Source organism: Haematobia irritans, chromosome 1 (genome assembly GCF_050003625.1).
Source record: "Haematobia irritans isolate KBUSLIRL chromosome 1, ASM5000362v1, whole genome shotgun sequence".
NCBI classification, from domain to species: Eukaryota; Metazoa; Arthropoda; class Insecta; order Diptera; family Muscidae; genus Haematobia; species Haematobia irritans.
Window position 1 is genome coordinate 131,518,555 of NC_134397.1, and position 276,262 is coordinate 131,794,816.

Genomic DNA, 276,262 nt, shown 5'->3' on the forward strand with positions numbered 1-276,262 from the left:
AATATAATAGTTTACTTTGAAAACTCTTCGTCGTAGCGGGTTACTTGATAATATAAATAATTTGATGACAAACCTTCTCCCAAGCAAATCAGTTCAACCAGTACGCTTCCCGAAGAAAAAATTTAAACATTCTACCTATGACGACCAGATTCGATTCTGGATTTATGAGAACCAATTTTTTTTAAGTTTTTGAGAAATCATAAACATATCGGATATATAATGAAATAACACCTTGATTTGAAATCTTAAATATGTAGATTTTTCCCGCAATTATTTAAGTGAATACGGTGAGTAAAATCTGGAAATTTTACTTTCAGTTTCAAGCAATTTTCATAATCAGTGCGCCTGCTATACCCTGAAAGATGTGTTTTCTTTTCTGAGGAACGAAATTTTAGACAAGCAAAGTTTTCTTTTGACACAAATCGTTGAATCGCCTATCAAAAATTCAGATTAGTTTGCTCTAAACGAAAATACTTTATACGAAAGGGGAATTTCTTTTGTCTAAAATTTCATTCCGGAGGAAAATATTATTTCTTTGGGTGTACCCTTAAGAAGTTAAATCGGTCTATATTGATGCCTTGCTAACTGGACCGGTAAAAATAAATGCGATACATATTTTTGAGGGTCTAAAATTGCAGTATATTTAAATTTTTGTGCAAATCGAATAAAAACTACAGTTTCTAGAAGCCCAAGGAGTTAAATCTGGAGATCGGTCTATGTGGGCGCTATACATAAGTCGACACACACCATATTCGGCTGACCTGTTTGTGGTCAGCCGGATTCCAGAAGTCCTAGAAATAAATTCGGCAGTTATGTCTATATGGGGGCTATACCAAAACATGGACCAATACTCACCACCTCTTAATGTTCCTCAAATACCTCTAGAATTCCACTTACAGACGAATTGGGCGAAAACTACTAATTCTAGAAGCCGAAGGAGTAAAATCGGGGGATCAGTCTATATAGGGGCTGTACCGATACGGACCATTTTCGACACACCTCTTTATGGTCCTAAGATACGTCTATATTTCTAATTTCAGGCAAATTGGATAAAAACTACGGATTCTAGAAGCCCAAGAAATAAAAACGGGAGAACGGTCTATATGGGGACTACACCAAAATATGGACCAATAGGCACCATTTGCGACACACCTATTTGTGATCTTAAAATATCTCTAGATTTTCAATATCAAGCAAATCGGCTATAAAATATAGTCTCTGGACGCCAAAGAAGTAAAATCGAGAAGTCGGTCTATATGGGGATTATACCACAAAATGGACCGATACATCTCAATTTCGGCACACATATTTGGGTCCCAAAATACCTCTAGATTTCCAATTTCAAGCAAATCGGGTAATAAATACAGTTTATAGAATCCCAAGAATAAATATCGGGAGATCTGTCTATATGGCGACTATACCAAAGCATGGACAGATACGGACCATTTTCGACACACCTCTTTATGGTCCTAAAATACCTCTAGATTTTCAATTTCAGGCAAATCGGATAGAAAATACAGTTTCTAGACGCCCAAGAAAAAAAGGGGGAGATTGGTCTATATGGCGACTATACCAAAACATGGATCGATACGGACCATTTTCGACACACATTTTTATGGTCCTAAAATACCTCTAGATTTTCAATTTCAGGCAAATCGGATGGAAAATACAGTTTCCAGACGTCCCAGAAGCAACATCGGGATATCGTTCTATATGGGGGCTATATCAAAACATGGGCACCATTTTTGGCACACCTTTTTATGGTCGTCAAGTACCTCTAGATTTTCAATTTCAGGCAAATTGGATAAAAACTACGGTTTTTATAAGCCCAAGACCCCAAATCGGAAAATCAGTTTATATAGGAACTATATCAAAACTTGGACCGATCTTGGACCCATCTTCGAACTTGACCTGCCTACAAACAAAAAACGAATCTGTGCCAAATTTCAGAACGATAGCGCCATTATTGAAGGCTGTAGCGTGATTACAACAGACAGACGGACATGCTTATATCGTCTTAGAATTTCTCACTGATCAAGAATATATACTTTATATAGTCGGAAATCGAAATTTCGATGTGTTACCCACAGAATGACAAACTTATTATACCCCCATCACCATTCTATGGTGGTATGTATAATTAAAAAAACCAATTTTTTTCCAATTTCACTTTTCATTTTAATCAGTATTTTTGTTACACTTCTATGCTCCTGTTATTTAATTTTGGCGTTTGGGGCTAGCTCTCCCAGCCATTGCATACAATGCATCAAATCGTCTATTCAAATGTTTGTGATATGAACCTAATACGACACCACGGCATGACATTCTAACTACATCTCTAAACAAGTATAAACGGCCGTAAGTTCGGCCAGGCCGAAGCTTATGTACCCTCCATCATGGATTGCGTAGAAACTTCTTCTAAACACTGCCATCCACAATCGAATTACTTAAGTTGCGGTAACGCTTGCCGATGGCAAGGTATCTTAAAACCTCCTAACACCATCTTCTAAATTGTATGTAAGTCCATACGTGGTATATATTAAATCAAAAAGATCGATCCAATACGTATATAATTCAGTTTGACAAAGTAAAGAGATAAAATTTTAACAAAATTTTCTATAGAAATAAAATTGTCTATAGAAATAAACTTTTGACAAAATTTTCTATAGAAATAAAATCTTGGTAGATTATTTTTGGCTCGAGTGGCAACCATGATTATGAACCGAATAAAATTTGAACAAAATTTTCTATAGAAATACAATTTTGACAATGATGAAAATTTTATTATGAACCGAATAAAATTTTAACAAAATTTTCTCTAGAAATAAAATTTTGACAAAATTTTCTATAGAAATAAAATTTTGACAAAATTTTCTATAGAAATAAAATTTTGATAGACTATTTTTGGCTCTAGTGGCAACCATGATTATGAACCGATATGGACCAATTTTTGTGTGATTGGACCAATTTTGGTATGGTCGTTAGCGACCATATACTAACACCACGTTCCCAATTTGAACCGGATCGGATGAATTTTGCTCCTCCAAGAGGCTCCAGAGGTCAAATCTGGAGAACGTTTTATATGGGGGCTATATATAATTATGGACCGATATGGACCAATTTTTGCATGGTTGTTAGAGACCATATACCAACATCATGTACCGAATTTCAGCCGGATCGGATGAAATTTGCTTCTCTTTGAGGCTCCGCAAGCCAAATCTGGGGATCGGTTTATATGGGGGCTACATATAATTATGGACCGATGTGGACCAATTTTTGCATGATTGTTAGAGACCATATACCAACACCATGTACCAAATTTCAGCCGGATCAGATGAACTATGCTTCTCTTAGAGGCTCCACAAGCCAAATCTGGGGATCGGTTTATATGGGGGCTATATATAATTAAGGACCGATATGGACCAATTTTTGCATGGTTGTTAGAGACCATATACCAACATCTTGTACCAAATTTCAGCCGGATCGGATGAAATTTTCTTCTCTTTGAGGCTCCGCAAGCCAAATCTGGGGATCGGTTTATATGGGGGCTATATATAATTATGGACCGATGTGGACCAATTTTTGCATGGTTGTTAGAGACCATATACTAACACCATGTACCAAATTTCAGCCGGATCGGATGAAATTTGCTTCTCTTTTAGGCTCCGCAAGCCAAATCTGGGGATCGGTTTATATGGGGGCTATATATAATTATGGACCGGTGTGGACCAATTTTAGCATGGTTGTAGAGACCATATACCAACACCATGTACCAAATTTCAGCCGGATCGGATGAAATATGCTTCTGTTAGAGGCTCCACAAGCCAAATCTGAGGGTCCCTTTATATGGGGGCTATACGTAAAAGAGGACCGATATGGCCCATTTTCAATACCATCTGACCTACATCGATAACAACTACTTGTGCCAAGTTTCAAGTCGATAGCTTGTTTCGTTCGGAAGTTAGCGTGATTTCAACAGACGGACGGACGGACATGCTTAGATCGACTCAGAATTTCACCACGACCCAGAATATATATACTTTATGGGGTCTTAGAGCAATATTTCGATGCGTTACAAACGGAATGACAAAGTTAATATATCCCCATCCTATGATGGAGGGTATAACAATTATTTTTTATAATATACTTCGTTTTTATTATGTTTTTATACCCATCGCCATAGGATGGGGGGTATATTAACTTTGTCATTCCGTTTGTAACACATCGAAATATTGCTCTTAGACCCCATAAAGTATATATATTCCGGGTCGTGGTGAAATTCTGGGTCGATCTGAGCATGTCCGTCCGTCCGTCCGTCTGTTGAAATCACGCTTACTTTCGAACGAAACAAGCTATCGACATGAAACTTGGCACAAGTAGTTGTTATTGATGTAGGTCGGATGGTATTGCAAATGGGCCATATCGATTCACTTTTAAGTATAGCCCCCATATAAACGGACCCCAAGAGAAGCCTCTAAGAGATGCATATTTCATCCGATCTGGCCGAAACTTGGTACATGGTGTTGGTATATGTTCTCTAACAACCATGCAAAAATGGGTTTACATCGGTCCATAATTATATATAGCCCCCATATAAACCGATCCACACATTTGGCTTGCGGAGCCTCAAAGAGAAGCAAATTTCATCCGATCCGGTACATGGTGTTAGTATATGGTCTCTAAGAACCATGCTAAAATTTGTCCATATCGATCCATAATTATATATGGCACCCATATAAACCGATTCCCAGATTTGGCTTACGGAGCCTCTAAAAGAAGCAAGTTTCATTCGATCCGGCTGAAATTTGGTACATGGTCTCTAACAACCATGCAAAAATTGGTCCATTTCGGTCCATGATCATATATAGCCCCCATTATGTTAAACCCATCCCCATATTTGGTTTTGGAGCCTCTTGAGGAGCAAATTTCATCCGATTAAGTTGAATTTTGGTACATTGTGCTAGTATATGGCCGTTAACAACTATGCCTAATTGGGTCCATATCGGTCTATAGTTATATATAGCACTCAGATAAACCGAAGACGATGTTAAGAAGTTTTATGATATCTTGCCATCGGAAAGTATTACCACAACCCAAGTAATTCGATTGTGGATGACCGTCTTTCGTAGTTTCTACGCAATCAATGGTGGAGGGTACATAAGATTCGGTCTGGCCGAACTTTCGGCCGTATATACGTGTTTTTTCGTTTTTGTGTAAACAAAAGAACTTCCATGGAAGTCAAACGATACAGGTTCAAATCTCAGCGGGAATGAAGTTTTTTCTTTTTATTATTTTTATAATTTTTTTTTATTGATTTTCTGTTCTTTTTTTTTGTGAAATTTAATTGTCAAAAACTTAAATTTTCACTTAAAATAGCTTAATTTTGTTTTTTTCTAAGATTTGTCCAAAATGCGCTTTTAGAAGTGGAAAAAATTGATAAGGGATTCCGGGATGAGCCTTAAAACAAATCTTTGTGGACTTGTCGAAAAGGACTGCATCGGAAGTGGAAACAAATTGATGGGGGATTCCGAGATGCGTTTTACAAGAAATGTTTGTGGAACAATATCCATTTTTCTTTGCTTGGGTACAAATATCCTTTGAATTGTAAATGTGTCGAATTTTAAATGATTTTACAATTTCAGCATGGAAAATTTGCTACTTCTACAAAAAGGGACAATGGACTTTGATAGTATAAAATAACACGAAAATTATTTTTTTTACATTTTTAATTAAAAATTTTAATTTGTGAATTAATAGTTTTTTTTATTTCTATAGAAAATTTGGTCGAAATGTTATTTCTAAAGAAAATTGGGTTAAGGTTTTATTTCTATAGAAAATTTAGTTTAAAATTTCATTTCGATAGAAAATTTTCTCATTTTTTTTTCAAAATCTTATTTCTATAAAAACTTGGCCCAAATTTTATTTCTAAAGACAATTTGGCCCAAATTTTATTTCTATAGAAAATATGGTCAAGATTTTATTTCTATAGAAAAATGTGGTTATTTCTACCGAAAATTTTCTCAAAATTTTATTTTGATAGAAAATTTTCTCAAAATTTTATTTCTAAAGAAAACTTTGACAACATTTTATTTCTACAGACAATTCTGGTAAAAATTTTATTTCTAAAGAAAATTTTGTAAAAATTTCATTTCTAAAGAAAATTTAGTAAAGATTCTATTTTTATAGAAAATTTAGTCAAGATTTTATTTCTATAGAATATTTTGGCTAACATTTTATTTCGATAGAAAATTTTCTCAAAATGTTATTTCTAAACAATTTTTTTTTTAGAATTTTATTTCTATAGAACAGTTTTTATTTCTAAAGAAAATTTGGTCAAGATTTTATTTTTATAGAAAATTTTGGTTAAAATTTTATGTCGATGGAAAATTTTGTCAAAATTTTATTTCAATAGAAAATTTTGTCAAAATTTTATTTTTTTAAAAAAGTTTTCTCAAAACTTTATTTCTATAAAAACTTGGCCCAAATTTTATTTCTATAGAAAATGTGGTCAAGATTTTATTTCTATAGAAAATTTTGGTTATTTCTACCGAAAATTTTCTCAAAATTTTATTTCGATAAAAAATTTTGTCAAAATTTTATTTCTACAGAAAACTTTGCCAACATTTTTTTCTACAGACAATTCTGGTAATAATTTTATTTCGATAGAAATTTTTCTCACCATTTTATTTCTATAGAACAGTTTCTCGGAATTTTATTTCTAAAGAAAATTTGGCCAAAACTTTATTTTTATAGAAAATTTAGTCAAGATTTTATTTCTATAGAATATTTTGGCTAACATTTTATTTCGATAAAAAATTTTCTCAAAATGTTATTTCTAAAGAATTTTTTTTTTAATTTTATTTCTATAGAACAGTTTCTCAGAATTTTATTTCTAAAGAAAATTTGGTGAAGGTTTTAGTTTTATAGAAAGTTTGGTTAAAATTTTATTTCAATAGAAAATTTTGTCAAAATTTTATTTTTTAGAAAATTTAATAAGAATATTTTGGCTTACATTTTATTTCTATTTTCTCAAAATTTTATTTCTACAGAAAATTTGCAAAAATTTTATTTCTTTAGAAAATTTTGATCAAAATTTTATTTTGATAGAATTTTTTTTTTCAAAATTTTATTTCTAAGCAATACTTATCATAGTTTCGGCTATAGGTCCATTAAAAAAAACATAGGATTGATGTTTTTATTTAAGTTTTATTTCCAATATTTCGGTTGACTTCGCCAAAACCGTTTTCAAGGCTGAAGTGAAACAAAAACGGTTTTGAAGAAGTCAACCGAAATATAGGAAATAATACTTAAATAAAAACATCAATCCTATTTTTTTTAATAGCCGAAACTACGATAAGTATTGCTTAAAAATAAAAAGGTCAACGATAATCAATCAGAAATTAAAATTTTATTTCTATAGAAACTTTGACCAACATTTTATTTTAAAAGAAAATTTGGCCGAATTTTTATTTCTATAGAAAATTTGGTCAGGACTTTATTTGTAAATATAAAATAAAATATTATTTCGATAAAAAACTTTCTCAGAATTTTATTTCCATAGAAAAATTTCTCGTAAAATTATTTCTATATAAATTGTTTTCAAGGTTTTTTTTTTTCCTATAGGAAGGGTGGGTCATCTCCACTACTACAAACTACCAATTCAGTCCGTAAAATAAACTCTATGAGTGACTCTCCTCTTGTACTACTTCCCATATATTATGATGTGCATTGACATCAGATCCCATAATGAATTTTGTCTTTGTTTTCAATAAATCCCCAACCAAGGAAGCATTTCCCTTTTATGTCCCTTGTAGGCCGAAGATATCCAATATTTGTATTTAGCTATTTCTCAACTAGCCCTTGATATATGTCCATCCGTCTCTCCATGAATCTTAAGTAAGTTTTTATAGTAACCCACAAGTATGCAAAATATCATGGAAATCGTTTCAGGGCTAGATGTAGCTCACATACAGTTGATTCAGATATACCCATGAGTTAATAAAACCTTTTAAAAAATCAATAAATTGTTTTCAATATACAAGCGTTAATTCAATCTTTATTCCATTATTCTAAGGCTTTATATTATTCAAAATCCAATCAGCATAAGCCCCCACTCGAGTATAAACTCCTGGCCAACCAGCTAAAGCACATGGTTTGGGACCGAAGGACACAATTCCAGCCAATACGTATACATCACGTTTATCTACTCTCTGCTGAATTACCAAAGGGCCACCGGAGTCACCACCGCATGAATCGACACCAGCTTGACCACTAGCACACATCTGACTAGTCTGAAGATAAACCTTCTTGGGCGCATATTTCTGGCGACATGCCTCGAAATCCCAAGCATCAACAGCAGCTTTTAACTTAAGGGCACTACTACTACCGGTTTCCGTAGCTCCAAATCCTGATACATCCAACTTGTCACCCTCAAATGTTCTCGAACGTAACTCGGTTTGAATGGGCAAACACACAGGGCTTACGAAATCCGTGTAGGGTACCTCTCGGCTGAGGCGTATCAAAGCAATGTCATACAAATGATTGGTGTCTCGCGAATTATAACTGGGGTGAGAGACAATTTCTTGGATGGCTACATCGATATGAGGATCAGCACACTCAAGACGATTATTCACAGATCTTTCACAATCACGATCGGTAGAGCGATCCCATTCACCCAGACGGATACCAGTTGGTTTCCAATCTGCAGGAATACCACTACCCGTCACACAATGGGCAGCTGTAATCACATAGCGTTTATTAATGAGTGCAGCTCCACAATGGAAACCTTTAGCGTTGGCGGCTGTAAGCAATAACATTAGACACAAAAATATTTATTATTTGAGTATTCCAAACAATATACTCACGTTTTGTATATTCAATGAGGGCCAACCAAGGATATTCATCGATTTTCGTTACATTACCACCATAGATGCGATTATCAAAGGATTTGCCGCATTCACGTGTAGAGGGAAGCAAATTTTCTCCGGGAACATAAAAACGATTTTCACTCTCAAGGACACAGCAGACCTATTTTTGGAAATACGAAAATTGTTTATTTATTACTTAATTTATTAAAATTACAAATTATAACAAGTATATACGGCCGTAAGTTCGGCCAGGCCGAATCTTATGTACCCTCCACCATGGATTGCGTAGGAACTTCTACTAAAGGCTGTCATCCACAATCGAATTACTTGGGTTGCGATAACACTTGCCGATGGCAAGGTATCGTAAAACTTTTTAACACTGTCTTCTAAATTGTAAGTTAGTCCATAAGGGGTATATATTAAACAAAAAAAGGCCGATTAAATACGTATATAATTCAGTTTGACAAAATTTTCTATAGAAATAAAATTTTGACAAAATTTTCTATAGAAATAAAAACTTGACAAAATTTTCTATAGAAATAAAATGTTGACAAAATTTTCTATGGAAGTAAAATGTTGACAAAATTTTCTATAGCAATAAAATTTTGACAAAATTTTCTATAGAAATAAAATGTTGACAAAATTTTCTATAGAAATAAAATGTTGACAAAATGTTCTATAGAAATAAAATGTTGACAAAATTGTCTATAGAAATAAAATGTTGACAAAATTTTCTACAGAAATAAATTTTTTACAAAATTTTCTATAGAAATAAAATTTTGACAAAATTTTCTATGGAAATAAAATGTTGACAAACATTGCTATAGAAATAAACTTTTTACAAAACTTTCTATAGAAATGAAATTTTGACAAAACTTTCTATAGTAATAAAATTTGAAAATTTTTACATGGCTGTTAGAGGCCATATACTAACGAAATGTACCAAATTTCAACCGCATCGGATGACTTTTGCTCCTCCAAGAGGCTCCGGAGGTCAAATCTGGGGATCGGTTTATATGGGAGCTATATATAATTATGGACCGATATGGACCAATTTTTGCATGGTTGTTAGAGACCGTATACTTAGACCACGTACCAAATTTCAACCGGATCGGATGAGTTTTGCTGCTCCGGAAGGTTCCGCAATTTTGACAAAATTTTCTATGGAAATAAAATGTTGACAAACATTGCTATAGAAATAAACTTTTTACAAAACTTTCTATAGAAATGAAATTTTGCAAAACTTTCTATAGTAATAAAATTTGACAATTTTTACATGGCTGTTAGAGGCCATATACTAACGAAATGTACCAAATTTCAACCGCATCGGATGACTTTTGCTCCTCCAAGAGGCTCCGGAGGTCAAATCTGGGGATCGGTTTATATGGGAGCTATATATAATTATGGACCGATATGGACCAATTTTTGCATGGTTGTTAGAGACCATATACTAACACCACGCACTAAATTTCAATTGGATCGGATGAATTTTGCTCATCCAAGAGGCTCCAGAGTTCAAATCTGGGGATCGGTTTATATGGGAGCTATATATAATTATGGACCGATATGGACCAATTTTTGCATGCTTGTTAGAGACCATATATTAACATCAGGTACCCAATTTCAAACGGATCGGATGAAATTTGCCCCTCCAAGAGGCTCCGGAGGTCAAATCTGGGGATCGGTTTATATGGGAGCTATATATAATTATGGACCGATATGGACCAGTTTTTGCATGGTTGTTAGAGACCATATACTAACACCACGTACCAAATTTCAATCGGGTAGGATGAAGTTTGCTCCTCCAAGAGGCTCCGGAGGTCAAATCTGGGGATCGGTTTATATGGGAGCTATATATATTTATGGACCGATATGGACCAATTTTTGCATGGTTGTTAGAGACCGTATACTTAGACCACGTACCAAATTTCAACCGGATCGGATGAATTTTGCTGCTCCGGAAGGCTCCGCAAGCCAAATTTGGGGATCGGTTTATATGGGGGCTATACGTAAACGTGGGCCGATATGGCCCATTTTCAATACCATCCGACCTACATCAATAACAACTACTTGTGCCAAGTTTCAAGTCGATAGCTAGTTTCGTTCGGAAGTTAGCGTGATTTCCACAGACGGACGGACAGCCGGACAGACGGACGGACATGCTTAGATCGACTCAGAATTTCACCACGACCCAGAATATATATACTTTATGGGGGCTTAGAGCAATATTTCGATGTGTTACAAACGGAATGACAAAGTTAATATACCCCCATCCTATGGTGGAGGGTATAAAAAAAACTTATTTATACGGGCTATCGGCCTAAAATACGAAAAGGGATTTTTTTTCTCTAAAGAATATTGAAATTCGTTAAAAAAAATAAAAAAACATTTTTAGCAATAGGGTAGATCGAAAACTATTACAATGAGATTTTTTGGCCATATTTCTTTTTTTTTAATTGCCAAAATATAAAACACTTGCAAATTAATTTTATTAATTTTTTTTAATTTTATTTTTGATGTTTTTAATGGGCTATCAAGGTCATTTTGAAATGCGAATAAAATAAGTATTGAATTATTCCATTATTATTATTATAGATTGAAATTACATTGAACTTACAAAAACTGTAGAACCTTCACGATGACATAGACTCTGCTGAAGAAATTCTGTCTCCTGTGGTGTTCTCTGCACATTCGTTAGAATTGACAACAACGGAGGACATTGAAGGATATTTACACAAGTTCCCATTGATCTTTGAGGATTTATGCATCTTTGATCTATTTAAAAATATATATTTAATAATTTAAAGAATATTTAATAATTTTTTGATATTTTGCTTAATCCTGAATATGTTAAAAAATACATAAACTAAGCTTTAATGTTTATTATAGTTTTTTTATTGTAATTAATAAATAATAATATGCTAATCATCAAATAGAACTTACTTTTTTGTTGGGAAGGTTTAAAAATAATTTTTGCCTTATTGACCTAATATACATATATTTCCCGAAATCCAATATCATCTATATAACGGAGATATATCTGCAATCTTACTTGATATATGTTAGAGATACCCTAAGACCAGTTTCGGACGACCAAGACAATACGAGTAATCGGCTGGATAATGTCTGTTGTAGGTTAGGTAAGTTCAGGTATAGAGACAGCCCGTTGTTTTAGGCTCACTTGGAATATTTGATTGGGTTTATTTGCCAAAAAGGTCAGCTGAAAATGTACACCTACGATTGGCCACCAAGCGCCGCCAATGAGAATGGTGTGGGGCGCCGTAACGGCCAGTAGTTGCTGCCCGCTCGTAATTATCGAAACATCTCATAACCCCTATTGAAGGCAGACAAATACTTCGGCCGCAGACCATGGATTCAGCACGCGTCAAGCAAGAATGGCTTAAAAGGGATATTCCTCGCTTCAATTATATCAATTACTTGAACCAATTTACTTGAAATTTCCGGGAAAATATTTAGACGGGGAGGGTACCATCACCCCTAGGGAGTAGGTGATATCTGGTCGGGCAAGGGGATTGGTGAAAAATTTAAATTTTGTCGATTTACTTGAAATTTATACACAGAAAAAATATCAAAATATATTTAAAATTAAAGAAGTATATACGGCCGTAAGTTCGGCCAGGCCGAATCTTATGTATTCTCCACCATGGATTGCATAGAAACTTGTACTAAAGTCTGTCATCCACAATCGAATTACTTGTGTTGCGGTAACAAATGCCGATGGCAAGGTGTCTTAAAACTTCTTAACACCGCCTTCTCAATAGTCCATACGGAGTATATATTAAACAAAAAAGGCCGATTAAATACGTATATAAATCAGTTTGACAAAATTTTATATAGAAATAAAACTTTGACAAAATTTTCTATAGCAATCAAATTTTGACAAAACTTTCTATAGAAATAAAATTTTGACAAAATTTTCTATAGAAATAAAATCTTGACAAAATTTTGTATAATAATAAAATTTTGACAAAATTTTCTATAGAAATAAAATCTTGAAAAAATTTTGTATAGCACTAAAATTTTGACAAAAATTTTTAAAGTAATAAAATTTTGACAAAATTTTCTCTAGTAATAAAATTTTGACAAACTCTTCTATAGAAATAAAATTTTGGTAGATTATTTTTAATTTTGGCATGGTTGCTAGTGGCCATATACTATATACTAGTGCAATGTACCAAATTTCACCACGTACCAAATTTCAACCGGATCGGATGAGTTTTGCTCCTCCAGGAGCTCCGGAGGTCAAATTTGGGAATCAGTTTAAATGTGGGCTACATAGAATTATGGACCGATATGGACCAATTTTTGCATGGTTGTTAGAGACCATATACAAGACCACGTACCAAATTTCGGCCGGAGCGGGTGAATTTTGCACTTCCAAGGGGCTCCGGAGGTCAAATCTGGGGATCGGTTTATATGGGGGCTACATAAAATTACTGGCCGATATGGACCAATTCCTGTATGGTTGTTAGAGACCATATACTAACACCATGTACCAAATTTCAGCCGGATCGGATGAAATTTGATTTTGAATTTCAGGTAAATCGGATAAAAAATTGCGGTGTCTGGAAGCCCAAGAAGTCAAATCGAGAGATCGAGGTATATGGGGGCTATGCTAAACCGTTGACCGATACACACCATATTCGGCACACCTTTTTATGGATCGAAAATACCCAGATTTGTAATTTCAGGTAAATCGGATAAAAATTGCGGTGTTTAGAAGACCAAGAAGTAAAATCAGGAGATCGGGCTATACGGAAGCTACACCAAAATGCCTCTAGATTTCCAATTTCAGGCAAATCGAATAGTAAAAATGGTTTCTAGAAGCCCAAGGCTTATAATCGGGAGATCGGTCTATAAGGGTCTATATCAAAACATGGACCGATATAGCCCATCTTCGAACTTGGCCTGCGTTAAGACAAAAAACGAATCTGTGTCAAAATTTAGGACGATAGCGCCATTAGGTTAGGTTTGGTGGCAGCCCGATGTATCAGGCTCACTTAGACTATTCAGCCCATTGTGATACCACATTGGTGAACTTCTCTCTTATCACTGAGTGCTGTCCGAGTCCATGTTAAGCTCAATGACAAGGGACCTCCTTTTTATAGCCGAGTCCGAACGGCGTTCCACATTGCAGTGAAACCACTTAGAGAAGCTTGGAAAACCCTCAGAAATGTCACCAGCATTACTGAGGTGGGATAATCCACCGCTGAAAAACTTTTTTGGTGTTCGGTCGAAGCAGGAATCGAACCCAAGACCTTGTGTATGCAAGGCGGGCATGCTAACCATTGCACCACGGTGGCTCCCACGATAGCGCCATTATTGAAGACTGTAGTGTATAACAGACCCTGATCAAGAATAGTCTGAAATCGATATTTCGATGTGTTACAAACGGAATTACAAACCACCATTCTATGGTGGTGGGTATAAAAATGGAATTTTAATTAAGAGAACGTTTATAATCATCAATTTTGTTTTTTATTAAATTGAGGACGTAACTCGTATGTCTTTAAACTAAGATCAATTTTCCTTAAAGTAAAGATATACGGTTTTGATTTAAAGAAATCGTCCTTAACTTAACTGAAACATTGAGTCTTTAGATTTAAGACAAAAGCGCTTCAAATATAGGCAAAGACCTATTTTGAGGATTTTGCATCTTTGCTTTAAAGTTTTTTTTTGTTTTGCTTCAATTAAGAAAACCTTTTTTACTTTGAGGTATCAGTTATAATTTGGATTCTTAAACTGAATTTAGTGTGTACGTGAACAGCTTTTTTAATTTACCGCGAAAAGAAAATGAAAATTTGACAAATGAGATCTGTATCCTAATTTTAATTTGATTGATCCTAGATTTAAAACCAGATGGGTAGCTAAAAAAGGTCCTTATTTGAAAGAAACTGCATCTTTGTCTCGGAATCAATACCAAAACCTTAAAGGAAGGCAAACATCTTTAAACTTTTTTGAGTGTAGAATTATTACAAAACTACAAAAAAATTCAACATTTTTGAATTCAAGTCAACTGTTATTTAGTATTGAGGCAATTATTTACTTAAAAACAAATACATATTAAAATAATATATAAAAAATCTAAATAATTCTTTGGCCAAATTAAATCCGTATATTTCGATTTATTCATTGGTATTACAAATATTAAAAAATCATTCAGTTTCAAGCTCTAATGCTATACAAAATCCAATCAGCATGAGCTCCAACACGTGTATAAACACCAGGCCATTCCGAAGTGGCACATTGTGTTGGTCCAAAGGACACTATACCGGCCAAAACATAAACATCACGGTTATCTAAAGTCTGTTTTACCACCAATGGACCACCGGAATCTCCTCTGCACGAGTCAACACCTTTCTCACCACCCGCACACATTTGACTATTTTGGAGATTTATCCTTCTGGTGGCATATTTTTGACGACAAGTCTCAAAATTCCAACCGTCTAAGGCGGCTTTCAGTTTTCGCGCACTACTGCTACTAGTTTCAGTCGCCCCAAAACCAATGACATCTAATTTTATTGAATCGAAAGTTTTTCTACGCATTTCGTTTTGTATGGGAAGACAGATGGGACTGATGAAATCCGTGTAACTAATATCTCGGCTGAGGCGTATCACAGCAATGTCATTCATGCGATTTGTATCACTTGACACAAAACCAGGATGGAATATAATTTCCTCTATTGGCACATCTATATGAGGATCAGCACAATCCATGCGATTATTAACGGACATCTCACAATCACGATCGGTTGAACGATCCCATTCACCCAGACGTATTCCTGTCGGCGACCAATCAACTGGAATTCCACTGCCAGTTACACAATGTGCTGCAGTGATTACATATCGTTTGTTTATGAGGGCAGCTCCGCAATGGAAACCTTTAGCATTGCCAGCTGAAAATTGAATGGAATTAGGGGTAGAGATGAAATTTGACGGATCCCTTATGGAAGAGGGGCAATTGACTTTATCCTGAGCTTCGAATAGAAAATGTGGGAAATTATGTTAAGAAAAATAAAACTATTTCCATTTAAAAATGTAAAATTATTCTAATTTATTCTTATTAGTATGACTGCTTTACACATGGTTTAATATCAGTCTCAACCGAACATCAAAATAGAGAATGCAGTGCGATTTGAAATGTTGACTTTCCCAATTTTTCAACAATTTGGAGAGTCCTATTTTCGCAAATGTCGTTTTTCCGCTTTATTCGAAAATTTTGATTTTCAACTTTTTGAAAATCTCAAAAAATGTAGTATCGACAATTATTGAAAAGTCGATTTCTTATGTCCAGACATTAAAATCAAGTTTTTCGTTAAAATTGATTTAGTCATTTTTGGTCACTATAAAAATTGGATTGATTAGTAGATTTTGACCGACGTCAAAAAATCGATATTCCACTTTGGTATCTCTACACAAAGTTTAATAGACATTTTGGTGATATTAGGTTAGGTTAGGTGGCAGCCAGATGTGTCAGGCTCACTTAGACTATTCAGTCCATTGTGATACCACATTGGTGAACTTCTCTCTTATCACTGAGTGCTGCCCGAACCGTCACCAGTATTACTGAGGTGGGGTAATCAACCGCTGAAAAATATCTTGGTATTCGGTCGAAGAAGGAATCGAACCCACGACCTTGTGTATACAAGGGGGGCATGCCAACCATTGCACCACGGTTGCTCCCAAATATATTGGTGATCTTGTTTTCACACAAAGTGGGACATGGTATTCGGGCCACGTTTGCCACTCGAGCTAAAAATAATCTATAACAAGTATATGTGGCCGTAAGTTCGGCCAGGCCGAAGCTTATGTACCCTCTACCATGGATTGCGTAGAAACTTTTGCTGAAGACTGTCATCCACAATCGAATTACTTGGGTTGCGGTAACACTTGCCGATGGCAAGGTATCTTAAAACTTCTTAACACCGTCTTCTAAATTGTAAGTAAGTCCATACGTTGTATATATTAAATCAAAAAAGACCGATTAAATAAGTATATAATTCAGTTTGACAAAATTTTCTATAGAAAAAAAATTTGACAAAATTTTCTATAGAAATAAAATTTTTACAAAATTTTCTATAGAAACAAAATTTTCTATAGAAATAAAGTTTTGACAAAATTTTCTATAGAAATGAAATTTTAACAAAATTTTCTATAGAAATAACATTTTAACAAAATTTTCTATAAAAATAAAATTTTGACAAAATTTTCTATAGAAATAAAATTTTGGTAGATTATTTTTGGCTCGAGTGGCAACCATGATTATGAACCGATATGGACCAATTTTTTTGTGTGATTGGAGATCGGCTATATATAACTATAGACAGATATGGACCAATTTTGGTATGGTTGTTAGCGGCCATATACTAACACCACGTTCCAAATTTGAACCGGACCGGATGAAATTTGTTCCTACAAGAGGCTCCGGAGGTCAAATCTGGAGAACGGTTTATACGGGGGCTATATATAATTGTGAACCGATGTGGACCAATTTTTGCATGGTTGTTAGAGACCACATTAGATTAATTTTGCTCCTCCAAGAGGCTCCGGAGATCAAATCTGGAGAACGAAGAACGGGGGCTATATATAGCTATGGACCGATATGGACCAATTCTGGCACGGTTGTTAGAGGCCGGATCGGATGAAATTTGCTTCTCTTTGAGGCTCCGCACGCCAAATCTGGGGATCGGTTTATATGGGGGCTATATATAATTATAGACCGATGTGGACCAATTTTTGCTTGGTTGTTAGAGACCATATACCAACACCATGTACCAAATTTCAGCAACATCGGATGAAATTTGCTTCTCTTTGAGGCTACGCAAGCCAAATCTGGGGATCGGTTTATATGGGGGCTATATATAATTATAGACCGATGTGGACCAATTTTTGCATGGTTGTTAGAGGCCATATACCAACTCCATTTACCAAATTTCAGCCGGATCGGATGAAATATGCTTCTCTTAGAGGCTTCGCAAGCCAAATCTGAGGGTCCGTTTATATGGGGGCTATACGTAAAAGTGGACCGATGTGGACCAATTTTTACATGGTTATTAGAGACCATATACCAACCCCATGTCCGAAATTTCAACTGGATCGGATGAAATATGATTCTCTTAGAGGCTCAGCAAGCCTAAATTTAGGGGTCCGTTTATATGGGGGCTAGACGTAAAAGTGGACCGATATGGCCCATTTTCATTTTCATCCGACCTACATCAATAACAACTACTTGTGCCAAGTTTCAATTCGATAGCTTGTTTCGTTCGGAAGTTAGCGTGATTTCAACAGACGGACGAACGGACGGACGGGCATGCTTAGATCGACTCAGAATTTCACCACGACCCAGAATATATATACTTTATGGGGTCTTAGAGCATTATTTGGACAAAGTTAATATATATTTCTACAGAAACGACAAAGTTAATATATTATTTCTACAGAAAATATTGTCTAAATTTTCATATCTATAGAAAATTTTGTAAAACTTTTATTTCTATAGACAATTTTGTAAAACATTTATTTCTATAGAAAATTTTGTAAAAAATTTATTTTTATAAACACTTTGGTGTTAATTTTATTTTTATAGCAAATTTTGTCAAAATTTTATTTCAATAGAAAATTTTGTCAAAATTTCATTTCTTTAGTCAATTTTGTCAACATTTTATTTCTGTAAAAAATTTTGTCTAAATTGATATTTTGAAAAGAAATTTTGTCTAAATTTTTTTTTCTAAAGAAAATTTTGTAAAAAAATGTTTTTCTATAGGAAATTTTGTCTACATTTATTTTTTCTAGAATATTTTTCTAAATTTTAATTCTATAAAAATTTTGTTTAAATATTATTTTTATATAATATTTTGTCTTAATATTATTTCTATAGAATATGTTGTCTAAATTTTATTTCTATATCAAGTTTGTCTTAATTTTATTTCTATAGAAAATTTTGTCTGCATTTTATTTCTATAGATAATTTTGTCTTAATTTTATTTCTAAAGGTAATTTTGGTTAATTTTTTTCCTATAGAAAAATTGGTCAAAATTCATTTCTATAGAAAATTTTATTAGCATTTTATTTCTATAGAAAATTTTATCAAAATTAAATTTCTATAGAAAATTTTATCAAAATTTTTTTTCTATAGAAAATTTTATCAAAATTTTATTTTTATAGAAAATGTTGTGCTAATTTTATTTTTGTAAACATTTTAGTAGAGGAATCTGATGAGGAATGTGGTAATTCCGAAACGTGCGTCCATCCAACCATCTTGCAGTATATAGGGCTTTGCCCAAATAAATTTGACAAACATTCTTTTCCTCTGTTGGTTGAGCTACTCTTGTAGTTTTGTCAACACAATGATTTTAAAGCTGAGATCAAAACATCAAATATGATTACAGTACAAACCAACAATAACAAACAAAACATAATTTTTTTTCTATAGAAAATTTTGTCAAAATTTCATTTCTATAGAAAATGTTGACAAATTTTATTTTTATAAATGTCATCGATCTATGTGGAGGCTAAGCATTAACAGAGATATCCCATATTGGCTACACCTATTTACAGACCTACCCAGCAAAAACTAGGTAACCACATCTCATTACAATTGGCATTACCAGGAGTACGGCTGTCATTACACGTTGCATTTCATTGCGTTGAGTTATAATGACTAACTTGTATTGACAAAAATAAATACTTCTCGGTAATTTTCGAATTCTTATTCTCAATTTTTTTTATGCAGTTGGCTGTTAATGACTTAATAAAATAGAATAAATGTTGGTACCATTACACTTCCAATATGCACTTAAACTAGATTTCAAATGCCATTTGCCTTATAAAAAGGGGCTTAAAATCCACTTTTAGATTTCGAACCTAATGTGAATTGACTATTGGATATATTATAACGAAATTCACGAATCCAACTCCCTTAAACAACCTACATTTATTTCTATTTTAAGTGTGAAATTAATTTGCGTGTAATCTTATTTCGATGATTTATTAGATTTTTTGTTTATTTATACAATACTCGTTTCTATTAAAGTAGTGCTCCTATTACAGCATTACTCACCATATTTTGATCCATTGTAATCGGCGATATATATTTTCGAGATTTGGTTGTCTGAGACAATAAGTGGCTATTTTGCAAACTTTGGTGTATCTACGAATAAGTGATTACATATTAGGTGATTATATGCTCTAAAAGCACTACTTATTTCATGGCCGAAAGTATGCCTGGGGAGAAGTACTTTCCTCCTAGGACATGCGTATGTAAATGTAATCCGGAGCGATGCCAATTAATAAGTGGTTATTAATTTTTAAATAGGCTTACATACAAGATTACCGGGTAATGAGAGTTTTTGCTGGGTGAATACCTCTATATTCCCAATTTCAGAAAATCGGATAAAAATTGTGATGTCTGGATGCTCAAAACCCCAAATCAAAGGTCAATTTATATGGAGGCTATATCAAAATGCCATCTTCGAACTTGACCTTCTTGCAGACAAAACACGATTAGGTTCATTATTGAATGCTGTAGCTTGATTACAAGATACAGACAGACGGGCATCGTTAGATCGCCATAGAATGTCTCTCTTTATTTTATGGAATGACAAATTTTTTTACACAAGAGAAGGAATATGATCACCTCAAACAAATGTTAAGAGCAAAATGTTATATTTGGGTGGTGACCATGTAACATGGTTTTCGCAACCATATTATTTTCTCGGAAATCATGTATCTGATTTCGGCAAGCAGGTTATATTTGACGAGAAAATAACATTTTAGTGACAAACATGTTACATGGTCACCATACAAAAATAACATTTTGCTCTTGAAACATGTTTGAGATGATCATATTCCTTTTCTGCGTGCACCCATCACTACCCTATGGTGGTAGATATAAAGTGTCACCATAATACAAAGAAAAAAGTGAACAGTTTTATGAGAAAACAAACTTCCTCGTGCGAAAAGTGAATTTTTGGAAATTTCTTTAACCCTTTCGACCCCGAATTTTTATAGGTATCGCTAAATTTTTTTTTACTTTTAATCATGTTGAAGTCATTTAAGAAGCGTCTAGCCAAAATCTCGGGTCGCCACGCCCATTCGTTTAGGCGGTAGAGAATGTTGCCTGTGGGCAACTTTGGGCAATTGTGACTACAAACTATTTTGTTTTGTAATGATAGACGTATTACGTTTTATTGGATTTTTGTTAAGTTTTTTGTTATTTTACAGTAAATATATACTTAGATGCGCGCGTGAGTTGAATTTCAATCACGCTCAAACACATTCAAGAAGAAATATTTGTACTCACGCATGCCATGTGGATAGGAATTCACGGTCACGAAATGAAAAGTCATACTCGTACACGCTCACACATGAACAATGTTTATGTCTCACGCTTTCGCACGATTCACGACAATTTTCGTAATTTACGACAAATCTCGTAAGTCACGAATATTTTCGGAACACGACAATTTTCGTGGCTCAATAAAATTCTGGTAATTAACGAAATTTCTCGTGACTCACGCTATTGACATCTTAAGCGTGATTAAATATGTAAAGGTGATTAAAATCGATGATCTGGAATTTAATCTTGAATGTGAAGTTGTTCGTGATTGTGACTATTTGTGTCTGTTTTACCGTGAGTGCGAATTTTATCGTGAATATGAATTTTATTGTTAACGTGAAATTTATCTTGAGCGTGAGTTGGATCGTGAGCGTGGGTTGGATCGTGAAAGTAAATTTTTATCTGGAGCGTGATTTCGGAGAAAGTTTACTCACTCACAATCACGAACACAATTTGATTTTTACTCACGCTCACGCGCCACACATTTTTCTTTAATCCCGTTCACGCACATTCACGAGGTTTCGTTTAAATTTCATTCACGAGATTTCGTTTAAATTTCATTCACGGCTTCGCGTGAATCACGCGTGACTCACGAAAATGTTTTGTTTTGTTTTTTTTTTTTTGTTTTTAACCCACGTCAATTTAACAGGCGGTGTAAAAAACCAAAGTATTATAAAGCGTCAATATTCGTGCTAATCCACTAGTATGTTGCCAAGAAGTGGCTTCCTCGCTTTTTACGATTCCTTCCAAATTACCCACTGCACTGCAGATATGTTTTCCACATCATCGCAGAAAAAAGTCACATGTATAAAAACCTCTTTTTAAATTCGCAAATATTTTTTTCTTGAGGTACGTTCGTATTAATGAAAATTTTTTTGCAATTGACAACCAAATTAGCTGATTTTTCATTCAACTTGAAGAAAACACTTGTAGCTTTCGATACCGTTACTGTTTTATGAACAAAAACAAAAACAACGCTGACAGTGAGTCTCAAAACACAAAAAGTTGCCCGCAGGCAACTTTAGGGTCGAAAGGGTTAATGTATTCTCAAAACAAAAATGAAAATTTACAGACATTTTAGAATTTTGTAGATGAGAAATAAAATCAAAGAGGAACTAAACGTAAAGAATTTATATTTCTAAAAATTGAAATTATCAATTTTCATTACCCCATTTTTGACGATTTTCCAACAAAAGTATCTGGTAACACTGGTTATAGACAAACTTTTGGGACATATGCTTTAAAAAATCTGATGGAAAGTGTTAACTTGGTGTTGATACAATACCGACCGCATTTCCAATTGTATTTTTCAACATTTGTAGATGTTTGGAATTCTATCATTATTCACTTGTTGCATAATGTATTTAATGTTGTAATGTTTACGTTATTAAATTTGGAAGTATAGCAAAAACAAAAAAGAAGAAAGTTTTACGAAACAATTGTTTGAAGGATGAATTTTTTATCAACTGCCCGGTATTATCTATCGATTTCGAAGCTCAGGTTATCCCTGTCATTTTTTAATATCGACATACGTTTTGTATATTCAATTAAAGCCAACCATGGATGCTCATAAATTCGGGTCGAATTGCCACCATAAATGCGATCATCAAAGGAATTTCCACATTCACGAGTAGTGGGAAGGAGTCTTACTTGATTGGCACTATTTTGAAATTTGCAACAAACCTATCGATAGATGAGATCAGAAAGGAAAAGTCTACAAAATAAAATTCAGGGTCAAAACCGATACACTTACATAAACATTTGAGCCAATTTGAGCACATAAGCTTTGCTGCAAATATAGGGTCTCTTGAGGGGTCCTTTGGATATTTCTTAAAACTTCCACTGAAGAGGGGCAATCTATGATATTGACACATTGGCCTAATGCACGGTCCGGGGTATAACATTGTTGATCTGGAAAACATATATGATTTTCGATAGGAATCGAAGAAATTTTTATAACGTATAGGACAGACAATGTATCACATGTGCATGCATTTTGAAATATTCCGGATAGAAGTAAATAATAGCAAAAGCAATAGCAGTAAATAATATTGAAGCATGCAGCATGCAATAAGGCAAATTAATCTTTAAGTTTTCCATATATCTCACTTATTAAGCATTCGAAGAGCGCCGTTTAACATTTTCGAATCATCGGGCAAGAGATATGTATGTTGAAGTCGGGGCTTTATAGTAGCCTTTTGAGCATTTGAGAACTGTGCTCCGACAACCATTTCCTTACTATTTTGTAAGTATGTTATGCTTGAAAAACAACTTGATCGTTAAGGGGCGCAAACCTCCACAAACTCAGGCAAATTTGATTGCACAATATCAAGGTAGTCTCTTTTTTCATGACTCCATATCACTAACCAACGGCCAAGTGTGTCACCGTCCCCATACCGTGATTCTTCTCCCTCTATGTTTTTCGGTTTGTGAGATGTGGTGTTTTTGGAGACTTTGTCATTACCAATAGTGTTCGGGGGTCGTTATCAGTAATGTTCTATTGCATCAGATTAAAGAAGGTTTATTTTTGTTTCATCTGGCCCTTTAACATATTTCCAGTCATCAACGATCCAAGCTCTGTGGGCCGTAGTAGACATTTTCTATTTAATAAAGATTGCAAAAAGTAAAAACATGCACTCGGTTTTGCTCCCTACTGTATATGCGTTGAAAGTTGGTCACCTCGGGTGTATGACTTTTTGTGCGAGATTTCGACAGACGGACATTGCACAGTGATTCCAAACCTTTGGAAATAATTCTGCAACTTTTGAATGGATAAATAAATATCATAAAAATATCGATATTAGTATATGGCCTTCAACAACCATGAAAAAATTGGTTCATATCGGTCCATAATTATATATAGCCCCCATATAAACCAATACCCCGATTAGCTTTACGGAGCCTCCTGGAAGAGCAAATCTAATCCGATCCAGTTGAAATTTGGAAGGTGATGTTAGCATATTGCCTTTAACAATTATTCAAAAATTGGTCCATATCATGCGAAAAATCACATTTCATGCGATACGGTTGAAATTTGTTAAGTGATGTTTATATATTTCCTTTAATAATTGTGCAAAAATTGGTCCAAATCGGTCCATAATTATATATAGCCGCAATATAAACCGATCCCCATATTTGACGAGAGGAGCCTCTTGAAGGAGCAAATTTTCATACGATCAGTTTGAAATTTCATACATGATGATAGTACCACTAACATTACTAACTAACGCAAAATTTTGCATATAAAATATAATTGATATTATATATAAACCGATCTCAGATTGTATTTAAGGAACCTTAGATAATTTAAGGATCTTTAAATCAAAAATGTGTTTCTTTACCTTAAAGAAAATGTTCCTTAGTTCAAAAACATGCGACTTTAACGGAGGGACACAAATTTACAAAATTTGTGTCCTAAATTTAATAAATTTTTTTTTTTTTGAAGCAAAGATTATAAACTTTATTTTAATTAAAATTCCATTATTTTAAAGAAATTTGTCCTTAATATTTTGTAAATTGCGAATCCTCAAATTTAGGTTGCGTAATCTTTAATATCAGGTAAATATATATTTTTTTAGTGTACAATGCGATAATTGGCTCATATCGGTTCATAGCTATTTACAGACTACTCTATATAAAGAACATGCATAATGTGCAGCATAGATTCCAATTGGAGTAACATACACTCCAATTGGAATCTATGCGACCAAAGATGTCATGTCCTTAAAATACGAATCGCACAAAATCGTTCGTTCGTAAGAAGTCCTGATAAAAAAAAAACACAAAAAGCTCTTACTTACAGAAGTGCAACTTGGTAAGCGAAGGAGGAAGCACCCGCTTACTCTAGTGCAACGAAATTGCACTAATTTCAGCACGTACATATTTTAACAATTTTTTTTCGGGCGTTCAATAAAAAAAATTATTAAGTGCGTCGGCCGCTGTAAACGAAGAACTTCCTACACCTTTAGAAGCGCTGAATAATGCACTTACAATTTTGCGCAGAATAGTAGTGTCTATAGTATAAACACTGATATTTAAGTGCTTCCAATTTTATAATTATTTTTTGCTGGGTAGTAAAAATAAATCAGTTGATGTATTGTGTTTGAAGGATATAGAGGTGTTCTGTGGACGATTCAATGCATTTTGTGTTCTCTTGTTTTTTGTATTGTTGAATTTAATTCTAGGTAAGAATAACTCTTGCGGTCAGCAACGCGGACCGGGTCCAGCTTGTATAATTATAAATAGGGAGAACGGTAATAATAATAATTTTTAATTTTAATCTGGTGGTACTTTAGCGCTGTAATGGTTCCAATATTCGAAATTATTATGTGCTTTCTTAAGTGTACTAAAGTGGTAATGATTTCCTCATGTAAATGTACTGCTTCTGAAAGCGATGAATTTCATACAAAGAAGAAGCGCATTTAAGTGCTACATTTCCTTATAAATTCATCAGTGAATTCCTCACAGAGGTAAGCGCTGATTGACTTTGACTTTCCTTATAAAGCTGCTGAAAATTCAGCAGGTTTTTTGCTGGGATAATTTGAAATTTGTTTCCTAGAATCAAGTACGCAAAATTCAAATTTAAAAGAAAATGATGTCTTACATGTATCCTTACTTCAATTCTTTGGCTCGGAATCAATACTAAAATTTTTAGTGTAAAGATAATCATTGGAACCGGGCATACTTTTTCCAGTGTGCAATTTAGAAGACAATGGTAAGAAGGTATAAGATACCTCGCCATCGGTGACTGTTATCACAATACAAGTAATTCAGTTATGAATGGCTATCTTTAGTAGAACTTTGTATACAATCCTTGGTGGAGGGTACATTAGATTAGGTGTGTTCGAATATACTTGTTTTTCCCTGATATAGTGTAATTTGCGTGCTTTAATATTAAGGTTAAGTAAAATCTTGCATATTTATACCCACCACCATAGAATGGTGACGGGGGTATAATAAGTTTGTCATTCCGTTTGTAACACATCGAAATATCGATTTCCGACTATATAAAGTATATATATTCTTGATCAGGGAGAAATTCTAAGACGATATAACCATGTCCGTCTGTCTGTCTGTCTGTCTTTGCTGTCTGTTGTAATCACGCTACAGTCTTCGTGCTGAAATTTTGCACAAACTCGTCTTTTGTCTGCAGGCTGGTCAAGTTCGAAGATGGGCTATATCGGTCCAGGTTTTGATATAGTCCCCATATAAACGGACCTCCCGATTTGGTGCCTTGGTCTTATAGAAATCGTAGTTTTTATCCAATTTGCCTGAAATTTGAAATCTAGAAGTATTGTATGACCATAAAGAGGTGTGCAAAAATTGTGAGTATCGGTCAATGTTTTGGTATAGCCCCCATTTAGACCGATCTCCCGATTTTACTTCTTGGGCTTCTAGAATCCGAAGTTTTTATCCTAAATATTTGCCTGAAATTGGAAATTTTCGGGTCATAAAGAGGTGTGCCGAAAACGGTGAGCATCGGTCCATATTTTAGTATAGCCCCCATAAGAACGATCTCCCGATTTAACTCCTTGGGTTTCTAGAAACCGTAGTTTTTATCCGATTTTCCGGAAATTGTAAATATTCTGGTATTTTAGGCTCACAAAGACGTGTATCGGATTAGTCTTTTATCGGTTTGGTAATGCCTCCATATAGACCGATTTTACTTCTTGAGGGTATAGAAGGCGCACTGATCATAAAAATTGCTTGAAACTCAATGTAAAATTTCTAGATTTTACTTCTCGGGTGAAAATCTACAGATTTAAGATTTCAAATCAAGACGTTATTTTATAATTTTCTTGCGCACTTACAAGAGATGTTAATGATTCCTCTAAAACTCAAACAAAAATGGTCCTTATAAATCCAGAATCTGATATAGTCTTCATAGGTAAAATCTTGAAATTTATCTTGGGAAAGTGTACTTGTTGATCTGCTCTGCTTGGCAGAATATCTGTCATCAAACCCCTCTGAAATTTCAAAGGAAACCCTAATATTTGATTCATGGTGGTGGGTATTTAAGATTCGGCCCGGCCGAACTTACTGCTGTATATACTTGTTTTAAATTAATTGTATTAATTAATGTATTTTTTATTTAAGGGAATATTTCCCGGTATAATTGCGAAAAACTCTCTTATCAATATTGTGATTAATAAATAGATTAGATTCAGCTTCGAATTCATTATTCAAAATATTTATTTTATTTTGAGGATTGTATTTTTAAAATATTTGCCACGTTATTCAAAACGGTTAGTTATAAACTTGGCTCTAAATTTTTTGTGCGTTGGGACTAAACCTTTACCTTCTCATGTATTAAATAAGTAACAAAATGTCGGTTTGTATATTGCGTATATATCTCCGGTAGTAGAAAGAGAAACCTGTTTTGATCATCCCAGAAAGGAGAGCCATAAAGAAAGCCTCCCACAACAACACTTCAATGGGCCACATGACAATTGCAGATCACTATCAAAATATTTTTTTAGCAAGGTCAACATTAATTAATAAGAAATATCGTCATACTTAATATTCATTATATTTGCCACCATAATTATTATTTTTTTATTTTTCATTAATTGCTTAGCATACACAAAAAACATATGCACAGGAGTTTCTTTGTTTTTTTTTCACTACAAAAAAATGCATTCATTATTAAACAACACTGAGAGAAACATGCATGATATTTTCACCCCAAAACACGCTTATCGTAATGATTTTTTTTAATATAACAACTTATTGTTGTTGCTGATTTTTTTATTAGCTCTTTTAATCACAAAATTTTCGGCTGGGTTAGGGGGTTAACCCAGATAGGTCAATGTGATCCATATAAAAAGAAGATAAGACTTGGTCAGAACACTCACTCGCTTGAGACAATGAGCCATTTACACAAAAAGCTGCTAGAATACAAGCGACAAAAATCTGTCTCACTGAATATTTCATTTTGAAATATTGAAAATATTTTGCCGTTTAAAATTGCCCACCGAACCGTTCAGACGTTGTTGACGAGATGAGATTCAAAAGTCTACTAATCAGAGGCTAATCGAAAAATTGATATTTTTTGTTAAATAAAAACCACATAAATGATGCTGTCCATCAATACAATCAGAGAAGAAGAGATTTAAAGAAGAGAGAAGAAGAGATTTAAGATCTAACACTAGGCAACAGAAAAACAAATAGTAATTTATTTTCTTGGAAACGAAATTTAGTTACAAATATTTTTAACTACAGCAAAGTTCGTTGTGGCAACGGATGTTATAAAAAAATCATTTGTGGGGACAACTGTAAAAAGAAACGAAAAATTCGTTAAACTAAATGTTCGTTTCTTATGAAAGAAATATTTCTTTTTGTGTGATGCTATACTTTGTTGTGTCTAGAAGCTCAAAAAGTCAAATCAGGGGATTGTTCTGTATGCACTGAAAGGAGAGTTTTCTTTTCTGACGAACGAATTGTTAGATAAACGAAGTTTTGTTTTTGACACTAAAAAATCCCACCAAAAAAATTTGGAAGTTCTTCTTAATGCACAACTTTAAAAGAACTTCCATAAATGTCCTCCCAAAGATGTTCCTTATTTTAACTGCACAGGAAGATCGTTTAATTCACTTTTGTTATAATTGTAATGGGTAATTTTAACTTTTATTTTTGTCCCAAAGTAATAATAAAACTTTTATTTATAAAAAACTTTTTGTCGAAAAAATGCTGAAATGGCGAATCATCTAAAAATCATAAAATATATAAAAGTTATTCATTTGGCAAAATATCACAAATGTTTTTGTTTCGGCAGTTAACAAGCCAATGAAAAGTTTATAATTTATTTATTCATTATTTGAAATAACTATTTTTTCTATCATTTGAATTTCATTTGAATTCTTTTTGTATTTTAGTTAAGCCATTTAACTATTACGTTAATGTTACGTTAAGTACTATTTCTTTGATTATTGCAAAATCATATGTTATGTAGAAAGTGTAGAGTTATCTGAAGTATCTTCCTACTCTTTTCTACTATGGTTCTACCAATTAATGTCAGTGCTACAAAGTCTTTAGTACAGAAAAGATCACATAGATCTCAACGTAAAGAATTGTTTGTTTTTTGTAAGTGCGAAAGGCACCAACGAAATAAATAAAGAGAGTGTGGATTTAAAAAGAACCGCTATATTGGTGTTCTTATTACGGCCATTAAATTTGGAAGTCAACCAAAACTAGAATCATATTATCGTGATATAGTAGGAAAAAATAAAGCGAAAACCCTCGCTTTTTACATGGCGACCGTGACAGGACGTATGCTGTGAAGTTTGGATTGTTTGAGTTTTGGCGTTTTAGAGTAATTGCTGGTGACCAAAGTGGTGTTTTGGATTGCTTTCGCTGTTGGTGCATGGAAATTGGTTTGTGGAAGAAGACTGCTATCGTTCTTGATATATTGGTAAAAGTATAGTGTATTTTAGAATCGTGAGTTTCTAAATATTTTGATTATAGTGTCACCAAATTGGTTTGTTAAAATTAACATAGTTGCATAATCAGGTTCGCGTGTACTTTGTCACAGATTGGAAAACATATATACATATACTTGATACAGTTATATATCTAAATTGAATTCCAAGCTCGACATATTTACATCGAACCTCTAACATACAAATGTACACTTGTTGTCAATCCACATCAAACATAACCAACTAACCCCCCCACACACATCATTTGAAGCGGTGACTTAAACCACCAGTATTTTTGCACACCCCTCAACCAATCATTTAAAGCTGTAGCTTAAACCACCAGTATTTTTGCACATGATAAACCACACAACATTGTTGATTCATTTTAATCGAACATCATACTCACAATAGTCATCTTACATTTAGTTGCAACGTAGCTACGCACACACGTTCATACATATCATACATTATCTGTTTTTCAATTGAGATAGAATAACTATATTAATTTTTAGAGTGACGAACTTTCCCTCCAGTCGTTGGTTTATGTGGAGTTGAAGTTGACCACCCAAATATCCAGTTGGGATCTCTTTATTCTCCAGTGCCAAATTCTTAAGCTGAAATCTCTTGCTCTTGCATTCTATTTACTCTCTTAAATAAAATAATCACAAAGAGAATTTATTTATTATTTTGTTTTGATATTGGGAGAAGGTATAATTATGACTGAGGAATTATTGTCAACGTTGCACAAGCAGAGAGCTTCTGCGAAAGGAAATATTACACGAATTAAGAAATTTTTAGAAGATCGTAGGGAAACATTAAACACTATAGATCTGGAATGTAGGCTTGAAATTCTTAATTCATACATTAAACAACTAATGGCATATCAAACTGAAATCGAGAAAATTAGCCCCGATGACAGACGGGCAGAACTTGAGGAGATTTGCATTACCACTAAGACATTGTTGTTGACTCAGATGGGTAGTTGTCGTCCAAGTATGAGTCATGACACAACTTTTAGCGCTCCTCTGCCACCTGCTAACCGACTACCTCATTTGAAAATTCCAAAGTTTACCGGTAAATATTCCGAATACAGAAACTTTATAGCTTGTTTTAATAATTTAGTTCACGACGATCCGACACTAACGAAAATAGAGAAGTTCAATCACCTGATTGCTAGTTTGCAAGACGATGCTTTGCGCACAGTAAAAGCATTCCAAGTGAACGAAAATAATTATGAGAGTGCGTTAGCCAGGTTGGCAGAGCGCTATGACAACAAATGTTTGATATTCCAGGACCACATTGCATCGCTATTTAATCTGAAAAAGATAGTAAGGCCTAACGCCCCGGAATTGAGGCAGATTATAGACACTGTATCAGCTGTTTTGGATTCATTGTCTCATTTGGGCTCCGAGAAAGATATCATGAATGCTATTGTTATTCATCTAGTATTGTCAAAGGTCGATGCTGACACGAAGGCAAAATGGGATGAGAATCTAGACTACAGGAAATTACCACAGTGGAAAGACTGTGCGTCCATTCTAATTAGGCGATGCCAGTTTTTGGAAGTGAATGAAGAGAAGGCATTTAAAGGTGAAAATGGACAAAACCGGTTCGGTAGAGAAAAGTTAAATGGAAAAGGAAAGAAGCCTCAGTTTGCACTCGCGTGTACACAAGTACACACAAATGAATGTTATTTTTGTTCAGGCATGGATCATTTAATTGGATCTTGCCCAATGTTTCTAGCTTTCAAAGTTTCGCAAAGGTTTGATTACATTAAACGCAAGGGTTTATGTATTAATTGTTTAAAATATGGTCATTCTGTTAGGAAGTGTCGGGCAACGCGCTGCGCCATTTGTCGAAGACCACACAATGCTATATTGCACAATGAGGAGCTAATTCCTGAAATGTCATCGGCACATATTGGCTATGGCTCTGAAGCGCAAACTTCTGGCGCGGCTACCAATAATGGTACGGCAAAACGGTCACATGAACAAGTGCCATCGAATCGCACTGCTGTTCAAAGCCACGACCCACAGCAGAGGTTGCCGTACGGAAACAGTGCTACGACTATGTTAGCTTATGAGTCTAAGGGGGAGGTGATATTGGCTACTGCATTAGTTCAGATGAAGGGTAAATGTGGTCAATACCATGTCGCACGATGCCTTCTCGATTCAGGTTCTCAGATAAATATAGTCACCGAGGATTTAGTTCACCGTTTGAAATTGGAAAGACATAGCAGTACCTTAAGTGTGCAGGGTGTAGGGGATGGTAACAAACGTGTTCGTCATAGTGTATCGACCTATATGAAGTCATGTGTTAATGAGTTCGAGATAGAAACAGACTTTTATGTAATGAAGACGATCACATGCCCTCAGCCTCGGAATCATATTAGTGTGGATAATTTAGGTATTCCATCGAACATAGAACTGGCAGATCCACAGTTCAATAAGCCTCAGAGGATAGATATTTTGGTGGGTGCTCAGATTTTCTTTGATCTTTTATGCATAGGGCAAATCAAATTAGGAACTGAGTTACCTATTCTACAGAAAACACTTCTTGGGTGGATAGTTTCTGGTCGGTATGGAATCGAACGCAAAGTGATGGCGTTGTCTTTTTGCGTATCTACGACAAATGAGGAGAATCTATTGCAAGAATTGAGTGAGAGGGTTCAAAGATTTTGGGAATTAGAGTGGGTTCCCAATTGTTCGACTATGACAAGTGAGCATTTAATGTGTGAGAAGCATTTTTTAAACACTGCAACCCGAAGTGATGATGGACGGTTTGAGGTACGCTTACCATTCAAAACCGATCCGAAAGTACTTGGTCATTCGTATGAGACGGCTAAACGCCGATTTTTAGCTTTAGAGCGAAGACTCTCCAAAAATGTTGAGATGAAACGAATGTATACCGATTTTATGAAAGAATACTTGTTGCTCGGTCATATGTCACAAACTAACATTGAGAATATTTCTCTACCCCACTATTTTATACCCCATCAATGCGTTATCAGAGCTCAAAGTACATCGACAAAATTACGTGTAGTGTTCGACGCATCATGTAAGACGTCATCCCAGAAATCACTGAATGACATTCTGATGGTTGGGCCAACTATTCAGAATGATTTATTTACAACCCTGTCAAAATTTCGTGTTAATAAGTATGCTTTAACGGCAGACATTACTAAGATGTATAGACAGGTGAACGTACATAAGGACGATCGCAAGTTTCAGTTAATATTATGGCGTGAAAACTGTGATATGCCAATTCAGACCTATGAATTAAACACAGTTACGTACGGTACTGGGCCAGCTCCGTTCCTTGCGATCAGATGTCTTAAGGAAATAAGCCACCTTTTCAATGAAGTATATCCCCTTGGTTCTAAGATAATTGCTACTGACTTCTATGTAGATGATTTGCTCTCAGGAGCTAATGATATTGATACATTGATGCAAATACGTAGTGAAGTCATTCAAATACTTAACGCTTGTGGGTTCTCTTTAGCAAAATGGCATTCAAATGTCAAGGGGTTTGGAAGTGATGAATCAGTAATGCAATTGGATGTACACGATGCAACCTTTACAAGAGCTCTTGGGGTAAATTGGAAGCCGCAGGATGACGTTATTTTTTTCCATTTGGACAATGATTTTTCCAATCTTCCTGCTACGAAAAGAAATATATTATCTGTGTCTTCTCGCCTTTTCGATCCTTTGGGATTACTTTCGCCCATAATAATTAAGGCGAAAATATTATTACAACAGCTTTGGACCAATAATCTTGATTGGGATGAATCTATACCCCAACATTTGGACACAGAATGGAGCTATTTCAAAACCGTACTAACCCAAATTAATCAAATTTGTATACCCAGATTCATAGGTACAACGCTTAACGCGTCTGTCCAAATACATGGTTTCGCTGATGCTTCAATGAAGGCATACGGTTGTTGTATTTATGTAGTGTCCAGGCAAGGTAATGACGTTACTACAAGATTATTTCTCGCAAAATCTAGAGTGGCACCATCAAAGAAAATTAAAACACTTCCCAGATTGGAGTTGTGTGCGGCTCATTTGCTAGCCAAATTATGGTCAGTCGCAAACGTGAACCTCTCACCTTTCAAAATAGATGACATTTTTTTCTGGAGCGACTCGGAGATAGTTTTACATTGGGTGAAGACCCACCCGTCAATGTTAAGCACTTTTGTTGGTAATAGAGTGGCTCAGATATCAGAATACTGCGAGGAGGCAAAGTGGAGGTATGTCCCATCTGCCCAAAACCCCGCGGATATAGTGTCTAGGGGTTGTGACGTAACCGAACTTCAAAATTCAGACTGGCTTTCTGGGCCAGATTTTTTAAGGCATAGTGTTGATAAGTGGCCAGTTAATCGGTTTGAGCTAAGTTCCAGTGACTTAAAATTGGAAATGAAAAAGTCTACGACTACTTTGGTAAGCTCTGGATTGAAATTTGAGAATTCGATTTTAAGAATAGTTGAAAGTACATCTTCACATAGAAAATTGTTGCGGATTATTGGGTATATTTTGAGATTTATTAGGTGCTGTCGATCGAAATGCAAAGTTGACAATATACATTTAAGCGTGGGTGAATTAAATACCGCATTTCTAAAAATTGTCCAGGTATTACAGTCTTTGGAGTTTAAAGATGAGATTAACAAATTGGATAAGTCTGGATTGAACAACCGCAGTAGTATTCAGAAGTTGAATCCATTCATACAGCGGTACAGTACAAATGGTTTATGTTTGTCACTATTAAGGGTAGGCGGTCGATTGAAAAATGCATTGCTGCCATATGAAGAGAAGTTTCCATTATTCCTTACAAGGGAATCGCATTTTGTTAAAGAGTTTTTCAGACATTTGCATATTTCAAATTGTCACGCGGGACCGAAGGTTTTGATTGGTCTCTCAAGGGAGAAAATTTGGGTAATAAATGCTCGTCACCTAGCCAGAAAGACTGTGCGTAATTGTGTCACTTGCTTTAGGTTCAAACCTATCCTTAACACTCAGATTATGGGGGATTTGCCAAATGACAGGCTTACGTCTTGTCGTCCATTCTGGGTGTGTGGTGTCGACTTGTGTGGTCCCATATTGACAACTTTAAGATTAAGAGGAAGGCCACCAGTTAAAACATACGTGGCAGTGTTCGTGTGTTTTGCGTCTAAAGCAGTGCATTTAGAAGCATTATCCGATTTGCAAACTGATACTTTCTTATGTACTCTAAACAGGTTTATTGGCAGGAGAGGAATTCCGAAGACGATATGGTGCGACAACGCGACAAATTTCGTCGGGACCGCGAGGTTGTGGAGCCACAAGGGTCAATTGGAAGTTCAGCAGAAAACAGCCGAGAAGGGGATAGAGTTCCGTTTCATTCCTCCACGCGCACCCCACTTCGGGGGGCTGTGGGAGGCGGCGGTGAAGTCCGCCAAATATTTGCTGTTGCGAACTATGGGCAACGCCGGAGTAACATACGAAGAACTAACTACTCTACTCGTCGACGTGGAAGCCGTTCTCAATTCGAGGCCAATAGTAGCAATTACCGAAGACCCAAACGACGAAGTGGCACTCACTCCAGGCCATTTGTTAATAGGCTGCGCACTGAAATCACTACCAATAACAGAAGAATACAACAACAAAACGAGTTCATTGAAGCGCTTTCGAATACTTTCCTCGCTCAAGGAGCACTTTTGGGATGCGTGGCGACGGGATTATATTCGAGAGCTCCAGACTCGAGTCAAGTGGACGAGCCCAACCGACAACGTCAAGATAGGAGACGTGGTCCTAATCCACGAGGACAATCTTCCACCACAGAAATGGCTAACTGGCAAAGTCGTAGACGTCGAACTCAGTTCAGACAACAAAGTGCGAGTCGCCGAAGTCAAAACAAAAGACGGCACATATAAACGAGCGATACATAAACTGGCTAAACTGCCTTTTGAGTGCTCCAAAGTTGAATTGCAGTCCTGCAAAGGGGCCGGTGTTTCGGCAGTTAACAAGCCAATGAAAAGTTTATAATTTATTTATTCATTATTTGAAATAACTATTTTTTCTATCATTTGAATTTCATTTGAATTCTTTTTGTATTTTAGTTAAGCCATTTAACTATTACGTTAATGTTACGTTAAGTACTATTTCTTTGATTATTGCAAAATCATATGTTATGTAGAAAGTGTAGAGTTATCTGAAGTATCTTCCTACTCTTTTCTACTATGGTTCTACCAATTAATGTCAGTGCTACAAAGTCTTTAGTACAGAAAAGATCACATAGATCTCAACGTAAAGAATTGTTTGTTTTTTGTAAGTGCGAAAGGCACCAACGAAATAAATAAAGAGAGTGTGGATTTAAAAAGAACCGCTATATTGGTGTTCTTATTACGGCCATTAAATTTGGAAGTCAACCAAAACTAGAATCATATTATCGTGATATAGTAGGAAAAAATAAAGCGAAAACCCTCGCTTTTTACAGTTTTTAACTCACATCCAAAGCACTGAATTCGTATTACACCTTAAGAAGATATGCTTTTGCAACGGTGGACATCCGCCCTATGACAAGCCTATGTTAAATTCATTGCTTCTGCGCCAATTTTGCACCATTTCTGGTATATGGTTTCTAACAACCTCAAAGAGAAGCAAATTTCATCTGATGTTGCTGAAATTTGGTACATGGTGTTGGTATATGGTCTCTAACAACCATGCAAAAATTGGTCCAGATCGGTCTCTAATTATATATAACCCCTATATAAACCGATCCCCAGATTTGGCTTGCGGAGACTCTAAGAGAAGCAAATTTCATCCGATCCGGTTGAAATGTGGAACATGGTGTTAGTATATGGTATCTAACAACCGTGCCAGATTTGGTCCATATCGGTCCATAACTATATATAGCCCCTATATAAACCGTTCTCCAGATTTGACCTCCTGAGCCTCTTGGAGGAGCAAAATTCATCCGATCCGGTTCAAATGTGCAACGTGGTGTTAGTATATGGTCTCTAATATCCATGCAAAAATTGGTCCACATCGGTTCTCAATTATATATAGCCCCCATATAAACCGATCCCCAGATTTGGCTTGCGGAGCCTCTAAGAGAAGCAAATTTCATCCGATCCGGTTGAAATTTGGAACATGGTGTTAGTAAACGCAAAAAAAATAATTCATTCCTCCCAAACGAAATTTTAGACAAACAAAGTTCGTTTCTCATTTGCTTTTCGCTGTAAGGAAGTGTATTTAGAAGAAAAGTATATACTTTTTGTGATAAACGTTTATTCTTTTCCAGGATGTAAAAACAATTTCATAAAGACTAACTCAAAAAAAATTTTTTTCTGGCTAATTGCATTTTCCCTCACATCTTTATCATCATCATCATCATCACTTCCACGAAGATTTTTAGTTCTTAGCACCTTTTTCTGTAATACAAACAATGTAGAAGAAATTATACGATTTTATAAATTTTTATACCCACCACCATAAAATGGTGATGGGGGTATAATAAGTTTGTCATTCCGTTTGTAACGCAACGAAATATCGATTTCCGACTATATAAAGTATATATATTCTTGATCAGGGAGAAATTCTAAGACGATATAACGATGTCCGTCTGTCCGTCTGTCTGTCTGTCTGTCTGTCTGTCTGTTGTAATCACGCTACAGACTTCAATAATGAAGCAATCGTGCTGAAATTTTGCACAAGCTCGTCTTTTGTCTGCAGGCAGGTCAAGTTCGAAGATGGGCTATATCGGTCCAGGTTTTAATATAGTCCCCATATAAACCGACCTCCCGATTTGGGGTCTTGGGCTTATAGAAATCGTAGTTTTTATCCAATTTGCCTGAAATTTGAAATCTAGAGGTATTTTATGACCATAAAGAGGTGTGCCAAAAATGGTGAGTATCGGTCCATGTTTTGGTGTAGCCCCCATATAGACCGATCTCCCGATTTTACTTCTTGGGCTTATAGAAACCGCAGTTTTTATTCAATTTACCTGAAATTGGAAATCTAGAGGTATTATAGGACCACAAATACGTGCGCCAAAAATTTTGAGTATCGGTCCATGTTTTGGTATAGCCCCCATATAGACCGATCTCCCGATTTTACTTCTTGGGCTTATAGAAAACGCAGTTTTTATTCAATTTACCTGAAATTGGAAATCTAGAGGTATTGTAGGACCACAAATACGTGTGCCAAAAATTGTGAGTATCGGTCTATATTATGGTATAGCCCCCATATAGACCGATCTCCCGATTTGGGGTCTTGGGCTTATAGAAACCGTAGTTTTTATCCAATTTGTCTGAAATTGGAAATCTAGAGGTATTTTAGGACTATAAAGAGGTGTGCCGAAAATGGTGAGTATCGATCCATATTTTGGTATAGCCCCCATATAGACCGATTCCCCAATTTTACTTCTTGGGCTTCTAGAATCCGAAGTTTTTATCCTATTTGCCTGAAATTGGAAATCTAGAGGTATTTTCGGGTCACAAAGAGGTGTGCCGAAAATGGTGAGTATCGGTCCATATTTTAGTATAGCCCCCATAAGAACGATCTCCCGATTTAACTCCTTGGGTTTCTAGAAACCGTAGTTTTTATCTGATATGCCTGAAATTGTAAATATTCTGGTATTTTAGGCTCAAAAAACGTGTATCGGATTAAGTTTTTATCGGTCCACTTGGTAATGCCTCCATATAGACCGACTTCACTTCTTGAGGGTGTAGAAGGCGCACTGATCATGAAAATTGCTTGAAACTCAATGTAAAATTTCCAGATTTTACTTCTACAGATTTAAGATTTCAAATCAAGACGTTATTTTATAATTTTCTTGCACACTTACAAGAGATGTTAATGATTCCTCTAAACCTCAAACAAAAATGGTTCTTATAAATCCAGAATCTGATATAGTCCTCATAGGTGAAATCTTTAAATTTATCTTCGGGTTGTGTCCTCAAGTCCTCAAGCCCTCCTGAAATTTCAAAGGAAACCCTAATATTTGGTTCATGGTGGTGGGTATTTAAGATTCGGCCCGGCCGAACTTACTGCTGTATATACTTGTTAAAATTTTTTTACCATTCGCCTGGACGGAGAATCGAACCGCGGACCATGCACTTTGTAAGCCAACACACTATCCACTGAGCTATGTAGCCGTTATAGTCATCAATAGACAATTACCCATATAAGTTATATTTATATAGCATAGCTTGCGGCGCCCACGAGCCGATTAAACAAAGTTTATTTAACTTTGTTTAACCGTGGAGCAGTGGTTGCTATGTCCGACTTGCATGCCAAGGGTCGTGGGTTCGATCCCTGCTGCGACCAAAGTTTTTTTTTTGTACATATATTCCAGATATGGTCGGAAGATTCCGAAAAAATGTTCAACATTACATTCTACTATATTAAATTTTTACTATGAACTGTAAAATGTGTCTTATTAAAGACCTAAAGTCAGAAAAGAACAGTTTTTGATATAAACGAAATGGACTGTGTTGTTGGTTCAATAATAACTTTTTTATTGAAAAAATAAAAATTTTGTAACAAACGAATTTTTTTGGTGATAAAAGTGTATACTTTTCGAAGCAATTCAAAAAACTCTAACAAAAGAAAAACGTTTTCGGTACACGTTTTCCAAACGTTTTTTTTCTTTGCGTGTATATGGTATCTAACAACCGTGCCAGATTTGGTCCATATCGGTCCATAACTATATATAGCCCCTATATAAACCGTTCTCCAGATTTGACCTCCTGAGCCTTTTGGAGGAGCAAAATTCATCCGATCCGGTTCAAATGTGCAACGTGGTGTTAGTATATGGTCTCTAATATCCATGCAAAAATTGGTCCACATCGGTTCTCAATTATATATAGCCCCCATATAAACCGATCCCCAGATTTGGCTTGCGGAGCCTCTAAGAGAAGCAAATTTCATCCGATCCGGTTGAAATTTGGAACATGGTGTTAGTATATGGTCTCTAACAACCGTGCCAGAATTGGTCCATATCGGTCCATAATTATATATTGGGCCCATATAAACCGTTCTCCAGATTTGACCTTCGGAGCCTCTTGGAGAAGCAAATTTCATCCGGCCCGGTTCAAATTTGGAACGTGGTGTTAGTATATGGCCGTTAATAACCATACCAAAGTTGGTCCATATCGGTCTATAGTTATATATAGCCGATCTCCAATCACACAAAAATTGGTCCATATCGGTTCATAATCATGGTTGCCACTCGAGCCAAAAATAATCTACCAAAATTTTATTTCTAAAGAAAATTTTGTCAAAATTTTATTTCTATAGAAAATTTTGTCAAAATTTTTTTTCTATAGAAAATTTTGTTAAAATTTCATTTCTATAGAAAATTCTGTCAAAACTTTATTTCTATAGAAAATTTTGTCAAAATTTTATTTCTATAGAAAATTTTGTAAAAATTTTGTTTCTATAGAAAATTTTTTTAAAATTTTATTTCTATAGAAAATTTTGTCAAATTTTTTTTTCTATAGAAAATTTTGTCAAACTGAATTAAATACGTATTTAATCGGTCTTTTTTGATTTAATATATACCACGTATGAACTTACTTACAATTTAGAAGACGGTGTTAGGAGGTTTTAAGATATGTTACCGTGCCATCGGCAAGTGTTACCGCAACTCAAGTAATTCGATTGCGGATGGCAGTGTTTTGAAGAAGTTTCTACGCAATCCATGGTGGAGGGTACATAAGCTTCGGCCTGGCCGAACTTACAGCCATATATATTTGTTTTAAACTCGTTAATAATTTTATGAACATTCCTGAAAGTTGAAACTTCTTCGCACATATCATCATCTTGGATATCATTCGCTGCCTAGCTGGAGGAATTGAAGTATTTTGAGTTTGCAACGTTTGCTACTTTTTCTACATTTACGCCGTGAATGTGACGTTTACAACTTTGGGACAGTCGCAAACCGTAAAAAGTTTGATACAGACCATCTCTGGTTGGGCGTTTGGTAAAATTTTAAAAATTTATAAAATCGAATAATTTCTTCTACATTGTTTGAATGACAGAAAAATGTGTTAAGAACTAAATAAACCGCGTGGAAATGAGAAAGATGTGCAGGAAGATGCAATTAGCCTGAAATCAAAAACATCTTTTTGAGTTAGTCTTTATGAAATTGTTTTCACATCCTGTAAAAGAATCAATGTTTTTTACAAAAAGTATATATTTTTTTCAAACGAACTTTCTTGCAGCTAAAATCAAATGGTAAACGATGGTTGTTTGCCTAAATTTTCATTCGGGGAGTCTCTTTATATTGAATCTTTATCAAAACATGGACCACTAAAGTCCATTTATGAACTTGACCTATTTGCGGTTAAAAGTCGAATCTGTGTTAAATTTCAGAACGATAACTTCATCATTGAACGCTATAACGTGATTACAGCAGACAGACGGATGAACATCGTCTTAGAATGTCTATTCATACACACAAAAAAAGAGAAACCACATTTAGATCAATAATTTTGTTGCATGGTGTTACAAATATTAAATATACAATTCTCTAAGAAAAACAATTAAAATTGCTTTAGGAAAATACAAAAAATATAAATCTTCAATATTTCAACATTAGATTAAGGGAAAATCCAACAAACAATAAATGAAGCAAGAAATGGCATAAACCCTACATTAAAAAAATTAACACAAAATTCAAGGTTACCCAATTAGCAGACAACTGACTAAGAATACTTTCGATACACTCTTTAAATTTTGAAATATGTCAATTGTATTTACTGAGAACTTCCAAGATTGAAATGTATTGTTGTATTAAAAAAAAAAAAAAACAAACAAACAAACCGAAAACAAAACTTGATTGTTAGCCATTATCATTTGCTACATTAATAATTGAATTCGTACATCTACAAATATAAAGATGTATATGGTTGGTTTTTATTAATGTACATATTTTTTTTTAATTATAAATAAGTGTAAATATTCAATATAGACGAAATAATACCGGCAAATATCATCATCTGCCTGGTGATTTGAAACGAACATTTTGAATGACGTAAAATTCGTATTAACTAACTCCCTTCCAATATTTAACCCTCTAATGTCCAGTGTGTTTAGTTAAACTGATCAAATCATGCTGTTTTTACCATACAACCGGGATAATAAAACGATAAAAATCTAGTACATTCTATTATTTAATAATCATTTACAATTTAATCATTTGTTTTAATATAAAATAAAAAAATAAAAATAGAAAAAAATTAATATAAAATAAAAGCTTCCCATTTCAATAAAGACGAGCTAGGGCATTAGAGGGGTTTATATAGCCAATTTAAAGAATTTCTTCTTTCACAAACCTAAATTTTCTTTTTTAATTTTTTGTCATCATTATACCCAGATCAACTCTATGGAACAAAGTAAGTTAGTGTCTGCAGTCTGCCAGTAATCAAATTTGTATCGACTTTTTAAGTTTGATCCAAATCGGCTCAGATTTAGATTAAGTCCCACCACATATGTTCTTTCTATTTGGACAAATATGAACCAAATACCCATACAGCGCAATTACATACACACACAAAAAAATTCTGATTCCATCACGAAATTAATTGATCCAATTAATTTTTGAATTGAAATGTCTTCAATCACGAAAATGATAGTATCAATTACAGTTTTAATTGGACATCAAAGAAATACTTGATTAATAAATTAATTGATTTCATTAGCAAATTTCAATTAATTTTTTGCAAAACTCAATCAATTTCATTAAAAAGGTAACTATTTTCAATTATTTTCTTAATTGACTTAGTGTTTTTAGTTTTATTAAAAAATTGATTTTTTGAAATAGATTTTTAGCTAAAAACAAGTATATACGCCGTAAGTTCGGCCAGGCAGAAGCTTATGTACCCTCCACCATGGATTGCGTAGAAACTTTTGCTGAAGACTGTCATACATAATCGAATTACTTGGGTTGCGGTAACACTTGCCGATGGCAAGGTATCTTAAAACTTCCTAACACCGTCTTCTAAATTACAAGGTAGTCCATACATAGTATATATTAAACTAAAAAAGGCCGATTAAATACGTATGTAATTAAATTTAAAGTTTCTAGAGAAATAAAATTTTGACAACATTTTCTATAGAAGTAAAATTTGGAAAAAATTCTCTATAGAACTAAAATTTGGAAAAAAAATTCTATAGAAATAAAATTTTGACAACATTTTCTATAGAAATAAAATTTGGAAAACATTTTCTATAGAAATAAAATTTTGACAAAATTTTCTATAGAAATAAAAGTTTTACAAAATTTTCTATAGAAATAAAATTATTACAAAATTTTCTATAAAAATAAAATTTTGACACAATTTTCTATAGAAATAACATTTTGACAATGTTTTCCATAAAAATAAAATTTTGGTAGATTATTTTTGGCTCGAGTGGCAACCATGAATATGAACTGATATGGACCAATTTTTGTGTGATTGGGGATCGGCTATATATAACTATAGACCGATATGGACCAATTTTGGCATGGATATTAGCGGTCTTATACTAACACCACGTTGCAAATTTCAACCGGATCGGATGAATTTTGCTCCTCCAAGAGGCTCCGGAGGTCAAATCTGGGGAACGGTTTATATGGGGGCTATATATAATTATGGACCGATATGAACAAATTTTTGCATGGTCATTAGAGAACATATACCAACACCATGTACCAAATTTCATATATATACTAACACCATGTACCAAATTTCAGCCAAATTTGGGGTTCCGTTTATATGGGGGCTATACACTGTTAGAAAAATATGTTTTTCATATGTTCCGATATAAACAAAATGTGTTTCGGACACAATATTTAAACACAATATATTTAAGTGCAAACATGTAATGTTCCTACACTAACACTAAATGTTTGGGACATCTATATTAATATGTTGGAATATATTATGTTTGGGGCATGAATGTTTCATAAAAATCATATGTGTGAATGCAAACATATATAAATTTACAAATTTCAACTAAACATACATATGTTGTTATATTTTATTCAAAGCGACAGAGAGAGAGAGAGTATAGAGAAAGAAATAGAGATGGAAACCGGAAGAGTTGACGAAAGATATCAACATAACACAGCGAAAGAATCAAAAGAGAACAATTTCTGTGAAACCGCTTGTATGTTGTTTCGGAAAACTGTTTTATGATAAGGCCAAAAATTTGATATGCTTAAGTCTAAATATTATTTAATTTGAATAAAGAGAATAGACATTCGGAACCAAGAGAATATACATTTGAAAAACAAACAGCATATGTTTTCGCCTTGAGAGCAGCATTTTATGTATGTGTGGACATGTGTTTTGTTTATCATTTTGGCATTATGGGCACAATTTTTTTCTTGGTTCGTTAAAAGAAATCAGGGGTCTTCATAAAAATAACGAAAGGGCACTATACTCTTTTTAGAGTTGGGGCAGTAAAATGAAATAAGGAGGAAATAGTGAAAAATTACACAGTAAAATTTATAAAAGTAAAGTTTAGTTCCTCTTTATTAATAAGTAGTCCACGAGGAGTTGACGGACACCTTCAAATATAAAAAAATGGTCCTCGGTTCGATTCTCCGTGCAGGCGAAAGGTAAAATTTAAAAAAATTATAAAAGTGAATAATTTCTTCAACATTATTTGTATTACAGAAAATTACGAGTATGTTAGGCAATGAGCACAATCGTCTTTGGGAAAAATTCTTCCAAGCATATGACATTTTTGGGCTCAAAATGATTCCAAACATATAATATGTTCACATAAAACAAACATATTAATGTTTCGGTAGTATCCAATAATATATGTGCTTCCTGCAAAATATGTTTGGAACATATGTTAAAGAAGCGATTTTTTTTGAGGGTGTACGTAAAAGTGGACCGATATGGACAAATTTTTGCATGGTTGTTAGAGACCATATACTAACACCATGTACCAAATTTCAGCCGGATCGGATGAAATTTGCTTCTCTTAGAGCAATCGCAAGCCAAATTTGGGGGTCCGTTTATATGGGGGCTATACGTAAAAGTGGACCGATATGGCCCATTTGCAATACCATCCGACCTACATCAATAACAACTACTTGTGCCAAGTTTCAAGTCGATAGCTTGTTTCGTTCGGAAGTTAGCGTGATTTCAACAGACGGGCGGATGGACGGACGGACATGCTCAGATCGACTCAGAATTTCACCACGACCCAGAATATATATAGTTTATGAGGTCTTAGAGCAATATTTCGATGTGTTACAAACGGAATGACAAAGTTAATATACCCCCATCCTATGGTGGAGGGTATAATTAAACAAGTATATACGGTCGTAAGTTCGGCCAGGCCGAATCTTATGTACCCTCCACCATGGATTGCGTAGAAACTTCTACGAAACACTGTCATGCACAATCGAATTAATTGGGTTGTGGTATCTTAAAACTTCTTAACATCGTTTTCTAAATTGTTAGTTAGTCCATACGTGGTATATGTTAGACAAAAAAGGTATGTATAGGTAAGTCTACAAATAATTACGAATCGATATGGACTTTTTGCACGGTACGTAGGGAGCCAGAATTGAAATAAGGGGGTCGCTTATATGGGGGCTATATACAATTATGATCTTGATATGGACCAATTTTTGTGTGATTGGAAATCGATTTATCTGAGGGATATATATATATATATATATATATATATATATATATATATATATATATATATATATATATATATATATATATATATATATATATATATATATATATATATATATATATATATATATATATATATATATATATATATATATATATATATATATATATATATATATATATATATATATATATATATATATATATATATATATATATATATATATATATATACCGATATGGACCTAGTTAGGCATGGTTGTTAACGACCATATACTAGCACAATGTACCAAATTTCAACTCACTCGGATGAAATTTGCTCCTCCAAGAGGCTCCAAAACCAAATCTCGGGATCGGGTTATATGGGGCTATATATGATTATGGACTGATATGGACCACTTTTGGCATGGTTGTTAAATATCATAAATACCAAATTTCAAGCAGATCGGATGAATTTTGCTTCTCCAAAAGGCACCGGAGGTCAAATCTGGGGATCGGTTTATATGAGAGCTATATATAATTATGGGCTGATAGGAACTAATTCCTGCATGGTTGTTGGATACCATATACTAACATCACGTACCAAATTTCAACCGAATGGGAAGAATTTTGCTTTGAATTATGGACCGATTTCGACCAATTTTTTCATGGGAGTTTGAGGTCATATATTAACACCACGTACCAAATTTCAACTGAATCAGATGAATTTTGGTCTTCCAAGAGGCTTCGGAGGTCAAATGTGGTGATCGGTTTATATGGGGGCTATATATAATTATGGACCGATGTGGACCAATTTTTGCATGGTTGTTAAAGACAATATACTAACACCATGTACCAAATTTCAGCCGGATCGGATGAAATTTGCTTCTCTTAGAGGCCTCGCAAGCCAAATCGGGGGATCGGTTTATATGGGGGCTATATATAATTGTGGACCGATGTTGACCAATTCTTGCATGGTTGTTGGAGACCATATACTAACACCATGTACCAAATTTCAGCCGGATCGGATGAAATTTGCTTCTCTTAGAGGCCTCGCAAGCCAAATCGGGAGATCGGTTTATATGGGGCTATATATAATTATGGACCGATGTGGACCAATTTTGGCATGGTTGTTAGAGACCATATACTAACACAATGTACCAAATTTCAGCCTGATCGTATGAAATTTGCTTCTCTTAGAGGCCTCGCAAGTAAAATTTGGGGGTCCGTTTATATGGGGGCTATACGTAAAAGTGGACCGATATGGCCCATTTGCAATAGCATCCGACCTACATCAATAACAACTACTTGTGCCAAGTTTCAAGTCGATAGCTTGTTTCGTTCGGAAGTTAGCGTGATTTCAACAGACGGACGGACGGACATGCTCAGATCGACTCAGAATTTTACCACGACCCAGAATATATATACACTGTTAGAAAAATATGTTTTTCATATATGCCGATATAAACAAAATGTGTTTTGGCACTTAAATATATTGTGTTTATATATTTAAGTGCCAACATGTAATGTTCCTAAACTAACACTAAATGTTTGGGACACATATGTTAATATGTTAAAATATATTATGTTTGGGGTATGAATGTTTCATAAAAATAATATGTGTGAATGTAAACATATATAAATTTACAAATTTCGAGCAAACATATATATGTTTACAATTTCTGTGAAACGGTTGTATGTTGTTTCGGCAACTGCTTTATGATAAGGCCAAAAATTGTATATGCTTAAGTCTAAATATTATTTAATTTGAATATTAGAATGAGTATTCGGAGTAAAGAGAATAGACATTCGGAACCAAGAGCATAGAGATTTGAAAAAAAACAGCATGTGTTTTCGCCTTGAGAGGAGAATTTTATGTATGTGGGGACTGTAAATTTTTAATAACCCACATTTCGAAGTTTCATTATAAAAATTTAATATAGTATAAATGTCTAAATTGCAAAAAAAAATTGGTTCGGTCGGAGCAGGAATTGAACCCACGACCCTTTGCATGCAAGGCAGACATGCTAACCACTGCTCCACGTGGCCAACAAATGTATGTTTCTTTTAAATAATATTATGTTTGCATGGGCTCGTGGGCGCTGCAAAGTATGCTATATAAATGTAACTTGTAACGATAATTGTCTACTGGTGACTATAACTACTACGTAGCCCAGTGGATAGTGTGTTGGCTTACAAACTGTATGGGCCTCGGTTCGATTCTCCGCCCAGGCGAAAGGTAAAATTAAAAATAAAAAATTAAAAAAATTGAATAATTTCTTCAACATTATTTGTATTACAGAAAAAGGTGCCAAGAACTAAAAATTTCCTAGAAGTGAAAATTATGTGAGGGAATGATCACAATCTTCTTTGGGGAAAGTTCTTCCAAGCATATAATATTTTTGGGCTCAAAATGCTACCAAACATATAATATGTTCATATAAAACAAACATATTAATATTTCGGCAGTATCCAATAGTATATGTGCTTCCTGCAAAATATGTTTGGAACATATGTTAAAGAAGCGATTTTTTTTTGAGGGTGTATACTTTATGGGGTCTTAGATGTGTTACAAACGGAATGACAAAGTTAATATACCCCCTATCCTATGGTGGAGGGTATAAAAACAAATCCATCACATTTTTAATTGACTTTGTCTTCCGAGTTTAACTGAAAAGTTAATGGTATCAATTCATTTTTTAATTAAAAATTTTTAAATTTTCAATATTTGACTTAAGTTGTATCAATTCAATTGTACCAATGTTCAACTTCAAACAAGGGAGCAACCGTGGTGCAATGGTTAGCATGCCCGCCTTGCATACATAAGGTCGTGGGTTCGATTCCTGTTTCGACCGAACACCAAAAAGTTTTTCAGCGGTGGATTATCCCACCTCAGTAATGCTGGTGACATTTCTGAGGGTTTCAAAGCTTCTCTAAGTGGTTTCACTGTAATGTGGAACTCCATTCGGACTCGGCTATAAAAAGGAGGTCTCTTGTCATTGAGCTTAACATGGAATCGGGCAGCACTCAGTGATAAGAGAGAAGTTCACCAATGTGGTATCACAATGTACTGAATAGTCTAAGTGAGCCTGATACATCGGGCTGCCACCTAACCTAACCTAACCTAACTTCAAACAACTTCGAAATATTTTTGTGATGTTTTTTTTCTGTGTACTCTCCACAGAATCGGTTGAGATTGAGTAACGCCTCCGAATTCTATAAATATCGCCCGATTTGGACAAATACTTTGACGAGATCTAGCCAATTTCATGGTAAAATCACCACTTCTAAGAAAAAAGAATTGTAAAAATGGCTAAAATTTATGTAGAAATCTTATTTATATGTATCTTCCGATAAATCATAAATGCGGATTTTTAATATTGCATAAAAATAGCTTTAGATTTTAGCATTCCCAATATTTTTATACCCTCCACCATACATATATTAACTTTATCATTATGTTTGTAACACATCGAAATATTGCTCTCAGACTGCGTAAAAATTTATATATTCTGGGTCATGGTGAAATTCTGAGACGATCTAGAGATGTCCGTCCGCTGAAATCACGCTAACTTTGGACCGAAACAAGCTATCGACTTGAAACGTGACACAAGTAGTTGTTATTTATATAGGTCAGATGTTATTGGAAATGACCCACATCGGACCACTTTTAGGTATAGCCCCATATAAACCGATCCCTAAATTTGGCTTGCGGATTCTCTTGGAAGAGCAAAATTCATCCCATCTGGTTTAAATTTGACCAAAAATTGGTCCATATTGGTCCATAATTATACGTAGTCCCCACATAAGCCGATCCCTGGATCTGGGAGGCCTCTCGGAAGAGCAAATTTCATCCGATCCGCTTTAAATTTGGTACGTGATGTTTGTATATGCCCTTTAAAATTATGCACATATTCGACCATATCGGTTCGTATTTATATATAGCTCCCATGTAAACCAAGCCCCCACGATTTAACTTCTGAAGCAAATTTCATCTTTAATCGGTTGAGTTTTGGCCCACTAATTGACATGCGAAAATTGGTTCATATCGTTTCATAATTATTTATAGACTCCTCTATATAATTGATTCGATTCTGGATGACAGTTAGTTATAGGACTTTGTACACAATCCATGGTTAATGGTACATAAGGTTTGGTCTGACGGAGCTTATGTGGAACAGGGTATTATAAGTTGGTGCATATGTTTGCAACACCCAGAAGGAGACGAGATAGACACATGGTGTCTTTGGCAAAATGCTCAGGATGGGCTCCTAAGTCGATATAGCCATGTCCGTCTGTCCGTGAACACGTTTTTGTAATCAACGTCTAAATCGCAGTTTTTGTCCAATTGACTTAAAATTTGGCACAAGTATGTGTTTTGGCTCAGAATAGAACCCTATTGATTTTGGAAGAAATCGGTTCAGATTTAGATATAGCTCCCATATATATATTTCGCCCGATGTGGACTTTTATGGCCCCAGAAACCAGAGTTTTACCCTAATTTGCTTAAAATTTTGCACAAGAAGAACAATTAATACTATAGTCACGTGTGCCAAATTTTATTGAAATCGGTGCAGATTTAGATATAGCTCCCATATAAATCTTTCGCCCGATATGGACTAATACGGTACCAAAAGCCAGAGATGTACCCCAATTTGGTTGAAATTTTGCATTAGGAGTACAATTAGTAGTGTAGTCAAGTGTGCCAAATTTTATTGAAATCGGTTCAGATTTAGATATAGCTCCCATACATAGCTTTCGCCCGATTTACACTCATATGACCACAGAGGCAAATTTTTTGCTCCGACTTAGTTGAAATTTTGTAAAGGGAGCAGAATTATCATTTTAGCCATGCGTTTCAGATTAATATATAGCTCCCATATATATGTATTTCTGATTTCGACAAAAATGGTCAAAATACCAACATTTTCCTTGTAAAAGTTCTAATACATACATATCGAGCGATAAATCATAAATAAACTTTTGCGAAGTTTCCTTAAAATTGCTTCAGATTTAAATGTTTCCCATACTTTTTTACTAAAATTGTGTTCCACCCTAGTACATTAGCCAACTTAAATTTTGAGTCTATAGATTTTGTAAAAGTCTATCAAATTCTGTCCAAATCGAGTGATATTTAAATGTATGTATTTGGGACAAACCTTTATATATAGCACCCAACACATTTGACGGATGTAATATGGTAACGAAAATTTAGATCTACAAAGTGGATCTACATTGTGTTCCACCCTAGTGCATTAGCCGACTTAAATTTTGAGTCTATAGATTTTGTAGAAGTCTGTCAAATTCTGTCCAGATCGAGTGATATTTAAATGTATGTATTTGGGACAAATCTGTATATATAGCCCCCAACACATTTAACAGATGTGATATGGTATCGAAAATTTAGATCCACAAAGTGGTGCAGGGTATAATATAGTCGGCCCCACCCGACTTTAGACTTTCCTTACTTGTTTCTTTTTGAACTTAATCACGTAAGTGATAGTATCAATCACAAAATGAATTGTATTTTAAAAATATTCTTGATTTAAAAATGTATTTGATTTTTTCTCCACTCCCAATTAATATTATATTTTGTTCAATTAAAAATTTTATTTTTGATTTTTTGTGTACAAAATTCAATTGGTTTCTTAACTGATTAATTTGATTAAAAATTAATTGCATCAGTTAACTCGTTTGATTTTATTATGTTTTCAACTACAATTAACTTTTTCATTTTATTTGATAATTTATTTTCTGTGTACGATTCGGCCTGGCGGAACTTTTGGCCGTATATGTTTGTTTTTCCATACAACTTACTGTGTTTTTTCTTGCTTCTAATCTATCAATGTAAATTGGTAGATTCATATAAACTTTGCAATATGGAACAAATTTATCATGCTTCATGGCTTTAGTGGCACAAATATGAATGAAAATCAAAACACCGGAGACAGTGATCTAAAAATTATGCAGCCGTAACCGAAGACAATTTTGTTTTTCTCAATGACTACTCGAAGTGTCATTCAGTAAATGCAATCAGAACTCATACACCACAGTACAGATTCATAGTTTAACGGAAATGCATTTCACACTAACGTTGCTGCTAATATTTGGAAGTTTTCCATTGCTTTTAATGAAAAAGACCTATGAAAATCATCAAGAAGACTATGATACACCCAGTCCGGAATGGATAAAATATCAACAGGAACGACATGATCCCAAATATAATCAAAGGTCTGCGATAACAAGAAGTGATCCGAAACTCAAGAATAATATCAATAAACAAAGTGCTCGTGAAAGTTCTAACGAGAGGATTAATTCAAATTTTTCAACGAAGAAGAAAACAACTTCCAGGAAAAATGATGACAAACACGACAGTGATCGATTACATGAGAAAGGTGAAAATAGACAACACCAATATGAGGATGATAACAACGATGACAATGAGAATGGTGGTCTGAAATATCCTTCCATTCAGGGCTTTTTAGCCTTCATAAAATCTCTCCAACATACCTGGATTAAGAAATCTTTATTTCGCATAGAAGATAAAATAAAATTTTTATATAATCTTAAGGATAAGCTTATGAGAACAATAGGTGAGTTTTTCACTTTTCAGTAATTCGGATTTCCTTTAAAAGAAAATGTATCCAAGAAATATTTATACCCTTCACCACTACTGTGGTACAGGGTACAATAAGTTTGTGCATTTGTATCTAACGCCAAGAAGAAAAAGTCTGAGACCGTTTAATATACCGATCGTCTTAGAATTAGATTCTGAGTCGATTTAGCGATGTCCGGCTGTCTGTCTGTCTGTCTGTCCGTCTGTCTGTTCATGTATTTTTGTGTGCAAAGTACAGCTCGCAGTTTAAGTCTGATCGTCCTCAAATTTGGCTTAGGGTCGTTTCTTGGGACAAGGTTAGGTTAGGTTAAAGTGGCAGCCCGATTACGATTCAGGCTGACTTAGACTATTCAGTCTATTGTGATACCACATTAACTAAAAGTACCTATTACATATGGGCACTTCTAGTTTTAACCGCTGAACCTTCTCGATTATTTTCTTCTGTTGAACCAACCAGATTGTTCCAAAAACATTAGCAGACTGCTTAAGTTAACGTTTTCCAAGTCCGCCAGTAATCTGAAGCTATATGACCCTAAAATTTGCTTACGCCTTACACAAAATGCAGGACACTCACACAGAGGTGTTTTATTGATTCCTTTTCCTCCGCATCATGACAGCTTATACAATAGTCATTATACTTCGCGCTAATAGTTTTTGCAAAATCGTCTATCAGGCAGCGACCCGTTATAGCAGATATCAGGAGTGATATCTGGCGTCCCGAGAACACTAGCATATCTAGTATGCGGTTTAAGTTTAAATGGGGCCATATTTGCTTGGTGTCGTTACAACACTTGCAATTCTCCCATCGAACATTTGCCATCATGACAGCCTTCTCACGCAGTAAGAGCTTGCAGGTAGCCAGAGGCATACCAACAGATTCTAGTTCCCCTGGATATGTAAGGTAGTTCCTAGACTTGCTAGCTCATCTGCTTCGCAGTTCCCCGGTATGTTCCTATGGTCAGGCACCCATATTAGGTGAATATTGTGCCGCTCAACCATCTCATTGAGATCTTTAGAATATACTCCGAAACCCACTTGTCCATCCAATTGGGAGCCATCAGTGTATAAATCTATATATCTTTTATTCCCCGGGGTCCTTGGGACAAAGACAATCGCTATTGATTTTGGAAAAAATCGGTTCAGCTTTAGATATAGCTGCTATATTATATTTCATGTTAGCCCGATACCGAAACAGGCAATTGACGTCCAAATGCATTATATCTAATTATACAAATATTTTTCGAGCTTTATGGACAGATATAGATTAAGGAACATGGTTAATAGAGCCATTGAAAAGAAAACGCCAGATACAAATCTATACACGCCTGGACTGTACATGTTTCGGTTCGGGCGAATGAACCTTTCCACAGCCTTTAGTATAGATCTGGCTGGAAGAGACAACTCAATTGTGGGCCCTTTATGCTAACTCCTTATGGAGAAAACATTTGGGAAATTTCCTCTTACAAATTGAATCATCTTTTCTCCCACTGTACATCATCTTTTCATATAACTTACAAGTCCCTTAATCTTATTTTTTTTTCGTTTTGTTACATAGTAATGCAACAACACGAAATTTATTTTTAGAAAGTTAATTTGTTAGAATTCACCTAAGTGGTGAACAGTCGAACAATGCTTATTGTTCTACAGTCAACTACAACAACATGTGACAACTTACAGAAACTGGTTTTCAGGATACAACAACAATTCTAACGCGTACATTAGTCGTGTTTTTCCTAGTTTTACGACGGGCTCATCGTTGCTTATTATATTTCATGTTTGCCTGATACCGAAACAGACAATTGACGTCCAAATGAATTATATCTAACCGTGGTGAAATGGTTAGCATGCCCGCCTTGCATACGCAAGGTCGTGGGTTCGATTCCTGCTTCGACCGGAAATGCAAAACTTTTTAACATAGCTCCCAGCAAATTTGAAGTAGTTGAGATGGTAACACAAATGTTGGTCTACATATTGGTGAAGGGTATAATATAGTCGGCCCCGCCCGACTTTAGCCTTTACTTGTGAAATGGGCGAAAGATAATGGTCTTGTGGTAAATCCTGCAAAGACAGAACTAGTCATGTACTGCAAGGATCGCAAAACTCCCACGGTTAGGCCCATTTTCTTAGGGGGTATTGAAATTCCCTTTGGCGAGTGTGCAAAATACCTTGGCGTTATTTTGGACAGGAAGCTGAACTTTAAGCTTAATATTGAAGAAAGGGCGAGGAAATCAACGCACGCAAAAAATAATTCTTTCCTCCCAAACGAAATTTTAGACAAACAAAGTTCGTTTCTCATTTGCTTTTCGCTGTAAGGAAGTGTATTTGGAAGAAAAGTATATACTTTTTGTGATAAACGTTTATTCTTTTCCAGGATGTAAAAACAATTTAATAAGGACAAACTCAAAAAAAAACATTGTTTCCTTGCTAATTGCATTTTTCCTCACATCTTTCTCACATCCACAATGTTGTTTAGTTCTTAACACCTTTTCCAGTAATACCAACAATGTAGAAGAAATTATACGATTTTATAAAATTTTGAAATTTTTTACCTTTCGCCTGAACGGAGAATCGAACCGGGGACCATGCACTTTGTAAGCCAACACACTAACCACTTAGCTATGTACCTGTTATGGTCATCAATAGATAAATATCCATATAAGTTATATTAATATAGCATAGCTTGCGGCGCCCACGAACCGAATAAACAAAGTTTATTTAACAGAAACAAACATTTAGTTTGGCACCGTGGAGCAGTGGTTGCTACGTCCGACTTGCATGCCAAGGGTCGTGGGTTCGATCCCTGCTTCGACCAAAGTTTTTTTTTTTTTAGTCTTTCCACGCTTCGGAGACGGTTCACCGGTCGCTGTCCACTCAGCCGACTGTCGATTGGACTCAGGAGTGTAGTGATGGAGCCTTGTTTCATCCATTGTCACATATCGACGGAAAAACTTGGGTGTATTACGAGTTAACAGCTGCAAACACCGCTCAGAATCATCAACACGTTGTTGTTTTTGGTCAAATGTGAGCTCGCGCGGTACCCATTTCCGCATATCCAAATATTGATGAATAATATAACCAAAACGTTCCTTTGATATCTTTAAGGCATCTGCTATCTCTATCAACTTCATTTTACGGTTATTCAAAATTTTTGTGGATTTATTTGATGTTTTCGTCGGTAACCACCTCTTTCGGGCGTCCACTGCGTTCACGGTCCTCCGTGCTCATTTCCATGCTTGAATTTTGCATACCAATCAATTATTGTTGATTTCCCTGGGTCAGAGTCCGGAAACTCATTATAAAGTCAAGTTTTTGCTTCCACCGTATTTTTTCCTTCAGAAAACAGTATTTTATCAAAACACTAAATTCCTTTTTTCCATTTTTTTCACAATAACAAAAGTTGCTTCACAAAAGACGCTCTATCTCACAAACCAATTGACTTACAAACGTCAAATTTTGACACGAATCATTTGAAGGTTGGTACTATATAAAAATAATATGCATTTAATACTAGCGACGTCATCTATGTGTCAGACCGGGGATTTATCAGCCAACCTTTTAATCGGGCTTCCACTTTAACCTAACCTAGTATGTGGTCAGTTACATTCTGCAAATATTGCTCCATATCGGTACATAATTATATATAGCCCCCACATAAACCGGTCACCAGATGTTTCTTCTTGACCCTTCTTGACTGATCAGGTTGAAATTTGATACATTGTGATAGTATATAACTTCACCAAAATTGATTGATATGGGCCCATAAGTATTTTAGCCCCCATATAAACCCCATTTGACCTCCGAAGCGTCTTGGAGGATCAAATTTCATTCAATTTAGCAGAAAATGTGTACGTTGTGTATGTATACAATCTCTAACAAACATGCGATAATTGGTCCATATTAGTCCATAATTATATAACGCCGAGATAAACCGATTCCCAGAATTTACTTCTTGAGCGTCCTGGATAAGCAAATTTTATCTAATGCTGCTAAAATTTAATACCCCTCATGCAAAAATTGGTTCATATGGGTTCAACATTATTTATAGACTCCTCTATGTAAACCGATTAACATATACCCCATATGGATTAATTTACAATTTAAAAGACGAGATATTTTTATACCCTCCACCATAGGATGGGGAGTATATTAACTTTGTCATTCCGTTTGTAACACATCGAAATATTGCTCTAAGACCCCATAAAGTATATATATATTCTGGGTCGTGGTGAAATTCTGAGTCCATCTGAGCATGTCCGTCCGTCCGTCTGTTGAAATCACGCTACTTCCGAACGAAACAAGCTATCGACTTGAAACTTGGCACAAGTAGTTGTTATTGATGTAGGTCGGATGGTATTGCAAATGGGCCATATCGGTGCACTTTTACGTATAGCCCCCATATAAACGGACCCCCAAATTTGGCTTGCGAGGCCTCTAAGAGAAGCAAATTTCATCCGATCCGGCTGAAATTTGGTACATGGTGTTAGTATATGGTCTCTAACAACCATGCAAAAATTGGTCATCATCGGTCCATAATTATATATAGCCCCCATATAAACCGATCCCCCGATTTGGCTTGCGAGGCCTCTAAGAGAAGCAAATTTCATCCGATCCGGCTGAAATTTGGTACATGGTGTTAGTATATGGTCTCTAACAACCATGCAAAAATTGGTCCACATCGGTTCATAATTATATATAGCCCCCATATAAACCGATCACCAGATTTGACCTCCGGAGCCTCTTGGAAGACCAAAATTCATCTGATTCAGATGAAATTTTGGTACGTGGTGTTAATATATGGCCTCAAACTCCCATGCAAAAAGTGGTCGAAATCGGTCCATAATTATATATAGCCCCCATATAAACCGATCCCCAGATTTGACCTCCGGAGCCCCTTGGAAAAGCAAAATTCATCCGATTCGGTTGAAATTTGGTACGTGATGTTAGTATATGGTATCCAACAACCATGCAGGAATTGGTTCATATCAGTCCATAATTATATATAGCACCCATATAAACCGATCCCCAGATTTGACCTCCGGTGCCTTTTGGAGAAGCAGAATTGATCCGATCTGGTTGAAATGTGGTGGTTACGTGGTGGTAGTATATGATATTTAACAACCAGTCAGTTGAAATTTGGTACATTGTGCTAGTATATGCCTGGCTCCCTACGTACCGTGCAAAAGTCCATATCGATTCGATGACTTACCTAAACATACTTTTTTTTGTATAATGTATACCACGTATGGACTAACTCACAATTTAGAAAACGATTTAAGATACCACAACCCAAGTAATTCGATTGTGGATGACAGATTTTCGTAGAAGTTTCTACGCAATCCATGGTGGAGGGTACATAAGATTCGGCCTGGCCGAACTTACGGCCGTTTATACTTGTTTTTGTATTGGTTCATTCCCCATTAAGTTATAATAAAATTTGCAATAAGAAAATATGATTTGTGCAGATTTACTTTTGATACTTATACATAAATGCTTCATCCTGGAAGAATTCATACAGTTTTAACCTTTAATTTATGTTGTTTTGTTTTGTTTTCAGAACAAAAATTCTCGATGCTATGGTTAGATAATAACCGTGATGATTATTCTATCCACGACGAAGATGTTGAGCACCGTTCTATAAAACGCCGTAAACGTGGTATTTTAGATGAATCAGGCATAGATTTTCCACCGGAAACTGCTTTAATGAGCATTAACTTTTTAACATTTGCTGTATTTCTTATAAAATTGGTCTTGGTATTTTTGTTTGGAATTTCATTTTTTCTGATTGAGGTTTTATTAAATATTTTCTGTTTGTTTGTAATTTCAGCAAGTGGTAAATATTATCAGAAGCAAACACGTTACCTTTACATCAATGGGAGTAAATACGGAGGCCATTGCAAATGGTTAATGTTGGATACATTCTAATGTTTATGAAATAAACTACTCGTATTGGCTTACAATGGGAGAAAAAAATTTAAAATAATTTACGAAATTTGTCATTAAAATTGAAACAACAGAACACTTTCGTGAATACAATGCAATTGTAATTATTTCTCTTCTAAATAACGAAACATTTAATTCATATTAATGAACATTTTTATTGTCCTAATGCAACATTTTAGTTACACTAATGAATAAATTTCGTTGGCTTAATTTTAATAAAATATTATTTGTGTACAACATGAAATATTACGCAACCTAAATTTTTGGACGCAAAATTTATTTCTTGTTTAAGAAATATTAATTCCAATATAAGTACATAATTAAATTAGTACATTAATTAAAATAAAGTTTATAATCTTCGCTTCAAAAAATTTTTTTCATTAAATTTGGGAGACAAATTTTGTAAATTTACGTCCCTCCGTTAAAGTCGCATGTCTTTGAACTAAGGCTAAGTTTCCTTAAAGTAAAGAAACACATTTTTGATTTAAAGAAATTGTCCTTAGATTAAGTGAAATATTGTAACTTTAGATTTAAGATAAAAGCGCTTCAAATATAGGCTAAGGCTTATTTTGGGGATTTAGCGTCTTTGGTTTAAAGTTTTTTTTTTAGAATTAAGAAAACATTGTTTATTTTGAAGTATCCGTTATAATTTGGATTTTTAAACTGGCATTTGTTTGTACGTGATTACCTTTATTAAGGAGTTGGCTGATAAGTCCCCGGTCTGACACATAGATGGCGTCGCTGTATTATTTTTATATAGTACCAACCTTCAAATGATTCGTGTCAAAATTTGACGTCTGTAAGTCAATTAGTTTGTGAGATAGAGCGTTTTTTGTGAAACAACTTTTGTTATTGTGAAAAAACATTTTAACAAAAAGTAATTTAGTGCTTAGATAAAATACTGTTTTCTACAGGGGAAAAATACGGTGGAAGCAAAAACTTGAAATCTTGAAAATCAGTTTCCGGACTCTGCCCCAGGGAAATCAACAATAATTGATTGGTATGCAAAATTCAAGCGTGGTGAAATGAGCATTGAGGACGGTGAACGCAGTGGACGCCCGAAAGAGGTGGTTACCGACGAAAACATCAAAAAAAATCCACAAAATGATTTTGAATGACCGTAAAATGAAGTTGATCGAGATAGCAGAGGCCTTAAAGATATCAAAGGAACGTGTTGGTCATATCATTCATCAATATTTGGATATGAGGAAGCTCTGTGCAAAATGGGTGCCGCGCGAGCTCACATTTGACCAAAAACAACAACGTGTTGATGATTCTGAGCGGTGTTTGCAGCTGTTAACACGTAATACACCCGAGTTTTTCCGTCGATATGTGACAATGGATGAAACATGGCTCCATCACTACACTCCTGAGTCCAATCGACAGTCGGCTGAATGGACAGCGAACGGTGAACCGTCTCCGAAGCGTGGAAAGACCCAAAAGTCCGCTGGCAAAGTAGTGGCCTCTGTTTTTTGGGATGCGCATGGAATAATTTTTATCGATTATCTTGAGAAGGGAAAAACCATCAACAGTGACTATTATATGGCGTTATTAGAGCGTTTGAAGGTCGAAATCGCGGCAAAACGGCCCCATATGAAGAAGAAAAAAGTTTTGTTCCATCAAGACAACGCACCGTGCCACAAGTCATTGGGAACGATGGCAAAAATTCAAGAATTGGGCTTCGAATTGCCTCCCCACCCACCGTATTCTCCAGATCTGGCCCCCAGCGACTTTTTCTTGTTCTCAGACCTCAAAAGGATGCTCGCAAGGGAAAAATTTGGCTGCAATGAAGAGGTGATCGCCGAAACTGAGGCCTATTTTGAGGCAAAACCGAAGGAGTACTACCAAAATGGTATCAAAAAATTGGAAGGTCGTTATAATCGTTGTATCGCTCTTGAAGGGAACTATTTTGAATAATAAAAACGAATTTTGACAAAAAAAATGTGTTTTTCTTCGTTAGACCGGGGACTTATCAGCCAACCTGTTAATAAACCGTGAAAACCGCGATTTTAACTATATTAACTCCGTTCTTTAGACACATAGTTTAGGGAGTTAAAGTTTTTACATTTTGAAGAAATTTTTGAAAATATTAAAATAAATTTGAAAAATTTTGGGGAAAAAAAAATTCGGAAACAAAACGTGGAGTACTTTGACTTTTTGAGTTTTGTCAAAATTCGTACAAATAATCATGATTCATCCAACCTCCACAGCAAACGTAGAAATTTTTAAGCAAAAAACTAAAATTAGATGATAGCTGGAGAATAATTCATTGGATGGAATATTCTGTTCAAAAAATATCCTAAAATGAAATAACTCTAGTTGTTTTAATACCAAAATTGATAATGATTTACTCAGAATATGCAATAGAAACTTTTACTAATTGTGATAAAATTCTAGTCCAGTATAAAAAATAACCACATCTAGATATATCTTTCGGAAACACCATAAAAATTTGGAAAACACGGGACTTTTTCTTTAGTTTCAAAATATTTAATTTTTAAATAAAAATGTAACTCAATTAATAACAATATTTTAGAAAAATAGATTTTTTATACAAAAATTACGGAATATTTTTGTTTAACCAGAAAATGATTTCTATGGTAATGTTATTTGTATACAAAACTGATTTCTTTATATGTATATTTTTTTATTGAAATGCATAGTTAATTAATTTTCTGTTTTGTATATGAAATAAATACTTTTGTTTTGTGTTTAACCACAATAATACGTTTAATTTTAATATTATTTATATTGCCGATTTTTAAAATGCAAGTGCCGATTATGACGATTTTTATCGAAAAAGTGACAATTTTTCTTTAAATTTTATTGGCAGCCCTGCTTGTAATAGTGTTTCTGTTGTTCCCAGTATTATGTGGTTTGTGTAGGCAATAAGAAATTATTTATGTGTATATTACTATTCATCGATAGATGGCGCTCGAGGCAGATTAATTAACAAAATTCTCTCACTACCCATTTTTAAAGTTTTTTTTTTTTTCAAAAAATCTACCAAATTAAAAAAGTACCTTATCTTGACGTTTTTTTATTTTTTTTATTATGAAAAAAAAAATGTTTTCCTCTTATTTTACTTTAGAAGTTTATTTCAATATTTTAAATATTATATGCAGTGCACTCGCCGTAACGTGAACTAATTAAAACCAAGAGAGTTATCGTTAATGAAAATGTTCACCTTAGCGAACTTCAGCGAATTTCAGAACAAAACATAGCCACATTCGGGAGTTTTTCACGTTCTAGCGTGATAGTCTTTTATATTTGTTATTAGTAATATTAAAAAATTAATTTTATGAAAAAATTAAAAAAAATATCAGTGGGTATGGAATTATGAAGCAATTTAAATTAATAATTAAAATTCACGAAAAAAGCCAAACGAGATCACGAAAAAATTCCGTAAGTGTATTTGAAATTGTATTTGGCATTGTGAATCTGCCTTTAACGTCAAATTTCATGTTTTTCGGCGTTAAGGTGAGTATTAAGTTCGAGTTTAGCCGCTAAAGTGAAAACTAAATCAGTAAAAACAAGTATATATGGCCGTAAGTTCGGCCAGGCCGAATCGTATGTACCCTCCACCATGGATTGCGTAGAAACTTCTACGAAAGACTGTCATCCACAATCGAATTACTTGAGATGTGGTATCTTAAATCGTTTTCTAAATTGTGAATTAGTCCATACGTGGTATATATTAGACAAAAAAGTTATGTATAGGTAAGTCTACAAATAATTACGAATCGATATGGACTTTTGCACGGTACGTAGGGAGCCAGAATTGAAATATGGGGGTCGCTTATATGGGAACTATATAAAATTATGAACTTGATATGCACCAATTTTTGTGTGAATGGGGATTGATTTATCTGAGGGCTATATATTACTATATACCGATATGGACCTACACGCAAAGAAAAAAAACGTTTGGAAAACGTGTACCGAAAACGTTTTTCTTTTGTTAGAGTTTTTTGAATTGCTTCGAAAATTTTAAACTTTTATCACCAAAAATATTCGTTTGTTACAAAGTATTTATTTTTTCAATAAAAAGTTATTTTTGAAACAACAACAGAGTCCATTTCGTTTATATCAAACACTGTTCTTTTCTGACTTTTGGTCTTTAATAAAACACATTTTACAGTTCAAAATTTAATATAGTACAATGTAATGTTGAACAGTTTTTTCGGAATCTTCCGAACATATGTAGAATGTATGCAAAAAAAAAAACAACTTTGGTCGAAGGAGGGATCGAACCCACGACCCTTGGCATGAGAGTCAGACGTAGCAACCACTGCTCCACGGTGCCAAACTAAATGTTTGTTTCTGTTAAATAAACTTTGTTTATTCGGTTCGTGGGCGCCGCAAGCTATGCTATATAAATATAACTTATATGGATAATTATCTATTGATGACCATAACAGGTACATAGCTCAGTGGTTAGTGCGTTGGCTTACAAAGTGCATGGTCCACGGTTCGATTCTCCGTCCAGGCGAAAGGTAAAAAAAATTTTAAAATTTATAAATTCGTATAATTTCTTCTACATTGTTGGTATTACAGGAAAAGGTGTTAAGAACTAAAAAAACTCGTGGATGTGAGAAAGATGTGAAGGAAAATGCAATTAGCAAGAAAAAAAATTTTTTTTAGTTAGTCTATATGAAATTGTTGTTACATCCTGGAAAAGAATAAATGTTTATCACAAAAAGTATATACTTTTCTTCCAAATACACTTCCTTACAGCGAAAAGCAAATAAGAAACGAACTTTGTTTGTCTAAAATTTCGTTTGGGAGGAAAGAATTATTTTTTTGCGTGTATTTAGGCATGGTTGTTAACGGCCGTATACTAGCACAATGTACCAAATTTCAACTGACTCGGATGAAATTTGCTCCTCCAAGAGGCTCCAAAACCAAATCTCGGGATCGGTTTATGTGGGAGCTATATATGATTATGGACTGATATGGACCACTTTTGGCATGGTTATTAAATATCACATACTACCTCCACGTACCAAATTTCAACCAGATCGGATGAATTTTGCTTCTCCAAAAGGCATCGGTGGGAGCCACCGTGGTGCAATGGTTAGCATGCCCGCCTTACATACACAAGGTCGTGGGTTCGATTCCTGCTACGACCGAACACCAAAAAGTTTTTTCAGCGGTGGATTATCCCACCTCAGTAATGCTGGTGACATTTCTGAGGGTTTCAAAGCTTCTCTAAGTGGTTTCACTGGAATGTGGAACGCCGTTCGGACCCGGCTATAAAAAGGAGGTCCCTTGTCATTGAGCTTAACATGGAATCGGGCAGCACTCAGTGATAAGAGAGAAGTTCACCACTGTGGTATCACAATGGACTGAATAGTCTAAGTGAGCCTGATACATCGGGCTGCCACATAACCTACCTAATATCAACCAATTCCTGCATGGTTGTTGGATACCATATACTAACATCACGTACCAAATTTCAACCGAATCGGATGAATTTTGCTCTTCCAAGGGGCTCCGGAGGTCAAATCTGGAGATCGGTTTATATGGGGGCTATATATAATTATGCACCGATGTGGACCAATTTTTGCATAGTTGTTAGAGACCATATACTAACACCATGTACCAAGTTTCAGCCGGATCGGACTAAATTTTCTTCTCTTAGAGGCTTCGCAAGCCAAATCTGGGGATCGGTTTATATGGGGGCTATATATAATTATGCACCGATGTGCACCAATTTTTGCATAGTTATTAGAGACCATTTTGCATAGTTATTAGAGCCGGATCGGATGAAATTTTCTTCTCTTAGAGGCTTCGCAAGCAAAATCTGGGGATCGATTTATATGGGGGCTATATATAATTATGAACCGATGGGGACCAATTATTGCATAGTTATTAGAGACCATATACTAACATCATGTACCAAATTTCAGCCGGATCGGATGAAATTTTCTTCTCTTAGAGGCTTCGCAAGCCAAATCTGGGGATCGATTTGTATGGGGGCTATATATAATTATGAACCGATGTGGACCAATTATTGCATGGTTGTTAAGGACCATATATTAACATCATGTACCAAATTTTAGCCGGATCGGATGAAATTTGCTTCTCTTAGAGGGTCTGCAGCCAAATTTGTGGGTCCGTTTATATGGGGGCTATGGGTAAATGTGGACCGATATGGCCCATTTGCAATACCATCCGACATACATCAATAACACCTAGTTGTGCCAAGTTTCAAGTCGATAGCTTGTTTCGTTCGGAAGTTACCGTGATTTCAACAGACGGACGGACGGAAATGCTCAGATCGACTCAGAATTTCACCACGACCCAGAATATATATACTTTATGGGGTCTTAGAGCAATATTTCGAATGACAAAGTTAATATACCCCCATCCTATGGTGGAGGGTATAAAAACGCATAAAATTATACATATTTGTTGCAGATTTTGTTATAACTTGAATAGCCCAAAGCAAATTTTTATAAAGTTTGTATTCCTTAAAATGGATTATTAAAGAAAGGTAATAGTGAAAAAATGACTTTAGCGGCTAAACTCGAACTTAATACCCACCTTTACGGAGTAGTTGGTATAAGAAACAGCGTGTTCACGTTATGCGGTGTTCACGTTACCGCGAGTGCACTGTATTACGATCTCCTATTTACGACAATGTTTTTGGTGTACAAATATCCCTTGAATTGTAAAGTTGTCGAATTTTAAAAGTTTGAACGATTTACCTTGCACGAGCAAGGGAAAGATACTAACTCGTTAAAAAGGGAGAAGTTACTCATAATGCGAGTTTGAGGGTATGACTTAACACGAAAATTAAAATTTTTAATGCTATTGAATTTATAGAAAATATTGTCAAAATTTTATTTCTATAGAAAATTTTGTAAAAATTGTTGTTTCCATAGAAATTTTTGTCAAAATTTTATTTCTGCAGAAAATGTTCTCTAAATTTTATTTCTCTATCTATATCACGAATTCTACCAATCTACTAAACGGTAAAAAATCTACCATTATTGGTAGAATTCTACAAACCGTGGCAACCGTAATCAGTAAATTTCTAAATCCTTTACTCATGCTTACATATAGGGGTTACATTTTATATTTCAGAATTTGAGAACAAAAAACGAATGTTTTTGAGCAATTAAACATTGTGTGGGATCGATCCAATAAGTACAATTTTTTTGACGGTCAAATGCTCATATAATATTGAATATATGCTGGTCCCACTAATGCCTAAGGTTGTATCAATCTGACGATAGCACATCACGATCTTCCAATATCAGCATCAATGGTTTCCGGAACAATAACTGCATTTCGACTACCTTCACGAAATTCCTCTTGGAAACACTGGTCCTAAGATTGAATTAGGTCCATCGATACGTTGTTCTTGAGTTAGTCCACGTTGAAAATTGTAAAAAAATATTCGCTCGAATCTTTTAAGTTGCTGCAAACAACGCCCATATAGCAAAAATGTGAATTTTAACCCTTTCACTACCGAAATAAATCTAATGTTAAAAACTTTTATTTTTCATCTGTTTTAGTTGTACTAACAGCATGTAGAACAAAAATTGTCATTTTAAAAATCTACCTCAATTACTTTAAGAGCAATATGAGCTTGTTCTGAAAACTTGATTCATGAATTGTGACCAAATTGCCTTACGAAAATAAGCGCTATTTGGCATATAATATCTTTCAAAGTGTGAGAAAAAATACAAATACAAAGAACTCGTAAAAGTATCAGCTATAGTTTTTGTATAAATGTCCATTTATTAGAAACATACAGTAGAAAAATTGTCTTAAATTTTCGTTTATTGTTAAAGAAGTTTATACAAATTTATTTTAGACCTCACCAATATGGACAATATTTATAGCTTATTTAGATTAAAGCCTCTACTTTAAAATAACATCGAGAAATAAATCGAAACTAAGTGGGAAAATAGAATTTGGTGTCTTTTTCGAATGTCCTTCTTAGTGGTCATCGGTAGTGAAAGGGTTAAGGTGAGGAATTAAGAACGTGTAAGAGCACCAAAATACCACCGAGTTGGATGGAGATGGCACTTTGAGACAAAAGCAAATGGCAGCAATGTTAAATGTTGCACAACAAACAATTCCTGACCGTTTAACATCTATGGGAAATATCCAAAAGTGTGCAAAATGAATGCCACAGCTCATTTCATACCTGTATACCTGATATTTAAAATATCACAGAAAACGAAAATTTTATAAATGAGATCTCTACCCTAATTTTAATTTAATTGATCCTAAATTTGAAGATAGATAGGTGTCGTTATTTTAAAGAAGCCATATCTTTGGCTCGGAATCAATACCAAAATCTTTAAGGGAAGGCCAAAATCCTTGGCTTTAAATCTATGACCAATAAAATTAAAATTGGGATACAGATCTCATTTATCAATTTTTCATTCTCTTTTCGCGGTTTATTAATAAAGGTAATCACGTACAAACAAATGCCAGTTTAAAAATCCAAATTATAACGGATACTTCAAAATAAAAAATGTTTTCTTAATTCTAAAAAAAACTTTAAACCAAAGGTGCTAAATCCTCAAAATAAGTCTTAGCCTATATTTGTAGCGCTTTTATCTCAAATCTAATGTTTCAATATTTTAGTTAATTTAAGGACAATTTCTTTAAATTAAAAATGTGTTTCTTTAATTTAAGGAAAATTAGCCTTAGCTCAAAGACATGCGATGTTAACGAAGGGACGCAAATTTGCAAAATTTGTGTCCTAAATTTAATGAAAAAATTTTTAAGCAAAGATTATAAACTTTATTTTAATTAAAATTTCATTATTTTAAAGAAATTTGTCCTTAATATTTTGTAAATTTTGCATCCTAAAATTTAGGTTGCGTAATCTTTAATATCACGTAAATATTTTTTTCAGTGTATTTTCAACTTAAAGATGATGATTTACTCTGAGCTTAGTTCATTTTGCTATATAAAAATACCATAATCAATAAAATAGTTTTGTTTTAAAATCAATTTTTCTTTATTTACGAATCATTTTTAGTATACTAACCTATCGAAAAATAATTCAAGATATTATTGCCCAAAACAAAAAAAAACAAGAACGGCATACTATCATATTTTATACTACATAAAAGAATACTGTTAAAATCATGAAAATTGAATTTTGTGAATGTATTAAGCATAGCAAACTTGGTATCGCTAATATCTATAGTAGTTTGGCTTAAAAGGTCCAGATCTATTAAGACCTAAATATTTGGCCTGTTCATCGGTTAGCTCAGTTAAATGGGCATCAAATGTGGGTAAATGTAAACTGGCCACATATTCATCTAAATTGAAAGAAACAAAAACAAATAGATTTTAATTGAGACACTGACAACTCTCTTCGTAATTATATCAGCCAAACTTACCCATTTTCTTTGGTAACAAATAAACATCGGATTTATAACGTCCCTGTTGGGCATTGTATAGTTCAATTAAAGCCAGAGCTTGTGTAGAGGCAGCTACCGAGACAACAAATGATGGTACTGTGGAGCAAGACATATTCACCAATCTTCCTTCGGCCAATAGAATAATCATACGACCATCAGGCCATATAATATGATCAACTTGTGAACGGACACTTTCCCATCTCAATTCGGGTGTTTGAATACTATTCTGAAATTTAAAAATAATACAATATGTATTGAAATATAATGTAAATTCATAAGCTTTAAATCCAAAATGCATTCAGGCTAGTCAAGCTTTTACTCGTGAAAAACATAGATTACCGCAATCTCTCAATGAAATGGCTAAGCAGTATAACTGCTAGCTGACTTTTTCTTTTCGAGAATGAGGGGAACAGGAAAATGTTAACTATATGGGGCTCCTTTAAGAAAATCGGATGGAAATTGCGGCTTCCATGCCCTCAAGAAATCAAATCGGTAGATCGGTGTATATGGAGGCTATAACATGGCTCTTTAGTGACTAAAACTACATCGATGTGTTACAAACGAAATGGCGAACTTATTATACCCCCTTAATCATCCTATGGTGGTGGTATACCCACCATGTATGTAGGACGTATGCCTTAACTAAGTTGGTTTGAAATACAAAGGTTCCACTGCAATCTTTCCTAACCTAAAATTCAACTCACCACATCAATTTCCGAATTAGAATGTCCCATATTACAGACAATGCATCCATTTTTCATGCGATCCATATGCTCGCGAGTGACTACGTTCTTATTTCCTGTTGCAGTTACCACAACATCCACATTACGGATGACTTCGTTTAATGTCACTACACGATGACCATCCATGCTGTAAAGAAAAATATTTTTAATCATATATTCTTAATTCACACACACACGCATATACAAATAATACTTTGCTCCTAGTAAAAATCTTAGATGAATAAAATTCCGGACTAAGCCTTAACAATGAGGTTATTTCTCATTGAGCTAAATTTAGAAAAGTTCACCTCTTGTGATATCACTGTGACATGTATTGTCCAAGTGAACCTGCAATGCCGGGCTGTCCCTTTAACTTACCATAATCCACGCTAATGGATCAATTATAGGAAATCCAAGCTATGTTAGAATGTGTCGAATAGATCGAATAGACTGGGACGCTTGCAAAATGAATCTGAGGGTTTATAAGCGAGAACTGAGAAAGGCTCAGCACAACTCTTGGACTGATTATTGTAGTAATATTGAAAACACATCCGAGGCTTCCATACTACGGAAAGTATTAGCTCCGGGTTTCATTAAAACATTGGAGACCCAATGGACATCATCCAGTGAGAAGACGCTGGACCTATGCACATCGCTATACTCAGACAGTCAACCTACACGCCAGATATCTGTAATAACGGGTCGCTGCCTGATATGCAAGTTTGCAAAACCAATTGGCGTGAAGTATAATGACAATTACATAAGCTGTCATGATCAGGGTTGGCCTGTCACAAACTGTGACTTTTGCGACATACGTTTGCGACGGTATAATACGTATGTCGCAAAAGTCGTAAACCTACTGTAGAAAACCAAATTTTGAATAGAAGAAATCCTGAACATTTTTTAATTTAGTTTGACAGCATTTGCTGTGAGTTTCTGCAGAAATTTGTGAAAGTTTTCCCATGGTCAAGCCTATTTTCTTAGGTGGTATCGAAATTCCCGTTAGTGAGTGTGTAAAATACCTTGGAGTTATATTGGACAGGAGACTGAACTTAAAGCTAAGAAAGGACGAGGAAATCCACGGTTACCCTGTATTCGTGCAAAAAGCAATAGGGAAAATGTGGGGACTAAAACCGAAAATTGTGAACATTCCTAAGAATTGAAACTTCTTCGCACCTACCATCGTCTTGGATATCATCGAATTCGCTGCTTAGCCGACGCGACTAAAGTATTTTCAGTTTGCGACTTTTGTTACTTTTTTTACATTTACGACGCGTATGTGACGTTTACGACGTTTACAACTTTGCGACAGTCGCAAACCTAAAAAAGTTTGATACAGACCATCTCTGGTCATGATGCAGAGGAAAAGGAGGAAACACCTACAATGCGAATATCCTGCATTTTGTGTTGTGGTTGGTTCAACAGAAGTAAATGATCGGGTGGGTTCAACTGTAGAAATTAGGAGCGCCTATATGTAATAAGTACATTTAGTTAATATGGTATCGCAGTGGACTGAATAGTCTAATAAAGCGGGTTGCCACTTACACCTAACCTAATCCATCGGCTCGAAAACGAAGCCGACGGTTGCCAGAATTCTACCAAAAATGGTAGATTTAGTACTGTTTGATAGATTTGTAGAATTCTTTATGTTTTGGTAGATTTCGCAAAAAAAATCCTCACCAACTAAGGGGTACTTAACAACGAAATAAAGTTTTAACAAAATTTTCTATAGAAATAAAATTTTGACAAAATCTTCTATGGAAATAAAATTTTAGACAAAATCTTCTATTGAAATAAAATATTTGACAAAATTTTATATAAAAATAAAATTTTGACAAAATTTTCAATAGAAATAAAATTTTGACAAAATATTCAATAGAAATAATATATTGACAAATTTTCCATATAAATAAACTTTTGAGAAAATTTTTTATAGAAATAAAATTCTGACAAAATTTTCTATAGAAATAAAATTTTGAAACAATTTTCTATAGAAATAAGATTTTTGACAAAATTTTCTATAGCACTACAATGTTGTCAACATTTTCTATACAAAAAAATTTTTGACAAAATTTTCTATAGAAATAAAATTTCTGACAACATTTTCTATAGAAACAAAATTTCTGACAAAATTTTCTAGAGAAATGTAATTATTGACAATATTTTCTACAGAAATAAATATTTTATAAATTTTTGATAGAAATAAAATGTTGACAAAAATTTCCATAGAAATAAAAATTTGACAAAATTTTCTATAGCAATGCAATGTTGACAAAATTTTCTATAGAAATAAAATTTCGGACAAAATTTTCTAAAGAAATAAAATTTCTGACAAAATTTTGAAAAAATTTTCCATAGAAATAAAATTTTGAAAAATTTTTTGACAAAATTTTCAATAGAAATAACATTTTTGACAAGATTTTCTATAGCAATACAATGATGACAAAATTTTCTATAGAAATAAAATTTTGACAAAATTTTCCATAGAAATAAAATGTTGACAAAATTTTCTATAGAAATAAAGTTTATGGCAAAATTTTTTATAGAAATAAAGTGTTGATAAAATTTTCTATAGTAATAAAATTTTGATAAAAAAGTTTTCTATAGAAATAAAATTTTATATAAAACTAAAATTATTGTTGTTTTTGATTTCAGCTTAAAACCATGCATTGACTAAACTACAAGTATAGCTTAACCAACAGAAGAAATGTATGCTTGTCAAATTTATTTGGGCAAATCCCTATAGACTGCAAGATGGTTGGATGTACAGCTGTTTCGGAATTACCACATTCCTCATCAGCATCCTCTACTTGCAGCAAAACTATCAACCAATTATCAGAGTAAATTAGGGTAATTCACTCAACCCAAAGTGAACTACACTTGAACCTTCCGAAAAAAGGTTTGATAGTCGGCTACTGCCTAAACAAGTTTGCAAACATATCTCTTTTCCTTTGCCAAACTCAAATCATCGATTTGAATGTAGTTGGCTGGGTTTGTAGCTGGGCAGTAGCCGACTATCAAACCTTTTTTTCGGAAGGTTCAAGAGTAGGATGCTGATGAGGAATGTGGTAATTCCGAAACAGCTGTACATCCAACCATCTTGCAGTCTATAGGGCTTTGCCCAAATAAATTTGACAAGCATACTTTTCCTCTGTTGGTTAAGCTACACTTGTATTTAGTTAAGTCAATGCATGGTTTTAAGCTGAAATCAAAAACAACAATAATGATTGAAGAGAATCCAACAATAACAAACAAAACGAATAAAACTAAAATTTTGACAAAAAATTTTATAGAAATAATATGTTGACAAAATTTTCTATAGAAATAAAATTTTGACAAAATTTTCAATAGAAATAATATATTGACAAAATTTTCCATGGAAATAACATTTTGTCAAAATTTTCCAATTTTATTATAAAAATAAAATTTTTGGCAAAATATTTTATAGAAGTAAAGTGCTGACAAAATTTTCCATAGAAATAAAAAAATATTTATATAGAAAACTTCTAAAAAATAAAACTTTGGCAAAATTTTCTATAGAAATAAAATTTTGACAAAATTTTCAATAGAAATAATATATTGACAAAATTTTCCATAGAAATAAAATTTTGACAAATTTTTTTATAGAAATAAAATTTTGACAAAATTTTCTATAGAAATCAAATTTTGACACAATTAGAAAATAAGATTTTTCTGTTTGGTAGTTTTTTTGGTAAAATTTTCTAAAAATTTTTGTAGATTATTTTTGGCTCGAGTGGCAACCGTGCTCGGGACACGATAAGATGATCTGAGTACCAGGACATACTGAATACATAAAAGGAAAGAAATATATGATTTTCACTTTTGACATTGCAAATCTCTGACCTACTATTTCACGCTTTTTCTGGCCTTGCCCTAATACACTCCAAAGTCAGAAGAAGACTGTTACTACTGATTACCAAAAAAACTATTGCTGTTGGAGGACTAAAGAATAATGAAGATTTTTAAAGAAATTTTGCTGTAGAATAAAAATTAATTTCATTTGTCTAAAATATGAAAGCAAAATAATTTTTCTTTGTGTATATAATTTAAGTAAATTGCCTTCCCAAATACAAGGTTGAAGTTCAACTAGATATGCACTCACCTGGCTTGTAATGCACAAATCGGATCAATCTCTGTGACATAAACAATGCAACCTTGGGCTTTAAGACTTTTTGCGCAACCTTTACCCACTTCTCCATAACCACAAACAACAATTTGTTTGCCTCCAAACATTATATCGGTAGTACGTTTAAGACTGCAAATGATATTCAAAAACCAAATAAATAATCCATATAACACTTTCCCAAGATATCCTACCTATCCAATATAGCATCTTGCATGCTATAGAAATTGTCAAATTTCATTTTGGTCACAGAATCATTTACATTTATGGCAGGTACAGTTAATTTACCATTCTTGGACATATGGTATAAACGATGAACACCGGTAAGACTTTCCTCAACAATGCCCTTAATATCCTTGAATAGATTTGGATATTTTTTAAACATTAAATGTGTGGCATCACCACCATCATCAAGGATCAAATTAGGTTCCCATCCATTGGCACTGATACATTTGTCCAAGCACCACCAGAAATCTTCTTCGGTTTCACCACGCCAAGCGAATATGGGAACACCGGCTTCAGCCAAAGCGGCAGCTACAGCATTCTGAAAATAGAAACAATCGATATGAATTTTGTGTAAGGCAGCCTTTTTTGGACCTGTTTTCTATTCCGCTATACCTGTGTTGAATAAATATTACAAGCAGCCCAACGTACAGATGCCCCCAATTCGATAAGGGTCTCAATAAGGACAGCCGTCTGGGCATTGATATGAGTACAGCAAACAATTTTGGCATTCTTCAAAGGTTTATCATCGCAAGCTCGCCTCCTGAGGGTCATAATACCAGGCATTTCCTGTTCGGCAATTTCGATTTCCCTACGACCAAAAGCATGCTGACCGGTGACATTTTTAACACAGAAATCGGTGAAACCTTTAGTGTTACGTTGGGTTTTTTCACGTGGCGAAATTTCATCCTCATCTGAGCTACCCGTAAAACAGGCTGCAATAAAAAATCACCATAAATTTTATTAGAATGCCCTTCTGTAGAGAAATATTATCTTTGATTTTTATTACCAGAGCTGAAGGAGCATGTTGATGCTGCTGAAGAACGTCTTCTGGTACTAATGGCTTTTTTCAGTGCTGCCGGTTGAGCCGATTCTTGCTAAAATTATAGAAAAAAAATATTTAAAGTTGTAAGTACACAAAAAAATTCTGATTCAATCACGAAATTAATTGATCCAATTAATTTTTTAATTGAAATGTCTTCAATCACAGAAATGATAGTATCAATTAAAAAATTAATTGAAGGTCAATTAAAAAATTAATTGATCCAATTAAAAAATTATTTGATACTATTAATTTTTATAATTGATTTTTGTTTCAATTAAAAAATTTGTTGAATCAATTAAATTTTTAATTGAATATTTTTTAAAACTCAATTAAAATTTTAATTGGAAAACTTTTCGTGAAATTTTTTTCTGTGTAATGTACAACATTTTCTAGTCATATTCCCAGCTTATTTACTCCTACACTTGGGAGCCACAGCGGTGCAAGGGTTAGCACACCCCTCTTGCATACACAGTGTCATGGGTTCAAACCCAGTTTCGACCAAGCATCAGAAAGTTTTTCACCGGTGGATTGTCCCACCTCAGCAATGCTGGTGACATTTCTGAGTGTTTCAAAGCTTCTCTAAGTGGTTTCACTGCAATGTGGAACGCCATTCCGACTCTGCTATAAAATGGAGGTTCCTTGTCATTGAACTTAACATAGAATCGGGCAGCACTCATTGATAAGAGAGATGTTCACCACTGTGGTATCAAAATGGACTGAATAGTCTAAGTGAGCCTGAAATATCGGGCTGCCACTATACCTAACCTACCCCTACACTTAAATATTAAAACCAAAAAGAAAAGTCCCTAGATTTTCCTTTGTGTAGGTGGTGAAAACATCGATTAACCGGATACGATTACTAAAACAGCAAAGGGACAATTGACATTTTCGGTTATTTCGAAAACCGGTTTTGAACATTGCTTAACTGGTTTCCTGTATTTCAATGTAATTTCTATCTACTTTGACCTATTTTGCCCCGGAAAGTCGAACATTGCTACAAGTTGTACTTTTCACCAATCAGCGCAAATAAATATTATTCTTCCAGTGGGGTGTTTTCCCCAAATTGGGGATATTTTTCGTGGATGGCTTGGTGGTTTTTACCAGTTTGATGACTGTTGTGGGTATTTTTTTTTTTTTTGTCGAACTCGGTTCAATAGGTTTTTATGAAATTCTTTATATTTCATCATTATTAAAAAGAAGTAGAGGAATGAAAACATTGTTCCTCGTTATTACACGGCATACAATAGGATGCAAATGGAGACTGTAAACTAAAAATGGGCATATGGTTTTATTTTGGGAAGCCCAAGGGCTAATTTTGCTCAGAAATTATTACTGTGAAATTATTTCGTGAATACTCGGCCGTAAGTGTTGCCCACTCATCAGTATTCATCACTGACTTGAACAATAACAGGTTGGCTGATAAATCCCCGGTCTGACACATAGACGGCGTCGCTACTATTAAATGCATTTTATTTTTATATAGCACCAATCTTAAAATGATTCATGTCAAAATTTGACGTCTGTAAGTCAATTAGTTTGTGAGATAGAGCGTCTTTTGTGAAGAAACTTTCGTTATTGTGAAAAAAAATCGAAAAAGGAATTTCGTGTTTTGATAAAATACTATTTTCTGAAGGGAAAAAATACGGTGGAAGCAAAAACTTGGATTGATAATGAGTTTCCGGACTCTGCCCCAGGGAAATCAACAAAAATTGATTGGTATGCAAAATTCAAGCGTGGTGAAATGAGAACGGAGGACGGTGAACTCAGTGGACGCCCGAAAGAGGTGGTTACCGACGAAAACATAAAAAAAATCCACAAAATGATTTTGAATGACCGTAAAATGAAGTTGATCGAGATAGCAGAGACCTTAAAGATATCAAAGGAACGTGTTGGTCATCTCATTCATCAATATTTGGATATGCGGAAGCTCTGTGCAAAATGCGTGCCTCGGAGTTCACATTTGACCAAAAACAACAACGTGTTGATGATTCTGAGCGGTGTTTGCCGCTGTTAACTCGTAATACACCCGAGTTTTTCCGTCGATATGTGACAATGGATGAAACATGGCTCCATCACTACACTCCTGAGTCCAATCGACAGTCGGCTGAGTGGACAGCGACCGGTGAACCGTCAAAGTAATGGCCTCTGTTTTTTGGGATGCGCATGGAATAATTTTTATCGATTATCTTGAGAAGGGAAAACCCATCAACAGTGACTATTATATGGCGTTATTGGAGCGTTTTAAGGTCGAAATCGCGGCAAAACAGCCCCATATGAAGAAGAAACAAGTATATACGGCCGTAAGTTCGGCCAGGCCGAATCTTATGTACCCTCCACCATGGATTGCGTAGAAACTTCTACGAAAGACTCTCATCCACAATCGAATTACTTGGGTTGTGGTATCTTAAAACTTCTTATCATCATTTTCTAAATTGTGAGTTATTCCATACGTAGTATATATTCGACAAAAAAGTTATGTATAGGTAAGTCTACAAATAATTACAAATCGACATGGACTTTGGACGGTACGTAGAGAGCCAGAATTATATCGGGGCTATATAGAATTATGAACTTGACATGGACCCATTTTTGTGTGATTGGGAATCGATTTATCTGAGGGCTATATAAACTATAGACCGATATGGACCTAGTTAGGCATGGTTGCTAACGGCCATATACCAGCACAATGTACCAAATTTCAACTGACTCGGATCTCGGGATCGGTTTAAATGGGGGCTATATATGATTATGGACTGATATGAACCAATTCCTGCATGGTTGTTGGATACCATATACTAACATCACGTACCAAATTTCAACCGAATCGGATGAATTTGGCTCTTCCAAGGGACTCCGGAGGTCAAAGCTGGGGATCGGTTTATATGGGGCCTATAAATAATTATTGACCGATTTCGATCAATTTTTGCATGGGTATTTGAGGCCATATATTAACACCACGTACCAAATTTCAACTGAATCAGATTAATTTTGGTCTTCCAAGAGGCTCCGGAGTTCAAATCTTGTGATCGGTTTATATGGGGGCTATATATAATAATGGACCGATGTGGAACGATGTTGCGTGGTCATTAGGGACCATATACTAACACCATGTACCAAATTTCAGCCGGATCGGATGAAATTTGCTTCTCTTAGAGGCTCCGCAAGCCAAATCGGGGGATTGGTTTATATGAGGGCTATATTTAATTGTGGACCGATGTGGACTAATTTTTCCGTGGTTGTTAGAGACCATATACTAATGCAATTTCATCCGGATCGGATGAAATTGCAAGCCAAATTTGGGGGTCCGTGTATATGGGGGCTATACGTAAAAGTGGACCGATATGGCCCATTTGCAATATCATCCGACCTACATCAATAAAAACTACTTGTGCCAAGTTTCAAGTCGATAGCTTGTTTCGTTCGGATATTACCGTGATTTCAACAGACGGACGGACGAACGGACGGACATGCTCAGATCGACTCAGAATTTCACCACGACCCAGAATACATATACTTTATGGGATCTTAAAGCAATATTTCGATGTGTTACAAACGGAATGACAAAGTTAATATACCCCGATCCTATGGTGGAGGGTATAAAAAGTGTTCTTCCACCAAGACAACGCATCGTGCCACAAGTCATTGAGAACGATGGCGAAAATTCATGAATTGGGCTTCGAATTGCTTCCCCACCCATCGTATTCTCTAGATCTGGCCCCAGCGACTTTTTCTTGTTCTCAGACCTTAAAAGGATGCTCGCAGGGAAAAATTTGGCTGCAATGAAGAGGTGATCGCCGAAACTGAGGCCTATTTTGAGGAAAACCCGAAGGAGTATGTACTACCAAAATGGTATCAAAAAATTGGAAGGTCGTTATAATCGTTGTATCGCTCTTGAAGGGAACTATGTCGAATAATAAAAACGAATTTTGACAAAAAAATGTGTTTTTCTTTGTTAGACCGGGGACTTATCAGCCAACCTGTTATTGTTAGTTTACTGCAAATTATTAGGTAGATTATTCCAGAGACGTATGGTGTAAACAACGAAATGCCACTCAGAGACTAGGCTTCGATACCGCATTGGAACAATTTTTTTACCCCTGGTACGCGTGGCAACCAGCAAACAATTCGCATCCGTATAACAATGAGGGCATAACATATGTCTTAGGAAGCAGAATCCTAGTCTTCAATGGAGTCAACCTCTGTGCAAACCATAATGACCTCAACTTAACATACAATACCCAATTTTAATTCTAATCACTTAGCAATAAGAATAAAACGACTTCATTGAAAAGTATATCGACCTTTGGAATAGGAAAAAACTTAAAATGTTTTGTTAAGGACTTGAAATCGTTGGCTTCATGACAATATTTTTTTTTTCAGTATAATACGCATCTTTAGTTAATGGATCAAAATGGACAACTTGTAAACAAGATACCAAGGCGAAACTTTTCTGTTCCATAATGTAGAAAATTCCGTCTGCAATACTAATAAAGTGAGAAAATATTCTTTATGGATTTATCACCAAATAAAAAAGAGTATTTACAAAACTCATAACAAAACCAAAACAATCTCGTTTAAATCTAGTTTTCACAGATTGAATAAAACTGTATCTCACATATAGCAATTAGCCGATATGCTATAAATTAATTAACATTTCCATACTAATGGCTGTGTTTGATGACAAACAAAAATAGCTGATCTGAATGACCAGAATATGCCAGCTGACAATTGGATTCAATTCAAACAACAAAATTTCCCATATCTACAAATATTCCTTCCACTTGGCTTGATAAACATTTCAATATTGATTCTTAGTACCAGATTTCCGTTTTATGCATTTGGGTACGAGTATTATTAATCACGTGCCTTTGCCTTGGTCGTTGGGTACTTGCAGAGACATTGTCATACTTACTTAATTTATTATTATCTTTGGGTGTTATTTTGAAAGATATTTTTTGAAATGTTTTCAAATTTATTGTCGTCATTGAGTCTTCTCTGATATTACATACGTTTCTATTTTTTTTTTTCAATTTTGATTTTATTTAAAATATTATTTTGGTGTCAAGATTTGAAATGGTGATTAAATTGTATTTTATTTATTACTTGGAAATAGGTAGTCTACCTACCCATTAGCGTTGGCTCTATCAATTTATTGGGAATAATAAAAGTAGTAATTAAAATATATAAAATTCGCTTTAATTATAAATATTATTTGAAAATTCATAAATCTTTAAAATAAATACAGTAAAACTTATCAGCAGAGAACACCCCCCGGCAGCCTATATTTTGCTCATATTTGAAAAAAAAAAAACAACTTGTAACAATTAACAGAAAATTAACTGGAATAGCAACACTTTCTTAATCAAAACATCGAAAGTCAATTCGACATTAAGTTAGTTCATGGAAATAATTGTAATTTAGATTAAATGTTCTTAAGCCAAAGATTTCATGCCCTTAAACTCAAAAATGTCATTTTTGTCAATGGTTAGCATGCCCGCCTTGCATACACAAGGTCGTGGATTCGATTGCTTCTACGACCGAACACCAAAAAGTTTTTCAGCGGTGGATTATCCCACCTCAGTAATGCTGGTGACATTTCTGAGGGTTTCAAAGCTTCTCTAAGTGGTTTCACTGGAATGTGGAACGTCGTTCGGACTCGACTATAAAAAGGAGGTCCCTTGTCATTGAGCTTAATATGGAATCGGGCAGCACTCAGTGATAAGAGAGAAGTTCACCACTGTGGTATCACAATGGACTGAATAGTCTAAGTGAGTCTGGTACATCTGACTGCCACATAACCTAACCTAACACCAAATCCCAAATCAAAAATGGGTGTTTACGAATTTTTAAGCATTTTTCCCGTCCACTATTTCAAATCTGTGGTCATATTACATACGTTTCTAGTTTTCAATTTTGATTTTACTTAAAATATTATTTTGGTGTCAGGATTTGAAATGGTGATTAAAGTGTATTATATTTATTACTTGGAAATAGGTAGTCTACCTACCCATTAGCGTTGGCTCTATGAATTTATTGGGAATAATAAAAGTAGTAATTAATATATAAAAAAAATCCTCTTTAATTATAAATATTATTAGAAAATCCATAAATCTTTAAAATAACTACAGTAAACCTTATCAGCAGAGAACACCCGCCGGCAGCCTATATTTTGCTCATATCTGAGAAATGTCAACTTGTAAAAATTAACAGAAAACAAGTATATATGGCCAGGCTGAATCTTATGTACCCTCCACCATGGATTGCGTAGAAACTTCTACTAAAGACGGTCATCCACAATTAAATTACTTGGGTTGCGGCCGATGGCAAGGCATCTTCAAACTTCTTAACATCATCTTCTAAATTGTAAGTTAGCCCATGCGGGATATATAGTAGACAAAAGAAAGATCGATTAAATACGTATATATTCAGTTCTTGACCGGTATTTATAGGAAAGAAATAATAACGAACCGATATGAACTTTTGTGAGGTACTCGTAATTATGGAGCCAGAAATGAAATATGGGGGTAGCTTTATATGGGGGCTATATACAATTATGAACACGATTCTACCAAAAATTGCAGATTTTTTTACTGTTTGGTAGATTGGTAGAATTCTTGATGTTTTGGAAGATTTTGCAAAATATTCCTCTCCAACTCATCACAATGCTACATAAATTTTCTATAGAAATAACATTTTGACAAAAGTTTCTACAGAAATAAATTTCTGACAAAATTTTCTATAGAAATAAAATTCTGACAAAATTTTCTATAGAAATAAATTTTTCACAACATTTTCTATAGAAATATAAAATTTTTGCGGACTATCTATAATATAGATCGATACGGACCAATTTTGGCATGGTTGTTATCGACCATACACTAGCGAATAGTACCAAATTTTTCTCCTCCAAGAGGCTCCGGAGGTTAAATCTGGGGATCGGTTTATATAAGGGCTATATATAATTATGGACCAATATGGAGCTATTCTGCCATGGTTGTTAGAGGCCATATACTAACACCACGTACCAAATTTCAACCGAATCAGATGAAATTTGTTTCTCTTAGAGGCTCCGCAAGCCAACTCTGGGGATCGGTTTATATGGGGGCTATATATAATTATGGACCGATGTAGACAAATTTTTGAATAGTTGTTAGAGACCATATACTTACACCATGTACCATATTTCAGCCGGATCGAATGAAATTTGCTTCTCTTAGAGGCTCCGCAAGCCAAATCTGGGGATCGGTTTATATGGGGGCTATATATAATTATGGACCGATGTGGACCAGTTTTTGCATGGTTGTTAGTGTCTATATCGTAACACCATGTACCAAATTTCAGCTGGATCGGATGAAATTTGCTTCTTTTAGAGGAACCACAAGCCAAATTTGGGGGTCCGTTTATATGGGGGCTATACGTAAAAGTGGACCGATATGGTCCATTTGCAATACCATCCGACCTACATCAATAACAACTACTTGTGCCAAGTTTCAAGTCGATAGCTTGTTTCGTTCGGAAGTTAGCGTGATTTTAACAGACGGACGGACATGCTTAGATCGACTCAGAATTTCACCACGACCCAGAATATATATACTTTATGGGGTATTAGAGCAATGTTTCGATGTGTTACAAACGGAATGACAAAGTTAATATACCCTCTATCCTATGGTGGAGGGTATAATTAACTGGAATATCAAACAATTCGCCATTAAGTTTGTTCATGGAAATAATTTTAATTTAGATTAAATTTTCTTAAGCCAATGATTTCAGGTCCTTAAACTCAAAAATGTCATTTTTGCATGTCTAAACCGATCGCCTATGAAAATTTAAATGTATATATAGAAATATGAATAATATTTACCTTAACGCCAAATCCCAAATCACAAATGGGAGTTTCGGAATTTTTAAGCATTTTTCCCTTCCACTATTTCAAATCTGTAATGAAGAAATAATAGAAATGATACAATAAATACAAACAATTAATGGGAAATAAATTCTGTAGAAAGCCTCGAGAGATCATCTCTTGGTATTTTGATCATTTGTACGTAAGGCTGTGTTCAGTTTTCAAGCTGAAAACCAGCTTGTTTTCACGGTTACTCATTTAAATTAATTATTTTAGATATATAAAATGATTTGCAATCAAATCCTTGGATCTTTTCCATCCTTTATTTGACGAGACTTGATAAAAATATAATCGTCTTCATATATATTTTTGTATTTTTAATTTGCCATTTTGGTGAAAAAACCGAACATATACTCACCCTAAACTGGAAAAACATGTAAATGGAGCTTTATCTAAAGCTCTTAACCAACTTTATGTGACCAACATTAATAAAATATTAATTCTACTCTCAGTGCAAAATTTCAAGTAAAACTGATTGAAAATTTAACATCCGGCGTTCATATGAATCTAAACCTGGCGAAAGATATACACCTACAGCGGCGTGAAGAAATGAGTACATAATTAATTTTTTTAAATTCTAAACGAATAAAAAAAGCAGCAATAAAGGTTAGGTTAAGGTTAGGTTAGGTTAAAGTGGCAGCCCGATTAAGATTCAGGCTCACTTAGACTATTCAGTCCATTGTGATACCACATTAACTAAAAGTACCTATTACATATGGGCACTTCTAGTTTTAACCGTTGAACCTTCTCGATTATTTTCTTCTGTTGAACCAACCAGATTGTTCCAAAAACATTAGCAGACTGCTTAAGTTAACGTTTTCCTGGTCCGCTAGTAATCTGAAGCTACATGCTCCTAAAATTTGCTTACGCCTTACACAAAATGCAGGACACTCACACAAGAGGTGTTTTATTGATTCCTTTTCCTCCGCATCATGACAGCTCATACAATAGTCATAATACTTCGCACCAATAGTTTTTGCAAAATCGCCTATCAGGCAGCGACCCCTTATAGCAGATATCAGGAGTGATATCTGGCGTCTCGAGAACACTAGCATATCTAGTGTGCCGTTTAAGTTTAAATGGGGCTATATTTGCTTGGTGTCGTTACAACCCTTACAATTCTCCCATCGAACATTTGCCATCATGACAGCCTTCTCACGCAGTAAGAGCTTGCAGGTAGCCAGAGGCACACCAACAGATTCTAGTTCCCCTGGAATATGTAAGGTAGTTCCTAGCCTTGCTAGCTCATCTGCTTCGCAGTTCCCCGGTATGTTCCTGTGGCCAGGCACCCATATTAGGTGAATATTGTGCTGCTCAGCCATCTAATTGAGAGATTTGCGGCAGTCGAAACTCAAATAATTTTATTTTTCCTTTATTCCTTCTTCAATTCTAAATAAAACAAGTATATACGGCCGTAAGTTTCTATAGAAATAAAAATTTTGACAAAATTTTCTATAGAAAGAAAATGTTGACAAACATTTCTACAGAAATAAAATTTTAACAAAATTTTCTATAGAAATAAACTTTTGACAAAATATTCTATAGAAATAAAATCTTGGTAGATTATTTTTGGCTCGAGTGGCAACCATGATTATGAACCGAATAAAATTTGAACAACATTTTCTATAGAAATAAAATTTTGACAATGATGAACCGAATAAAATTTTAACAAAATTTTCTCTAGAAGTAAAATTTTTGCAAAATTTTCTATAGAAATAAAATTTTTGACAAAATTTTCTATACAAATAAAATTTTGGTAGATTATTTTTGGCTCTAGTGGCAACCATGATTATGAACCGATATGGACCAATTTTTGTGTGATTGGACCAATTTTGGTATAGTTGTTAGCGACCATATACTAACACCACGTTCCTAATTTGAACCGGATCGGATGAATTTTGCTCCTCCAAGAGGCTCCGGAGGTCAAATCTGGAGGACGTTTTATATGGGGGCTATATATAATTATGGACCGATATGGACCAATTCTGGCACGGTTGTTAAAGATCATATACTAACACCATGTTCCAAATTACAACCGGATTCGATGAAATTTGCTTCTCTTGGAGACTTCGCAAGCCAAATCTGGGGATCGGTTTATATGGGGGCTATATATATTTATGAACCGATGTGGACCAATTTTGGCATGGTTGTTAGAGACCATATACCAATATCATGTACCAAATTTCAGGCGGATCGGATGAAATTTGCTTCTCTTTGAGGCTCCGCAACCCAAATCTGAGGACCGGTTTATATGGGCGCTATATATAATTATGGACCGATGTGGACCAATTTTTGCACGGTTGTTAGAGACCATATACCAATACCATGTACCAAATTTCAGCCGGATCGGATGAAATTTACTTCCCTTTTAGGCTCCGCAAGCCAAATCTGGGGGCTATATATAATTATGGATCGATGTGGACCAATTTTTGCATGATTGTTAGAGACCATATACCAACACCATATACCAAATTTCAGCCGGATCGGATGAAATATGCTTCTGTATAAAAAAGTAAAGAGGGTATAAAAAAGTAAAGAATTCAGAGAGATAACGAAACATAACAAGATAAAGAAACATAAAACTCGCATTAACTCAATTTTGCACTTTTTGATGTACTCAGCATAAAACCAAAATGTACCGTTAGTTTTGTATTATTTGTCTTTCTTTATGATCAGTAATACAACTTTGTGTTTAGAAACGTGTTTGCTTGTAAGAGTAAAAGCTTTATTCGAAGTGTATTCCAATAATATCAAGTAAAAATTAAAATGAAAAAGTTAACGCGCGATGTGGAGGACAATACAGTTTCCTTAACTAATAATGGGTCTTCATCGCGAAAAAAAAGCCAAGGAACTAAGTATAAGTCAGTCTGTGGCTATTCGCGTCCAAAAAAGATGGAATACTACCAAACCAGAGGCCGCCGAAAACTGTTCACCGAAGCGGACGCTCGCCTTATGATGGCAAAAATGAGGCAGAACAAGTCCGTAACGCCGAAAAATACTACTGTTGCCAAAACTAAGCAAGTTAGTGTATGGACCGTAAGACGAGCGCTCCACAACATTGGTTATGTTTCAGCTGTAAAAAAATAGTAAACCTGCATTATCCGAAAAGAATCAAAAGGCGGGAATGAAGTTTGCAAAAGAACATAAATATTGGACGACAGATGACTGGAAACGTGTTATCTGGTCAGATGAATCAAAATTGAACCGTTTCCAATAGCATGATAAACAATATTGCTGGTGTCATTCTGGTGATACCATTCAACGCCACCATATTATGCAAGCTGTGAAGCATGGTGGTGGAAGCATCATGGGTTGGGGCTGCTTCACTTGGTGGCACATTGCAGAAAATTGATGGTATAATGAAGAAGGAAGACTACCTCGCCATTTTGCAGACTCATCTTCCCGAGTTTGTTGACAAGGGTGCCTATCCTGAAGATGAATTTGTATTTCAACAGTTGATCCGAATCATAGTGAAAAAATGGCTTAGTGAGCAAAAATTTCAAGTGATGAAATGGCCAGCGCAAAGCCCTGACCTCAACCCGATTGAGAATTTATAGTCAAACGTGGGAGGACGGCTGGGAATCTACAAATCAGGACCATCAAAATTAGAAGATCTGTGGGAACGAGTACAGCTTGAGTGGCAGAATAACCAGATGAAGTTATAAAGCAATTGGTTGAAAGTATGCCAAAACGTATAGATATGGTATTAAAAAATAAAAGGGTTATGGACCAAGTACTAGAAAATGTACCAACTGAAACTGGTATAGAAAAGTGCAAAATTGAGTACATGCGAGTTTTTTTGTCATGTTTATTTATCTCTCTGAATTCCTTTTGTTTTGAGATTTTTGTTGTTTTATTTAGTGTTGAAGAAGCAATAAAGGAAAAATAAAATTATTTTGAGTTTCTTTCTTACTGCTTATTTTATTCGTTTAGAAATGAAAAAAATTAAATATGTACTCATTTCTGCACGCCACTGTATATCTAAATCTGAACCAGATCTAATCATATCAAATTAGAACTGTCGGGTAGGTATAAAATACAATGATCAATGTTATTAAAAGCAAAAAAATATTTTAATATTGAATAATAAGCCCATCTCCGAAAAAGCATTCTTTGAAGTAAAATAAAAGTGGTGACTTGTGATGAAAGCTATGTAGCCTTAAATCTACATCCTCAAAAAATCTCGCTTCTGTAACATATACTCCTAAACACATTCTGATTCAAGCATATGTATTTACACGATTGGTCCAAACAAAATATTGTTTGTACTGTTCAAACATATTATGTTTCACATTAGACATATACTGGTAGAAAAAACTATTAATGAAATTTTCTTTGTTGTGTATATATTTTTAAGGCGCCAACAGGTTACTTCCAATTTGAAACTTGCAGCATACTCGTACTCTCTCGGTCTCTCTTTCTAAACACATATATGTTTATAGGCTATTTCTAAATTAATATATGTTTGCATGCAAGAATATTATATTTCAAAAAATGTTATGTCCCAAACATAATATGTTCTAACATATATGTCTCAAATATGTTATGATAGTTTATGAACATTATATGCTTGCACTTAAAAATAATGTGATAAAAATTTGAGTTTCAAATATATAACTTTTACATGCAAACCTGTGAAAAACAGTATTTTTCTTACGTGTAGTTCAAAGTAAAAACTATTTTCTTAATTCATTTACAAAAATTAAACCAAAGATTCAAAATCTTCAAACTACGTCTTAGTCTATAACTTTTGTTGTTGTTAATGTAAAGATTCATTATCTCAATTAATTTTCTTTTATTTTACCTTACTTCAAAGACATACGACTTTAACGAAGAGACGCCATTTTCGAAGATTTATGTTCTAAATTTACACACGGTCGAAAAAGACTGCTTTTCTTATGTTTGGATATAAAAATTATATGTTGGGACTAAAATTTGTTAACACAATATTTTTAAGTGCAAGCATATAATGTTCATATTCTAGCATAACATGTTTGGGACGTATATGTTAATATGTTAGAACATAATATGTTTGGGACATAAAATGTTTGTAAATATAATATGCTTAAATGCAAACATATATGTGTTTAGAAACAGAGACCTAAAGAGTATGCTGCAAGTAAAATAATGGAAGTAACCAATTGACGCCTTAAAAATATATCCACACAAAGAAAATTTCATTAAAATTTTTTCTACCACATAATATGTTTGAACAATACAAACAATATTTTGTTTGGACCAATCCTGAAAATATATATGCTTGAAACAAAATGTGTTTGGGGTATATGTTACAGAAGCGATTTTTTTTTTTGTGAGGGTGCACATGTAAATTTTTTGTAATTTACACTTGTTGTAATATTTAGGTTGCATATTCTTTCCAAAACAATAATCACATGGTCACACTCATTATTCATTACATGACAAAGGTTTGTCAATGGTAGGACAGGTCTTTGAACTTCATTATTTGATTACGCAAATCCTGATGTAGAATGTTTTATTGTTCGATTATTTTGATTTATATATTCTTATTGTTTATAAATAACTGACTCTGACGTGGCTGCAGCACAAAAACTGGTTATCATGCAATATGCGTACTTTTATCCAACAATACTGACAGGCATACTTCCGTAAAGATCTGGAATAATATGAATCAAACTGGGACAAAATTGCATTTAATAAGAATGAATAAAAGATGTAATAGGCCGATGCGCCCAAAAAAATGCATGAACCCATCATGAAGGAAAATGTAGGTTTGTGGTAGACAATTTTAACTAAAATATTTTACTAAACTATTTATTTATATCCCCTTCCAAAGGCATAACTTTAGAAGCACTTTTACAAATGTCCTTCCAAAAATGTTCTTTATTTTAACTACACAGGAAGTTCTTTTAAATCAATTTTTATTAACTCCTTTTTTTTTTCATAGTTTTAATGGGTAATGTTAACTATTGAGTAAGAATTAATAAAATGGTACAAATTATTTAAATATTATCGAAAAATGCTAAATCCATTCTAGAAAAATGTTGTTTTAAATTTTTAGAATGAATCAAAAATCATAAAAAATTGTAAAAATTAGTTATTTGGCGTAATATCACAAAATTTTTTTTATTCACATCTGAAACACTGAATTCGGAGCACACCATAAGAAGTTATGCAAATTCAGTGCAACGGCTGTTGAAATGGTGGACTTCCGTCCTATGACAAGCCCATGTTAAATTCATCGCTTCTGCGCCAATTTTGCATCACTTCTGGTTCCAAAAAGAAAATGTTCACTTTTTTTTTGCGACGCTATGTTTGCTGGGATGTATATTTACACCGAGATGAAATCTTATAATTATTAGCTCAACAATTATATTTTTTGTTCATGGAATTATTACGTTTTTGAGAAAGGTTTCTTGGCATTAACAATTTTTGTTGCACGTTAAATAAATTATTTGTTCCTTAAGTTCGAACGGGCCAAATCTTACACAGAAAAAAAGTTAACCATTTTATAGCAAGAATGAACTACTTCGTACGAGAATTGAACTAAATTATACTCCATAAAGCACTGTTAAACCCAGGAAAATTTAATGCCATGATGTACTTTTTAACTACAACTCACGAAATTAAACCCTATCATTGAAATGATCTAAAAGTAAGAAAAAAATTATTGGCGCGAAATCATGACCATTTTAACCATACTATAGTTCATTTCTACTATTTTTGGGAGTTCATATTGAACTTATGTGTACTGTCATTGAACTTTATACGCACGTTTAGTTCATAAAATGTTTGAGACATACTTAAAACAAGTAAGGAAAGTCTAAAGTCGGGCGGGGCCAACTATATTATACCCTGCACCACTTTGTAGATCTAAATTTTCGATACCATATCACATCCGTCAAATGTGTTGGGGGCTATATATAAAGGTTTGTCCCAAATACATACATTTAAATATCACTCGATCTGGACAGAATTTGATAGACTTCTACAAAATCTATAAATTCAAAATTTAAGTCGGCTAATGCACTAGGGTGGAACACAATGTTAGTAAAAAACAAGTATATACAGCAGTAAGTTCGGCCGGGCCGAATCTTAAACACCCACCACCATGAACCAAATATTAGGATTTCCTTTGAAATTTCAGGAGGGCTTGAGGACTTGAGGACACTTCCCGAAGATACATTTAAAGATTTCACCTATGAGGACTATATCAGATTCTGGATTTATAAGAACCATTTTTGTTTGAGTTTTAGAGGAATCATTAACATCTCCTGTAAGTGTGCAAGAAAATTATAAAATAAAGTCTTGATTTGAAATTTTAAATCTGTAGATTTTCACCCGAAAAATAAAATCTGGAAATTTTACATTGAGTTTCAAGCAATTTTCATGATCAGTGGCTATACTAAAATACCGACCGATACTAACCGTTTTCGGCACACCTCTTTATGGCCCAAAAATACCTCTAGATTTCCAATTTCAGGCAAATTGGATAAAAACTACGGTTTCTATAAGCCCAAGAAGTAAAATCGGGAGGTCGGTTTATACACGGATGAAAAAGACTGTTTTTCATATGTTTGGCTATAAACATTATATGTTTGGAACACAAATTTTTAAACACAATATTTTTGAGTGCAAGCATATAATGTTCATAAACTAGCATAACATGTTTGGGACATATATGTTAATATGTTAGAACATATTATGTTTGGGACATAAAATGTTTGTAAATATAATATGCTTGGATGCAAACATATATTAATTTAGAAATAGCCTATAAACATATATGTGTTTAGTAGCTTGGAGCGCTATTTAACAGGGAGCGATATTGAATTAAGTTGGTGGTGGTTGCTTGTTATTACAAAATTAACATTTTATTTTCCCTTGGGCATTTGATCAGCTACTTCTTTGATCCTTACAAACTGTGTGGTCCGCTGTTCGAATCCCCGTCCGGCAAAAGGTAAAATTAAAATAAAAAAAATCATAAAATTGAATAATTTCTTCTACAATGTTTGTATTACAGAAAAATGTGCTAAGAACTAAAAAATCTCGTGGAAGTGAGAAAGATGTGAGGGAATATACAATTAGGCAGAAGCAAAATTTTGAGCATTCAGGTCGAAAACCTATGTTGTTAGCACCTATATTACCTGTTTATTTTCATAATTCATTATGATTGTAAATATATAAATAAATAAATAAAATTTTGAGCACAATATTGTTTGGGAGAATTTTTTTAAGCATATAATACTTTTGGGTGCAAAATGCTTCCAAACATATTATATGTTCACATAATAACATATTGTTTTTTGGAAGACAACATTTTTGAATTTGGATACAAAAATACAAAATGTTTGGAACTTAGACTACCCAAACATATATTGTTTAGACCAATATGCTTTCAAACATATTATATATTGGAAGAGATCAAACATATAAATGTTTGGACAATACCCAAAAATGTATATGCTTGAAGCAAAATATGTTTGGGAGTATATGTTACAGAAGCGATTTTTTGTGAGCGTGTATGGGGGCTATACCAAAACATGGACCGACACTCACCATTTTTGGCACACCTCTTCAAGGTCCCAAAATATCTCTAGATTTTCAATTTCGCGCAAATTGGATGAAAACTACGGTTTCTATAAGCGAAAGACCCCAAATCGGGAGGTCGGTTTATATGGGGGCTATACCAAACCATGGACCGACACTCACCATTTTTGGCACACCTCTTCAAGGTCCCAAAATACCTCTAGATTTTCAATTTCGCGCAAATTGGATGAAAACTACGGTTTCTATAAGCGAAAGACCCCATATTGGGAGGTCGGTTTATATGGGGGCTATACCAAAACATGGACCGACACTCACCATTTTTGGCACACCTCTTCAAGGTCCCAAAATATCTCTAGATTTTCAATTTCGCGCAAATTGGATGAAAACTACGGTTTCTATAAGCGAAAGACCCCAAATAGGGAGGTCGGTTTTCCATCTTCGAACTTGACCTGCGCGCAGACAAAAGACGATTCTGTGCCAAATTTCAGGACGATAGCTCCATTATTGAATGCTGTAGCGTGATTACAACAGACAGCCAGACAGACAGACAGACAGACAGACGGACAGACGGACATGCTTATATCGTCTTAGAATTTCTCCCTGATCAAGAATATATATACTTTATATAGTCGGAAATCGATATTTCGATGCGTTACAAACGGAATGACAAACTAATTATACCCCGTCACCATTTTATGGTGGTGGGTATAAAAATATGGGAAACATTTAAATCTTAAGCAATTTTAAGGAAACTTCGCAAAAGTTTATTTATGATTTATCGCTCGATATATATGTATTAGAAGTTTAGGAAAATGAGAGTCATTTTTATAACTTTTCGACTAGGCAGTGACGATTTTACAAGGAAAATGTTGGTATTTTGACCATTTTTGTCGAAATCAGAAAAACATATATATGGGAACTATATCTAAATCTGAACCCATTTCAACCAAATTTGGCACTCATAGCTACAATGCTAATTCTACTCCCTGTGCAAAATTTCAACTAAATCGGAGTTAAAAATTGGCCTCTGAGGTCATATGAGTGTAAATCGGGCGAAAGCTATATATGGGAGATATATCCAAATCTAAACCGATTTCAACCAAATTTGGCACGCATAGTTACAATGCTAATTCTACTCCCTATGCAAAATTTCAACTAAATCGGAGCAAAAAATTGGCCTCTGTGGGCAAATTAGTGTAAATCGGGCGAAAGCTATATATGGGAGCTATATCTAAATCTGAACCGATTTGGCTGATACTTTGCAAGTTTTTCGAGGCTCATAAAATATTCGGATGTACGGAATTTGAGGAAGATCGGTTGATATACACGCCAATTATGACCAGATCGGTGAAAAATACATATGGCAGCTATATCTAAATCTGAACCGTTTTTGAGCCGATACAGGATCCTATACCAAATTTTAGGACAATCGGACTAAAACTGCGAGCTGTACTTTGCACACAAAAATACACTAACAGACAGACAGACGGACATCGCTAAATCGACTCAGAATTGAATTCTAAGCCGATCCGTATACTAAAAGGTTGGTCTATGATTACTCCTTCTTGGCGTTACATACAAATTCACAAACTTATTATACCCTGTACCACAGTAGTGGTGAAGGGTATAAAAAGGAAAATTTCATTGGGCTTTGGAAAATGTAGAAAAAAAAAGATCTCGGCCTGACACATATATAGCGCAACTAAAATAAAATACACGCAAAAAAATAATTCTTTCCTCCCAAACGAAATTTTAGACAAACAAAGTTCGTTTCTCATTTACTTTTCGTTGAAAGGAAGTGTATTTGGAAGAAAAGTATATACTTTTTGTGACAGTGTTTGATATAAACGAAATGGACTGTGTTGTTGGTTCAAAAATAACTTTTTTTATTGAAAAAATAAAAATTTTGTAACAAACGAATTTTTTTGGTGAAGCAATTCAAAAAACTCTAACAAAAGAAAAATGTTTTCGGTACACGTTTTCCTATCGTTTTTTTCTTTGCGTGTACATATAAAACTGGATATTATTTTAATTCTAATCTCAAAACATTATCTAGACGCAGAGAAGGAATATGATCACCCTAACCATGTTCCAAAATGTTAATTTTTCACGGAAAAAATGTAACATATTCTTTTCTCGGAAATTATGTTTCTGATTTCGAAAATAATGTTATGTTTGACGAGAAAAGAATATTTTTGCAACAGAAATGCTACATGGTCGCTGTGAAAAAGTAACATGGTGCTCTTGAAACATGTTTGAGGTGATCGTATTCCTTCTCTGGGTGTATAGAAGTCGTAGTGGTGTATGAAATATTTTCGCAACCACTGTCAATATACATGCATACATACATAACATATATGTATATCTACATCGTTATTCAAGTTCAAGAATTCCCGGTGGTAACAAAACATGGAATTTCAGGTCAGACGGAGAAAGTATATTCAGTTTGTTATTTGTGTGTGTGGCAGTCTCTCACAATTTGTCAACGCATGCAATAGGGTTGCCAACTCTCGAGTGGTTTCTTGCAAAATGACATAAAAATGCTTTACTTTACCTGTTTTCTTTTAGTACTGGAAGGAACATTTGTTTGCACGTTTTTATACCCTTCACCACTACTGTGGTACAGGGTATAATAGGTTTGTGCATTTGTATGTAACGCCAAGAAATAGTGGTCATAGACCCATCTTTTAGTATACCGATCGGCTTAGAATTAAATTCTGAGTCGATTTAGCGATGTCTGTCTGTCTGTCCGTCTGTCTGTATATGTAATTTTGTGCACAAAGTACAGCTCGCAATTTAAGTCCGATCGTCCTCAAATTTGGCATAGGGCCGTTTCTTGGGACAGAGACAATCGCTATTGGTTTTGGAAAAAATCGGTTCAGATTTAGATATAGCTGCCATATATATTTATCCCCGATTTGGTCATAGTTAGCGTGTTTATCAACCGATTTTCTTGAAATACCGTACATCCAAATATTTTATGAATCTCGAAATCTTGCAAAATATCAGCCAAATAGGTTCAGATTTAGATATAGCTCCCATATATATCTTTCGTCCAATTTAGACTCATATGACCACAGAGGCCAAAGTTTACTACCGATCTTCGTGAAATTTTGCACAGAGGGTAGAATAGAATTCCAAATAGATCGTAATGAAACTTTGGCCTCCGGTGGACATATGAATCTAAATCTGGCATAAGATATATATGGGAGCTATATCTAAAACTGAATCGATTTCATTCACACTTAACAGACTTGACGATGACATCAGTTATACTATTTGTAAAAAAGTTAAAGCAACTGTAGGTGAAACTGTGGTCTCTGGGGCCATAAAAGTGCATAACGGACGAAAGATATATATGGGACCTTTGGCATGCATAATTAGTATATTAAATCGACTACACCCTCAAACATATACACCAAACACATTTTGCTTCAAACATATATATATTTTCAGGATTGGTCCAAACAAAATATTGTTTGTATTATTCAAACATATTATGTTTCACCTTAGGGTATACACTGGTAGAAAATAATTTTAATGAAATCCTCTTTGTGTGGATATATTTTTAAGGCGCCAATTGGTTACTTCCACAATTTTACTTGCAGCATACTCTTCAGCTCTCTCTTTTTAAACACATATATGTTTATAGGCTATTTCCAATATTATATATTATATTTTTTGAGTTCCAAACATGTAATTTTTACACCAAAACATATGAAAAACAGTCTTTTTCGTCCGTTTATCAGAATTGCAAGTAAATCATAGCAAATTTTGGCCTCTGTGGTCATAAGAGTGTAAATCGGGCGAAAGATATATAGGTTAAGTTGGTTAAAATCGGTTCAGATTTAAATATAGTACGAATGTATATATGTTTTATTAATGGGGGCAAATATGGCTAGAATACCCACATTTTATCCCCGAGATCTAAAAAGATTTTAGTCCAATTGATTTGATATTTGACATAGAGACTAGATTTATCACCCTTATTAAATGAGCCGAAGTTGATCCAAATCGACTCAAGAGGCTCCGAAGGTAGGTTTATATGGGGGCTATACCTTGTTTCATTTGAACCGATTTCTCCAACATCAATAGAGTTGTATTGTGACCAAAAATGCATTTTTTTTATTTTAAGTCGATATCACTAAACTTTGATTACAAAAAGGTGTCCACAGAGAGACGGGCATAGCTAGATCGACTCATTGGCCGGCGCTGAGCATTATTGCCGAAGACAGCATGTGTCTATGACGTCTCCTCTTGGATGTTGCAAACATATGCACTAACTTATCATACCCTGTTCTACAGTGTGGCGTAGGGTATAATGATAAAACCTTACTGTAGGTCCGATTTATACATGATGGAATGTTATAATGATTATTACGTCAACATAAATTTATATTTAAATAATACTTTCAAATGTCTTCAAACGAGTCAGTTGGAAATATATTTACTTAACTCGTGATGATCATGTGATAGAATGACACAAACTGCTTGAGACACTCACATAAGTGGACGACTATACAATCAAATTATGTTCGAGAATAATGAATAATTGTTCATTTGTTTCATTTCATTAGAATTTCACAGCGTACAAAAAATTATAAGAACTTTGCTTATTATTAGTTTTTTTTTTTACTTTAATGTAATCCACTTAAGGAACAACGAACATTTTCTAAAGTGGTAAAGATATTTGAATTCAAACTTTAAAGCAATGAAAAATATGACACATCTTCGAACTTGAGTTTTGTTTGAAAAAATAGGGATTTCCATCAAGAGGTGTTAAATCACTGGTATTTCTAGTAACCCATTTTGAAGGTTTGACATTTTTGATTCCATACGCCATTTTCGTCGATTTTGAGTTACGAATGCAACTGGGTCAGGCCAATCTTTTGTCGATTTATCGCATGTTTATGGGTATATATGTATATACAATTGTGACAAAAAATGAATGTAAAATTTCCTCGCTGGTTGTTGTAGCACACAGGAACAAATTTAACGAAAATCTTTCCAATTAATATCTTAATTGAGTTTTAAAAAATATTCAATTAAAAATTTAATTGATTTAACAAAATTTTGAATTGAAACAAAAATCAATCACACAAATTAATAGTATCAATTAATTATACCCTAAACCACATAGTGGTCAAGGTATAATAAGTTTGATCTGCCGAAAATTGTGCCTACCAGAGTCGATCTTGCGCTTGGTGTCCGTCTGTCCAAGAATTTGTTGTTCACAGGATTTTAACCGATTTTGATGAAATTTGATATAGAGTGTTTTTTGGTACAAGGACGAACGCTAATTTGGAAGAAATCGGATCAAATTTAGATATAGCTCCCATATATATGTATCGCCCAATTTTGCCAAATTAGGTCATAAAACCCTTATTTATCAACCGAACTTACTCAAACTTGGCTTAGTCTAATATTTCATAGTGCTAACAATATGTGCACAAAATCATCAATTATGACCAGATCGGTGATGAATATATATAGCGGATATATCCAAATATGAACTATTTTTTTTTCCAAAATCATTAAGGATTGTCTTTAAGTCTTAGCCTATACCACGTTTGAAGGCGATTGGACATAAACTGCGAGCTGCACTTGCATCCAAAAATACATGACCAGTCTCAAAATTTAATTCCAAAACGATTGGAACTAAATTATGATGAGTGACAGACTGGTCTTTCCAGGCGTTACATACAAATGTACAAACTTATATAATATATAGTGAAACCTCTCAGAAATGGACACCCACGGATACTCAAATTTTTTCCACATTTGGGAGGTGCCCACTTATGAGAGGTTAATTTTAATGTGATAATATAGCAAACGTCTCACGAAAATTGTCCACTTTTGGGCACATTTCAGGTAGAGGTGTGCACGTGACACGAAATTGTCGTGACTCACGAACATTTTCATGAGTCACGCTCATGGCAACGGCGTGAGTGTGCGTGAGCGTGATTAACGAACCAAAATGTCGTGCGTGAGTCACGAGAATATTATGTTCGTGAGTGTGCGTGAGTAAAGAGTTACGCTCACGAAAATAATCCCGACCACCAACATAAAACGCTTAAGAGTTAAATTCATTTACAATTTTAGTGACAACGGGGATGTTAAGAGTGTAATAACGCTCTTGATTTTAATAATGCTCATGTTTTCAGACACGTCGCTAAGGTAAATTACTCAAAAAATTGTTCGTGAGTCACAACATTTTTCGTGAGCCACGATATTTTTCGTGAGTCACGGTATTTTTCGTGAATCACGGTATTTTCGTGCGTGAGTGTGCGTGAGTACAAATTTTCTTTTCGTGAGTGTGCGTGAGCGTGAGTCCTACCAAACAATATCGTGCGTTAGTAAGATTTTTTCGTCGTGAGTGTGCGTGAGCGTGAGTAAAATATTACTCATGTGCACACCTCTAATTTTAGGACAGCATTTCAGACTGTACAAATTTGAGAGTTTTCACTGTAAACACATTCAAAATGTATTTATTCACAAAACATCATATGTTATTTCCTCTTATTTAATATGCCTTTATACCGCAGTTACCGCAATTGATCGAATTCTACCAAAATGTTTTGGTAGATTCCTCTCCAACTAAAAGGTATTTCAATTGTCCACTAAAATAAAATATCGACCAAATTTTCTATAGAAATAAAATTTCTTCCAAATTTTCTATAGTAATAAAATTTTGAAATTTTTTTTCTATAGAAATAAAATTTTGACAAAATTTTCTATAGAAATAAAATTTTGACAAAATTTTCTATAGAAATACAATTTTGACCAAATTTTCTACAGAAATAACATTTTGACAAAATTTTCTATCGAAATAAAATTTTGACAAAATTTTCTATAAATATACAATCTTGACCAAATTTTCTATTAATATAAAATGTTGACCAAATTTTCTATAGAAATAAAATTTTGAGAAAACATTAATATATAATATTGCACACGGTTGAAAAAGACTGTTTTTCATGTGTTTGGCTATAAACATTATATGTTTGGAACACAAATTTTTAAACACAATATTTTTGAGTGCAAGCATATAATGTTCATAAACTAGCATAACATGTTTGGGACATATATGTTAATATGTTAGAACATATTATGTTTGGGACATAAAATGTTTGTAAACATAATGTGCTTGGATGCAAACATATATTAATTTAGAAATAGCCTATAAACATATATGTGTTTAGTAGCTTGGAGCGCTATTTAACAGGGAGCGATATTGAATTAAGTTGGTGGTTGTTGCTTGTTATTAAAAAATTAACATTTTATTTTTCCTTGGGCAATTGATCAGCTACTTCTTTGATCCTTACAAACTGTGTGGTCCGCTGTTCGAATCCCCGTCCGACAAAAGGTAAAATTAAAATAAAAAAATCATACAATTGAATAATTTCTTTTACAATGTTTGTATTACAGAAAAAGGTGCTAAGAACTAAAAAATCTCGTGGATGTGAGAAAGATGTGGGGGAATATACAATTGGGCAGAAACAAAATTTTGAGCATTCAGGTCGAAAACCTATGTTGTTAGCACCTATATCACCTGTTTATTTTCATAATTCATTATGATTGTAAATATATAAATAAATAAATAAAATTTTGAGCACAATATTGTTTGGGAGATTTTTTTTAAGCATATAATATTTTTGGGTGCAAAATGCTCCAAACATATTATATGTTCACATAATAACATATTGTTTTTTGGAAGACAACATTATTGAATTTGGATGCAAAAATACAAAATGTTTGGAACTTAGACTACCCAAACATATATTGTTTAGACCAATATGCTTTAAAAAAAAAAAAAAAAAAAAAAAAAAAAAAAAAAACATATTATATATTGGAAGAGATCAAACATATAAATGTTTGGGCAATAGCCAAAAATGTATATGCTTGAAGCAAAATATGTTTGGGAGTATATGTTACAGAAGCGATTTTTTGTGAGCGTGCAAATACTAAAAACGTTCCAAAATTAAAAATAAAACATATCTTTCGAAAAAAAACAGTTTTTTTCATACTAACCATAAAAATTAGATAAAAACGAAACTTTAAAATAAGAATTTTTTATTGAAATTTGGTAGATTTTTGATAAAATTTTCTTCAAATTTTGGTAGATAATTTTTGGGGCGAGTGGCAACTGTGTTTTATACACATGACATGGTAGCGCATTGGATAAATCAAAGGAGTGTTATCAGGTCATAATTTTCATGGCATTTGTTGTTGTCACTCGACAACAACGTCATCGATATTTACCATCCTATATATAATATATATATACATATATATACATATATAGTTTATTGTCCATCTTGAACAATATTTTTTTTAAATACCTGATATGGACTGTCAAATATGTTTTTTTTTTATTTCTATATTTTGTTATTGACCACAAATGGTATTCTACTTTAAATTATGATCAATGTTTTCCCCAGATAATGGTCTATTTGCTGTTCAAGCAATAACCTGTTTGAGAAAAAATTTCGATTTGTCTGCCCCAAATTGTTTAATTGAAAATTGTGAGTGGATCATACGTACACGTATCAAAGTACCTTAATATGGGCCGAACTACTCTTTATTTTAAATTTCGCGCGGAAATTCATTAAGATGGAATTACATACCAGGCGGGCATGCGTGCATACGTTATATGCAATTGTCGGAAGCAGTTAAAACGTGGGAAATATTATTGCTTGAGTTACACAAGAACGTAACGGACGCATACGATCGCATGAAGTTGACGAACTTTTCAATGCGTCAGGTGCGTTAACAACATGTAAACAAATCAACATACGAAAAACAATCTAAAATATGTAGACCGGATCTTCCGATTAGACATCTTGACATCTACACATCCTAATTTCTATCAGATTTGTCTGAAATTCAAAATCTAGAGATATTTTGAGTCCACACATAAGTACGCCGAATATGGAGCGTATCGACTCATATTTTCATATTCCCCCCATATAGACCGATCACCTGATTTGACTTTTTGGGCTTCTAAACACCATAATATTTATCCGATTTACCTAAAATTCAAAATTTAGGGATATTTTAGATCCGTTTCCTATCCTATTGTTTAATGATGAATGGTGTGATCCATGTTTTGGTATAGCCCCTGGTATATATGTTTTCTTGGTAGAATATCAGTCATCAAATCCACTTTCTATATATTTTATAGTAACCTGACGAAGAGTTTTCAAAGGAAACAATTATATTATTTGATTTTTAATGGTGGGGTTTTAAGATTCAAACCCTTGGCCCAACCTTTTAAAAAATAACCTAAAGTTCTTTGATGTGTTGGATATTTTTAAGGAAGGTTGGGGTGCCTTCTATAGCAAGATTTGTTTTTTTTTTTTTTTGATATTTTGATGAAGAGAAGACCTACCCTTGTCCGAAGAACAGTTTCTAAGGTTTTTTTCTTTTAATTTTTAGGGAACGTTAGGGGTGGGTGGTCTTCCGTACTTTATTTATCAATATTTGATCATGAAGGTCACGTTCTTGTTTTAAAAACGAACACACAAATTTCTCTTTTTTTTTTTGTCTTCAATCTCGAAATTAATGGATCCAATTAATTATTAATTGAAATGTCTTCAATCACGAAAATGATAGTATCAATAACAGTTTTAATTGGGCATAAAAAAATCTTTTTTGATCAAAAAATTAATGATTTGATTTGAAAATTTCAATTAATTTTTTAATTGATTCTATTAAAATTTAATTAATGTTGATTGCAATACTCAATGAATTTTTTGAATTAAAAACGTAACTATTTTCAATTATTCTATTATCTGACTTAGTGTTTTTAGTTAGATTAAAAGATTGATTGTTTGAAATAAATTTTTATTTAAAACTTAAAAAAACAAAATCGATCACTTTTTTAACTGATTTGGACTTTCGAGTTTGATTAAAAAGATAATTGTAGCAATTAATTTTTTAATTAAAAAATTAAAAGTTTTCAATCAGTGACTTAATTAACTTAATGCTTCTCCCTTTATTAAAAAGTTAATTGTATAAATTAATTTATTAATTGCAAATTTGTATACCCTCCACCATAGGATGGGGGGTATATTATCTTTGTCATTCCGTTTGTAACACATCGCAATATTGCTCTAAGACCCCATAAAGTATATATATTCTGGGTCGGGGTGAAATTTTGAGTCGATCTAAGCATGTCCGTCCGTCCGTCTGTTGAAATCACGCTAACTTCGGAACGAAACAAGCCATCGAATTGAAACTTAGCACAAGTAGTTGTTATTGATGTAGGTCGGATGGTATTGCAAATGGGCCATATCGGTCCACTTTTACGTATATCCCCAATATAAACGGACCCTCAGATTTGGCTTGCGGAGCCTCTACGAGAAGCATATTTCATCCAATCCGGCTGAAATTTAGTACATGGTATTGGTATATGGTCTCTACCAACCATGCAAAAATTGGTCCACATCGGTCCACAATTATATATAGCCCCCATATAAACCGATCCCCAGATTTGACTTGCGGAGCCTCAAAGAGAAGCAAATTTCATCCGATCCGTCTGAAATTTGGAGCATGGTGTAGGTATATGGTCTCTAACAACCATGCAAAAATTGGTCCACATCGGTCCATAATTATATATAGCCGCCATATAAACCGATCCCCAGATTGCGACAAACATGTTCCATGTTCTCCGTCCAAAAATAACATGTTGATCATGAAACATTTTTGAGGTGATCATATTGCTTATATGGAATTGGGGTGACGGGATCGGACCGGTTTCGGCTAGTTCTACGATACATATCTACCAGCCACTGCTGTAGACTATGCCAACAATATTGTCTACATTGACCCACCCTAATATACAGCCTTCTATATTTATAGATAATTAATTGCCAAGTGATAATCTACAATCATATCACCGCGTGTGTACTATTATACACTGCTGCCACTTTCAATATCTATAAAGTGATAAAACATTTTTCAATTTCAAAAACAATTTTCATGCTATGGAAATTGTCGACAAATCTGGATGGATGTGCTTGTCTGCCTGGTGAATTACACGACCATAACTAACAATTTAATAGCAACGAATTGGTAGGTATTTAAATTTATTAGCCTGGCATTCGTTCCTTGTTAGCTGAATGGATCTGTGTATGAGATTAAGGTGACTATAGTGAATTCGTTCGTTTCGAGCTGGGCTGTTGTTTTTTTTTCTTCTAACGCTTACTAGGTTATATATAGTCGGGAAATTTTATTGCAATCGATTGCAACAAATTATAATGTGTAAATATTTGTAGCGTTTCCAATGCCAGCGATCGTTTAACAAACAGGGCACTCAGCATCTAATCAAATGGGCTTGAAAATATGCAAATGTTAATATTTATTCAAATGTTATTATTTTCTTTTAGTTTTGTCTAATTAAAATATAGTATAGTCGTGATGTGATAAGTAAGGTGAGCCATAGCGAAAGCGTCTGGCACACGCCATATCCAGAGAGGAACCATTTAATGAATATTCTTTATAAAAATTATCTGTACTATACTATACCCTCTACTACATAATGTACTTTTCCGACTTTCGTTATTTAGAAAAATTCATTAAATCGAAAGGAAATTTTTAGTGAAAATCGTACTTTTCGCCATATGAGAGAATGAGAAATTCATGAGAATTTGGTAAAATTAAAGAATGTTCTTCAAAATAACATTACATACAATACAACTACAATAATATTGAGGATCCCCCATTTCGACGTTAGTACTTGTCTGCTGTCATTGAGCTAAACATCCCAGCAAAAAAAGCCTCGCCAAAAAAGTAATGAAAATGTTCTTTTTGGATTCGGAAGTGGTGCAAAATTAACGCAGAAGCGATGAATTTAACATGGGCTTGTCATAGGACGGAAATCCTCCATATCAACAGCCTTTGCACTGAATTTACATCACTTCTTTAGGTGTGATCCGAATTCAATGTTTTGGATGTAAATTAAAATATTCTCTGATATTTTGTCAAATAAATAATTTTTTTAATTATTTATAATTTTTAATGGATTCTAACGCTTGTCGAAAACGTTTGACCTCAAATATTTTCAAACATTCTCTATTTTTTCAGATTCGATTTAGCTTTTTTTTCGACAAAGTTTAAATGATTTGTACCATTTTATGAATTCATACTCTGTTTTTAACCTATTTGAAACAAAAAAGTTAAAATTACCCATTAAAAATATGAAAAAACCAAGTTATAAACAAGTATATATGGCCGTAAGTTCGACCAGGCCGAAGCTTATGTACCCTCCACCATGGATTGCGTAGAAACTTCTAGTGAAGACTGTCATCCATAATCGAATTACTTGGGTTGCGGTAAAACTTGGCGATGGCAAGGTATCTTAAAACTTCCTAACATCGTCTTCTAAATTACAAGGTAGTCCATACGTAGTACATAATAAACTAAAAAAGGCCGATTAAATACGTATATAATTAAGTTTAAAGTTTCTATAGAAATAAAATTTTGACAAAATTTTCTATAGAAATAAAATTTTGACAAAATTTTCTATAGAAATAACATTTTGACAATGTTTTCCATAAAAGTAGAATTTTGGTAGATTATTTTTGGCTCGAGTGGCAACCATGAATATGAACCAATATGGACCAATTTTTGTGTGATTCTGGATCGGCTATATATAACTATAGACCGATATGGACCAATTTTGGCATGGATATTAGCGGCCTTATACTAACACCACGTTGCAAATTTCAACCGGATCGGATTAATTTTGCTCCTCCAAGAGGCTCCGGAGATCAAATCTGGGGAACGGTTTATATGGGAGCTATATATAATTATGGACCGATGTGGACCAATTTTTGCATGGTTATTAGAGAATATATACCAATACCATGTACCAAATTTCAGCCGGATCGGATGAAATTTGGTTCTCTTAGAGGCTCCGCAAGCCAAATCGGGGGATCGGTTTATATGGGGGCTATATATAATTATGGACCGATGTGGACCAATTTTTGCATGGTTATTAGAGAACATATACCAATACCATGTACCAAATTTCAGCCGGATCGGATGAAATTTGGTTCTCTTAGAGGCTCCGCAAGCCAAATCGGGGGATCGGTTTATATGGGGGCAGTATGTAATTATGGACCAATTTTTGCATGGTTATTAGAGACCATATACTAACACCATGTACCAAATTTCAGCCGGATCGGATGAAATTTGCTTCTCTTAGAGCGATCGCAAGCCAAATTTGGGGGTCCGTTTATATGGGGGCTATACGTAAAAGTGGACCGATATGGACCAATTTTTGCATAGTTGTTAGACACCATATACTAACACCATGTACCAAATTTCAGCCGAATCGGATGAAATTTGGTTCTCTTAGAGGCTCCGCAAGCCAAATCGGGGGATCGGTTTATATGGGGGCTATATATAATTATGGACCGATGTGGACCAATTTTTGCATGGTTATTAGAGAACATATACCAATACCATGTTCCAAATTTCAGCCGGATCGGATGAAATTTGGTTCTCTTAGAGGCTCCGCAAGCCAAATCGGGGGATCGGTTTATATGGGGGCAATATGTAATTATGGACCAATATGGACCAATTTTTGTTAGAGACCATATACTAACACCATGTACCAAATTTCAGCCGGATCGGATGAAACACAATGTACCAAATTTCAGCCGGATCGGAGCGATCGCAAGCCAAATCGGGGGATCGGTTTATATGGGGGCTATACGTAAAAGTGGACCGATATGGACCAATTTTTGCATAGTTGTTAGAAACCATATACTAACACCATGTACCAAATTTCATCCGGATCGGATGAAATTTGCTTCTCTTAGAGCGATCGCTAGCCAAATTTGGGGGCCCGTTTATATGGGGGCTATACGCAAAAGTGGACCGATATGACCCATTTGCAATACCATCCGACCTACATCAATAACAACTACTTGTGCCAAGTTTCAAGTCGATAGCTTGTTTCGTTCGGAAGTTAGCGTGATTTCAACAGACGGACGGACGGACGAACATGCTCAGATCGACTCAGAATTTCACCACGACCCAGAATATATATACTTTATGGGGTCTTAGAGCAATATTTCGATGTGTTACAAACGGAATGACAAAGTTAATATACCCCCATCCTATGGTGGAGGGTATAAAAATTGAATTAAAAGAACTTCCTGGGTAGTTAAAATAAAGAACATGTTTCAAGAGCAAAATGTTATTTTTGTATGGTGACCATGTAACATGTTTGTCACTAAAATGTTATTTTCTCGTCAAACATAACCTGCATGCCGAAATCAGATACATGATTTCCGAGAAAATAACATGGCTGCGAAAACCATATTACATGGTCACCACCCAAAAATAACATTTTGCTCTTAAAACAAACATGTTTGAGGTGATCATATTCTTTCTCTGGGTGTTGGGAGTGCATTTCCGGGAAGTGCTTTTAAAGTTGTGCCTTTGGAAGAACTTCCAAATTTTTTTGCTGGGATAGAGTACGGCAACAGTCATTGATAATAGAAAATTACAGCACCTGAGGTATCACAAGGCACTGTGTCGCTCATTTAGACTATTCAGTCCAAAATATCGGGCAGGTTCAGTATAAGAACCTAATATGGGTGCGCGGCCATTGTATACGTTTTCCATGTCTTGGTGTGTGTCCTATTATCACTTTGTTTTCCTTGTTGTGTTTGAAAGGTGCATATGGTAATATTGGGAATACCGTATTTCATAGAAATTTCCGAATTGCTTAAATTATTCTTACAATCGTCAAACATTAATTTTTGTCTACAGAAAGTTTATTTCTACGCATTGTTTTTAATGTACAGATCACCGATTAATTACAATTACACGATGTCTTTCCATCGATCTGGCTGTTTGTCTTCCTGTTATAATCAGGCCACAACCTTCACTGAAAAAACAGTGAACCCACCAGGAAGAAAACTTTCGTTTAATTTTAGAAAATTTTGAATATTTGTAGAAAATTTTAACTAAACAGTATTACAAATGTTGGCATCACGCTGATGTCATAAAAATAAGTAAATATTTTTCGACAAATTCAAGAAAATTTATTAGACATAAGTAACTTTTTTTCACTTGTTAAAGAAAATTTTGTACTTGGTAAGAAACACTTGGAGTTCAAAATTGCAAGAATATCTTTATTGATATACGAAGTTCATGATGAACGCATTTTTGGTAAAATTTACAAATTCAAAGAAATTCTGAACTATTTTGTGGAAGACAAGAATTTAGTTAATCTTTATGCTTCATTTGAGTATATTTTTTTCCTCGGTTTTAGTTAATTTAACTAACGTACACATACAATTTTTAGAGCAAAGGAAACTTTCTCCAAACATATTAATTCCATGAACTAAAATAAAGTTAAATTGGCTTTAGTGAAATAGAGAGTTCACTTTTTTTGAGTGTTCAATAATGAAGCTATCGTTTTGAATTTTTCCACAAGCTCGCCTTTTGTCCTCAGGAAGGTTCAGTTTCATGATGGACTATATCAGGCCACCAACGGTTAATATATTAACCGATCCACTGATTTGATTTCTTGAACATACAGACGCCGCTACGTTTTCCCGATTTTCATGACATTAGAAATCTTGAGGTATACATTGGTCCATGTCTTGATATCGGACCCATATAGACGGATCGCCCAACGTAATTGCTTGCGGGAATGGAAGCTGCCATTTTTGATTATTTGCCATATTTGATTGTAAATTTGGAAGCCGCAATTTTTATTTGCTTGAAATTTAGGTTCAAAAGAGCTGTGTCAAATTTGGTACATATCGTTCCATTATTTTATATAGCTCCGATATTGAACGATCTCTCGACTCGACTTATTGAGCTCCTTGACAATGTTATTTTTATCCACTTATCCTAGAATTGGAAATCCTAACACAGAAAAAAACAAAAATACTGTAATTTAACTATCGCTAAATTTTACCTATTTTTTACCTAAATTATTTGTTTGTAGTTAATTTTTTAAAATTTCAAAAAGTGGAGTACAATTTAGTTCAATTTTCGCACGAGTTAGTTCATTCTTCCTATAACAGTTTAGTTTTTTTCTGTGTAAGTAAGATTTATAACGAGATATGTCAAAATTGGCTTATATCGGTAATATAATCCCCATATGGACCGATCTATTTTTTTCGTAGCAGACTTAATTTTTTATCCTACACTGAAAAAACCCACCAGGAAGAAAACATTTAGTTAATTTTAGAAAATGTTTAATATTTTTAGAAAATTTTAACTAAATAGTATTACAGACGCTGACATCACGCCGATATCACAAAAATAAATAAATACTTGTCGACAAATTCAAGAAAACTTATTAGACATAATTAATTTTTTTCACTTGTTAAAGAAAATTTTGTAGTTTGAAAGTAAAAATTTGAGTTCAAAATTACAATAACGTCTTTAGTGACATACGAAGTTCATGATGGACGCATTTGTAGTAATATTTAAAAATTTAAAGAAATAATGAACTATTTTGTGAGAAGTACGAATTTAGTTAAACTTTTAACTTCATTTGTGTATAATTTTTTTCTCGTTTTTTTAATTCATTTAACTAACGTTGGCAAAAAATTATTAAAGTAAAGGAAAGTTTCTTCCAATATAATAATTCCATGAACTAAAATAAAGTTAAATTGGCTTTAGTGAAATAGAGAGTTCACTTTTTTTGAGTGTACTTGCCCGAAAATGAAAAATGAAAAAGGTAGTGGGTATTTACGATTCGATCGGGCCGAATTTACGGCCGTTTATACTTTTTCATTTTACTGTCTCCACTTGTTTGAGTTCTTCGTACTTGATTCTAGGAAATAAATATCTATTTGTTCTCTTTAAAGTCGTTTAGAAATGTGTTCACGACAACTTATATTTCAAAAATTTGACTCGAGATCAAGTAGAAGTTATGCTATGTTTGAAGTAAAAACGTCTTTAAAACAAGGATTGAAAAACATCTCTTATTTTTGAATACCTTTTTTACCCTAAACCACATAGCCTATATCTAAAATTGGGGGTTGTATCTAAAATTGGGGGCTGTATCTAAAATTGGAGGCTATATATATTTTAGATGTAGCCCCCCAATATATATATACATCGCTCGATTTCAACAAATGGTGACATATTACGCTTACTTATTGACCGACCATCTTCGAATTTACCACAAAATAATTTTTATAGTACCCTTCAGGTGTGCAAAATTTCTTCGAAATCGGTTCTTTCCCAATGTTAACAGAATGAAATCTTCTGTGATACTAACTATACCTGCAAAAGATCATCCAAATCGGTTCAGATTTAGATATACAGCATCGGACAAAGCATTTGCAACTACCATAAAAACTTCAATATTTTGCCATAAAAAAAGGACGGTTACAATATTCCGATTTTTTAATTTATTTGTATTTTGTATAATCTGCCTAATAAAAAATAGAAAAAATTAATAAAAAAAATAATTAATTTTATTAATGCTTAACATTTTATGAAGCTAAATAGATAGATACATAGTACCAACTTGCAGAAGACAAAACAATTGCAACTCATAAGATCTTCTATTCTAAGGCTTAATATTTATACCCTGCGCCACACTGTGGAACTGGGTATTATAAGTTAGTGCATATGTTTGCTACACCCAGAAAGAGACGAGATAGACACATGGTGTCTTTGGCAAAAATGCTCAGGATGGGCTCCTGAGTCGATATAGCCATGTCCGTCTGTCCGTGAACACATTTTTGTAATCAAAGTCTAGGTCGCAGTTTTAGTCCAATCAACTGCAAATTTGGCACAAGTATGTGTTTTGGCTCAGAATAGAACCCTATTGATTTTGGAAGAAATCGATTCAGATTTAGATATAGCTCCCATATATATCTTTCGCCCAATATGGACTACTACGGTCCCAGAAGGCTGAGTTTTACCCAGTGAAGTGTGTCAAATTTTATTGAAATCGGTTCAGATTTAGATATAGCTCCCAAATATATAGTTTGGCCGATTTACACTCATATAACCAATCGTTTACTCCGGTTTAATTGAAATTTTGCACAGGGAGTAGAATTAGCATTGTAGATACACACAAAAAATTTTGTTTTCTGGTTCAATCGCAAAATTAATTGATCCAATTAATTTTTTAATTGAAATGTCTTCAATCACAGAAATGATAGTATCAATTAAAAAATTAATTGAAGGCCAATTAAAAGATTAATTGATCCAATTAAAAATTAATTGATACTATTAATTTTTGTGATTGATTTTTGTTTCAATTAAAAAATTTGTTGCATCAATTAAAATTTTAATTGCATATTTTTTAAAACTCAATTAAAATTTTAATTGGAAAATTTTTCGTGAAATTTTTTTCTGTGTATGCGTGCCAAATTTGGTTGAAATCGGTTCAGATTTAGATATACCTCCCATATATAGCTTTCGCCCGATTTACACTCATATGACCACAGAGGCCAATTTTATGCTCCGATTTAGTTGAAATTTTGCACAGGGAGTAGAATTAGCATTGTAGCTATGCGTGCCAAATTTGGTTGAAATCAGTTGAGATTTAGATATAGCTCCCATATATATGTTTTTCTGATTTCGACAAAAATTGTCAAAATACCAACATTTTCCTAAGCCACTGCTTAGTCGAAAAGTTGTAAAAATTACTCTAAGTTTCCTAAACTTCTAATACATATATATCGAGCGATAAATCATAAATAAACTTTAGCGAAGTTTCCTTAAAATTGCTTCAGATTTAAATGTTTCCCATATTTTTTTAGTAACATTGTGTTCCACCCTAGTGCATTAGCCGACTTAAATTTTGAGTCTATAGATTTTGTAGAAGTCTATCAAATTCTGTCCAGATGGAGTGATATGTAAATGTATGTATTTGGGACAAACCCTTATATATAGCCCCCAACACATTTGACGGATGTGATATGGTATCGAAAATTTAGATCTACAAAGTGGTGCAGGGTATAATATAGTCGGCCCCGCCCGTCTTTAGACTATCCTTACTTGTTAATAATGTCCTCTAAAAGGCATAGATTGATTATTTACTAGGTGTGCTATAGGGTATGGTATAGTCGGCTTTCTAATTTTCCTTTGTAGTCATGATACAAAAAGTCAACTTAAAGATTTAGACTTAAAGATGATTTCATTAATTTTAAAGAATTTTTCAAAATTATTAAAGTCAAGTTGATTTTAGTCCAACCAAATTTTCTTTCATATAAAGATGCCCGTTTGTAAGTCGAATCACTTAATTATAAGGACAAATCGACTTCATTAAAAAGTTTATCGTCTATTTGACAAGGAAAGAACTTTATATCAGAGAAATTCGTCTTCGCATTCGTATTTCAGCCCACCAAAAAAATTTGGAAGTTTTTCTAACGGCACAACTTTAAAAGCACTCCCATAAATGTCCTCCCAAAGATGTTCTTTATTTTAACTACATAGGAAATTCTTTTAAATCAATTTTTTATCACTCGCTTTTTTCATATTTTTAATGGGTAATTTTAAATTTTGTTATTTCAAAAAAATCCTAAAACCATTCTAGGTTAGGTTAGTTTATGTGACAGCCCGATGTATCAGGCTCACTTAGACTATTCAGTCCATTGTGATACCACAGTGGTGAACTTCTCTCAGTGATGCCAATTTGGTGCTTTTAGCACCAAATTTAGTGCTTTTTGATTTCTAAAAAGCACCAAATTGCCTTTTTGGTGCCTTTTCAAAACAACACCAACTTGGTGCTTTCTGGCATTTTCATTCAGTGTTTTGGGTGTTTTTTTTTATTTTGAACAGTATTAAATTTAATTGATACAAAAATTTGGATTAGTCTTTCAAGAGCTTAAGAAACTCAACCTTATTGTCAAATATAGAATTTGATTGTTATGAAGGTGGTATTGATTATATTTTAATTAATATTATTATTTGGTATTCTGTAGAAAATCTAGTGACGTGTACCGAATTTTTGAACTTGATAAAGATGTCATTAAAAACGTTTGTATTAAATCCACAAAGCACGCATAACTGAAATACTCGTAAGCAATAGACGCCTTCCATATATTAATATTTTGAAAGTTGAAAGACATTACTGATCAAAATGAATTGGATGAAAGCATTAAACCTGATCAAGGTGTATACTTGCATAGCGTTTCATAACTTCATAGAATTACAAATTAAATACACAAAAGTTCTATAAAACATCTTGGGAAGGTTTTCTTCGGAAGTTTTTTTTTTTAGTAGATCATTTAATTTTCGATTTTGTAGTGGGAAGTGGTATGTTAGAATTTATAATATATTTTTGGTGCATTTTGGCTTTGGGGAGTTGGCAACACTGACTTCTCTCTTATCACTGAGTGCTGCCCGATTCCATGTTAAGCTCAATGACAAGGGACCTCCTTTTTATAGCCGAGTCAGAACGGCGTTCCACATTCCAGTGAAACCACTTAGAGAAGCTTTGAAACCCTCAGAAATGTAACCAGCATAACTGAGGTGGGATAAAACCATTCTAGAAAAATTGGGATTTTTTGAAAATATTTGAGATCAAACATTTTAGTCAAGCGTTAGAATGCATTAAACATCATAAAAAATTATTGAAATTATTTATTTGGCAAAATATCTCAAAATGTTGTAATTCATATCCAAAACACTCAATTCTGATCACAGCTTACACTGAAAAAACAGTGAGCCCACCAGGAAGAAAACTTTTTGTTAATTTGAGAAAATTTTGAATATTTGTAGAAAGTTTTAACTAAACAGTATTACAAACGTTGGCATCACGCCGATGTCATAAAAATGAGTAAATATTTTTCGACAAATTCAAGAAAATTTATTAGACATAATTGACTTTTTTCACTTGTTAAAGAAAAATTTGTAGTTTGAAGGAAAAAATTGGAGTTCAAAATTGCAAGAATGTCTTTAGTGACATACGAAGTTCATGATTAACGCATTTGTAGTAAAATTAACAAATTTAAAGAAATACTTAACTATTTTGTGGTAGACACGAGTTTAGTAAATCTTTATGCTTCATTTATGTATATTTTTTCCTCGGTTTTAGTTATCTTAACTAACGTACGCAACAAAATAATAGAGTAAAGGAAACCTTCTCCAAACATAATAATTCCATGAACTCAAATAAAGTTAAATTGGATTTATTGAAATAGAGAGTTCACTTTTTTTTGAATGTAAGAAGTGATGCAAATTCATTGCAGCGGCTGTTGAAATGGTGGTCATCCGCATTATGGCAAGCCCATTTTAAATTCATCGCTTCTGCGCCAATTTTGCACCACTTCTCGATCCAAAAAGAACATTTTCACCACTTTTTTTTGGCGACACATATTTTTCTAGGAGAGACAAGAAATCTTTGGTATCACAACGATATTTTTTTAGTGCACAGAGGTCAACTAAAAATGCACACCTTCGATTGGCCACCAGAACTCAAGCGTTGATCGACCGTGGAGCAACATAAATGCCGAACATTATTTCCTAAATACAGAATTGAAGCCCTGGGCATATAAAAATTTCCGCCACAGACCATAGATATTCCGACAGGACTAAGCTTCTCGTACTAAGCAAAGTGTCAACAAATAATGATTTAACAGGGAGGTTCATTGCATAATAGCCACCAAAATCTCCAGATATCAATACGCTGCATTCTTTGTGCTTGGAATATTTTGGAGAGTACTGTTGGCACAAAAAAAATACCAAATTGTCGTAGCAAATTCGAACAAATCTAAACTGATTCTAAAATTTGATTTTATTTCCGATATTTTTTGCTTCTTAACAATAAAATTTAGCGCTTTGCTTTGTTCCATTACATATCAGCCATCCTGTATTATGATTAATAATTTTTACGAATTGCTCTTTTTACAAAACACTTTTGACCACAAATTTTGGCTTTTGAGCATTTGTCATAACCAGCTATTGACAAAATTGCCATTTTTGGGAGAAGCAGGCATATAGAAAAATTACAGACCGAATGCAAGCGAATTATCGTGGTCATTATTTTTTGTTATTCTTTATTTTAAAATTTTTGTAAAACTATTAAATATACATTTATCTTTTTTCGCCAAACAATAATGAATGTGAGTAAACTCATAACGCACACTTTACAATAATGAATTGTGGGCAATGTGGCCCACCTTTTCAGGATTGATGGGGTAGCCACTTGCATCTACTTTGTTTACAAAATTATTTATTTTTTATTTTGTTGCCGATAAAAATTCGGCTTTCAACTCACTTCTTGGGTTCAAAAACAAAAAACACAGAAAAGACACACACGAAAAAAATCGCTAATAACGCAAACGCGAAACGCTTTTTCAACACTCACGTCTACACTCGTCTGGAGTGAGTACTCAACTGATTCAATGGGTCATGGGAGAGTGATCATATGTAGGTAGAGGTAGTAGAGCTGATAGATGCAGGCAGATACAACGAAATTCATTGGCTGTTCGCTTGGGGTGTTGGGTGCCTTTGTTGGAGATATGGGGGAGATAGATGAGTGGAATGGACGGCCTGCATGGATGCGACGTGTTCGTACATACGACATTTAAACGATGTCTCGACAACAATAACAACAACGACGAACATCGAAAACAATTTTACATTTCATCGTTATTGTGATCGTTATCTCGTTGTTATCGCGCTTCTTTCTTGCCAATTTGTTTGGACTGCTTTTTGGAATTATTTGCTGATAGCATGTGTATAGGTTTTGGATGACTGCTGGATGGATGGATGTCCTCTGATAGGAGACTTACAAACATTTTGTTGCCTTAATTCCATAGTGAACTAATTCGCAAATTTTAAAAATGTTTGATATTTTTCGTATTTTCCATAACATGTTTGGATCCCTTCCAATTGGCTACTATAGCACGAGTTAGGGTCGACCGATAGCCGACAAATATATTTTTTTGTAAATATATGTTTTCCATTAAAAATTACAAATTCTCGTAATTTGCAAAACCTTCTCAAAAGAACTTCGGCGCAGGTTCAAATCCCAGAGGATATGGAAGTTGTTCGACAAACATTTCTTTTAAAGCCCATCCCAAAATACCCCATCGAGTTTTTTCAACTTCCGATGCAGTCCTTTTGGACAAGTCCACAAACATTTCTTCTAAAGCGCATCGTGGGATCCCCCAATGATTTTTTCCACTTTCGATGCAGTCCTTTTGGACAAGTGCACAAACATTTCTTCTAAAGCGCATCTTGGGATCCCCCAATGATTTTTTTCTACTTCCGATGCAGTTCTTGTGGACAAGTATTAGAAAGAACGCAATCACGCTATTTTAAGTGCAAATTTTGGACAATTAAATTTCACAAAAAAATAGAAAACTAATAAAAAACAAGTATATACAGCAGTAAGTTCGGTAGGGCCGAATCTTAAATAACCACCACCATGATACAAATTTTATAGTTTACTTTGGAAAATATTCGTCGTAGCGGGTTACTTGATAATATATAGAATTTTAGGGGGGTTTGATGACAAATCTTCTCCCAAGCAAATCAGTTCAAAATTTAAAGATTTTACCTATGAAGACTAGATCAGATTCTGGATTTATGAGAACCAATTTTGCTTGAGTTTTAGAGAAATCATAAACATATCGTGTATATGAAGAAATAACGTCTGGCTTTGAAATCTGAAATCTGTAGATTTTTTCCGCCATTATTTAAATGAATACGATGAGTAAAATCTGGACTTTCAGTTTCAATTTTCAAAAAACATGGTTCGACATACACCATATTCGGCTGACCTATTTGTGGTCAGCCGGATTCCAAAAGTCCTAGAAATAAATTCGGGAGTTAGGCCTATACCAAAACATGGACCAATACTCACCACCTCTTAATGTTCCTCAAATACCTCTAGAATTCCACTTTCTGACAAATTGGGTGAAAACTACGAATTCTAGAAGCCCAAGAGGTAACATCGGGAGATCAGTCTATATAGGGGCTATAGAAAAACATGTACCGATAGGCACTATTTGCGACACACCTATTTGTGATCTTAAAATACCTCCAGATTTTCAATTTCAAACAAATCGGCTAGAAAATATAGTTTCTAGACGCCCAAGAAGTAAAATCGGGAGGTCGGTCTATATGGTGGAATACCAAAAAATGGACCGATACACCTCTATTTCGGCACACCTATTTGTGGTCCCAAAATACCTCTAGATTTCCAATTTCAGGAAAATCGGGTAATAAAGGGTGATTCTTTTGAGGTTAGGATTTTCATGCATTAGTATTTGACAGATCACGTGGGATTTCAGACATGGTGTCAAAGAGAAAGATGCTCAGTATGCTTTGACATTTCATCATGAATAGACTTACTAACGAGCAACGCTTGCAAATCATTGAATTTTATTACCTAGAAAAGTTGGCAGAAAATCCGCTTTTTTATCGACAAATTTTGTTCAGCGATGAGGCTCATTTCTGGTTGAATGGCTACGTAAATAAGCAAAATTGCCGCATTTGGAGTGAAGAGCAACCAGAAGCCGTTCAAGAACTGCTCATGCATCCCGAAAAATGCACTGTTTGGTGTGGTTTGTACGCTGGTGGAATCATTGGACCGTATTTTTTCAAAGATGCTGTTGGACGCAACGTTACGGTGAATGGCGATCGCTATCGTTCGATGCTAACAAACTTTTTGTTGCCAAAAATGGAAGAACTGAACTTGGTTGACATGTGGTTTCAACAAGATGGCGCTACATGCCACACAGCTCGCGATTCTATGGCCATTTTGAGGGAAAACTTCGGAGAACAATTCATCTCAAGAAATGGACCGGTAAGTTGGCCACCAAGATCATGCGATTTGACGCCTTTAGACTATTTTTTGTGGGGCTACGTCAAGTCTAAAGTCTACAGAAATAAGCCAGCAACTATTCCAGCTTCGGAAGACAACATTTCCGAAGAAATTCGGGCTATTCCGGCCGAAATGCTCGAAAAAGTTGCCCAAAATTGGACTTTCCGAATGGACCACCTAAGACGCAGCCGCGGTCAACATTTAAATGAAATTATCTTCAAAAAGTAAATGTCATGGACCAATCTAACGTTTCAAATAAAGAACCGATGAGATTTTGCAAATTTTATGCGTTTTTTTAAAAAAAAAAGTTATCAAGCTCTTAACAAATCACCCTTTAAATACAGTTTGTAGAAGCCCAAGAATAAAAATCAGGAGATCGGTCTATCTGGCGGCTATACCAAAACATGAACCGATACACCCCATTTTCAATATACCTATTTATGGTCCTAAAAAACTCTAGATTTTCAATTTCAAGCGCATTGGATAGAAAATACAGTTTCAAGACGCCCAAGAAGCAAAATCGGGAGATCGGTCTATAAGGGGCCTAACCCAAAATATGAACCGATAAATACCATTTTCGACACACCTCTTTATGGCCCCAAAATACCTCCAGATTTCCAATTTCACGCAAATCGGATATTAGATACAGTTTTTAGAAGCCCAAGAAGCAAAATCGGGAGATCGGTCTATATGGAGGCTATACCAAAACATGGCCCGATACACCCCATTTTCGACACACCTCATTAATGTCCAAAAATACTTCAAGATTTTCAATTTCAGGCAAATCGGATAAAAAATACAGTTTCTAGACGCCCAAAAAGCAAAATCGGGAAATCTGTGTATATAGGGGCTATACCAAAACATGGACCGACTAAAAGAGAACATCTTGAAAAGCAATTAGAATGTTATTCCTTGGTGTCGTATTACGATCATATCACAAACATTTGAATTGACCTTTCGACGCTTTATGTTCAATGGTATTTGTGGCTGAGTATTCTGTTATGGTGCCAACAAACCCAGGTTCAACCCCTGGTCGGAGCGAAAAAGTTTTTCAAATTGTAAAAATTCGATAATAGGAAAATATTAGTGTAATTAAAACATATGGATAAAAAAAAGTGAAATTGCTTGAATTTTTTTTTTTTTGCTTTTTAAATTCCTTCATTCAAATTAAGTTCCAGAGCACAACTTCTAAAGCATTGCAAAAAATCCAAAAGGGGAGTACTTCCGTCCTATGACAAGCCCATGTAAAATTCATTGGAGACGATCCAAGTTTGCACTACTTCCGGATCACAGATTGGTGATCCAAACTAGTTTTTTGGAAGTTTTTTTTTGCCGGGATTGTATTTATTGGAAAAGTTTGCTTGTTTTACATACCTCATTTGCAATTTCAAACTATTCTGGGTTTTCTTGGACGAAAATGTCCCTCCAAGTGATTCGCACCCAAAACTAATGCTTTGACATGAATAATGCGACATGAATGTTTAATACGCAAACGAATTTAGCATTAGAATAACAAAAGAAATATTTCGAGTTTGTGACGTTTGTTATTTTTTCTATATTTACGATGAGTATGCTGCGTTTCGACGTTTACACGTTTGCGACATTCGCAAGCCTATAAAAGTTTTATACAGACCATCCCTGAGTTTGACCCATTGCCGGCGAAGCGTCGTCTTGAGGGAATCGACACTTTGGTATGAAACCGATTGAGAAAGGAGATTTAAGTGGAAACAAAGCGAGGAACCTTGTAAGTCATTCTTGGTTGACCCGTGTTTAGTTTGATGCTGCCGAGTCCCGTTGGAACGTCGATGTTCTGCGGGCAAAATGTTTGTCTGATCAGCCCTTCAATACTGGCATTTTCTCGATAATATTTGTCATCTGTTTTGACCCCACGGTGAGCGATAATTGGCCATTACGGCGGCCCAACGCTTGAGTTCTGGTGACCAATCGTAGCTGTACATTTTCAACTGACCTCTTTGGCAAGTAAACCCAATAAATTTGTTTATACACAAGCTGTTCAATTTGGAATGTGATCTCATAGAAGAAAACGAATTTCGGTAACAGTCCATGATTATGCAAAAAAAGCAACACATTGGCTTATTCCAGTTTAACAATATACTATATCGTACTTCATATTTTATTGTTCCCGTCTGTTCCTGCAATAACTCCCTAATGTGCTCCTGTCCATTACCGTCATTTCCTGTGTTCGTTCCTGCTGTCCTTATTCCTGCTATCACCATGTTCCTGATTATGGTGATAGCACCATAATCAATAACTCCCGTTCAAACGATTTTATTCTCTCCGATTTTATTTTCCATTTCCTGTACTGCTGTGTTCCTGATTCGTCCTGGTTCCTGACTTGTAATGGCCTAAATTTCTTCCTTTCAACATACCTATTATACTCCTGTCTTTTACCGTCATTTCCTGTATCCGTTCCTGCTGTCCTTATTCCTGCTATCACCATGTTCCTGATTCATCCTAGTTCCTGACCCATAATTCGTCTAATACAACACCCATTCTATTCCTGGTATCCTAGCTTTTCCGCAATAAATTTACTCCAGTATTACCCTATTATCCCAATTCTTATTATAAAATTGTTCCTTACCTTACTCTTGCTTGTTTTTGTATTCAATTCTTAGTTACAATCCTGCCTATAAATCTTCTATTGTCCCTACAATTTCTAAAATAGGTTATATAGATATAGTTTATTTGGTTTAATTTTTAATATATTATAAACGTGCATCATACTCTTTATTTTACTGTAACCAGCTGCTAATTTTGCTGTGTAAATAAATAAATAAAACAATTTTTTGCTTTTGCACTTGCTCCCGAAGTTTTCTACCACTGCGGCGTCGATTTCTATCAAATCTGGTTGAACCCCCATATTGTATACCACACATTGTATCTAGTTTGTTTGTCCAAGTCGAATTGACATATTATTAGATTAACGCATCTATTTATATTTCTGTATATATTCGGTTAAGATTTTATCTTGGTTGTTATTTTTTTAAGTAGGCTTTATCGAATATTTTGGAGTTTATTGTATAGGAATGCTCATTTGTGTTATAAACAGGTGAAGAGATAAGCCGGTCATCGATATAAATCAAATCATTCGACTAAGTATGACAAGCAGCGATGATAAATAGCATTCTTGCAATTGTACTGAATCAGTTTCGAAAGAGTACTTTTTTAAGCCAAAGGGTACTTTTTCATTGTGGTAAAGGTCATTTCCTTGTACCTTATGAAAGAAAACCGACAGGATAAAATGGTTAGCATGCCCACTTGTCATGATTGTGGTACTTCCTCAAATAATGCTCAAATCAGCGAATGTGCTCTCGAGTATAACATATGAAAAAGCCAAAAAAAAATGGAATGAATTACTGTTTGCGTGACACGAAATTTTCGTGAATCAACTGAGCCGTGAACAAAATTTGAAAGATCTCTCGTGAATGTGCGTGGATGGGACTAAAATGAATATGTCGTGCGTGAGCGTGCGTGAGAAATAAAATCGGTTCTTGAGTATGTGTGAATAAAATTTCTGCAAAATCAAGCTCACGAAAAAAATCAATATTTTATTCATACTCGTATGTAAAGTGAAATTAATTTAGCTCTCGAACTATATTCTACTTTTAATTTTATTACCTTTGCTGATTTCCGTTTGGAAAATGTCGTGAGTCTCGTGAATTTGTCGTGAATTGTCGTGAATCATGCGTGAGTGTGAATTTTTAAAAGTAGTTCGTTCCTGAGCGAGCGTGAGTACTGGTTTTCATTTCGTGAATGTGCGTGAGTGGTATTGGCTACCACACGTATCGTGCGTGAGCGTGCGTGAATAAACATTTTGCTTCGTGAATGTGAGTGAAATTTCAGTCTAATTTAATGATCGTTTATTCAACAATGGACATTGAATATAGTACCGATTATGCTGGTGATACTCTTGCCCTAGCAATACGTGACATAGGATCTGTCTCATTCGTATTCAGACCTCTTTATCGCCGTTATCTGCATCGTTCACAAGCTTTGGGCGTTCAAAAATAAAATTTTCTATTTGATTTGAGAGAAATGTTCCAATAGTGTATAAGGACAAACGGATTTGGACTAGCGTTTACATTTTAATTTATGTATAAGTTCATAAATAAATAAAGCCTGAAAAGTACCAAATGTATTACGATAATTTCTATACTCAAATATACACTCAAAGTGTCAAAAAATGTACACAAGTATCAACTTTAACAACCCCGGTGATAAAGCGACGATGGAGTGGGATTGCCAGATAATTGTGAAATGCAAGATTATGTAACCTAATATTTTTTCACAATATTAAGGAAAAATTTCCTTAAAATTAAAAATGTTAATGAAAAGAAAGTTTATAGTCTTTGCTTTAAAATGTTTATACCCAAACCCACATAGGGGTTAGGGTATAATAATTTTGATCTGCAAAAAATTTACCTACACTGAAAAAAATATTGTCGTGAGGTCAAAGATTTCATGTCTTTAAAATACGAATGCAAATTTTGCTTAGCATAGAAGACGCATTTCTCTACTATAAAGTTTTTTTCCTTGACCAAAGGTCGATAAACTTTTCAATGAAGTCGTATTGTCCTTATAATTAAGTGATTTGATTTAAAAATGGATATCATAACATGAACGAAAAAATGTTTAGGCTAAGGTCAACTTGACTTTAATAATTTAGAAAAAATCTTTAAATTTAATGAAATTGTCTTTAAATTTGTTGTCTTTTTGCATCTTAACTACAAAGCAAAAAATCGTTCAAATATAGGACATGTTTTTCAACACTTTATTTTAAAGACGTTTTTTACTTGAAACACAGCATAATTTCTACTAGAAGTCGAGTCTTAATTTGGAAAATAAAGTCGTCGTTAACTTGTTTTTAAAGGACTTTGATAGCATATGAAGAAAAAAAGCTGAAAAAGCGAAAAACTAAAATTTGCTTCCTAGAAGCAAGTACACAAAACCCGATTTTAAAAGAGAATTGTGTCGTAAAAGTATCCTTACTTGTATTCTCCGCTTCTTTGGCTCGGAATCAATACCAAATTGTTTAAAGTAAAGACAAAATCTTTGGAACCGGGTATGCTTTTTTTTCAGTGTACCAGAAATATTGGTTTTAGGCCCCTTAAAATATATACCGATCGGCTGGGATTCACCTCCTGAGTCGTTCTAGCCCTTGAAGTTCGTCCATCCGTTTATCCATGTATTTGTTGTTCGCAAGATTCCGGTCGCAATTAATTAATACAGGGAATTGGAATAATCGGATCAATTTTAGTTAACATATAGCTTCATACATATGTGTCAACTGATTTCAACAATTCGGGGTCATATTCCGCTTTTTACTAACCGATCGTTTTCAAATTTAAAACAAAATTACCTTAAGGTTGCATTACACACCATGCGTCAATCCGTGCGTTAATGGAAGAGTTGATTTTTTTCTGTTTGCGGCAGAATATTCGAGCTTTTGATTTCAAAGAGAAATTTCAACTCTTCAATCATCGGACGCATTGTACGCATTGAACGCATGGTATGTAATTCTACCTTTAATCCTTTCACTACTGTGTCCACTTAGGAGGACATTCGAAAACGACACCAAACTCTATTTTCCTACTTAGGTTAGGTAAGGGGGCAGCCCGATGTATCAGGCTCACTTAGACTATTCAGTCCATTGTGATACCACAGGGGTGAACTTCTCTCTTACCACTGAGTGCTGCCCGATTCCATGTTTAGCTTAATGGCAAGGGACTTCCTTTTTTATAGCCGAGTCCGAACGGCGTTCCACGTTGTTGTGAAACCGCTTAGAGAAGCTTTGAAACACTCATAAATGTCATCAGCATTACTGAGGCGGGATAATCCACCGCTGAAAAACTTTTTGGCACAATAGAATCTTACGCAAATCGGATAAGATTTAGATATAGCTCCCATATATATGTATCGCCAGATTTTCCCAAATTTGCCCATAATAACATCAAAATGATAATTTACATTTCCAAATTCAGACTCGACTTTAAGTACAAAGGTAGGTTTCAGGTAAAAAAGTATTTAAAATAAAGTGATGAAAAAAAATGTTAACGCTTTTTTTCTTTGTAGTCATAAAAAAAAAGTCAACAAATTAAAAGACAATTTCATTAATTCTAAATAATTTTTCAGAATTATCAAGTTAAACATAGTCAAACAAATTTATCTTTTATGTTAAGTAAATATGCCCAGTTTTAAGTCTAGTCACTTAATTATGAAGACTTCACTGGTAAGTTTATCGTCTTTTAGACAAGGACGTAATATCAGAAAAATGCGATTTCTATGCTAAACAAAATTCGTATTCGAATTTTAAGTTCTCATACCTTTGGTCTCACCACAATATTTTTTTCAGTGCAGTCAATCTACAAAAAACTTACTCTGAAAAAAAGCATGCGCGGTTCCAAAGATTTCGTCTTTACTTTAACAATTTTGGTATTGATTCCGAGCCAAAGAAGCGGAGAATACAAGTAAGGATACTTTTAAGACACAATTCTCTTTTAAATTTTGGTTTTGTGTACTTGCTTCTAGGAAGCAAATTTTAATTTTTCGATTTTTCAGCTTTTTTCTTCATATACTAACAAAGTCCTTTAAAAACGAGTTAACGACAACTTTATTTTCCAAATTCAGACTCGACTTTCAGTATAAATTAGACTAGGTTTCAAGTAAAAAACGTATTTAAAATAAAGTTTTGATACACATGTCCTATTTTTGAACGATTTTTTGCTTTGTAGTCAAACTGCAAAAAGACAAAAAATTTAAAGACAATTTCATTAATTTTAAACAATTTTTCTGAATTATTAAAGTCAAGTTGACCTTACCCCAACAAGTTTTTCTTCCATGTTATGATACCCATTTTTAAGTAAAATCACTTAATTATAAGGACAATACGACTTCATTGAAAAGTTTATCGACTTTTGGAGAAAGAAAACAACGTTGTATTAAAGAAATGCGTCTACTATGCTAAGCATTCGTAATTTAAGGACATGAAATCTTTGGCCCCACGACAATATTTTTTTCAGTGTACATATTCCAGGGGAACTAGAATCTATAACTATGCCTTGGGAGCCACCGTGGTGCAATGGTTAGCATGCCCGCCTTGCATACACAAGGTCGTGGGTTCGATTCCTGCTACGACCGAACACCAAAAAGTTTTTCAGCGGTGGATTATCCCACCTCAGTAATGCTGGTGACATTTCTGAGGGTTTCAAAGCTTCTCTAAGTGGTTTCACTAGAATGTGGAACGCCGTTCGGACTCGGCTATAAAAAGGAGGTCCCTTGTCATTGAGTTCAACATGGAATCGGGCAGCACTCAGTGATAAGAGAGAAGTTCACCACTGTGGTATCACAATGGACTGAATAGTCTAAGTGAGCCTGATACATCGGGCTGCCACATAACCTAACCTAACCTAACTATGCCAATGGCTACCTGCAAACTCAAGACTGTTATGATGGCAAATGTCCGATGGAAGAATTTGCAAGGGTTGAAATGACACCAAACAAATATGGCCCCAAGCCGTATCTTAGGGCGTTTTCGTTTCGCAAAAAATATGTTGCCTTGGTGTTACACCACTTTTTTCGTCATTATATTTTCACTCAAATGATAGTGCCATTCCAAAATTGTTGTTAATTCATAACATTGTGAGGGATACAGGACCCAAAAGCTATAACTGTGCCCTTCATATTTTGCAAACAATTTCGAGAATGTTGCACCTTTTTTACCAATCGAAATCGCCATTAGAAACCCTTCACCATGGATTGCGTACACAGTTGCCGATGTCAGGGTATCGTTTTATTTGTTAACATTTATATTCGGTATTTGCTGAAGGTATCCCCCAATACCGAGCATAAGTAACTTTTAAGTTTCCCAAATATAACTAAAGTGCTTTTATGCTCCATACCGGGGTTAAAAGGATTTTAACCACAATCTACATACGCATGAGCATAGGTTGTACTCATATGACGTTAGTTTAAAATTTGATTTTTGAAAGAAGAAATTTTTGTTTGCTTTTAGTTATCTCACTCTTGTAACAAATGCATATAATGCACTTATTAAGACCAGGTGAACTTGACAACTTCTAGTTTTATTTATTTTTCCCCCTCTAAAAACGTCAGGTTAAAATATACAACCAGCTTTATCAAGTGACGATAACTGAGGGTATCCAAAACTTAGAAGACCATAAAACAATCGCATTGAAAGTCTCGTCAGCATTCACTATGTAATCTTATCTTAACCAACTCATGGAAAAAACTGATTTTCTGACAAAAAAAAAACACTAACAATGTGAGACAAAAATTGGACCTTATAGATTATATAACTATATATTAATTAGTATTTTGTAGATATATACAAATACATATATGTTTGGAAAGATTTTTATCTGATTTTTTTTTCAATCTTTGAAAGTACAATAGATTTTTCAATATAGCTCTTTCATTCAACAAAAAAAGTACACACAACAAAATAATTCAAAAAAATTTTCAACAATGGATTTCATAAATTATATGAATGAATTTCATAAATTAAAAAAAAAATAGTTTTAAATAGATACGAACGTGTATATTTTTCGACATTGAAAAATATTCAATTTTACATAATATTTACGAAATGTGTCATATATTAATCGAAGTTTTTTTCGACCTACATAATTTTCCGATATGCATTCTAAACAACAAATTTAATGAAACTGTTTAGTTTTCTTCGTTTGGGATTTGGAGGATTTGGATGATAAATGCAAAATGCTGTTGTAATTGTTTTTCATTGTTTTATTATTGAAATATTGTTATTTCGGATATTTCGATACACCTTCGGTGCTCATCTTCAGCGAGATATTATGTATAAAATATCATAATTTAAACATTTAACGATATTTACTTTCACAATGGTTATTAACAAATATATAACAATGATTCTATATTTACATTTTACAAAGTAATAGACTTTCTCCTTGCAAAGCTCATATCTATCTAAAGCTATCTTACTTATGTTTGTGTCTTTGTATAAGATTTCTATAAATCTGTGCACAGTGGTCTGTGTCGTGAAACTGGTTATTAAAACAAACGGATCACGCAAAGCCTAGACCTTTATTACATCTCTGCAAAAAGAGCAATGAAGATGATCTTTATAGATCCTAAACTGATGCAAAATCGTATCAAAGGCAATGAATTTTACATGGGGTTGTCATAGGGAGAAAGTCGTCTTTTTAACCGTTCTATATGTGATAACACCGGAAGCGGTACCAGCGTGATGAGGTCCCGTGGGACCCACAATAAAAAAGGATTGTAGAGAGGTTGTCCCTATGATATTTTTCGATTATTTACTGCAGATAGACTCTTGTACGATGCACATTGGGGTTTTTGATACCAAAAATGGGAATTAATTGAAAAATGAAATTTAGGAGAATCGAAAAAATTTTTATAGGCGGTAAAAGTACACAAAATTCCACATCAGTAGCGCAAAAATTGTGTCTTTGACAAGTACCGTTGTGTCACTATATATGTTTGAAGTTGAAGTTATTTTACGTTTTCCTTGCGTGCGATATAAATGAAAATTATTGGTTTTTTAAAAATTAGTTTTGAGTGTTTTCTAAAGCGATAATTAAAAAAAATAATAATGGAACCTTCATCCTCAGGATAATAAGATTATTTTTGTGTTTTTTGTTTTTATGTGTGACTTGTGTTATTATTTGCAATTTAGTTTCGCTCGTCTATAAGTTAGAGGTTTTCGAGAATTATGTCGACAAATAATTGTGAATAAAGCCAAATTAAGTAAAAAAGTTTTTTTTTTCTAAAACAATAAACTCTTTTGAAAGCATAGATGAAAAATTTGTCTACACTTTTTTGCACATTTTGAAATTAAATTGAAATACATTTTTCAATCCCTGGTACTATATGTCCCCAACTGTGCACAAATACTTATTACATGGAGCAGAAAAAATTAACCACGCTTTACTTACAATTGGACAGTTGTCGGAAGAAGCGCAAGAAGCTCGAAACAAAGATTTTAAAAATTTTAGAGAGCATTTTTCGCGAAAATGTTCAAGGGAAAAGTCAAGTGAAGACATATTTAAAAGACTGTTAATTACTTCAGATCCAGTTATATCAGAAATGAGAACATTAAAAGAGAAGAACCCCCACAATTTGCCTATGGAAGCAATTCAAATGTTGATATTTGAGTCAAATCTTGATGGTGATCAAAATGCCAGTGTTGATGATAATGATACATATAGTAATTTTACTGATGATGATGATAATAATTGTTCAGAATCAGATCAAAAAGCAGATATTCATTCTCTTTTTTTTTTGTTGCAAATTAACTAATGGAAAACAAATAAAATGTGGACTAAAAAATATTTAAAATTTGATTGGTTTTATGTCTTTTAGTGAATTTGACCGAAAAAAGTTAAAACTATAAACAAGGAAAGCTACCTCGAATTAATTCCCACTTTTGACATCAAAAACCCCACTGTGCGACGCACAAATTGCATATATTCATATTTGTTTGTAAATATAGAGTTTTATTTAATTTTTAATTGGATACAAATAATGTTTAAATTTTTTCTAAGTATTCTAGTGGCCTTGTTGGTTGTCGCAGGCGTGGTACCCATTAGTATACTTTTAGGTACCATGCAACAATATCTTGCATGCCGTGTAGAAAATACCGGCGAAAAAAACTGTTTATCATATGTTTCGATGTAAAAATTATATGTTTGGAATTCAAATTTTTAGCACATTATTTTTAAGTGCAAGCATATAATGTTCATAAACTAGCATAATATATATGTTAATATGTTAGAACATATTATGTTTGGTACATAATTTTTTTTTTTAAATATAATATTTGTGATGCAAACATATACTAATTTAGAAATCGCCTATAAATTTATATGTGTCTAGAAAGATAGACCGAGAGATTATGGAAGTAAACAAGAACTTCATCACGCACAGAAGGGTTAAAAATCCAGTTTGTTCAGAACATTCAACTACACCCTCAAAAAAATCGCTTCTGTAACATATACCCCAAACACATTTTGCTTCAAGCGTACATATTTTCAGGATTGGTCCAAACAAAATATTGTTTGTATTGTTCAAACATATTATGTTTCACCTTTGGCATACAGTGGTAAATATAAAAAAAATGTAATGAAATTTTCTTTGTGTGGAAGTAACCAATTTGTTACTTCCATTCTTTTACTTGCAGCTTACCCTCTAGGTCTCTCTTTCTAAATTCATATATAGGCTATTTCTAAATTAATATATGTTTGCATCCTAACATATTATATTTCCAAAATGTTATGTCCCAAACATAATATGTTCTAACATATTAACATATATGTCGCAAACATGTTATGCTAGCCCAGCAAACAAAGAGCTTCCAAAAAAGTAGTTTGGATCCCCAATTTATGATCCAAAAGTAGTGCAAACTTGGATCATCTTCAATGAATTTTACATAGGCTTGTCATAGGACGGAAGTACTCTATTCTATGCATTGCTTTAGAAGTTGTGCCTTGAAAGTTCATTTGGATAAAGAAATTTAGAAAACTAAAAAAAACAAAATTTTTTTTCCATAGAATGGTGACGGGGGTATAATAAGTTTGTCATTCCGTTTGTAACACATCGAAATATCGATTTCCGACTATATAAAGTATATATATTCTTGATCAGGGAGAAATTCTAAGACGATTTAACCATTTCCGTCTGCCTGTTGTAATCACGCTACAGTCTTCAATAATGAAGCAATCGTGCTGAAATGTTGCACAAACTCGTCTTTTGTCTACAGGTAAGTCAAGTCGAAGATGGGTTATATCGGTCCAGGTTTTGATATAGCCACCATATAAACCGACCTCCCGATTTGGGGTCTTGGACTTATAGTATAGCCCGAAATCTAGAGGTATTATAGGCGCGCCGAAAATGGTTTAGTTTTAGTATAGCCCGATCTCCCGATTTTACTTTTTGGGCTTATAGAAACCGTAGTTTTTATCTGATTTGCCTGAAATTATATATATACTGGAATTTTAGAATTAAAAAAAACGTGTATCGGATTTAGTTTTTATCGGTACATTTGGTAAGGCCTCCATATAGGCAGATTTCAATTCTTGAGGGTATAGAAGGCGCACTGATCATGAAAATTGCTTGAAACTGAGTGTAAAATTTCCAGATTTTACTTCTCTTAATCATTTAAATAATGGGGATGAAAATCTACACTGATAGAAAAAGTTTCGTTATATTAACGAAATGTTTCATTAAAAGTGAGCCAATGAAACAAATTCGTTAATACAATGAAAATTTTCGTTATTATAACGAATTTTCTGTTAATCAACGTAACGTTTCGTACTATTAACGAATTATTTCATTGTATTAATGAAAATTTTTCGTTATATCAATGAAATTTTTCGTTGGCCCAATTTTAATGAAATTTTCTTTGTGTGTACAGATTTTAGATTTCAAATCAAAACGTAATCATTATCTTGCACACTTAGGTTAAGTTAGGTGGCAGCCCGAGTCCGAACGGCGTTCCACATTGCAGTGAAACCACTTAGAGAAGCTTTGAAACACTCAGAAATGTCACCAGCATTACTGAGGTGGGATAATCCACCGCTGAATGACTTTTTGGTGTTCGGTCGAAGCAGGAATCGAACCCACGAACTTGTGTATACAAGGCGGGCATGCTAACCATTGTACCACGGTGGCTCCCAAGATATGTTAATGATTTTTCTACAACTCAAAGAATAATGGTTAAATTTATCTTCGGGAAGTGTTCTGGTTGAACTGCTCAGCTTGGGAGAATATCTCTCATCAAACCCCCCTGAAATTTCAATGGAAACTATAATATTTGATTCATGGTGGTGGGTATTTAAGATTCGGCCCGGCCGAACTTACTGCTTTATATACTTGTTATCAGTAGTTTTTGTTACACTTTTATTTTCTTATTATCTAATTTTTACAAATTGAAAAACTTCTTCGCTTCCACCGGGGGTTGAACCATGGTCTGTTGGCACCATAATAGAACGCCTTTCAGCGACAAACGCCATTGAACGATGCATCAAAACGTTTATTCAAATGTTTGTGATATGAAACCACGGATGACATTCTAACTACTTCCTGAGGAGTTCTTAATGATAAGAATGAAAAAAAAAGAACACTGGTTCAAATCTCACCAGCGGCAATTTTTTATTTTTATTATTTTTTATTAAATATTTTTCTACAAATATTACACATTGTTTTTAGTTAGTTTTTTTTTTGCAAAAATATGTATAAATATATTGTTTCCATTAAAAATCAACAAAAAATTAAAATAAAATAAAAAGTAATTTGCAAAACCTTCTCGAAAGAATTTTCATGGAAATGAAAAAAGTCAAACGGCACAGGTTCAAATCCCAGCGGGATGAATTTTTATTATTTTTTACTTTTTTATTGATTTTCTTTTTTGCGAAATTTAATTGTCCAAAACTTAAATTTTTACTTAAAACGGCCTAATTCCGTACTTTCTAAGACTTGTCCAAAAAGACTGCATCGGAAGTGAAAAAAAAACGATAGGAGATCCCGGAATGCGCTTTAAAACAAATGTTTGTGGACTTGTCCAAAAGGACTGCATCGGAAGTGAAAAAAACTTGATAGGGGACTCCAGGATACGCTGTGAAAAAATTGGATGTTGAACAACATCCAATTTTTTTTTGCTGGGAATTTATGAACATTATATGCTTGCATTTAAATATGATGTGTTACAAAATGTGAGTTCCAACCATATAATTTTTACACCCAAACATTTGAAATACAGTCTGTTTCGTCCGTATATACATGTTCCAGACCCATCGCTTCCTGTAATTTGGCAAGATGTGCCTCAATTTAGACAAGTTTGAAGCAACCACTATGCCCATAATACTGCGAACAAAACGAACGTCAATAAAAAAATTGTATAGTTTTTTTTTTCTTTAAACATCCTCTGCATCGTTTTCGCATTAGTTCGTTAGATATGGTGATTTTCTAGTATTTGGAGTATTTTGGATGACAGTCTTTAGTCAAGCTTTGTACGCAATCCATGGTGGATGGTATATAAGATTCGGCCTGGGCGTATTGACTTCTTAATTATTTGATTATACCCTGCGCCACACTGTGGAACAGGGTACTATAAGTTAGTGCATATGTTTGCAACACCCAGAAGGAGACGAGATAGACACATGGTGTCTTTGGATGCTCAGTGTGGGCTCCTGAGTCGATATAGCCATGTCCGTCTGTCCGTGAACACACTTTTGTAATCAAAGTCTAGGTCGCAGTTTTAGTCCGATCGACTTCAAATTTGGCACAAGTATGTATTTTGGCTCAGAATAGAAATAGAAAAAAAGAACCTTATTGATTTTGGAAGAAATCGGTTCAGATTTAAATATAGCTCCCATATATATTTCGCCCGATATGGACTAATACGGTTCCAGAAGCCAGAGTTTTACCCCAATTTGGTTGAAATTTTGCACTAGGAGTACAATTAGTAATGTCAAGTGTGCCAAATTTTATTGAAATCGGTTCAGATTTAGATATAGCTCCCATATATATCATTCTCCCGATATGGACTAATACGGTCCCAGATGCCAGAGTTTTACCCCAATTTGGTTGAAATTTTGGACAGGGAGTAGAATAAGCATTGTACCTATGCGTGCCAAATTTGGTTGAAATCGGTTCAGATTTAGATATAGCTCCCATATATATCTTTCGCCCAATTTACACTCATATGACCACAGAAGCCAGAGTTTTTCCCCACTTTGGTTGAAATTTCGCACAGGGAGTAGAATTAGCATTGTAGCTATGCGTGCCAAATTTGGTTGAAATCGGTGCAGATTTAGATATATCTCCCATATATAGCTTTCGCCCGATTCACACTTATATGACCACAGAGGCCAATTTTTTGCTCCGATTTAGTTGAAATTTTGCACAGGGAGTAGAATTAGCATTGTAGCTATGCGTGCCAAATTTGGTTGAAATCGGTGCAGATTTAGATATAGCTCCCATATATATCTTTCGCCCGATGTACACTCATATGACCACAGAGGCCAATTTTTTGCTCCGATTTAGTTGAAATTTTGCACAGCTAGTAGAATTAGCATTGGAGCTATGCGTGCCAAATTTAGTTGAAATCGGTTCAGATTTAGATATATCTCCCATATATAGCTTTCGCCCGATGTACACTCATATGACCACAGAGGCCAATTTTTAACTCCGATTTAGTTGAAATTTTGCACAGGGAGTAGAATTAGCATTGTAGCTATGCGTGCCAAATTTGGTTGGAATCAGTTCAGATTTAGATATAACTGCCATATATACGTTTTTCTGATTTCGAAAAATCGCACAGGGAGTAGAATTAGCATTGTAGCTATGCGTGCCAAATTTGGTTGAAATCGGTTCAGATTTAGATATAGCTCCCATATATAGCTTTCGCCCGATTCACACTTATATGACCACAGAGGCCAATTTTTTGCTCCGATTTAGTTGAAATTTTGCACAGGGAGTAGAATTAGCATTGTAGCTATGCGTGCCAAATTTGGTTGAAATCGGTGCAGATTTAGATATAGCTCCCATATATATCTTTCGCCCGATGTACACTCATATGACCACAGAGGCCAATTTTTTGCTCCGATTTAGTTGAAATTTTGCACAGCTAGTAGAATTAGCATTGGAGCTATGCGTGCCAAATTTAGTTGAAATCGGTTCAGATTTAGATATATCTCCCATATATAGCTTTCGCCCGATGTACACTCATATGACCACAGAGGCCAATTTTTAACTCCGATTTAGTTGAAATTTTGCACAGGGAGTAGAATTAGCATTGTAGCTATGCGTGCCAAATTTGGTTGGAATCAGTTCAGATTTAGATATAACTGCCATATATACGTTTTTCTGATTTCGACAAAAATGGTCAAAATGCCAACATTTTCCTTGTAAAATCGCCACTGCTTAGTCGAAAAGTTGTAAAAATTACTCTAAGTTTCCTAAACTTCTAATACATATATATCGAGCGATAAATCATAAATAAACTTAAGCGAAGTTTTCTTAAAATTGCTTTAGATTTAAATGTTTCCCATATTTTTTACTAACATTGTGTTCCACCCTAGTGCATTAGACGACTTAAATTTTGAGTCTATAGATTTTGTAGAAATCTATCTAATTCTGTCCAGATTGAGTGATATTTAAATGTATATATTTGGGACAAACCTTTATATATAGCCCCCAACACATTGACTGATGTGACATGGTATCGAAAAAATAGATCTACAAAGTGGTGCAGGGTATAATATAGTCGGCCCACCCGACTTTAGACTTTCCTTACTTGTTTTAAAGCAATTTGTGCTTAATATTGTGTACATTACCTATCCTAAAATTTTGTTTACGTAATCATTCATATTAGGCCAATATTGTTTAACGTATTTTGCACTTGTTTTTAAATTCATCCCACTGTGCTTAGGGAGGCTAGTAACTTGATAAAAATGTATTATATTATTTTAGAGCCTAACAGTATGCAATGGATTTTTTATACCAGAAATTTTCGAAATCATTTCGATCGATTTATATACAAATATGGGAATCTTGGTGTTTAAGGCTGGTACTAAGTTCGAGTTTAGCCGCTAAAATCAAAATTAAATATGCAAAAAAAAACACAGAATAAAATGATATCTGTTTGTTGCAAATTTTAATATAACTTGATGGGGAATGATCCAATGCATCAATTTAAAATGTTTATTTTCTGTGAAATGAATTATTAAAGAAAAGTAGTCGTGAAAAAATTGCAAATTTAGCACGATAATGCCAACTTAATACTGGCCTTTAGAGGGTATTTTTACATAATTGCACAGTGGATCCAACTCGCTTTTTTTCTACAAATAATTCTGCAACTTTTTCTTTGTGTTAAAGCTGAGATGTTTTTCACTCAGTTTGCAAATTTGTGTGTCCACGGGCTGACCTGTAGGCGTTCATAGTTGGTCACCTCAGGGGTATGAAGTTTTGTTTAAGCTTTCAAATCCGCCATTATAAAATGATTTCGATGATTTCTTTGCTGGAAATAACTTGTAAAACCCACCAAAAAACTTCGCGTGCGTGTGTGAATATATTTAATAGTTTGCGAGATATGGGCGTCGCAATCTATCTTTGTTAAATTTTAAAAAAGTGGGGTCTGTATTTTGAACCTAGAAGTTCCGTTTTTGGGCGGATCCTAGTTTTATTTTCTTAAATTCCCTTATAAAAACGTTATTTTTTCCAAAATATTGATCAAAATTTGCTATTATTTTTTTACTTTTAATCAGCACATATGTTAGCTACACAATTTTTTTCTTTAACAATCCGTAGACTTTTGTAGGACATTTAGTTAAGAAACGAAAACTTTGTTAAAATATAGCAAACACAAGTATATACGGCCATAAGTTCGGCCAGGCCGAAGCTTATGTACCCTCCACCATGGATTGCGTAGAAAATTCTACTGAAGACTGTCATCCACAATCGAATTACTTGTGTTGCGGTTACACTTGCCGATGGCAAGGTATCTTAAAACTTCCTAATACCGTAATATATACCACGTAGTTCATACGTGGTATATATTAAACTAAAAAAGGCCGATTAAATACGTATATAATTAAGTTTGACAAAATTTTCTATACCCGAGAAAAAATTGAGAGATCTAATTTGATACAATTAGATATGAGTAGATCCGAAAAATGGTAAGATCTAATCATATCTAATTACTATGGAATTAGATCTGATCAGATCTCAAAATTGGCCTAGATCTAATGTCTTAGATGTAATTATATCTGTCCCTATATATTATTGGATCTGATGTTAGATCTGGTCATATATGGAATGATATACATTTATATCTAATTCTATCTCATCATATGTTGGTATATCTGCTTATATCTAAAGGGGCCAATTTTGAGATCTAATCATATCTGATTAGATCCCTCAATTTTTACACGGGTAGAAATAAAATTTTGACAAAATAAAATTTTGACAACATTTTCTATAGAAGTAAAATTTGGACAAAATTTTCTATAGAACTAAGATTTTAACAAAATTTTCTATAGAAATAACATTTTGACGAAATTTTCTATCAAAATAAAATTTTGACAAAATTTTCAAAAGATTTCAAATTTTGACAACATTCCCTATAGAATTAAAATTTTGACAACATTTTCCATAGAAATAAAATGTTGCCAAAATTTTCTATAGAAATAAAATTTGACAAAATTTTCTATAGGAATAAAATTTTGAAAAAATTTTCTATAGAAATAAAATTTTGACAAAATTTTTTGGCTCGAGTGGCAACCATGATTATGAACCGATATGGACCAATTTTTGTGTAATTGGGGATCGGCTATATATAACTATAGACCGATATGGACCAATTTTGGCATGGTTATTAGCGGCCATATACTAACACCACGTTGCCAATTTCAACCGGATCGGTTGAATTTTGTTCGTCCAAGAGGCTCCGAAGTTCACATCTGGGAATCGGTTTATATGGGGGCTATATATAATTATGAACCGATATGGACCAATTTTTGCATGATTGTTAGAGACCATATCCTAACACAACGTACCAAATTTCAACCGGATCGGATGTAGTTTGCTCCTCTAAGAGGCTCCGGAGGTCAAATCTGGGGATCGGTTTATATGGGGCTATATATAACCATGGACCGATATGGACCAATTATGGGGGCTATACGTAAAAGTGGACCGATATAGCCCATTTGCAATACCATCTGACCTACATCAATAACAACTACTTGTGCCAAGTTTCAAGTCGATAGCTTGTTTCGTTCGGAAGTTAGCGTGATTTCAACAGACGGACGGACGGACATGCTCAGATCGACTCAGAATTTCACCACGACCCAGAATATATATACTTTATGGGGTCTTAGAGCAATATTTCGATGTATTACAAACGGAATGACAAAGTTAATATACCCCCCATGCTATGGTGGAGGGTATAAAAAGTATAAAATTATACCTCTTTGAGGCAAATTTTATTATAACTTGAAGGGGAGTAGCCTAAAACAACTTTTCATAAAGTTTATATTCTTTAAAATGGATTGTTACAGAAAAGTAATGGTGAAACAAATGACGATTCTAGCGACTAAACTCGAACTTAGTACCCACCTTTAGAGAAAATACTTTACATTAAATGGAAATTTCGTTTGTCTACAAATTAGTTCGGGAGAAAAGTGTTTTTCCTTTGGTTGCAACATTAATGTTGGAGTTTATTTTGATATAACCCCAATATTTAGTGATTATAGAATTATAGAATAGAATAATAACCTCGAATAATTATACACCATAGTAACCTAACAATAATTTCTCCATATAATTATAACATCTTACGCAAATAGTTATTATCCCAAAACCGGAAATTTCGTTTGCATTCAAGAATAATTAAAACTCAATTATTTAATTCTTATTTTTTTTTTCTTCTTTTATTTATCGACTTAAAAAGTGTTTGTGAACTTCATCATATTTTACATTTCTAGGCAGTTCAAGTTAAAAACTATTTTATTCTAAATATATAATTTCTATATACAAACAATATTATTTAGTTAAAGAACATATTAAAATTATACCCTGGTCACTTGTGGTTTAGAGTATAACAAGGAGGATTTTATGAAAAAACAAAAACACTAAAATGTTAGTTTCTTAGCTCTTAGTTTACAATAGTATAAGATCAAAAGTTGGAAATGTAAAAGATTGGAAAATTTTCAAATACATATAATTATATTATATATACTCATACGATAAGGCTCCAGGCACCTTCCGGTGGGCCTTGCACAATTACAGTGAGCATAAAATTCATGGCTTTTAGTGCTTGTTATTATTTTACTTATTCACTTACATTTCTTTATTTTATTTGTTCACTTTTACTCCTCACTGTATTGTATACTTCACATATCCTTAAAACAAAGTAACAATACTATTTAATTATGGATAAAAATGTTCCATTGTTTCGAAATCAAAGTTTTGGACTTTCATATACCGAATTAATATTATGAATATTAAAAAAAATTTCTATTTTCAATTAAAATATATGTAATAAAATTGTTTGCAATTTCTTTCAAATAACACCAGGGAAATAAAACATTCTATTTGGACGATTTTTTTTCAATCTAAATTTTATCGACAAAAATGAGTATAAATTTTCTGTATGATTCTCATTTTTAATATTTATCTCTAAGAATAAAGTTTCATCGAAATCCGTAATAAAAAACATTTCTTGACATGGCATTAAGTACTAAATTAAAATTACTTTAATAAAATTCAATTTAATTTATTATTTGAACATGCAATATTAATTTTGATAGTCTCGACTTCACTCGACTTCGATTCCAATCACGGTTGCCGCTCGAGCCAAAAATAATCTACCGACTCAGAAATTTTACCAAAAAACTACTAAACAAACAAATATTAAAAATATTAATTTTCTATAGAAAATTTTGTCAAAATTTTATTTCTAAGAAAATTTTGTCAAAGTTGTATTTCTATTGAAAATTGTGTCAAAATTTTATCTCTATAGAAAATTTTGTCAAAATTTTATTTATATAGGAAATTTTGTCAAAATTGTATTTCATAGAAAATTTTGTCAAAATTTTATTTCTATAGAACATTTTGTAAAAATTTTATTTTTATAGAAAATTGTATTTCTATAGAAAATTTTGTAAAAATTTTATTGCTATAGAAAATTTTGTCAAAATTTTATTTCTATAGAAAATGGTGTCAAAATTGTATTTCTATCAAGAATTTTGTCAATTTTTTTTTCTATACAAAATGTTGTCAAAATTTTATTTCTATAGAAAATTTTGTCAAAATTTTATTTCAATCAAGAATTTTGTCAAAATTTTATTTCTATCAAGAATTTTGTCAACATTTTATCTCTATAGAAAATTTTGTCAAAGTTGTATTTTTATAGAAAATTTTGTCAAAATTTTATCTCTATAGAAATTTTTGTCAAAATTTTATTTGTATAGGAAATTTTGTCAAAATTGTATTTCTATAGAAAATTTTGTCAAAAGTTTATTTCCATCAAAATTTTGTATTTTTTTTTTTCTATAGAAAATTTTGTCAAAATTTTATTTCTATAGAAAATTTTGTCAAAATTTTATTTCTATAGAAAATTTTGTCAAAATTTTATTTCTATAGAAAATTTTCTCAAAATTTAATTTCTATAGAAAATTTTGTCAAAATTTTATCTCTATAGAAATTTTTGTCAAAATTTTATCTCTATAGAAATTTTTGTCAAAATTTTATTTGTATAGGAAATTTTGTCAAAATTGTATTTCTATAGAAAATTTTGTCAAAAGTTTATTTCCATCAAAATTTTGTAATTTTTTTTCTATAGAAAATTTTGTCAAAATTTAATTTCTATAGAAAATTTTGTCAAAATTTTATTTCTATAGAAAATTTTGTCAAAATTTTATTTCTATAGAAAATTTTGTCAAAAGTTTATTTCTATAGAAAATTTTGTCAAAAGTTTATTTCTATAGAAAATTTTGTCAAAAGTTTATTTCTATCAAGAATTTTGTCAATTTAAAAAAAAAAAAAAATGTTATCAAAACTTTATTTCTATAAAAATTTTGTCAAAATTTTATTTCTATAGAAAATTTTGTCAAAATTTTATTTCTATAGAAAATTTTGTCAAAATTTAATTTCTATAGAAAATTTTGTCAAAATTTTATCTCTATAGAAATTTTTGTCAAAATTTTATTTGTATAGGAAATTTTGTCAAAATTGTATTTCTATAGAAAATTTTGTCAAAAGTTTATTTCCATCAAAATTTTGTATTTTTTTTCTATAGAAAATTTTGTCAAAATTTTATTTCTATAGAAAATTTTGTCAAAATTTTATTTCTATAGAAAATTTTGTCAAAATTTTATTTCTATAGAAAATTTTCTCAAAATTTAATTTCTATAGAAAATTTTGTCAAAATTTTATCTCTATAGAAATTTTTGTCAAAATTTTATCTCTATAGAAATTTTTGTCAAAATTTTATTTGTATAGGAAATTTTGTCAAAATTGTATTTCTATAGAAAATTTTGTCAAAAGTTTATTTCCATCAAAATTTTGTAATTTTTTTTCTATAGAAAATTTTGTCAAAATTTTATTTCTATAGAAAATTTTGTCAAAATTTAATTTCTATAGAAAATTTTGTCAAAATTTTATTTCTATAGAAAATTTTGTCAAAATTTTATTTCTATAGAAAATTTTGTCAAAAGTTTATTTCTATAGAAAATTTTGTCAAAAGTTTATTTCTATAGAAAATTTTGTCAAAAGTTTATTTCTATCAAGAATTTTGTCAATTAAAAAAAAAAAAAAAATGTTATCAAAACTTTATTTCTATAAAAATTTTGTCAAAATTTTATTTCTATAGAAAATTTTGTCAAAATTTTATTTCTATAGAAAATTTTGTCAAAATTTAATTTCTATAGAAAATTTTGTCAAAATTTTATCTCTATAGAAATTTTTGTCAAAATTTTATTTGTATAGGAAATTTTGTCAAAATTGTATTTCTATAGAAAATTTTGTCAAAAGTTTATTTCCATCAAAATTTTGTAATTTTTTTTTTTCTATAGAAAATCTTGTCAAAATTTTATTTCTATAGAAAATTTTGTCAAAATTTAATTTCTATAGAAAATTTTGTCAAAATTTTATTTCTATAGAAAATCTTGTCAAAATTTTATTTCTATAGAAAATTTTGTCAAAAGTTTATTTCTATAGAAAATTTTGTCAAAAGTTTATTTCTATCAAGAATTTTGTCAATTTTTTAAATAAAAAAATGTTATCAAAACTTTATTTCTATAAAAATTTTGTCAAAATTTTATTTCTATAGAAAATTTTGTCATAATTTTATTGCTATAGAAAATTTTATCAAAAATGTTTTCCACAGAAAATTTTGTTAAAATTTTATTTCAATAGAAAATTTTGTCAACATTTTATTTCTATAGAAATTGTTGTCGAAATTTTATTTCTATAGAATATTTTGTCAAAATTTTTAAGTAAAGTAATGGGAAGGAATATTTTGCAAAATCTATTAAAACATCCCAGCAAAAAAATTTGGAAGTTCTTCTAAAGGCAAAACTTTAGAAGCACTTCCAAAAATGTTCTCCCAAATATGTTCTATATTTAAACTGCACAGGAAGTTCCATTGAGTCAATTTTTTTATACTCGCTTTTTTCATATTTTTAATGGGAAATTATTTTTTTTTTTTTTGTTTCAAATAGGATAAAAACAGATTAAGAATTAATAAAATGGTACAAATTATTTAAATTTTGCCGAAAAAAAATCCGTTCTAGAAAACGTGCTTGGTTTTGAAAATATTTGATGTCAAACGTTCGAGAGAAGCGTTAGAATGCATTCAAAATCATAAAAAATTTTCAAAATTATGTATTTGTCAAAATATCACAAAAATTCTTAATTCACATCCAAAACACTGAATTCGAATCACACCTTAAGAAGTGATGCAAATTCAGTGCAACGACTTTTGAAATGGTGGACATCCGTCCTATGACAAGCCCATGTTAAATTCATCGCTTCTGCGCCAATTTTGCACCACTTCCGGATCCAAAAAGAACATTTTCCCTACTTTTTAGGCGACACTTTTTTTTGCTGGGATCAAGAATTCTACCATTCTACCAAACAGTAAAAAATCTACTATTTTTGGTAGACTACTATTTCTACCAACCGTGGCAACCGTGATTCCAATCGGAGAGACAGGTTTAATTTAATATAATTTGTTTTAATTTTAATTACTATTTTTTATTTATTTTTACGACATTATTTGGATATAATTTAATTAAAAAAATAATTGCAAAATCGAACTTAGTACGATATTTACAATATTTTGGAGGCATGTTGTTTTGTCGTGAGTTTATGCAATTTATTGAATAGAAATTTTAATTAAATTAAAAAAAAAAAATAAACTTTGTAAAGCTTGATCTAAAAAAATTGTTCTAGCTATTGATATTATCGAACTTAGTACGAAAATTATTTTGGAGACTTTTTTTATTTTATTTCATAATAGTTGTAGTTGAATAAAAAAATGTTTGTAATGATTGATTTGAACTTCGTACGACAATACCAATACTTCGGAATCATTTTTCGACAATTCCTATATTTAGGAGTGTGTTTTTTTGACAATTCGAATATTTCTGAGTAATTTTCTGGAATAATTATTGCATAGGAAATTTAATTGAATTAAACAAAGTTGGAATGGTTGATGTACACAATTATTTTTCTAGACATTGATGTTAACGAACTTAGTACAAAAATTATTTTGGATTATTTGCCTTTTTTAAATTTTAATGCATATATTCACTTTTTTTTACGCATTGATGTTATGAGGGAATAGAACTTCGTACGGCATTAAAAACGAAAAACAACACAAAACTTTGTAAAAGTGGATCTACAATGTTATCAAAGCAACGAACTTAATGTGAGAATAATTTTGAAGCTTTTTTTTATTTGTATTGCATAGCAAATTTAGTTGAATTAAAAACAAAAATTTTAAGTTTGATCTACTAAAAATTGTTTAAGACATCAATGGAATATGTATCGAACTTCGTACGGCAGTTACAATATTTAGGAGTGTATTTTTTGGTTTACAATACCAATATTTTGGAGTCAAATTTTTTTTTTGTTTTTTATTTGGACAATACTAATATTTTAGAGTCATTTCACACAAAAAAAAAATCTGACTCAATCACGAAATTAATTGATCCAATTATTTTTTTAATTGAATGTAATTCAATCACGAAAATGATAGTACCAATCACAGTTTTAATTGGACATAACAAAGATACTTGATTAAACATTTAATTGATTTTATTAGCAAATTTCAATAAATTAAAAATTTAATTGATGTCAACATTGCAAAACTTAATTAATTTTTTAAATAAAATTACTTCAATTACTTTCTTAATTGACATAGTGTTTCTAGTTTTTTTTTTACTTCAATTAAAAAATGTATTGTTTGCAACAAATGTTTAATTAAAAACATTTCCATCACTTTTGTTTTAGTCTCCGAGTTTGATTAATTATTATTTATTTTATTATTAATTTTTTAATTAAAACTTTAAAAATTTTCAATCTTAATTAACTTAATGTTTCTTTCTTAATTAATCCCCCAAATGCCCCAATTTTTTTTGCCAGCTGATTAAATATTCAATGTTAACGACACAAAAGCAAGAAAACGATACAAGAAAAATTTATACGGTAAAATCAGAATATGCTGCCAAGCCTCTTGAACAGTTTTAACTAAGTTTTCTTTTCATTTTACCCAATTTTGTTGTCTTAATGTATATTTTACTAAAAGCTTCATGATTAATCGAAGCCCGCGGGATTGGGCATTAGAGGGTTAAAAATTAATTTATTAATTGAAAAGAAAAATGTCAACTGTAATCAACTTTTTAATTGGAAATATTTTGGTGATATTTTTTTCTGTGCTCATGGATTTTATTGCATAGAAAATTTAATTGAATTAAAAAAAAAAGTTTTGTAAATGTCAAAAAGGCAAAATTTTGTTCTAGCCACTCATGTTATCAGGACGTCGTTTGGAAAGGTTGATCTATCAAAAAATTGTTTTAGCCATTGATGTTACACAGAAAAAAATTTCACGAAAATTTTTCCAATTAAAATCTTAATTGAGTTTTAAAAAATATCCAATTAAAAATTTAATTGAACAAATTTTTTAATTGAAATAAAAATCAATCACACAAATTAATAGTATCAATTAATTTTTTAATTGGATCAATTAATTTTTTAATTGACACTATAATTTCTGTGATTGAAGACATTTCAATTAAAAAATTAATTGGATTAATTAATTTCGTGATTGATTCAAAAAAAAATTTTGTGTGTATGGAACTTAGTATGAAACTTATTTCGGAGACATTTTGTAAATTCTATAGCATAGTAAATTTAGTTGAAAAAAAAAATACTTCGTTGATGTTATGAGGAAATCGAACTTCGTTTGACATGAAACTAATTTGGAGTCATTTTTTTATTGCACACTTCCAATATTTTGGAGTCTATTATTATTATTTTTATATATATATTTTTTTGTTCAATTCCAATATTTTGGGTCTATTATCTTTTTTTTTTTGTGCAATTCCAATATTTTGGGGTCTATTTTGCTTGTTTTTTTTTGACAGTTCCTATATTTTGGAGCCATTTTTTGTTTTTTTGCATAGGAATTTAAGTGAATTAAAAAAAAATAATGGTTGATGTACAAATAAGTTTCCTACCGTTGATGTTATCAGGAAATCGAACTAAGCACGACAATCATTTTGGAGACTTTTTTAATTTTATTGCATAGCAAATTTAATAGAAAAAATACTTCTTTGATGTTATGAGGAAATCTAACTTCGTTTGACATGAAACTATTTCGGGCCCATTTTTTGGCAATTCCATTATGTTGGATTCTATTTTTCTTTTTTTTTTTTTGAGAGCCCCAATATTTTGAAACCATTTTTTGGAATCTATTGCATAATTAAATTAAAAAAATTTAACGATTGATCTACAAAAAAATTTTCTACAATTGATATTATCAATAAATCACTCCTAGTACGAAATTATTTTGGAGCCATTTTTTGGATTTTTTTGCATACATGCAGAAAAAAGGGGCTCTAATGCCAACTGAACTTTATTTTAGTTCATGAAGATTACTTGATTTTAGTTAAATTTTCCACAATATGAGTAAATGTTCCTTATTTGAATAATTGTTTGCTAACTTTAATGACGTGAACTAAAAATAAGAAAAAAGTTGTATACAAATATAGTGCACAATAGTTCATATTTTCCCAAAATGGCAGAAGTTTGCTTAAACTGGGTTCATAAGTCTCTCAAATGAGTAAGTTTTACTAAATTTGTACCTGTCTCGAACTTCGTACAGCGCTAAAGACATTTTAACAATTTTTAAATCCAATTTTTTCTTCCAACATATGAAATTTTCTTAAACAACAGAAAAAAATTAATTATTTTTAAAAAATTTTCTTCAATTTGACGAAAAGTATTAACTTATTTGTAACATGTTGCAATTAGAAAACTATTTTAGTTAAAATTTTCTTTAAAAAAACCTACATTTTCTTCCACGGTGGGGTCACTTTTTTTTGGGTGTAGAACTTTAACTGAATTAAAAAAATGTAATGATTTATGAACAAAAAAATATTTCTACCATTGGTGTTACCAGAGAATCGAACTTAACACGATAATTATTTTGGGACATTTTGTTTTTAATTGTATAGCAAATTTAGTTGAACTGAAGAAAGTTTAAAAAAGTCATTAATGTTATCAGTAAACAAAAATAATTCTTTATATATATTTTTTTAATTTAATTCATTGTAAATTTACCACTTTCACCGAATATTAATTTTGTTGTTTTTGTTTTATTAAAAATATACACTATCATTAATAAAAAAAAAACATTATAAGAAAAAATTATTCTCATTAATTTTCAAAATTTACATACTTACATTGTTTTTACAAAATAAACATATTTACATAACTATGTTAGTTCCATCACAGATATATCTCAACAGTTGTATTAAAGCTAAAAAAAAGAAGATTTACAAAAACCTCAACTCTTTTGATATATTCATGGTCATGGTCAAAAATGTCACCTTTTATGCAAATACATAGAAATTTCTTAACTACTAAATATCTTTAGAAGATATAGCACTTAGTCCAAGATCAATTAAATTAAAAAAAAACATTATCAACATCTAGCTCTAGATAGTTTTTCTTTTGTATCTCCCTCTCTCTCTATCTCTAATATCATATTACCGGTTTTGGTATTTCCTTTTTTTTCGTAACTTAATTCTAATATGAGCAGGCACTTTGTATTTAGATTTTGTGAAATATTTCTTTAAAAACTTCCAGCCTTCTCCATTAAATACCAGGGCAGGAATACACTTACAGCCACTGCAGCTACACAAGTGGCACACATGACCACAGTGGATGATATACTGCCCAATGAGATACCACTGTCATGATATTCAAAATCCTCATGGGGATGTTTTTCAAATTCCAAAACTTCAACATCAAAACGAAATCTTATGCGGGATTTTGGTGACTCTTTACGCCAAACTAAATGACCCGAGGATTCACGACGTTCCAAACTCCATTTGGGATCATGTATAGCACCAGCCATTTCCATTTTTTTGTTTGTTACTTGGGGTAAGGGGACTTGTATGATTATATCTGAAATAAGATAAAATGTGCAAATTGGTAAGATTGAAATAAGCATAGGCAAAACTTAATTTAAAGCTTAAAATAAATGCTAAAGCTGCATTGCTGTGCTATAAAGTATAATTTAGAATAATTTTGTGGACTAAAGGGAATTACAAATTTAATAGTTGGAGTTTTTGGATTAAATGCACGCAGAGAAGCAATATGATCACCTCAAACATGTTTCAAGAGCAAAAAGTTATTTTTGGACGAGGAACATGGAACATTTTTGTGGAAAAAAATGTTGTTTTCTTGTTAAACATATACATGGTTGCCGAAATCAGATCCATAATTTCCGTGAAAATAACATGGTTTCGACAAACATGTTACATGTTTCCCGTCCAAAAATAACATTTTGCTCTTGAAACTTGTTTGAGGTGATCATATTCCTTCACTGGGTGTAAGTTTCGACACAAATGTATATACAGAGTTGCTGATATGTATTGCAACCAACTTCAAATTGGGAAACCTCTCGCCTGAGAGTTAACATATTTATTCCAGTGACAGTTCACATTATTGTTTACTAGTTTACAAAAGCTTTTGATCTATTGCATTCAGAAATAAAGTTATTCGCGATAGAATACCGTTTTGAGAACCATCAAAACCTTGTCATCCATAGCCGCCTGGCATTTAGGTTTTGGGCTCATTTTCATGTAAAAAAATAAATAAAAACTCAATAATCGATTATGTGGTTTAATGTGGTGATTATGGTATAGGGTCATTTGTGAATTGTAACCACAAATGTAATCTGAGAGAAATCGAATATTAGATATTCCTTATTAGGATATCATATCCCCCTCTTCTCAGCGCAACGGGGTTTAATTACTTAAAAGCAATTTCCAAGGCCACTACACCCTCAAAAAAATCGCTTCTGTAACATATACCCCAAACACATTTTTGCTTCAAGCATGTATATTTTCAGGATTGGTCAAAACAAAATATTGTTTGTATTGTTCAAACATATTATGTTTCACCTTAGGGCATACACTGGTAGTAAAAAATTTTAATGAAATTTAGTTTGTGTGGATATATTTTTAAGGCGCCAATTGGTTACTTCCATTATTTTACTTGCAGCATACTCTCTAGGTTTCTCTTTCTAAACACATATATGTTTATAGGCTATTTCCAAATTAATATATGTTTTCATCTAAGCGTATTATATTTACAAACATTTTATGTCCCAAACTTAATATGTTCTGTATGATGGCCAATATTCGATGGGAAAATTGTAAGGGTTGTAACGACACCAAGCAAATATGGCCCCATTTAAACTTAAACCGCACACTAGATATGCTAGTGTTCTCAAGGCGTCAGATAGCACTCCTAATATCTGCTATAACGGGTCGCTGCCTGATAGGCGAATTTGCAAAAACTATAGGTGCGAATTATAATGACTATTGTATAAGCTGTCATGACGTGGAGGAAAAGGAATCAATTAAACACCTCTTGTGTGAGTGTCCTGCTTTTTGTGTAAGGCGTAAGCGAATTTTAGGAGCATATAGCTTTAGATTACTGGCTGACATGGAAAACGTAAACTTAAGCAGTTTGTTAATGTTTTTGGAGCAATCTGGTTAGTTCCACAAAAGTAAATAATAGAGAAGGTTCAGTGGTTAAGACTAGAAGTGCCCATATGTAATAGGTACTTTTAGTTAAATGTGGTATCACAATGGACTGAATAGTCTAAGTGAGCCTGAAATTTAATCGGGCTGCCACTTTAACCTAACCTAACCTAACCTAATATGTTCTAACATATTAACATATATGTCCCAAACATGTTATGAACATTATACGAGTATGCTTGCCCTTAAAAATATTGTGTTAAAGAATTTGATTTCCAAACATATAATTTTTACACCCAAACATATGAAAAACAGTCTTTTTCATTCGTGTATCTTCAATAGAACTGTGCAAGTTGAGCACATCGTTGTTCGAGAATTTTTATTTAAGCTGCTTGTCAATAGTTTCTCTTTTCCTTTTTCTAGTCTACGATTATATCTACATGAAATATTACACTGATGATGTAGTTTCCCACCCTATGTCATTTAGCCATAATATGATTATAGTTATTGTAATATTATCTCAACATATGGCATAAAAGTCGAGGTAAATCAATAAACATAAAATTACCATTATTGAATAATACTCTATACTATGAAAGAACTACAAGTGGTACTGTCAATATTACAAAAACAACGTCCAAATATATCGAACTGTCAGACACATTTCGACTCGAGTTTCCCCATAAAGAAAAAAAGGATTTTAATTTTTTGTCTTAGTAGAAAATTTTAATATTAGCAAAACACTTTGTTTTTTATTTGACATCTGGATGGACATCAGCTGCGCGCACCCTTATGTGAAGAATCGCCAGTGATAATTCCATCATGGTCAATACCTTATTATTCAATTGTTGTTCAATTGAAAAATCATATTATGCCACAAATATTTATTGATTTTGTTTTCGTTGCTTGTGAATAATTTCAGAATCTAAATATGACGCAAATTTAGCATTTCCCTTTGCTGTTTGTAAAATGAAATAGAAATTTAGTTAGAACAAGTAAGGAAAGTCTGAAGTCGGACAGGGCCGACTATATTATTCCATTCGGCAATTTCCCCAAAATCTCAAATTATTCAAATTTTTTGGGAGTTCTTCTATAAAATCTCAAGACTTTAAATTTAAATCGACTAACCTATACCCAATACAAAATGCAATGTAAGTAAATTCATAGGGAAATTTTTGAAGCTAAGCACATTGCAACGCAGTTACGTTTACGATTTATCCGGCGATACACACGTATTAGAGGTATATGTACATTTGGGACATTCTTACAATTGTTGCTAGCATATGGGTAAGATGTCGACAGGATAGGAGCCACCGTGGTGCAATGGTTAGCATGCCAGCCTTGCATACACAAGGTCGTGGGTTCGATTCCTACTTCTACTGAACACCAAAAGGTTTTTCAGCAGTGGATTATCCCTAGTTGCATTTCTGAGGGTTTCAAAGCTTCTCTAAGTGGTTTCACTGCAATGTGGAACGCCGTTCGGACTCGGCTATAAAAAGGAGGTCCCTTATCATTGAGCTTAACATGGAATCGGGCAGCACTCAGTGATAAGAGAGAAGTTCACCAATGTGGTATCACAATGGACTGAATAGTCTAAGTGAGCCTGATACATAGGGTTGCCACCTAACCTATTTAAAACACCCTAGCTAGGATGGGGAAGTGGTGCAAAATTGGCGCAGGAGCGATGAATTCAACATGGACTTGTCATAGGACGGATGTCCACCATTTCAACATCCATTGCACTGAATTTGCATCACTTCTTATGCTGTGATCCAAATTCAGTGATTTGGGTGTGAAATAAAAACTTTTGTCATATTTTGCCAAATAAATAATTTTTATAATTTTTAATGCATTCTAACGCTTGTCTGTGGCGTTAGTATAGAATTTTTTCGACAAAATGTAAATAATATATACCATTTTATTAATTTTTAATCTGTTTTTAAACTAATTGAAAGAACAAAAATTAAAATTACCCATGAAAAAAACGTGAATTAAAAAAACTTTCTGTGTAGTTAAAATAAAGAACATCTTTGGGATACCATTTTTCGAAGTGCTTTTAAAGTTGTGCCTTTAGAAAAACTTCCATTTTTTTTTGCTGGGACAATTCTCTTTTAAATTTGAGTGACAACTTTATTCTAGCCAACAAATCTAATTTGTTGGTCTGTTTTCTTCATGTGCTATGAGTCCATTAAAAACGTGTTAACGACAACTTATGCTAAGTATCATGTCCTCAAAATAAAGTATTGGGAACACCTTCTATTTTTATACCCACCACCATAGAATGGTGATGGGGGTACAATAAGTTTGTCATTCCGTGTGTAACACATCGAAATATCGACTTCCGACTATATAAATAATATATATTCTTGATCAGGGAGAAATTCTGAGACGATATAAGCATGTCCGTCTGTCTGTTGTAATCACGCTACAGCCTTAAATAATTGTGCTATCGTCCTGAAATTTGGCACAGATTCGTTTTTTGGTTGCAGGCAGGTCAAGTTCGTAGATGGGCTATATCGGTCCAAGTTTTGATATAGTCCCCATATACACGCACAGAAAAACCATGTTTGGACATGGTTGACGCATCCATTTAATGCTTATCTAGAGCATGTAATTGCCGCGAAACCCATGTATTTTGTCTTTGTAAAAATAGTTTTCGAGCGGAGAATAATGTATGGTGGCAATAAGCATTTTAATGGTTCTCAAATACCACAAACATGTTCTATCATTTAAAAGATAGAATTTGAGACCATTACATGGTCGGCAAAATCATGTACCTGACCATTCATTTTTTTTTACTTTTTTACAGGGAAAAAAGTATTTTTATAGGTTAAGTATAGACATGTCTAGAACCATTACATGGCCATAAAGACCATTTACATTTTTTTCGTGACCATTTAATTTTTTAACTTTTTTACAGCGAAAAGAATTTTATAAAAACATTGAGCAGGTACACACAATTTTCATTTTACGCGTTAGTCGTGTGTTGATTGTTTCTTGGAATGGACGGAGAATACGGATTTACTGTGTTTTGTGTTAATTTCTTTATTCAGAAGTGACACGTGGTTTTATGTGAACACAAAGAAGGAAAGTGTAATTGAAATGTAAATGTACCTGTTTTTTGTTCTGCATTTTGCTATATGGATCATTTATTTTTATTTGAAGTTACATGATGTCTGCGTTTGTACATTTGATGGGCACGATGTAAATATGAAATAATTACTTATTGTTGAAATTGAAATAAAATAGAGTGTGTAAAAATATATGATGTTTGCTTGAACGGCATTATAAATACAAATAAACAATGAATTAGTTTATAAATAAATAAAAACAAACAAATTAAGTTAATTTTGTGTTTTCTTTTCTCAAGTGGCGTCCTTTTTTCGACGATGAAAAAAGTTTTTTCATAAAGATCAAAACATTTTAGGTTGTGACCATGTTCTTTTAACTAGGAGAAAAACATTTTTAATGAATACCATAACATTTTAAATCGTGACCATTGTCTTTTCATTCAAACAAAATTCTTTTTATCAATTTAATAACATTTTAGATGAGGACAATTATATTTTTCTTAGAACCATGTTCACTGAGCCAACATGGTTGCAGTTTAAAATGTTACATGGTCGCCGCAAAAATAGCTCCTATCATATTATTTTGCTCTTCGAATATGATTGTGACAATCATGTTTCTTCTCTGCGTGAATTCGTTTTATCTTAAAATCGTGGTGTACCACATTTCGAGACAAACAATATATACTATATTTCTTTAATACAAATATATTTTTATTCGAATAAATTAGCTTTGAAGGTTTTTTATTATTTTAAGTGTATGGAAAATCAACCTGGTAATAATTCGATTTTTATTATTATGCGCCATTTCCCCAAGTCAATATCCATATGATAAATCATATTCCCCTTCTACAAAGAATATTTTATCATTAATTTTGTTTTTTCTTCCTCAGAGTGTAAGGCTCTTTAATTTCATGGTTTGGGCTTTTCTAGGACGAGTTCAAAGTTTTATTGATTGTCCTATTTATCCAAGGTTACTCATTGTCTACTCACGAAATGCGGTTGACAATTCTATCTAATGTTCATAGACGACAATTGTTGCGTTGATAATTATTTAAAATGAAATATTTGTCTACAAATGATCGAAGATGGAGGTATGTAGAAGGAAAACTTCAGCAAAGCTAGGATAAAAGTACAAGCAAAAAAAAATAATTCTTGCTTTTCGCCTTGTTTGAATGGAAAGTGTTGAATTTTTGTGAGAAAAACATTAACCCTTTCACTACCGAAATAAACCTAATGATAAAAACTTTTATGTTTCTTCTTTTTTTACTTGTACTAACAGCATGTAGAACAAAAATTGTCATTTTGAAAACCTACCTCAATTACTTCAAGAGCTATATGAGCTTGTTCTGAAAACTTGATTCTTGAATTGTGACCAAATGGCCTTACGAAAATAAGCGCTATTTGGCCTATAATATCTTTCAAAGTGCGAGAAGAAATACAAAAAAGAACCCGTAAAAATATCAGCTATAGTTTTTGTGTAAATGTCCATTTACTAGAAACATTCAGTACAAAAATTGTCTCAAATTTTCGTATTTTTCGTTTCTTGTTAAAGAAGTTTATAAAAAGGTATTTTAGACCTCACCAATATGGACAATATTTATAGCTTATTTAGATGAAAGCCTCTACTTTAAAATAACATCGAGAAATAAATCGAAACTAAGTGGGAAAATAGAATTTTGTGTCTTTTTCGAATGTCCTTCTAAGTGGACATCAGTAGTGAAAGGGTTAACATATTTTATATGATGTGAAAAAAAAATTATAAAGACAAACGGCCATTTTTATGTAGCTCCTTTAGGCTTTAACTGCCAGTTAACAGAAAGTAAATTGCAAATATCTTCTCTCCGGATAAATTTAACATAAAATTTCCGCAGTTAAGTTAAGGAAAATTTCCGCAGTTAAGTTAAGGAATATATAGGCAAGGTGACAGAAATTAAAAGTTCGTTAGCTAACGTAACACTAACGGAGCTTCATCAAAATGTGGGTAAATCAAAAAAATTATTAAAATTCTGGTTAAATGCTTATTTCTCCATATCATTCTCACATTCACACGATTTTATTATTCACCACTTTGTAATCTCTATACAAGTCGATTCGAAGAAATTTTACGTATACCCTACAGCAATTCTATTTATAGAATTCTATTATATACACACAAGCAGATTCAAAGAAACTTAATTTCAAGAAAACAAACCACTTTAGTTACAATATGACGTAAATATATTTTTCAGTGTATGTATTTTATTTGAACCTGTCTCACATCCAGGGTTGCCATTTTGGTTTTACAAAATTTTCTATAGAAATAAAATTTTGACATAATTTTCTATAGAAATAAATTTTTGACAAAATTTTGTATAGACATTATATATTGACAAAATTTTCTAAAGACATTAAATGTTTACAAATTTTTTTATAGAAATAACACTTTGACAAAATTTTCTATAGAAATATAAAATTTTGACAAAATTTTCTATGGCAATAAAATTGAGTATCGGTTTATTCGGGGCTATATAATATAGATATAGGAAGCCACCGTGGTGCAATGGTTAGCATGCGCGCCTTGCATACACAAGGTCGTGGGTTCGATTCCTGCTACGACCGAACACCAAAAAGTTTTTCAGCGGTGGATTATCCCACCTCAGTAATGCTGGTGACATTTCTGAGGGTTTCAAAGCGTTCCACTGCAATGTGGAACGCCGTTCGAACTCGGCTATAAAAGGGAAGTCCCTTGTCATTGAGCTTAACATGGAATCGGGCAGCACTCAGTGATAAGAGAGAAGTTCTCCACTGTGGTATCACAATGGACTGAATAATCTAAGTGAGCCTGATACATCGGGCTGCCATATAACCTATCCTAACCTAATGTAGATCAATACGGACCAATTTTGGCATGGTTGTTATCGGCCATACACTAGGGAAATCTGCCAAATTTCAACCGGATGGGATGAATTTTGCTTCTTCAAGAGGCTCCGGAGGTCTAATCTAGGGATCTGTTAATATGGAGGCTATATATAATTATGAACCGATATGGACCATTTTTTGGAAGATTTTTAGAGACCATATATTAACACCACGTACTAAGTTTCAACCGGATCGGATGAATTTTGCTCCTCCAAGAGCCTCTTGGAGGGCTATATATAATTATGGACCGATGTGGACCAATTTTTGCATGGTTGTTAGAGACCATATACCAACACCATGTACCTAATTTCAGGCGGATCGGATGAAATTTGCTTTCACCACGACCCAGAATATATATACATTATGGGGTCTTAGAGCAATATTTTGATGTGTTATAAACGGAATGACAAAGTTAGTATACCCCCATCCTATGGTGAAGGGTATAAAAATGGTCCGCTAGTACGAATTTTGGTCCAATTTTGGAAAAATCGTGGTCCGAAATAAATATTCATTGTGGCAACGCTGCTCACATCAGCAGTCACCGTAGTGCAATAGTTAGCATGCCCGTCTTACATCCAAAAGGTCGTGGGTTCAATCCCAGTTTCGAATGGGCACCTAAGAGTTTTTCAGCTGGTGAAATCTAAGTGTTTCATAAAGGCGCTACACTGAAAAAAGTGGTTTCGTTTCTGACGAACGAAATTTTGAACAAACTAAGTTTTCTTTGAAGCAAAAGAAATTCCTCTTAAAGCAATTAAAAAAGATTAGAGCCAATCCTTCCATATATTATCATAAAATCAGGTTTAGTTACAAAGAAAATACTTTACACAGAAGGGGATTTTCGTTTGTCTAAAATTTCATTCCAGAGGAATGAATTTTTCCTTTATGTGTATAAACCATGTCAAAAATATTCAACACCAAATTACATGCATTCCGGTTTCTATGTCAGAATTCAAAATATTTCTCGTATACAGCCTCGGTCGATTTAATGCCAATATCTATAGTATAAATTTTTTTGGCCACAAACTTAACCTACAACCAACTTTACATTTATATTCGAAATAAACCCAGACTTTTGACGGTTCACCATGTCACCTTGCCCTTTTGGTTGTTTACACGTAATGACCCAAGGTTTTGGCATGTTTACAAATTTCTACTCGAAAAACACAGAATATATATTAAACTTTCCGTTGAATCCATAGCGTGTAATTTAGCTGGGGCTGTATTCATACATGTTTGTGTGTCAATAAAAAATAGCCACCATACCGGCTAAATGTTCTGCTTTTGTACACAATTGATTGAAAATTTGAAGTTGAAGAAACGTGCTTGAAAATCACGAAAAGGGAAGAAAATAGGGATGTCTATGAGAGAAAATTTACGAGAATTCTATATTCAATATTGGATGGAGAATGCGTGAATCATAAACATTCATAATTAAGTATGCATTTATTAATCTTTTGCAATCTCTTTGTCAAAAGATTTGCATCTAACCATTTCATCTGTCTGTGATGAAAAAGTGTAATTGTTGAAAACAGAATTAAAATGGAAATTATAAAAATATTTGACATGAAACACAAAACGTTTTACTGTTGGTGGACAACATTTTTGATATTCCAAAGGTGTCATTTCTCTTAGCCAGACTTATTCCATTCCGGGGAAAGTGGGTTTTTTTCGAAAACTAAAAAAAAAAACAAGTAAGGAAAGTCTAAAGTCGGGCTGGGCCGACTATATTATGCCCTGCTCCAGTTACTAGATTTTGACACCATCTCCAATTATTAAAAATTTTTGGCTGCTGCAGACGTGTATAAAGGTTTATGTTCCCGATTTGGACAAACATTTTAAGACTTCTAGACTTAAAATTTAAGTCAGCTAATGCCCTGGATAGGAACACAATGTTATTAAAAAATAAACATGGGAAATATTTAAATCTAAAGCAATTTTTAGGAAACTTCACACAAGAGTATTTATTACTTATTGAACAGATTTCCATCAAAATTGGCATGTATTAATTGTACTCCCTTCAACTAAATTGGAGTAATACTTTGGCCTCTGTGATTATATGAATGTAAATCGGGCCAAAGACATATATATATATATATATATATATATATATATATATATATATATATATATATATATATATATATATATATATATATATATATATATATATATATATATATATATATATATATATATATATATATATATATATATATATATATATATATATATATATATATATATATATATATATATATATATATATATATATATATATATATATATATATATATATATATATATATCTAAATCTGAACCGATTGCAACCATTTTTAGCACACCTTACGACACTATTTATCAGTTGTGCTCTATTTTCAAAATAGATACTTGTGCCAAATTTGAGCTTGATTGGATTAAAACTGCGACCTAGACTTTGATTACAAACATGTGTTCACAGACAAACGGACATAGATAGATCGACTCAGGGGCACGGTTGCCACAGTGTGGTAGTGGTAGAATTCTTGATTTTTTGGTAGATTTTGCCAAATATTCCTCTCCAACTAAGAGGTACTTCACAAATTTTCCATGGAAATAAAATTTTGAGAAATATTTGTCAAAATTTTCTCTGGAAATAAAATTTTGACAAAATTTTGTATAGAAATAAAATTTCGACAAAATTTTCTATAGAAATAAAATTTTGAAAAAATTTTCTCTGGAAGTAAAATTTTGACAAAATGTTTCCTGGAAATAAAATTTTGACAAAATTTTCTATAGAAATAAAATTTTGACAAAATTCTCTATAGAAATAAAATTTTGACAAAATTTTCTATAGAAATAAAATTTTGACAAAATTTTCTACAGAAATAAAATTTTGACAAAATTTTCTCTGGAAATAAAATTTTGACAAAATTTTCTATAGAAATAAAATTTTGACAAAATTTTCTATAGAAATAAAATTTTGACAAAATCTTCTATAGAAATAAAATTTTGACAAAAATTTGACAAAATTTTCTCTGGAAATAAAATTTTGACAATATTTTCTCTGGAAATAAAATTTTGACAAAATTTTCTCTGGAAATACAATTTCGACAATATTTTCTCTGGAAATAAAATTTTGACAAAATTTTCTATAGAAATAAAATTTTGACAAAATTTTCTATAGAAATAAAATTTTGAAAAAATTTTCTATAGAAATATCATTTTGACAAAATTTTCTATAGAAATAAAATTTTGACAAAATTTCCAATAGAAATAAAATTTTGACAGAATTTTCTTTAGAAATAAAATTGTGACAAAATTTTCTATAGAAATAAAATATTGACAAAATTTCCAATAGAAATAAATTTTTGACAGAATTTTCTTTAGAAATAAAATTGTGACAAAATTTTCTATAGAAATAAAATTTGGACAAAATTTTCTATAGAAATAAAATTTTGACAAAATTTTCTATAGAAATAAAATTTTGACAAAATTTTCTATGGAAATGAAATTTTGATAAAAAAGATTTTTTTGTTTAGCAAATTTATCTCTAATTTTTTGTAGATTATTTAAGGCTCGAGTGGCAACCGTGCTCAGGCGCCCAGCCTGACCAACCGATTTGGACCAAGTATTGCATGGTCGGTAGAAGTCGTAGACTAACATCACTTACCAAATTTCAACTAGATCGGAATAGATTTGTTCTTCCATGAGGTTCCAGGAGGCTTCATAAGACAAATCTGGGGATTGGTTTATATGGGGCCTATATATAATTATATATAGGCCCCATATATATGGTCGGTAGAAACCGTAGACTAACATCACGTACCAAATTTCAACCAGATCGGATTAGATTGTTCTTCCATGAGGTTCCAGGAGGCTTCATAAGACAAATCTGGGGATTGGTTTATATGGGGCCTATATATAATTATGAACCTATGTGGAACAAGTTTCCCTATACTAACAACACGTACCAAGTTTCAACCGACTCGGATGTGATTTGCTCTTCCAGCAGGCTCCATAAGGCAAATTTAGGGATCGGTTTATGTGGGGACTATATACACAGAAAAAAAAAGTAAACTGTTTTATAGGAAGAATGAACCTTTATGTCCTGGTGTACTTTTCAACTGCAATTCACGAAATTACACCCTCTAATAGAAGAAAAAATTAACAAAAATTTAAGAAAAAATCATTGGCGCCAAATCGTGACCATTTTAACCATACAGTATTTAATTCTTACTATTTTTGGTAATCATGTGTGTGCACAGAAAAAAGTATCAGGAAAATTTTTCCAATTTAATTTTAAAAATTTTTCAACCGTATGCCCGTATACGATCATTGAAATGTGTACCCATGTTTGGTTCATAAAACATTTGAGACATACTTATAAAAGGAGCATTTCATAGGGCTGTGGAAATTTTCAATAAAATTTAACTACAAACAAATAATATTTTTGCAATAAAAATAATTAATTCATTATTAATATATAATTGTGGACCGATATGGACCAATTTATACATATATTTTTCATGGGGCCTGAGACCCATATTTTAATGTGGTACAAACAAAATGACAAAGTTACTATACCCCCATCCTATGGTGGAGGGTATAAAAAAGGCAACATCTAAAATGTTATAGCATTTCTTAAAAGAATATGGTCATCATTTAAAATGTTATGATCGACAGGAAAATAGTTTTGTCCCAATTAAGAGAACATAGTCACAATCTTTGATGGTATGATCTTTATGAAAAACAAACTTTTTTGTTATGTTTTCATAAATGTATACTATGAAATATTAAAAATATACTGAACTTCCTCTCTTGACAAATACAACTTCAAAAAAAAAACTAAATATTTTATTTTTTTATTTTGCAAGTCTTATCAGCAGTGTCGACTATTTGTTGTTTTCATTAATTATATTAATTATTTAATGTGACGTCAGTTCAATGACACAATTTATGTTTCATATGGCCTGATTAAAATCCCCTTTTAATCAGTGCAGAGATTTTAGAAACACTCTTAAGGAAATTTAGAATTTAATGCTAATCACATTATGTTAGTGATGAATTCTACAACTTTCGATTTATTTCCACAAAACGTAATTTATGATTAAGAGATAAATGAAATGAAATGAAATGAAATGAAATGAAACTGAAAACAAAGTATGCCCGGTTCCAAAGATTTTGTCTTTACACTAATGATTTTGGTATTGATTTCGAGCCAAAGAAGCCAAAGTAAGAAAACATTTAAGATCCAATTCCTTTATAAATGTGTGTTTTGCGTACTTGATTCTGGGAAACAAATTTTAATATATTCGTTTTTTCAGCATCTTTCTTCATGTCCTATCAAAAAGCATATTAAGCGCAACTTAAGTTTTCACATTTAGACTCGACTTTAAGTAGAAATTATGATATGTTTCAAGTAAAAATGTCTTTAAAATAAAGTGTTGAAAAGCATCACCTATTTTTGAACGATTTTTTTCTTTGTATTGAAGATACAAACAGTCAACAAATTTAAAGACGATTTCATCAATTTTAAATATTTTTTTGGAATTATTATCCCTTTCACTACCGAAATAAACCTAATGATAAAAACTTTTATTTTTCTTCTGTTTTTACTTGTACTAACAGCATGCAGAACAAAAATTGTCATTTTGAAAACCTACCTCAATTACTTCAAGAGCTATATGAGCTTGTTCTGAAAATTAGATTCTTGAATTGTGACCAAATGGCCTTACGAAAATAAGCGCTATTTGGCCTATAATATCTTTCAAAGTGTGAGAAAAAAATAAAAAACGAACACGTAAAATTATCAGCTATAGTTTTTGTATGAATGTCCATTTACTAGAAACATACAGTACAAAAATTGTCTCAAATTTTCGTATTTTTCGTTTATTGTTAAAGAAGTTTATAAAAATGTATTTTAGACCTCACCAATATGGACAATATTTGTAGCTTATTTAGATTAAAGCATCTACTTTAAAATAACATCGAGAAATAAATTGAAACTAAGTAGGAAAATAGTATTTGGTGTCTTTTTCGAATGTCCTTCTGAGTGGACATCGGTAGTGAAAGGGTTAAAGCCAAGTTGACCTTAGTGAAACGAAATTTTCTTTCATGTTAAAATAACCATTTTTAAGTCGAATCACTTAATTATAATGAGAAAACGACTTTACTGAAAAGTTTATCGACTTTTGGACAATGAAAAAAAAATTATATAAAAAAATCAGTCTTCAATGCTAACCAAAATTCGCATTCGTATTTTAAGGGCATGAAATCTGGGCTCACGACAATATTTTGTTCGATGTATACATTGTAGCCTAACCATTGCCATCGTGGTGCAATGGTTAGCATGCCCGCCTTGCATACACAAGGTCGTGTGTTCGATTCCTGCTTCGACCGAACACCAAAAAGTTTTCCAGCGGTGGATTATCCCACCTCAGTGCCACCGTGGTGCAATGGTTAGCATGCCCGCCTTGCATACACAAGGTCGTGGGTTCGATTCCTGCTTCGACCGAACACCAAAAAGTTTTTCAGCGGTGGATTATCCCACCTCAGTAATGCTGGTGACATATCTGAGGGTTTCAAAGCTTCTCTAAGTGGTTTCACTGCAATGTGGAACGCCGTTCGGACTCGGCTATAAAAAGGAGGTCCCTTGTCATTGAGCTTAACATGGAATCGGGCAGCACTCAGTGATAAGAGAGAAGTTCACCAATGTGGTATCACAATGGACTGAATAGTCTAAGTGAGCCTGATACATCGGGCTGCCACCTAACCTAACCTAATCCCACCTCAGTAATGCTGGTGACATTTCTGAGGGTTTCAAAGCTTCTCTAAGTGGTTTCACGGCAATGTGGAACGCCATTCGGACTCGGCTATAAAAAGGAGGTCCCTTGTCATTGTCATTGAACTCAACATGAAATCGGGCAGCACTCAGTGATAAGAGAGAAGTTCACCAATGTGGTATCACAATAGACTGGATAGTCTAAGTGAGCCTGATACATCGGGCTGCCACCTACACTGAAAAAAAAGCATACCCGGTTCCAAAGATTTTGTCTTTACTTTAAAAAATTTGGTATTGATTCCGAGCCAAAGAAGCGGAGAATACAAGTAAGGATACCTTTAAGACACAATTATCTTTTAAATTCGGGTTTTGTGTACTTGCTTCTAGGAAGCAAATTTAAATTTTTCGCTTTTTCAGCTTTTTTTCTTCATATGCTATCAAAGTCCTTTAAAAACGAAATAACGACAACTTTATTTTCCAAATTAAGACTCGACTTCTAGTAGAAATTATGGTGTGTTTCAAGTAAAAAACGTCTTTAAAATAAAGTGTTGAAAAACATGTCCTATATTTGAACGATTTTTTCTTTGTAGTCAAGATGCAAAAAGACAACAAATTTAAGGACAATTTCATTAAATTTAAAGATTTTTTCTAAATTATTAAAGTCAAGTTGACCTTAGCCCAAACATTTTTTCTTTCATGTTATGATATCCATTTTTAAATCAAATCACTTAATTATAAGGACAATACGACTTCATAGAAAAGTTTATCGACCTTTGGTCAAGGAAATAAACTTTATACTAGAGAAATGCGTCTTCGATGCTAAGCAAAATTTGCATTCGTAATTTAAAGACATGAAATCTTTGACTTCACGACAATATTTTTTTCAGTGTAACTTAACCTAACCTAGCCTCTCAAACTTGGATACTCTGAAAAGCGGACACCTCTCAAAAGTGGACAACTTTGGTGATACTTTTGCCTGCGGACAAAATTTGGGCGACCGAGGCACAGTGCTTCGAGAGCGGCAAAAAAATATGTGCTCCGATTTTTATTGTAATTTCACGTCGGTTTAATATTCTATGATATCAAGCTTCGATTACAAAAATAAAAATTTGCTATAATTGACTAGAACGATTTGTAAAAAAATATTTGAAATTTAAGCATTTTTTGGTCGAAATGGTGGGGAAAATAATACATAAATATATACCGATCTCAAGCTCGAAAAAACAGAAGACTTTTATTTGAAAATAAAGATCGAAAAACAACAAAAACATAAAAAAGTAAACATATATATGTTGTGATATTTTATTCAGAGAGCGACAAAAAGAGAGTATAGAGAAAGAAATAGAGATGGAAACCGGGAGGGTTGACGAAAGATATCAACAGAACAAAGCGAGAGAATGAAAAAAGAACAATTTCTGTGAAACCGCTTGTATGTTGTTTCGGAAAACTGTTTTATGATAAGGCTAAATATTTGATATGCTTAAGTCTAAATATTATTTAATTTGAATAAAGAGAATAGACATTCGGAACCAAGAGAATAGACATTTGAAAAACAAACTGCATATGTTTTCGCCTTGAGAGCAGCATTTTATGCATGTGTGAACATGTGTTTTGTTTATCATTTTGGCATTATGGGCACAATTTTTCGTTAAAATAAATCAGGGGTCTTCATAAAAATAACGAAAGGGCACTATACTCTTTTTAGAGTTGGGACAGTAAAATGAAATAAGGAGGAAATAGTGAAAAATTACACTGTAAAATGTAAAAAAAACAAACTTTAGTTCCTCTTTATTAAAAAGTAGTCCACGAGGAGTTGACGGACACCATCAAATATAAAAGCGGGCATTAAGTTCGAGTTTTACAGCTAAAACAATTTAAAAAGTTTATTTTCTTTAAAATGAATTATTAAAGAAAAATAAAAGGAATTTTAGAGCGATGGTGTTAAATGCTAGTAAAAAACTGTTCACTCCTAAATAAATTTATGTTTATATTATAAAATTATGTATAAATGTTTATACTCGACTCCACATTCTTCTTTTGTTAGTTTTTGAATTCCTTCCAAATTTTAAAGTTTTGTACAAAAACAGGTTTTTATTAAAAAATTTTTATTTTTGCAATAAAAAATAATATTTTATCCAAAAATCAAGCAATTTCGTTTATATCAAGCACTGTTACTGACTATAAATCTTTAATAACACACATTTCGAAGTTTCATTTAAAAAAATTTAATATAGTATAAATATAAATGTGTAAATTACAAAAAAAAAAAAAATGTTCTGTCGGAGCAGGGATTGAACCCACGACCCTTTGTATGCAAGACAGACATGCTAACCACTGCTCCACGTGCCAAACAAATGTATGTTTCTGTTAAATAATGTTATGTTTGCATGGGCTCGTGGGCGCTGCAAACTATGCTATATAAATGTAACTTAAAACGATAATTATCTACTGGTGACTATAACAGCTACGTAGCCCAGTGGATAGTGTGTTGGCTTACAAACTGTATGGTACTCGGTTCGATTCTCCGTGCAGGCGAAAGGTAAAATTTAAAAAATTTATAAAAGTGAATAATTTCTTCAACATTATTTGTATTACAGAAAAAGGTGCCAATAACTAAAAAATTTCGTGGAAGTGAAAATTACGAGTATGTTAGGGAATGAGCACAATCGTGTTTGGGAAAAATTCTTCCAAGCATATAATATTTTTGGCTCAAAATGCTTCCAAACATATAATATGTTTACATAAAACAAACATATTAATGTTTCGGCAGTATGCAATAATATATGTGTTTCCAGCAAAATATGTTTGGAACATATGTTAAAGAAGCGATTTTTTTTGAGGGTGTATGGATGGACGAGTTTTTGTCATGTATTGCGTTTTATGTTAATTTTATGAGGTTTGAGTTTCCGATTTTAGTTTATGTTTGTTGCTCATCCACAAAAATAAAATTCTGTAAACTTTGGAAATTAACGTTATTTGTTGACATTTCCTTAAAATGTTAACACATTTGCCTTTTTGGTCATCTTAGTGGCATTTTTTAATTTGTTTTGTTTTTGTTGTTAGATTTTCATTTAAAACATACAATTTTACTAACTTTTAAAAAGTATTTTTTTCTTTTTTCCTATCTTGAGGACTTGTAACAAAACAATTATATCTTTAAATTTCATTTCTTGTTTTCAATTTGTTTTGTTGCTAGTTTTCCATTTGAAAAATAAAATTTTGCTAATTTTTAAAAAGTAACTTTATTCTAAAAAAAAAAATTAAAGTTGATAAACTTTTACCATAGCCGAGGTAAAAGTAGAGTTCCTGTTCACCTAGGGTCAATATCTCGGCTCTAACCTGTAACCGTTCCACAAATGGCAAACATTTTGCTACTTGTGTTATGTCACCCTTTTATAGAATCAGATAGTTTTGATCTCTTTGTATGGGAGGTACGTGAAGGAATGGTCCGATCGGAACTAAACTTCGCATTTATCTTAGTTTTGACCATCAACAAGACCCTTCAGAGTTTCGCTTTCCTATAATGCCTCCATCGATTTTTATCCATTCGTTATATGGAATCGAAGCACTGTGCGCGGGTGTCGACTTCTGAGAAGTTTCACTATAAATGTAAAAATCATAATCTTGTCCTTGTTTTCGATGTTGATTGCGATTAATGAGTTCCATTCATTCATAATTCAAATCAGCTGATTTCCAATAGCCAATACACATTAAGTTTCATGTTCCTCATGCATCCAGTACGACGTACTGAAGGTTGTCACCTCGTACTATATTTTTCAGCACACTCAATAATGGGAAAATTGTTTTGATTTCGTTCGTTCGTTATTTTTTTTTTTTAACTATCAGGCATGAGTCTTATCAATAATAGAAGTGCGGAACCCCCGGGTTTGTATTATCTAAACAATCACTTCTATGTTATTTCATTAACGAAGTACATTTGTGAAGCTATAGTTGGCGGCAAGCTTTCAAATACATAGGACTATTTCCCACGACTATACCTCCAAGGGACCAAGGGGGCCAATAGTTCTGAAAAAACAGTACAACGCTCACAGAGAAATCATATTTGTGAAAGAAAAAACAAAACACACAACCATGGGGGTAACCTATACATACATATAAGTATGTACTATGTGGTTGAAATCTAATCATAATTTATGAAAATATTCGCAAATATGAAATGAAAACAAGTTTCAATATAAAAATTTTGCTTATTATTATCGCTTTTATTGAAGTTCTTATTTCCTGATAATTTACATTTTTTTCATTGTTTTTTTTTTTTTGCGTTAACCTTAAATAAAGATCACAATCATTTATGATTTTTATATATCGTGCATTTTAGCAATTAATCCAATTTCATATCAAATATAAAACGATTAATTTTGTATAAACTCATTGGCAAGAGAACAGAACATTAAAGACCTCAAGGAAATTTTAGTAAAAAAAAGTTTGTTTGGAAAAGTATATCCTTTTTCAATAAAATTTGACTCTTTTGACAGGACTCCGAGAAATAAGGCCCCAAAACGAAAATGAAATAAAACCCCAAACCTTTATATTGAAAACAAAAACAATTATATTTGGAGTATTCTTCCTTTTTGGGGTGTTGTATCATAATTTTTAGGGCGTAATTTTATTATGAAAGAATATCCTATTTCATTAATGAAATCAAACTCCAACGAATTATTTTTGGAGAACAATTTTTATAGAAGTAAATAAAATTTTGACAAAATTTTCTATACAAATAAAATTTTGACAAAAATTTCTATATATAAAACTTTGACAAAGTTTTCCTTAGAAATAAAATTTAACAAAATTATCTATTATTCAACATCTTTAAAAAATTTACTTTTCGTGTTGGCTCATAAAACGAAATTTTGACAAAGTTTTATATAGAAATACAATTTTGACAAAATTTTCTATAGAAATAAAATTTTGACAAAATTTTCTATAAAAATAAAATTTTGACAAAATTTTCTATAAAAATAAAATTTTGACAAAATTTTCTATAGAAATAAAATTTGACAAAATTATCTATAAAAATAAAATTTTGACAAAGTTTTATATAGAATACAATTTTGACAAAATTATCTATAAAAATAAAATTTTGACAAAGTTTTTCTTAGAAATAAATTTTGAAAAATTTTTCTATAGAAATAAAATTTTGACAAAAATTTCTATAGAAATAAAATTTTTAAACAATTTTTTATAGAAGTAAAATTTTGACAAAATTTTCTATACAAATAAAATTTTGACAAAAATTTCTATATATAAAACTTTGACAAAGTTTTCCTTTAAAATAAAATTAAACAAAATTTTCTATATATTCAACATCTTTAAAAAATTTAATTTTCGTGTTGGCTCATACACTCGAAGTCCACTTTATTTATATACGTTTTTTCACAAAATTCTCTATTGAAATAAAATTTTGACAAAATTTTGTATAGCAATAAAATATTGACCAAATTTTTATGGAAATAAAATTTTGGAAATTTTTCTATAGAAATAAAATTTCGAAAAAAAATTCTATAGAAATAAACTTTTGACAAAATTTTCTATACAAATAAAATTTTGACAAAATTTTCTATATACAAAACTTTGATAAGATTTTCTGTACAAATTAAAACTTTGACAAAGTTTTCCTTTGAAATAAAATTTAACAAAATTTTCTATATATTCAACATCTTTAAAAAATTTAATTTTCGTGTTGGCTCATACACTCGAAGTCCACTTTATTTATATACGTTTTTTCACAAAATTCTCTATTGAAATAAAATTTTGACAAAATTCTCTATTGAAATAAAATTTTGACAAAATTTTCTATAGAAATAAAATTTTGACAAAATTTTCTATGAAATAAAATTTTGAAATTTTTTTCTATAGAAATAAAATTTCGAAAAAAAAAAATTCTATAGAAATAAACTTTTGACAAAATTTTCTATACAAATAAAATATTGACAACATTTTCTATATATACAACTTTGACAAGATTTTCTGTAAGAATTAAGACTTTGACAGAGTTTTCCTTAGAAATAAAAATTAACAAAATTGACTTTAGATCTTAAAAAATTTAATTTTCGTGTTGGCTCATAGCCTCGAACTCCATGGTTAGTAAGTTCTATTTACAGATGTAATAACTTTCCCTTGTTGATGTTTTAATTATGTAAGTTATTTAAAATTGGACACAAGGGATATTATTACTCCACAAAAATAGGAGAGATCATAATATTGCAAATACTGAAATAAACTTCTAAATAAATAATTAAATAATAAAACAATTCTTTCGAAGAAAAATATTTTTTTCATACTAACCCCAAAATATTTAATAAAAAACTTCAAAAGAAGATTTTTAAATTTGGTGGATTTTTGGTAAAATTTTCTTAACATTTTGGTAGATAATTTTTGACACGTGTAGCACAATGGACTGAACAGTTTAAGTGAGTCTGAAATATCGGGCAGCCACTAACCTAACCTAATCTAAGGAAATCATGAGATGAATTTGGACCATAAATTCTTGAAGATTCCTTTGTTTTTAATATTATAACAATTTATTTTCGGTAAGGTTATAATAGTTTAAAGGGATTTCAAAAAGTAGTCAATAATTTAAGTCTTTCTAAAAAGATACTGAAAAAGCTACCCCCCATTACGAATTGGAACAATAATCAATAAAATTGAATACGTACATTTGTATTGATATACACGAACGATTTCATGAATAAAGTTGAGTGTACTATATGTCCCAGCCACTTTATCAATTATTTATTCGATTCCATTCAATCAATTCAAAAGTAAAAGAACATGAACAAAAAACTACAAAGTTCATATGTAAAATCAATTTCATTAAACTTAATCGAATGAAACAAAAGAAAAAAAATGAGTGCAACATAACAAAGGAATAATATAAGCATGAATTGTGTTCTTTACTACGCATTTATATACATAAATATAGTATATTTATTTTTTTTTTTATAAAAATAGTACATTTTAAAAAGTATACTTTGTTCGCTGACAAATGATTACATTGGGCTAGCATATGCGAAGTTCTATAGCAATGACATCAATATTTCAATTAAATATGCAATACCCGAGATTTACAAAGAAAGTTGATTAAAACCAAATATATAGGCCTTTAGTTCGGCCGGGCCGAATCATAAATACCCACCACCATGAATCAAAAATCATTAAAGGAGACCCACGGCGCTCTATAAGTGGTTGGGAAACGTTCACTGGATGTTTATAGCAGTCGTACGACCAGTAGATACCTATGGATGCCATCGGAATCATATACAGAAACTCAATATGTACAAAACTACACGCAAAGAAAAAAAACGTTTGGAAAACGTGTACCGAAAACGTTTTTCTTTTGTTAGAGTTTTTTGAATTGCTTCGAAAATTTTAAACTTTTATCAACAAAAAAATTCGTTTGTTACAAAATTTTTATTTTTTTCAATAAAAAAAAGTTATTTTTGAAACATCAACACAGTCCATTTCGTTTATATCAAACACTGTTCTTTTCTGACTTTAGGTCTTTAATAAGACACATTTTACAGTTCACAATTTAATATAGTACAATGTAATGTTGACATTTTTTCAGAATCTTCCGAACATATCTGGAATATATGTAAAAAAAAAAAACTTTGGTCGAAGCAGGGATCGAACCCACGACCCTTGGCATGCAAGTCGGACGTAGCTACCACTGCTCCACGGTGCCAAACTAAATGTTTGTTTCTGTTAAATAAACTTTGTTTATTCGGTTCGTGGGCGCCGCAAGCTATGCTATATAAATATAACTTATATGGATATTTATCTATTGATGACCATAACAGGTACATAGCTCAGTGGATAGTGTGTTGGCTTACAAAGTGCATGGTCCGCGGTTCGATTCTCCGTCCAGGCGAAAGGTAAAAAAAATTTTAAAAATTTATAAAATCGTATAATTTCTCCTACATTGTTGGTATTACAGGAAAAGGTGTTAAGAACTAAAAAACCTCGTGGATGTGAGAAAGATGTGAGGGAAAATTCAATTACACGGATGAAAAAGACTGTGTTTCATATGTTTGGCTATAAACATTATATGTTTGGAACACATATTTTTAAACACAATATTTTTGAGTGCAAGCATATAATGTTCATAAACTAGCATAACATGTTTGGGACATATATGTTAATATGTTAGAACATATTATGTTTGGGACATAAAATGTTTGTAAATATAATATGCTTGGATGCAAACATATATTAATTTAGAAATAGCCTATAAACATATATGTGTTTAGTAGCTTGGAGCGCTATTTAACAGGGAGCGATATTGAATTAAGTTGGTGGTTGTTGCTTGTTATTACAAAATTAACATTTTATTTTTCCTTTGCCAATTGATCAGCTACTTCTTTAATCCTTACAAACTGTGTGGTCCGCTGTTCGAATCCCCGTCCGGCAAAAGGTAAAATTAAAATAAAAAAAATCATACAATTTAATAATTTCTTCTACAATGTTTGTATTACAGAAAAAGGTGCTAAGAACTAAAAAATCTCGTGGAAGTGAGAAAGATGTGGGGGAATATACAAATTTTGAGCATTCTGGTCGAAAACCTATGTTGTTATCACCTATATTACCTGTTTATTTTCATAATTCATTATGATTGTAAATATATAAATAAATAAATAAAATTTTAAGCACAATATTGTTTGGGAGAATTTTTTAAGCATATAATATTTTTGGGTGCAAAATGCTTCCAAACATATTATATGTTCACATAATAACATATTGTTTTTTGGAAGACAACATTATTGAATTTGGATGCAAAAATACAAAATGTTTGGAACTTAGACTACCCAAACATATATTGTTTAGACCAATGTGCTTTCAAACATATTATATATTGGAAGAGATCAAACATATAAATGTTTGGGCAATACCCAAAAATATATATGCTTGAAGCAAAATATGTTTGGGAGTATATGTTACAGAAGCGATTTTTTGTGAGCGTGTAGCAAGAAAACAATGTTTTTTTTTTGAGTTTGTCTTTGTGAAATTGTTTTTACATCCTGGAAAAGAATAAACGTTTATCACAAAAAGTATATACTTTTCTTCCAAATACACTTCATTACAGCGAAAAGCAAATGAGAAACGAACTTTGTTTGTCTAAAATTTCGTTTGGGAGGAAAGAATTATTTTTTTGCGTGTATATATGATCCCATTAGCGACAATTTTTTGGATGTATAAATATTCCTTGAATCGTAAGTGTGTTTTAAATGTTTTAACGATTTTAGCTTGTGCCAACAAGGGAAAGTTACTACTTCTACAAAAAGGGAGAACTTTCAAAGGGCTTTGATAGTATGTTTGAAATTTAAAAAAATTAAAATTTTTAAAGATATTAAATTTATCGAATATTTTGTCACAATTTTATTTCTATAGAAAATTTTATCAAAATTTAATTTCGTTACAAACTTGTTTTTATTGTATTCGACCTGTATTTAATTTTTCCAATTAGTGAATTATTGATAGAAATGAGCTCGAGGTCGATTCTATCAATAATTTATTAATTGGAAAAATTTAATTTCTATAGGAAATTTTGTCAAAATATTATTTTATAGAAAGTTTTGTCAAAATTTTTGTCCTAAAAAAATTTTTGTTAAAATTTTATTCTATAAAAAAATTTGTCAAAATTTTATTTCTATAGAAAATTTTGCCAAAATTTTATTTCTATACAACATTTTGTCAAAATTTTATTTTTATAGAATATTTTGTCAAAATTTTATATCTATAGAAAATTTTGTCAAAATTTTATATCTATAGAAAATTTTGTCAAAATTTTATGTCTATAGAAAATTTTGTCAAAATTTTATATCTATAGAAAATTTTGTCAACATTTTATTTCTACAGAAGATTTTGTCAAAAATTGTTCAAGATTTTATTTCTATAGAAAATTTTGTAAAGATTTTATTTCTATAGAAAATTTTGTCAACACTTTATTTCTGTAGAAAATTTTGTCAAAATTTTATTTCTATAGAATATTTTATCAAAATTTAATTTCTACAGAAAATTTTGTCAAAATTTTATTTCTATAGAAAATTGTGTCACAAATTTTAATTCTATAGAAAATTTTGTCAAGATATAATTACTATAGAAAATTGTGTCAAGATTTTATTTCTGTTGTTGTTTTTTTTTTTTTTGATTTCAGCTTAAAACCATGCATTGACTAAACTACAATTGTGGCTTTGTAGTTTAGTCAATGCATGGATTTAAGCTGAATTCAAAAAACAACAACAATGACAACAGAAAAAACCAACAATAACAAAAAAAACGTATGAAAAAAAGAGGAAGCACGCTCAAAATAAACCCAGCCAACTGCACTCAAATCGATGATTTGATGGTGGCAAAGGAAAAGAGATATGTTTGTACGAATTTATTTCGGCATAAGCCGGCTATCATGTAAAACCTTTTTTTGGAAGGTTCAAGTGTGGTTTACTTTTGGGTTTAGTAAACTGCCTGAATTTATTCTGATAATTGGTTTATAGTTTTGCTGCAAGTAGAGGATGCTGATGAGTAATGTGGTAATTCCGAAACGTGCGTCCATCCAGCCATATTGCAGTCTATAGATTTGACAAACATTCTTTTTATACCCTCCATCATAGGATGGGGGTATATTAACTTTGTCATTCTGTTTGTAACACATCGAAATATTGCTCTAAGACCCCATAAAGTATATATATTCTGGGTCGTGGTGAAATTCTGAGTCGATCTAAGCATGTCCGTCCGTCTGTTGAAATCACGCTAACTTCCGAACGAAACAAGCTATCGACTTGAAACTTGGCACAAGTAGTTGTTATCGATGTAGGTCGGATGGTATTGAAAATGGGCCATATCGGTCCACTTTTACGTATAGCCCCCATATAAAGGGACCCTCAGATTTGGCTTGTGGAGCCTCTAACAGAAGCATATTTCATCCGATCCGGCTGAAATTTGGTATATGGTGCTGGTATATGGTCTCTAACAACCATGCAAAAATTGGTCCACATCGGTCCATAATTATATATAGCCCCCATATAAACCGATCCCCAGATTTGGCTTGCGGAGCCTCTAAGAGAAGCAAATTTCATCCGATCCGGCTGAAATTTGGTACATGGTGTTGGTAGATGGTCTCTAACAACCATGCAAAAATTGGTCCACATCGGTCCATAATTATATATAGCCCCCATATAAACCGATCCCCAGATTTGTCTTGCGGAGCCTCAAAGAGAAGAAAATTTCATCCGATCCGGCTGAAATTTGGTACATGATGTTGGTATATGGTCTCTAACAACCATGCAACAATTGGTCCATATCGGTTCTTAATTATATATAGCCCCCATATAAACCGATCCCCAGATTTGGTTTGTGGAGCCTCTAAGAGAAGCATATTTCATCCGATCCGGCTGAAATTTGGTACATGGTGTTGGTATATGGTATCTAACAATCATGCAAACATTGATCCACATCGGTCCATAATTATATATAGCCCCCATATAAACCGATCCCCAGATTTGGCTTGCGGAGCCTCAAAGAGAAGCAAATTTCATCCGATGCGGCTGAAATTTGGTACATAATGTTGGTATATGGTCTCTAACAACCTTGGAAAAATTGGTCCACATCGGTCCATAATTATATATAGACCCCATATAAACAGATCTTCAGATTTGGCTTGCGAAGCCTCAAAGAGAAGCAAATTGCATCCGATCCGGCTGAAATTTGGTACATGGTATTGGTATATGGTCTCTAACAACCGTGCAAAAATTGGTCGACATCGGTCCATAATTATATATAGCGCCCATATAAACCGATCCTCAGATTTGGGTTGCGGAGCCTCAAAGAGAAGCAAATTTCATCCGATCCGCCTGAAATTTGGTACATGATATTGGTATATGGTCTCTAACAACCATGCAAAAATTGGTCCACATCGGTTCATAATTATATATAGCCCCCACATAAACCGATCCCCAGATGTGGCTTGCGAAGTCTCCAAGAGAAGCAAATTTCATCCAATCCGGTTGTAATTTGGAACATGGTGTTAGTATATGATCTTTAACAACCGTGCCAGAATTGGTTCATATCGGTCCATAATTATATATAGCCCCCATATAAAACTTTCTCCAGATATTGTTAAAATTTTATTTCTGTAGAAATGTTTGTCAACATTTTCTTTCTATAGAAAATTTTGTCAACATTTTTATTTCAATAGAAAATTTTGTGAACATTTTATTTCTATAGAAAATTTTGTTAAAATGTTATTTCTGTAGAAAATTTTGTCAAAATTTTATGTCTATTTTGTCAAATTGAATTATATACGTATTGGATCGATCTTTTTTGATTTAATATATACCACGTATGGACTTACATACAATTTAGATAATGGTGTTAGGAGGTTTTAAGCGTTCGGCAAGCGTTACCGCAAGTTAAGTAATTCGATAGTGGATGGCAGTGTTTAGAAGAAGTTTCTACGCAACCCATGATGGAGGGTACATAAGCTTCGGCCTGGCCGAACTTACGGCCGTATATACTTGTTTATAAAAAATTTTGTCAAAACTTCTATAGAAAATTTAGAAAATTTTAGAAATTTAATTTCTATAGAAAATTTTGTCAAAATTTTATTTCTTTAAAAAATTGTGTCAAAATTTTATTTCTTTAAAAAGTATTGTCAAAATTTTATTTCTATAAAAAGTGTTGTGAAAATTTTATTTCTATAGAAAATTTTGTCAACATAATATTTTGTTAAAATTTTATTTCTATAAAAAAAAAATATTTATATAGAAACTTTTGTCAAAATTGTATTTCTACTTGTCAAAATGTTATTTTTTATAAAAAATTTTGTCAAAATTTCTATAGAAAATTAAGAAAATTTTAGAAATTTAATTTCTATAGAAAATTTTGTCAAGATATAATTTCTATAGAAAATTTTGTCACAATTTTATTTCTATAAAAAATTTTGTCAAAGTTTTATTTCTATAAAATATTTTGTCAAAATTTTATTTCTATAAAAAATTTTGTCAAAATTTTATTTCTAAAGACAATTTTGTCAAAAGTTTATTTTTACAGAAAATTTTGTCAATTATTTTTTCTACAGAAAATTTTTTCAAAATTTTATTTCTATGGAATATTTTGTCAAAATTTTATTTCTATAGAAAATTTAGTCAAAATTTTATTTCCTAAAAAATCCTTATTTTACAGAAGCAGCATCTTGGGCTCGGACTCAATATCAAAATCCTTAAGGGAAGGTAAAAATCTTTGAACCCAAGTTTAGGGTGTAATATAGTCGTCATCACCCATATTAAACGATATAATTAAACCAGAACCCATGGATATTTAATTAATGGAAAAAACAAAACAATAGACAATCAGGGCCAAAACACCATGCAATGTGTTTTTGGCAATAACAACGTAAACACGGCATTTTCTACGCTATCACTTGTATCCAAGTGTTCAAACATATGCCAATGGCCATAATCAATGACTCTGTGTGTGATTGTGTGAGGGGGAGGAGAGTGCGATTTTTCAACAACATCATCATCTTGTATGGAGAACACCCACATCATTCAGTATCTCTAAATGGGATGCATTCAAGCAAAAAAACATATTTGACCAGAATACGTAAGAAATTTTCAAAGCTCTTTAAATAGCAATGCATATAAATTGGATCTGCGCCTCATTCATTAATTCAGAGTATTCTAGTCATGATCATTGTCTTGCTTGCCAATCAATTAACACAGTTCAATAGACTTTCAAGAGACAACCGTTACAGCGGATTTCCGCCTTGAGTATAGAGAACATGGACAACATGGGATAATTAACGGTATTCACATTTGAAATGTGATTTTGTGAAAAACAAAATAAAACAAAAGCCACAATGTTCTCAGTATGATTCAATGGCACAGCCTCACTGTTTGGTTTTTGTTATTTTCCTAATGGAGATTAACACCTTCGTCATAGATATAGAATTTAACTTTTCTAGATCGTAATTTTTCGATCGAAACACACACACAATTGAGAATGCTAGTACGCTATAGGGAAAAGATTATTCATGATATTTGCAAAATTGCAAATCTAAGCAGTTTTTCCACAATTTCTATGATTTGAAAAAGTTTTTATAAAATCTTGTCTAGACAGATTATACCCATATGCTTGTATAAGGATTTTTATTTTTTTTTTAAATTGCCTAGATTACCAACGTTAAAGAGCAGCTATTATCAATCATTAGTTAATAGAAAATGCAAGAAATTTGCTGACATACCGTCTTTTCATTAGCAATGCGGTAATGAAGAGGGTTATTGAATCATAGCTCTAAGTGTCTAGAATTTGAAATATGAGGAAGTAGGCATTTAATTACATTACATTATTTTATTAAAAAGTTTTACATGGCAATAACACAGAATTGCTACTAATATTTTTTTATTTATTGTCCGCACACGTTTTGGTGGGAAGAATCCTACTGAACCCTCAGAAAAAAGAGAACGAATTTTTTTATTGCCGATTTAACATTATTTTAGTTCATGAAAATTAGTTAATTTTAGTTCAATTTTGACAAATGTGAGACATTTTTTCTTATTTTAATTATTTTTTTGGTTACTTTAATGACATGAACTAAAAATGAGAAAAAAGGTTTTATACAAATGAAATACAAAATTTTACTAAAAAATAAAATAATTCATATTTTCCTAAAATTGGTAAAGTTTGCTGAGTTCATAATTTTCGTAAATGAGTAAATTTTACTTAAATTTTATCTGTGTCTTCCAAACATATCTGATCAATGCATTTAGTTTCTTCCAAACTATAAAATGTTCTTAAACAACTGAAAAAAATATTTTATTTTTAATAAATTTTCTTCAATTTGACAAAAAGCATTAAGTTATTTGTATGATGTTGCAGTAACTAAAACATTTTAGTTAACATTTTCTAATACAAACCAACATTATCTTTCACGATATGTTCACATTTTTCTGGATTTTGCTGTTTTGTAGATTAATAAAATTCCTGGCGTTTTGGTAAATTTTTCAAAAATTCTTCCCACTAACGACAATTTAACGATTCCGTTTCATAATTTTCATTATGGGGAAATCAAAAAGATATAGTTCCATTCCATTTGTATTTATGCAGTAATTCCCACAATATGCATATCGGTTCATAATTACCCAGCAAAAAATGTTGGAAGTTCTTCCAAAGGCACAACTTTAAAAGCAATTCCAGAAGATGCACTCCCAATGATGTTCTTTATTTTAACTACCCAGGAAGTTCTTTTAATTCAATTTTTTATAACTTGGCTTTTTCATACTTTAAACGGGTAATTTTAACTTTTTTTTGTTTCAGATAGGTTAAAAACAGAGTAAGAATTCATAAAATGGTACAAATTTGAATTTTGTCGAAAAAAATACTAAATCCAATTTGAAAAAATGTGAATTTTTGAAAATATTTGAGCTCAAACGTTTCCGACAAGCGTTAGAATCCATTAAAAATTATAAAACATTATAAAAATTATGTATTTGACAAAATATCACATAATTTTTTAATTTACATCCAAAACATTGAATTCGGATCACACCTAAAGAAGTGATGCAAATTCTGTGCAACGGCTGTTGAAATGGTGGACTCCCGTCCTATGACAAGCCCATGTTAAATTCATCACTTCCGGATCCGAAAAGAACATTTTCATTACTTTTTTTGGCGACGCTTTTTTGCTGGGTATATAGGCCTCATATAAATCAATCTCCAGAACTGATTTTTGGAGCTTCTTGGAGATGCAAATTTCATCTGACCTGGTGGAAATTTGGTGTGATTACATAGCCATAATTATATATAGGAAAATAGATTTAGTGTTTTTCACAGATATAATGACCCAGAAATTCAAGGGACAAAATTGACATTCTCAAAATCCGCAGGATACTTTGGAGTTGTCTTAGACTCCAGACTAAATTGGCTCGAGAGCAAAGCGGATCGTCTGAAGAAGACCTATGCGGCATTATACGCATGTCAGAAGGTGGTTGGAGAACGTTGGGCAATGAAACCGCTCATTTTTAGCTGGCTTTATACAACGGTAACAAGACAAGTAGCTACATGCGGATATGACGTCTGATAGTTTATTACGAATCACCAAAATAATATGCTGAAATTCAGCAGAATAAATAGAACGGCTCTTATTTATATGATCAGTGCGATGAGGACAACAGCTACTGCCTTGCCTTGGAGGTATTACTAGGGGTATGTCCACTATCAGGATGACTGCGGAGGTCATACTAATTCGACTGAAGGTTTGAACTCATTAAAGAACACGGATTGCTGACATACTGAACCGATAGCTTCAGCCGGTCAACATATGATAACTGACTATATGGCGACACAGCAGATTTATGAGGGTAATCTAAACCCAATTATCCTAAACATAGAAGTCCGGCACGAGAACAGAATAGATCTCAACATCTATGCGGATGCTTCTAAAATGGCCGAGAGCATATATAGTGGTATTTACTGCAACGAGTTGGAAATTGAGGAATCCTTTAAGTTGAACAACGAATGCAGCATATTTCAGGCGGAGATATTCGCTATTGCAAACGCTGCAGAACTTCTTTCGATGAGACCGTTATTTAGATCCGATATCAACACTTTCATCGATAGTCAGACAGGTATAAATGTCCTGATCAATACAAACATAAAGTCAAAGGTAATCAGCCGCTGTCGCAGAGAGTTTATGGTTCTCACTGACCTGGACATTATGACATAATAGACTGGACAATAATGTATTGGCGGATGTTTGGCAAAAGAAGGCGCAATGGCAAATATGACAACTTATAGTAGGGAAGTTGAGTTTCTTCTGCGGGCTGCGAGCAAAAAAAAATGATATGAGACGAGAATAATAGTAGAAGCTCTGGAATACTAATGACGATGCGAAAAGTGGAGGTCATAGAAATCATAACAGGAGATAATGCTCTGGGAAGACTCATGGTAAGGATCGGTCTAACGAATTACAATATTTGTATATGATGTCTGGACTTTGGGACTAAAGAAGATTCATACGATTTTCTGTGCCAGCGTTATCTTTTAGAAGAAACAAGAAACTGAGCACTTATTTCTTTAAGACTCTTACCGATCATCAAGGCCTGTGTGGAGGATCCGGGCAGATGTGAAGGACATTATGCCACATGATAGGATTATCCCGGCCGGAACGGAATAGTCATGAAGGGCTAGAGAAAATGAAATAGAGGAACCGCAATGAACCAACTATGGTCTAAGTGGACACAAATTCGCCTTGCGCGGGCTCCTGTCATCCTCCATAACCTAACCATATAGCCCCAATACAAAGCGATCCACAGATTTGATTTCCTGGAGGTGCAAATTGCATCAGATGCGGATAAAAATTTAGTACGTGGTGTTAGTATATGGCATCTATCAACTATTACATATTTAATTATAAACCTCATATAAGAGGATCCCCAGATTTGGCATCCGGAGCCCTTTAAATGAGCATTTGGTTCATAATTATTTATAGACTCCTCAAAATTACATTTCGCATTTTCCACAACACTACTTCTTTCTGATATAGCAAAAATAAGGCAACATTAATTGACAGGATGATTAGTGGCTTCATCGAAGTCCATAATTTATTATTCTTCCATGCCGCAAGAAGTGCATGTATGACTTTGTGCCAATATGGCAAACTATAGCCACCTCCTCCTAATTTATTTATAAACCAGCACACGTAATTGATGTGTGTCGTTTGAAAGGTTTCCCAAAATATCCATAATAATCTAACGAAAATTCACACCAGATAAGATTGTTGTACAAATTTAGTATTTTTGCAATTTCCTATCACCGTGGGTTTTTATTCAAATCACCAAATTTAATTTAAATCCCATGCAAAATTCGAAAGAATTTTCCCTGTCATTAATTTCTATGTGTCATTCTATGTGTGATTTTCCAGTGTCAATTAATCATATGATATGCTTAAATTGAATATTTTTAATCATTGTTGTTGTTTTTGAATATTTTTCGATAAAAAAAACTCTTACATAAATGGAAAGATTGATTTTAATAAACACGAAATACACCGATAAAATAAACAACGTAAAATATCAATACCAGTTGGCTAGGCTATATTCACAAATTAATTATTAAAGTGAAATTTAACAACAACTAAGAAAAAACCTACCACAAGTGGGTTAATTGAAAATTACAAGGAAATGTCACGCTGTTACATATACGGTTACACTATAAAATTATAATGAAAACAAGTAAGGAAAGTCTAAAGTCGGGCGGGGCCGACTATATTATACCCTGCACCACTTTGTAGATCTAAATTTTCAATACCATATCACATCCGTCAAATGTGTTGGGTGCTATATATAAAGGTTTGTCCCAAATACAAACATTTAAATATCTCTTGATTTGGACAGAATTTGATAGACTTTTACAAAATCTATAGACTCAAAATTTAAGTTGGCTAATGTACTAGGGCGGAACACAATTTTAGTAAAAAAATATGGGAAACATTTAAATCTGAAGCAATTTTAAGGAAACTTCGCAAAAGTTTATTTATGATTTATCGCTCGGTATATATGTAAAGGGTGATTTGTTAAGAGCTTGATAACTTTTTTTTAAAAAAAACGCATAAAATTTGCAAAATCTCATCGGTTCTTTATTTGAAACGTTAGATTGGTCCATGACATTTACTTTTTGAAGATAATTTCATTTAAATGTTGACCGCGGCTGCGTCTTAGGTGGTCCATTCGGAAAGTCCAATTTTGGGCAACTTTTTCGAGCATTTCGGCCGGAATAGCCCGAATTTCTTCGGAAATGTTGTCTTCCAAAGCTGGAATAGTTGCTGGCTTATTTCTGTAGACTTTAGACTTGACGTAGCCCCACAAAAATTAGTCTAAAGGCGTCAAATCGCATGATCTTGGTGGCCAACTTACCGGTCCATTTCTTGAGATGAATTGTTCTCCGAAGTTTTCCCTCAAAATGGCCATAGAATCGCGAGCTGTGTGGCATGTAGCGCCATCTTGTTGAAACCACATGTCAACCAAGTTCAGTTCTTCCATTTTTGGCAACAAAAAGTTTGTTAGCATCGAACGATAGCGATCGCCATTCACCGTAACGTTGCGTCCAACAGCATCTTTGAAAAAATACGGTCCAATGATTCCACCAGCGTACAAACCACACCAAACAGTGCATTTTTCGGGATGCATGGGCAGTTCTTGAACGGCTTCTGGTTGCTCTTCACTCCAAATGCGGCAATTTTGCTTATTTACGTAGCCATTCAACCAGAAATGAGCCTCATCGCTGAACAAAATTTGTCGATAAAAAAGCGGATTTTCTGCCACTGATTTTGGTAATAAAATTCAATGATTTGCAAGCGTTGCTCGTTAGTAAGTCTATTCATGATGAAATGTCAAAGCATACTGAGCATCTTTCTCTTTGACACCATGTCTGAAATCCCACGTGATCTGTCAAATACTAATGCATGAAAATCCTAACCTCAAAAGAATCACCCTTTATTAGAAGTTTATGAAAATTAGAGTCATTTTTACAACTTTTCGACTAAGCAGTGGCGATTTAACAAGGAAAATGTTGGTATTTCGACCATTTTTGTCGAAATCAGAAAAACATATATATGGGAGTTATATCTAAATCTGAACCGATGTCAACCAAATTCGGCACGCATAGCTACAAAGCTAATTATACTCCCTGTGCAAAATTTCAACTAAATCGGAGTTAAAAATTGGCCTCTGTGGTCATATGAGTGTAAATCGGGTGAAAGCTATATATGGGAGATATATCTAAATCTGAACCGATTTCAAATTTGGCACACATGACTATACTACCAATTGTACTCCTTGTGCAAAATTTCAAGCTAATCGGGATAAAACTCTGGCTTCTGGGTCCATATAAGTGCATATTGGGCGAAAGATATATACGGGAGCTATATCTAAATCTGAATCGATTTCAAACAAATTTGGCACGCATAGCTACAATGCTAAATCTACTCCCTGTGCAAAATTTCAACCAAATTGGGCCAAAACTCTGGCTTTTAGGACCATATTAGTCCATATCGGGCGAAAGATATATATGGGAGCTATATCTAAATCTGAACCGATTTCAATCAAATTTTGCACACTTGACTATACTACTAATTGTACTCCTAGTGCAAAATTTCAACCAAAGTCGGCCAAAAATCTGGCTTCCGGGGCCATATAAGTCCATATCGGGCGAAAGATATATATGGGAGCTATATCTAAATCTGAACCGATTTCTTCCAAAATCAATAGGGTTCTATTCTGACCCAAATTAGGAACATGTGCCAAATTTGAAGGCGATTGGACTTAAATTGCAACCTAGACTTTGATCACAAAAATGTATTCACAGACAGACGGACGGATGGACGGACGGACGGACAGACGGACATGGTTATATCGACTCAGGGACCCACCCTGAGCATTATTGCCAAAGACACCATGTGTCTATCTCGTCTCCTTCTGGGTGTTACAAACATATGCACTAACTTATAATACCCTGTTGCACAGTGTGGCGCAGGGTATAATTATGACAAAAATTTCTATAGAAATAAAATTTTGACAAAATTTTCTAAAGAAATAAAAGCTGACAAAATTTTCTATAGGAATAAAATTTTGAAAAAAAATTTATAGAAATAAAATTTTGAAAAGATTTTATATAGAAATAAAATGTTGACAGAATTTTCTATAGAAATAAAATTTTGGCAAAATTTTCTATAGAAATAAAGTTTTCGATTTGTTTTGTCATTGTTGGTTTTGTTCTTTAATCATTGTTCTTGTTTTTTTGATTTCAGCTTAAAACCATGCATTGACTAAACTACAAGTGTAGCTTAACCAACAGAGGAAAAGAATGTTTTAAAAAAATTTCTATAGAAATAAAATTTTGACAAATTTTCTATAGAAATAAAATTTTGACAAAATTTTTTAAAGAAATAAAATTTGACAAAATTTTCTATAGAAATATAATTTTAACAAACTTTTCTATAGAAATAAAATGTTGACAAAATTTTCTATAGAAATAAAATTTTATCAAAATTTTCTATTGAAATAAAATGTTGCCAAAATTTTCTATAGAAAAAAATGTTTGACAAAATTTTCTATAGAAATAACATTTTGAAAAAATTTTCTATAGAAATAAAATTATGACAACATTTTCTATAGAAATAAAATTTTGACAAAATTTTTTTATAGAAATAAAATTTTATATAGAAATAAAATGTTGACAAAATTTTCTATAGAAATAAAAAAATATTCTATTGAAATAAAATTTTGACACAATTTTCTATAGAAAAAAATGTTTGACAAAATTTTCTATAGAAATAAAATTTTAACAAACTTTTCTATAGAAATAAAATTATGTATTGAAATAAAATTTTGACATACTTTTCTATAGAAATAAGTTTTTGAACTGGTCATGGAATAAGTCTTAAGTTGGTTGCAATACATATCAGCCACAATGTAGTTACATACATAAATCACTCAATTGATATTAAGCTTTTAAATTTAAAATTAAACCTCATCTTATTGGAGCTTGATTAAAAATGCCACATTTTTCACGGTACATATTTTGAAGGCCTTTCAAGTTGTTGCTATTCTTCGAATGTTCTTACGCATCGCTTATTTTAATTCGATAGTATGTCTACGTAATATATTTATAATAATAATTATATACTTCCAGAAATACGTATAAATAATGAATGTAGCAAGTAAATTAGTATTCTTATGCTTAAACAGCAAGTGAAAAATAGCAAATGAATAGCAATCAATATTTAAATAGCAACGCGAACGTATCCACGTATGGAGGTATTCTATAATGTTAATTCGGATGATAAATCCAATGATACACTGGGAAAAATATGAATGATAATGTAACCTAAGCTTTAGGACACGTTTTTGTTGGATACGGCTGACACTACATTTTTGCATACGACTGCGGCAGCTCAACGGCTAATGCGCCGTTCAGACTATAAGTTTATTCGGACGGATGTGGTTATAAAGATCCTTACAGTGTGGCCAATTCGCTAGGGATTGTCGGCGATGACTAAGTAATCGATAAATGTGTTATCGATCACATTAACAAGCTGCAGAATCGTTTATGCCGTCGAACATAACATATAATGTGGTCAAAATCTGGGATATGTCTCAAAATGTTGGACACGGACATTATATTGATCAATTTTGGGTGGAAGGTTCAAAATTTTGGCAGAAAATACAACAATTATTTATCTAGAAGTATTTTAGGTTCGTAAAGAGTGGTATTTTGTATGTAGACCGATTTCTTGATATAACCGCATATAACTTCTTGATATAAGCGCATATTAACCGCAAGTATCATCTGATTTGGTTGAAATTTGATATGTAGTACTATTTTAAGTAAGGATCGGCGCAAAAATTGAAATATATCGGCCCATGTTTTGATTTCTCCCCATATAAACCCGATTTGACTTCTTAACATATGATGTTGAAATCATTTGGTTGAAATCATTTCAAATTTAGAAATAGCTTCCATATATATCTTTCGCCCGATAACTACTAATATGGCCCCAGATGCCAGAGTTTTGCCTTAATGTGCTTTAAATTTTTTACGGGGAGTAGAATTAATGTTCTCGGTACGCAATCAAATTTTGGTTTAAATCGGTTAATCATTACTCGACTTAATTTTTAGTTATATAGATTTGGTAGAAGTCTAACAATTTTTGTTCAGATCTAGTCAGATTTCAATGTTTGTATTTGGGACAAAAACCTTTATATAGGAGTATAGCACCCAACAAATTTGATATGGTATCGAACATGTGGATCTACAAAGTGGTGCAGGGTATAATATAGCCGGTCCCGCCCGACTTTAGACTTTCCTTACTTGTTTGTTATTTTTTTCGAATCAATCAATTGGATGTCTGAGAAGAATTTTGCGGTGTTTAGAATCTTCGTTAATATACCGACAAAATGGGCAAAATTATTTTGAATTTATTGTTATTGCTCTGTCTGGTCATTTCCACTTTTTCCAAATCTAGACGTCACTATCCAAATTTCGACAGATTTGCCATAATAACCACATCAAAAACTTGTAAAACATGTAATTGTTATAACTATTACATAAAATTGTTAACAATTACCTTGGCAGATTTTTTCAAAACATTCCAGTAAATTAAATTGCAACTTACAAGTGTTTCTTAATGCCCCCACCTGCCCATAAGTACAACGATTAACGATATTGAGTAATAAGAGACCCCCACTATACACACGTTCAACGAGCATAAACACAACCGTACATATACACACGCACACTCACGTGTACAAGCCTAGACCACTCTGCTAACATCTAAGTGGGGTTTTCAATTCACGTACATTCGTATCTATTTTCAATTTGCACTCGGACTTACTTGATATTTATCCAAAATATTTTGGGGTGGGAAGTATGCTGCTGCGGAGGCACGTATACAAAATAAACTACGATTTGTAATTTGTTTATGTGTTTGGTTTGCCTTCGTCTATCTGAAGTTGCGGTTTTGTTTTTCTCGCTTTTTTGCACTAAAAACTCAATGGCCAGCCTTTGGACTATGGATAGTTGCTTGAATCTAATGACGAAGTACCAATGGCTTGTTGTTGTTTCCTTTGATTCTAGTTATCGCTTTAAGTCAACTTTGTTGTAGTTATTTTACAACAACTGTTGAATAGACGCAGTTGTTAGTCGTTTTAAGTAGATTTGCTTTATTTAGTCACTTTGATATTTACTGGATTATAGAAAAACAAAAACTTGCTCCGTTACCAGTAAATCACCATATTATTATTGATTTTTTTTGTTAATATATTTGTATTACTTTTTGTCTTATTAAACACATATAGCAGCATTTGCCTTCACTTTAAAATCTTGTTAAATTTATTCAGAGATACCGGTCGAAATTAATAAAACCAAAAAAATATGAACAAAAAATATCCTTAAAATAATTTGTTTATTCTTTCCACTCGATTTGAAATGACGTTTCACACAGTTCTCATAATTGCAAAAAATTTACATAAAATCTTAGTTAAACTAGCGAGGTTAAAAAAAACGACAACTATCGTAGTCTAGGCATAAAAGCACACTAAGTTGTAGTCTATCGTTTGATTTGCAAAAATCTAGTTGATCTTCCCCTCATTCAGAAATTGATGGCAACGCTCACATAACGACCTACTCTACTATGAGACTTCATTGTTAATGCGCTCACTGTGGTTCTTGTTGTTGTTTTGGGGGGCTTTTTTCTTCTACGTTTCGTGAGTAAACAACGGCAACGTACGTATTTTTTTGTATTTACTTGTCTAGCTGAAAGCAAAAGCAACTGTTCACTCTTCTGCCTGTCTTGTGTTCTCACACAAATACATTAACACGCAACGCTCAGTGATTGACCGAGTTGTTTTATTACAAGAACAATTGAATAACAAATAAAGAGCTTAAAGTTCAATAAGCCGAATTTGTCAGTACCCTACAATTAGTCTTGTGTCGTTCAGCAACAAACTGGTTCGAATGGAACGATCGGTATAATTTGGAGAAAAGAAACAATCGAATGTTATTTTTCAACTGCTGTGCACCACCGCACAGTGTTTCGAAAGAGGTAAAAAGGAAATATGTGTTCCGATTTTTATTGTAATTTCTTTTTTAATATTCTATGATATCGAGCTTCGAATACAAAAATAAAATATTCTTAAAGTATACTTTAATTAATATTTTTTTATATATATTTTATTTTTTAAATATAGTTTAATAAGCTTTTTTGTCGAAAATCGGGTTAAATTTGTGGATGGTGTAAAAGATCGAATGGTCCGAGTTTAGCCAAGTTAAATATATTGTGTGGGAGCCACCGTGGTGCAATGGTTAGCATGCCCGCCTTGCATACGCAAGGTCGTGGGTTCGATTCCTGCTACGACCGAACACCAAAAAGTTTTTCAGCAGTGGATTATCCCACCTCAGTAATGCTGGTGACATTTCTGAGGGTTTCATTGTCAAAATTTTATCTCTAAGTGGTTTCACTGGAATGTGGAACGCCGTTCGGACTCGGCTATAAAAAGGAGGTCCCTTGTCATTGAGCTTAACATGGAATCGGGCAGCACTCAGTGATAAGAGAGAAGTTCACCACTGTGGTATCACAATGGACTGAATAGTCTAAGTGAGCTTGATACATCGGGCTGCCACATAACCTAACCTAACCTAACCTAAATATATTGTGTAGGTATTGTGGTAGTTTTTGAACGAAAACAAAACAAGAAATTTGAGCAAATTACAATTTTGACATTTTTTTTTTAAAGTTTAGGGATGTTTCTATCCAAAAAATATCATTTAAGGATAAGAGATTGTTAGGGATTCAGTCCACGGTTGCCACACGAGCCATAAATTCAGTGAAACCTCTTAAAGGTGGACACGCATAAATTTTGTCCACATTTGGAAGGTGTCCACTTATGAGAGGTTAATAATACGTTAATATAGCAAACGCTCCCAGACAACTGTCCACGTTTGGGAGGTGTCCGGTTCTTGGACATATTGTCAAAAACCTACCAAACAAAGAAAAAAACAACATTTTTGCCATAAAAACGTTCCATGTTCACCTTTCAAAAATAACATTTTGCTCTTAAAATATGTTTGGGGGTATCACACACCTTCTCTGCTTGTATAGAAAATTTTGTCAAAATTTTATTTCTATAGCAAATGTTATCAAAATTTTATTTCTATAGAAAATTTTATCAAAATTCTATTTCCGTAAAAAAAGTATTTCTATAGAAAATGTTGTCAAACTTTTATTTCTATAGAAAATATTGTCAAAATTTTATTTCTATAAAAAAAATTGTCAATTTTTTTGTATAGAAATTTGAAAAAATTTTGTCAAAATGTTAGTTCTATAGAAAATTTTGTCAATAGATTCTATAGAAAATTTTGTTAAAATTTTATTTCTATAGATATATTTAGAAAAATCTACCAAACATCAAGAATTCTACCAAACAGTAAAGAATCTACATTTTTGGTAAAATTCTGCCAACTGTGGTTCAGGCACCCCAGAACATGAACTATGGATTTCGGATTGTAAGTAACTAACTCACACATCGAGGTTCTTTTTCTTCTGCCGGCTTCTGCAGGCTGAAGACAAAGGAAAATATAATCACTGATAGCCGAAGACTGCGATAGGAACTGTGCTGGTATGCAAGAAGAGATCAATCATTGCTCATGTAGATACGGGCATATACCGAACTTAAGAAATGGAGAAGCCAATAACCAAATGGGCGCAGGATACACATATACATACGAGTATATGTATATCAGGCTCGGCATTATGCTATCAGCTACTGGTAGCATGCCGTCAAGCGGGAAGATTTTATTGTTTTCATTCTGTTTGTCTAAATAAAATTTTCTATAGAAATAAAATTTGTACAAAATTTTCTATAGAAATAAAATCTTGACAAAACTGTCTATAGAAATTTCGTCAAAATTTGTCTATAGAAACAAAAATTTCTACAGAAATAAAATTTTGAAAAAATGTTTTATAGAATAAAATTAAGTGCAAGCTAAAATCTTTAAAACGTTTACAATTCGAGGAATATTTATATATATGCCCAAAAAAATTGTTGCTAATAGGAGAGGTCATAATATGTAATATTTCAAATAACCACACAATTTGATAAAAAAAAACAAAACTACAAAATAATATTTTTTTTTTAATTTGGTAGATTTTTTGGAAAAAAAGTTCTTCAAATTTTGGTATATTATTTTTGGCATCAGTAGTAACAGTGGTAAAGACCCCATAGTGTGTCTAAATGGACCAACACTGGCGACAAGAAAGTTGCTTGTCGAATGAATATGTTAGGCTGTGTTGCAAAGAGAACGTGAAAAATAGTATAACCCTATACCGTGGTAGGGGTACATAATATGGTGTGTGAGTGACCTTAACCATAACGTGCTTTTCTCATTTAAATGCATACTAAATTCATCACAAACACAACTAAGCAAACAAACACTTTGTGCAAACAAATATTCTCATGAGAGTTTGAACACATGTAGGAATTGAATTCTCAATTTTATTGTAGTAGACTTGAATTGAATTTTTTATTGCCTACACATACGTGTGTGTGTACAAGTCATAATTCTTCGGCCATACCTATAGAAAATAATTTCTTATTCGAGTACCATGGATGGTATGATTTATGTATAGTAATGGTTGTCTCCGAGCCCCCTTCGCAATGGTAGGGGAGTGTGACAAGCCCTATTAATTAAATAAACCATACACACGTAGTTGTACTTTATTTTTATCTCTTCATTGAGCTTTTGTGTGATCATGGAATTTTGTTTATGTAAAACGAAGGGTGTGTTTGGAGGAGAGAAAATTTTGTAAATGTAGATTCTGCGATGTAGAAACATATGATACCTTCTCAACACATGTTTTTAATGGGGAGGGAGCTTTCCATTGTTTATTTTATGACAACTTTGTTTTGATTTTCATATATAAGTTAATTGTTGTTGTTATGATTTTTCAATGAATGTGTGTTGGAGAGTTGCCAGAATTTGTCATCGTTAAATGTTAGTTAGTCAGGAAACGTAATATAACGTATAGTTTCAAATGTTATTTCAAGCGTATTTAACGTTATATTACAGATTATTTTACTCAAATCAACACATATAAATTAATTTCACCAAATATTGTTATTCACATTTTCATTCTAAAGTTTTGTAGGAGATCGGTCTATATGGGGGCTATAACAGTATATAGACCTATGAACACATAGATGGCGTCGCTAGTATTAAATGCATATTATTTTTATATAAAGGGTGATTTGTTAAGAGCTTGATAACTTTTTTAAAAAAAAAAAACGCATAAAATTTGCAAAATCTCATCGGTTCTTTATTTGAAACGTTAGATTGGTCCATGACATTTACTTTTTGAAGATAATTTCATTTAAATGTTGACCGCGGCTGCGTCTTAGGTGGTCCATTCGGAAAGTCCAATTTTGGGCAACTTTTTCGAGCATTTCGGCCGGAATAGCCCGAATTTCTTCGGAAATGTTGTCTTCCAAAGCTGGAATAGTTGCTGGCTTATTTCTGTAGACTTTAGACTTGACGTAGCCCCACAAAAAATAGTCTAAAGGCGTCAAATCGCATGATCTTGGTGGCCAACTTACCGGTCCATTTCTTGAGATGAATTGTTCTCCGAAGTTTTCCCTCAAAATGGCCATAGAATCGCGAGCTGTGTGGCATGTAGCGCCATCTTGATGAAACCACATGTCAACCAAGTTCAGTTCTTCCATTTTTGGCAACAAAAAGTTTGTTAGCATCGAACGATAGCGATCGCCATTCACCGTAACGTTGCGTCCAACAGCATCTTTGAAAAAATACGGTCCAATGATTCCACCAGCGTACAAACCATACCAAACAGTGCATTTTTCGGGATGCATGGGCAGTTCTTGAACGGCTTCTGGTTGCTCTTCACTCCAAATGCGGCAATTTTGCTTATTTACGTAGCCATTCAACCAGAAATGAGCCTCATCGCTGAACAAAATTTGTCGATAAAAAAGCGGATTTTCTGCCAACTTTTCTAGGGCCCATTCACTGAAAATTCGACGTTGTGGCAGATCGTTCGGCTTCAGTTCTTGCACGAGCTGTATTTTATACGGTTTTACACCAAGATCTTTGCGTAAAATCTTCCATGTGGTCGAATAACACAAACCCAATTGCTGCGAACGGCGACGAATCGACATTTCACGGTCTTCAGCAACACTCTCAGAAACAGACGCAATATTCTCTTCTGTACACACTGTACGCATTCGTGTGGTTGGTTTAATGTCCAATAAAGTAAACTGAGTGCGAAACTTGGTCACAATCGCATTAATTGTTTGCTCACTTGGTCGATTATCTAGACCATAAATCGGACGTAAAGCGCGAAACACATTTCGAACCGAACACTGATTTTGGTAATAAAATTCAATGATTTGCAAGCGTTGCTCGTTAGTAAGTCTATTCATGATGAAATGTCAAAGCATACTGAGCATCTTTCTCTTTGACACCATGTCTGAAATCCCACGTGATCTGTCAAATACTAATGCATGAAAATCCTAACCTCAAAAGAATCACCCTTTAGTACCAACCTTCAAATGATTCATGTCAAAATTTGACGTCTGTAAGTCAATTAGTTTGTGAGTTAAGGTGAGTACTATGTTCGGGTTTTTCACCAAAACACTAAACTAAAAGTACAAAAATATGTATGAAGACGATTATATTTTGATCAAGTCTTATCAAATAATGGAAGGAAAAGATCAAAGGAATTGATTGCAAATAATTTTATATTTCTATATTAATTAATTAAAAAAAGTAACCATGAAAACAAGCTTCAGCTTGAAAACTGAACATAGTACTCAGCTTTAGAGCGTCTTTTGTAAAGCAACTTTTGTCATTGTGAAAAAAATGGAAAAAAGGATTTTCGTGTTTTGATAAAATACTGTTTTCTGAAGGGAAAAAATACGGTGGAAGCAAAAACTTGGCTTGATAATGAGTTTCAGGACTCTGCTCCAGGGAAATCAACAATAATTGATTGGAATGCAAAATTCAAGCGTGGTGAAATGAGCACGGAGGACGGTGAACGCAGTGGACGCCCGAAAGAGGTGGTTACCGACGAAAACATCAAAAAAATCCACAAAATGATTTTGAATGACCGTAAAGTGTAGTTGATCGAGATAGCAGAGGCCTTAAAGATATCAAAGGAACGTGTTGGTCATATCATTCATCTATATTTGTGCAAAATGGGTGTCGCGCGAGCACACATTTGACCAAAAACAACAACGTGTTGATGATTCTGAGCGGTGTTTGCAGCAGACGGAAAAACTCGGGTGTATTACGAGTTAACGTAATACACCCGAGTTTTTCCATCGATATGTGACAATGGATGAAACATGGCTCCATCACTACACTCCTGAGTCCAATCGACAGTCGGCTGAATGGACAGCGACCGGTGAACCGTCTCCGAAGCGTGGAAAGACTCAAAAGTCCGCTGGCAAAGCAATGGCCTCTGTTTTTTGGGATGCACATGGAATAATTTTTATCGATTATCTTGAGAAGGGAAAAACCATCAACAGTGACTATTATATGGCGTTATTGGAGCGTTTGAAGGTCGAAATCGCGGCAAAACGGCCCCATATGAAGAAGAAGAAAGTGTTGTTCCACCAAGACAACGCACCGTGCCACAAGTCATTGAGAACGATGGCAAAAATTCATGAATTCATTGCTTCTCCACCCACCGTATTCTCCAGATCTGGCCCCCAGCCACTTTTTCTTGTTCTCAGACCTCAAAAGGATGTTCGCAGGGAAAACATTTGGCCGCAATGAAGAGGTGATCGCCGCAACTGAGGCCTATTTTGAGGCAAAACCGAAGGAGTACTACCAAAATGGTATCAAAAAATTGTATTGAGACAAATAATTTAAGCAATGGAAGTTTGTCTTTATTTAATGACGTTTAAAATTAGAGTGAACAAAAAGAATATTAGAATGTTTGAATATAAAGTAAATGTAGCAAACCTACTACGTTAAAATTAATTGTGTTGTAATACAGTATTATCATACAAAGTTATTTCAACATGCCTCCTCAACATAAGTAATTTTATAGCATTAAAAATTATTTAATTAATCTAAATTAAAATTAATTCCAATGTTATTACAACAATAATAATGTTTCGGCTTTGGTACGGGCTTCGTGAAGAAATCGGCTACCATCGACTCACTTGGTAAATATTTTAATTCGACAAGTCCTCGTTCAATTGTGTCTTTGATGAAGTGGTATTTATAGTGAATGTGTTTCGTTCGTGAATGGTGAGCTCCAAATTTAGCCATCTGTTGAGCACTTTGAGAATCCGTATGTATTATTATTGGCTCTGTGGTTCTAAATCCCAGTTCTTCAAGGATGTAGCTCAAGTATAATGCTTCTTTTGCTGATTCCGTTAGGGCAATATACTCTGCTTCAGCACTTGAAGTTGCCACAACTTTTTGCTTTTTAGATTCCCATGATACAACTCCGTTTGCTAATATAAAGCAAAACCCAGATTGAGATTTTCGATCGTTTACATCTTGAGCCCAATTTGCATCACAAAATCCTGTAATCGATTTTGAGGATTTTTTGTACTTTATGATTGCATCGCTAGTCGTACCTAAATATTTGAGTACATGGATAGCAGCATTTAAATGTTGTTCTCTTGGGTTATTGGAAAATTGAGATAACATGCTAACTACTATGAAGTGAAATATATAGCAAATACCCAATTAATTCCTGGTAAGCTTTCTCGTCTACTTTTTCTGCATCTCTTTCATAGGCAGGTTCGCTTTCAAGTTTAATGTTAGCAGGCATAGGTATTCGTATTATATATAGGTATTATATTTTTACAAGTTGTTTTATATATCCCGACTGTGAAATAGATATTTCCTCAGGCTTAACGTCCACTTCTATGCCAATACAATGTTTAGGAACACCTAAGTCACGGATTTCAAAATTCGATTGCAATTCCTGTACAAATTTATTAGTATATTCCATACACGCTCACAAAAAATCGCTTCTGTAACATATACTCCCAAACATATTTTGCTTCAAGCATATACATTTTTGGGTATTGCCCAAACATTTATATGTTTGATCTCTTCCAATATATAATATGTATGAAAGCATATTGGTCTAAACAATATATGTTTGGGTAGTCTAAGTTCCAAACATTTTGTATTTTTGCATCCAAATTCAATAATGTTGTCTTCCAAAAAACAATATGTTATTATGTGAACATATAATATGTTTGGAAGCATTTAGCACCCAAAAATATTATATGCTTAAAAAAAATTCTCCCAAACAATATTGTGCTCAAAATTTTATTTATTTATTTATATATTTACAATCATAATGAATTATGAAAATAAACAGGTAATATAGGTGCTAACAACATAGGTTTTCGACCTGAATGCTCAAAATTTTGTTTCTGCCCAATTGTATATTCCCCGACATCTTTCTCACTTCCACGAGATTTTTTAGTTCTTAGCACCTTTTTCTGTAATACAAACATTGTAGAAGAAATTATTAAATTTTATGATTTTTTTTTATTTTAATTTTACCTTTTGCCGGACGGGGATTCGAACAGCGGACCACACAGTTTGTAAGTATCAAAGAAGTAGCTGATCAATTGCCCAAGGAAAAATAAAATGTTAATTTTGTAATAACAAGCAACAACCACCAACTTAATTCAATATCGCTCCCTGTTAAATAGCGCTCCAAGCTACTAAACACATATATGTTTATAGGCTATTTCTAAATTAATATATGTTTGCATCCAAGCATATTATATTTACAAACATTTTATGTCCCAAACATAATATGTTCTAACATATTAACATATATGTCCCAAACATGTTATGCTAGTTTATGAACATTATATGCTTGCACTCACCACTGTGGTATCACAATGGACTGAATAGTCTAAGTGAGCCTGATACATCGGGCTGCCACATAACCTAACCTAACCTATGCTTGCACTCAAAAATATTGTGTTTAAAAATTTGTGTTCCAAACATATAATGTTTATAGCCAAACATATGAAAAACAGTCTTTTTTCATCCGTGTACTATTGCAGGCGATGACAATGTCATCAACATACAGCGCGACTATCATCATTGTCTTATTATCATTGAAGTAGTAAATACATTGATCGTATTTCGATTGATGAAGGCCAAATTTCTTGATTACAGTATCTATACATTTGAACCACTGCCTTCCGGATTGCTTAAGTCCGTAAATAGATTTTTGAAGTTTACATACCTTATTCTTCGATCCCTCCTGCACAAACATTTCTGGTTGTTGCATATATATTTCCTCGTCCAATTTTCCATTTAAAAAAGCTGTAGAAACATCAAGCTGACGAAGGTATAAATTGAATTCAACAGATAGAGCATATATCAACCGTAAGGATGTTTGTTTCACGACAGGAGCATAAGTATCCATGTAATCCAAGCCTGGTACTTGAGTATACCCTTTTGCAACTAATCTGGTCTTTCTTTTTTCTATTGGTCCGTCCGGTTTTATTTTTGATTTGAACACCCATCTACATCCCACAGGAGTTCTTCCTTCTGGTAAATCAGTTAATGTCCAGGTATAATTCTTCATTAGTGACGCATATTCCTCTTCCATGGCTCTATACCAGGAATCTGCTTGATCTGATGTCAATGCCTCACGTAATGACTTTGGATCCATCAAATTTTCTGATACCTTATTTGAAGATTCGTTACATTTCTTAAAAGCCCAGGATCGCAGTCTTTCCTTAATTGATTCCCCTTGAACTGGAATTTCTGATAAATTGTTCTGCGGGCCTGCAGTATTTTCGGCTTCTGTACCACTTATAGAATCAATAAAATCATCATCATCCTGCATTTGTGACGAATCGTTTTCTTCTTCAATGTCTGAGCTAATTTGACCTGGTGATCCATTTCCAGATCGAATGGGTTTTAATAATTCGAATTCGTAAAACATTTGACCATAAGGGGTCTCATTTTGTTTATATAATGCGCTCTCAATGAACTTTACGTCCCTACTCTTTGTTATGGTCCTAGTTCCTGGTTTCCATAATCTGTAAGCTTTCGATTCATTTGAGTATCCGACTAATACATATTCAGAGGATTTAGCATCCCATTTAGATTTATCTTTCTTGTTCAACGCATATGCCTTACATCCAATCTGGCGAAAAAACTTAACACAAGGCTTTTTCCCGACCACATTTCCTCAGGAGTTATCGAATTATTCAAATTTGTTGGACATCTATTTCTGATAAAAGCAGCGGTATTTATCATTTCTGCCCAAAGACTAGCATGTAACAACGACCCATTTCAACCAATGTTCTGTTCATGCGTTCAGCAACTCCGTTTTGTTGTGGTGTATATTCTGCCGAAAGTTGCCTTCTTATACCATTTTCCTTCAAAAACTTAGAGAATTCAGCGCTTACTAATTCTTTAGCATTGTCGCTACGTAATATTTTAATTCTCTTTCCAGTTTCATTCTCAACCATTACCTTGAACTCCTTAAATTTGTCCAAATATTCGTCTTTCCGTTTCATAAAATAAACATACGTTTTGCGAGAATAATCATCGATGAATGTTGCGAAATAATGACTTCCACCCATTGATACACAATTCATGGGTCCACACAAATCTGTATGGATTAATTCCAAAATTTCTTTGGTTCATTTGTCACTTTTGTGTGGAAACGGAAATCGGGTTTGCTTACAACGTATGCACGCAATACAATCTATATCCTGATCCTTTAAATTTGGCATCCCTTCCACCATATTATTAGATACCAATGTAATCAAATCCTTAGCATTTAAGTGTCCGTAGCGTCCGTGCCATAATTTGAAAATTTCCTTTTCGGACTTCTGTACTGTACTGGTTACCTCGTCACACATATGAACGATATAGATATTATTTCTTTTGCAACCCTCTATCAATATCTTTCCATTTCTAGAAATCAGGGCCTTCGAACCTTTCATGGTCACATCACAGCCCAAATCCGTCGCCTTGCTTGTTGATATAAGATTATGTTTTAAGTCTGGAACATAAAGCGTGTTCTCCAAATATACAAGGGATCGACGACCATTGACTATAACATAAACTCCGACTTTTCCTTTGCCCTATATACAAATTTCTTTATCATCCGCTAATTTAACTGTCCCTGCATATCTTGAATCAATATTTACAAATAGGGATTGCTGATTGCACATGTGCGAGGATGCTCCGCTGTCTATTACCCAATCTTGAAAAGATTTTGCAGAAAAAACATTCTCTACAGCTCCTAAAATATTATCGCCGTCTTCATGTGAACTTTTTTCAGCAGACAAATTTGTCCTACAATCGTTGACCTTATGCCCCCTTTTCTTACATCGGTAACACTTAATTTCAGACTTGTACATACCTTCTTCCCCGTTTCTTTTGTAGCTCGTGGATACATAGTTCTTTTTGTTGCGATAATGCTTTACTTTCATTACAGCATCTTGATCTACTTCGACCATGTTGCCAATTTCAAGAAGTCTTGACTTCAAAACATCAATTTTCGGAAATTCATTCGCTGTATCAACCGCCGCTTTGATTGCCCAAAATTTTCCAGGTAGTGCATCAACTAAAACAACAGATAGCAAATCTTCATCAAGTTTGACTCCAATTTCTAGGATTGATGACACACAAATGTCAAATTCTATTATAAACTCTGAAACATTCTGGTTATCCACCATCTTCAAATTTAGAAGTTTTCTGTAGCACTCAATTTTCTTTCTTATTGACTTTCGGTCAAAGGTATCTTGCAAATATGTCCACATTTCCGACGAAGTTTTGATATTTCTTACCATATTAACAATACTCGGCTCTAAACATAATAAAATTTCAGCTCTTGCATCCATATCTCTTTCTTGGAAGTCTCTGACTTTGTTTTCATAACAAATTTTTTCAGCATTCGACGCGGTGTCCGATATACCTTGACATGCAGGAGATTTCTCAATACCCAATGCGATATTTAATAATCGATTTTTATGTTAAATTGCTTCCATCTGCGTCTTCCATGTTGAAAAATTGCTTCCGTTCAACAACGGAATTCGACCATTGTACGACGTCATGTCTCCACGAATTTACCAATTTATATATCAACGCCTTTTTCCAAACTACATCTAGCACACAGCTTTCCTCAGATTTCCTTTATCCGACACACATAGTAATAGAAAATAAAAATCGCGATTCTGTATTTTTTGGCAATTTCGTTATGCACGGATGAAAAAGACTGTTTTTCATATGTTTAGCTATAAACATTATATGTTTGGAACACAAATTTTTAAACACAATATTTTTGAGTGCAAGCATATAATGTTCATAAACTAGCATAACATGTTTGGGACATATATGTTAATATGTTAGAACATATTATGTTTGGGACATAAAATGTTTGTAAATATAATATGCTTGGATGCAAACATATATTAATTTAGAAATAGCCTATAAACATATATGTGTTTAGTAGCTTGGAGCGCTATTAAACAGGAGCGATATTGAATTAAGTTGGTGGTTGTTGCTTGTTATTACAAAATTAACATTTTATTTTTCCTTGGGCAATTGATCAGCTACTTCTTGATCCTTACAAACTGTGTGGTCCGCTGTTCGAATCCCCGTCCGGCAAAAGGTAAAATTAAAATAAAAAAATCATACAATTGAATAATTTCTTCTACAATGTTTGTATTACAGAAAAAGGTGCTAAGAACTAAAAAATCTCGTGGAAGTGAGAAAGATGTGGGGGAATATACAATTGGGCAGAAACAAAATTTTGAGCATTCAGGTCGAAAACCTATGTTGTTAGCACCTATATTACCTGATTATTTTCATAATTCATTATGATTGTAAATATATAAATAAATAAATAAAATTTTGAGAATTTTTTTAACCATATAATAATTTTGGGTGCAAAATGCTTCGAAACATATTATATGTTCATATAATAACATATTGTTTTTTGGAAGACAACATTATTGAATTTGGATGCAAAAATACAAAATGTTTGGAACTTAGACTACCCAAACATATATTGTTTAGACCAATATGCTTTCAAACATATTATATATTGGAAGAGATCAAACATATAAATGTTTGGGCAATACCCAAAAATGTATATGCTTGAAGCAAAATATGTTTGGGAGTATATGTTACAGAAGCGATTTTTTGTGAGCGTGTGAGTGTTATGAGTATTTAAGCAATGGAAGTTTGTCTTTATTTATTGACGTTTAAAATTAGAGAGAACAAAAAGAATATTAGAATGTTTTAACATAAAGTAAATGTAGCAAACCTACTACGTTAAAATTAATTGTGTTGTAATACAGTATTATCATACAAAGTTATTTCAACAAATTGAAAGGTCGTTATAATCGTTGTATCGCTCTTGAAGGGACTCAAAACATGTAGGATGAAAATTACGGTTTCTACACCCTCAAAAAATTGCTTCTCTAACATAGGTCCTAAACATATCTTGCAGGAAGCACATATAAATATTATTGGATATTGCCGAAACATTATTATGTTTGTTTTATGTGAACATATTACATGTTTGGAAGCATTTTAAGCCCAAAAATATTATAAAACAAGTAAGGAAAGTCTAAAGTCGTGCGGGGCCGACTATATTATACCCTGCACCACTTTGTAGATCTAAATTTTCGATACCATATCACATCCGTCAAATGTGTTGGGTACTATATATAAAGGTTTGCCCCAAATACGTACATTTAAATATCACTCGATGTGGACAGAATTTGATAGACTTCTACAAAATCTATAGACTCAAATTTTAAGTTGGCTAATGCACTAGGGTGGAACACAATTTTAGTAAAAAAACATGGGAAACATTTAAATCTGAAGCAATTTTAAGGAAACTTCGCAAAAGTTTATTTATGATTTATCGCTCGATATATATGTAACAAAGAAAATGTTGGTATTTTGACCATTTTTGTCGAAATCAGAAAAACATATATATGGGAGCTATATCTAAATCTGAACCGATTTCAATCAAATTTGGCACACATAACTACACTACCAATTGTACTCCTAGTGCAAAATGTCAACCAAATTGGGCCAAAACTCTGGCTTCTGGGGCCATATAAGTCCATATCGAGCGAAAAATATATATGGAAGCTATATCTAAATCTGAACCGATTTCAATCAAATTTGGCACACATGACTATACTACCAATTTTACTCCTTGTGCAAAATTTCAAGCTAATCGGGATAAAACTCTGGCTTCTGGGTCCATATAAGTGCATTTCGGGCGAAAGATATTTATGGGAGCTATATCTAAATCTGAATCGATTTCAACCAAATTTGGCACGCATAGCTACAATGCTATATCTAAATCTGAACCGATTTCAATCAAATTTTGCACACTTGACTATACTACTAATTGTACTCCTAGTGCAAAATTTCAACCAAATTCGGCCAAAAATCTGGCTTCTGGGGCCATATAAGCCCATATCGGGCGAAAGATATATATGGGAGCTATATCTAAATCTGAACCGATTTCAATCAAATTTTGCACACTTAACTATACGACTAAGTGTTATGTTATGTACAAAATTTCAAGCAAATCGGTATAAACCTCTGGCTGCTGGGTCCATATTAGTGCATATCGGGCGAAAGATATATATGGGAGCTATATCTAAATCTGAACCGATTTCTTGCAACATCAATAGGGCTCTATTCTGACCCATATTAGGAACATGTGCCAAATTTGAAGGCGATTGGACTTAAATTGCGACCTAGACTTTGATCACAAAAATGTCTTCACAGACAGACGGACGGAGGGACGGACATGGTTATATCGACTCAGGGACCCACCCTGAACATTATTGCCAAAGACACCATGTGCCTATCTCGTCTCCTTCTGGGTGTTACAAACATATGCACTAACTTATAATACCCTGTTCCACAGTGTGGCGCAGGGTATATATTAGAGGTCTGCATCGAATAACTTTTCACTACATGTATGCAATTCGCTGTCGAATATAGTACATACACTGTCTTTCTCACAGAGCGCAAATAGTGAAGTGAAGAGAACACTTGCTTGTCAAATACCACCAAGTAAAGGGTGATTTGTTAAGAGCTTGATAACTTTTTTTTTTTAAAAAACGCATAAAATTTGCAAAATCTCATCGGTTCTTTATTTGAAACGTTAGATTGGTCCATGACATTTACTTTTTGAAGATAATTTCATTTAAATGTTGACCGCGGCTGCGTCTTAGGTGGTCCATTCGGAAAGTCCAATTTTGGGCAACTTTTTCGAGCATTTCGGCCGGAATAGCCCGAATTTCTTCGGAAATGTTGTCTTCCAAAGCTGGAATAGTTGCTGGCTTATTTCTGTAGACTTTAGACTTGACGTAGCCCCACAAAAAATAGTCTAAAGGCGTCAAATCGCATGATCTTGGTGGCCAACTTACCGGTCCATTTCTTGAGATGAATTGTTCTCCGAAGTTTTCCCTCAAAATGGCCATAGAATCGCGAGCTGTGTGGCATGTAGCGCCATCTTGTTGAAACCACATGTCAACCAAGTTCAGTTCTTCCATTTTTGGCAACAAAAAGTTTGTTAGCATCGAACGATAGCGATCGCCATTCACCGTAACGTTGCGTCCAGCAGCATCTTTGAAAAAATACGGTCCAATGATTCCACCAGCGTACAAACCACACCAAACAGTGCATTTTTCGGGATGCATGGGCAGTTCTTGAACGGCTTCTGGTTGCTCTTCACTCCAAATGCGGCAATTTTGCTTATTTACGTAGCCATTCAACCAGAAATGAGCCTCATCGCTGAACAAAATTTGTCGATAAAAAAGCGGATTTTCTGCCAACTTTTCTAGGGCCCATTCACTGAAAATTCGACGTTGTGGCAGATCGTTCGGCTTCAGTTCTTGCACGAGCTGTATTTTATACGGTTTTACACCAAGATCTTTGCGTAAAATCTTCCATGTGGTCGAATAACACAAACCCAATTGCTGCGAACGGCGACGAATCGACATTTCACGGTCTTCAGCAACACTCTCAGAAACAGACGCAATATTCTCTTCTGTACGCACTGTACGCATTCGTGTGGTTGGTTTAATGTCCAATAAAGTAAACTGAGTGCGAAACTTGGTCACAATCGCATTAATTGTTTGCTCACTTGGTCGATTATGTAGACCATAAATCGGACGTAAAGCGCGAAACACATTTCGAACCGAACACTGATTTTGGTAATAAAATTCAATGATTTGCAACGTTGCTCGTTAGTAAGTCTATTCATGATGAAATGTCAAAGCATACTGAGCATCTTTCTCTTTGACACCATGTCTGAAATCCCACGTGATCTGTCAAATACTAATGCATGAAAATCCTAACCTCAAAAGAATCACCCTTTACTTATCCGAAACAATATGTGTTCCGAAAAAAAGGAACAATAAAAATGTAAGTACTTGAGAAAAAGTACAACATGGATTCTCTTCACTTCACGTGGTACCACAAGTATTTCTCAGTTATGTGCGAAGCAAAACTTTCCATAATTATTAATCATAGATATGTATGTATATCACATATTTCATATATTTATGTATGTCACACACTTACGTTAACGTTAGCCGTTCTTTATATCAATCCGAAAACATATATTATGGAGAGTAACTGTTTTCTTGTATTTCTGAAACTGCACGTAGTACATGGAGTACTTTAAGAAGTTTTGTTGTCGCAACATACTCGACGTGATTACTATGAGTACACTTCAATAAGAGAGAAAGAGGAATATGTGTTTGTTGGTAGTGAAGACATCAGAGTAGACCCAAGAAGTTACTCGTGGCTTTTGGTGTTCATTAAAATGTGTACCAGTTGTTTTGCGAGTCTCTCAAATAGATGTACTCATTTAGCAAGTACACGTGTACTCTGCATTTACAAATGGAGTTGTGCAGACCTCTAGTATATATATATATATATATATATATATATATATATATATATATATATATATATATATATATATATATATATATATATATATATATATATATATATATATATATATATATATATATATATATATATATATATATATATATATATATATATATATATATATATATATATATATATATATATATATATATATATACATTGTGCTCAAAAAAATTTATTTCTGCCTAATTGCATATTCCCTCAAATCTTCTCATTTCCACGATATTTTTTAGTTCTAAGGACCTTTTTCTGTAATAAGCTGAGTACTGTGTTCAGTTTTCAAGGACCATACAGTTTGTAAGCCAACACAAACAAGCTGGTTTTTAGCTTGAAAACTGAACACGGTTACTGTTCTAAATTAATTAAATTATATATATGAAATGGTTCACAATCAATTCCTTAGATATTTTCCATTCATTATTTCACGAGACTTTATAAAAATATAATTGCCCTCATATAGTTGTTTGTACCTTTAATTTGGTGTTTTGGTGAAAAATGCGAACATAGTACTCACCTATACAAACAATGCTGAAGAAATTATTCAATTTTATAAATTTGTTAAATTTTACCTTTCGCCTGGACGGAGAATCGAACCGAGGACCATACAGTTTGTAAGCCAACACACTATCCACTGGCCTGTGTAACATAGCTGTTATAGTCACCAATAAACAATTATCGTTATAATTTACATTTATATAGCATAGTTTGCAGCGCCCACGAGCCGATGCAAACAAAACATTATTCAACAGAAACATACATTTGTTGGCCACGTGGAGCAATGCTTAGCATGTCCGCCTTGCATGCAATGGGTCCTAAGTTCAATCCCTGCTCCGACCGAACACCAAAAAAATTTTGTTTAATTTATATACTTATATATTACTAAATTAAATTTTTACAATGAAACTTCGAAATGTGTGTTATTAAAGATTTACAGTCGGAAAAGAACAGTATTTGATATAAACGAAATGGACTGAGCTTTTTGGATAAAATATTATTTTGTTATTGCAAAAATACCGATTTACAAAATAAAAAAATGTTTTCGGTATAAAAGTTTGAAATTTTCGAAGAAAAACGTGAAGTCGAGTATAAACATAAATAATTTTACAATATAAACATTAATTCATTTGGGCGTGAACTATTTTTTACTCGCATTTAACACCATTTTAAATGCATTTAAAATTTATCGTATTTAGAAATACAAATACATATGAATATTTATTAACGATTAGTTTTGCACTTAATTTAATTTTTACCTTTAGGGCCGGTATTAAGTTGGTATTATTGCTCTAAAATGGCCATGTTTTCACATTTTCTCTTCTTTAATAATTCATTTTAAAGAAAATTTTTTTAATTGTTGCTTTGGATCATTCCCCACCAAGTTATAATACAATTTGCCAAAAACGTTATGTTATTCTGCTTTAGAGATTCGAGTTTTGCCGCTAAAATGAAAAATAATTTTAGCGGCGAAACTCGAACTTAATGCCGGCTTTTTTTTTTGAAAGTGTCCGTCAGCTCATCTTGGACTACTTGTCAATAAAGAGGAACTAAACTTATTTGTTTTCTGAAGATCCCTTTGTAATTTTTATATATTTTCCACTGTTTTTTTAGTTTCCTTTCTTCCTAAATATTTTGATTTCTTTTGACGAACCAAAAAAAAGTGCCCATAATGCCAAAATGATAAACAAAACACATGTTCACACATACTTAAATTGCTGCTCTCAAGGCAAAAACTCATGCTGTTTTTTTTTATGTCTATTCTCTTGGTTCCGAATGTCTATTCTCTTTACTCAAATTAAATAATATTTAGACTTAAGCATATCAAATTTTTAGCGAAGCCTAATTAACATGCCCAGCGCATAGCCAAAACAAATGAACACATAAAACAGTTTTCCGAAATAACATACAAGCAGTTTCACAGAAATTGCTCTCTTTCGTCAACCCCATAGATTATAGAATATATATAGATGATCCACGTTTCTCTTTAAAAAAATGTGTCAGTTCCAAAAATTAATTTTCTGACATTTTGTTTTGATTTTTTCGTAAAGAGTCAGTCCAAACATTAATTTTCTTGCATTTTCTTTTGTGTTGTTCGTGAAGAGCAATGCTGCTCAAAATTAAATTTCGTATTTTCGCAGTTTTGGTCACAATTTTTTGTTCAAATATGAACTTTTAATATATTAATTTATTTACAAGTCCTCTGGTGCATCATAAACGTTCTAATTTCGTGTAAAATTGGCAAACTACAAAAAGGATAACGAAAGAGAATGTAGGCGTGCTCTTATTTTCTTCGTTTATTCTTAAACTATGTTTGACAGTTCCGAAGATTCCGGGAGGGTTGACCATAGTATTATCTATGGTCAACCCTCCCGGTTTCCATCTCTATTTCTTTCTCTTTACTCTCTCTCTCTCTTTCTGTCGCTCCCTGAATAAAATATCACAACATATATCGTTAGCTTAATGTGTAAAAGTGCTAAGTCAAATTTTTGAAAATTTACAGGATAGACAAAAAACTAAATAAATTGTGAAATAAACATATTTTCGAAAAATTTTAAATGTAGTTACCATAAATGCTTTCAATATAAACAGTATACTTTCCGCAAAATCGCACACAAACAATTGCTATTAAAATTTTTTAGCAAAGCCTACTCAACCTAAAATTTGATATAGCACGTGTATTTTAACAGGTGCTGACTTAGCACTTTTACACATCATTACCAAACAGAGATAAAAACAGATATTTAATATTTTTTTATGGTAAACTATGTATTTTTGATTTATCTGTCGACCTGCATCTTAATCCATTTTTTTGTAAAAGCTTGACTTAGCACCTTTACATATTAAGCTAACGATATATGTTTACTCGAAATTTGTAAATTTATAAATCTTCGAAACTGTCAAACATGGCTCATCTATATGTAATCTATTGCCTATGGTCAACCCTCCCGGTTTCCATCCTATGTCTTTCTCTTTACTCTCTCTCTCTCTCTTTCTGTCGCTCCCTGAATAAAATATCACAACATATAAAGGGTGGTTAAATTGTAAGGGCCGATGTTGAATGTGAACCACACCTAAACGCCAAGTTTTTTTTCGAATTTTATTTGACATTTCTCTATTTCAGACTTACTCAATTTGAACTATGGAGAGATACACAACGTGTTAAAGTTATCCAGACTTATTATGAAAATGGGCGTTCAAATCAAAATGTATATCGTGCACTTCGTGATTTTTTTGGTCCATTTGATCGTCCAAATGTGCGTACAATCGCAAAAATCGTGGAAAAATTCGAGCAAACCGGGTCTGTAGAAGATGTGAGAACACCAGTGCATGCTCGTACTGCAGAAAATATTGCTGCTGTTCGCGATAGTGCGGCTGAAGAGCCGTCCTCTCACGCTCGTCGTTGCATTTACACGCTCACAGGGTGCAATTGGCTCAAGAACTAAAGCCTCTTGACCAGGGATCCGGAGCGGTCCATTTTTTTCGCTCCGCTCCGCTCCCGCTCCGGAGAAAAAAAAACCGCTCCGCTCCTCGCTCCGAGAAAAAAAAATCGCTCCGCTCCGCTCCACGCTCGGCTCCGCTCCTCTTCGAGAAAATTATAGTACAAACATTGTATTATTTTTTCAATTGAGTTTTATTTTATTTAGAAAAATCGGGCGGTACATATATGGGAGCTATAGCTAAATCTGAACTGATTTCGATGATTTTTTTGCACATATAGTTAGTGCTATAGAAGATTACATTTCGCCAACTTTGAGTAAGATCGGTTGATAAATAAGGGTTTTATGACCTAATTTGACAAAATCGGGCGATACATATATATGGGACCTATATCTGAATCTGAACCGATTTCGATGAAATTTTCAGACTTAAAAGGTGATACAGAAGATTATTTTCTGCTAAATTTGACGAAGATCGGTTAGTAAAAAAAGTGCAACGTGACCCCATTTGTCGAAATCGGGCAATACATATATATGGGAGCTATATCTAAATTTGATCCGATTTCTTCCAAATTCAATAACGTTCGTCCTTGTGCCCAAAAAAACTCCCTGTACCAAATTTCATCAAAATCGGTTAATAATTGCGACCGAAATCCTGTGAACAACAAATACATGGACAGACGGACGGATGGACGGACGGACGCCAAGCGCTAGATCGACTCAGGAGGTGATTCTGAGTCGATCGGTATATATTTTATGGGGTCTAAAATCAATATTTCTTGTAGGCACATTTTTTGGCAGATCAAACTTATTATACCCTAACCACTATGTGGTTTAGGGTATAATGACTTTAAAACAATGTGTTGAAATATTTTATTAATTTTGAAGATTTTTTCAGAAATATTAAATCCATTTTGACTTCATTAAAACGAAATTTGCATTCATGTTAGGATACACATTTTTATGCCGAATCACTTAGCTATAAGGACAAACAGACTTCATTGAAAAGTTTAGAGAATTTTAGACAAGGAAAAACTTTTTTTCAGAGAAATACGTCTTCTATTCTAAGCAAAATTCGTATTCGTATTTTAAGCATGTGAAATATTTGGCCTCCCGACAATATTCTTTGCGGTGCACCATCTACTATTTAATATGTGATAGAAACCAAATTTATGAAAATGGACCAAATTCTGTTTGGTCTGACCATCGGACCAAATTTAAAAATTAGAAATCTTTTGGACCAATTTTGGTCCGATCGGACCAAAACGGCAACGCTGATTGGAATTGAAAGTCTATACACAGAGTATAAGTAACTACTCTCCGAAAGTTTTTTTGTTTTGCAACAGACGTAGAGAAGAGGTTTTGTTATATTTGTAATGTGTGCACGGATGAAAAAGACTGTTTTTCATATGTTTGGCTATAAACATTATATGTTTGGAACACAAATTTTTAAACACAATATTTTTGAGTGCAAGCATATAATGTTCATAAACTAGCATAACATGTTTGGGACATATATGTTAATATGTTAGAACATATTATGTTTGGGACATAAAATGTTTGTAAATATAATATGCTTGGATGCAAACATATATTAATTTAGAAATAGCCTATAAACATATATGTGTTTAGTAGCTTGGAGCGCTATTTAACAGGGAGCGATATTGAATTAAGTTGGTGGTTGTTGCTTGTTATTACAAAATTAACATTTTATTTTTCCTTGGGCAATTGATCAGCTACTTCTTTGATCCTTACAAACTGTGTGGTCCGCTGTTCGAATCCCCGTCCGGCAAAAGGTAAAATTAAAATAAAAAAAAAATCATACAATTGAATAGTTTCTTCTACAATGTTTGTATTACAGAAAAAGGTGCTAAGAACTAAAAATCTCGTGGAAGTGAGAAAGATGTGGGGGAATATACAATTGGGCAGAAACAAAATTTTGAGCATTCAGGTCGAAAACCTATGTTGTTAGTACCTATATTACCTGTTTATTTTCATAATTCATTGTGATTGTAAATATATAAATAAATAAATAAAATTTTGAGCACAATATTGTTTGGGAGAATTTTTTTTAAGCATATGATATTTTTGGGTGCAAAATGCTTCCAAACATATTATATGTTCACATAATAACATATTGTTTTTTGGAAGACAACATTATTGAATTTGGATGCAAAAATACAAAATGTTTGGAACTTAGACTACCCAAACATATATTGTTTAGACCAATATGCTTTCAAACATATTATATATTGGAAGAGATCAAACATATAAATGTTTGGGCAATACCCAAAAATGTATATGCTTGAAGCAAAATATGTTTGGGAGTATATGTTACAGAAGCGATTTTTTGTGAGCGTGTGTGTATGTTTATGTTTGCAACAACCTCCATCGACATCAGTCCGTGATATACCTACGAATATTCTTACTCAGATCTAGTGTTACCTAATTTCGCTTTTTTCCCCTTTATTGTATAATAAATGTATATGCGCACATTTTTCAACCAAAATTGAAACTATCCATAATTTTAATTAAATTTTCGAGAACTAATATCAGAAATAAGAGAATGCTAGGATATAGTACAATAGTAAAGCAAATGTGAATGAAAAAAAGCATGCCCGGTTCCAAAGATTTTGTCTTTACTTTAACAGTTTGGGTATTAATTCCGAGCCAAAGAAGCGGAGAATACAAGTAAGGATACTTTAAAGACGTAATTCTCTTTTAAATTTGGGGGTTATGTACTTGCTTCTAGGAAGCAAATGTTTTTTATTTTTTTTTTAATTTTTTAGATTTTTTTCGTCAGTTGTTATCAAAATCCTTTAAAAACGAGTTAACGAGTTATTTTTTTTCCATATTAAGACTCGACTTCCAGTAGAAATTATGCTATGTTTCAAGTAAAAAGCGTCTTTAAAATAAAGTGTTGAAAAACATGTCTTATTTTTTAACGATTTTTTGCTTTGTAGGCAAGATGCAAAAAGGAAACAAATTTAAAGACAATTTTATTAATTTTAAAGAATTTTTCTTAATTATTAAAGTCACGTTGACCTTACCTCAAAAATTGTATCTTTCATGTTATGATACACATTTTTAAGTAAAATCACTTAATTATAAGGACATTACAACTTCATTCAAAAGTTTATTGCCTTTTGGACAAGAAAAAAAACTTTATTTTAGAGAAATGCGTCTTCCATGTTAAGCAAAATTTGCATTCTTATTCTAAGGACATGGAATCTTTGACTTCACGACAATATTTTTTTCAGTGTAGAAAACTAAAAAATTAAATATAAATAAGATCGTTTAATTGCATTTATTTGACGTTCATTACAAACATCTTTGTAGTAATACGGGATGAAATTGATCGAAAGTACTGTTGTTACTTTTACAACACATACTAGATATATATTTTGACATTTGCCGTTTTTGAAAACAATTACTAAAAAACACGTTGTGTTTTCCCCAATGTACGTACGTACAAAAATACATATCGTACATTTTAAACGTTTACTCACACTACGCTAAGTACTAGCTAAATTTGAAATTACCTACACACTGTAATTTCAAAGTTACACATTTCATTCAAGTAATATTTTATTCGGAGCGGAGCGGTTTTTCATTTGGAAACCGCTCCGCTCCCGCTCCGCTCCGGATTTTAGAAATGCCGCTCCCGCTCCGCTCCCGCTCCGGCAAAAAAGGGCTTGCTCCGCTCCGCTCCGCTCCGGATCCCTGCTCTTGACTATTCCAAACGTCGTGAATGGGCAGAATGGTTCCAAGAAATGGCAACAGTGGATGATCAATTTTCGAAGAAAATCATCTTCAGTGATGAGGCACATTTTCACCTCAGTGGATTCGTAAATAAACAGAATTGCCGCATTTGGGCGAATGAGAATCCAAGAGTGATTGTCGAAAAACCAAAGCACCCACAAAGGGTGACTGTTTGGTGCGGTGTATGGGCTGGCGGCATCATCGGGCCGTATTTTTTCCAAAATGAGGCCGGTCAGGCAGTTACTGTGAATGGTGTTCGCTATCGTGAGATGATAACGAACTTTTTATGGCCCGAATTGGAAGATATAGATGTGGACGATATGTGGTTTCAGCAGGACGGTGCCACTTGCCACACAGCTAACGAAACAATGGCTCTTTTACGTAACAAATTTAATGACCGTGTTATCTCACGTAATGGCGATGGCAATTTGCCGCCAAGATCATGTGATTTGACACCGTTGGACTTTTTTCTGTGGGGTTATTTGAAAGAAAAGGTGTACGTCAATAAGCCAGCAACAATTGAAGAGTTAAAGAATGAGATAAACGGCATAGAACCTCCATTATGCCTCACAGTCATCGAAAATTTGGACCATCGGATGAAGGTGTGCCACCGAGTTCGCGGCACATTTGGCCGATATTTTGTTCCATACATAATTGAGTAATACCAATATATCATAATAAAATAAAATTACAATAATTTGTGTTTTATTCAAAATCAACATCGACCCTTGAAATTTAACCACCCATTATAAGTTTACTCGAAATTTGTAAAGTTATATATGTTTATATTCACACATATTATTTGTATGAAACATTCTTGTCCCAAACATAATATATTCTAACATATGTGTCCCAAACATTTAATGCTAGTTTAGGAACATTACATTTTTGCACTTAAATATATTGTGTTTAAAAAATTATGGCCGAATCACATTTTGTTTATATCGGAACATATGACAAACATATTTTTCTAACAGTGTATAATTAGCCGTGGTGGTTAGCATGCACGTTTGTGTACAAAATTAGTGGGTTCAATCCCACTAACGAAAACATTAAAAAAATTCACGGTCTGTTATCTTGAATTTTCCAATCGAACAAAATTTTTCAATTTATGGGGGCGTAGGTGTAAAATAGGCAACAAAGTTTTTGCCAATCGAAATCACTGTAAGTGGTTTCGCAGGTAATCTAACACCGAGGTCCCTTGTCTTGAAGGTAATCATAGAATCGAACAGCATTCACTGTGGTATCACAATGGGTTGAAGCAAAGTATGTAAAATTCCAAAGTTATACCGAGGTGATTGGTATCTATGTGTTATATTGGAGCGAATTCTGAATATTGGGTTTACCGTTCGACTTTTTTAAATGGGAAAAACACAATCTTTCAAATTTTTGGAAAAAAAAATCGACTATCAACTTTCACGATGCTATGCTGAGGCTCATCAGATGACCCGTAAACAGCATAAATCCTACCCTGAAGTGATCGCAGGGCTATAATATTCAACCTATGTCAACATGTCTTGCAAGCCGGAAAGAACATAGACCCTTTAATACATAGATGATCCACTATTCTCTTTAAAAAAATGTGTCAGTTCCAAAAATTAATTTTCTGACATTTCGTTTTGATTTTTTCGTAAAGAGTCAGTCCCAAACATTAATTTTCGTGCATTTGCTTTTGTGTTGTTCGTAAAGAGCAATGCTGCTCAAAATTAAATTTCGTATTTTCGCGATTTTGGTCACAATTTTTTGTTCAAATATGAACTTTTAATATATTAATTTATTTATAAATCCTCTGTTGCATCATACACGTTCTAATTTTGTGTAAAATTGGCAAACTACAAAAAGGAAAACGAAAGAGATTGTAAGCGTGCTCTTATTTTTCTCGTTTATTCTTAATCTTCGGAACTGTCAAAAATAGTTTGACACTCATGGCTCATCTATTTAAAGTCTATAGTCTATGGGAAAGAAGGCTCACCAAGTGTCGGAAAATCAAAGGAAATATTATTGGGTGACCCAAACAAGAAACATTCTAGGTAACTGAAGGAGAATATGAAGACAGTCAGGATGGAAATCATAATCGGGTACCTAAAGTTGAGGGCAATGATATAGATTTCTTACGACTTAAAGCACACACCAAGCCAACTAAAGATTTCGACGAAAATCTAGTTGGTTTATCATTGTACAGTTCAAAAATCTTATGACCCATATCCTATGATCATTATTTAAAGTTCTCCATTCGTTAAAACCGAAAGCTACTGTCGTTCTATTCCCTATAGGGAAAATAAATATCTCTCCACTGTTTACCTCAATACGTCGATCTTTACAATAATATTGCATAGATATGCATCGTTCAATATTATGTAGATTAACTGGCATTTAGTACAGAATCAATTATATGTACATATATAAATAAATGAAAATAGTACATACTAGATGCGTCTTGTAAAAACAAAAATATCGTAAAATTGTTTACATTGCGATAAGGAGTGAATTGAATTCCGATTTGAGTGCAATAAACATCAACATCCATATACATTCACTTGCAATTATATTTCAATGGGATTTTGCTTTTGTTCAGTAGGACATTCACACTTCATCAATGATACATATTGACATGTACACCTTCCCAAACATCCTGCTAAATGGCAATATGGAAATTTCCACCATACGGTCACATACTAATAATTTGTCGTAATTGGTGATTTGTCTGCAATCATCCAAGTTTTAACTGAGGAATTGCAAGTCATGATGCTCTACATTCAGCTAGTCATAGTTTATAGATAGAGAGATTGTGGTTTCAGACCCTGAAGCTTGTCCGTGTAGTTAGGACTGCAGGAAGATTGTCCCTATTTCCGAGGCTTTTCCTGTAATCTCTCCTTGATCTTAATCTCTTAGTTCTGATTGTAGGTGTGGTGAATTTTCTCTAACAGAGTCGCAGCCAAATACACTGTGTAAGCTTCTTAACATGCACAGAAAAATATATAACTAACATTTTTCCAATTAAAATTTTAATTGACGTAAAAAAATTAAATTAAACAAAAATTAATTGTATCAATTAGTTCTTTAATTTACTTTGGTAATTAATACTATCATTTCTGTGATTGAAGACATCTCAATTAGAAATTAATTGGATCAATTAATTTCGTGATTGAATACAAAAAATATATTTTTTTTTTGTGGGGATATCCGGCTTTGCCGACGATGTTGACAGGGGTAACCATGTGATTATTAGCGCTTGGGATTGTCGTATTGAATCCACATCACTAGTAAAGATGCGATTGAAAAAAAACCTTTACATTAATGCCTTTGGAGCAGCCTTCCGGAAATGCTGCGTGGTGGGCACGAAACTTGACACATTGAGTGCCAAAAAAATTGTTAGTTACACTTTAATGGCCAGTTTCTCATCCTCCGATTAATTTTAGCCGGAGGATAGACCTCCGGTTAGTAAAATTGTTGTATGGGATCAGCTGTTTTATCGACACGATAAATAATAACAAGACATTGAGAAACTGGCCCTAAGCATACTAAAAATGGAAGCTTTGGAATAAGATTATGACATGAGTACAGTTTCGGTATGGTTTGCCGCATATATATTTAAAATAGTTTCGTACTTACCATTTACATCCAGAGGAGCGACCTTTTTTTGCCGGATCGGAAGTGATATTTTTAAAATTCGGAGCGGAGCATTTTCCAAAAGAAAAACTGCTCCGCTCCAAAAAATATTATTTTTAATCAATGGGAATGATTTTTATTTCGTTTCAATTTTGTACAAGGAGTACAATTGATAGTGTGGCAATTAGGCAAATTGGGTTGAAATCGATTCTAATTTCGATATATGTATATAGCTCGCATACATCTTTCGAGCGATATACACTTATACTGCCACAGAGGACATAGCATTACTCCGATTTTCATGAATTTAGATATAGCTCCATTTTACTCCCTTATAACCACAGAAATGTGGCAATGTGTGCCAAATTTGGTCAAGATCGGTTCGATAGGGAGAAATATGTATAATACCCACATTTAGAGATTTAATCCAATTGACATCCCAGCAAAAAAAGCGTCGCCAAAAAAGTAATGAAAATGTTCTTTTTGGATCCGGAAGTGGTGCAAAATTGACGCAGAAGTGATGCATTTAACATGGGCTTGTCATAGGACGGAAGTCCTCCATTTCAACAGTCGATGCACTGAATTTGCATCACTTCTTTAGGTTTTGGATGTAAATTAAAAAATTATGTGATATTTTGTCAAATAAATAATTTTTATAATTTTGAATGGATTTAACGCTTGTCGGAAACATTAGACCTCAAATATTTTCAAAATTTGACAATTTTTTCAAATTGGATTTAGTATTTTTTCGACAAAATTTAAATGATTTGTACCATTTTATGAATTCTTACTCTGTTTTTAACCTATATGAAACAAAACAAGTTAAAATTACCAAATAAAAGTATGAAAAAACCAAGTTATAAAAAATTTAATTAAAAGAACTTCCTGGGTAATTAAAATAAAGAACATCGTTGGGAGTGCATCTTCTGGAAGTGCTTTTAAAGTTGTGCCTTTGGAAGAACTTCCAAATTTTTTTGCTGGGATACGGAGTATATGTAATATTCTGGTTTGGTGTTCCGAGTTTGATCTAAATCGGTTCAGATTTAAATAATGCCCCCATATATATGACTTCCAATTTGGGAGAATATGGTCAGAATACCCACATACTACACATAATTTCAATGATCATTGACCCATAGTGTAGTCGTATCCTACCCACCGGAATTGTATTCATTTCGTTCAATCGGTTAAAATTAAAATAAGGTCTCCGAATTCTATAAATATCTCCCGATTTGGCCATACTTTCAAAATTCATATAAAATAGGCTTTAGATTTAAATATTTCCCATATTATACCCTCCACCATAGGATGGGGGGTATATTAACTTTGTCATTCCGTTTGTAACACATCGAAATATTGCTCTAAGACCCCATAAAGTATATATATTCTGGGTCGTGGTGAAATTCTGAGTCGATCTGAGCATGTCCGTCCGTCCGTCTGTTGAAATCACGCTAATCGACTTCAAACTTGGCACAAGTAGTTGTTATTGATGTAGGTCGGATGGTATTGAAAATGGGCCATATCGGTCCACTTTTACGTATAGCTCCCATATAAACGGACCCCCAAATTTGGCTTGCGATTGTTCTAAGAGAAGCAAATTTCATCCGATCTGGCTGAAATTTGGTACATGGTGTTAATATATGGTCTCTAATCCAAAAATTGGTCCATATCGGTCCACTTTTACGTATAGCCCCAATATAAACGGACCCCCAAATTTGGCTTGCGATTGCTCTAAGAGAAGCAAATTTCATCCGATCCGGCTGAAATTTGGTACATGGTGTTAGTATATGGCCTCTAATAACCATGCAAAAATTGGTCCACATCGGTCCATAATTATATATAGCCCCCATATAAACAGATCCCCCGATTTGGCTTGCGGAGCCTCTAAGAGAAGCAAATTTCATCCGATCCGGCTGAAATTTGGTACATGGTGTTGGTATATGTTCTCTAATGACCATGCAAAAATTGGTCCACATCGGCCCATAATTATATATAGCCCCCATATAAACCGGTCCCCAGATTTGACCTCCGGAGCCTCTTAGAGGAGCAAAAGTCATCCGATCCGAGTGAAATTTGGTCCGTGGTGTTAGTATATTGTCTCTAACAACCATGCCAAAAATGGTCCATATTGGTCCATAATTATATATAGCCCCCATATAAGCCGATCCCCAGATTTGACCTCCGGAGCCTCTTAGAGGAGCAAAATTCATCCGATCCGGTTGAAATTGGGTACGTGGTGTTAGTATATGGTCTCTAACAACCATGCAAGAATTGGTCCATATCGGTCCATAATTATATATAGCCCTCATATAAATCGATCCCCAGATTTTCGGTCTATAGTTATATATAGGCGATAGGCCCAATCACACGAAAATTGGTCCTTATCGGTTCATAATCATGGTTGCCACTCGAGCCAAAAATAATCTACCAAAATTTTATTTTTATAGAAAACATTGTCAAAACGTTATTTCTTTAGAAAATTTTGTCAAAATTTTATTTTTATAGAAAATTTTGTCAAAATTTTATTTCTATAGAACATTTTGTCAAAATTTTATTTCTAGAGAAAATTTTATCCAAATTTTATTTCTATAGAAAATTTTTTCCAAATTTTACTTCTATAGAACATGTTGTCAAAATTTTATTTTGTAAAAATTTTATTTCTATAGAAACTTTAAACTTAATTATATACGTATTTAATCGGCCTTTTTAGTTTAATATATACCACGTATGGACTATGTGGTATATATTACGGTGTTACCGCAACCCAAGTAATTCGATTGTGGATGACAGTCTTCAGTAGAAGTTTCTACGCAATCCATGGTGGAGGGTACATAAGCTTGCCGAACTTACGGCCGTATATACTTGTTTTTTATTAACATTGTGTTCCGTACCAGGACATTAAATTTTAAACCTAGAGATTTTGCAGAATTTCTACACTTCTGCAAAATCTCTATATAAAACCAAATCGTTTCGGTTTTAAATATATGTTGTGGGAAATAAACGTTTATATATTTCTCGCAACAAATTTTTAAAGACTTTAGACTTTTTTATCGCTTTTTACTAACATTGTACTTCGTCCCAGCGCATTCCAAATCGATTCAGATTCAATGGAAATATAAACCTAAATATAGAGCACCCAACAAATTTGAAGGATATGAGATGGTATCGAAAATGTAGATCTACAAAGTGGTGCGGGGTATAATATAATCGACCCCACCTGACTTTAGACATTCTTACCGGATTTCTTTTGTAATAGAACTGTAGTAGTAGGTTTTTTCGAAATATAGTAATGAATTCGCAATATGAAGCAATGTGAAAATTATATTATAAAAAAAGACCGCTCCGGAACCCTGCTTCCAATAGGTTTCAACAACATAATGTTAGTTTTCCACGGGAGAGTGAAACAGTTTTGACGCAAAAATATTGTTTTCCCTCCAAACATATACATATTAAAAAATGTCATGGTATGCTTTTGAAACATTTTTGAGGTGATCATATTCCTTCTATGGATGTATGTTACGTTCATTAAAGAACATATCATCATCAGTTCATTAAGAACTTACCCTAAACAACGTCCTTACCCATTTGATACGAGGCACTCTCTTATCAGGCGATTTTTATTAGCTCCTGCATCCGATGGTCAACTTGGTCTGTAGTATATTGACATCAATTTATGATTAATGTATTATTATACCTTGAAGCAGGGATCCGGAGCGGAGCGTGGAGCGGAGCGGAGCAAGCCCTTTTTTTGCCGGAGCGGGAGCGGGAGCGGGAGCGGAGCGGGAGCGGCATTTCTAAAATCCGGAGCGGAGCGGGAGCGGAGCGGTTTCCAATTGAAAAACCGCTCCGCTCCGAATAAAATATTACTTGAATGAAATGTGTAACTTTGAAATTACACTGTGTAGGTAATTTCAAATTTAGCTAGTACTTAGCGTAGTGTGAGTAAACGTTTAAAATGTACGATATGTATTTTTGTACGTACGTACATAGGGGAAAACACAACGTGTTTTTTAGTAATTGTTTTCAAAAACGGCAAATGTCAAAATATATATCTAGTATGTGTTGTAAAAGTAACAACAGTACTTTCGATCAATTTCATCCCGTATTACTACAAAGATGTTTGTAATGAACGTCAAATAAATGCAATTAATCGATCTTATTTATATTTAATTTTTTAGTTTTCTACACTGAAAAAAATATTGTCGTGAAGTCAAAGATTCCATGTCCTTAGAATAAGAATGCAAATTTTGCATAACATGGAAGACGCATTTCTCTAAAATAAAGTTTTTTTTCTTGTCCAAAAGGCAATAAACTTTTAAATGAAGTTGTAATGTCCTTATAATTAAGTGATTTTACTTAAAAATGTGTATCATAACATGAAAGATACAATTTTTGAGGTAAGGTCAACGTGACTTTAATAATTAAGAAAAATTCTTTAAAATTAATAAAATTGTCTTTAAATTTGTTTCCTTTTTGCATCTTGCCTACAAAGCAAAAAATCGTTAAAAAATAAGACATGTTTTTCAACACTTTATTTTAAAGACGCTTTTTACTTGAAACATAGCATAATTTCTACTGGAAGTCGAGTCTTAATATGGAAAAAAATAACTCGTTAACTCGTTTTTAAAGAATTTTGATAACAACTGACGAAAAAAAATCTAAAAAAATTAAAAATTAACATTTGCTTCCTAGAAGCAAGTACATAACCCCCAAATTTAAAAGAGAATTACGTCTCTAAAGTATCCTTACTTGTATTCTCCGCTTCTTTGGCTCGGAATTAATACCCAAGCTGTTAAAGTAAAGACAAAATCTTTGGAACCGGGCATGCTTTTTTTTCATTCACATTTGCTTTACTATTGTACTATATCCTAGCATTCTCTTATTTCTGATATTAGTTCTCGAAAATTTAATTAAAATTATGGATAGTTTCAATTTTGGTTGAAAAATGTGCGCATATACATTTATTATACAATAAAGGGGAAAAAAGCGAAATTAGGTAACACTAGATCTGAGTAAGAATATTCGTAGGTATACCACGGACTGATGTCGATGGAGGTTGTTGCAAACATAAACATACACACACACATTACAAATATAACAAAACCTCTTCTCTACGTCTGTTGCAAAACAAAAAAAAACTTTCGGAGAGTACACGGATGAAAAAGACTGTTTTTCATATGTTTGGCTATAAACATTATATGTTTGGAACACAATTTTTTAAACACAATATTTTTGAGTGCAAGCATATAATGTTCATAAACTAGCATAACATGTTTGGGACATATATGTTAATATGTTAGAACATATTATGTTTGGGACATAAAATGTTTGTAAATATAATATGCTTGGATGCAAACATATATTAATTTAGAAATAGCCTATAAACATATATGTGTTTAGTAGCTTGGAGCGCTATTTAACAGGGAGCGATATTGAATTAAGTTGGTGGTTGTTGCTTGTTATTACAAAATTAACATTTTATTTTTCCTTGGGCAATTGATCAGCTACTTCTTTGATCCTTACAAACTGTGTGGTCCGCTGTTCGAATCCCCGTCCGGCAAAAGGTAAAATTAAGATAAAAAAAATCATACAATTGAATAATTTCTTCCACAATGTTTGTATTACAGAAAAAGGTGCTAAGAACTAAAAAATCCCGTGGAAGTGAGAAAGATGTGGGGGAATATACAATTGGGCAGAAACAAAATTTTGAGCATTCAGGTCGAAAACCTATGTTGTTAGCACCTATATTATCGGTTTATTTTCATAACTCATTATGATTGTAAATATATAAATAAATAAATAAATAAAATTTTGAGCACAATATTGTTTGGGAGAATTTTTTTAAGCATATAATATTTTTGGGTGCAAAATGCTTCCAAACATATTATATGTTCACATAATAACATATTGTTTTTTGGAAGACAACATTATTGAATTTGGATGCAAAAATACAAAATGTTTGGAACTTAGACTACCCAAACATATATTGTTTAGACCAATATGCTTTCAAACATATTATATATTGGAAGAGATCAAACATATAAATGTTTGGGCAATACCCAAAAATGTATATGCTTGAAGCAAAATATGTTTGGGAGTATATGTTACAGAAGCGATTTTTTGTGAGCGTGTAGTTACTTCTACTCTGTGTATAGACTTTCAATTCCAATCAGCGTTGCCGTTTTGGTCCGATCGGACCAAAATTGGTCCAAAAGATTTCTAATTTTTAAATTTGGTCCGATGGTCAGACTAAACAGAATTTGGTCCATTTTCATAAATTTGGTTTCTATCACATATTAAATAGTAGATGGTGCACCGCAAAGAATATTGTCGGGAGGCCAAATATTTCACATGCTTAAAATACGAATACGAATTTTGCTTAGAATAGAAGACGTATTTCTCTGAAAAAAAGTTTTTCCTTGTCTAAAAGTCTCTAAACTTTTCAATGAAGTCTGTTTGTCCTCATAGCTAAGTGATTCGACATAAAAATGTGTATCCTAACATGAATGCAAATTTCGTTTTAATGAAGTCAAAATGGATTTAATATTTCTGAAAAAATCTTCAAAATTAATAAAATATTTCAACACATTGTTTTAAAGTCATTGTACCCTAAACCACATAGTGGTTAGGGTATAATAAGTTTGATCTGCCAAAAAATGTGCCTACAAGAAATATTGATTTTAGACCCCATAAAATATATACCGATCGACTCAGAATCACCTCCTGAGTCGATCTAGCGCTTGGTGTCCGTCTGTCCATCCGTCCGTCTGTCCATGTATTTGTTGTTCACAGGATTTCGGTCGCAATTATTAACCGATTTTGATGAAATTTGGTACAGGGAGTTTTTTTGGGCACAAGGACGAACGTTATTGAATTTGGAAGAAATCGGATCAAATTTAGATATAGCTCCCATATATATGTATTGCCCGATTTCGACAAATGGGGTCACGTTGCACTTTTTTTACTAACCGATCGTCGTTAAATTTAGCACAAAATAATCTTCTGTATCACCCTTTAAGTCTGAAAATTTCATCGAAATCGGTTCAGATTTAGATATAGGTCCCATATATATGTATCGCCCGATTTTGTCAAATTAGGTCATAAAACCCTTATTTATCAACCGATCTTACTCAACGTTGGCGAAATGTAACCTTCTATAGCACTAACTATATGTGCAAAAAATCATCGAAATCGGTTCAGATTTAGCTATAGCTCCCATATATGTACCGCCCGATTTTTTCTAAATAAAATAAAACTCAATTGAACAAATAATACAATGTTTGTACTATAATTTTCTCGAAGAGGAGCGGAGCGATTTTTTTTTTCTCGGAGCGGAGCGGTTTTTTTTTCTCCGGAGCGGGAGCGGAGCGGAGCGAAAAAAAATGGACCGCTCCGGATCCCTGCCTTGAAGTAATCATTTTGTCGGTCAATTGTTCCTTTCTTACGGTGTATTTCACTATGCCCAATCATAGATTTTAAATTTAAATAGGTACGCGCAAAAAAATAATTCTTTCCTCCCAAACGAAATTTTAGACAAACAAAGTTCGTTTCTCGTTTGCTTTTCGTTGAAAGGAAGTGTATTTGGAAGAAAAGTATATACTTTTTGTGATAAACGTTTATTCTTTTCCAGGATGTAAAAACAATTGCATAAAGACTAACTCAAAAAAAAATTTTTCCTGGCTAATTGCATTTTCCCTCTCATCTTTCTCACTTCCACGAATTATTTAGTTCTTAGGACCTTTTTCTGTAATACAAACAATGTAGAAGAAATTATACGATTTTATAAATTGTAATTTTTTTTTTTACCTTTCGCCTGGACGGAGAATCGAACCGCGGACCATGCAATTTGTAAGCCAACACACTATCCACTGAGCTATGTAGCCGTTATTGTCATCAATAGACAATTACCTATATAAGTTATATTTACATAGCATAGCTTGCGGCGCCCACGAGCCGATTAAACAAAGTTTATTTCACAGAAAAATACATTTAGTTGGGCACCATGGAGCAGTGGTTGCTACGTCTGACTTGCATGCCAAGGGTCGTGGGTTCGATCCCTGCTTCGACCAAAGTTTTTGCATGCCAAGGGTCGTGGGTTCGATCCCTGCTTCGACCAAAGTTTTTGCATGCCAAGGGTCGTGGGTTCGATCCCTGCTTCGACCAAAGTTTTTTTTTTTACATATATTCCAGATATGTTAGGAAGATTCCGACAAAATGTTCAATATTACATTGTAATTTATTAAATTTTGAACTGTAAAATGTGTCTTAGTAAAAACCTAAAGTCAGAAAAGAACAGTGTTTGATATAAACGAAATGGACTGTGTTGTTGGTTCAAAAATAACTTTTTTTATTAAAAAAATTAACACTTTGTAACAAACGATTTTTTTTTTTTTGGTGATAAAAGTGTATACTTTTCGAAGCAATTCAAAAAACTCTAACAAAAGAAAAACGTTTTCGGTACACGTTTTCCAAACGTTTTTTTTCTTTGCGTGTATTCATTCCTTCCCTCTCACAAAAGAAAAACTGTTCGTTTCCTAAATTACCTGCCTCTATTATCGTAAAGAGAAATTTTAATCATTCCAAAAATGTTTTGAAACAAATCCAATTTCATTACAATAAGCAAAAGACTAGTTATCGCTCTTGCTTTGTCCAATCTGGAAATACCGGCACATGATACACACATTTGACTATTTTCATTATCATGGGCATTTGAATACCCAGAAGAATCTTCATCGAAATACCTATTTAGTAATACATTACTAGTGGAATAATACCAGATCGGGGCTACCTGTTTACATGTTTGCTTTCGTCTATTGTTAACATTTCGACCTCTGTTATGTTCAAGCGTATTATTGGGTTCTTTTTACCTGAATGAATTGAAATACAGTTACACCATGAACAAATGTCTCTTCCTATTAGAAGATCTCATATTTCAACATGTAGACTCTTAATGACAATCTCTACTCTCTTCAATTGTTATTGTCGCGAGTGAGTGATGTAAAGCCTTAAGCAAATGGGGAATCGTAAACAACATAAAAAGATCACCACAAGCGAGCACATGAATGCCTAAAACAATGGGATCTCAATCTTTTTTCGTTCGTCAAGTGAGCTGCTGACTAAAGTGCACTGCACACAAGATTAATTAAAAGAGTCCCAACAGGAAATTTAACTAGTTAAATATATCAGTCACATAATAGAAAATATAATAATAACTGTTTAATAAAGTCCCAGCATGTTATCTTGGTGGTAACTTTTTTAAAAAATTGGTAAATACAAATTTACTATTTAAAAACATTTTGATTACTTGTGCATGGGCTTATCCTATGTGAAAAGTACTTATCTGCAGTATTACCTGAAGTTACATACATATATTTGTGCTCACATAATAAAGTCATTAAAATCACAACATAAAAAATGAAACAAATAATACTTTTAGAATAAAATTTTGAAACATTTATTACAAAAAAAATAATAAAGGGATCAAATTAAGTAAATGCATACCCTTTTGGAGTACAATAGTACTAAATAAATTAAGTTATATAAAAAAATTCACAATGAATGATAAATTTTTTCAAATGGCTCATACAATTAAGCCATTTGAAAAAATTTACGGTTGTGACAGGATGTTGTTACATTTCTGTTAACACTATCTTATAATATGTTAATACTTAGTTGGCGTAGTCTAAGTCTAAATGTTCCTCTAGAATATCCTTGTACATAATACCTGTCGCCAATTCGAACAATTGGACCAACGCCAGATGTAGTGAAGCATCCCCATACCATTACTGATGAGCCTCCGTGTTTGACAGTTTTCTTAGTGTATCTTGAGTTTAATTCTTCCAAAGGAAGAATTAAACTCCAGAAATGTTCTTCTTTATGAAGATGCAGCTTTGCAAATGCCAATCTAGCTTTAATATTATTCTTGGACACATTTGACTTACATCGTTTGCAATAAATTCAACAAATTTATTGCAAACGTCTACGGACCGTTTGTGCTGATATTTTTACATCATGATAGTCTTCCATTTGTGATCTGATTTCTGTAGAAGTTGAAAATGGGTCCGACTTGCTTAAGTTTACAAATCGCCTGTTATCGGCTGAAGAAGTTTTTCTTGGCTTTATACGAGGTAGATTCTAAAATGTTCCATTTTTCTTATAATACTGTAGAAGTAAATAAAACTAAATTTCCAAACAAAAAATAATATACCACAATCTACACAGAAAAAATCCGTAGTTAAACTAACGCTAAATTTAACTTATTTTTATTGCAAAAAAAATATTTGTTTGTAGTTAATCTTTAGTATTTATTGCGAAATTTTCCACAGCCCAATGAAATTTTCTTTTTTTAAGTATGCCTCAAACATTTTATGAACTAAACCTGGGTATAAAGTTCAATGACCGTACACATAAGTTCAATATGAACTAAAGCAAATGAAAATTTTCGTACGATCCCCAAAAATAATAAGAATGAACTATACTATACGGTTAAAATGGTCATGATTTGGCGCCAGTGATTTTCTTCTTTACTTTTAGTTAATATTTTCATCTATGAGTGGGTGTAATTTCGTGAAGTGCAGTTAATAAGTACAACAATGTATTAATTTTTCCTGGTTTTTGTAACGCTTTGTGGAAATCTCAAAATGTGGAGTACAATTTAGTTCAATTTTCGTCCGAGTTAATTTATTCTTCCTATAAAACAATTTAATTTTTTTCTGTGTAAATTAGAAAATCAAATATAATTAATTAAAAAATGATATCTACACAGAAGAAAGTAAACTGTTTAATAGGAAAAATGAACTCCCTCGCGCGAAAATTGAACTAACTTGTACTCTACATTTTGAAAGCGTCGTTTAAACCAAGTAATTTTAATGTCCTGGTGTACTTTTTAAGTACAATTCACGAAATTATACCATTTCATAGAAGAAAAAATGAACAAAAATTAAAAAAAAAAATATCATTGGTACCAAATCATGACCATTTTAACCACACAGTAGTTCATATTTTTGGGAGTAATATGAACATTTTCTTCTGCTTTAGTTCATATGTGTACGGCCATTGAACTTTATACCCACGTAGTTCATAACATTCATTAGGCATTTCATTATACATTGAGTAATGTCGATTTCGTTTCTACGAAAATATGCTGCCATACTTTTTCACTCATTTTCCGTCCGCTCAAATAATGGGCCAATCTTAAAGTTATTGCTATTCCATAAAATTGTAAGGGATCCGCAATACAAAAGCTATGATAAAGTCTACTATAATTTACAGCTACCCAGCAAAAAAATTTGGAAGTTCTTCCACATACACAACTTTAAAAGCACTTCCAGAAGATGCACTCCCAATGATGTTCTTTATTTTAACTACCCAGGAAGTTTTTTTAACTAAATTTTTTATATCTTGGTTTTTTTAATGGGAGTTTTTAACTTTTTTTGTTTCAAGTAGGTTAAAAACGAGTAAGAATTCATAAAATGGTACAAATCATTTAAATTTTGTCGAAAAAAATGCTAAATCCAATCTGAAAAAATTGTGAATTTTTGAAAGTATTTGAAGTCAAATGTTTCCGACAAGCGTTAGAATCCTTTAAAAATTATAAAAATTATTTATTTTACAAAATATCACAGAATTTTTTAATTTACATCCAAAACATTGAATTCGGATCACACCTAAAGAAGTGATGCAAATTCAGTGCAACGGCTGTTGAAATGGAGGACTTCCGTCCTATGACAACACCATGTTAAATTCATCGCTTCTGCGTCAATTTGGCACCACTTCCGGATCCTAAAAGAACATTTTCACTACTTTTTTGGCTACGCTTTTTTTTGTTGGGTAATTATGAAAATATTGCACTTTTATCAGAATCGTAATCGCCATAGAATACCGCCGTTTGTATTTGCTTACAAATACAAAATAGAAAAAAATTCGTGGTTAAACTAAAGCTAAATTTAACTTATTTTTATTGCAAAAAATTACTTGTTTGTAGATAATCTTTACTATTTTTTGCAAAATTTTCCACTTATCAATGAAACTTTCGTTTTTTTTTTAAGCTCAATGACCGTACACATAAGTTCAATATGAACTAAAGCAAATGAAAATTTTCGTACGATTCGCAAAAATAGTAAGAATTAACAGCTGTATGGTTGTGAATACAATCATTAGCGTTGCCCCAAGAAATTTTATTCCAAAATAGGACCAAAATTCTCTCCTGCGGACCAAATTGCCAATTTCGAAAAAATACCTTTGTACATAGTGCTTTTATTAAAAAATAAACTAAACCAGAAAGGACTAATATGATTTAGCGGTTGAATCGGAATCATAACGTAGACTTTTAAACTTTTTTTTTTCAATTTGGAGAAGTAAACATTTTGAAAAGATCGAATTTTTAAAATCAATTTTAGCCAACATCAAAAGTGGAAATTCATTATTACTACTAGTTGGCTTTTATACTTAGAGGTATTTTGGGACCACAACAGACACTCATTTAGTTTATATTGATATAGCCCCATGAAGGCCGTTTTTACTCCTTTAAAGAATACAATAGATTTTGGAATTTTCATCCGAATTTTTCTAGTGTTGCTTTCCACCCATAACTTGATGCGTCACATGTGGTTTATATCGGTTCAATGCCCCTATTCCATTTTTTGACCACATTTGAATATAGGGGCTAAAAAGATATAAAACCTGGGCCGCGAAATTGCCATCCGATTTTCTTCAACGTTATAGGTGGGTACGATGTTAGATTTTTCCATCAAAACACTAAATTAGAAATACAAAAATATCCGAGGAATTTAAGATTCCTCTACAACTTAGACGTAGTTTCGAAATGATCCAGAATAGAGGTGTGCACGTGACACGAAATTGTCATGACTCACGAGAATTTTCGTGATTCGTGCGTGAGTCGTGAGTCACGCTCATGACAACAGCGTGAGTGTGCGTGATTAACAAACCAAAATGTCGTGCGTGAGCGTGAGTCACGAAAATAATATCTTCGTGAGTGTGTGTGAGTAACGAATTACACTCACGAAAATATTCCTGCTCACCAACATAAAACGCTTAAGAGTTAAATTCAATTACAATTTTAGTGACACCTGGGATGTTAAGAGTTTAATAACACTCTCGATTTTAATAATGCTCATGTTTTAAGACAGTTCGGTAAGGTAAATTAATCATAAAATTATTCGTGAGTCACGATATTCTTCGTGAGTCACGATATTTTTCGTGCACACCTCTAATCCAGAATCAAATGTAGTATCCATATGTAAAGTGGATAAATTTTACTAAATTTATGGAAATGGACCAAAATTAACTAAATTCCGACCATCGGATCAAATCTAAAAATTAAAACTCTTTTGAACCAATTTTGGTCTGATCGCACCAAAATGGCAACGCTGACTATCGTGTTCTCATATTTATATCTGTTAAACTAATGACCAGTTTCTCATCCGCAGATTTTGTATGGAATCGAAGCTGCACGCAGAGAAGGAATATGATCACCTCAACCATGTTTCAAGAGCAAAATGTTATTTTTGGATGGTGACCATGTAACATGTTTATGGCAAAAATGTTCTTTTCTCGCCAAAAATAATATGCTTGCCGAAATCAGACACATAATCTCCGAGAAAATAACATGGTTGGGACAAACATGTTACATGGTCACCATTCAAAAATAACATTTTACTCTTGAAACATGGTTGAGGTGATCATATTACTTCTCTGTGTGTGTTTTATTGACACGATAAATAATAACAAAACATTGGGAATCCGGTCCTAAGTATAATAGCTATTTGATATTTGTTTAATTTACAGCTTATTACAGTGTTTAAAAGCCACTAAAACCATTTACGTCCGAGGTCATTTAAAACAAGTTGTTCTTAATGTAGGTCATTCACAATCATCAATGGTGGAGAATATTTGGGATTCGTCTTGCCAGAACTTATCACTTGTTTTCTTGAGAATATTTTTATTGAAGTTGTAAAAAGTCCTTTCTTTTCTATAAGCAAATGGAAATAGACAAATATAAACATACAGGTACAAATTATTCCAAATTAGTAAAATTAGATAGCAATGCCAATAGACCTCTTTAATTCCAGGCAAATATGACAACAGTAAGCATATGAACATACACACAGACACACCCTCACTTACATACACTCGTAGTCATTTATCAAACGAAAACATATTTCTCATTTCTTCGACTAATACCCAATTGTCATTTTAGTTGAGTACCCAACAGCAACAAAAACGGACCTCCTTCACCACACGTACACACGAAAGATTGCTTCATCTTTTTTCTGCTTTTTTAACACGGAGATCGATGACTCTGCATCTCTTGCATCGACTAGGCAAGAATGTAACACCAATACAAAATTTGAAAAAAAAAATAATAATAAATAATTGTCCAAGATAAGGGCGATCGAATGGACTTTTTAGTGAAAATCTAGTATTCCAAGTTTCTCGTGGTTTGTGTAAACATATTCCAAGTCAGTTAAAAATGTCATGTTGACTCCGTAGCATCGCCTACCCGACGCATTAACAAAACAAAAACACTATGCGTATCCAATGTCAAGACGTAATTTTTGAATGTTAAATGTATGCGGTAAAATTCCGTGAGAAAAGGTGCTACAGTGAATTAAAAAGTGACAGAGAAAAATTTTTTATTGAAAAGTAAACTGTGTTACCGCGTGTATGTGTAATCCATTGGAAAATTATGTCGGAAATTTTAGAGATAAACAATATTGAGGAAAATAGGTGAGTGATTGTGAATGTTTGTGGTGATAGTGATAAAAGTGTCTTTGATTATCATTATATGTATTTACTTTTGGACTATAACTGACTTCTGTTTTCAAACCATTCGTTAAATACTCGTATCAACCTCTGAAACTTATTAATACACTGTATGAAGAGTTTTCCATTTTGGAGGAATGAAATTTTAAGACAAATAAAAAAAACAATTTCCATTAAACGTAAATAATAAGATTATAGACAATAATTTCATATGGGTGAGTGATTGTGATAAAAGTGTCTTTGATTAACATTATTTCTATTTTTGATATATAACTGCCTATTTTTTTTTTTTTTTTTTTTTGAAAATATCGACCTCCGAAAATTATTAATACACCGAAAAAAAAGAGTTTTTCGCTTCTGAGGTATGAAATTTCATACAAACCTAGTTCCCAACGCATTATGGAAATTTCATCAACTAGAATACAATTCAGTTCAATTTTCACACGAGACAGTTAATTCTTCTCATAAAACAATTAATTTTTTTTTTAAACAAAGCACATAAAATTCAGAAAAATGATTGTTTCATAAAATTAGTAAAGATTTCTTAATTCAAAGTAAGTACGGAAAGTCTAAAGTCGGGCGGCACTAATTTATACATCTACATTTTCTACAACATCCCAAATCCTACAATTTTGTTGGGAGCTATATATAAAGGTTTATGTTCCCATCATTAGCGCAGCCAGGGACAATTCATTGATAAAAAAAGCAACTAAAAGTAGTTCCACACTTTTTCCAGCAAAAAAATTCAATGTTGTTCTAAAAGCACAACTTTCTAAGCACTTCCAAAAATGTCCTCACAAAGAAGTTAATTATTTTAACTGCGCAGGAAGTGGCTTTAATTAAATTTTTTATAACTCGTTTTTTCGTATGTCTAATGGGTAATTTTTGTTTAATAGGTTAAAAAAAAGAGTAAGAGTTTATAAAATGGTACAACACTTTCAAATTTTGCCGCAAAAATGCTAAATCCATACTCGAAAATTTTAATAATTTGTGTGATTTTTGTTCTTGAACGTGAATTTGTTCGTGAATGTAATTTTGAGCGTGAACGTGGATTTCATCGTGAGTGTGAATTTAATCGTGAACGTGAACTTTTTCGTTAGCATGATTTCAAAGAAATTTTACTCACGCATATTCACGAACAGAAATTAATGTCCACTCACGTTCGCGCACGACATATTTTTGTTTAGTTCCTTTCACGCAATTCACGAGATTTAGTTTAAATTTTATTCACGGCTCGCGTGATTCACGCGTGTCACGCGCACACCTCTAATTCTAATGGCCTGTTTGCCATCCTCCTTTTATTTCTTAACCGGAGGAAATTTATTTTATACACTCAAAAAAAAGTGAACTCTATACGTCACTAAAGCCAATTCAATTCTATTTATATTCATGGAATTATTATGTTTTGAAAAAGTTTTCTTGACTTCAATAATTTGTGTACGTTAATTAAATTCGTATCATTTCGTTTGACGAAATCTTTATTATTTTGTTTTATATTTGCAAAGGAAACATTTTGTTTCATTTTACAGCAGTAATGAATTATTTTCGATTACAAAAATGAAGTGTTAATTAGTTGAACATGTGAATGAAAGTGAATCCAAAGTAATCACTGAATCGAAGCGTTAGGTTAGTTTAGGTTAGGTGGCAGCCCGATGTATCAGGCTCACTTAGACTATTCAGTCCATTGTGATACCACATTGGTGAACTTCTCTCTTATCACTGAATGCTGCCCGATTCCATGTTAAGCTCAATGGGACCTCCTTTTTATAGCCGAGTCCGAACGGCGTTCCACATTGCAGTGATACCACTTAGAGAAGTTTTGAAACCCTCAGAAATGTCACCAGCATTACTGAGGTGGGATAATCCACCGCTGAAAAACTTTTTGGTGTTCGGTCCAAGCAGGAATCGAACCCACGACCTTGTGTATGCAAGGCGGGCATGCTAACCATTGCACCACGGTGGCTCCCGTGGCTCGAAGCGTTATACGTGTCCGCAAATTATCCGTTTCATTGAAGTGTAAAGTCGCGATGGATTCAATTTAATCAATAATATCATAATAACCGTACAAACTTTGAGTTGCAAGTTATGTGGTGGAAATCCTGGTAAATCTAGAGAGTTCAAAAACTGCGTTGAATAATTTACTACATCATCGGGAATGAACGGATTGTACATATGTTACCTACTTGTCACAATTTTTGATTAAATGGTGCAATTCAGTGCGTGTACATCATTATTCTTAGCGGCAAGAATTGCTGGTTAACTTAACCAAGCATAATTCCGATAATTGTCACTAATGTTTGGGTAGGGTTTCCATATGGATAATTTTCAAAAGAGAACTTTCGTTTAAAAAAAAGAGAACATTTTAACTAAAAAAGAGTTTACAATAAAAAAATTTATTAAATAATTAATAATTTTATTGATGTTAAAATTAAAATAATAATAGTTTCTAATGGTAGAAACAACGAAATAAATATATAATAAAACAATAAAAAACAAAAAGAATCACGTTTTCTTAAAAAATAAACAAAATAAATTGACGAAAATAAACAAAATAAATTGGCGTATTTACGTCGTACGTTCAATTACATCTACTTCTATTTTTTACGCCGTACTTCGAAACGTCGCAATTGTGTTCCGGCCTTTAATTTGTCAACAGATTTAACCCAGTAAACAATTAGTGGCGAACAATTGTGGCGAATTCCTACTAAATAAATAAAATTCCATCAATCTAGGATTTTTTTGAAATAGAGTACATAAAGAGCACTGATGGACATAAAAATACGGCACCAAAAAAAGAGAGTGAACAAAAAGATACGAACACAAAAAGAGAACATGTTCTCTTTAAAAGAGATGTAATGGACAGCCTATGTTTGGGACAACATTTTCAATAAGGGTTAATTGGCAAAAGTCGTTGGTAAGAATAATTAATCCAGATATCGCATCAACTGGGACTTTCCCATTCCATTCCATTTAGTTGGATCGCCTACAATAATTGCAGCAACATCATTAACGGTTGGTACATTGAACCTTCGCACATGTTCACCTGTTGGGGTACAATCCGCTCTTATGACAAATTTGTCCGTATCCGATGGCATTCGTTCCAATGCTGTTCTAAACATATTAACGACAACATTATTAGCGTGAAAAAAATGCTTGCAATTGTTCAATAATTGGTCTCTTTAACTGTTGTGTTCCCTGTGAACTGTACTGCACATTCAGCTGATCCACCATCGACGAAATTAAATAAATTTGCAGAAATTGATGCGGTTCATCTAATGTTGGCACACTGGAACTATGCAAATGATATATTTGTCCTTGTATCTGTATTTGCAAACAATCATTTATTGAAGAAATACGGTATAACTTCTGATTACACGTAGTTGTTATGCGTTGCAATTCATTGTGTTGGTGTGAGTGATTGGTTATGTTTGTTGTATCTTTTACCTTGCAAGTCGGAATGAGGCCGCCTTCTCGAATGATATTAGCTCCAAAGCAAGTCATGCAAAGGCAGTTATTTAAGGATGTGTTGAAGAAAATGACTGGAATCGGGATCACTTCCATCGAACAGTGGCTGTGGTGGTGACTTTTCCACTTGCGCAGCACGATCCAGTCGTTTCTCTTTGGAACCTTAACGCATTGCAATATCGGCATATAGTCGTCATTGGTCCAATAACGAAATTTTAATCATCACTGTAGTTCGCAGTGGGATCATATTGGAATGCCAAGCGATTGTATGATGCCAATGATCTTCGTGTGCTCACGCGTTATCTCAATCGGGCATTTTCTCTCATAATATTTTGTCTTTCTTCCATTCAATTCTGTGAATACACTTGTTGCTGGCTTTCATGTCTTGTGCGGCGACCGATGCTCACACGTCGAATTTTCAACAAATGTCAAATTTCTTACTAGCCCCCTGGGCTAGTGAAATTATACTCACCTCGATTTACGTCAAATATTTACCAATGCTAGTAAAAAGTTTCGGTTTCGAACAGGCCCTTACCACCTAAAAGACCAAAGTAAAACATAATATAAACATTACCGAATATATTTTATTAAATGACAATTACAATACATGTGAAAAAAATAAATTATTTTATAACAAAAGCAACTGCGATGACTTCAATTTATAATTTTTTGTAATGTGCGCTGTATGTAAAAAATTATTTGCCGTTTGAAACTTTTCTTGAATTGTCAATATCTATAAACCTATAAACCAACGAATGCAAAACCGTCGAAATCGGTTCTTTCGTCCTGGAGTTGCATCGGAGATGGCGCTGTATGTAAAAAAGATTTTCCCGCATTTCCATTGAAACTCTTCTTGAATTTTCTTTGCTATAAACCTCACTGAGCCCGAGACCCACCCAACGTGGATATCGTTTCGTGCGTTCTGGAGTTATTGCGTCAGGAAGGAAAACCCGACTTCTTTTTATATAATAGATGAGGAAAACTGGATTTAAGCTTTTCTTTATTTTTATGAATACTTTATTAGTTCTATTTTGTGAACTATTTTAAATGCTTTTAATTTAGGAACTTTTTACAGAATCAAATAAACTTTTTTAATTTAGAAAATTTTTACAAAATCAAATAATTTTTTCTATTTTAAACAAAAAACAAGTAAGGAAAGTCTAAAGTCGAGCGGGGCCGACTATATTACACCCTGCACCACTTTGTAGATCTAAATTTTCGATACCATATCACATCCGTCAAATGTGTTGGGGGCTATATATAAAGGTTTGTCCCAAATACATACATTTAAATATCACTCGATTTGGATAGAATTTGATAGACTTTTACAACATCTATAGACTCAAAATTTAAGTTGGATAATGCACTAGGGTGGAACACAATGTTAGTAAAAAAATATGGGATACATCTAAATCTGAAGCAATTTTAAGGAAACTTCGGAAAAGTTTATTTATGATTTATCGCTCGATATATATGTATTAGAAGTTTAGGAAAATTAGAGTCATTTTTACAATTTTTCGACTAAGCAGTGGCGATTTAACAAGGAAAATGTTGGTATTTTGACCATTTTTGTCGAAATCAGAAAAACATATATATGGGAGCTATATCTAAATCTGAACCGATTTCAAACAAATTTGGCACACATGACTATATTACTAATTGTACTCCTAGTGCAAAATTTCAACCAAATTGGGCCAAAACTCTGGCTTCTGGGGCCATATAAGTCCATATAGGGCGAAAAATATATATGGAAGCTATATCTAAATCGGAACCGATTTCAATCAAATTCGGCACACATGACTATACTACCAATTGTACTCCTTGTGCAAAATTTCAAGCTAATCGGGATAAAACTCTGGCTTCTGGGTCCATATAAGTGCATATCGGGTGAAAGATATATATGGGAGCTATATCTAAATCTTAATCGATTTCAGCCAAATTTGGCACGCATAGCTACAATGCTAAACCTACTCCCTGTGCAAAATTTCAACCAAATTGGGCCAAAACTCTGGCTTTGAGGACCATATTAGTCCATATCGGGCGAAAGATATATATGGGAGCTATATCTAAATCTGAACCGATTTCAATCAAATTTTGCACACTTAACTATACTACTAATTGTACTCCTAGTGCAAAATTTCAACCAAATTCGGCCAAAAATCTGGCTTCTGGGGCCATATAAGTCCATATCGGGCGAAAGATATATATGGGAGCTATATCTAAATCTGAACCGATTTCTTCCAAAATCAATAGGGTTCTATTCTGACCCAAATTAGGAACATGTGCCAAATTTTTAAGGCGATTGGACTTAAATTGCGACCTAGACTTTGATCACAAAAATGTGTTCACAGACAGACGGACGGACGGACAGACGGACATGGTTCTATAGACTCAGGGACCCACCCTGAGCATTATTGCCAAAGACACCATGTGTCTATCTGGTCTCCTTCTGGGTGTTACAAACATATGCACTAACTTATAATACCCTGTTCCACAGTGTGGCGCAGGGTATAATTAACTGGAAATAAAATGGATAAACTAAATTGATGAAATTATTTTCCTTTATTTTCGAAGACACTTTTTTTTCTGGGTGTATGTATATCCAATAAGATTTTAATATCAAGAAAGTATAGAAATCAATAAATTATATGGCAATTTTAAAATTCCGACAAACTGGATCAATGGCACCAGTGCCGCGATAGGTCCATTAGTTGGAATTTGCACCAATTTTCCGTAGTGGAAAATACGACAAACGAAATTTTCGTTTGACGCCAAAAAAATCTTTAAAAGAAAAAATTTCGGTTTGTGTGTATAAATCCACGTAATGCTTATTTAATGTTTCACATCTATGGGATATACACCAGTATTTAGGTTGTTATCGTGTCATTAAGCAACAATGTATACCAAAACGTGCAATAATCTACCTGTTTTATAAAGTTTCGTTTTTGCAATGTTGATAAGGACCGCAAACTTTATAATATTCTATAAATAAAATTTAATACAAATACTAATGGAATCTATCCGATCATATATTTAGTTTATCTCTATCTTCAGAGGCACCCAGAAAAAAGGTGAACCCATCATGAAAGAAAAATTTAACTTAAATATTTTAGTAATTGTAACACAATACAAATAAATGAATAGATTTTGTCAAATAGAAGCAAATGTATTAAAATAAATATTATATAATATAAAAATAATATTTATATAATATAAAAATAATATTTTTTCTGTTGTTTTATAAAATTTCATATTTTGGAACAAAAGATTGGAAAGATTGAAAGATTTAAAAATTGTTAAAATATCTTTAGCTCTATATGAAGTCCAAGGCAGACACAATTTAAGTAAAATGTACTCATTTGAGAAACTTATGAACTCAGTTTCAGTTTCATCTTCTCCCATTTTAAGAAAATACGAATATTTTCATATTTAGTAAAATTACACTCATAGAAAAAAGTCTGCTAAAAACAGCAGTCGATGTCTGCTGTTATATTTTTGTACTTCAGGGCCCAGCGAACAACAAATTACAAAATTTTTATGTTATAAATTTTCCCCAAAACATATTTAAGAACCAAAAGTAGTTTTTGGTATATTTTTGCACTGTAATATACTTACAAGCTCCTGAATAGATCAGCAAACATTTTGTTTGCTGTTATGCCTCAATTTGATAAATATTCAGATTTTTTGGCAAATACTATAGATATTCATAAAATATTGTTTTAATTATGTTAGGATATCTCCTAAGTTGACATTAATATTTGTTTCAGCCAATCTAAAACATGTTTTAGTGTAATCGAGCTTAAAAAATTGCGGACAATGTTTGCTATTTCAGCAAACAGTGACTGGTGTCCCTTTTTCAGCAGACTTTCTCCTGTTTTAGCAGACTTTTCTGCTGTCCCTACTAACAAATTTCTTTGGGTGTATGTATTTAAATTGTACAAAACTTGTTTTCTCATTAAAATTCATCCAACGAAAAATTTTCATTGATATAACGAAACATTTTCATTAATACAATGAAAATATTCGTTAATAGTACGAAACGTTACGTTGATTGGCAGAAAATTCGTTATAATAACGAAAAATTTCGATGTATTGACGAATTTGTTTCATTGGCTGACTCACACGTCGAATTTTCAACAAATGTCAAATTTCTTACTAGCCCCCTGGGCTAGTGAAATTATACTCACCTCGATTTACGTCAAATATTTACCAATGCTAGTAAAAAGTTTCGGTTTCGAACAGGCCCTTACCACCTAAAAGACCAAAGTAAAACATAATATAAACATTACCGAATATATTTTATTAAATGACAATTACAATACATGTGAAAAAAATAAATTATTTTATAACAAAAGCAACTGCGATGACTTCAATTTATAATTTTTTGTAATGTGCGCTGTATGTAAAAAATTATTTGCCGTTTGAAACTTTTCTTGAATTGTCAATATCTATAAACCTATAAACCAACGAATGCAAAACCGTCGAAATCGGTTCTTTCGTCCTGGAGTTGCATCGGAGATGGCGCTGTATGTAAAAAAGATTTTCCCGCATTTCCATTGAAACTCTTCTTGAATTTTCTTTGCTATAAACCTCACTGAGCCCGAGACCCACCCAACGTGGATATCGTTTCGTGCGTTCTGGAGTTATTGCGTCAGGAAGGAAAACCCGACTTCTTTTTATATAATAGATGAGGAAAACTGGATTTAAGCTTTTCTTTATTTTTATGAATACTTTATTAGTTCTATTTTGTGAACTATTTTAAATGCTTTTAATTTAGGAACTTTTTACAGAATCAAATAAACTTTTTTAATTTAGAAAATTTTTACAAAATCAAATAATTTTTTCTATTTTAAACAAAAAACAAGTAAGGAAAGTCTAAAGTCGAGCGGGGCCGACTATATTACACCCTGCACCACTTTGTAGATCTAAATTTTCGATACCATATCACATCCGTCAAATGTGTTGGGGGCTATATATAAAGGTTTGTCCCAAATACATACATTTAAATATCACTCGATTTGGATAGAATTTGATAGACTTTTACAACATCTATAGACTCAAAATTTAAGTTGGATAATGCACTAGGGTGGAACACAATGTTAGTAAAAAAATATGGGATACATCTAAATCTGAAGCAATTTTAAGGAAACTTCGGAAAAGTTTATTTATGATTTATCGCTCGATATATATGTATTAGAAGTTTAGGAAAATTAGAGTCATTTTTACAATTTTTCGACTAAGCAGTGGCGATTTAACAAGGAAAATGTTGGTATTTTGACCATTTTTGTCGAAATCAGAAAAACATATATATGGGAGCTATATCTAAATCTGAACCGATTTCAAACAAATTTGGCACACATGACTATATTACTAATTGTACTCCTAGTGCAAAATTTCAACCAAATTGGGCCAAAACTCTGGCTTCTGGGGCCATATAAGTCCATATAGGGCGAAAAATATATATGGAAGCTATATCTAAATCGGAACCGATTTCAATCAAATTCGGCACACATGACTATACTACCAATTGTACTCCTTGTGCAAAATTTCAAGCTAATCGGGATAAAACTCTGGCTTCTGGGTCCATATAAGTGCATATCGGGTGAAAGATATATATGGGAGCTATATCTAAATCTTAATCGATTTCAGCCAAATTTGGCACGCATAGCTACAATGCTAAACCTACTCCCTGTGCAAAATTTCAACCAAATTGGGCCAAAACTCTGGCTTTGAGGACCATATTAGTCCATATCGGGCGAAAGATATATATGGGAGCTATATCTAAATCTGAACCGATTTCAATCAAATTTTGCACACTTAACTATACTACTAATTGTACTCCTAGTGCAAAATTTCAACCAAATTCGGCCAAAAATCTGGCTTCTGGGGCCATATAAGTCCATATCGGGCGAAAGATATATATGGGAGCTATATCTAAATCTGAACCGATTTCTTCCAAAATCAATAGGGTTCTATTCTGACCCAAATTAGGAACATGTGCCAAATTTTTAAGGCGATTGGACTTAAATTGCGACCTAGACTTTGATCACAAAAATGTGTTCACAGACAGACGGACGGACGGACAGACGGACATGGTTCTATAGACTCAGGGACCCACCCTGAGCATTATTGCCAAAGACACCATGTGTCTATCTGGTCTCCTTCTGGGTGTTACAAACATATGCACTAACTTATAATACCCTGTTCCACAGTGTGGCGCAGGGTATAATTAACTGGAAATAAAATGGATAAACTAAATTGATGAAATTATTTTCCTTTATTTTCGAAGACACTTTTTTTTCTGGGTGTATGTATATCCAATAAGATTTTAATATCAAGAAAGTATAGAAATCAATAAATTATATGGCAATTTTAAAATTCCGACAAACTGGATCAATGGCACCAGTGCCGCGATAGGTCCATTAGTTGGAATTTGCACCAATTTTCCGTAGTGGAAAATACGACAAACGAAATTTTCGTTTGACGCCAAAAAAATCTTTAAAAGAAAAAATTTCGGTTTGTGTGTATAAATCCACGTAATGCTTATTTAATGTTTCACATCTATGGGATATACACCAGTATTTAGGTTGTTATCGTGTCATTAAGCAACAATGTATACCAAAACGTGCAATAATCTACCTGTTTTATAAAGTTTCGTTTTTGCAATGTTGATAAGGACCGCAAACTTTATAATATTCTATAAATAAAATTTAATACAAATACTAATGGAATCTATCCGATCATATATTTAGTTTATCTCTATCTTCAGAGGCACCCAGAAAAAAGGTGAACCCATCATGAAAGAAAAATTTAACTTAAATATTTTAGTAATTGTAACACAATACAAATAAATGAATAGATTTTGTCAAATAGAAGCAAATGTATTAAAATAAATATTATATAATATAAAAATAATATTTATATAATATAAAAATAATATTTTTTCTGTTGTTTTATAAAATTTCATATTTTGGAACAAAAGATTGGAAAGATTGAAAGATTTAAAAATTGTTAAAATATCTTTAGCTCTATATGAAGTCCAAGGCAGACACAATTTAAGTAAAATGTACTCATTTGAGAAACTTATGAACTCAGTTTCAGTTTCATCTTCTCCCATTTTAAGAAAATACGAATATTTTCATATTTAGTAAAATTACACTCATAGAAAAAAGTCTGCTAAAAACAGCAGTCGATGTCTGCTGTTATATTTTTGTACTTCAGGGCCCAGCGAACAACAAATTACAAAATTTTTATGTTATAAATTTTCCCCAAAACATATTTAAGAACCAAAAGTAGTTTTTGGTATATTTTTGCACTGTAATATACTTACAAGCTCCTGAATAGATCAGCAAACATTTTGTTTGCTGTTATGCCTCAATTTGATAAATATTCAGATTTTTTGGCAAATACTATAGATATTCATAAAATATTGTTTTAATTATGTTAGGATATCTCCTAAGTTGACATTAATATTTGTTTCAGCCAATCTAAAACATGTTTTAGTGTAATCGAGCTTAAAAAATTGCGGACAATGTTTGCTATTTCAGCAAACAGTGACTGGTGTCCCTTTTTCAGCAGACTTTCTCCTGTTTTAGCAGACTTTTCTGCTGTCCCTACTAACAAATTTCTTTGGGTGTATGTATTTAAATTGTACAAAACTTGTTTTCTCATTAAAATTCATCCAACGAAAAATTTTCATTGATATAACGAAACATTTTCATTAATACAATGAAAATATTCGTTAATAGTACGAAACGTTACGTTGATTGGCAGAAAATTCGTTATAATAACGAAAAATTTCGATGTATTGACGAATTTGTTTCATTGGCTGACTCACACGTCGAATTTTCAACAAATGTCAAATTTCTTACTAGCCCCCTGGGCTAGTGAAATTATACTCACCTCGATTTACGTCAAATATTTACCAATGCTAGTAAAAAGTTTCGGTTTCGAACAGGCCCTTACCACCTAAAAGACCAAAGTAAAACATAATATAAACATTACCGAATATATTTTATTAAATGACAATTACAATACATGTGAAAAAAATAAATTATTTTATAACAAAAGCAACTGCGATGACTTCAATTTATAATTTTTTGTAATGTGCGCTGTATGTAAAAAATTATTTGCCGTTTGAAACTTTTCTTGAATTGTCAATATCTATAAACCTATAAACCAACGAATGCAAAACCGTCGAAATCGGTTCTTTCGTCCTGGAGTTGCATCGGAGATGGCGCTGTATGTAAAAAAGATTTTCCCGCATTTCCATTGAAACTCTTCTTGAATTTTCTTTGCTATAAACCTCACTGAGCCCGAGACCCACCCAACGTGGATATCGTTTCGTGCGTTCTGGAGTTATTGCGTCAGGAAGGAAAACCCGACTTCTTTTTATATAATAGATGAGGAAAACTGGATTTAAGCTTTTCTTTATTTTTATGAATACTTTATTAGTTCTATTTTGTGAACTATTTTAAATGCTTTTAATTTAGGAACTTTTTACAGAATCAAATAAACTTTTTTAATTTAGAAAATTTTTACAAAATCAAATAATTTTTTCTATTTTAAACAAAAAACAAGTAAGGAAAGTCTAAAGTCGAGCGGGGCCGACTATATTACACCCTGCACCACTTTGTAGATCTAAATTTTCGATACCATATCACATCCGTCAAATGTGTTGGGGGCTATATATAAAGGTTTGTCCCAAATACATACATTTAAATATCACTCGATTTGGATAGAATTTGATAGACTTTTACAACATCTATAGACTCAAAATTTAAGTTGGATAATGCACTAGGGTGGAACACAATGTTAGTAAAAAAATATGGGATACATCTAAATCTGAAGCAATTTTAAGGAAACTTCGGAAAAGTTTATTTATGATTTATCGCTCGATATATATGTATTAGAAGTTTAGGAAAATTAGAGTCATTTTTACAATTTTTCGACTAAGCAGTGGCGATTTAACAAGGAAAATGTTGGTATTTTGACCATTTTTGTCGAAATCAGAAAAACATATATATGGGAGCTATATCTAAATCTGAACCGATTTCAAACAAATTTGGCACACATGACTATATTACTAATTGTACTCCTAGTGCAAAATTTCAACCAAATTGGGCCAAAACTCTGGCTTCTGGGGCCATATAAGTCCATATAGGGCGAAAAATATATATGGAAGCTATATCTAAATCGGAACCGATTTCAATCAAATTCGGCACACATGACTATACTACCAATTGTACTCCTTGTGCAAAATTTCAAGCTAATCGGGATAAAACTCTGGCTTCTGGGTCCATATAAGTGCATATCGGGTGAAAGATATATATGGGAGCTATATCTAAATCTTAATCGATTTCAGCCAAATTTGGCACGCATAGCTACAATGCTAAACCTACTCCCTGTGCAAAATTTCAACCAAATTGGGCCAAAACTCTGGCTTTGAGGACCATATTAGTCCATATCGGGCGAAAGATATATATGGGAGCTATATCTAAATCTGAACCGATTTCAATCAAATTTTGCACACTTAACTATACTACTAATTGTACTCCTAGTGCAAAATTTCAACCAAATTCGGCCAAAAATCTGGCTTCTGGGGCCATATAAGTCCATATCGGGCGAAAGATATATATGGGAGCTATATCTAAATCTGAACCGATTTCTTCCAAAATCAATAGGGTTCTATTCTGACCCAAATTAGGAACATGTGCCAAATTTTTAAGGCGATTGGACTTAAATTGCGACCTAGACTTTGATCACAAAAATGTGTTCACAGACAGACGGACGGACGGACAGACGGACATGGTTCTATAGACTCAGGGACCCACCCTGAGCATTATTGCCAAAGACACCATGTGTCTATCTGGTCTCCTTCTGGGTGTTACAAACATATGCACTAACTTATAATACCCTGTTCCACAGTGTGGCGCAGGGTATAATTAACTGGAAATAAAATGGATAAACTAAATTGATGAAATTATTTTCCTTTATTTTCGAAGACACTTTTTTTTCTGGGTGTATGTATATCCAATAAGATTTTAATATCAAGAAAGTATAGAAATCAATAAATTATATGGCAATTTTAAAATTCCGACAAACTGGATCAATGGCACCAGTGCCGCGATAGGTCCATTAGTTGGAATTTGCACCAATTTTCCGTAGTGGAAAATACGACAAACGAAATTTTCGTTTGACGCCAAAAAAATCTTTAAAAGAAAAAATTTCGGTTTGTGTGTATAAATCCACGTAATGCTTATTTAATGTTTCACATCTATGGGATATACACCAGTATTTAGGTTGTTATCGTGTCATTAAGCAACAATGTATACCAAAACGTGCAATAATCTACCTGTTTTATAAAGTTTCGTTTTTGCAATGTTGATAAGGACCGCAAACTTTATAATATTCTATAAATAAAATTTAATACAAATACTAATGGAATCTATCCGATCATATATTTAGTTTATCTCTATCTTCAGAGGCACCCAGAAAAAAGGTGAACCCATCATGAAAGAAAAATTTAACTTAAATATTTTAGTAATTGTAACACAATACAAATAAATGAATAGATTTTGTCAAATAGAAGCAAATGTATTAAAATAAATATTATATAATATAAAAATAATATTTATATAATATAAAAATAATATTTTTTCTGTTGTTTTATAAAATTTCATATTTTGGAACAAAAGATTGGAAAGATTGAAAGATTTAAAAATTGTTAAAATATCTTTAGCTCTATATGAAGTCCAAGGCAGACACAATTTAAGTAAAATGTACTCATTTGAGAAACTTATGAACTCAGTTTCAGTTTCATCTTCTCCCATTTTAAGAAAATACGAATATTTTCATATTTAGTAAAATTACACTCATAGAAAAAAGTCTGCTAAAAACAGCAGTCGATGTCTGCTGTTATATTTTTGTACTTCAGGGCCCAGCGAACAACAAATTACAAAATTTTTATGTTATAAATTTTCCCCAAAACATATTTAAGAACCAAAAGTAGTTTTTGGTATATTTTTGCACTGTAATATACTTACAAGCTCCTGAATAGATCAGCAAACATTTTGTTTGCTGTTATGCCTCAATTTGATAAATATTCAGATTTTTTGGCAAATACTATAGATATTCATAAAATATTGTTTTAATTATGTTAGGATATCTCCTAAGTTGACATTAATATTTGTTTCAGCCAATCTAAAACATGTTTTAGTGTAATCGAGCTTAAAAAATTGCGGACAATGTTTGCTATTTCAGCAAACAGTGACTGGTGTCCCTTTTTCAGCAGACTTTCTCCTGTTTTAGCAGACTTTTCTGCTGTCCCTACTAACAAATTTCTTTGGGTGTATGTATTTAAATTGTACAAAACTTGTTTTCTCATTAAAATTCATCCAACGAAAAATTTTCATTGATATAACGAAACATTTTCATTAATACAATGAAAATATTCGTTAATAGTACGAAACGTTACGTTGATTGGCAGAAAATTCGTTATAATAACGAAAAATTTCGATGTATTGACGAATTTGTTTCATTGGCTGACTTTTAACGACACATTTCGTTAATATAATGAAACTTTATCTAGTATAATGCTATAATGCATAAGAAAAAAATTAAGAATTTTCTCACATTTTGTAAAAATGAACTAAAATCAACTAATTTTCATGAGCTAAAAATAAGGTAAAATCGGCTATAAGAAATGTTGTTGTCTTTTTTTCTGGGGTTGCTAAGGTGGTATTAAAATAATGAAAAACAATAATAATAAATTTTTTATCGTGTTGTTGTTTTTTTTTATTTCTTCGAAAATTTCAAATTTCGTTTGCTCGCATTTATGAAATTTTAAGAATTTAGAGGACTGGAATACCATAGACCATGAATTACATAAAGCAAGTTGGTAAAGTAGAATGTCGGGCGGGCCGACTATACCATACCCTAAAGCACCCCTACCGAATTAGTTGATATTAGGAGGATTAGGATAACAGGTTGGCTGATAAGTCCCCGGTCTGACACATAGATGGCGTCGCTAGTATTAAATGCATATTATTTTTATATAGTACCAACCTTCAAATGATTCGTGACGTCTGTAAGTCAATTAGTTTGTGAGATAGAACGTCTTTTGTGAAGCAACTTTTGTTATTGTGGAAGCAAAAACATGGCTTGATAATGAGTTTCCGGACTCTGCCCCAGGGAAATCAACAATAATTGATTGGTATGCAAAATTCAAGCGTGGTGAAATGAGCACGGAGGACGGTGAACGCAGTGGACGCCCGAAAGAGATGGTTACCGACGAAAACATCAAAAAAATCCACAAAATGATTTTGAATGACCGTAAAATGAAGTTGATCGAGATAGCAGAGGCCTTAAAGATATCAAAGGAACGTGTTGGTCATATCATTCATCAATATTTGGATATGCGGAAGCTCTGTGCAAAATGGGTGCCGCGCGAGCTCACATTTGACCAAAAACAACAACGTGTTGACGATTCTGAGCGGTGTTTGCAGCTGTTAACTCGTAATACACCCGAGTTTTTCCGTCGATATGTGACAATGGATTAAACATGGCTCCATCACTATACTCCTGAGTCCAATCGACAGTCGGCTGAATGAACAGCGACCGGTGAACCGTCTCCGAAGCGTGGAAAGGACACAAAACTCCGCTGGCAAAGTAATGGCCTCTGTTTTTTGGTATGCGCATGGAATAATTTTTATCGATTATCTTGAGAAGGGAAAAACCATCAACAGTGACTATTATATGGCGTTATTGGAGCGTTTGAAGGTCGAAATCGCGGCAAAATGGCCCCATATGAAGAAGAAAAAAGTGTTGTTCCACCAAGACAACGCACTGTGCAACAAGTCATTGAGAACGATGGCAAAAATGCATGAATTGGGCTTCGTATTGCTTCCCCACCCATTTTTCTATGAGTGTAAAAACTTGTTCAGAAATTTCATTAAAAATGCGAACTTCTTATGAAGAATTTAATGTAGATTGTTTTGTTTATATCATATTTCACATTCATGACATCAAATAGCCGATGCAAATAAATAAAAAATATTATTTACTGTTAATTGTAGATTAGGTAAGGTAAAGTGACAGTCCGTTAGTTAAGCCTTATTTTGACTATTCAGTCCGTTCGGGTACCACGGGTAGTACCAAAGATTTTGGCCAACATCAAAAGTCGATTTTCACAATTATCAAATATCCATTAGTCGAATTGGAGAATACAAAGGTCGACTTTGAAATTCAACTTATGTGTCCACACTAAATATTTCCAATTAAAAAGTGCATTGAAGTTCAAAACTTTTTCAATTAATAAATTAATTGAGACGACTAACTAGTTCATCAAGATAGAAACATTCAGTCAATTAAGTCGATGATTGAAAACGTTTAAATTTTTAATTAAAACATTAATTAATACATTTTTTTTAATCAAACTCGGAAGACTAATTTAAACAATTTTAGGATTATTGTTTTTAAATTTTTAATTAAAAATTTATTTCAAACAATAAATTTTGTTATCATATTATATGCACTTAATCAGTTAAGAAAGTATATGAAAATAGTTACGTTTTTATTAGGAAATTAATAGAGTTTTGCAATCAACATCAAATAAAATTTTAATTGCATCAATTAAAACATTAATTGAAATTTTCTAATGATATCAATTAATTTTTTAATCAAGTTTTTTTTTTGCCCAATTAAAGCTGTGATTGATATAATCATTTTCGTGATATTTCAATTAAAAAATTAATTAGATCAATTAATTTCGTGATTGAATCAGAAAAAAAATTTTGTGTGTCCCTATGCCAGACTCCGAAGAACTCAAATGTAAAAACACACATCGACTGCTGTTTTTGTTTTTTTTTCATTGAGTTTAAATTGTTGCATTTTATTTGTATACCCTATTAAAAAATACAAAATTTATCGATGAAGTTAAGCATAATTCATTTTCTTTTTTCATTACAGTGCCCTATATGAATTATTGAAAAATTGCGTTAATTTTCAATCGTACGAAAGTCTACCACTTGAAGATTTTAACGACGTTTGTGCTGCTGTCGATTTCTCCAGCACAATTTATTTGGATAATTACCCGAAAATGATAACCACTGGCAATGCCTATTCAGTAAGTGGAAATCTCTCGAATGGCAGCAGTTATACTAGTGATGATTCCTTAGGTGATAATATACTCGAAGAGAATGGCAGAATATCGTTGGCATATGAGAATTTGCGTACCATACCCAGACGTATTGCGGAAAAATTTGCCTTGCAAACAAAATTTCTAGACTTAAGCTATAATAATTTTCAGAATCTATCATTTCTGACATTCTTCGAAGACTTACATACGTTAATATTAGATCGAAATAGTAATTTGGAGGTAAATTCACTGCCCTACTTGCCGAATTTGAAAATATTGTGGTAAGTAACTGATATGAACATAAGACAATAACCCTCCCGATTGGCAATACGACGTCTTAACACAGTAATGCTAGTGTACATCCAGAGAAATTTTGTTAGTAGACACAGCAGAAAAGTCAGATATAACAGCAAAAAGTCTGCTGAAAAAGGGAATGCAGTCACTGTTTCTTTCTATTTTAAGCTCGATTACACTGAAATTGGCTGAAACTAACAAAATAGTTAAACTAAAGGCTTTCGTAAGCAGACTGAAAACACTATATTATAGACCGGTTTCTTATTCTCCGATTAGTTCTTGACCGGAGAATGAAGCACCGGATAGTACAATTTTTGTATGCGTTTAGCTTTTTTATCGACAAGATAAACAATAACAAGACATATCAATAGGGGACTTAATCAGCCCAAGCCGTGTCATAGGACGGTACTCGTGGCGCTTGACCTATCGAAAGCGTTCAATACGGTCAACCATGCCACATTATTCGAGGACATCGAGAACACGTCCCTACCGGCAGGAACGAAGCGTTGGTTTCTGAATTATATGTGTGGACGCCAGTCGTACGTGGAATTCAGGGACAAGAAGTCAAAACCCCGTAGAGTTAAACAGGGAGTTCCCCAGGGCGGGGTGATATTAAATGTCTACCTCGCTGATCTTACCAGTTATTTCACTGCAAGAAATTTGAGGATATCTTCCACCAAATCCTCAGCCATACTATTCACTACATGGACGGCGGAAGTACGCAGGCAGTTGAATGTCAGAGTCGATGGCGAAACAATTCCGACAACAAATTACAGCAAGATTCTCCAATCCCACGGCGGCGGGTTCTGTGTACCGGATTGACCCGATGGACCCCATCCATTGGCCAGCGGCTGCTACATCAGTGTACGTGTTGTTTCGTCCGTCTTTTTGTGTTGGAGAAGGTGCATCCCGGGGAGCCTTCTCCGTTTGCTGTTGGTCCGAGCCGGGATAGAGGAGAACCCCGGACCATGGTATTGTTCAGTCTGCCGAAACCTGATCCACCACCGTTCGGTTTCGGTCAGGTGTAACCGGTGCTTGGAGTGGGTGCATTACCGGAACTGTTCCGGCTTAACATCGCTGCGGGAGTATAGTCACACTGACTACGTGGCAGGATGCTGTGCCAGCGATAGCAGCAGTGGGTCGTTTGACTATGCGACCCCCCCCCCGACATCTCCCGTTCAACAATATTCTCCGCCGCAGCATCTCACACCCAATATTGTTGTTCCAGTTCCGGATAGTGCATCATTTTTGCAATTTAATTGCAACGGGCTCCGAGGTAAGATTAGCGAAATCGTGGACTTTATGAATCGGAAAAGGATAAGGGTCGCAGTGATCCAGGAGACTAAGCTGAATTCCACCTGCAGCCTACGCCATTGTGATGGATACAGTGGGCTTCGAAAGGATCGCACAAGAAGTGGAGGTGGTGGCCTGGCTTTCATAATACACCGTTCCGTGCAGTATAGACCTACCGCGCTTGTGCCAGACACTAGTGACCCGTATATGGAATGTATGGGGGTAGCAGTCAAGTCTGGGGCTGCCGAGATAGAGCTATACAAATTGTATATACCGCCGGTTGGTAGCTGTGCTCCAGGTTATTGCCCAAACATTGAGTGGCTATTGTGCGGGCATAACCGATTGGTTCTAGGAGACTTTAATGCCAACCATGAACTTTGGCATTCACTCCTAGGTAATGACCAGAGAGGCATAGCTTTGGCAGAGCAGATAGATGACTCCACATTTTGCACGGTGAACGAAGAGGCACCCACGAGAATTATGGGTGACTGCAGCAGTTCGCCAGATTTATCTTTAGAGTCGCCTGGTCTGATAAATGACGTTTCCTGGCAACTCGTCATTTCATTGGGATCGGACCACCTCCCCATAATTCTCACTATTAACCGACCCTCCGATTTCATAACCTCTGAACGCCGGACGTTTATCAATCAAAAGAAAGCCAACTGGGAAGGCTTCAGAGAATACACCGATCGCCGCTTCAGTGAGCTCCCGTCCCCCTCTCATGTTCATGTTGCCCAGAGGGCGTTCCGGGACATCATCAACGCAGCAGCCGCTCGCTTCATACCCGCTGGTCGAATTGCCCAAGTGAGGCCCAACTTCCCAGCCGAAGCGGCGGGACTCGCAGACGAGCGTGATGAACGCCGTCGTGCTAACCCTGCTGATCCTAGAATCAGAGAACTAAATCTAGAGATTAGTAAGATAGACGACGAGCACAAGAAGCAATGTAACTTAGGCACAGGGACTGGTAAATTGTGGTCAACAGTGAGAGCCCTCTCGAACCCCGCTACAAGGGATGATGGGATTTCAGTCACCTTTGGCGACGTGACTGCGACTGATCCGAAGAGATGCGCCAAATACTTCAACCGACTGTTTGTCGAGCATCCCGAGAGTGATAGAGCGAAAAGGAGAGCCACTCGTCGCATACGTGGTCTCCGAGCCGACGACACACCACAATTTACCGCTGCCGAAGTTACCAATGTCATCAACAGCGCGAAACCATCTAAGGCGCTGGGGCCCGACGGAATTTCAATGCTAATGCTGAAGCATCTGGGAATACTGGGAGTTGAGTACCTGACCAGACTCCTCAATTTGTCCTTGGAATCACTCATTATACCCGATGTCTGGAAGATGGGAAGAGTGATTCCACTACTGAAGCCAGGCAAAGATTCGAGTAAAGGTGAATCGTACAGACCGATATCCCTTCTCTCGCCAGTAGCCAAGACACTTGAGGCACTACACCTCCCCAGCCTTGTGGAGAATTTTCCAGCTGCCCACCATCAACATGGATTCCGTAAGGTACGCAGTACGACGACGGCCTTACATGCCATTTCGACACATATCAATAGGGGACTTAACCAGCCCAAGCCGTGTCATAGGACGGTCCTCGTGGCGCTTGACCTATCGAAAGCGTTCGATACGGTCAACAATGCCACATTATTCGGGGACATCGAGAACACGTCCAGACATACTACCAAAATCATCCCAGTGCGTCGACACAACTACATGTTGTCAAAGCAGTACCTCTTGGGTTGCCATCGAAGTTGTCATCCGAATCACCATCTTGTGGATAGACAACCTCCACCCAGGAATGTAAGGGTTGATCTTCACCTTCTAGAGCCAGAGATCCAGCGTTACAAAAGAGAGCCTCTAGATCAGGCAGCATACCAGACAGATCTGAACAGGATTCATGAGGATACTGTAGCTGAAGCGGTGAGAAGCTACAAGGTTAATCCTGTTCTCGGAGTCCGACCGCCGCCCATAGCACCGGAGGAGAGAGACCTCCCACGGCAGACAAGGTTAGTTTTGGCCCAACTAAGATCTGGCAAGTGTAGCCGCCTCAATTCATACTTATTAGTGATTGATAGCAGCGTAGCTGACGTGTGTCCCATCTGTAATCAAGGGCCACATGACACTCGTCACCTTTTTGCTTGCCCAGCTAAGCCTACTCAGATCACTCTGGACACACCTCATCCTTGTCGCAGAGTTCCTTGATCTGGCTACCAGCTGAACTAAACAAGCATAGAACAAAATGGATGAAACTACATAAAAACTGTTACAACAACAACATAACAAGACAATGAGAAACCCACCCAAAAATATTTACCCAAAATATTTGAAAATTTATTAAATTAAGGCAAACAAAATATTTGCCAATCGCATTTAGGAGCTTCTAAGGAAAATACAGTTCAGAAATATACAAAAAACACTATTATTGATTCTTAAATATGCTTTGGTGGGTTACACTTTTAAATAAAAAAATTGTAAATTTTTTTGTTCGCTAGACCCTGAAATACAGAATTTTTTTCTATGAGAGTATCTTATGTAGTCATAAAATAGTAGGGGGTGTTATGATTACTCTAGCATATCTGCAGCGTTAAGGTCGTCGTTGGCAAACATTTTTGTGATCAATACCTTTGCTAATTTCTATTCTCTCTTACAACAGGATCAATAACTGTGATATCAAAAACATTGCAGACTGGATACAAAGGATACATTCACAATGTCCATCTTTAGAATATTTATCGATAATGGGAAATCCAGGCATTAAGGAATTCAGCGGTTGCACTCTAAATAATATGTACACCATGGATTCGCTAATTATGCCGCCAGGTTTGATAACTGATTACAGAGAATACATATTGCAAATGTTACCAAATCTACAATATCTTGATGGTATACCCAGAGGATCGAGCAAGCATGGCATTTTGAACAACAACAACAATAATATACCCTCATCGCCTGTAAGCTCTGGAAATGGTTCATCATCACAAAGCCATAGTAATCGGAAAATTTCACCAACGCTAAGTTTCAAGGATCTCTTTAGGTTAAACCTTCGTAAGAAGTCATACCCAAGCTCTTCAACAAACTGAACTTGAGTGGTCATCGATGCAATGGAAAAGTTTTCTTATAGTTTAATGACACCACCATCACATCCATCACACAAAATCCCAAACATCAACAACATCATTGAGAAAATACAAAACAAAAATACGCCTTATCATTTTGTACATGATGAACTAGTGTGGTATAGAGCTTTGTACCTAGTAGTAACTGCTGCCTATATGTTACATAAAATGGTGATTTTCTGCTTTGCAAAGTTATTAAGTTTTTTTTTCGTATACTATTTTTAATATTTCACCCATTCTTATCATTTTAATTCATTATGTCTTTATTTCTATATACATATTTTATGATCGTTATTATTATATATTATTAATATTTTTTTATGGTATGCACTGTAAATACTATGAATTGTTTCTTAAATGATAATGCTAATAAAATTTTTTTGTTGTTTCTTTAATTGGCAATGCCTTATTTTTAACTGTCTCCCATATCTCCCAATATTAGAAAATCTAACTAAAAACAAATTATAATTAAATTAAGCAAAACAATTGTATACGCTATATATTGTAATATTCATCCATTGGACATCAGACTGGACAATTATTTTATTAATATTTTAAAAAAAGAAAACAAAATATGTATTTTATTTTTGTTTGTTTATGTTTATTTAAATAATAATAAAATTGTTTTTATATTGTATTTAATTTGTTTTCATATCAGGGAATACGAAATACACAAGCTATCTTCTGTCTTCTAATACAAATGATAATAAGGTTCTTATACACAGTGACCCAAAATTCGGCCATTATTACATTGTTATTGTTATTACACCCATATAGTCCTTATCTTTGTTTACTATAAGTGATACATACCCATGACCAAAATAAAATAGGGTACTACAAGACAAACTTGATGAAATTATTTTCCCATACGAGAAACACAAAATAGAACACCACCCTTACTTATCCATTCAAAACAAATTAACTATTGAACCAATTGATAGTATTAAATATTGCTAATTTCTTTATGCTAACATTTTTTCTGTTTTCATGAACATTATTTTGTATAATTTTTTTTATGTGTAGTATGTCTGGTTCGTCTTTGTGTGTGCATTTTGTTTATACCAATAATTCCCCTTATTCTGAATGACGTTTTGATTCTTTAGTCTGAAATAACCTCAAACTCTCGGATACTAGGAAATCTTATATAGCCAGTGAGCATATACAAATTTTGCTAATTTATTGAAATTTCCAAATCCAAACGAGAAGCGGAAAAAAGGGAATTATTTTTATTGTATATATGGTATTTGTTAGTATCTAGTTTATATGTGTATTATGAATGCGATTTGACACCATTTCTTTTTCCTAACAATTTTGTGAGGGGGGGGGGGGACATTCATTGACATAAAAGGCTTTTACAAATAAATGCTCTTGAGGTCGGTCATCGTTCTGGTCAATAGGATTTAATTTCCAAATGTCCAAATGCACTTTCTAATGAGGAAATAATTTTGTCATTATTTTCTATTTTAGACACTTGCGATGTTAATTTGTTAGCCTGCTCTAATGACCATTGAGCCATTTTGTAAGCTTCTTTACGTTTCGATCCTAATGCTCTTGAATTAGCTATGCTGCTGCAACACTGTAAACGAGATGAAATAGATTAATATTTTTATGTTATGTCCGTTTTTGTTTTAATATTTACCAAATAGATGCCATAGAGGGCCCTCAAGTTATTGGGGTTAAGTTTTAATGCCTGTGAATAGTAGGTTCGAGCAGCATCAATATTTTCAGCTCCGCCCTAGAAAAAAACAATAGAAAGTATACAAGCATATGTTAAGCAAATTCATCAAAAATACATGATTGAGATAACCTCCACAACGATTTATGTAGCGAGAACGGCTGCGATCTACCGCAACCGACCAGTGTATTTAGTAAACACCAACATTTGCAATCTTAAAACACCAATTGGTAAAAAAAAGTCAACCACTAATAATAAAATAATGCAACCGACGACTGTCGGTGTTTGTTAGTATGAGTGTTGGTCTCACGAAAACACCGTAGTAAAGCAATCACATAAATTGGTTACCCATATTTCAGCAGTTTGGTATTCTCTTATTTGGTACTCTCTCAATTCTCTTGAGCTAATGCCAACTGCTAGTAATTGTTGTTGTTGAGTGCAATCACACTTAAGTGCCAACCTCGTTTTTTGTTTAAGGTGGGTATTAAGTTCGAGTTTAGCCGCTAAAATCGTAATTTTTTCACGATTACTTTTCTTTAATAATCCATTTTAAGGAATACAAACTTTATGAAAATATGCTTTGGGCTATTCCCCATCAAGTTATAATGAAATCTGAAACAAAAATGTATAATTTTATGCCTTTTTTTACTGATTTACTTTTCACTTTAATGAAAAAATGACGATTTTAGCGGCTAAACTCGAACTTAATACCCACCTTTACCGAGCGTTGTTACGATGACGATTGGTTTAAGATTGCAAGACACTGCATACGAACATTGTTATATACTATTGGTGTTTTTATTCTCGCATTTGTATCAATGTAAAATATCGCATGGTAATTGGTGTCTTACTTATTGCCACCGACATTTTGTGGGTAAGATTGCAATACGAAAAAAAGCCACAGGTGTTTGGAAAAGTTAAATATCTGGGCAAAATTTCAGAGATGTGTGGCTTTTGTTTGCTAAACATGGAAAAGTCATTCGCTGGGTAAAAAATATCCTTTGAATGAGGAGATCATCGCCGCCACAGAAGCCTATTTGATAAACGTCGAGTAAACATCTATTTCAGATGGATCAAGAGTTTCGAGGTAAAAGGAGTCTTTGTTGGCAAATAAATCGGACTTTTCCAAAATCTTCAATTTTTATACCCACATTGTGGAACAGGATATTACGAGTTAGCACATATGTTTGCAATACCCAGATGGAGACGAGATAGACACATGGTGTATTTGGCAATAATGCTCAGGGCACGCCCATGAGTTGATCAAAGTCTAGGTCGCAGATTTAATCCAATCGAGTTCAAATTTGGCACTAGTATTTGTTTTGGATGAGAATAGAACCCTATTGGAAGAAATCGGTTCAGATTTAGATATAGCTCCCACACATATTTTTCGCCCGAAATGCTCTTATATATAGATCGTAATCTCCAACTTTAGATTTAAATATTAAATATTCAAATGAAAAATTCGGTTGTCATAGATTCAAAATGGAAAAACCAAGAGATCAGTCTCTTTCTATGTTCATGTTTCATAGAGATATTTCCAGGATATCGTCAACGCAACAAGCTTCGATCGAATTCCCAAGGTGAGACCCAGAAAATAGAAGAGCGCTAGCGATCGTGATGGGATTGCCCGGAATAACTCTGCTGATTCTGCAATTAGAGAACAGAATCTACCTACCGGTAACAAAAGAACGCTTTCTCAACAGAAATCAGATTCATTTGTCTTATTCCACCGAAACTCCACACTGGACTGAGGTAAATCAGTCCAAGTTAAGGTGTCATCAACAGCGACAAGACCTAGAAACGCATAGCTACAGATTTGCAATGCATATGCATTTATAGGAACTACCTCACCATTCCACACAATTTGATAGAGTGATTCTACCATCGAAGCCAGGCACAAATCAGTGTTCGACTGCACAATCTTGGCATCCGGGCCCAGTGATGATGACATCTGCGATAGATTTAAACGTCTACCTTGCCGTTCTTTCGCTGCTAGAAATTTGAGGATATCTGCAACCAAATCCCCAGCCACACTATTCACTACATGGACTACAGAAGTACGCAGGGAGTTGAATGTCAGAGCCGATGACGAGGCAATCTTGACTATAAATTACACCAAGATTCTCGGGCACATTTGACAACCTTTTAAAGTGGTCCACAGTAGAAACCAAGTCGCCGGAAACACTTGTGGTGCGGATAAAAAAACCTTGTTGACTATCTATAAGGCAATTGGCCAGTCAGTGGCAAACTACGCAGTGCCATTGTGGACACCTCAGACAAGTAAAACACAGCGGAACAACATATATACCAGCCAGAATGCTGCCACTAGATCTGCGACAGAATGTCTCTGCAGCACATCCCCGAATCACCTTTATGTCGAGACCAAAATCCTCCCATATGTTTTAAAAACAGTATCTCCTGGGTTGTTATCGCAGTAATCATCCAAACCATGTTATTGATAGACAACCACCACCCAGTAATGTAAGGTTGATCTACATTATCTAGAGCGCGAGATTCAACGCTACAAAAGAGAGCCTCTAGATCAGGCATCATACCAGGCAGATCTGAACAGGATTCACGAGGATACTGTAGATGAAGCGGTGAGAAGCTACAAGGTTAATTCTGTTCTCGGAGTCCGAGTACCGGAGGAAAGACACCTCACACGGCAGAGTACTTTTGGCCCAAATAAGATCAACCAATCCTCTTCTAAACTGTTTAGCTAGCTACTTGAAGTCAATATGATTCAAAGTTGATCTCAAGACAACAACATGCTTATTCTATGACGAACTCTACTGCCACAGCATGAACATGTCGATTTTACTAAAGGACCATATATATTATCCATGGGATAAGATAGTGTTCTCCCAGACTTAAAGTCTAATTTCCACCTTTGACGTTAAAACAGATGTTAGTATACAAAAAATTGGTTTCCCTTATATTTATCTTCCTCTTATATACTTATCAAGTGATGATACAAACGGTGGTTAGTCTATGTTCTCCATTGTAATACCACGCCCTTATATCATTTAAAATCATATAATTATCGCAGTTACTTACCATAGTGTAACGAATATCGGCCAACCTTTGATGAATCAAATGGCTATGTGGATTGTGTAATAGAACTTCTTCCATACAAAAGGCAGCTTTGGAATAATCACCTTCGGCAAGATACAAACTGCACAGCTCCTGCCAAGCTTCTTGGTCTGACATAAATCTAAATTATCACAACAGTGGCATTATTATTGAGTAATATGGTATTTGATAGCATTAACTTACTTCTTAAGATATTCGTTGAGTTCCTTAATGGCATCCACACGGCGCCCTTTAGCTTTAAGTATGGCAATTTTACGCTTCCTAGGAGCAGCATTTGTCTCATCTTTGGCAATTATAGCATCTAAAACTTCCACGGCTTCTGTGTAGCGTTCCATTGCTTCAAGACGCATTGCTTTGAACTTCATGACCCGCATGCTGCCAGGAAACTCCAAACTTAGTTCTTTAATACATCTACCAGCAATATCGAAGCGTGAGGTGTCGAGAGCGGCCAGAATAACTTGCTCCAAAATCAAATGTCTTTCATTACCCGTTTTTGTAACTTTGTCCTCTAGAATAGCTTCCCACAGTTGAATAACATCATCACTGCGTCTCTCATTGTTTTCTCTCCACTTGCGAAAATGGTCGCGCACGTCTATAAAATTTTCATAGGAATAGGATAAAATAAATAATTTAAATATATCTAGGTCATATGCCAGTTTTCATATCCGGCATTTAATTAAGAATTTTTTCATGTGATGGGCCATTGAATAGAACCATCAGGGCAAAATAACTACAAACCACCTATGCCTTATATGACAGATACACTTACCTCTCCAACTCATTTCTTCATAATTTAAACTCATTTTTCAAATAGATGATATTTATTTTCTACTTATCTAAGTATTTTCATGAATTTGCAACAATTTTTACTTGTACTGTCCAATTGAAGAAACAAGACCACGACAGAAAAATATTTTTTATCAAATATTTTGAAACAGTGTTGCCAATTCACGATGTGAAGAAGATTTCTACATTTTCTTCTTAGGGGGATTACCCCATATTGGACGTAAAATAATTTTTATGGCATTTTGCCACTATTGCACTAGTATTCAAGAAATGTTTATATTCAACTCGCTTTCAAATGATTATGCGAAAATTGAGTTTGAGAAGTTAAATGAAAAACAGGCATTGCTGCCAAGAGTAGAAGTTAACACAATAGCAGCAATTTGTAAAGATTAAATTATTATTAAGGGTGGGTATTATGTGCTTTACAGACTATCAGTTATTCCGGACGGAATGTCGGTGTTTGTAAAGAATCTTACAGTGTGTGGGATCGATACGACTTGTCGGTAAATGTGTTATCGATCCCATAAACATGCAGCAGTGTCGATTATGCCTTCGGACTTAACCTATAATGTGCACAATATATGGGGTATGTTCGACACGAGCACTGTCGTCCGAATTAACTGATAGTCTGTAAAGCGCATGGATGGAGACTCCAATTTATTAATAAATAATACTAAAAAGTCACAAATTTAACAAATTGGAATTTATATCTTGAAAAACAAATTCCAATTTGATAAATTTGCGACTTCTTAGCATTATTTATTAAAAATCCCGGGATTCAAAATAAAAAATCGCGGGATTCGGGATTAATCCCGTCCCGAAAATTCCGGGATTTCGGTACGGGATTTATCCCGAGTGACAGCCATAGAGCCATCGACAAAAATGTGTCGTCGTCTCCTCTTCGAACGCAGCACTTCAGTCATAGAGCGACATCTATACATTTGTTTCCTTCGTAGAATAGGAAAATTCATTCTCTTGTGTTGATTCTCTCTCTTTATTATTATTCCTTGATTAGCGAGATGGGATGTTTGGATGCAATATCAAAATAGTGGATTGGTACATAATAAACATTTGCCAAACATTGGTATGTTGTTAATAAATTCAAATCCTCCATCAATAAATATCAATTTAATCAAACTTCTTTTTATTTATTTGCAGTAAATAAAATGATTTGCTTTGTAAAAATCCTGCAATAAGAAATAAGTAAAATGGCAACCTGGACAAAAAATCAACCTGCAGGCTCTACGACTAGAAGGAAATGGAATTTGGAAGGTAAGCGTAAAGCAGTACATTACTGTGTGATTTTACATTGTAAAATTATTACCATTGCAGATCGTACTTCATTGAATAATCTTAAATTTCATATTGCCTCGGAAGGATGTTCAGAGGTTCAATATGATTTGGCAAAACAACTGTTGGATAAGACCATTGGTAAGTGGTAGTTGCATAGAAATGATAATTGAAACAATCAAAAATGTCAGCAGCACTAGTGGGCGAGGGTAATCCATGACCATTTGAGTGGCTCCCAGCTAGATATCTTTAACAACTTAAACAATATAACCGTATACTATAATTTTTGTATTTTATTTTGTCCTATAACACAGATGATAATGAAGAAGCATCCAGCCAACAAGCGGTCCACTGGCTCATATGTGCAGCTCAGCAAGGACATGAAGAAGCAGCAAATCTCTTACAAAAATGCTACAATGAAGGCTGTGGCATAACCGCCGAAAACGAAAATGAAGTTCGACTATCCCTGTCCATGACACCAGGCGAGAGGGCAGCTAGAAAAGCTGCCCGAGAATTGTTCTCATGTCTTTCGAATGGCGGCAAACATATAACGCCGAAACAACTAGAACGTAAAATGAGAGAAATATATAAAATGCAAAAAGCTCGAAGACAACCGGGTGATTCCACATCAACTTCGGAAGATGAAGATCACATACCTCAACAATCCCTGGAAAATGGATCAGGACCTATTAGTAATGGCTCCATACATTTAAGACATCAACCAAGCGAACGCAAAAGGAGGACACGAAGAAGTCAATTAAATGTTCCCGAAAACGGCAGTGGCAGCAATGAGCCAATTACGGAAGAAAATTTAGTTTCGGCTGCTGTGAATTATACTGCTGGTCGTATGCCTGCTGTAAACAATAGCATGACCTTGACCGTACCTCATCCATCGTCTTTGGATCATGTACCTTGCTTTCATCGCCTGATATTCCATCCCATAATTTTCTTTACCCTACTTTATCATCGTTTTATAAATATTGTGGCCGAATTTCCACAAAGGGTACCGCAAAGCATAAGACTGGCATTACTTTTGATCACCTATTGGCTGGTGTCCACTGATAATCTGACCACAGTGCTACCTATTGGATTTTATTATTTGTGCTGGTGTACTATGATATGGTCCACATGTAAAATGTTGAAAACTAAACATGATTTTATTGATTTTCGTATTTGGTCTGGATTGTTTTTGTCATATGGCGATCATAATATAGAGGCAGATATTTCGGAAAATCGCTTTCTGAGAAATAATATGCAACCATATCTATACTTTTTCTGCGCGTTCATTGGCAATTTTTTGGTTTATCCCATTATATCGCCGGAATGGTTACCTCATTCGGAGCTGACAATAGTGGCGGGGATTTTTGTGTTTTTCTCAATGCTGGCATTTATGTATTCGACGCAACGCTTCCCAGACTGGGTGTTTCTAATATCGTTTGGTGTTAATGTCTTGGCCAAGTATCCATATGAAATGGATGATGTTGTAACAACGGGTTGGCGTTTTCTGGATTTGAAAGTACCCACGTTTTGTTCGTTCGTGATTGGAAATGGCATTGAGTTTTGCCTAAATTGTCGCACTGCTCTTTACCTATTGATACCCATATTTTTGGTGCACTTGGCCAAGAGATCAAATTGGCATGGTACTTATACACATCTTATACCTCATTGCGTTACCCTGAGTTGGTTGCAATTATGCATAACCTCGGCCCAGAGTGCCACAATGTTTGGAGTTGTGAGAGCAACTTTGGGTTTAGCAGGGGTTTTACTATTCCTGCCTCTGTTCGGCTTGGTGTCTTTATTAATTCCTGTGTTTGTTGTTGTGGAATGGCTGGGATTTACGAATCCAAATATACGATTGGGTAGCACAGTTGTGGCATCCATATTGGCTGTATTGGGCTCATGTTTTTTGGCTATAAACCGGACAACTCAAAAATATGTTACTGTTTTGCAGGTAGATATGGGTTTAATTAAAATAAATATTTTGCCTTCATATTAATGGATATTTTTTGTTAGGTCCTAATATGTGTCACCGCAGCCTGTGTATTAACATTCCCCTATATGACATCTAATTTTAAGGATAACACACGTTTCAATTCAATTATACCGGATCTAAAGCATCAATCTGTAATCACTACCCTGCCAGCTGAAGAAGTCCATATGCCTCCACCACCACCGGAATATCTAAGTTGGCAACGATTCTATTCGCATTGTGGCCCTCAGGCTTGGTGGAAAGAAAACAATAAGATTAAAACACAAATGAAATGTGCCCATTTGGAGGGCTTGCCAGTGTCATGGGAAGGCGATGTCACCCAAGTGCAAATTTCCAGTGTGAAAAACAATCCAGCCTGGTATATTCAAAGATATTTACCAAAATGGCTTGCCCGCTTCGTAACTTGCTGGTATGGTGAACGCTTGTCGGCTGCTGTGGAGAAATGTTCAACATCACAAGATCGAATGTGCAGTGATTTTGAGGATCTACTCAAAACGGCCAATTTGGATCAAAAATGTTCTCTTCATAAATGGAATATTTATGAATATGAAATTCGTATCAATATGTACACGGGTATACTCGATAAACGTCAAGAGGTTGTGTTGCAGGCTCAGCATAAATTTGGTAATTTCTCTAGACGTTTGGTCCAAGGTGATAGAGTTCATTTTTATGGAACTATGACGAATAGTCGCATTATATCATTACCTCAAGCTCAAGTCCATGAGGAATTCGTTTTGCTTGGGTCACCTTTGGCTCATATAAAATTGGCTGCTATCGAGTGTTTGCAATGTCAAGATGGTGATAGTCAACCCGTTATTATTGATGCTCTAATTAAATCTCCCGTCGATGCTCGAATGCGTGATCTAATGCGCGGTATCAAATATTTGTTAAATGTATTCTTAAGTCCCTTAATAACATTCAAGTGATTGTTTTGTTTTGTATGTCTTTTATTATATTTATACCCATACTTGCCCTTACCTATAGTTTTGCTCATTAACAACTTCGTCACTTTCCACAAGGGTAATATGTTCCATTATTAATTTTCTTTCGAATTTCCCTTTTTGTTGCCTCTTCTATGTTACAAGAGATGGCACATGGGGGAATGAGTAAGTCCACAATTAATTGTTATTATTATGTATTAACAAACAAAAAAGAAACATTATTTTATAATCGCAGCAGCTTCATTTCAAAATGCGATTAACATTAGCTGTTAATACAAAAAAAAAAAAAAAACGAGTAATAAAAAGCAAATAAAAAACTATAATACGTATGTATAATTGTTGTATGGTGTTATTCTTCTGGTGTGCAAAAATACGTGATGGATCTTATTACTTAGCATTTAGAAAATTATAGTAATTCTCTTTTTGCTCAAAATGGTCCAGACTTTTTATCTTTTCCAGGGGACAACATTTAGAGTTTGATTTGCTTTTGTAAACATTGGCAAACGAGCGCACTATTTTTTTTATTTTACAATGGCATTTAATCAAGTATGGTAATCAGATGTGTGGGGGTATGAGAGCGATGGGCTTAATTTATTAGGTTGGAACAAATTTTCTAAATCATAATTTTATATTTTTTTTTAAGTCATTTAAGTGCGTAAATCTTCGAAGAATGTCGCAAAACTTGAGAAGAGCAACTCAGTTTCATTTATTATTTGAACATAAAATAAATTGGGAAACATGTACATAACAGAAAATTGTTTTATTTACATTAATGCGAAAGGCCGTATTAGCTAAAGGCCGGTACTATGTTCCTTTTTACTTTATTAAAATAGCTTAATTCAGCAGAATATTTAACTCTACTGATACTTTTCTTTGTCAATCTCGACGACAAAGATTTAACAGGAATATGTTTTTTTTTCATGTATAATTTTAATTATTTCAGAAAAAGTAATCGCGAAAATAAAGTGATTTTCAACTTTGAAACCGAATAGAGTATCAGCCTTAAAGGAAGATGTTTGTATGAAATAGGAGCAAAAAATATTGTAGAACTTCCACCAAAGGAACTTTGTCATACTTAGACATAGTGGTCCAAGGCCTAATTTGAGATCTACCTATCATGCTAATTCTTATGTTGGAATTAATCCGACGAAATAGAGTTATCAATGTGAAACCTGGCACAAACACTTATTATTGCTGCAGTTTTCTGGTGCATCTATCCCCAGTTTTAATTTATTAGGGTGCGCTGATACACCTGAAATCCGTTGTGCAATGTGGTAATGTCATCCTCAAATTCTGGCAATCCTAAAATTAGACTAATTGTCTTTTCATATTTTTGAAAAACGACTTTTGATGTTGATAAAAATCGGCTTTAAAGTCGTCTTTGCATTGAATCTTTGACATTTCCAGTGGTATCGGATGAATATCTTCGCATTCGAACAAACACAGATTCCCACATTTGGCGTTTTAGTGTCTTCAAGGTTCTTTTTTACCCAATTCAATGGGTCGAGTTGGTATTCAAAATCTAGCAAAAACTATCAAATTAGCCCACATATTAGATATCAACCTCTTACAAATCGATCCGTGGTTTTAATTTGTTCAGCAGCCTGAAAACGTATTATCCGATTCGCTTGCAATGTGGTATCTACCATCTAGCAAACACACAGAAATAAAAAAAATGCATTAGAATTTAAACAAGCGCCAATTCCTATATTTGTCATTTTAGTGTCCTCAAGGCTCAGTTTGACCAAATTCGGCGTTGGTCTACAAACTCTAGCCATTACAAAAAAAATGATTCACAGATTAGGTATAGACCTCTTATGAACCTATTAGCAGTTTTAATTACTTCAGCGGTGTGAAAACTTTTCGGATTCGCTTACCCAACCCACTTGGAATTCCATAACATAACTTTAGTATTCATACACTCATAGAAAAAAGTCTGCTAAAAACAGCAGTCGAAGTCTGCTGTTATATTTTTGTACTCCAGGGCCTAATGAACAACAATTTATAAAATTTTTAGGTTATACATTTTTCCGCAAAGCATATTTAAGAACCAAAAGTAGTTTTTGGTATATTTTTGCACTGTAATATACTTACAAGCTCCTAAATACGATCAGCAAACATTTTGTTTGCTGTTATACACTCATAGAAAAAAGTCTGCAAATAACAGCATTCGATGTCTGCTGTTATATTTTTGTACTTCAGAGCCTAATGAACAACAAATTATAACATTTTTAGGTTATACATTTTTCCCCAAAGCATATTTAAGAATCAAAAGTAGTTTTTGGTATATTTTTGCACTGTAATATACTTAAGAGCTCCTAAATGCGATTTGCAAACATTTTGTTTGCTGTTATACACTCATAGAAAAAAGTCTGCAAATAACAGCAGTCGTTGTCTGCTGTTATATTTTTGTACTTCAGATCCTAATGAACAACAAATTATACAATTTTTAGGTTATACATTTTTCCCCAAAGCATATTTAAGAACCAAATGTAATTTTTGGCATATTTTAGTACTGTAATATACTTAGAAGCTCATAATTTCAGGCCATTCAAAGTATATTTGTATGAGTTAAATTTCACGGTGATATAAAAAGTAGGTTTTATGGGATTAATTGATCAATTGTATTGTCCATTTTTAACATATTAAAATAAAGATTTTTGACCCTGTATATACTCTTGATAAAGGTATAATTTTAAGACAATACAGCAGTAGAACCAAAAGTTCTGAATTTTTGGCAGGCATGTCGAGTTCGAAGATGAGTCATACCGGACAATTTTGTGATATAGCACCTACATATAAACCCAACTTCCGATTTGTTTTAAGAAATTTTTACCAGTCTAAGATTTATCAGAAATTTCGAATTTAGAGTTATTTGAAATCCATAAATAAATGCGGAAATTTCCCAGATTTTGAGATAGCCCTACATAATTACTTGAGACATCTCCTTATCCACCCGATGTCCTTGCAAGCTGTAATTTTAAATTAAACCTCTGCCTACGTGCCATCTGAGCCGGTCTTTTGGGAGAAAGTTTGTTTCATCAAAGCCACTTGAAATTCTTTACATTAAATTAATGGCCTCTAATGTCCATAACTGATAGACCATTTATAAATCGATGTTTCACTATTCTATAGAAACACTCGTAACTGTAAAGCTATTGCAGTCATCTGTTGTATGATAGTGGTTATTTGAAATTCCGCCCATCCTAATTTTTGGCAGTTTAAATCTGTTTTATATATCCGACACATTACATTTTTTAACATCTGAACTTTCTATCTGATTAGCTCGATATTTGGTTTTTTTATGTAGCTTTTTGTTAGTGTTTCTATTTTATATAGATTTAGTTTTTATAAAATGCCTATATAGACCAATACCAGGATTTTACTTCTGGAAGCCTAATTATTTTTTGAAATTTTGTGGTTTTATAAATATATATTCTAGAGATTGTTGTTATACCCATATTTTGATGTGGTCTCTATATAGAATTGTGTCGTATTTTAATTTATTGGGCTGAAATTAAAATGTATAGTTCTTTACATTCCTAAAATGCTGAGGTTTGTCGTCGAGTCGTATCAAAATTTAAAATTAGAGTTCTTTTGGACATATAAACACATATGGCAAAATAGAGTACTTATATCGGTCTATTTTTGGAACACTATACCTTAAAATTACAAATGGAATACCGTTAAAATGAGATTTAGGTACACCACCTGGAGACGAGTCCGGAGTCGAGGCTAATAAGAAATGCTGGAGTCGGAGCCGGAGTCGAGCAAAATTGACTCGACTCCACAGCCCTGGTTACGATAGCCCCTAAGTTGCCATTTTTATTTGTTTCAGCCAAACTAAAACATGGTTTAGTGTAATCGAGTCTAAAAAATAGCAGAAAATATTTGCTATTTCAGCAAACAGTGACTGCTTTCCCTTTTTCAGTTTTAGCAGACTTTTCTGCTGTCCCTACTAACAAATTTCTTTGGGCGTTTAAAAAGAATTAAAAACTTAAGAATCAATTTCCATAAAACCTAGACCTTGATAACGAGATTGTACCAGCTAGTGGTAAAGTATTTGGAATGTTCAGACCTTTATATAAGACGCAGAATTTCAATCCCCCAATCACCAAATCTTATAACAGAACTATTGTACAAAAATGACGTACTATCTAAATGCGACGGTACCAGCGAACATTACCTGAGTATTACCAGTAAAGCAATACGTATAGAAGTATTAAGTTCTCCAGAATATCGTAAAAATCTGTATTGCTATACAACATCATTCATGGTTTCTGAATGGAAAACTTTCCAATTGAATCATCCACTATATTTATAAGTTTATAATCTTTTGTACGTGAAACTAACATACAAAGAACAGTTTCTGGTTGCTATTATTATTAGCTAGGGTACACCCCCTAGGGTAAAATTCACATCATACCAAAAACAGACGATCAATTCAAAGTGGATGGGGATCACACTATATCCCAAACACCGTCGATTCATCCATATAACATTTATCGACCGAATCAACGAGTTAGGTTAGGTTAAAGTGGCAGCCCGATTAAGATTCAGGCTCACTTAGACTATTCAGTCCATTGTGATACCACATTAACTAAAAGTACCTATTACATATGGGCACTTCTAGTTTTAACCGCTGAACCTTCTTGATTATTTTTCTTTGTTGAACCAACCAGATTGTTCCAAAAACATTAGCAGACTGCTTAAGTTAACGTTTTCCAGATCCGCCAGTAATCTGAAGCTATATGCTCCTAAAAGTTGCTTGCGCTTTACACAAAATGCAGGACACTCACACAAGAGGTGTTTAATTGATTCTTTTTCCTCCGCATCATGACAGCTCATACAATAGTCATTATACTTCGCGCCAATAGTTTTTGCAAAATCGCCTATCAGGCAGCGACCCGTTATAGCAGATATCAGGAGTGATATCTGACGTCTCGAGAACATTAGCATATCTAGTGTGCGGTTTAAGTTGAAATGGGGCCATATTTGCTTGGTGTCGTTACAACCCTTGCAATTCTCCCATCGAACATTTGCCATCCTAACAGCCTTCTCACGCAGCATGAGCTTGCAGGTAGCTAGGGGCATACCAACAAATTCCAGTTCCCCTGGAATATGTAAGGTAGTCCCTAGCCTTGCCAACTCATCCGCTTCGCAGTTCCCCGGTATGTTCCTATGGCCAGGCACCCATATTAGGTGAATATTGTACTGCTCAGCCATCTCATTGAGAGATTTGCGGCAGTCGATGGCCGTTTTCGAGTTGAGGAACACAGAGTCCAAGGATTTTATTGCAGGTTGACTGTCTGAGTATATATTAATGCCAATATTTGTTGGAACATTACTTCTCAGCCAATTCGCCACCTCTCTTATTGCTAATATTTCAGCCTGAAAAACACTACAGTGATTAGGTAATCTTTTCGCTATTCGAATTTCCAGATCTTTAGAATATACTCCGAACCCCACTTTTCCATTCAATTTGGAGCCATCAGTGTAGAAATCTATATATCTTTTATATATCTGTGTACACCACGCCTCACTGTTGGGAATTAGAGTTTCAAACTTTTTGTCGAAAAGTGGTTTTGCCAGGGTATAATCCACTACGTTAGGCACATCTGGCATTATTTTGAGGACCGAACTATGACCGTACATTTTTTCCGACCACAGCGATAGCTCGCGCAACCGCACAGCCGTTGTTGCAGCTGACTGTTTGGCCAAAATGTCTAAAGGCAATAGATGTAGCATGACATTAAGGGAGTCTGTTCCTGTCTTACTAAATGCGCCTGAGATACATAAGCTCGCCATACGCTGAACTTTATCTAAACAAGTCGGTTTCTGAAGTGCCGGCCATCAGACTACAACACCATATAGCATTATAGGTCTAACTACTGCAGTGTATAGCCAATGCACAATTTTTGGTTTTAGTCCCCACTTTTTCCCTATTGCCTTTTTGCACGAGTACAAAGCTACCGTGGCTTTTCTCGCCCTCTCTTCAATATTAAGCCTAAAATTCAGCTTCCTGTCCAAAATAACGCCAAGGTATTTTGCACACTCACCAAAGGGAATTTCAGTACCCCTAAGGAAATGGGCCTAACCGTGGGAGTTTTACGATCTTTGCAGTACATGACTAGTTCTGTCTTTGCTGGATTCACACCAAGACCATTATCTTTCGCCCATTTCTCAGTCATCCGGAGAGCTTTCTGTATAATATCTCTGATTGTGGATGGGAATTTTCCCCTGACTGCTAGCGCCACATCATCTGCGTATGCCACCACTTTTATCCTTTCTTTTTCTAGGGAAACCAGAAGGTTGTTTATAGCAACATTCCAAAGAAGAGGTGATAGAACTCCTCCTTGGGGAGTGCCTCTGTTCACATACCTTTGTATGTTTGCTTGCCCTAGTGTGGCTGAAATACGTCTCTTTATTAGAAGTTCGTCTAACAGCCTAAGTATACCTGGATCAACATTCAGAGTTGTCAGTCCATTTAATATCGAGCTCGGATGGACATTATTGAACGCCCCTTCGATGTCTAGAAACGCCACGATTGTGTATTCTTTCACAGATAGTGAGCTTTCAATAAAGCTGACTAGTTCATGCAATGCGGTCTCAGTAGACCTGCCCTTCGAGTATGCATGCTGTCGTTTCGAGAGCAAACTTGAATCCACGCTAGTTCTAAGATACATGTCTATCATCCTCTCCAGGGTCTTAAGTAGGAATGAGGATAAGCTGATTGGTCGGAAATCCTTCGCACTCGAGTGAGAGGCTTTTCCTGCTTTAAGGTGTGTACTATGTTCGATTTTCGAGTTGAAAATCACTATATTTTCGCGATTACTTTTCCTGAAATAATCAAAATTATAAATGAAAACAAACATATTCCCGTAAAGTCATGCCGAAATCTATAGGAACAAGAACATCAATTGAGTTAATTTATCTGCTTTATATTGCATTGTTTTAGTAAAGTAACCGCGAAAATTTCAACTCGAAAAGCGAACATAGTACTTACCTTTAGGTATGAAGACGACTTTTGTTTCCCTCCACTTTTCTGGAATATATGCTAAGTTTACACATCGTTTATATATCACCGTCAACCAGGGGATAACTTTAACTCAACGAGTTAAACAGACATATTGCATTCCACCCAGAGAGTTAAATGCGTCCATAAATACAAAGATCCCTAGACACAACTTACAAACGATACATTGTTGTTCATATTAGATGAAGTATACTGCATATTTCCGGTAAGGAAAGTTGTTATTATCAACTATAAAAGGGGCCAAAATTTAAATGTGGTAGCCCACTATTTTCTTCCAAAAAACTAAGATTTTTGACATAGAATATTACGATTTGAAAGTAGCGGAATTATTTCAATTGTTCTTGGCATTCATTTTGATTAACACGTTTTTCGATTCAACCTTATACATAGATTCTTTGGTACTAAAGCACAGTCATAATTTAAGGCATATAAAAGTATGTGTGTATATTTGAATTTAATTACTAGTATTTAACCCATTGTAGGCAATATTAACAATTGTTGACTAATGCAAGTTTCCTATGCAGAGAGTAAGATAGATAAAGGCTCTTGGCATTAAGAATAAACTACAGTCTAGAGTATTCCATAGACATTCAATCGTTCTTAAAGGGTTAATAGAGAAAATAATCAAGACTCGTACACTCTTATAAGCAAATATTTAATCATTAGAATATATCAAATTTCTAATATTTCATAATTCTATTAATGTGACATATTCGATAGATCTTCAAGTTATCTCAACCTAATTTCAAGATAATATTTTTTAACCATAGAAAAAAACTCGAGGTCGAAATTAAAATTATTGCGGTTTTTTGTATTTTTATTTATTAAACAGTAATTTTGATTCGTTAGCATCTGTTTCACTTTTGTTCAATTATTTGCTATATTAACAACAAATCAAAGATAATAATAAAAAATTTAAAAACTTAAACAATTAGGAAATATGTATATGTAAAATAACACTTGGGGATACATTTTATAAAAAGAAAAAAAAATTATATGCATGTATGTACGGATGTCTTCTTCTTAATTATTGGTAATAGACTACTACAATTGTTGTTGGTAATGATTTAAATGTATGGGACATACATGAACAAGAGGGGAGGGAGGTAACGTGGGGATTAAAACAATCCATAAACAAAATATAAATGGGTTTGTTCGTATAAAGTATCTAACAATAAGTACACCTTCAGCTAATAATTAAAAAAATATATATGTGTATATAGTAAAAATAAAAAACGGGCAATGCTTAACGGCACAGTTTGTGTGACATCAGATCAGCTCTTCAAGGGAGGACAATGCGCCAAGCTATGGCTAACTGTTGTAGTTGATGGGGAACTTGTTTTTCGTTTTGTGACAAAAATGTGTTTGTGTGATTGATGGGTGATTACAAAAAGTAAACCCCCATTCTTCCGGAATATATGGAAAAGGAAACTTCAAATATATCTCGTGACTTTAAAGAAATGGAAAATGCGGTGTTTTTCTAATTTACACAAATTAATTTTAGACTCTTCGTGTGTTCTCCTCTTGTACCCAAGGTGAGGCGGCTGCAGGCAGTATTATCAAGTGCAGCCCATACAATTCCCCTCAAGTTGAGGTTCACTTCTTTGTGGCCTGCAATACATAGCCTCTGGCAGTTAGTACGCCACGACAGCGTAAATGAACCTGATATCGCATTGACCAATCCACTGTGTACTGTGGAATGATGAAATCGTCATCAGCAATTAAAACTTCAGGGTCACCGTGAGTCAGCAATTGTATATCATGTTCTGTACAAAACTCTTTCAATTCCGGCGGTACAACGCAACAATTAGCTAAATTGATTTGTGCTATTGTGGGTTGGATACGAGCCTCGGCACACAACTCTCGCAGAGTATTACTGTCCAAATCTGCTATACCCAATTGGCAGATTTGTTTTTTCTCGGCACATTCTTGCAACACATTCCATATTCCCTTTAGGTCATTCATATCCATGGCGACAGAATCTTGGGGATGGTATGCCACAACCAGATTATCGACATAGTCCACTTTGAGTATGGCCATTAAAGATTTGACCGCTTCCTCTATACTGATTAATCCATTGGATTTGTTTATAAACAGTTTTACTCCAATACTAATTTCGTTGCGTTGGTTCTCTAAGAGCTTCTCTTGTAATTCCTTTTGTGCTCTTAACACCTGCACCTCATTGTCACCTCTTCCACTCAAAGCATTGGTATCTGTTTTACCTTCCGCCTGACAATCATTGCATAGTTTTAAACTATCCAATAATTCTTCCGTGGTTGTACGTAATGGTGTCGCATCCACATTCAAAATATTTCCAGTGCTGATTAGAACCTTTTTCCACTTGGGATTCTTTGCAATTTCGTTTAACATGTTCACTTTCAATAGTAAAATACTACGAATTTTATAAGTTTACTATCGATCTCTATTACGTTTGTGTCTTTTTTAAAGCGCTTTAACAAGTAAACGAACGATATCTCCTCTTATGGCTGATTCTCATTCACCAAAATGTGCAGTGGTACAAAGACGATTAATAGTATGGCAACGGCGTGATGACTGCGTTGTATTTCCAGTCGGCCTACTTTAATAATTGGCCTTAATGAGAGCGCTAGCTAGACGTTATATGTCTTAAATAGGTGTGGCCGCGTTACCAGTCTTCGATTATAAACCGTTACTTTAAGCTTTAATATTACGGCAAAATGTGGTTTCTAAATTCAACTGTAATTGGTATTTTAATCGAATAAAAGATTTTTTCGTCGTATATAAAAATTGGCCTTTTCCTATCTGCAATCAGAAGTATCCCTATCAGCGTTTCAAAGTTGCAGTTTATCCCCAAAGTGCCACTATAAGTGTCAACTGTGATCATTGGCGGAGCTAAGAGAGGCTTGGCTTGTTAAAACATGTGTCTTGAAATAAGCATATTAACAGGTTGACTGATAAGTCCCCGGTCTAACAAAGAAAAAAACATTTTTTGTCAAAATTCGTTTTTATACCCTGCTCCACACTGTGGAACAGGGTATTATAATTTAGTGCATATGTTTGCAACACCCAGAAGGAGACGAGATAGACACATGGTGTCTTTGGCAAAAATGCTCAGGGTGGGCTCCTGAGTCGATATAGCCATGCCCGTCTGTCCGTGAACACATTTTTGTAATCAAAGTCTAGGTCGCAGTTTTAGTCCAATCGACTTCAAACTTGGCACAAGTATGTGTTTTGGCTCAGAAGAGATCCCTATTGATTTTGGAAGAAATCGGTTCAGATTTAGATATAGCTCCCATATATATATTTCGCCCGATATGGACTTATATGGCCCCAGAAGCCAGAGTTTTACATTAATTTGCATAAAATTTTGCACAAGAAGAACAATTAGTGCTATAGTCAAGTGTGCCAAATTTTATTGAAATCGGTTCAGATTTAGATATAGCTCCCATATATATCTTTCGCCCGATATGGACTAATACGGTCCCAGAAGCCAGAGTTTTACCCCAATTTGGTTGAAATTTTGCACAGGGAGTAGAATTAGCATTGTAGCTATGTGTGCCAAATTTGGTTAAAATCGGTTCAGATTTAGATATAGCTCCCATATATAGCTTTCGCCCGATTTATACTCATATGACCACAGAGGCCAATTTTTTGCTCCGATTTAGTTGAAATTTTGCACAGGGAGTAGAATTAGCATTATAGCTATGCGTGCCAAATTTGGTTGAAATCGGTTCAGATTTAGATATAGCTCCAATATATATAGCTTTCGGCCGATTTACACTCATATGACCACAGAGGCCAATTTTTTGCTCCGATTTAGTTGAAATTTTGCACAGGGAGTAGAATTAGCATTGTAGCTATGAGTGCCAAATTTGGTTGAAATCGGTTCAGATTTAGATATATCTCCAATATATAGCTTTCGCCCGATTTACACTCATATGACCACAGAGGCCAATTTTTAACTCCGATTTTGTTGAAATTTTGCACAGGGAGTAGAATTAGCATTGTTGCTATCAGGGCTGTGGAATCGAGCCAATTTTGCTCGACTCCGACTCCGACTCCAGCATTTTTCATCAGCTCGACTCCGACTCCGACTCCGGAGTCGACTCCGGGTAATATAACTAAATCTCATTTTAGTACCACTAATTTGTAGTTCTATTGTGGGGGTATATATGGGGTATATATATGGATCGATATAAAGTATCGTATTTATTTATGTGTGCAAGAAAGGTCTTAATTTCGCATTTATACCAATTAAACTCTTTATTTCAAATTTAGGGCAATGTTTAATAAATAAAATAATGATATAAATACCCATCATAATATGAGATGATACCGACAGTATATGTAATTGTGGACGAAAATTATTATAAAGGGTTATATTCCCATATGCATGAATTTGAATCTGAATCGATTTAGACAAAATTGTATATACTTCTAGAAAATCTCTGTACCTAAAATTTAAATCTAACGTTATGGGACGTAACACAATTATAGCAAAAAATAAAAATGCAAAGAAAGTCTAAAGTCGGGCGGGCCGATTGTAACATACTCTGCACAACTTTGTATTTAGATCTACATTTTGATAAAATCTGAAATCAGACTTCTACAAAATCTCGTGCAATATTTGGGAAACATTCATAATTTTTTATATAGCAAAATTTGAGTCACTTTTACCAGTTTTCGACTTAGCCGTGAGTATCAGTAAGAAAAAAAATTTGAGAAAATTTGCTATATAAATAAAATTTTGACAAATTGTTTTATAGAAATAAAATTTTGAAAAAAAATATAAATAGAAATTTTGGAAAAATTTTTGTGTAGTAAATAAAAGTTTGCAAAATTTTCTATAGAAACAAAATTTGAACTAAATTCTCTATATAAATATATGTTTGAGAAAATTTTTTATATAAATAAATTTTTACCAAATTTTCTATAAAAAAAAAACTATAGTAAACAAATTTTGACTAAATTTTCTATAGAAATAAAATTTTGAAAAAAATAACAATAGAAATTTTTGGAAAATTTTTTGTGTAGTAAATAAAATTTTGCAAAATTTTCTAAAGAAATAAAATGCTGCAAAATTTTCTATAGGAAGAAAATTTAGACTAAATTTTCTATAAAAATAAAATGTTGACTAAATTTTCTATCGACATAAAATGTTGTATAAATTTTGTATAAAAAAAATCTATAGTAACAAAATTTTGGCACAATTTTCTATAGAAAAAAATTTGAAAAAATTATTAATAGAAATTTTGGAAAATTTTTTGTGTAAATAAAATTTTGCACAATTTTCTATAGAAGCAAAATTTTGGCTAAATTTTCTATAGAAATACATTTTTGACAAAATTTTCTACATAAAAATATTTTTATACCCACCACCATAGAATGGTGACAGGGGTATAATAAGTTTGTCATGTGGAAGATGAGCTAGATCGGTCCAGGTTTTGATATAGCTCCCATATCAACCGATCGCCCGATTTGGGGTCTTGGGCTTATAAAAACCGTAGTTTTTATCCAATTTGCCAGAAATTGGAAACCTAGAGGTATTCTAGGGCTATAAGGAGGAGTGCTGAAAATGGTGATTATCGGACCATGTTTTAATATAGCTCCCATATAGACAGAACTCCCGATTTAATTTTCTTCTTCTAGAATCCGTAGTTTTTATCCAATTTGTCTGAAATTGGAAATCTAGAGGTATTATAGGACCATTACAAGACGTGCCGAAGATGGTCATTATCGGACGAAGTTTTGATATAGCCCCCTTTTAGACCGGTGTTACGAGTTTACTTCTTGGACTTCTACAATCCGTACTTTTTATCCAATTTGCCTGAAATTGGAAATCTGGAGGTATTCTAGGAGGTGTGCCGAATATATTGTGTATCGGTCCAGTTTTTGATATAGTCCCCTTATAAACCGGCCCTCCGTTTTGGGGTCTATATTCTAGAACTACAATAGATGTGCTGAATACTGTACGTATGCTTCCATGTTTTTGGCGTAGCCCCATTAGTCCGACTGGACCAAAATAGACCCAAAATATTATTGAAGTTGGTCCGATGGTCAGACCAAATGGAATTTTTCTGCAGAAATAACATTTGGACAAAAATTTCTATAGAAATAAAATTTTAACAAAATTTTGTATAAAAATAAACTTCTTAAAAATTTTTGGGATACAATATTATGCAAAAATTTTGTACAAATTTTAAGAAAAAATAAAATTTTGCGATAACTTTCTATAGAAAAAGATTTCTGCTAAATATGTAATAGAAATAAAATTTTGGCTAAATTTTTTACAGAAAGTAAATTTTGGCTAAATTTTCAATAGAATTAAACTTTGGCTACATTTTCTATAGAAATTAAATTTTGGCTAAATTGAAATTTTGGCTAAAATGAAATCTATGAAATAAAATTTGGACCAAATTTTCTATAGAAATAAAATATGGACAAAATTTTCGATAGAAATAGAATGAGGTCAAAATTTTATATAGAAATAAAATTTTGAAAAAATTTTCTTTCGAAGAAAAATTTTAGAAAAATTGTAACTTTTAAATTATATTGATTTAAATTAGAAAACTGGTCCCCTGGTACGAATTTTGGAAAAATTTGGTCCAAAATAAAAATTCGTTGTTGCAACGCTGGTAAGGCCTCCATATAGACCGATTTCAGATATTGAGGGTACAGAAGGTGCATTTACCATAAATGTAAATTTGCCAGATATTACTTCTCGTAATCATAAAACAGTTGGTGTACTATAGATTTTAGATTTCAAATCAAGGTATTTTTTCTTAATTTTCTTGCACATTTACAGGATATGTTTATGATTCCTTTAAAACTCAAACAAAAATAGTTCTTATAAATCCGGAATCTGATATGTAAAATCTTTGCATTTATTTTCGGGATGCGAACTGGTTAAACTGATCTGTCATCAAACCACCATGAAATTTTCTAAGGAAATTAGTATATTTGATTCATGGTGGTGGGTATTTATGATTCGGCCCGGACGAACTTACTGCTGTATATACTTGTTTTATTTTTTATTTTCTATAGAAATAAATGTTGACTTAATTTTCTATAGAAAAAAATATTTCTATAGTAATAATATTTCGAATAATTTTTTTATAGAAATTAAATTTTGACAAAACATTCCATATAAATACAATAGTGACAAAATTTTCTATAAAAAACAGCTTTGACAATTTTTTCTGTCATATGTGTGTAGGTATATAGCCTTAAAATAAAATTAAAAACAATAAATTCGAATTATTGTTCGAATTATTTCAAATAAATTGATATGGGGATTAAAATGGATCGATCCAGCCCATTTGCTAGTCTAACATTCTAGGAAACATAAAATGATAGCCGTAATTGGAAGTTGATTTTCATTTCCAATCATGGTGTACATTGATCGAATGCATAACGCATTGGAAACTAATTTGCGTAAAAACTTTTTTAGTTACAAAAATGTGAAGTGTTTTAAAAAAATTTGGTTTAGCCGGAGTCGGAGTCGAGCAAAATTTTTACGACTCCGACTCCGACTCCACAGCCCTGGTTGCTATGCGTGCCAAATTTCGTTGAAATCGGTTCAGATTTAGATATAGCTCCCATATATATGTTTTTCTGAATTCGGCAAAAATGGTCAAAATACCAACATTTTCCTTGTAAAATCGCCACTGCTTAGTAGAAAAGTTGTAACAAGTATATACGGCCGTAAGTTCGGCCAGGCCGAATCTTATGTACCCTCCACCATGGATTGCGTAGGAACTTCTACTAAAGGCTGTCATCCGCAATCGAATTACTTGGGTTGCGATAACACTTGCCGATGGCAAGGTATCGTAAAACTTTTTAACACTGTCTTCTAAATTGTAAGTTAGCCCATACGGGGTATATATTAAACAAAAAAAGGCGATTAAATACGTATATAATCTAGTTTGACAAAATTTTCTATAGAAATAAAATTTTGACAAAATTTTCTATAGAAATGAAACCTTGACAAAATTTTCTATAGAAATAAAATTTTGACAAAATTTTCTATAGAAATAAAAATTTGACAAAATTTTCTATAGAAATAAAAACTTGACAAAATTTTCTATAGAAATAAAATGTTGACAAAATTTTCTATGGAAGTAAAATGTTGACAAAATTTTCTATAGCAATACAATTTTGACAAAAATTTCTATAGAAATAAAATGTTGACAAATTTTTGTATAGAAATGAAATTTTGACAAAATTTTGTATAGAAATAAAATGTTGACAAAATTTTGACAAACATTTGTATAGAAATAAACTTTTGACAAAACTTTCTATAGAAATGAAATTTTGACAAAACTTTCTATAGTAATAAAATTTGACAAAATTTTCTATGGAAATAAAGTTTTGGTAGATTATTTTTGGCGATATGGACCAATTTTTGTGTAATAAGTCATCGGCTATATATAACTAAAGACCGATATGGACCAATTTTTACATGGCTGTTAGAGGCCATATATTGACAAAATGTACCAAATTTCAACCGTATCGGATGACTCTTGCTCCTCCAAGAGGTTCCGGACGTCAAATCTGGGGACGGTTTATATGGGAACTATATATAATTATGGACCGATATGGACCAATTTTTGCATGGTTGTTAGAGACCATATACTAACACCATGTACCAAATTTCAACTGGATCGGATGGTCAAATCTGGGGATCGGTTTATATGGGGGCTATATATAATTATGGACCGATATGGACCAATTTTTGCATGGTTATTAGAGGCCGTAAACTAACATCAGGTACCAAATTTCAACCGGATCGGATGAATTTTGCCCCTCCAAGAGGCTCCGGAGGTCAAATCTGGGGATCGGTTTATATGGGGGCTATATATAATTATGGACCGATATGGACCAATTTTTGCATGGTTGTTAAAAACCGTATACTAAGACCACGTACTAAATTTCAACCGGATCGGAAGAATTTTGCTCCTCCAAGAGGCTCCGGTGGTCAAATCTGGGGATCGGTTTATATGGGGGCTATATATAATTATGGACCGATATGGACCAATTTTTGCATGGTTGTTAGAGGCCGTATACTAACATCAGGTACCAAATTTCAACCGGATCCGATGAATTTTGCCCCTCCAAAAGTCTCCGGAGGTCAAATCTGGGGATCGGTTTATATGGGGGCTATATATAATTATGGACCGATATGGACCAATTTTTGCATGGTTGTTAGAGACCATATACTAACATCAGGTACCAAATTTCAATCGGATCGGATGAATTTTGCCCCTCCAAGAGGCTCCGGAGGTCAAATCTGGGGATCGGTTTATATGGGGCCTATATATAATTATGGACCGATATGGACCAATTTTTGCATGGTTGTTAGAGACCGTATACTAAGACCACGTACCAAATTTCAACCGGATCGGATGAATTTTACTGCTCCGGGAGGCTCCCCAAGCCAAATTTGGGGATCGGTTTATATGGGGGCTATACGTAAACGTGGTCCGATATTGCCCATTTTCAATACCATCCGACCTACATCAATAACAACTACTTGTGCCAAGTTTCAAGTCGATAGCTTGTTTCGTTCGGAAGTTAGCGTGATTTCCACAGACGGACGGACAGCCGGACAGACGGACAGACGGACAGACGGACGGACGGACGGACATGCTTAGATCGACTCAGAATTTCACCACGACCCAGAATATATATACTTTATGGGGCCTTAGAGCAATATTTCGATGTGTTACAAACGGAATGACAAAGTTAATATACCCCCATCCTATGGTGGAGGGTATAAAAATGACTCTAATTTTCTTAAACTTCTTATACATATATATTGAGCGATAAATCATAAATAAACTTTTGCGAAGTTTCCTTAAAATTGCTTCAGATTTAAATGTTTCTCATATTTTTTTACTAACATTGTGTTCCACCCGGGTGCATTAGCCGACTTAAATTTTGAGTCTATAGATTTTGTAGAAGTATATCAAATTCTGTCCAGATCGAGTGGGACAAACCTTTATATATATCGCCCTCAACACATTCGACGGATGTGATATGGTAACAAAAATTTAGATCTACAAAGTGGTGCAGGGTATAATATAGTCGGCCCCGCCCGACTTTAGACTTTCCTTACTTGTTATTATTCAACATAGTTCCCTTCAAGAGCGATACAACGATTATAACGACATTCCAATTTTTTGATACCATTTTGGTAGTACTCCTTCGGTTTTGCCTCAAAATAGGCCTCAGTTTCGGCATCACCTATTCATTGCAGCCAAATTTTTTCCCTGCGAGCATCCTTTTGAGGTCTGAGAACAAGAAAAAGTCGCTGGGCGCCAGATCTGGAGAATACGGTGGGTGGGGAAGCAATTCGAAGCCCAATTCATAAATTGTTGCCATCGTTCTCATTGATTTGAGGCACGGTGCGTTGTCTTGGTGGAACAACACTTTTTTCTTTTTCATATGGGCCGTTTTGCCGCGATTTCGACCTTCAAACGCTCCAATAACGCCATATAATAGTCACTGTTGATGGTTTTTCCCTTCTCAAGATAATCGATAAGAATTATTCCATGCGCATCCCAAAAAACAGAGGCCATTACTTTGCCAGTCTTATTACGAGTTAACAGCTGCAAACACCGCTCAGAATCATCAACACGTTATTGTTTTTGGTCAAATGTGAGCTCGCGCGGCACCCATTTTGCACAGAGCTTCCGCATATCCAAATATTGATGAATGATATGACCAACACGTTCCTTTGATATCTTTAAGGCCTCTGCTATCTCGATCAACTCCATTTTACGTTCATTGAAAATCATTTTGTGGATTTTTTTGATGTTTTCTTTGGTAACCACCTCTTTCGGGCGTCCACTGCGTTCACCGTCCTCCGTGCTCATTTCACCACGCTTGAATTTTGCATACCAATCAATTATTGTTGATTTCCACCGTATTTTTTCCCCTTCAGAAAACAGTATTTTATCAAAACACGAAATTCATTTTTAAAAATTTTTTTCACAATAACAAAAGTTGCTTCACAAAAGACGCTCTATCTCATAAACTAATTGACTTACCGACGTCAAATTTTGACACGAGTCATTTGAAGGTTGGTACTATATAAAAATAATATGCATTTAATACTAACAACGCCATCTATGTGTCAGGCCGGGGACTTATCAGCCAACCTGTTAATACAACCATTTTCAATATTTTTTGTACACATTTTTTATTACTTCTACTGTTAGTGAAAGTTGAAATCAGCGAAAGCTTGTTCTAGAAGTGCTATTACCACCCAATTTTTCTAAATTGTTTTAATCAGAACAAGTAAGGAAAGTCTAAAGTCGGACGAGGCCGACTATATTATACCCTGCACCACTTTGTAGATCTAAATTTTCGATATCATATCACATCCGTCAAATGTGTTGGGGGCCAGGGATCCGGAGCGGTCCATTTTTTTCGCTCCGCTCCGGAGAAAAAAAACCGCTCCGCTCCACGCTCCGCTCCGAGAAAAAAAAATCGCTCCGCTCCGCTCCTCTTCGAGAAAATTATAGTACAAACATTGTATTATTTGTTCAATTGAGTTTTATTTTATTTAGAAAAATCGGGCGGTACATATATGGGAGCTATAGCTAAATCTGAACCGATTTCGATGATTTTTTGCACATATAGTTAGTGCTACAGAAGATTACATTTAGCCAACTTTGAGTAAGATCGGTAGATAAATAAGGGTTTTATGACCTAATTTGGCAAAATCGGGCGATACATATATATGGGACCTATATCTAAATCTGAACCGATTTCGATGAAATTTTCAGACTTAAAGGGTGATACAGAAGATTATTTTGTGCTAAATTTGACGACGATCGGTTAGTAAAAAAGTGCAACGTGACCCCATTTGTCGAAATCGGGCAATACATATATATGGGAGCTATATCTAAATTTGATCCGATTTCTTCCAAATTCAATAGCGTTCGTCCTTGTGCCCAAAAAAACTCCCTGTACCAAACTTCATCAAAATCGGTTAATAATTGCGACCGGAATCCTGTGAACAACAAATACATGGACAGACGGACGGACACCAAGCGCTAGATCGACTCAAGACGTGATTCTGAGTCGATCGGTATATATTTTATGGGGTCTAAAATCAATATTTCTGGTAGGCACATTTTTTGGCCGATCAAACTTATTATACCCTAACCACTATGTGGTTTAGGGTATAATGACTTTAAAACAATGTGTTGAAACATTTTATTAATTTTGAAGATTTTTTCAGAATATTAAATCCATTTTGACTTCATTAAAACGAAATTTTCATTCATGTTAGGATACACATTTTTATGTCGAATCACTTAGCTATAAGGACAAACAGACTTCATTGAAAAGTTTAGAGACTTTTAGACAAGGAAAAAACTTTATTTCAGAGAAATACGTCTTCTATTCTAAGCAAAATTCGTATTCGTATTTTAAGCTTGTGAAATATTTGGCCTCCCGACAATATTCCTTGCGGTGCACCATCTACTATTTAATATGTGATAGAAACCAAATTTATGAAAATGGACCAAAATGGACCAAATTCTGTTTGGTCCGACCATCGGACCAAATTTAAAAATTAGAAATCTTTTGGACCAATTTTGGTCCGATCGGACCAAAACGGCAACGCTGATTGGAATTGAAAGTCTATACACAGAGTAGAAGTAACTACACTCCGAAAGTTTTTTTGTTGTTTTGCAACAGACGTAGAGAAGAGGTTTTGTTATATTTGTAATGTGTGTGTGTATGTTTATGTTTGCAACAACCTCCATCGAAATCAGTCCGTGGTATACCTACGAATATTCTTACTCAGAGCTAGTGTTACCTAATTTCGCTTTTTTCCCTTTAAGGCCGGTATGCACCTCTAGCGAAATTTTCGGTAGCAAAAATTTATTTAAGTCTACAACAAAAAAACAGGGCTGTGTACAACAAATTTTAAACCAGCTAATCGCTTTTAAAAATTGTTAATATATGTTCCAAATATTCCTCAAATAAATTGTTTATTATTTACAGACCTTTTAAAACTTGTACGCACACAATGATTGTAATAAATTAAATGTTTGCTGCCAAAATATGCTTTTGACAACCCTATTATTTTCATTAGAGGTGCGTACCAGCTTACGAAATTGAACGCTACCGAAAATTTCGTTAGCATAAATAGCAATGCATTTCTTATGGGAATGAAATTTTTCGCTAGAGGTGCATACCGGCCTTTATTGTAAAAATACATTTTCGAACAGCGTTTTTAAGAAATGTTCGTTCTCAAAAAAAGTATATAACATGCAATAATACAAATCAAGTCATTATTTTTCAATGTGAGAAAAAAATTAAAATAAATGTATATGCGCACATTTTTCAACCAAAATTGAAACTATCCATAATTTTAATTAAATTTTCGAGAACTAATATCAGAAATAAGAGAATGCTAGGATATAGTACAATAGTAAAGCAAATATGAATGTCCTTACACTGGAAAAAAAAAAGAATTTTTCTTAATTATTAAAGTCACGTTGACCTTACCTCAAAAATTTTATCTTTCATGTTATGATACACATTTTTAAGTAAAATCAATTAATTGTAAGAACATTACAACTTCATTCAAAAATTTATTGACTTTTGGACAAGGAAAAAAACTTTATTTTAGAGAAATGCGTCTTCCATGTTAAGCAAAATTTGCATTCTTATTCTAAGGACATGAAATCTTTGACTTCACGACAATATTTTTTTCAATGTAGAAAACTAAAAAATTAAATATAAATAAGATCGTTTAATTGCATTTATTTGACGTTCATTAAAACATCTTTGTAGTAATACGGGATGAAATTGATCGGAAGTACTGTTGTTACTTTTACAACACATACTAGAGATATATTTTGACATTTGCCGTTTTTGAAAACAATTACTAAAACAACACGTTGTGTTTTCCCCAATGTACGTACGTACAAAAATACATATCGTACATTTTAAACGTTTACTCACACTACGCTAAGTACTAGCTATATTTGAAATTACCTACACAGTGTAATTTCTAAGTTACACATTTCATTCAAGTAATATTTTATTCGGAGCGGAGCGGTTTTTCATTTGGAAACCGCTCCGCTCCCGCTCCGCTCCGGATTTTAGAAATGCCGCTCCC

General features: G+C 33.5%; 9 protein-coding genes across 11 annotated transcripts in view; 4 read left to right on the forward strand and 5 right to left on the reverse strand.

Moving 5' to 3' along the window:
- Positions 1–8,024: 8,024 nt before the first annotated feature.
- On the reverse strand, positions 8,025–28,231 carry LOC142221806 (serine protease ea-like). 2 transcript variants are annotated; one of them, XM_075291631.1, is made up of 4 exons: positions 28,080–28,231; positions 11,485–11,642; positions 8,865–9,027; positions 8,025–8,800 (listed from the first exon to the last, which is right to left on the reverse strand). In XM_075291631.1, the coding sequence occupies exons 1-4, from the start codon at positions 28,156–28,158 to the stop codon at positions 8,070–8,072; spliced, it is 1,131 nt and encodes a 376-aa protein (XP_075147746.1). In that variant the 5' UTR covers positions 28,159–28,231; the 3' UTR covers positions 8,025–8,069. The 2 variants fall into 2 exon arrangements, with proteins under 2 accessions (XP_075147746.1, XP_075147747.1); XM_075291632.1 differs by lacking the exons at positions 8,025–8,800; positions 8,865–9,027; positions 11,485–11,642 and adding exons at positions 14,981–15,784; positions 22,758–22,908; positions 22,979–23,136.
- A 2,127-nt stretch (positions 28,232–30,358) lies between these two features.
- On the forward strand, positions 30,359–35,775 carry LOC142231680 (uncharacterized). The gene is made up of 4 exons (XM_075302308.1): positions 30,359–34,084; positions 34,283–34,411; positions 34,879–35,514; positions 35,740–35,775. The coding sequence occupies exons 1-4, from the start codon at positions 30,359–30,361 to the stop codon at positions 35,773–35,775; spliced, it is 4,527 nt and encodes a 1,508-aa protein (XP_075158423.1).
- An 84-nt stretch (positions 35,776–35,859) lies between these two features.
- LOC142231689 (uncharacterized) lies at positions 35,860–57,978 on the forward strand. Its single transcript, XM_075302315.1, has 4 exons — positions 35,860–35,947; positions 51,270–51,848; positions 57,426–57,622; positions 57,696–57,978. The coding sequence occupies exons 1-4, from the start codon at positions 35,860–35,862 to the stop codon at positions 57,774–57,776; spliced, it is 945 nt and encodes a 314-aa protein (XP_075158430.1). The 3' UTR covers positions 57,777–57,978.
- An 8,798-nt stretch (positions 57,979–66,776) lies between these two features.
- Positions 66,777–111,933, reverse strand: LOC142221807 (adenosylhomocysteinase-like 2). The gene is made up of 9 exons (XM_075291634.1): positions 111,778–111,933; positions 80,985–81,058; positions 73,088–73,175; positions 72,694–73,013; positions 72,270–72,619; positions 72,055–72,207; positions 67,914–68,079; positions 67,189–67,435; positions 66,777–67,107 (listed from the first exon to the last, which is right to left on the reverse strand). Exons 2-9 carry the CDS (start codon positions 81,033–81,035, stop codon positions 66,980–66,982), a joined length of 1,503 nt encoding a protein of 500 aa, XP_075147749.1. The 5' UTR covers positions 81,036–81,058; positions 111,778–111,933; the 3' UTR covers positions 66,777–66,979.
- Positions 111,934–139,960: 28,027 nt separating this feature from the next.
- Positions 139,961–180,999, reverse strand: LOC142221808 (uncharacterized). The gene is made up of 2 exons (XM_075291635.1): positions 180,286–180,999; positions 139,961–142,566 (listed from the first exon to the last, which is right to left on the reverse strand). Exon 2 carries the CDS (start codon positions 142,520–142,522, stop codon positions 142,232–142,234), a length of 291 nt encoding a protein of 96 aa, XP_075147750.1. The 5' UTR covers positions 142,523–142,566; positions 180,286–180,999; the 3' UTR covers positions 139,961–142,231.
- Positions 181,000–222,437: 41,438 nt separating this feature from the next.
- LOC142221812 (leucine-rich melanocyte differentiation-associated protein-like) lies at positions 222,438–245,963 on the forward strand. 2 transcript variants are annotated; one of them, XM_075291641.1, is made up of 3 exons: positions 222,438–222,976; positions 240,446–240,895; positions 244,864–245,963. In XM_075291641.1, the coding sequence occupies exons 1-3, from the start codon at positions 222,936–222,938 to the stop codon at positions 245,288–245,290; spliced, it is 918 nt and encodes a 305-aa protein (XP_075147756.1). In that variant the 5' UTR covers positions 222,438–222,935; the 3' UTR covers positions 245,291–245,963. The 2 variants fall into 2 exon arrangements, with proteins under 2 accessions (XP_075147756.1, XP_075147757.1); XM_075291642.1 differs by lacking the exon at positions 222,438–222,976 and adding an exon at positions 223,206–223,227.
- LOC142221813 (ER membrane protein complex subunit 2-like) overlaps positions 245,906–276,262 on the reverse strand; it is a 94,995-nt gene continuing 64,638 nt past the window's right edge. The window contains exons 2-6 of the mRNA XM_075291643.1: positions 250,867–250,956; positions 250,281–250,689; positions 250,062–250,218; positions 246,966–247,061; positions 245,906–246,902 (exon numbers count right to left, since the gene is read on the reverse strand). Of these exons, the coding sequence (XP_075147758.1) occupies positions 246,717–246,902; positions 246,966–247,061; positions 250,062–250,218; positions 250,281–250,689; positions 250,867–250,900 (882 nt within the window). The 5' untranslated portion in view covers positions 250,901–250,956 and the 3' untranslated portion in view covers positions 245,906–246,716. The remainder of the gene's footprint in view (positions 246,903–246,965; positions 247,062–250,061; positions 250,219–250,280; positions 250,690–250,866; positions 250,957–276,262) is intronic.
- wfs1 (wolframin ER transmembrane glycoprotein wfs1) lies at positions 251,845–255,440 on the forward strand. Its single transcript, XM_075291637.1, has 5 exons — positions 251,845–251,967; positions 252,042–252,155; positions 252,216–252,314; positions 252,488–254,124; positions 254,187–255,440. Exons 2-5 carry the CDS (start codon positions 252,092–252,094, stop codon positions 255,087–255,089), a joined length of 2,703 nt encoding a protein of 900 aa, XP_075147752.1. The 5' UTR covers positions 251,845–251,967; positions 252,042–252,091; the 3' UTR covers positions 255,090–255,440.
- Positions 262,931–264,646, reverse strand: Gclm (Glutamate-cysteine ligase modifier subunit). Its single transcript, XM_075291638.1, has one exon. The coding sequence runs from the start codon at positions 264,508–264,510 to the stop codon at positions 263,737–263,739; it is 774 nt and encodes a 257-aa protein (XP_075147753.1). The 5' UTR covers positions 264,511–264,646; the 3' UTR covers positions 262,931–263,736.

Bases quoted from the DNA above. Each gene is read 5' to 3' on its own strand.
- LOC142221806 (XM_075291631.1), bottom strand. From the start codon at position 28,158: ATGAAATATTCAGTGAGACAGATTTTTGTCGCTTGTATTCTAGCAGCT. The intron at 9,028-11,484 runs GTAAGTTCAATG...TTCCAAAAATAG, and splicing joins GTGAAGGTTCTACAGTTTTT to GTCTGCTGTGTCCTTGAGAG. The intron at 8,801-8,864 runs GTGAGTATATTG...TATTGCTTACAG, and splicing joins CCTCATTGAATATACAAAAC to CCGCCAACGCTAAAGGTTTC.
- LOC142231680 (XM_075302308.1), top strand. From the start codon at position 30,359: ATGACTGAGGAATTATTGTCAACGTTGCACAAGCAGAGAGCTTCTGCG. The intron at 34,085-34,282 runs GTAAGCTCTGGA...CAGGTATTACAG, and splicing joins AAAAGTCTACGACTACTTTG to TCTTTGGAGTTTAAAGATGA. The intron at 34,412-34,878 runs GTAGGCGGTCGA...TACTCTAAACAG, and splicing joins TATGTTTGTCACTATTAAGG to GTTTATTGGCAGGAGAGGAA.
- LOC142231689 (XM_075302315.1), top strand. From the start codon at position 35,860: ATGGTTCTACCAATTAATGTCAGTGCTACAAAGTCTTTAGTACAGAAA. The intron at 35,948-51,269 runs GTAAGTGCGAAA...GACTACTCGAAG, and splicing joins TAAAGAATTGTTTGTTTTTT to TGTCATTCAGTAAATGCAAT. The intron at 57,623-57,695 runs GTATTTTTGTTT...TTGTAATTTCAG, and splicing joins TTCTTATAAAATTGGTCTTG to CAAGTGGTAAATATTATCAG.
- LOC142221807 (XM_075291634.1), bottom strand. From the start codon at position 81,035: ATGCTTAAAAATTCCGAAACTCCCATTTGTGATTTGGGATTTGGCGTT. The intron at 72,208-72,269 runs GTAGGATATCTT...TATCATTTGCAG, and splicing joins CAAGATGCTATATTGGATAG to TCTTAAACGTACTACCGATA. The intron at 67,108-67,188 runs GTAAGTTTGGCT...CTTTCAATTTAG, and splicing joins TTTGTTACCAAAGAAAATGG to ATGAATATGTGGCCAGTTTA.
- LOC142221808 (XM_075291635.1), bottom strand. From the start codon at position 142,522: ATGGAAATGGCTGGTGCTATACATGATCCCAAATGGAGTTTGGAACGT.
- LOC142221812 (XM_075291641.1), top strand. From the start codon at position 222,936: ATGTCGGAAATTTTAGAGATAAACAATATTGAGGAAAATAG. The intron at 222,977-240,445 runs GTGAGTGATTGT...TTTTCATTACAG, and splicing joins AACAATATTGAGGAAAATAG to TGCCCTATATGAATTATTGA. The intron at 240,896-244,863 runs GTAAGTAACTGA...CTCTTACAACAG, and splicing joins CCGAATTTGAAAATATTGTG to GATCAATAACTGTGATATCA.
- wfs1 (XM_075291637.1), top strand. From the start codon at position 252,092: ATGGCAACCTGGACAAAAAATCAACCTGCAGGCTCTACGACTAGAAGG. The intron at 252,315-252,487 runs GTAAGTGGTAGT...CCTATAACACAG, and splicing joins ACTGTTGGATAAGACCATTG to ATGATAATGAAGAAGCATCC. The intron at 254,125-254,186 runs GTAGATATGGGT...ATTTTTTGTTAG, and splicing joins AATATGTTACTGTTTTGCAG to GTCCTAATATGTGTCACCGC.
- Gclm (XM_075291638.1), bottom strand. From the start codon at position 264,510: ATGTTAAACGAAATTGCAAAGAATCCCAAGTGGAAAAAGGTTCTAATC.